This window comes from Homarus americanus, unplaced genomic scaffold (assembly GCF_018991925.1).
Source record: "Homarus americanus isolate GMGI-L3 unplaced genomic scaffold, GMGI_Hamer_2.0 scaffold18710, whole genome shotgun sequence".
Classification (NCBI taxonomy): Eukaryota; Metazoa; Arthropoda; class Malacostraca; order Decapoda; family Nephropidae; genus Homarus; species Homarus americanus.
The window spans coordinates 77,501-350,000 of NW_024734532.1; the positions used below are offsets into that span (position 1 = coordinate 77,501).

General features: G+C 42.1%; 10 protein-coding genes and 1 long non-coding RNA gene across 21 annotated transcripts in view; 9 read left to right on the forward strand and 2 right to left on the reverse strand.

Annotated features, from left to right (window-relative positions):
- The window catches only part of LOC121870277, a 15,633-nt gene extending 4,236 nt beyond the window's left edge, over nt 1-11,397 (forward strand). Inside the window, exons 6-9 of the mRNA XM_042372061.1 lie at nt 1,257-1,332; nt 1,909-1,973; nt 3,958-4,181; nt 7,414-11,397. Of these exons, the coding sequence (XP_042227995.1) occupies nt 1,257-1,332; nt 1,909-1,973; nt 3,958-4,181; nt 7,414-10,132 (3,084 nt within the window). The 3' untranslated portion in view covers nt 10,133-11,397. The remainder of the gene's footprint in view (nt 1-1,256; nt 1,333-1,908; nt 1,974-3,957; nt 4,182-7,413) is intronic.
- Nucleotides 11,398-18,541: 7,144 nt separating this feature from the next.
- Nucleotides 18,542-22,406, forward strand: LOC121870278 (myb/SANT-like DNA-binding domain-containing protein 3). 4 transcript variants are annotated; one of them, XM_042372062.1, is made up of 4 exons: nt 18,542-18,628; nt 19,117-19,701; nt 20,116-20,273; nt 21,434-22,406. In XM_042372062.1, the coding sequence occupies exons 2-4, from the start codon at nt 19,442-19,444 to the stop codon at nt 21,781-21,783; spliced, it is 768 nt and encodes a 255-aa protein (XP_042227996.1). In that variant the 5' UTR covers nt 18,542-18,628; nt 19,117-19,441; the 3' UTR covers nt 21,784-22,406. The 4 variants fall into 4 exon arrangements, with proteins under 4 accessions (XP_042227996.1, XP_042227997.1, XP_042227999.1 ...); XM_042372063.1 differs by having other exon boundaries at nt 18,569-18,667; XM_042372065.1 differs by lacking the exon at nt 18,542-18,628 and adding an exon at nt 18,736-18,754.
- Nucleotides 22,407-27,483: 5,077 nt separating this feature from the next.
- On the forward strand, nt 27,484-32,044 carry LOC121870291 (protein FAM8A1-like). Its single transcript, XM_042372081.1, is given in 6 exon segments — nt 27,484-27,551; nt 29,483-29,522; nt 29,524-29,570; nt 30,116-30,245; nt 30,790-30,932; nt 31,131-32,044. Coding segments are annotated over 6 exon segments (609 nt in total). The 3' UTR covers nt 31,312-32,044.
- A 7,338-nt stretch (nt 32,045-39,382) lies between these two features.
- LOC121870279 (rab5 GDP/GTP exchange factor-like) lies at nt 39,383-52,690 on the forward strand. Of its 2 annotated transcripts, none has more exons than XM_042372066.1 (12): nt 39,383-39,500; nt 40,775-40,971; nt 43,263-43,420; nt 43,566-43,654; nt 43,855-44,020; nt 44,384-44,513; nt 45,140-45,237; nt 46,815-47,095; nt 47,204-47,335; nt 47,746-47,856; nt 48,081-48,206; nt 48,737-52,690. In XM_042372066.1, the coding sequence occupies exons 2-12, from the start codon at nt 40,787-40,789 to the stop codon at nt 49,499-49,501; spliced, it is 2,241 nt and encodes a 746-aa protein (XP_042228000.1). In that variant the 5' UTR covers nt 39,383-39,500; nt 40,775-40,786; the 3' UTR covers nt 49,502-52,690. The 2 variants fall into 2 exon arrangements, with proteins under 2 accessions (XP_042228000.1, XP_042228001.1); XM_042372067.1 differs by having other exon boundaries at nt 46,836-47,095.
- A 10,279-nt stretch (nt 52,691-62,969) lies between these two features.
- LOC121870284 lies at nt 62,970-80,698 on the forward strand. The gene is made up of 5 exons (XR_006089691.1): nt 62,970-62,997; nt 66,498-66,584; nt 68,527-68,636; nt 78,927-79,141; nt 79,443-80,698. It is a non-coding gene; the product is annotated as an uncharacterized LOC121870284 (long non-coding RNA).
- Nucleotides 78,360-115,841, reverse strand: LOC121870283 (DNA polymerase theta-like). 3 transcript variants are annotated; one of them, XR_006089689.1, is made up of 4 exons: nt 115,740-115,838; nt 115,010-115,103; nt 81,387-81,516; nt 78,360-78,482 (listed from the first exon to the last, which is right to left on the reverse strand). XR_006089689.1 is itself a non-coding variant. In XM_042372070.1 (3 exons), exons 1-3 carry the CDS (start codon nt 115,742-115,744, stop codon nt 78,424-78,426), a joined length of 258 nt encoding a protein of 85 aa, XP_042228004.1. In that variant the 5' UTR covers nt 115,745-115,841; the 3' UTR covers nt 78,360-78,423. The 3 variants fall into 3 exon arrangements, 1 of the variants encoding a protein (XP_042228004.1); XM_042372070.1 differs by lacking the exon at nt 115,010-115,103 and having other exon boundaries at nt 81,323-81,516; nt 115,740-115,841; XR_006089690.1 differs by lacking the exons at nt 78,360-78,482; nt 81,387-81,516 and adding an exon at nt 91,874-91,915 and having other exon boundaries at nt 115,740-115,840.
- On the forward strand, nt 89,846-111,757 carry LOC121870282 (solute carrier family 25 member 45-like). 2 transcript variants are annotated; one of them, XM_042372068.1, is made up of 8 exons: nt 89,846-89,920; nt 93,846-93,934; nt 94,582-94,694; nt 99,897-100,119; nt 102,785-102,914; nt 106,161-106,276; nt 109,391-109,476; nt 111,572-111,757. In XM_042372068.1, exons 2-8 carry the CDS (start codon nt 93,889-93,891, stop codon nt 111,734-111,736), a joined length of 879 nt encoding a protein of 292 aa, XP_042228002.1. In that variant the 5' UTR covers nt 89,846-89,920; nt 93,846-93,888; the 3' UTR covers nt 111,737-111,757. The 2 variants fall into 2 exon arrangements, with proteins under 2 accessions (XP_042228002.1, XP_042228003.1); XM_042372069.1 differs by lacking the exon at nt 106,161-106,276 and adding an exon at nt 107,995-108,098.
- A 5,469-nt stretch (nt 115,842-121,310) lies between the features above and the next one.
- On the reverse strand, nt 121,311-187,378 carry LOC121870286. Of its 2 annotated transcripts, none has more exons than XM_042372076.1 (4): nt 187,173-187,378; nt 128,936-129,196; nt 125,312-125,536; nt 121,311-124,476 (listed from the first exon to the last, which is right to left on the reverse strand). In XM_042372076.1, exons 2-4 carry the CDS (start codon nt 129,075-129,077, stop codon nt 123,587-123,589), a joined length of 1,257 nt encoding a protein of 418 aa, XP_042228010.1. In that variant the 5' UTR covers nt 129,078-129,196; nt 187,173-187,378; the 3' UTR covers nt 121,311-123,586. The 2 variants fall into 2 exon arrangements, with proteins under 2 accessions (XP_042228010.1, XP_042228009.1); XM_042372075.1 differs by lacking the exon at nt 187,173-187,378 and adding an exon at nt 133,360-133,468.
- On the forward strand, nt 155,112-180,690 carry LOC121870285. Of its 3 annotated transcripts, none has more exons than XM_042372073.1 (4): nt 155,112-155,180; nt 173,020-173,258; nt 178,453-178,683; nt 178,915-180,690. In XM_042372073.1, exons 2-4 carry the CDS (start codon nt 173,144-173,146, stop codon nt 179,826-179,828), a joined length of 1,260 nt encoding a protein of 419 aa, XP_042228007.1. In that variant the 5' UTR covers nt 155,112-155,180; nt 173,020-173,143; the 3' UTR covers nt 179,829-180,690. The 3 variants fall into 3 exon arrangements, with proteins under 3 accessions (XP_042228007.1, XP_042228008.1, XP_042228006.1); XM_042372074.1 differs by lacking the exon at nt 155,112-155,180 and adding an exon at nt 156,820-156,918; XM_042372072.1 differs by lacking the exon at nt 155,112-155,180 and adding an exon at nt 166,807-166,923.
- An 8,742-nt stretch (nt 187,379-196,120) lies between the features above and the next one.
- LOC121870287 lies at nt 196,121-198,277 on the forward strand. The gene is made up of 3 exons (XM_042372077.1): nt 196,121-196,499; nt 196,927-197,163; nt 197,537-198,277. Exons 1-3 carry the CDS (start codon nt 196,246-196,248, stop codon nt 197,697-197,699), a joined length of 654 nt encoding a protein of 217 aa, XP_042228011.1. The 5' UTR covers nt 196,121-196,245; the 3' UTR covers nt 197,700-198,277.
- Nucleotides 198,278-233,586: 35,309 nt separating this feature from the next.
- LOC121870288 (discoidin domain-containing receptor tyrosine kinase B-like) lies at nt 233,587-251,803 on the forward strand. The gene is made up of 9 exons (XM_042372078.1): nt 233,587-233,817; nt 237,825-238,696; nt 242,346-242,448; nt 246,333-246,564; nt 247,035-247,182; nt 247,673-247,852; nt 248,516-248,649; nt 249,044-249,254; nt 249,512-251,803. Exons 2-9 carry the CDS (start codon nt 238,630-238,632, stop codon nt 251,230-251,232), a joined length of 2,796 nt encoding a protein of 931 aa, XP_042228012.1. The 5' UTR covers nt 233,587-233,817; nt 237,825-238,629; the 3' UTR covers nt 251,233-251,803.
- Nucleotides 251,804-272,500: the final 20,697 nt, after the last annotated feature.

Here is a 272,500-nt window from a genome sequence, read left to right on the forward strand (position 1 = left end):
GTCCGGGATGGTTCTGAAGACGTAAAACCCGTGTAGGCGGCTCGCGTGGACCCAGAGAGGAGACGGTAATGGATGCAGGCAACCGACCGTCCCGGCAGGAGGGCGGCCGAAACGCGGCTGCCAAGGATACAACTTGAAGCGTAACACCGAAGAGATCTCGCCACTTTAACACGGCGCCTAACTGGCACGGGCGGCGGCCACGATAAACGCGCCACGTATTACAGCGGTGAAAAACTGTGGAGTACATCACCTCTTGGCTCAGTTTGCAAAAGACCAACCAGCTGTTTGTCTGCCCACCACCAGTAGAGTGTCACAAGCAACCCTCCGTCACCACCTTCTCACTTCTCTGGGGGGGATGAACCCACCACGAGGGCAGCGTTGAGCCGTCGTCCCGTTAGAGAGCTCTGCCTGAGCCTCGGCAGGTGACTGCTGCGCCTGGGGTGAGTATTACTCCCCCGCTTCTCCTTGACAGATGTTAAACTATACTGAGCCAAGCTGTACCATACCCTCCCCCCCATCGTAGCATTACTGGGCGTCGTCTGTATTGACTGTATCACCTTAAATTGTCTTCACTATTTTGTAATGTTCATTCTTATATTATATACTTTATTGTTTATTTGTTAATTTTTTGTGCGGGGTCGTTTTTATTGTTTTTATTTATTTATTTTTTGTCGGGGGACGACCGTATCCAAGAATTTCCAACGTCAACAGAGGCTTCCATGCTCTACCCCTAAAACAAACTGCACTACAAGACGACCCGATGAAGCCCTGACCTCGTTTGGGGTCAGCACATGATGGCTTAAACGATAGTAGCTGACTCCTGTTGTTTACCGCTCGTGGTGGAGGGGTGTCAAGTGGTCCGATACTTTACAATGCCTCATGAACGTGACGCCGACCACCCTCCGACACCTCAAGCTTTCCTCGTGGAGTCAGCTTAACGTTCACACACCGGATGATTGGCTCCGCAGCTTATTTTACCTGATGGTTAAATACCCTAATGCTACCTTGGGGGATAGGGGGGGGGGGTTAGGTTAGCGTTAGGGGAGTTAATCTTAAGGTAAAATAAGCTGGGGGGTTGTGAAGCTTCTTGTGAAATAAGCTGGGGTGTTGTGAAGCTTCTTGTGAAATAAGCTGGGGGTGTTGTGAAGCTTCTGGTGAAATAAGCTTGTGCTATTTTGAAGCTTCAGGTGATACGATAATATTCTAGGGATATTTTGTACAATTTGTAACTAATATCATTCTCACGTTTGTTGCAGAAGTCGAGGTTTACAGCTTACATGCTCTGGGCGCGTGAGATTCGTCCCGGCATCATTCAGGCAAATCCTAACATGGGTACGTACGACGGTTGTGGTAACACTGTAGTTTCCTCATCTTGTTTCTTGGCCACACTTTTTGGGGGGTTTGTGAAGATATTAGGCGTCAACAGTTACTATCTTAATTACGGTTCAATATTATCACCGCCAGTCAATACACCCCGGTCAATAGACCCCAGTCAATACACCCCAGTCAGTCCACCCCAGTCAGTCCACCCCAGTCAGTCCACCCCAGTCAATAGACCCCAATCATTACACTGAGTAAGTCCACACCCCAGTCAATGGGCCCCATTAATTAGTGCAAAAGTCAATACACCCCAGTCAATAGACCCCAATCAATACACCCCAGTCAGTCCACCCCAGTCAATACACCCCAGTCAATAGACCCCAATCATTACACCCCAGTCAGTCCCTAAGACGCTTAAAAACATCTCTTTCATTTGTTTTTGTACTAAAGTTCAACGTTATTATTTATATTATCTCCTTATATTTGATTATAGTCTTTTAAACCATAATTATAATTCAGCGACGTGACCTAAGCCGTTGCATCGCTGGGGGTGTAATTACCACGATGAATCAGTCAATCTCGTTTCAGATTTCTCGGCTGTCAACAAGAGGCTGGGAGAGCTGTGGGCCTTAGTGCCTACCACTCAGAAATATGTAAGTACTGTACCGTCATTCTGATTGGTAGTTGGCCGATTAGCTGTGGTTATTGATGATGTTTCCTTTAGTACTCTTTATTTAGGTTAGGTTAGATTAGATCTGGTTATATTAGATTAGGTTAGAGGAGCTTAGGTTAATGTAGTGTTCTCTCTCTCTAGAGCTAGAAGGTTGACTGAGAGTGCTTTGTTATCCTTTACTAATGACACCTTAAATTCCTTTGATGACAGTCAGTTCACAGTCAGTATATTCTTGGACCTCTCTAAAGCCTTCGATACTGACGACCATACCATCCTCCTTTCAAAGCTTGAACATTACGGCGTAAGGGGCCCGTCCCACAATTGGTTTACCTCATATCTGTCCAACAGGATGCAGTATGTCTGTTATAATAACCACCAATCTGACTCCTCACCAATCTTGTATGGAGTCCCCCCAAGGTTCAATTCTCGGTCCAGTACTCTTTTTGTTGTACATAAACGACATAGTCCACGCCAGCCCACTCATAAAATACAACTTATTTGCAAACGATATTAATGTCTATGCCAGCAACTCAGACCTCCATTCCTTGATGAGAACTATGAACACTGAATTAACTAAAGTCGGGACCTGGGTAATACGTAATAAACTGACTTGGACCCCCTGTACCTTGGTAATATAGTTCTCAAACGTAAACAAAATACTAAATTCCTCGGAGTTATTATTGATGAAAAACTTAACCGGAGAAACCACATACAAGCCATTCACAGTAAAGTCAATAAACAGTGCGGTATCATGTATCACACTCGACAGTCACTCACTCGCACAGCAATGAAAGAAATGTATCATGATCTTGTTTACCAACACCTGATACACTGTCACACACTATGGGGGGCCTCTGGCTCTTCAAAAACACAATCTCTGGTTACTGCACAAAAGAGAGTTGTACGGACAATGACCTACTTGAAAAAAACAGATCACACAAACGAAAAATTTGCTATATTGAAATTTTTAAAACTCGAGGATATTAACACCTACTGCTGTGCCCTCTTTGTTTACAAATCTATCAATCACTTGCTTGACAATAATTACTTCCAGTTCCGGAATAATCAGAGATACAACTTAAGGCACCCAGAGTTACTAAGACCACCCCCCATGCGCTCCTCTCAGTCCCAGACCTCCATAATATATCACGGTGTGAAGGTGTGGAACAACTTACCCCCACCCATCCCACCAAACACTACGCTCCCTTCCTTTAAATCATCTCTTAAAAAAAATATCTATTGTCGAAGTATTAATACTAATTGTAACACTTACTATATTTACAGTACCTGCTTTTATTGTACCACCAAAACCGTTTTATCGGAAATTATCATGTAAATAAATAAGTAATTATCATTGCAATAAACATAATTGCCAACTAGACATAATCCTGAAAGCTCTGTCCTCTTGTTCAACCTTATTACTGTACAACCCAGGTTATACTTATGTTTTTAAATTCCACTCTAATTTATATGTGTATGTGTGTATATATATATATATATATATATATATATATATATGTGTGTGTGTGTGTATGTATGTATGTATGTATGTATGTGTATATGCATGTATAAATAAACAAAATAATACAAAATAAAATAAAAAAATAAAAAATAATAAAATAAATAAATATTGAAGTGATAACCGTGGTAACATGTTGTTATTACCACCATGCTATTGTACTATTCCAGATGATATTAAATGTTACATAATACTTCCTTGAGATAAATGTATAGTATATATCAGGTGCAGCTCAGGTTCTCAACTGGCTCAGCCATGTTAATATTGTTTTTATTATCCACTCTGTATCTGTGTTTTTCTGGCTAAATAAAATGTTACAATTCAATTCTCTCTCTCTCTCTCTCTCTCTCTCTCTCTCTCTCTCTCTCTCTTTTGTCTAAACTATTTTATTTTCCCTAATTGTTGTAGTTGATAATTGGACCAATCCATCCGTCCATCATCACAGAATTGGAAGCGTCGAGCCAAACGTCTGGCTGCTAAAGGCAACCAGAAGGGGTCCATGATCAGCACGGGGAAGGCGGCCAAGCAGTCGCAGAACACCGTCCGCAGCAACCTCATCAACAAGGGCGGCGTCAAGCCCCAGCAGGTGATACGTACGACGTCCAAACAGCCCGACGTCGGACAGTCTGCCCCGGCACCCACGCAGAAGACCCACGTCGCCACGCCAAAGTAAGTACCCGTTCGATGTACGTCCACTATCCGATCGGTCGCGTCGCTTATCGCGTGAACGATCGCGACGCCCGGACGTAGCTTTGGCGTAGCGTCCGGATCGGGTCGCAACTCCCCGATTACGACTCGCCTTCGCCGATTGCCTCGAAGCTACGTCCGTCCTCGGGTGTGCCTTTCTCGGACGTCGCGATGACACGCAAGCGACGTGGCCGATGACCCAACCACATGTGTATCTTATAGCCTGGGGTGGGATCTGTTGGGGGTTGGTAACAACACAGCAGAGGCCACACCACAGCGGACGCCACACCGTGAACAAACAACTCTGTATATGAACCAAACTCGTCGCTGCCGATGTATGTTACAGTGGTCCCTCGGTTAACGAGCGCCTCGGTTAACGAGTTACCTTCCATAAGATTCTTAACTTCGGTTAACGAGCAATCCCTCGATTAACGAGTTTTTAACGAGCGCCCCTCCACATGTTTTCGCTTGCATTTGGCGGTCCACCAGCTGTAGTATTAGTCCGCCAATACAGTAATCGGTTCTAGGGCTTATATTCCTTACCATTTTAGTAAATATCAAGAAGTTTATACTATTCAATAATTTTAAAAGTTTAATATTAAATTTTTTAGCCATTTTAACAATTATTGAACATAATTGAAGATAAAAAAACAAGTTTCTGGCGTGCCATCCAGTCTGTTAACACACCAGACAGGAGTTAGTCTCTGTCTTTTCACTGGAGGTAACATCTTGCTTGAGACTCTCTTCAACTAAATGCTTTCTTTCTGTGTTTCCAAGCAAATTATTGGTCATTTTGAAATTTATTTTACATATTGACAATATATAATGCGGTGTTTTTTTTTTGTTTTTTTTACGGGTATTAGCCCACCTGGGCACAGGTAATGACCCATATCAGGGCCTGGGAGGCGAAAATATAATAACAACTAATAATAATTATAATAATATTAATTATAATAATAATAATAATAATATCTATTATTATTACAACAATTAATAAAATTAATAGCAAATTAATACAAATAAAATAATAAACAATTGAGACCCTGCAATTGTGTGTAAATGAGGCAGAAAGTCAGATCAGCAACCTGGGATTTGGTCACAATTTTTGTGATGCCATATGGCAGCAGGGTCTACCATTAGACAACACATATGCTTCCAATATCTTCCCAGGCGGTAGTGGGAGCTGCCTACTACCTACTACCTGTAGTGTTGATTTAAAGAAAATAATCTTGAATTACACCAATAGAACTAAAATTTTATGGGTGAAATGGCACCATGGGGTGACTTCTCTTCCACCCCAATGCCTTCTCTTCTCCCTTCTCCTCCACCCCCATTCTAATTCCCATCATCATCATCCAGGAGCCTTCTACATACACACCACAAAGTAAGTGTACTTTTCTTCCTTTTTTGTTGAATTTAGGCAATTTTCGGTGAGCTGGAACCAATTACCCAAAAACCCATTGAAACAATGGTTTCGGTTAATGAGTTTTTCGATTAACGAGCAACCTGCTGGAACGGATTGTGCTCGTTAACCGAGGGACCACTGTATATATTATCGTGAACGATACATAACCAAAGCGAATGTTAATATCGGTGAGTCAGGTGTTGGCTGGGACGCTCATACCTTATAGTACAGCTATAAGTGTCAGCAGCACCTGTGTTGTGGCCCATGTTGTGTAGTAGATGACAGACTGTATATTACACTTTACCTGGTCTACATGTACAGTCGACCCTCGTTAATTCGGACCCTTTTAATCCGGATTTCGGATAATTCGGACAAAATCTGAACTTTTTATTATTATTATTATTTTTTTTTAGATTTGTAGGAATATTACCTACGCGGACCTTAAGCTAAAATGCTGGTCCACCCACTGCTGGGATAAAACACCAGCGTCTTTTTGGTTAAATGTAACATCACCACTAGTGTGGGGGGGGATGCAACTTTTAGCTTCAGACATGAAAAATATTTACCATTTACTGCCAGTAAACAATGGAAACGTAAAATATGTACCAATTAGTAATGAAAAGTTGTGCAGTTCCTTCAGCAAATGAAGCTCACCAACTTACAATACGCTAAATTACCGTACAACGTGCTTTCAGCAGCCTATATTGAAGTTCTTAGCACAGGCTAACTTATCATATCATATACGGTATCACAGTTCTCATTGATCTACAAAAAATATCGGTAAAAAAACTTTTCGATATTTCACACTTAATATAATACCCGGTAATCTACTTCAACCTCCTATTGTTTACAACGACGCATGACGCACCACCAGCTGTTGAGTATCAGCTAGACGGTACATGTGTTTTTCGAATCGTTTTCAGTTAAAAAACTGTTACATCACATGTATATTTTACCTTAACTGTGCCTGAATGAATATATTCTCGGAAATAAATAGTAGTTTTGCTGAAACGTGATGTATTTTAATGTAAAATAGGATAAAATACATGACGAAAACAAAAGACTTTACCTAACCTTCCGATGTTCTTGAGATGTTACTCGTTTTTTTAATAGTTTTTGGTTAAAATTCTGTTATATTACAATGATATTTTATTCATACTGTGCTTGATATAATACATTCACGGAAATGTAATATTTTTGCTGAAATGACGTACGTATTACAGTGGAAAGTGGGATAAAATCGTGACGGAAACAATGACTTTGAAATATAATGCAATATTAACCCCTAAATCGGTTAATTCGGACAATCGGCTAAAACGGACACCCTTCCCCCCCTATTAGTCCGAATTAACACGGGTCGACTGTACCAGTAATCATATATAACCATGGAGAAAATCACCATTGGGGTATTAATGTACGTAGAGTTGTGTTAATGGATTGTGTTCCTAGAGTTGTGTTAATGGATTGTGTTCCTAGAGTTGTGATAATGGATTGTGGATGTGTTCAGTGTTAGTATAGTATTGGAGGAAATAGTTAAGTTGGTACGGGCTTCAACCTTTAACACCGAGTAGTAGGGTGTGTGTGTGGGGTGGGGGTGTGTGTGTGGGCTGGGTGGGTGGGGGTGTGTGTGTGGGGCTGGAGGTTTCACATCTAACGAACCCTCGATATAACGGACTTTTATCTCTAAATATTGTAGTGTACTATTGTGTAGGCATCAGTGTATACGGTGAAGAACTATAGTGTACAATGTGTGGCTATCAACTGGGACACTTCAACAAACCTAAGTTCTTTCCGTTTCTCAACTTGCAGACGTGTTGCAAGAATTGGTTCACCGAGGACAAGACAGAAAGCCAGTGACTCACTTACCAAAGGTGAAGTGTCGAGAAACATAACAGAAGGTTTTACGGTGGTCAGTGAGGGCGTCAAGATAGAGGAGGAGGTGGAGCAAGTAACGACACAGTCTGTTCTGACGGCCCAGGACGTACACAACATGGCCAACGTCATTAAACAGTCGATCTTGAACAGTGAGGAATTAAAGAAAGGGGCCACTTTGACATTACAGGCTGTTTTGAAGGCCGAACACGTAGAAAACGCGGCCAAACTAACAACGCAATGTATTTTGAAGGCCGATGGCGTAAACAAAACAGACAATGTGACGAGACACTCCACTCCGACGACCGAACCGGTAAACGATACGTGTGCCATGAAGACACAGTCCGTTGATGAGTGCAACAGCCTGTCAGACTTTCACGTCACGAAGACAGAAATATTGGAAGGCAAGGTCGTTTACACTGTGACCAGAACCGTCAAAAGCAAGAACATGAAGATAATTGTGAGCGACTCGGCGAAGGACTGCAAGGGACGCCCCGAGGTGCCGGCGAGGTCGACAGCCGCCGACGACGTCTCGGCGAACGGCGGTGGAAACTTCGGAGACGATTCGGAAATTGTCAAAGCGAATCGCGGGAAGACCGACATAGTTCCCGTCAAGGTGACCGTGCTAAAGGGGCGCCCGAAGGCGGACGATGCGGCCAAATTCACGTCGCCCTCCGTCTCGAAGACCGGAAACGGATGCACGGTGAAGATCGTGACGGAGGGGCCGCAGGGCTCCAAGGCCGCGGGGATGCAGAAGACGATCGCCGCCGTATTTAAGGACATCGGCAGATACCACGAGTGTTGTCCCGAGATGCTGGAGAGTGCCATAAGGGCGACACTCTTGAGAAAGGTGGCCCAGTCGCTGGCTTCAGAGATTTTCTGCATCTACGTCGGGAGGCTCAGTAGATGCCTCAGGTTGATGCCCCTGCTGACCAACGCCACGAAAGACAAGACGTACCAGAGGACGTTGACTCGGTTCTCTTCCATGACCGACGCGGACAGGTTCTTCGAGTGGATGTTGAGGATGAGACAGATGGGACGACTGCCCGTAGAGCGGGACAAACACCTCGTAGCTTTCTACCTCGGGATGGACAAGGTCCCTCAGGGCCTCCGCACCTTCCTCCTCCGATACGGGGAACAAAGTGTAGATTACCAGGACTGGTGCTACATGACCAGACCCGCGATCAACAACTGGAAGCTCAGACTCAGTCGACACCTCAACCTCCACCACGGCGTCAGCCCGGAAGAGCTGTTGTCCGAGGGTAATTCCCACCGTATCTTTAGCTGCGTGGAACTGTCTCTCTCCCTCGCGCGCGTCGCCACGGAGGTCTACGTCCAGCGGGGGTACAAAAACACGTACAGCTTCGCGGGTCTGTCCGACGAAGGCACGTGCACGATGGTGACGTTCTCCGCGGCCGGTCTCTTCCTCAAGCCCCTCGTCCTCCGGGCGGGTTACTCCATGCCGCCGTGGAGTCGGTCGGGGCTGGTGGACGAGACTCTGTTCCACAGTGGGGCGTCCGCCGACGGTCAGTTAGACCCGCTGGTCTTCCTCAGTTGGCTCAAGCTCTTTAATGCCGAGATAGAGGAGAACAAGATAAAGAAGCCCGTCTTACTGTTGGTCCACGGCCACCCCTGCCACGCCAGCCCGGCCGCGGCCACCTACTGCCGCAGGGAAGGAATAATACTCTTCTCCCACTATCACTGGCCCCTCAACCTTATGGATCCATTTCTGAGAATGTCGAGTAAGTTTCACTACCACTACGAGGCGAGCGTCCGCAAGTTTCAAGACTCGGTCGGGGACAAGCCTCTCAAGAAGAAACACTTCCCCGCGGTGCTCCTGGACGCCCTGAGTCTCTTGAAGGAGCAGAAGGAGGTGGCTGTGTCTGCCTTCTTCGCCAGCGGTCTGGTGCCGTTTAACATGGCGTGTATTAAGTCCAATCTGCACACCAGTTGTTTAACGTCTGCCTACACGGATCTGATGCCTTACCCGGTCAAGCTGTGCAGGACCAGATCGTGGTACGGGAGCGACGGCGTCTCGGGTAAGACGTTTGAACCGGCGCCCCAGATACACCTTCCTTACTGGTGTGACTTATCCTTACCTCACACTCTACAGAAGATGCTGCAGGGTCTGCCCTCACCCAAGGATGTGCTCCGACTGGAAGACCCCCTGCTGGTGCGTCACGAGCCCCTGCTGTCGGACGCAACCCATAAAGACGTGGTTCACGTGTACCAACGGTCGGGCGGAGGGGGGTGGGGGGGCGACGGTCACATCAGGGAGGATCCCGTACTCGAGACGGACGACGGCGTCTTCGTCACCTGCGATGACCTGCTCTATGCTTTCTCCCGGGACGCGGAGACGGACGACGCCGGAGCCTCGGGAGATTCTTGGTCTACGGGGCCGGGCGGCGACGCAGCCACATGCCAGGAGAGTCTTCTCGGCGACCGGGGACGCCGCGGCGAGATCGACGACCGGGACGCGACTCCCGGCGAGTTCCGTGGCGTCCGGTACCTTGCCGAAAACAACGACGCGGACTCCGCCGCTTCGGAGACGTTCAAGATACCGTGCGTGTATATCAAGTGTGAAAACCACGGAGACCCACTGCCCACAGGTGAACCGCGGGCGGCTAGGAGTGGTGACAGAGATACAGAGTTGTAACCAGTGAACAAATGAACAGTTGTAAATACACAACTGGTGTACTACATTTATTGTAAAAAATTGACTTGATGTCTGTAAATACTCATTATTGTAGAAAATGGACATAATGCAGTACATTACAGATACATAGCTACAGGTTACAAAAAGAATGAGTATAATTTTGTAAATACTTATACTGTAACCAAGTGACCGGGTCTTTGTCGTCCCTGGCCATAACTGCAGTGAGTCGCTCAAATGGGACGGTCGTTTGTTAGTATCGTTCAGCCTCGGTTAAGTACACTACAGTATTATGTTTTGGAGTTAGGACGACAACCGGGTATTTGTCGGACGAGATTTGGATAGGTTAGGATAGGTAATGGCTGTGACCCTCTTTGTAGGTCAGGTTAGGATAGGTTAGGACCCTCTCCGTAGGTCAGGTTAGGATAGGTTAGGACCCTCTCCGTAGGTCACATTATGCCATAGAGTGATGCGTCCTTCCCGTCGCGTACAGACTAAACACATGACCGACACCGTAACATATCTCAGGAAAGATGTTTACACGCTGCCCTACGGAAGTCGTGTGAGTGGTATGACGGTAACATTGTCCTCGAGGGGTTGATGTGTGAGGTCTGCGGGGACAATGTTGCCGTCATAACACTGTGCGAGTCTTCACGCACTCACTTCTAGAAGCCAATAAGACGCTGGAATTTAGGGTAATTAAACTGGTGATTTTTTTACTATATAGCAAATAAACTGTCATTATATATTGTATGTTATGTCAAGATTGATTTTTTATGTTATTCTTGAGGTCATTAATCTCAGAAACTTTTATTACCTAGTCGAGGTAAACAGTGGAACCTCTATTTAATGGACTATATGGAGGTAAGTCTACTATATCGAGGTTTCACTGCTGCCAAATGTTATGTTGCAATATTCTCAGAAAAGATACAAATTTATGTTACAATTTATATAAGAAACTTTGTAAATAATTAATAGATAAATTGTCTTGAGATGTGATAATTCATTATTTTTTTTAAGAAACTTGTAAATATTTAAAAGGAAATATTTTATCTTGGAACCTCCATTTAGTGGACTATATGTAAGTAAGTCTACTATATCAAGGTTTCACTGCTGCCAAATGTTATGTTGTAATATTCTCAGAGAAGATAAAAATTTATGTTACAATTTATTTAAGAAACTTTGTAGATAATTAATACAGGTTGACATCCCTCTATCCGAAAACCGAAAAAAAAATTGTGGGGCAATTTTTTTTTTTTTTCTTTTTTCTTTTTTAATATGGGTATTAACCCACCCAGGCACATGTCACTGACCTACATCGGGGTCTGGGGGTGAAAATGTAATACAGTGGGGTATGCTATAACGAATCTAATTGGTTCTAGAACCTTGTTCGTTATAGCATTCATTCGTTATAGGATTAATCCGTTCCAGGCCCCCAAATACAACCACTTAACACTGAAAAATATAAAATAAAATTGTAAAAATTGTAAAAAAGTGCATAAATGTGCATCTAAACCCCTGAAATAAAGAATATCGTTAATACTTGTAATAAAAAAAAAGAATTTAAATAATGTTCATTGTAGGAGTTTCGTTCGTTATAACATTCTCAATTTTATAGGTAAAACCGTTGGTTATAGGAATATTCGTAGTAGGATCCGTTGGTTATAGCATACAGTACCCCACTGTAGTAATAATAATACGTACAGGTAATAATAATAATGATAACACAGTAATAATAAAAATTATTCATAGAAAAAAAAATAAAAAAAATACACAAAAATAAAATAAGAATGATAACAATAATAATAATAATACTGTAATAATGAAATAATGAAATAATAATAATAATAAAGAAATACAAGAATGAAAAAATGATCAAAAGTGAGAAACATGACCTATGAATTATTATTATAATAATAATAATTATTATATTTTAGCCCCCAGGCCCCAATGTGAGTCAGTGACCTGCTGTGCCCGGGTGGGCTGATTCCCTGTAAAAAAAAAGAAAGAAAACTAACCATTCTGAAATCCGAAAAATTCCAAAAACCGAAATGCATCTGGTCCCAAGGATTTCGGATAACGGATTGTCAACCTGTAGAAAAATTGTCTTGAGATGTGATACTTCGTTTTGGTTTATTTAAGAATCTTGTAAATATTTAAAGGAAAATACTTTATCTTGGAACCTCTTTTTAACGGACTACAGCTCATCCCGCACTTACGACCTGCCTCGGTCGTACCAAAATTTGGTCAAATTACGTATTTTCGAGTCCCAAAGTCAGTACACAGACAAAATTTTCATCTGTAATTCACTTTCAAATGGCTGGCAAGCTTAAAAGTGAGAGTTTTGTGGTGCTGAGAAGAAAAACAACCCCCATTTTTTATTTTCTATGTATTATTTAAGCATTTCCGACACGACCATTTCAACTTACGACCTGGATGTCAGTCCCTAACCCCGTCGTAAGTCGGGCAGCAGCTGTATATGTAGGTAAGTCTGCTATATTGAGGTTTCACCACTGCCAAATGTTATGTTGCAATATTCTCAGAAGAGATTCAAATTTATGTTTCAATTTATATAAGAAACTTTGTAAATAATTATTAGATATATTGTCTTAAGATGTGATAAATTCGTTTTTTTATTTAAGAAACTTGTAAATATTTAAAAGGAAATATTTTATCTTGTGATACTTTTGTACAAGTAAATTTTGTTCAGTTTAAAGGAAAATAAGATTATCTTGAACTGTGATTGTGTGTTTTAATGCTACTGTGTCCTGGGTTCATGTCCTGACTACAGACTGTACCTTCTAGATACCTTCACTTAACACTGAGACTCTACCTTAACTAGATACCTTCACTTAACTCTGAGACTCTACCTTAACTAGATACCTTCACTTAGCACTGAGACTCTACCTTAACTAGATACCTTCACTTAACTCTGAGACTCTACCTTAACTAGATACCTTCACTTAGCACTGAGACTCTACCTTAACTAGATACATTCACTTAGCACTGAGACTCTACCTTAACTAGATACCTTCACTTAACACTGAGACTCTACCTTAACTAGATACCTTCACTTAGCACTGAGACTCAACCTTAACTAGATACCTTCACTTAACACTGAGACTCTACCTTAACTAGATACCTTCACTTAACACTGAGACTCTACCTTAACTAGATACCTTCACTTAACACTGAGACTCTACCTTAACTAGATACCTTCACTTAACACTGAGACTCTACCTTAACTAGATACCTTCACTTAACACTGAGACTCTACCTTAACTAGATACCTTCACTTAACACTGAGACTCTACCTTAACTAGATACCTTCACTTAACACTGAGACTCTACCTTAACTAGATACCTTAACTAGATACCTTCAAACACTGAGACTCTACCTTAACTAGATACCTTCACTTAACACTGAGACTCTACCTTAACTAGATACCTTCACTTAACACTGAGACTCTACCTTAACTAGATACCTTCACTTAACACTGAGACTCTACCTTAACTAGATACCTTCACTTAACACTGAGACTCTACCTTAACTAGATACCTTCACTTAACACTGAGACTCTACCTTAACTAGATACCTTCACTTAACACTGAGACTCTACCTTAACTAGATACCTTCACTTAACACTGAGACTCTACCTTAACTAGATACCTTCACTTAACACTGAGACTCTACCTTAACTAGATACCTTCACTTAACACTGAGACTCTTTAACTAGATACCTTCACTTAACACTGAGACTCAACCTTAACTAGATACCTTCACTTAACACTGAGACTCAACCTTAACTAGATACCTTCACTTAACACTGAGACTCTACCTTAACTAGATACCTTCACTTCACACTGAGACTCAACCTTAACTAGATACCTTCACTTAACACTGAGACTCTACCTTAACTAGATACCTTCACTTAACACTGAGACTCTACCTTAACTAGATACCTTCACTTAACACTGAGACTCTACCTTAACTAGATACCTTCACTTAACACTGAGACTCTACCTTAACTAGATACCTTCACTTAACACTGAGACTCTACCTTAACTAGATACCTTCACTTAACACTGAGACTCTACCTTAACTAGATACCTTCACTTAACACTGAGACTCAACCTTAACTATATACCTTCACTTAACACTGAGACTCAACCTTAACTAGATACCTTCACTTAACACTGAGACTCTACCTTAACTAGATACCTTCACTTAACACTGAGACTCTACCTTAACTAGATACCTTCACTTAACGAGAATTCATATGGCCACGTCCCAACAACCCGAGAGAAGAAATGACGCCATGGCCCAAATCCCCGACAAGATTAACAAACTCATCTTTATTCCCACCATAGCCGATAACACCCCGTCGAGTGACCCTATAAACCACGGGATTGAACCTGTGTCTCGAGGATCTTGAATAATAAGTGGATCTAAAGTCGTCTGAAAATTATCTTGTATTGAGTCTGTCATATGGAATAAATTATGTTGTGTTTATCTTTGCTCGAAATATTTTCTTGTTCTAATTGGGTTTTGTTTTGTTGCAGGTGCGTATGGATTTACGAGTTGAATCACGCCTAGATTACCGAACGTGTTTGATCTCGTGCAACAATTTATTCAACTCATTCTACTGGCAACATGAAGTGCATACAGGTGCTCCTCTACTTAAGAACAGTCAACTTACCAGCAAAACTCCACCTTTACCACCCAAGAGGAAACAGTCAAATAGAACGGTACAATGGCATAATCCGGAAGACCATATGTTTAGCTGCCAAGTCTCGAGATGTTCCGGATACTGAATGGGAGGCTCTCCTACCCGAAGCTCCTCACTCCATTAGCTCATTGCTCTCAACAGCCATCAACGCGACTCCACACGAGAGGTTTTTCTAATTTTCCGAGACGATCTCGTCGGGGTACATCCCTGCCAACATGGCTAACGACTTCGGGTCCTGTCTTCTTACGCCGATTCTCCTGCTCGAGCATAGATGACCCTCTCGTTGATGAGGTGGAGCTCCCCGAGGCCAACCCAACGTATGCACACACCAAGTATCCAGATGGACGCTAATCTTCAGTTTCCCTTGCTCCACGACCCGGTGGAACCTCATCCTCGGACATCTCTGCCGGCTCAACCTCGCCTTCTGCAGAGGGAGACACAGGGACGACATTGCCGAATCCTATTACCGTGCAGGAGTTACCTCTTCCTGGTTGTACTCGGCAGCGAAGAGAACCCTCCGATGATTGGTTGTGATGGCCGGGGTGAATGTCGTATTATGGAATCAATTACTGTATACTTGTGTTTACCTATACTCTAAATGTCCTCTTGTTCTAATTGCAGATGTATATGGATTTATGAGTTGATTAAAGTTTTGATTTCTGAAGGTGTTTGATCTCATACCACTGAGTGTTTAATAATGTGCCGGTGTAAACATTTAATTATTGTTTTTAAAAGACTGCAGTGTGGGGCAACGTGGGGGTGAGGGCCTTCCAGAACTCCTTAAGGCAGGATAACGGAGGAAGGATTCAGCCGTCGACAAGTCCTGAACTTTGTAGAGACAGAACTGTTATGGGAGGTGGTTTTGGGGTCGACGGCAGCCAAGGACCAAAGCCAAGACAATCGGTGGTGATGGCTGGCTGGTCAAAGACGACCCTCAATATTGATTTAATAATACTAAGGAAGTCTTAAAGTGATGAATGAATTAAAATATGTCACCGTTTATTTAGTTTATTTTAAATTATCGTTTAATTATTTATTTCAAATTTTACTTGAAATTATGTGAAGACCATTTGAGCAGTAGTCTGGCCGGCAAAGATCCCCGCTAAACTGTTCACCTGAAGATTAACCCCCAAGTGTTCACCTGAAGATTAACCCCCAAGTGTTCACCTGAAGATTAACCACCAAGTGTTCACCTGAAGATTAACCCCCAAGTGTTCACCTGAAGATTAACCCCCAAGTGTTCACCTGAAGATTAACCCCCAAGTGTTCACCTGAAGATTAACCACCAAGTGTTCACCTGAAGATTAACCCCCAAGTGTTCACCTGAAGATTAACCTCCCCAAGTGTTCACCTGAAGATTAACCCCCGTTCACCTGAAGATTAACCCCAAGTGTTCACCTGAAGATTAACCCCTGCTTTCACCTGAAGATAACCACCAAGTGTTCACTGAAGATTAACCCCCAAGTGTTTCCGCCCTGAAGATAACCACCAAGTGTTCACCTGAAGATTAACCCCAAGCTTTCACCTGGAAGACAACCCCAAGTGTTCACCTGAAGATTAACTCCCAAGTACTCATCATGAAGATTAACCCGCGTTCACCTGAAGATTACAACCTCGCGTTCACCTGAAGATTAACCCCCAAGTGTTCACCTGAAGATTAACCCCCAAGTGTTCACCTGAAGATTAACCCCCAAGTCCTAACCTGAAGATTAACCCCCAAGTGCTCACCTGAAGATTAACCCCCAAGTCCTCACCTGAAGATTAACCCCCAAGTCCTAACCTGAAGATTAACCCCCAAGTGCTCACCTGAAGATTAACCCCCAAGTCCTAACCTGAAGATTAACCCCCAAGTGCTCACCTGAAGATTACCCCCCAAGCAAGCTCAATTTAGAGATTAACCACCAAGTGTTCACCTGAAGATTAAACTCCCCAAGTCCTCACCTGAAGATTAACCCCCCAAGTGTTCACCTGAAGATTAACCCCGCGTTCACCTGAAGATTAACCCCAAGTGTTCACCTGAAGATTAACCCCAAGTGTTCACCTGAAGATAACTACCAAGTGTTCAATTAGAAGACAACCCCAAGTGTTCACCTGAAGATTAACCCCCAAGTGTTCACCTGAAGATTAACCCCCAAGTGTTCACCTGAAGATTAACCCCCAAGTGTTCACCTGAAGATTAACTCCCAATTACTCACTTAACATATAATAAACAAAACAATATAACTAATATCTTCACATTTAATACATAACAAATTGAGTGACATTTTCAGACCCTTCGACTTTATCATTTCTCGTAAAAAGGAGAAAAATAAGGAATCTAATTATTTCTGCGTTCCTCACAGGGCCAGTCGAGCAAGTGCTAGTGTATCGATGAGTGACACCAGCCCTACCAGCACATACAAGGTGACTGGCAGTTCACCCATTGATGTTGCCGCCCACATCAAGCTGCTCGGAGAATCTCTCAACAACATCGGCCAGAAACTGAAGGAACACGAGGTATTTGTTTATTTATGTATACTCTTATCATAGGACGCAAGTGTACAGGGTGTCTTATAGTTCACATTTGTACAGGGTGTCTTATAGTTCACATTTGTACAGGGTGTCTCATAGTTCACATTTGTACAGGGTGTCTTATAGTTCACATTTGTATAGGGTGTCTCATAGTTCACATTTGTACAGGGTGTCTTATAGTTCACATTTGTATAGGGTGTCTCATAGTTCACATTTGTACAGGGTGTCTCATAGTTCACATTTGTACAGGGTGTCTCATAGTTCACATTTGTACAGGGTGTCTCATAGTTCACATTTGTACAGGGTGTCTCATAGTTCACATTTGTACAGGGTGTCTCATAGTTCACATTTGTACAGGGTGTCTCATAGTTCACATTTGTACAGGGTGTCTCATAGTTCACATTTGTACAGGGTGTCTCATAGTTCACATTTGTACAGGGTGTCTCTATGTCTACATTGAAAGGAGGGTGTCTTATAGTTCACATTGTACAGGGTAGTCTCATAGTTCACATTTGTACAGGGTGTCTTATAGTTCACATTTGTTAGGCAGTAGTTCACATTTGTATAGGGTGTCTCATAGTTCACATTTGTACAGGGTGTCTTTTATAGTTCACATTTGTACAGGGTGTCTCTATAGTTCACATTTGTACAGGGTGTCTCATAGTTCACATTTGTACAGGGTGTCTCATAGTTCACATTTGTACAGGGTGTCTCATAGTTCACATTTGTATAGGGTGTCTCATAGTTCACATTTGTATAGGGTGTCTCATAGTTCACATTTGTACAGGGTGTCTCATAGTTCACATTTGTATAGGGTGTCTCATAGTTCACATTTGTATAGGGTGTCTTATAGTTCACATTTGTACAGGGTGTCTTATAGTTCACATTTGTACAGGGTGTCTCATAGTTCACACACCTTTCACATTTTTTAACACCAGTTTTTTGCAGATGGTTCATTATTTCTGGAGGTTTTTTCAGCACTGGTGAGAAATAATAAAAGTAAGTTAGTGATTTTATTTACATTAAAGACGTTAAATATTTTTGGTAAGATGCGTGGACTGTATATGGAATTATTATTATTATTATTATTATTATTATTTTGTTATTATTATTATTATTTTATTATTATTATTATTATATTATTATTATTATTATTATTATTATTATTATTGTTTTTATGATGGATAAGAACCATCGCCTCAGCTCGTGACGTCACAGCTTGCTCGGACGTAAACAAACATCTGACAGACGGCTGCTGGTGAGGACTGTTACCACAACTACCACAACTACCACAATCGTACCTACCACCACTACCACCATCGTACCTACTACCACTACTAACATTATTACAACCAATAGCACCACCACAATTACTATTATTACCGTAACTATTTGCATTAGGCTTAGGGAGAGCTATTCTCATTACCTACCACCACTACTAGTACTACCACAATCGTACCTACCACCACTACCACAATCGTACCTACCACCACTACTAGCACTTCCACAATCGTACCTACCACCACTACTAGCACTACCACAATCATATATGCCACCAATACCAACACTACTTCAAATACTAGCACTACCACCACTACTAACATCACCACCACAACTACTAGCACGACCATAACTACTCACGTCATTATTTAATATATTTGTAATAAATTAAACAAACGTGATTTTTATTTGTTATGTTTTCTTATTTGTTTGTTTGTGTCGTGATGATGGTAATTTCCTTTTCAGGTCTCGATAAAATATATATTAACCCTCAGACATGGCTTAAACAACCGCAAAATTGTCACACTGTAGGAGTCGGGTGTGTTGTGTTGTGGACTATTCCTACAGGTGTGTGTGTTGGAGCGACGGTTACCTGACCTCGCTGTTTTAGACGTCGTTCGAGGTGTGTGTGTGTGTGTGTGTGTCGTCCAACTGCGCCTCAATGAATGGACCAAATCCGTACCCGACGTTGATTTTGACGCGTCCGTCCGAGTGAATATCTGAAGCATTTCACGGGTAATAATTGACCGAGAGTCGTTATTCGCTAAACTCTCTGCCGGCTCGACGTAAGATGAGCCAGCCCCAGCAGGACAGCAAAAGACGGGTGTTTTCGGAAGAGGAACGCCGTCTCCTGCGCGGCCTGGTCTCCACCCACGAAGGATTACTCAGGTCCCAGAATGCCGATGGGACGTCGAACAAGGAGCGCCGTCGGCAGTGGGAGAAGATCGCCGCCTCGTTCAATAGCTCCCAGGGCGTGACCCCTCGTTCGGCCCCTGAACTGAGGAAGGCTTGGGAGAATATGAACTACCGGGCCAAACACGCGATGGACAGGTGAGGTTAATTTATGTTACCTGTATGGCCTTTCCTGAAGAACAGTCACCCTAGCTTATTTTATATGATTAAATACCCTGATTCTACTCTACCCTATCCTATCCTACCTTACCCTATCCTATCCTATCCTAACCTAACCTATCCTAACCTAACCTAACCTAACCCCCAAGCTAACATTAGGCGTGTAATCATCAGGTAAAATAAGCTGGGGTGTCTAATAGTAATATGATAACTTTATTCTTATAATTTCTTAACTTTATAATGATTCTTTATATAATGTGATATATATTAATTGATAACTTATTCTGTCTGTTTATGTCTGTCTGTATGTTTTTTCGCTCTGTCTGTCTGTCTGTCTGTACTGTGTCATAAGTATATACCCTACTAATGTAACCCCCCCCCTGCCGCCCCTAGACAATACCGTACGCTTCGGGGCTCGTCAGGAGATGTTTCCCCGCCCGCTGCGACACACACAGACTCGGACGGTGACACCCCATTGGCCCTGCTTCCAAGCCAGTGTCTCGAGACGATTATCTTTCACGAGAATAACGATCACATCAGGACCGACCCAGGTGTGTGTGTTAATTACTTGGTATGAATCACCTGGAGATTTTAAGTTGTTTCTCCAGTTTATTTCACCTTTAGTGTAATTAACCTGATAAGTTAACCTAAATTAACCTAACCCCCATACAATCATTTTTTCTTGTAATTTTTGAAATGTGGATGATTTTTTATTGGCTTGGTTAAGTTACCATTTGTATTATCTCTCTCTCCTCCCCTCTCACCCCTCTCTCTGACCTGATACCAACACCCACAGACTCGCAGCTAATGGGAGTCTGTGTACCAACTGTCCCGCCCGACGCACACGGTCTGCACGCTGGGAATGATTTCTATAGCCACGACGCCCTGGAGAACGGAGGAAAATATATGTATCGTTGACGGGCATTGGCTGAGTCATATGTGTGTGGCTGAGTCGTGTGTGTGTGTGTGTGGCTGAGTCTTGTGTGTGTGGCTGAGTCATATGTGTGTGGCTGAGTCATGTGTGTGTGTGTGTGGCTGAGTCATATGTGTGTGGCTGAGTCATGTGTGTGTGTAATTTGTCCGTATGGTGTATTGTACGAATTGGCTTAGGTGAAGTGGTGTATTTTATTGCATGCGAGAGACTTCACTTAGATTACGCAGTTCAGTTCTGGCCACCGTATTACAGAATGGATATAAAATCCTTGGAAAGAATCCAGAGGAGAATGACAAGACTAATCCTGGGCATTAGGAACCTTGAGTACAGAGACAGGTTAAAGCTTCTTAATTTGCACTCCCTCGAGAGACGTAGAGTGAGAGGCGACCTGTTAGAGGTGTATAAATGGAAGTTGGCTAAACAAAGGTGACATAACAAAGGTACTCAAACTATCCAACCAGGAGCAAACTCATAACAATGGTTTTAAATTAGACAAATTTAGATTTAGGCGCGAGATAGGTAAACACTGGTTTGGAAATTCAGTAGTGGATGAATGGAACAAGTTACCAAACATCATCATTAACTCTCTTACGCTGGATAGCTTCAAACATGGGTTGGGTGGATATATGAGCGATAGGGGTTGGGCGTAAATGGGACTGCCCAGTATGGACCAATAGTCCCACTGCAGTTTCCTCCATTGTTATGTTCTTATTTTAATAATGTTTGTTGTTAAGATGATGATAATTTTTTTTGATAATAATGTTTGTTGTTTGGCAGATGAGACACAACCGTACAACAGCCATGGGGACACTCTAGAGCCCCTCACCATCTCCCCACATAACTTAACTACATCGCCGATTATATATTCTGAGGTGGAGAACGGCTACGTCCACAGGGACCGCGGACGCAAGAGAGACAAATGCGACCCCGTGTGCGGACACAGCCTCAGGTTGGCCAAGAAACAGAGAGAGCTGGTGGATCTACAGCTTGAGGTGTACAGCTTAAAGAAACTTATAGCGGTGAATAAGTTACAACAGATGCAGGAAGCTTACCAACTGGATCTGAAGCACAAAGAGGAGGAACACAGCTTGAAAATGTGTCTCTTGAAGCGACAGTTAGAGAAATAGGTGTTTTGGGGGCACGTACAGTAAGCTTACAAGATGAAGCGGGTAAAGAATCAGCTTGAGTATGTTAGTTCCCCAGCAGGAATTGAAGAAACAGATAATTATGGGTACATTACACAACCAGTAAGCTTACAAGATAGATCAGGAAGTGAATCAGCTTGAGTATGTTAGTTCCCCAGCAGGAATTGAAGAAACAGATAATTATGGGTACATTACACAACCAGTAAGCTTACAAGATAGATCAGGAAGTGAATCAGCTTGAGTATGTTAGTTCCCCAGCAGGAATTAGAGAAATATGCAATTATAGATAAGAATATTGTTAAAGGCAGCTAACAGTACAGTACAAATACATTACTTACAATACCCGACATATAGTACAACTTTACCTCGAAACTGTACAATCTTTTTTTGCGTTTACATCACGACCAAACGTAAGACACAACAGCAATTATACCGGTAAATATATATAATGTAACCCATATTTTGTTTATGGAATACACAAGTATTTTTGTTTATATCGTGGTGGGGGTATTTGTGACTGGGTTTCTTATGGGGTAATGGTGCTGTGTGTTGACGCTGATGGTTGACAGTACAAATAAAATACTTTGTAATGTAAGGTTTTTGTACACGTTGTTTTGACATTTACCTTCTATTTATATACTAAACCTGTATTCCTATAGTTAAGATGTCTTATATATATTAATCCTTTGGTGAGTTAAATCTTTCCACGTGAAGATTAGACAAGCCAATGTTATCTTAATCTACCCAATATCTGTCTAGTCTTTTCTCAGAGGCTTGGAGACTTTTGCCATGGTCAGGTAAGCTGTTTCACCCTAATATCCAGTGGTGTTGATTTATTCATTTATTGAATGACGTGTGTTTGTGTGTGTGTGAACTATTAGACACCCTGTACATGTGTGTGTGAACTATAAGACACCCTGTACATGTGTGTGTGAACTATAAGACACCCTGTATATGTGTGTGTGAACTATAAGACACCCTGTACATGTGTGTGTGAACTATAAGACACCCTGTACATGTGTGTGTGTGAACTATAAGACACCCTGTATATGTGTGTGTGAACTATAAGACACCCTGTACATGTGTGTGAACTATAAGACACCCTGTACATGTGTGTGTGAACTATAACACCCTGTACATGTGTGTGAACCACTGTACATGTGTGTGTGAACTATAAGACACCCTGTACATGTGTGTGTGAACTATAAGACACCCTGTACATGTGTGTGTGAACTATAAGACACCCTGTACATGTGTGTGTGAACTATAAGACACCCTGTACATGTGTGTGTGAACTATAAGACACCATGTACATGTGTGTGTGAACTATAAGACACCATGTACATGTGTGTGTGAACTATAAGACACCCTGTACATGTGTGTGTGAACTATAAGACACCCTGTACATGTGTGTGTGAACTATGAGACACCTTGTACATGTGTGTGTGAACTATGAGACACCCTGTACATGTGTGTGTGAACTATAAGACACCCTGTACATGTGTGTGTGAACTATAAGACACCCTGTACATGTGTGTGTGAACTATAAGACCCTGTACATGTGTGTGTGACTATAAGGACAGTACATGCTATAAGACTGTAGTCTGTAGAGGACACCTGTACCTGTGTGGGCAACCTATGTGTGGGCAACACCCTGTACCTCTGTGGGCAGCCTATGAGACACCCTGTACCTGTGTGGGCAGCCTATGAGACACCCTGTACATGTGTGGGCAGCCTATGAGACACCCTGTACCTGTGTGGGCAGCCTATGAGACACCCTGTACCTGTGTGGGCAGCTTATGAGACACCCTGTACCTGTGTGGGCAGCCTATGAGACACCCTGTTAATTATTTTAGTAAATATTAAGAACTTTGATGAATTTTTTAAGTACTGTTAAATAATTTCTAAGAATAAATATCATTGGTTTGGTTAATATATTTTAAATGTACTAAAATAAATTTATATAAATTGAGATTCTATTAGTTTTTATAAAGTAAATTAGTATAAATATCTTTCATTAAGGTAATATAGTTAAATAATTCTCAGATAACATGAAGATTAAGCACCCCAGATTATATAACACCCCAATACTACCCGGTGAAATAATCCGAGGCGTCTAATGTTTACCCGATATAATTCATGCGTCGATATTACACGCGTAGAGACGACAACATACTAACATTTCCCAACATTTCAGGGTCAGATCGCTGTTTCGGGGAGCCTGTCTGTCCTGCTCGACTCGATGTTGTGCGTCTTGGGCCCTCTGACCTGCCTCACAGCGCAGGTCGGCCAGATGCAGGGAGCCGTGCCTGAACCAACGCTCATGAAGATTCTTGATAACATAGCTTACATCATGCCTGGAATTGTGTAGATGTGGTGGAGGTAATTACTGTATGTGACAATGTTGTTGAAGAACGGATAAAACAATTATTAATATATATATGTAACTGTTGTTGAAGAACGGATAAAACAATTATTAATATATATATGTAACTGTTGTTGAAGAACGGATAAAACAATTATTAATATACAGTATATGTAACTGTTGTTGAAGAACGGATAAAACAATTATTAATATACAGTATATGTGACAATGTCACTGAAGAACGGATAAAACAATTATTAATATATATGTAACAATGTTGTTGAAGAACGGATAAAACAATTATTAATATATATATATGTAACTGTTGTTGAAGAACGGATAAAACAATTATTAATGTATATGTAACAATGTTGTTGAAGAACGGATAAAACAATTATTAATGTATATGTAACTGTTGTTGAAGAACGGATAAAACAATTATTAATGTATATGTAACTGTTGTTGAAGAACGGATAAAACAATTATTAATGTATATGTAACTGTTGTTGAAGAACGGATAAAACAATTATTAATGTATATGTAACTGTTGTTGAAGAACGGATAAAACAATTATTAATATACAGTATATGTAACAATGTCATTGAAGAACAGATTAAATAATTATTAATATACAGTATATGTAACAATGTCTTTGAAGAACAGATTAAATAATTATTAATATACAGTGGGTATGCTATAACGAAATCTTAATTGGTTCTAGAACTTGTTCGTTATAGTATCTGTGTTATAGGATTAATGTGGAAATACAACTAATTAACATGAAAATATATATAAAATTGTAAAAATTGTAAAAAGTGATAAATATGCATCTAAACTGAAAAAGAATATCATTAATATTTGTAATATAACAATAAATTAGAAAAAAATTAAATAATGTTCAAGTAGGAGTTTCGTTCGTTATAGCATTCTCAATTTTATAGGTAAACCGATTATAGGAATATTGTGAGTAGGATCAGTTAATATATACAGTATATGTAACAATGTCTTTGAAGAACAGATTAAATAATTATTAATATACAGTATATGTAACAATGTCTTTGAAGAACGGATTAAATAATTATTAATATACAGTATATGTAACAATGTCTTTGAAGAACAGATTAAATAATTATTAATATACAGTATATGTAACAATGTCTTTGAAGAACAGATTAAATAATTATTAATATACAGTATATGTAACAATGTCTTTGAAGAACAGATTAAATAATTATTAATATACAGTATATGTAACAATGTCTTTGAAGAATTTATATATATATATATATATATATATATATATATATATATATATATATATATATATATATATATATATATATATATATATATATATATATATATATATATATATATATATATATATATATATATATATATATATCCCAAAGTTTTCATAGATAAATAATGAACGAATGATCTATTACATGTATTTATTAAGCATTGACAAACTATTAGGTGTTTTTAATGAGTATTGACTGATAATTAAGTGTTTTAAACGAGTATTGACTGATAGTTAAGTGTTTTAAATGAGTATTGACTGACTATTACCTGTTTTTGACGAGTATTGACTGATAGTTAAGTGTTTTAAACGAGTATTGACTGACTATTACCTGTTTTCAACGAGTATTGACTGAAAATTAAGTGTTTTAAACGAGTATTGACTGACTATTACCTGTTTTTGACGAGTATTGACTGATAGTTAAGTGTTTTAAACGAGTATTGACTGACTATTACCTGTTTTTGACGAGTATTGACTAAAACACCATTGCTTATAACTAGTAATGAAAGAAAATTTGTTTTATTATTTAGTTTGGAATTTTTTGTGTAATTGAACTGATGATTTCTGAATAAATTTTTTTATTAATTGATGTGTTTTAATTTTACGTTCATGGGTAAATAAGTGGATAGGTAAGGAAAGTAGATACTGTACTTAAATACTAATTAGGTAGATACTGTACTTACACACTAATTAGGTAGATACTGTACTTACACACTAATTAGGTGGATATATTGATACTTAGATCAATAGACATGCAATATAAATAATGGTGTGGAAAAAAAATAAATGGCTAATATCAATACAAATTCAACGATAATTAGTTCATTATGATAATTAAATAATATTGATATAATTAAGTTATTTAATTTATAACCTACATGCTTTAGGCTCGTTGTGCTTATTACGTGTATTAATTTAAAATACAAATAAAATCAAATAATTTACCATTATTTTAGAAGTAATATAAAAGGTATATTTTATTTTATTTATTGATATAGTTAGGAAGACAATAAAATATATAACTACCATTGTTATTAATAATATTCTTAGGCTCGGAGTGTCTGAGTCGTGACGTCATAGATTGTTATTGTCAGGAGGAGAGTGAAACAAGTCGGTATTTTCTTAACTTAATTACTTACTTAATTACCACTTAAATCACCTATAAATAACTGTAATGAGTGGATGAAGCTGATAATAACGAGAGGAGGAAGCTTAAAGGTTCATTAGGAAGATATTTAACAAGTTCTGAAGTAAGTTAAACAAGTGAGTATTATCTGAACTTTATTTGTTTTTTTGTTTATTTATCTTTCTTAATTACGTTTATTATTTGATTTGTTGTTTATTTAGTTGTTTAAAGACTTTATTTACATATTTTATTTTATTTAACCTAATTAAATCCGCCAGATAGCATTAGGTTAGGTTAGGTTAGCATTAGGTTAGGTTAGCATTAGGTTAGGTTAGCATTAGGTTAGGTTAGGTTAGCATTAGGTTAGGTTAGGTTAGGTTAAATTTAGGTTAGGTTAGGTTAGCATTAGGTTAGGTTAGGTTAGCATTAGGTTAGGTCCTCGACCAATAGGGTTTGACGATTGTACTAACCGACCAATAGCATTTATGATTATAATGACTTACTAATAGGTTTACGATTATATTGCGCCAATGAGAAGTTTACGATTTAATAATGACTCGACCAATAGGATTTACGATTATAATGACTCGACCAATAGCATTTATGATTATAATGATTCACCAATAGCATTTATGATTATAATACTTCATAATAGCATTTATGATTATAATGACTAATAATAGCATTTATGATTATAATGACTTGACTAATAGGATTTACAATTATAGTGACTTGACTAATAGGATTTACGATTATTATGACCAATAGGATTTACGTTATATTGCCTCGAAATAGGATTAATTTCAATCATCGTTAATCGTCCTCTCACCAGTACCATCAGTCCTGCTGAAAGAGTCACAACGGCGGAAAAATCTGGCTCGAACTTGGATGAATCAACTATATCAGATGCAGTGTGTAGTAGCAACCTTCCCGTACTTCTATCGTTACAGTCACAGGTGAAGGGTCGTTCGAGGAGTAACTACCCCCTGTTGATTTCACCTGAGAGATTAAACACCTTAATCCTAACTAACTAATGGTTTAATCACCCGATGAAATAAGCTAAGGTGTTTATTCTTCAGGTGATCCTCAGGGTAACAACCAAATTGGGTTATTGAAGCAATTTCTTTCAGCATCAATCACTATAAATCACATCAATGATATTTGTTATTGTCGTTATTGTTGTTATTGTTGTATTATTCTCGTCGACGATCTTTCAGGCTGTAGTGCAAGGTGGGGTCAGCTCCTGACTGCCTCACCACAACTACCCCCCCACCTACAAGACCAAGCACAACCACAACCTACCCCAGTGCCTGCAACCACACAACCACAGCGGAGAGGTACAGTAGTTATATACAGTACAGTAAAACCTTGATATAATGGACTTTTCTCTAAATATAGTTCATTAAATAGAGGTTTTACATCTAACGGACCCTTGATATAATGGACTTCATCTCAATATAGTTCATTAAATAGAGGTTTTATCCTAACGGACCCTTGATATAAACTCTATATTATAGTTCATTAAATGAGGTTTACATCTAACGGACCCTTGATATAATGGACTTCTCAAATATAGTTCATTAAATAAGGTTTTACATCTAACGGATATATAATGGACTTCATCTCAATATAGTTCATTAAATAGGGTTTTTACATCTGATATAATGGACTTTTCTCTAAATATAGTTCATTAAATAGAGGTTTTACATCTAACGGACCCTTGATATAATGAACTTTCTCTAAATATAGTTCATTAAATCGAGGTTTTATATCTAACGGACCCTTGATATAATGGACTTCATCTCAATATAGTTCATTATTATCAACGGACCCTTATATAATGGACTTTCTCTAAATATAGTTCATTAAATATAGGTTTTACATCTAACGGACCCTTGATATAATGGACTTTTTCTCTAAATATAGTTCATTAAATAGAGGTTTACATCTAACGGACCCTTGTTATAATGGACTTCATCTCAATATAGTTCATTAAATAGAGGTTTTTATGGACCCTTGATATAATGGACTTTTCTCTAAATATAGTTCATTAAATATAGGTTTTACTCTAACGGACCCTTGATATAATGGACTTTTTCTCTAAATATAGTTCATTAAATAGAGTTTACATCTAACGGACCCCTGATATAATGGACTTCATCTCAATATAGTTCATTAAATAGAGGTTTACATCTAACGGACCCTTGATATAATGGACTTTTCTCTAAATATAGTTCATTAAATATAGAGTTTACATCTAACGGACCCTTGATATAATGGACTTTCTCTAAATATAGTTCATTAAATAGAGGTTTACATCTAACGGACCCTTGATATAATGGACTTCATCTCAATATAGTTCATTAAATAGAGGTTTACATCTAACGGACCCTTGATATAATGGACTTTTTCTCTAGTTCATTAAATAGAGGTTTTACATCTAACGGACCCTTGATATAATGGACTTTTCTCTAAATATAGTTCATTAAATAGAGGTTTTACATCTAACGGACCCTTGATATAATGGACTTCATCTCAATATAGTTCGTTGTATAGAAAGATTAACAGACATAAACAGACGCCCAGAGACAGCTAAACAGATACCCAGAGACAGCTAAACAGATACCCAGAGACAGCTAAAGAGATACCCAGAGCAGCTAAAGAGATACCCAGAGCAGCTAAAGAGATACCCAGAGACAGCTAAAGAGATACCCAGAGACAGCTAAACAGATACCCAGAGACAGCTAAACAGATACCCAGAGACAGCTAAAGAGATACCCAGAGACAGCTAAAGAGATACCCAGAGACAGCTAAAGAGATACCAACTAGATAGAGAGGTAATACCACTTGTACTTTGCAGGAGTGAGCACATACCAACAGTGTGAAGAGTCGAGGCTGAGGCCATCGACTTCATCATCTTGTTCGCGTATAAAACTGGCTGTGTCGTTTGGTGTTGTTCATTCCTTTGATCTGCTGTGGGTACTGGTTTACTTTGTCTTGATAACTACTATTACTATTACTATTACTATTACTACTACTACTACTACTATTTTTTTTTAAACGTTGCCTCCAGCCTCCCCCAATAGCCACACCTTCGCCACCATTTATTTACTACTATTACTACTACTACTACTACTATTTTTTTTTAAACGTTGCCTCCAGCCTCCCCCAATAGCCACACCTTCGCCACCATTTTATTACCTTAATATTAAATACCCTAATACATAAGTAGCTATCCTATCTGTGTTGAGTTAGTTGAGCCGCAGATCTATGCAACATTCAGTGACTGTTGCCTCATAGTCACTGTCTGCAGCTGTTGTCGGCTTTGGGGCAGATGATCTTGTAATAATAGTATTTATTCATTAAAATCATCATGAACTTTTAAAATTGGTTAGGTTAGGTTAGGTTAAGCTAGGTTAGGTTAGATTAGGTTAGGTTAAGCTAGGTTTAATTAGGTTTAATTAAGTTAAGTAAGGTTAGGTTAGGATAGAATTTAAAACCATCATTCTATCACCCACAGCGCCGTGGAAAAGTACGATTTCGAGAATTTAGGAACAGATATCATGAACGACTACAAGATGGCCCTCGAGATGATGTCGGAAATACTGGTGCTGGAACTTATTCATCGCATCGGGACGTGTGTCTTCGAGGTACAGTGGGTCGTATAGGGTGTGGTCAAGGCAGAGGTCACCAACGAGGTCATTTGTTGTTTTGACCTTTTATTGATCACCTGATGATTAGCCGGCCTCTATTTTACCTCTCCCAAGATGGTTTGGGGTTTAATCTTTCAAGTGAGCACTTGGGGGAGCTAATCTTTCAGGTGAGCACTTGGGGAGCTAATCTCAGGTGAGCACCTGGGAGCTAATCATGAGCACTTGGGGGAGCCTAATCTTCAGGTGAGCACTTGGGAGCTAATCTTCAGGTGAGCACTTGGGGGTTTAATCTTTAGGTGAGCACTTGGGGGAGCTAATCTTCAGGTGAGCATTTGGGGGAGCTAATCTACAGGTGAGCACTTGGGGGAGCTAATCTTCAGGTGAGCACTTGGGGGAGCTAATCTACAGGTGAGCACTTGGGGGTTAATTTCCATTGAGATATAAATATTTAACTAATTAATTACACTATAGATAATCATAGATGTTAATAATTTATACAGTATAATTATTAACCCTATATAATCGTTTGTTATCCCTAAAGGCACTGTGTTTACATCGCGGTACTGGGGGCCCTGGAGGAGCAACCCCAGGGAAGAGGGCAGTGGGGCTACGGGTGGTGCGCTGTGAGTGGGTGGCCCCGACGGGAGGTGACCACGCCCTTATTTTCCCCGCTACCGACTTGGGGTGAGAATTATGTTCGCATTTGGTTGATTTTACTTGGGGGGTTAGGTTAGGTTAAGACTTGAGTTGTTGTAGTTCTCTAATAATAACACCCCCACACCACCACCAACACCACCAACACCCCCACAACACCACCCCCACCACAACAACACCCCCACAACACCGATGTCTTAATAAACACCAACTTCCATCTCCTGACAGGTTCGGCCGAGCGATCATCCGGGCCGTGGTCAAGAACTTCTCCCTCACGTTCCTCTTCCCTATCTGCTTCACTGTGTTTTCCTTCCAACACAACCGCACCGTTTATGACATTGTCGCCGGCTCAGTCGTGGTGGAGGAGTGTACGGCGACCAGACGTAGAAACAATAATAACAACAACTGAATGGGAGATGTGGGTTAATATGTGTTTGTTTGTCATTGGTGTAATTATTATGGGTGTTTTTGTTACCATGAACCTAACCTAACCTATCCTACCCTACCCTACCCTACCCTACCCTACCCTAACCTAACCTACCCTCTCCTACCCTACCCTACCCTACCCTAACCTACCCTATCCTACCCTACACTAACCTACCCTACCCTAACAGAATTACAAACATAAAATTAGATTAGGTTCGTTTGGGTTAGGTTAGGTTCATGTTGTGTATCATTAAATAACTTTCGTCATCGGTAAAAGTCAGCCATAGGAGAGGCGGCCATCGTCAGCGGAGAATATCTTGAGTAAATTTTTATACCTGTCCGTGATAGTCTGTTTCAATATGTGATTTTAATACTTTTAATTCATTTTATATCAATTTTTTGTAATCGTATTGGAGTCTAGGAATATTTGAGTTGTTTTAAGTGCTATTTTTCGTTAATTGGATAAAGCCGTGTGGAAGACCTGCCATGTTGGGTTAGGTTGGTACTGGGTAATGCTGTTCCCATATCCAACCTGTTGTGGAAATCGAACTTGGGACACTGTAATGAGAGGCACACACACACACACACACACACACACACACACACACACACACACACACACACACACACACACACACACACACACTAGGAAGATTGTATAAATATGTATAGCTTCTCCAATCTTCTATCCAATACATCAAGTGCAGAAAATGCTAGATAGAAACTTAGAACTGAATAATATAAGCCATTAAACCTTTACCATCATATATAACACAAATATATTTCCCTCTCATTAAATTATATAAAAAAAAATATATTTCAACACCAAACACCACCATATTGGACACTTGACATGATAAGAATTAAGAGGAATTGTCTTTCGATTATAAATATTTACAATGTGTGTTTGGTTCCCCGATGGCAGACCCCAGGGCCTTTTATTGCTATGGGGCCTTGAAATGGGGTGATGATTCGATGTGAGGGGGGGGGGGGAGGGTGTTAATGGTGATTTAACTGTAATTAGTTGTTTTTTTATTTATATGTGGTTTATTATTTGTTTATTTTCTTGCTACTTGTTATGCTCATTGGCACTAGGCATGTACTGGCTCTGTTACACACTGTTGGCAAATACTGGGCATGTATGGGTCTCTGTTACACACTGTTGGCAAGTACTAGGCATGTGACTGGCTCTTGTTACACACTGTTGTTGATGCTGGGCATGTGCTGGCTCTGTTACACTGTTTGTAGTACTAGAGCATGTACTGGCTCTGTACACATTGGCAATGCTGAACCATGCTGTCTGTTACTGTTGGCAGAGTATAGGCATGTGCTGGCTCTGTGTACACACTGTTGGCAAGTACTGGGCATGTACTGGCTCTATTTTACTGTTGGCAGAGTATAAGGCATGTGCTGGGTCTCTGTTTACACACTGTTGCGTGCTGTGCATGCTGGGTCTCTGTTACACACTTATTTGGCAAGTACACAGGCATGTATAGCTCTGTGTACACACTGTTGGCAGAGTACTGTAAACTCCTTACACACTGTTAGCCGTGCCAGGCATGTGCTGGCTCTGTTACACACTGTTGTGAAGTACTGGGCATGTGCTGGGTCTCTATTACACTTGCTGTTGGCAAGTACTAGGCATGTACTGGCTCTGTTACACACTGTTGCTTAAATACTGGGCATGTGCTGGCTCTGTTACACACTGTTGTGAAAATGCATGTACACAGTCTCTGTGTGTTACACTATTTGGCAGTACTGGGCATGTACTGGCTCTGTTACACATGTTGTAAATGCACAGGGCATGTACTGGGTCTCTGCACTGTTGCTGAAGTACTGGGCATATGCACAGCTCTCTGTACACACTGTTGGCAAATACAGGGCATATGCTGGCTCTGTTACACTGCTGGCAAATGTCTGCAGGCATGTACTGGGTCTCTGTGTTGGCAAATACTGGGCATGTGCTGGGTCTCTGTTACACTGTTGGCAAATGCTGGGCATGTACAGCTCTGTACACACTGTTGGCAAGTACTGGGCTGTACTGGCTCTCTGTACACACTGTTGGCAGAAGTACAGGCATGTGCTGGCTCTCTGTTACACACTGTTGTAGTACTGGGCATGTACTGGGTCTCTATTACCTGGTGGCAAGTACTGGGGCTCTGTGGCTCTGTGTTACACTGTTTAGCAAGTACTGGGCATGTACTGGCTCTGTTACACTGTTGGCAGTGCTGGGTATGCTGGGTCTCTGTTACACTGTTGGCAAGTGCTGGGCATGTGCTGGCTCTCTATTACACTGTTGTAGAAGTACTGGGTATGTGGTCTCTGTTATACACTGTTGGCCATTTGGGCATATGCTGGCTCTCTGTTAGACACTGTTGGCAAGTACTGGGTATATGCTGAGTCTCTGTTGCACTGTTGGCAAGTACTGGGTATGTGCACAGGTCTCTGTTACACACTGTTGTGGCAAGTACTGGGCATGTGCAGCTCTCTGTTACACACTGTTGTAGAAGTGGGCATGCTGGTCTCTGTTACACACTGTTGTAGTGCTGGGCATGTGCCGTCTCTGTTGCTCTGTTGGCAGAGTACTAGGGCATATACCATCTCTGTTACACTGTTGGCAAATTACTGGGCATGTGCTGGGTCTCTGTTACACTGTTGGCAAGTACTGAGCATGTATACCGTCTCTGTGCAAGCTGTTGTAAGTACTGGGCAAGTACAGCTCTGTTACCCACACTGTTGGCAAGTGCTGGGCATGCTTTGCTCTGTACACACTGTTGGTGATACTGGGCATCTTTTCAGTCTCTATTACACTCTTGGCAGAGTGCCAGAGCATGCTGGCTCTGTACACACTGTTAGCAGAGTGTAGGCACATGCTGTCCTGTACACACTGTTGTAGTACTGGGCATGTGCTAGCTCTCTGTTACCTGCTATTTGCTTGGAAATTACTGGGCATGTCTGGCTCTGTACCTGTTGGCAGTACTGGGCATGTGCTGCTCTGTTGCACACTGTTATGATGCTGAGCATGCTGGCTCTGTTACACACTGTTGGCGTGTGTGCTGGCTCTGTTGCCTGTTGCTTAGTACAGGCATGTGGGTCTCTATTTACACTGGCAGAAATTGCTGGGCATATGCTGGAGTCTCTGTGTACACACTGTTGGCTCTTGCTTCCGTCTCTGTGTTACACTGTTGTAGTACAGGCATGTCTCTGTTACACTGTTGGCAAATCACTGGGCATGTACCCGTCTCTGTTGCTCTTATTTGTCAGAAGTACTGAGCTTCTTGTCATTACACTGTTAGCAAGTACTGAGGCATGTACTGGCTCTCATTTTGGCAATGCTGGGCATGTACCGTCTCTGTTACGCTCTGTTGTGAAATGCTGGGCATGTACCGTCTCTATTTTATTGGCAAGTACTAGGCATGTACTGGCTCTATTACACACTGTTAGCAAGTGCAGGCATGTAGCTCTGTACACTGTTGCATTTAGGCTTATAGCCATAAGCCACACCTTGTGAAGTACTGGGCTGTACTGGGTCTCTATTACCTCTTGGCAAGTACTGGGCATGTATGGCTCTGTTACGCTCTGTTGGCAAATGCACAGGCATATACTGGCTCTGTTACACACTGTTGTAGAGTACTGGGCATGTGCACAGTCTCTGTACTGTTGGCAAATTACTGGGCATGTACCGTCTCTATTTACACACTGTTATGTGAAGTACTGGGCATGTACTGGCTCCTGTACACACTGTGTGTGGGCATGTCTGGCTCTACACACTATTGCGTGTGGGCTGTGGCTCTGTACACACTGTTGGCAAGTACTGGGCCATGTGTTTGTACACTGTTGCTTGAAGTACTGGGCATGCTACTGACTCTCTATTACACACACATTGGCAGAAGACTGGGCGTATGTTTAGGCTCTGTTACGCTCTGTTGGCAGAGTACTGGGCATGTACTGGCTCTGCACTGTTGGCAAGTACTGGGCATGTACTGGGTCTCCTGTTACACACTGTTGGCAGAAATGCAAACTGTACTGGGTCTCTGTTACCTGTTGGCATTTTGCTGGGCATGTGCTGGAGTCTCTGTTACACACTGTTAGTAAGTACTGGGCTTATGTTAGGCTCTGTTACACACTGTTGGCAAGTACAAACGCACGTCTCTGTACACCACTGTTGTGAAGTGCTGGGCATATGCTGGCTCTGTATTACCTGTTGTAGAGTGCTGGGCATGTACTGGGTCTCTGTACATTTACACACTGTTGGCAAGTGCTAGGCAAGTACACAGCTCTCTGTTACACACTGTTGGCAGAGTACTGGGCATGTACTGGGTCTCTGTTACACACTGTTGGTAAAGTGCTGGGCTTGTATAGTTTCTGTTGTTGCACACTGTTGGCAAGTACTGAGCATAAATGAGCTCTGTTACACACTGTTGGCAAATTACTGGGCATGTGCTGGGTCTCTGTTGCACTGTTGGCAAGTACTGAGCCAGAGTACTGGCTCTCTGTTACACTGTTGGCCGTGCTGGGCATGTGCTGGCTCTGTTACACACTGTTGGCAAGTGCTGGGCTTGTACTGGTCTCTGTTACACACTGTTGGCAAATGCTGGGCATGTACTGGTCTCTGTTACACACTGTTGGCAAGTGCTGGACAGTGTCTCTGTTACCTGCCTGTTGGCAAGTGCTGGGCATGTGTCTGTTACCCACACACTGTTGGCAAGTACTGGAAGCATGCTGGGTCTCTGTTACACACTGTTGGCAGTACTGGGCATGTGTGCTGGCTCTGTTACCACACTGTTGGCAAGTGCTGGGCATCATACTTTGGCTCTGTTACACACTGTTGGCAAGTGCTAGGCATGTACTGGCTCTGTTACTGCTGTTGGCAGAAATGCTGGGCATATGCTGGGTCTCTGTTACACTGTTGGCAAGTGCTGGAGCATAATGGCTCTGTTACTGTTGTGGCAGAGTACTGAATAGCCTGCATCTCTGTACGCTCTGTTGTAGAAGTACTGGGCTATGCTGGCTCTGTTACACTGTTATTGCTTAGAGTACTGGGCATGTACTGGGTCTCTATTACACCTGTTGGCAAATGCTGGAAGCATGCTGGTCTCTGTCACACTGTTGGCAAATGCTGGGCATGCGTCTCTGTGTAGCAAGTACTGAGGCATGTGCTGGGTCTCTGTACACTGTTGTGAAGTGCTGGGCAGAATGCTGGCTCTGTTACACTGTTGGCAGAAGTGCTGGGCATGTGGCTCTATTACACCTGTTGGCAGAGTACAGAGCATACTGGCTCTCATTACACACACTGGTGGCAAATTACTGGGCATGTGGCTCTGTTACACTGTTGGCAAGTACTGGGCATGTGCTGGCTCTCCTTACACACTGTTGGCAAGTACTGGGCATGCTGTCTGTTACACTGTTAGCAAGTGCTGGGCAAGTACTGGGTCTCTGTTACACACTGTTGGCAAGTACTAGGCATGTACTGGGTCTCTGTTACACACTGTTGGCAAGTACTGGGCTTGTACTGGCTCTGTTACACACTGTTGGCAAGTACTGGGCTTGTACTGGCTCTCTGTTACACACTGTTGGCAAGTACTGGGCTTGTACTAGCTCTGTTACACACTGTTGGCAAGTACTGGGCTTGTACTGGCTCTGTTACACACTGTACTGGCTCCTGAATGTACCTGAACCTGCTCCAGTGTTGGTCAAAGATAGCTTTTTAGTTGATGCTGTCACAACATTCTCTTGCAGGTTATTACAACAATTAACAACTCTTATTGGCCACAGGTTATTACAACTTTTAATCCAGCCATTAGTTCCATACTCATTACAGATTCACTGATAAATGCTTTTAATTTTTGGGTGTTATGTGAGTCACTTGGGCCCTGTCTCACTGGGCCCTGTCTCACTGGGCCCTCACCTGGGGTCTAATTTAACCTAACCTAAACCCATCACAGTACAGATAAATTGGGGTGACGTGAAGATTAGACATCCCAGATAATTTTACCTGGATTAAATACCCAAATCAAACCTTCCACAGATACCATAAGTGTGGTTAATCTTCACGTTATATAATCTGGGGTGCCTAATCCTCACGTCACCCCCCCCAACCTAAAATGTGTGTGCCAAAGAAACTATTTTATGGTGAAAGAAAATGATATTGTGTGTTGATATGGTGACTACAGTACAGTGATAGAGATATGGTGAATAGTGGATAGTGTTAGACACGTGTATTCAGTATTATTTCTGTTGTGGTGAATAAACGATATGGGAATTGAATTTATTTGTTTATTTAGTTTGATTTTACCTAATTAGACACCCTAGTTTAATTCACCTGAACATTAGACACCCCAGATTAATTCACCTGAACATTAGACACCCCAGATTAATTCACCTGAACATTAGACACCCCAGATTAATTCACCTGAACATTAGACACCCCAGATTAATTCACCTGAACATTAGACACCCTAGATTAATTCACCTGAACATTAGACACCCCAGATTAATTCACCTGAACATTAGACACCCCAGATTAATTCACCTGAACATTAGACACCCCAGATTAATTCACCTGAACATTAGACACCCCAGATTAATTCACCTGAACATTAGACACCCTAGATTAATTCACCTGAACATTAGACACCCTAGATTAATTAACCTGAACATTAGACACCCCAGATTAATTCACCTGAACATTAGACACCCCAGATTAATTAACCTGAACATTAGACACCCCTAGATTAATATTAACCTGAACATTAGACACCCCAGATTAATCACCTGAACATTAGACACTCCCCAGATTAATTAACCTGAACATTAGACACCCCAGATTAATTCACCTGAACATTAGACACCCCAGATTAATTCACCTGAACATTAGACACCCTAGATTAATTAACCTGAAGATTAGACACCCAGATTAATTACCTTGAACATTAGACAATTCTGATTAATTCACCTGAATATTAGACACCCAGATTAATTCATATCTAAATATTAGACAATTCTGTGATTAATTCACCTGAACATTAGACACCCCAGATTAATTCACTCCAAACATTAGACACCCAGAGATTAATTCACCTGAACATTAGATAATTCTAGACACTAACCTGAACATTAGACACTCTAGTTTAATTCACCTGAATATTAGGACACCCCAGATTAATTAACCTGAACATTAGGACACCCCAGTTTAATTCACCTGAACATTAGACATTCCCCAGATTAATTAACCTGAACATTAGACACCCCAGGATATCTACCTGAACATTAGACACCCAGATTAATTCACCTGAACATTAGACACCCCAGATTAATTCACCTGAACATTAGACACCCCAGATTAATTAACCTGAACATTAGACACCCCAGATTAATTCACCTGAACATTAGACACCCCAGATTAATTCACCTGAACATTAGACACCCCAGATTAATTAACCTGAACATTAGACACCCCAGATTAATTCACCTGAACATTAGACACCCCAGATTAATTAACCTGAGTTAAATATATTACAAATTACTTAAGGACTCGTTGACACAAGTAAAGTAATTAAGTGACATATTGAAAGACATAGTAGTTTAAGTATTAATAGTTATTTAAGAACTATTTGACATAATATTAAGTAGAAAAATAAATCAGTAAATATTGAAATGCATGAAGCACTTAAGGACCATTGAGATAAATTAAAGGGACTTATGACACTCTTATACGTATCATCCCTTCCTGCCTCAGTACGATAACTCCTAATATCTATCGTGTTTTATCTTATAACTCCTTTATTTGCTGTTATTATAATTCAAAGTAAGTATTTATAGATGTAAAAAATTATATTATTTCGATATATCAGTAATTTTTAGGTATTAGATAACCTGTATATCATAATTTCGATATTATTGTGAAATTATGGTTTAAAGGTTTTTTAGAGATAATAATGGTATATTAATACTATAATATGGATACAATTTATATTTTTATAGTAATTAAGATTAAAAATATATATAAATACCTAATAAAGCTTAAATTATATAAAAAAAAGGTTAATTCCAGCTTAACGATAGTAAAGTGAACCAAGTAAGAGAGTGAAGGAGATCATCAACAACAGTCACCTAAAGTTGTCTCTTAATTCAACCTCTACTTCCTCTGTCTTCCCTTATTATACCTCAAAAGTAAGTTATTCCTCTTTAAAGTACTTAATTCAGCCTTTGTGGTCATGGAAGTAGAGTATAAGTGTCCTAAGTAGTGTATATAAGCGTCAGTTGCTAGATCAAGTGTATGTCTAAGGTATATTTCCAAGAGTATTTTATTTTTACTATTTTTAGACTTTAATATTGGTAAGTTAGTTATAAGTTACTTAAATATGGTGTATAAGTGGGTCAGGGAGGGTATATAAGTGTACAGCCACTTATACTTTACGTGTGTAAGTATTTTTATCTCAAGTAAAATTTGTGTTTTTTTTGATAAATTATTAAATATTTTGGTTAATTATTATTATTATTATTATGGTAAATTTGTATCGTTACACCGTTCACTTTTAGCAAGTTAAAGATATATTTTTCTAGTGTATTTGTGTTGAGACCAAATATGTGACTAAGAGACTAAAAAATACAAAAAAAACCACTAGAAAAACCTAACCTAACCTAACCTAACCAAAAAAACCACTAGAAAAACAAAAACCTAACCTAACCTAACTGACTCTCACCATAAGATGTAATCACCTATTTCTTACCCTAATGGCCTGGTTCTTGTTCGTCGTTGGATTCTTACCGGTCACGTATGTTGGTCTTTACGGTCTTTACATTGTCGTGGTCTTAGTACTCTTACCTGAGGCTGGAGGAACACCGAGCGGTCGATAAAATGCTATAGTTTCTTCGTCTTTTCCCCTCAACTCTCCATCAGCTCCACACACTCCACGAGCGGTCGATAAAATGCTATAGTTTCTTCGTCTTTTCCCCCCAACTCTCCATCAGCTCCATATACTTTAAGTGACATCCACCGCAGACTTCCATGGTCGGAACTGAACTTGAATTTCAATATATGAGACCCAAAATAAAACTCGATTTTGATTGGGCCAAATATAGTCTGAATTAGCAAAAACGCTTTTGATTGGCCGTGTGACGTGTACGGGTACGCATGAGCGTCATGATTTATGAAGGAGACGCGAGAGACAGCAGTGTTGGGTGAGAGGCAGACGATAATGGCGGGAAATAATGGAAGAAAATAGAATTTTGGGGAAGAGCTGTCTCCGTTATTATACATTACCACCGGTAATGGTAATAGATGAAAATGATTTATAATTAGACGTCTTATTAGAATATGATAATAGATTAGTGGTCGGAATGAACGGTGTGTAAACGCAATAATACCATTATTATTATTATTATTATTATTATTATTATTAGTATTATTGGTGTGTAGTATTAATCTCAAATCATCATTACAGAGCGTTGAAATCATGTCTAATTCGGCCTGGACTGGTGCCAGACTTCACATCAACGAGTCAGACTTGTTGTGTCGGACGGGATGCGGTTACTATGGCAACCCCGCTTGGGACGGCCACTGCTCCAAGTGTTATAAGGAAATGATTCAGAAAACACAACAACGGAAGACTGTGTTTGACCCTACACAGAAGATACGCAAGTGAGTGATTAACCTTACTGAACGCTAACCTGACAATCTAATCTAATCTAACCTTATGCTACCCTAACCCTAACTGAACCTAACCTTAACCTAACCTAACTTAACCTAAACTTATGCTCACCTAACCTAACCTAACCCAACCCTCGAGATAAATTAATTAATGTCAAGGAAACACAAATCTGATCCTAGACTCCAAATAAAAACATCACACTAACACCGCAGTCAGTGTTTCTGTTTACATTATGATACGTTACCTTAGAGATGTCTGTGTGTGTCTGTATGTGGTGTAATGGTCAGCATGCTCGCCTCACAACCATGTGGTCCAAGGTTCGATCCCCGGACAGAGTGAAGCTATGGGCAAGTTTCTTAATGCCATTTGCCTCTGTCTACCCAGCAGTAATTGGGGACCTGGATGTTAATAGATTTGTGGACGGTGTTCCGGGGTAATGGTTAGCCAGTGCAGTTGGTGAGTTGTCCGGTCTTCTGGGGCTATTCCTTGACACTGGGTCATGCAGCTCTTTAACTCAGGGTGTGGTTGTTGTGTTGGCGACAGCTTCTACACCTTAAACACTGGGTCATGCAACTCGTTAACTCAGGTTGTGGTTGTTGTGTTGGCGACAGCTTCTACACCTTAAACACTGGGTCATGCAGCTCTTTAACTCAGGTTGTGGTTGTTGTGTTGGCGACAGCTTCTACACCTAAAGCAAACTCACCTCTAGGTGGTCCTCGGGCTGGCCATCCTCACTACACAAGGGGTAACCATTATTATACCACTATGGCTGAAGTAACTGCTATATCAAGTTAGATTACAGTACACACAAAACCTAACCTAACCTGACTACTGACTCAGGGAAGAATAAAGGGAGTATTACATATTGTACAAGTTATCAACCATTGTTTAGGATATCAACTGTTACTGTGTTATCCAGTGTTATCTTTTATCAGTCTATTGTTACAAGAGATAAATTTCATTATGACATTATGATTTTTTTCTTGTTGTAATCTGTGTTAAATATAACATCTGTTTAGTGTAATCAACCCCCCTGTACTTGGGTCTTTTGCCCCAGTGTTTCAGAGTTTGGGCTTGTTGGTGTTTCCTGAGCTGTACAGTGATTGTTTATAAACCGAGGAACTTTAATTATAAACTAGCATAGTGATTTAGTGGTTTTATGTGTAGTTAAGGACTTTAGGGTCGTTTGTATTATTGCGATGGTGATTGGGGAGATGAGTTGACTGCCGAACGAGTTGTTATTGTCGTCGGTGATTTTTGTTCGTCATGGAACCAACTGACGATTTTTATATGGATGTTGACGTCGTACAATACCGGTAATTAAGTTGATGTGAATTGTATTGGGGTTACCTGAAGATTAGACACCCCCAGCTTTATTCACCTGAAGATTAGATGCCCTAATGCTAACCTAACAAAACCTACATAAGAAAATAAGAACATAAGAAAATAAGGAGTCTGCAATAGGCCGGTTGGCCTGTGCATGGCAGCTCCTGTCGAGAGTTACTACCACTCTCTATCATCCATGAATCTATCTAGCCTCCTTTTGAAACTTTCCAGAGTTCCCGCACTTACTACAAAGTTGCTAAGCTTGTTCCACTCGTCCACCACCCTATTTGGGGACCAGTTTCTTCCTATCTCCCTCCTAAACCTAAACTTATCCAACTTGAATCTGTTGCTTCGAGTCCTATCCTGCTCGGATATTATAAGAACTTTATCTATATCCCCTTTATTGATTCCTTTCACCCACTTAATACTTCTATCATATCTCCCTGCACTCTTCGTCTTTCTAGGGAATGCAAGTTAAGTTTCTTTAACCTATCCTGATATGGAAGGTTTCTAAGTCCCGGAATCATTTTTGTCATTTTCAAGCTAATCGACTCTAGTGAATTTATATCCATTCTATAATAGGGCACCAGAACTGAACCGCATAATCGAGGTGCGGCCTCTGACTAGTGCAAGATATAGTTGCAATAAGACCTCTGCACTCTTGTTACTTACACTTCTAGATATAAAACCTAATACTCTGTTTGCCTTATTTCGAACATTAACGCACTTTTCTAGGCCGTAGGTCCGGGCTTACAAGTACCCCTAGGTCTCTTTCACAAGTCGACTTCTCTAGGTTGATGTTGTTAAGGTGTCTAATCATCAGGTAAAATAAACTAGGGTGTCTAATCATCAGGTAAAATAAACTAGGGTGTCTAATCATCAGGTAAAATAAACTGAAGTTGTTTAAACCTTAATACTCTATGCTTACATTTAGTAAACATTACATCGTTTACAGTAAAGTGAGTCGTTCGGTGAGCGATGTGTCAGAGCTGACCTCGACGGCGACCTCTTTGATGAGCCGCAAGTTTGACCGTTTTGAGGAGAAGCGACGGCAACAGCTTGACAAGAAGACCAAAGCTGTCAAGTCTATCTTTCGCAAGTCACAGAGTAAGGGTGAGTGTGTGTGTGTGTTTATCCGGCAATACTGTTACCTTTATTTATATACACTGTCTAGGTACATTGTTTATATACCTACACTGTCTTGGTACTGTTCATTGTTTTGCAGTACATATTCAGTGACCTTTTCCTTGTGTTCCAGACCCCAGTAAAGGAGAGCACGTCAAACCCACGCGACAACACAGCATTGAATCTCAGAGCGTCGGCCAAGAGTTCAACGAATTTCTCAAGGTTAGTGAGTTGGGTTAAGCTAGGTTCGTCATTTCCATTATTGCACCTTGTAAAATTATGCAAATTTTATCGATGACTTTTGTTATTGTTTGGGGCAGCGTTAAGGGCTATCAAATACCCGATGTCGTTAGGTAAATAAACTCTAATCGTCCCTAGTGTCGTAAGGCAAACATGCACTAACGACTCATCCTTCTCCGCAGACCCTAAGCAAGGACACCCAGATTAGGGTCAGCAAGCAGATCAACAGTTTCGTGGACAAGATGTTACGTTGCGTGGAATTCCAGTCGGTCGATGAATCAGGCGAACAGGTCCACGACTTTTACAACACCATGAATGAAATGGTTACTCTGCCTGGAGCCTATCATGGTAAGTGTGGTATGCATGGTCACTGTTGGCAGCCTATCATGGTAAACTTGTTATAGATCGTCAGTATTGGCAGCCTATCATGGTAAACTTGTTATAGATCGTCAGTATTGGCAGCCTATCATGAGAGGGCTAATCTTCATGTGATACTACGACCTTTAGAATTTAACATGATAATTATAGACATTTTAAATTATATGTCTTATCTAGTTTACCAATGTGGTCAAATTTTGTCTTCAATAGTGTTAACAATATGGTCCAATTATGTCCTTCCTAGTGTTACCAATATGGTCCAATTATGTCCTTCCTAGTGTTACCAATTACTGATGGTCGTTCGTCAATTTGATTTATTTTTGTTGTTCTCAGAGTTGACCCAAGAGGAGGTCGACAGGGTAAACGAACTGACGGAACGTTATGTCACCACACGTCTCTACAAGGCTCTCATAACCTTGGTCAACGCTGTCAACGAGGAGAAAGATTTGGCCATACAGAACAGGTAATGAGTGTGTGTGGGTGGGTGGGTGTGGGTGGGTGGGTGTGGGTGTGTGTGTGTGTGTGTGTGTGTGTGTGGGTGGGTGGGTGGGTGGGTGTGTGTAATAATTATAATAATAATAATAATTAACAGTTTATTGAAAAAGTTTGGCAGACCGAAGGCTGAAAATATACACTGGACAAAAATGATTTATTGTATACAAAGACATGGGGTAGGTGGGTCGTTTAACAAAAGCTTTCATTACTAAAAGAAGAAGGAACAATGATTGAACATACAAATTATTATAGTTTACAGTTAGTGGCCCGGGCCCCTGGACTGGTCATGGAGACACTAGGTGGTGTGGTGTTCACCTGGTGTAGTAACTCGTCCTCGGGTGTTGATATGAAGGACCTCACGTGTGTGTGTGTGTGGTGAGGTCATGAACACATGTACAAGGTGTCTGACAGGTCATACACACATGTCCAGGGTGTGTTATAGGTCACTCACACACACACACACACATACACACACACACACACACACACACATGTACACAGTGTCTTACCTGTTAACACAAATGCCAGTGTGTTAATTTTTTCCTCATTTTCATTATTGGTTTATTTATATTTATTTATTAATTTTTTTTTAAGAATTCGCAGTTTGGCTTGGGTGAGCAGCCAGCACCTGGAGTGTGGGGTGAAGGAGACGAGCGAGGAAGTGAGGGAGTCGTTGGACCTCGTTATCACCGGTACGTCACGTTGGTGTGACCCCCCCCCCCGGGTCTCTCCCGCCAAACTTATTTTAAACGCCTCAGTTAAGAACGTTCAGGTTACGGGCAAGTCGAAGGGAATGATTGAAACCCGTCTTTTGGCGCATTCAATATTTATTGATGTGGTCAAAACCGGCAGAGGAGAAGGCGTTCATAATACAGGTTGACAATCCTTTATCCGAAATCCTTGGGGCCAGAGGCCTTTCGGTTTTCGGAATTTTTCGGTTTTCAGAATGGTTAGGTTTTTTTTTTTATGTGTATTAGCCCACCCGGGCATAGATCACTGACCCACATTGGGGCCTGGGGGTCTAAAATATAATAAAAATTATAATAATAATAATAATAATTCATAGGTCTAGGTCGTGTTTCTCACCTTTGATTTTTTATCATTCTTGTATTTCTTTATTGCATTATTATTATTATTATTTTATTATTACAATATTATTATTAATAATGTTGTTATCATTATTAATATTATTAGTATTATTGTTATTATTTTATTTTGTTTTTTTTTTATTAAAAATTTTATTTACTATGAATAATTATTATTATTATAATTATTATTACTATTACTATTACATTTTCGCCCCCCAGGCCCCGATGTGGGTCAGTGATCTGTGCCTGGGTGGGCTAATAATCCCTGTTAAAAAAAAAAAAAAACTTTCGGTTTTTAGAGCTTTTCGGTTTTTGGAATTTCGGATAAAGGGTTGTCAACCTGTATTACAAGGTGATCCATCTGATACATAATTAGTTACTCTCACACAATTTTATCTTAATTACAATTTATTAAACATACAGACATAACACAAAGTTCATAACTCTATTAATCTTAGCTTCGCTTCATTCTGCATTGTCTTATTACTCCAGGTTAGGCAGAAACGAGTAGGAGTAATTAGTCAACAATATTTCAGTACCGAGGGGTATGTCATCACTTAGGCCTTACTTACAAGTGCGGGTCAATGCAGATCAGTATGGCGTTCCAAGAGAAAACAGTATTGCGTAAATCGTCCCAGCACAGGAGAAGGCCGGTCTTCACAGCATCACTGGAGAGGGCGATCTGTCTCATGGAGGGGCGGGCAGCCACCTCCACCAGTCTAAGACAGTCCACTCAGCAGAACCAGGACTTGTCTGTAAACACTTCTACATCTGGCGAGGTCACAAGTCGAAAGGTTTAATGGCATCACACGCCAGCACTGTAGCTGAAGCCAGCGACGATAACACTTATGGTCGCTGGAAAAACTATCCTCACAAAATTGCGTTAGATAATAACACAACGGACCAAGGGTTATAACCTGACCTCACCGAGACAACAGGAGTCACGGTGTTCATTGTGAAAATCATCCCCCAGATAGTATTTTGGTGCGGCTGTGGTGTTTGTAGTCTAAAGGTCTTACATCCTGAAGATTAAACTCCCTAACTGTACACCCTAAACCTAACCTAAACTAACCTAACTTTCATATCTATGTTATTCATTAGATGGAGGGTTTCACATCAAGCGAACTCTCAACAGACTTTAATCTCTACTGTATATAGTTAATTGCATATCTTCACTACAGATTATGTGTCCAACTCTACAGAACTGATCGAGATGAACAGCAAGCGAGTGCCGTCAGACAAACTAAAATGCCTGGTGTCGTCAAGCCACCACGTGCTAAACCTACTGAAGCAGTCTAACGGCGGCTCTCCGGCCTCCGCGGATGACTTCCTCCCGGCCCTAATCTACTGCATCTTACAGGCTAATCCTCCTCTACTACACAGCAACATTGCTTACATCACCAACTTTGCCCAGCAGAGTAGTTTACAGAGCGGAGAAGCCGGGTATTTCTTCACTAACTTGGTACGTGGTATTTGTGGTATCCTTCTGTACAGTAATGGGCCCATCGTCTGGTTTAGCCCCTATAGGTCACCCGAGCATCGCGAGTAACATCATTGTTTGTGTTTACAGTGTTGTGCCGTGGCGTTCATCGAGAAAATGACGGCTGATAGTCTGGGGTTGACGGCAGACGAATTCGAGCGATATATGTCTGGTGTAGCCCTGCCGCCTAATGCCCTGGAGGGAGATGCCTGGCTCTGTGAGGTAAGGGGGGGTGAGGTAAAGGAGGGGGTGTGTGAGGTGAAGGAGTGGGTGTTTGAGGTGAAGGAGGGGGTGTGTGAGGTGAAGGAGGGGGGTGTGAGGTGAGGTAAGGGGTGGGTGAGGTGAAGGAGGGGGTGTGTGAGGTGAAGGAGGGGGGGTGTGAGGTGAGGTAAGGGGTGGGTGAGGTAAAGGAGTGGTGTGTGAGGTAAAGGAGTGGTGTGTGAGGTAAGGTTAGAGTTAGGTAATGCAACTTAACCTTACTCAACATGACCTTACCTAAATTACAGTAGCTTAACACTACCCTAATCTAACCTAACCTACCCTAACATAACCTACCCTAATCTAACCTAACCTAACCTACCCTAATATTTGAAACTAAAACTCGAACCTAATACTTGAACGTTCTCCTCCAGGGTATGAGGGTGATGCAGCAAAACCTGAAGACCCTCGATGACCTCCAAGTCAGGATGGATCGCCTAATTACTGAGTCCGATTCTCTGGTGCAGGAGATGGATGTGATCCAGGTGAGCCTCGACGACCACGATCTTGTTCACTGCCGCACATAACCTCATTAAACTGTATTAGATGAGTTTACGGTGTTAGCTTAGGTTTGGTTAGGTAGACTAGGTTGGGTTTGGTTAGGTATGCTAGGTTGGGTTTGGTTGGGTAGGCTGAGTTGGGTTTGGTTGGGTAGGCTGAGTTAGGTTAGGCATCCTTCATGATGCTAAGTATAAACCTCATTCATCAGGAGAACATGACCAAGGAAGTGACGGCCGTAATTGAACGAACGCCTCTGACCATCCGACCGCGGCGGGCTGACATAGATGAGGAGGTCCCAGCTTCTGATCTCCTGCCACCTCCCCTCACCCCCCAGGTAATTGCTGACCCCCTGATGTAATGGGCGACAGTACCCATTGCAGTCATTTAAAATTTTATTTTTAATTCATTGTGCGCCCCCAAAGTTTGCCCTGTCCAGTATAAATCATCTGTTGTTAGTATTAAAAGTGTCGTCCCTGTAGTGAAGGTGTTAGTGGTGATAGTCTACTAACACCTGGTGTATGGGGTCACCTCTGAGCTGAATAAAATCATCTGTTGTTAATATTAAAAGTGTCGTCCCTGTAGTGAAGGTGTTAGTGGTGATAGTCTACTAACACCTGGTGTATGGGGTCACCTCTGAGCTGAATAAAATCATCTGTTTTTAACCAAATAAGTGAAGTTTATTTTAAGTTTCTAAATATAGTTGACCTTAAGATTAGGCACCCCAGATTATTTGACCTGATTAATAATCACCTTATGTTGGTTTAACCTAATCCGTCTTCACTAACCTAACCTGATTTTGTTGAGGAATAAACCAAATTATTGCCGACCTCAATCGCGATTAATAACGTCGGTTGTTTTCGGCAGATGATGGCGGGCGGGAAACTACTGACCGTCGAGGCGAGCGGCACAGCGACCGGCGGTAGCGGCTATCCCTCGCACCCCTCGACCGCTCCGCTCAGCCCGGATATCTTGGCCGCCCAGCAGAGTCTATCGTTCCTACAGGGGCTGACTGACCTTGGCGCTGGTCTGACACTGGCACTAGACACAGGTGGTTCACAGGGCGTAGAGAACGTCAAGTATCAAGAGAATAAGTCCCTCCTTGACGACTCTCCTCCCTCCAATATGTCTTCCCTTCCCGATCTGCTGGACTCCTTCGGTCCACTGGAGGGCAGCGGACCCGTCAGTCTGCCGTCCGTCGTCGACCCCTTCGTCCGGTCCGCCGGCTCTACTCCTCCTCCTCTGCCACCCAAACACTCGTCCGTTCCGCCGCCCCTCGTCGCCCGGATCGGAGCGGGACCGGCCGTTCTCGATCCGTCGCAGCCGCCCCCTCGGTCGTCGTACTCCGGATTCACCATCCAGGGAGGCAGGATCCCCAACATACCGTGCGACACCGGCCACCTCCCCCACTCCTTCTCCACGCCTCCGGACCCCCTCTCGCCCCCCCTGGAGGGCCCCCAGCCCCCCCTCCCGCCGCCCCTCATCCCCACGGCCTCCGGGGCAGAAGGGGGCAGCAGCGGGGCATCGTCTGAGGTGAGCACCCCCAGGCAACAGCTACAGAAGGAGGACACAATAGACAAGGTGTACAGTGTGTTGGGTGACATCGTCCAGACTTTCGACAGTCTTCTCTGAATCTACGCAACAAACTCTTAATTCGGTCCCTATTTTATAATACTTTTGGCCTCGTGTGCTGAACTTACGTCGACTTTGAGGTTTTGTATTGACCTTTATGGTGTTCATTATATAAGAGTCAAATAATTTAGATTTATACATTGTTTGATCTGTCTATTGAGTTTTAAATGGTGATGGGGAAATATTATCACACACACACACACACACACACACACACACACACACTCACACACACACACACTCACTCTACAGCTCCAAACATCATCTTGACTCTTAACCCCCAAACTGACGTCTCACAGATAAACAAGAATTAATAAACGTATCTTTGTGCCATTTTCTCTAATAGTACGGTTTAGGTACGAAGTTGGGAGAAAATCTTTACATGTTCTCAATGAAATTTATTAGTATGGATGACACACATGTGGTTTTATTATTAACGCTTGCCAAAGATGATTGCACGCCAGTTTAAGTTGTGGTGTGTGATTGTAAAGGATTGTATAAAGATGACCCTAGTTACTTTATTTCACCTGGTGATGAACTATCCTTATGCTAACCTAACTTAACCCCCCCCCCCCAAGGTGTTTGATAACCAGGTGAAGTAAATTTAATGAGGTTAGTCTCAAAGTGATCCTGTTATACTAAAGCTATTCCAAGTAATAGGTCATTATACCCCTTGTACTGTATATAGGAGTTGTGTTTTTTTACATAGCGTTTTTTATCGTGTGTGTTCGGCGTTCCTCTCAATATTGCGTGAATGCCCCGAGGTTGGTAGAGTTGGCCGAAATAGGAATTATCGTCTGTGTTTACTTCTGCGTGCGTGAATGTCATATTGCTTTGTGTGTCTCCAGTGTTTAGGAGCCCCGATTTATTTTCCACGTTATGATTCAACATTTTATTTCTTGCCTAACCTAACCCCAGATTATTTTTCACCTGATAATTAAGCACTGTAAACCTAACCTAACCCCAGTATTCTTTACCTGGTGATTAAACACACTAATCCTGACCTAATGTAACCCTAGTTTATTTGACCCATGTTCTTGTAGCATTACTGTAGTGTGTAACCTAACCTAACCCAACCCAAGCTAACCTGACTTTTGTATTTAGTTTTAAAATGACCTGACCTAATCTGTTTTTAATTTATAGTGACCTGACCTAACTTAACCTAACTTTCGTTCTTAGTTTAAAATAACCAAACCTAACCTGATCTGACCTGACCTGACATTTAATCTTAGTTTTCAATGATGTGACCTAGCATTTATCTTGACTTGTTAAAGGTCACGTGTGTTTCTGCTTTTCGTATTGACGTTGAATATCTCACGAGTCGAGTATTTTTACGTTAGATTTTTATGAAATTTTTGTAAGCATTTCATTAGTCGTTTAATCGTGCGGATAAACGACTCACGGATACTATTGGTGATTCGGAGTATGATGCACGTCTAGAGGTGTGGTTCGTAAATCATTCTTCTGGTTGTGTCCATTTCACTAGCAATATATTAACACTTATTATTTATCACACTCTACAGATCTAATCAGACAGTAATACATTGGTACTCCTTTGTTGACCCTATGACTAGTGTGTTATTACTGTGATGCTGTGACCATTAATCTTACCCTAAATTGATGCTAAGGTTTAATAAAAGGTTTGGAAATATAACTTGGGATAATTTGTCTACAGTCAAATGATGTGTTAAATTCATGTTAAACCCAGCTAAACCTCTCGAACAAATGCTTAAAGGAGATTGAAAGTGATTGGTTAACGCTCACAGGATCATGGTGACTCATGGGTTCGTTTATTTCACCAACCTATGGCATTATGCTTATTCCCGACTGTTAAATAGGTCTCGATTTTTTTTTTTTCCCGTACATGAGTTTTGAATAGTTCCTATGGCTAGTGTTGGGGTCCTGAAGGAATTGGAATGTTTTCGTTTATACGGACTTTTCCCGAGTTTACTATGTCTGTATTATGTGATTGGTTGGTTGAGATGACGGTTATTGCTGGTGGTCTAAGGGGTCTCTTTCTAGTCTCGTTGTTATTAATGTACAGTGAAACCTCCATATAATGCGCTTCACATCTCACGGAACCTTGATATAATGGGCTTTCCTCTGTATATAGTCCGTTAAATCGAGGTTTCACATCTAATGGACCCTTGATATAATGGGCTTTCCTCTGTATATAGTCCGTTAAATCGAGGTTTCACATCTAATGGACCCTCGATATAATGGACTTTCCTCTATATATAGTCCGTTAAATCGAGGTTTCACTGTAAAATAAATGGCTATAAATATCGGTGTATTATGAGGTAAAAAACTCTGGTTGTTGAGTCAAACTAGGAAGAATGAGACAGCCATATTAAGTTAGGTGTGAAAGCAACTATATTTAGTGTATTAATTAAAGCTATATAAATATATATAACCAAAGATATAGAGTGGATGATTGTATAGAAGATTCACAACGTGTTATTTATTAACCTTAATGCACCTCTAATTATCATCTAGGTACGGGAGTTTTATTACTAAAAAAATAAAGAACTTATATCGACCTTGAGTTTATTTTTTTATCATTGACAATAGTTAGGATGATACCATTCTTGAGGGTGACACTGTATCACTACCACTACCAACAACACCACCACCACTATCATCGTTGAATGTTAATAACACGATCTTAGTAGTGGTGACATTGCAGAAAAGCACAGTACGGATGTCCCTCATTAATGCTACAACTAATGTACAGTACAGCACAGTACAGTATAGTACAGTTCAGTACAGTACAGTATAGTACAGTACAGATGTCTCTCATTAATGTTACAACATGTAAATAAATGTATCTTTAACAGGGTGAGTTAAAAGTCAGTTATAATAGGAGAAAGTTATTTATTTCCTTGTTTACAACGACTGATTTAACTGAGAACTCTTTACGTGAATGTGTTGTGATGTAGTCACTGAAGAGCGGCGACGTACAGTACAGTGTGTGTAAAAAAAGAAAAGTTTCCACTGAGAAGGTATATTAATACACCCTGTACCTGGACCCTAGTGGCAGGAATGTGGACTGAGGACCACCATATGTACGGTAATAACACAGTAAATATAGTTTATACCTTTAGAATAACTCAAGAGGCACTAGAGTGTGAAGTAACAAGACGATCTGTGACCAAGAGGAGAGAGTAAAATAAACTTAACAAGACTTAACATAGTTTCCCTTACCAAAGTGACTCTCTCTTAAATATTAAATGCTTATAAATATATTTAAATAATTGAGTGAACAATTGGTAAATTTTTATTTATTTTTATTTAGTAATTAGCAAATACAAATTAAACTAAATAAATAAATAAAAAAAGAAATATATGCAGAAATAAAGGAGAAATAACAAAAACATCCAATATTACCAAAACTATAATAAAAACCCACAATAAAAACTAGAAACAAAAAAGATGTGGATCATCCTTCTAGTGACACAAGGGTCATGGAGGGACTCCCCTAACATATAAAGGCCCAAGAAAACATGAAATAGAATAACTTGGCCTGACTGAGACCGGCCTGGTACTGCACCCTCAGAGCTAATGGTTCATCTCTATATCACCAACCAACCCAACTACTTCAATACTGTTGTCGACAGTGAAGGACAGACCGAGACTGTCAAGACATAAACAAATTTAATAAAAAAATTATCTATGAGGTCAATATTTATTATATTGGCTGTGACTTAATACTTGCATTTTACTCCAAGTTCACTGATCAAATATAATAGTTACCCCAGGAACGTTTTCTGTGATCAAATATAATAGTTACCCTAAAACCTTCCTCTTATTAAAGCACAATCCTTTATATTCTTCTTCCTCTCATCAAAACACAATCGTTTTTATTCTTGTTCCTCTCATCAAACCACAAGGAAATAACACAAGATAGATGGAAGAAACAAATGTCAAAGTGTGTGGTAATGGTCCCTGCTGGAGGGAGGCCTTATATAAAGTTATCAAGGCATTATTGCCAAAGTACACACAGTGACAAAATTGACACAATTTAAGATAATTAATAATATGATAGAATATTGTTATAATTGTTAGATCATTTAAAACTAAATGTAATGTAAAAGTTGTTCCTTTTATAGAGGGTGAGAGGGAGCCGTGTGTCATGGCCTCCTCCATGTAAACAAAGCGGAGAAAAATATTGTGAAGAAAATTGGTTTGTGTTAAAATGAAGTTGTGGAGGACCTACTAGTTTAGGGTGTGAGAGGATTTTATAATATTAGAACGCATGTGGTGCACGTATTTATAGCAATTCCTTATTTACCTCACTTATATATCAGTCAATACCTTATTATTTCAATACCGCTTACTGTATCAATTTATTAGCCATAATATAACATTCTAAGGTTGTTGTGGCCACATATTATTGTAAATTAATGCAAAGGAAGATAGAACATTTAAATTAACCAACAGCTCAACGTTTAATAATTTAGGTATAGACTAAAAATGTTACCCAACCAACCCAATGTCCGCAAGAGAAGTGGGACATCTTTGAGATCATGTATATATAATGATTAAGCATTTATTATAAATACCTAGTGTAATAATGCCTGGGTTGTTTCAATTCCGTCCACAATCCCGCTTAAACTATAGACACACCCTCAGAGCTAACGGTCATCAAATTGGATATTTATTGCTGTACAGCCAAAAGAACACTCTACAATCCTGTGTGTGGAGCCTTAGCAACAGCAATTGTATTATCCATGTTCTGTGGATGATAGTATTAATGGTAAATTTAATGGTTACCGTTCAAATGATTATGAAATTATGCTGATGGATGTAAAAATGGTGATTTGATCTTATTGTTTAAAATTTTTAAAATTTAGAAATAAAAAGCTTGATTTTGTGTAATTTGACATTTTACAACATCTCTCATGGGAAGAGTACAGTGTATACTTGAATTTTGTATTTAGGTATATAGGTGTGAAATGTATGTATGGAGAGCAGGCAAATTAATTTAGAAACTCAAAACTTAAACTTACCCCAAATTCCTAAACCTAACCCATGAATTATACCAAGATCTGGTTGTTAACAAACCAGCTAACAAAATATCTCAAATTATATACTTACATTCTGCAGGCAGAAATGCCATATAAATAAAAAGTGTCGAACGATCAAAAACTACTGATTGTAACCCAAAATTATTAAAATTGCGGCAACATAATATCATATTAACTAGCTAAAATTACACAATTTCAATTAGATATAAGTACCAGTATTTTTTTTTTTTCGCTCTTCTCCAAATAATATGAACATAAACACTTCAGAAAGGATAGGTCATGGGTTGATGGTATACCAGGGTAAAAACATGAAGAACTGATAGATGTATAACAATGTTCACAAAGTGTACTAGGTACCAATTATTTATCAAATAATTCAGCTCCTAAAATATACGGCATTGTAAAGTATATGTCTCAAACCAATAAAATACTGACTCCGTAATATCATACTCTTAACTTGTCAATAAATGACACAGAGCCACATTGGGGCTTACTACCATAAATATAGAATTACTTGACTTTTTTAGGTTTTTACTATCCAGACCATAGTCTACGATTCCACAAATCCCTTTATTTATTTTTTTCGTTTGAAGTTATGATTCAAACTATTCTAGTGCACATTGCAAATTGTAGAATGTATATTGTTAAATCAAACTCATAATATGAGCTTGTTCAAGTTCTTTGAGTAGTATTGGTTAATGAGTGAAACTTATGTTCTTATATTTTATTTTCTCCAGAAAGGTGACTGTGTTGGTTGCTGTTTATCAAATCACCAGAATTATCTGCAAGATCTATTGTCAGATTTTAGAAATGAGTGGTGGGGCCTGTTCAACCACCAAGAGGCCAAGATTATTTATTAACGACTTGTTATATATGACATTATTAGTTGTAATTTAAAAGGAAACCATTTGCATATAAAACCAATTATACAACAGAACACAAACTTTATTTAGTGAGCAACTAAACAGCCAGCCCACAACATTTGCGGTACTGTATAGAATTCATAAATATTAAACGGCACAATACATATATGTAAATATAGCTTAAGTATATACGAAGAATACAACTGAACAAACAATTTTTTTCAAATAACCAACAGTAATAATAATGAAACGATATGTTGAAAATTGACAATAGAAAATAATATAAAAATATTCTCTCCATTAATAACTTTATATAATATACTTGTACCTATTATGACAGGGATAATTAACCCAATACAATTTAATTTTCCTGCTTTTTTTCCTCCTCAAGTCTAATTTCTAAGTATTCCCCAAAATATAGCCAAGCACCAGCTACTTTTTTTTCACGGTAGGTGAGTCATTGAATGCCTAGTGGCCAGGTAAGCACGTGACAGTTGAGAAGGAGTGTTCACATATTGCAGTGCTTGGTGTACCAAAGGTGAGAGGAAGCCGCATAAGCCGTGTATGTGAGTTAATCCATTTCAGAAAGTATATATCTGAATTTTCACCTAAATGTTTTTTGAGAACTGGGCAATAAAATTCTAATGTCACTTAGCAACATGACATCTACTTACCAGAAGAGACCAGTGTCAGCCACATATGAGTTTAGCCAAATGGGGCAAGATCCTTGAAGTAATAAACAAGTCTTGGATTCTGGGCCAAATGACTAGAAACAGACTGCAAGTATCCTGGAGTTGGAGTTCACCAAACTCAGCATTGAGCTCTACTAAGGCAAAGTATTCCAAAAGACAAGTACAGTTGATTGATGTAAATCAGCTTCACTATCAAAACCTGGCGAACACAGAATGTCTCATATATACTTGGTAAATTGTTAAGTATTGGGGCAGTTTGTGTTATGCTTTTATTCCCATGGTATTCTTGTAAGCACGATGATCAAGTCTTTTGATGAGATATTCTTTCATTGCCAGTGGCGTTGTTGTCTAGATGTCTAACACTACTGGATGAGATCCACATAAAGAATTCTTGTCATGAAGTCAGTCATGGGATTGTAAAGCTGATCTGGCAGGTCCAAGTGTCGCAGAAATTCCTTCACATGTATGCAGCATGAATTCTTCTGCATTTTATCTGTTTCAATAATCCAAAGGCCATTGCTGCATCACACTCAGCTTCTACATGACGCGCTATCCAATCCTTTTGAAGAAGGTACCAGCTGGTTGAAAAATGGGTGATGGACCACTGCTTGCTTTTCCAAGTATGCACCATTGCTAACCAAATGTATGGATAACTTGAATTAATTCTGCCACTATATATCTGTATTTATTGTGCACCTATACTTATCCTGGCAGAAAACAAAAGAATTACAGGATGGAGACTGGCAAATTACACCAACCCCAGTGGTCAGACATTATGACATTGAATGCTATGAGCATTTCAAATACATTGTTTATTGGCTTTTTAAAAGCATCGAGGGCAACTTATTCAACTGCCTGAGCACAAGTGAGGGCAATATGCCTGCCACACACTTTGTTATCGACGGGCTGAGAAGCGGGTCGCGCTGTGTGTTTGGTTCTATAGATGGGAAATGATATATACAACTGAGTTCAAAAAGTATGCAGTCTAAGACATCACCTCTCTCTTGCCATTTAGATAAAGTGTTATCTATTTCACACACAGTGTATTTGGGAATTTCGGTCCGTAAAGCGTTCCGGCTTTCTGCACACAGTCGGCGGATGTGTATTCTGAAGTTTCAGGTCATTTGTTTGATCACACACTTCTTTGCATTTAGTTTTTTTTCACATCTGTTGAGGATATACTGCCAGAGTGTACCATATCCTCGTACCTTACTTCCAGTAGTTCCATTATCTTGTAATCTAAAGCATCTAGTTCTCTGTCTATGTATAGCATGCTCACTTGATACTTCATCATGGTAGCCATTGCACGACTAATGCCTGTTTGCACTTGTTTGTTGCAACAACCCATCAATCTGTTCTGCTTCAGTAAAATGTTTTTTATGGGTTCTTTTTTTATAGGCTCCAAATTGTGCTTTAATATGTCTTTTGTTAGATGTAGAAGTTTGGCGAGGGCATCAACTTCAATATGTTCTTTGAGTACCTGTGTGGGAGAAGGATCAAAATAGCTTGATCTTTGACACCTCCATCAACAAGGTCTACATTTGCCCGGCTTCACAGACAAATGCGTGACAACTTGCTAAGAGTGCTATATAGAGAGTCAGTGATGACGTAGACTGTCGGTGATGGTGTGATTTAAATAAATTAATGTAAATAAAGTATGGGTAACTAATTCCTGCCAATGGATGCCCACTTGTTAATTCTAATTTTCTATGTTACATTTCCATTAGGTTAATCATAACTCTGACATCTTCATTTGCACTGAAAAGTGAAGAGTTCTCCCCACGGCTTGTTAGTGGTGGGCTTTTTCTAACATATAGATTACAGCTCCTCCCCGACGGCGACCTCCCACCACCTGACATTCGGATCGCTTGGTGTCCAAAGACAGACTGGGCCTTGCATTTTTGGGTGGGTGACTGTCATTGACACTTGAAGCATCTGGTCTGTCATGGCACGAAGATCTCACTTCAGACGCAGTCCATCTCAGTGTACTGCCTCTGGAGGTTTAGGAAAATCCAGAGCCGAGGGATTTTCCATTGGTTCTTACCCTCTGCGCCTATTTTCTTTCTTGTTGTGTTCTTTTAATATCATTCTTTGTTCATATGTTATACTTTTTCATGTAAAATAGCTTCCTACACCTTAACGGGGCCACCATGACATTAAACGCATAAGTTGTTATTTGTCTCTATAGTCATCACCGGGGCGTGAGGGGAGGTTGAGGACTGTGCACTTCTAAGAAGTCGTGCATGACTGAGTATAACCTCACATAACCCGTACAGGAACTCCTGGTTAAGGAAATGCCTTTTTTTATCACAATCTAAAGTTTGTCTCCAGCAAAGTAAATAATGGACAAACTTTTTTTTTCTCTCTAAAGTATTCTACTAATGAAAGGGCCAGGCACCATCTACACGGTAGAGGTTTTCTTAAGTATATGCTGTTGTTTTTCTCTAAACACTGTCTGCTGTACCTGAATCTGTATTGGTGGGATCAGTTATTGATGCGCACAGTGCACATGATCACGAAAGTAACTGACGGTCTTAATTTCATATGGAACAAGACTTTATCAATGTTATTTACAAGTTTTGAATATATTCTATTCTACATGCTGTAAAAAAATTTGGAGAGCAGTTTTATAAGTTCCTGGGAATATTATAGGCTGGCACTCCCTACCAATGAGTTGTTCCAACGATTCAGATTGAAACTGATCCACTAGGACGCCATTAATGCTATATAAACAAACTGCTCCAACACGTTGTGCACTGAAACAAATCAGAAGACATTCTAATGTCTTATTTTGATAGTGAAGCTGATTTACATCATCAACTGTACTACAATATTTTAGATAACTGGGTTTGGTAAACCCAATTAATAGTAACATAAGGTGAGACGCTTAGTTATTTTAGCTCGTTGGCCAGAATCCAAAGACCAAGCGATACCCGGAAAATCTTGTCCTATTATTAAACTTCATAGGTGTCATACTGAGTCGTCTCTTCTGGTAAGTGAATGTCATGTTGCTAAGGACTTATTGAAGAATTTTACTGCCCAGTTCTCAAAGACAGAAACATCATATCCTTTCTGAAATATTTAACTCAAGGCTAATATGCTTTCATGAGGCGGCTGTTTCAATATTTGGTGCGCACTTGCATGAGTGAATACCTTCAACTGTCACGCACATACACAATATAGGCATTCAATGACCTACAATGTAAAAAGTGTTTGGCCTGACCAGAATGCACCTGCCACAGAAATTGGAACTTGGAGGTAAAATTAAATTAATGAAAGAATAATGTTTTCGTCATATAATGAGTAAGGCACTGGTGTGTACAGAAGTTATTAATGAAGCAATATTTTCATTTATTTCTTTTGTTGTCATTTTTTCATAAAACATCATCAGTTTCCTTTTCGCCATTATTCATGGAGTTACTGAGAAAATGGCCTTATATTCAGTTGTCGTTACTTCAGTTTATATAATTCTTTTCCTGTAATGCTGAAAATTTTGAAACCATTTACATAATAAAAGTGTAGTCAGTAACGGAAGAATTCATATACAGTATATAAAACAGATGTGAGCCATCTATTGAGTTGTTTAAATAAAGCATTTAATAAGAATAATGGATTTAAATGGTTTCCATTTAGAATTAGAACTATTATATATATTAATAAATAATCTTGGCCATCTTGGTCAAGAACAGGCCCCCCACTCGCTATAAATTTGACAATGGGTCTTTTGCAGATAATTTCTATCATTTGATACCAACAAGAAGCTGCAACTAGAGGAAACAGCAGAAGAACATAAAAGCCACCTATTAACCAATATTACTCAAAAGAACAAATGACAAACCGCATTATGGACGGATTCAATATAATTCTCATAATTTATAATGTGCATAGAAGAGTCAGATCCTACTTAACCAAACAAAAAAAATAAATAAGGGATTTCAGAGATGCATGAGACTCATGAATTGGATAGTAAAGCCAAAAGAAAAATAACACAATCAATTTTAGGTACTGACATATGTACAAATGAGTCTATCATTTATTGACAAAGGAAGTACAGTATTATCGAGTCAGTGTTTATTGGTTTAAGAGCGGATAACAACAGGTGGCCAGATTTTTGGTAGATTGTTTACAGTAAGAAGTTAATTTTCTTGTAAACAGAGAGCGTGGAGACATCATTTTAGTGTCATATGACTGTTCTTTCATCAGAGCATCTGCACTTCTCCGCCACTTCTATGTCCTGCCCATGTGATTATGTTCATAGAGAAGTAGATAAAAATACTGGTATTTATAAATAAAATAAAAAGTTGTAAGTAATTTTATTAGTTAATATGATATGTCATTTGTTTACACCAAAATTTTTTTGATAATTTTATGGTTGCAATCAGTAGTTTTGACTATTCTAAACACTTCTTCTATACATTTCTGTCACAAATTAAGTTCTGTATAAGGAATATTTTAATTTAGTAGTTGGTTTGTTAACCAATCAGATCTTGGCATAGTCCATCTGTTAGGCTAGTATATTAGATAGGGTTGTTACATTCTATACTGGTGCAATCAATACAGTATACTTATATACTAAAAATTAATTACATAACACTGTACACCTTGTCCTATACTGTGAGGAAATGTCAAATTTTCCTAAAATCAAAACTTTTAATTTATAAATTTGTACCAAAAATTGCAAACAATAGAATCAAATTTATATAATGATTAAGATCCATCAAGGTAATGCAACTCCAAATGCTGGTGGTGCTAAGAGAAATTTTACCATTATTGAGCTTACATCGTCCACAGAACAACTGTGGATATAAACACAGTACTGGTATTTAATGGGACCCACCACTATGTTATTTGGATCAGTTGGCTGGCCAAATATCCCAAGGGTATTTGGACCAATAAATGTGAGATTATCTACATTTTAATGGGATTTGTGATAGGATGGGTATTATTATTAATTAATAATACATAATAAATGCTTAATCATTATTCTCTTGTGATACTCCAAGATGTCCCACTCTCTGGACATAGCACTCAAGAAGAAACATTTTGCCCACCTAAACTATAAACGCTGGAGCTGTTGGTTAATTAATCATGTTCTATCTTCCTTACGGTTCCTATCTCATCAGTTACACACAGTAACAACAACCCAGATATTATATTATATTATAATTGATACAGGCACCATTGTAAATAATAACCATTAGACATACAATAATACATGGTATAAGTGAGGGTAAACAGTGCTATAAGCTTCAGGCCTTATCCTGTTGCCCTGCCAACACACAGCAAGTCTCTGCCAGGCGCCTCTCCACTAAACCCCAAAATGAACTGCCAAATACAATATTACACCAAATTGTCTCTGTAGAATATTTTCGATGTGTTTTGGTAGCTGAGGAGGGCATGGCACACCATTACTCCCTTCTTCCCCAAACTGTACACTCTCTCCCTAACCACTCCCTCTTCTCCTCCCATCCACACCTCTTCCCTCCCCATGTAATATCCTCCCATCCACACACACCCAAAAGGTTGGGGTGACAAGGAAGCTGTATGGTAGGCGCGAGGCTAAGGAGAAGTGGTAGGGAGGTTGTGAGGGAGGCTGGTGGTGTAGGGTGTTTGGGAGGGAGGCAAGCTAGTACAATGAAAGTTAGTGTGAGAGAGGGTGAGTGTATGGATGGGAGTGAGGGGTGTGTGTGGAGGTCCTCCATGGCCACACACCTTCTTCATTACACCCAACCTCCCAGCAAATTTTAATGTGTGTGGGATGGGACCATGTTTTTCATTTTCAGATTGTGCGCCCGAGGTGGTTCGCCCAGACTGTCGAGAACGCCTCCAAACAGGTAGTAATTTATGACAATATATAATGTCTATATGCAAGTATTTATGAATGTTATGTTTTAAAAGTTTTTGCATTCCAGGTTTGTTTGTGTGGTTGACTGACCTACCATGCTTTGCAGGGTAATAAAGCAAAAGTTTTTCAAGTTATAGTTGATAGCACTAACAGCACCGTAGTTAGACGAGAATGCACAGTAGTAACTACTTGTTCAGTCAACATGCCGTCCCGTCTGATAAAGGAGGAGGGCTACTGCAGTGTTGTATCTACCATCGCCACTCAACACTTACATTATTATAAATTGTTCTGGAAAAGGTAATGTGTCTCTGTCAAAGCAACATAGAAAAAAATTTCACATATAAAATTGCACAAAATTTTTTGTTTTACATTCTTAGATAGTACAAATAAAGACACTGAGTATATTTTTCCGCCTTGTTCAGTTTAACATGCCGTCCTAAGTCCGATAAAGGAGGAGGGCCACTGCAGTGTTGTATCTACCATCGCCACCTAACAAACTTACATTATAAATTGTTCTGAAAAAGGTAATATGTTCTGTCAGCAACATAGAAAAAATTACATATGTACTGTACATTAAAACTATGTTCTTTCATATTTTGTAGATAGTAATACAAAATAAAGAATTGAAATACAGCATATTTTTTATTTTCATATGCATACACCACATTTATTGCAATATACAAAACAGTCCAGAAGTTATACAGAAATACAAAATATCCCGTCATATAGCCTGGTTTATACCTGCACCGTCCAGGCACAGTATATATCACCACTATACACTATTCCCAAATATGTTCCCAAACCTACATTACCAAACATTAGCACAGAAGAAAATCAAAACTTGTAATGACAACATCACTACATATCTTTCTCCCCCGTCCCGAGAAATCACATTACAGTACCACTACCATTATTATTTTCTCGGCAGATAAGCATCAGTGATGGTGGAGGGGCCGCCACATTATCAGCAAGTTGTTTATTACAATTTTACAAGATTTTTTCTTCTATATTTTTCAGGTAAAAACACCTATCTGTAGCAATTGCGCAGTGTCCAGATTGTCAACATTTAGTGCAAAATTCTTTACCGTACTTTCACATTTATTTACTGTATATATACAATACTAAAATTAATAGTATGTATGTAATCAAAACAAACCTCACGTCATGGCCGGCGAATTTCAAAATGAACACGGTGACGTCCGCTCCTTCCGTAAGGTTGTCAAAACTTTGTCCGAGGCGCGCTCCGGTGGACTCAAAATGCATTATTTGTGCCACCAGTATCTAGTAGTTTTGATATGTACCCATTAGGCATCATGATGGGCATTAGTTTGTGCTGCTGCACGCATAATGAATGGTACCTGATGCTTCACCTGGGTGATAATTATGGCGTAATTAATGTGGTTGGCATTGCGTTCTGTTACCCAGTAGCCATCATGTGTATCCAAGTTAGATCACTTAGTTCATGCTTCACATAGTTTGTTGTGCCCCACTGTACTTGTGGTTTATTTAGAACTATTATCATTCAACTGGAATATGAAAACGAAGTTCATTCAATATTTATTTATTTTGTTATACACAGACATTAGGAGTAATAAACTATTATAAATACCTCAGTAGAAGTGCTCTTACCAGGTGTTTCTACCAGTGTAAGTGCCTTCTACTACAAACGCCTCTGCACAAACGCCCCTGCACAAACGCCCCTGCACAAACGCCTCCCCTGGTACAAACGCCCCTGCGTACAACGCCATCCTCAACAAGCTACCTTAGAGGCTTCCACACTGTAGGAACAAATACCAAGATATTGGCATTTAATTTATAAAACCAATTGAAGAGTTTGATCCGTAAGTGAGATATTCAACCTCTCAATCCGCCGATTGATGTCCTGTATCCGTTTTACACCTTGCTGATACTTCACCTGTGGGACGAATAATATACAGTATTATAAAATGGGAAATTTTTGCAACCATAAACTAAACTGTGACCTACCACTGTAGTTACTAATGCTACTGTACATAATGTATCTTATATGTAATAATTTCCTTTGTGTATTTTTAATCATGTCCAATTCACAGTCTGAATGATATACAGCATTTTTGCCATTTTCTCAAGTTTTCTACAACTATAATCAAAATATTCGCATTGACTTCTAATCACAGTATACAATTGCCTTACAGTAGTGTACAGAACACCAACTTGTCTTTCTAGTAAGGTGGTAGGTCCCTTAAGGTGTGGGATGCTAGACAGTCGGTCACCTTGTTGTGTGTGTCTTTCCTATCCATCTATCTTGTAATAAATTCAAACCACCTGCAACGATTATATTTGTTTTTAGATACTCTACATCTGAATCACCGTTTATTTTATATCACAACCAATACAGCTATTGAGTGTTAACTTGTAATTGTATGTTCTAACGTATCTATTTTAAGTAATATATCAAAACATACAAATTATATAAAAAAAAAGGTTTCATAATCTCTCTAACTTTTGAGCATTACAGCACACTATTCTAATACAGTGTAACAGAACACCAATTTGCTCTTTCTAGTAATAAATAGTCCTCAAGGTGTACGCTAGACAGTAGTTGGTCACCCTTGTTGTGTCTAGTCCACCTATCTTGACAATCAAACCACCTGCAAAACATGATATATTTGTTTCTAGATACTCTACATCTGAATTAATTAAGCTTATTTATATCACAAACTAATACACACAATATTGAGGTTAACTTGTACTGTATGTTCTTAAATGCACTATTTTAAGTAATATATCAAGTTTTACAAATTATATAAAAAAGGTTTCAGTCTTAACTTTTTAGTATTACAGTACATTATTCTACCAGTGGTACAGAACACCAATTCTGTTCTTTTCTAAGTAAGGTGGTAGTCCTCAAGGTGTCGGATGCTAGACAGTCGGTCACCTTGTTGTGTCTGGTCCATCTATCTTGTACACCAAACCACCTGCAACATGATTATATTTGCTTTTAGATACTCTACATCTGAATTAAATCAAGCTTATTTTATATCACAAACCAATACACAATATTGAGGTTAACTTGAAATGTATGTTCTTAAATGCACTATTTTATAATATATCAAGTTTTGCTAAATTATAAAAAAGGTTTCAGTAATACTTTAACTTATACTGCAGTAAACACTATTTACAGTAGTGTACAGAACACCAATTCTGTTCTAGTAAGGTGGTGGTCCTCAAGGTGTGGATGCTAGACAGAATGGTCATCTGTTGTGTCTGATCCATCTATCTTGTACACACCAAACCACCTGCAACATGGTTTGATTTAGATCAATCTTAATTAGGCCTTAATGTATTACCAACAATACACAACATTTACTCCAGAATTTCTTGGAATCTAAACTTGCATTCTTATATATATGATATATCCATACACCAAACACCCTCCCATATCACCCACACAGAGCATTGTTCTTCTCGGCTGCAGCAGTCTTCATCTAGGCATCATCCCCACATGCCTTCACATAGTACATGCTATTTTTTTTGCATCACACTTTAACCGCACTCCATTCACCATTGCTTGAGCACACCACCATCCATGCATGAGCGCTCCCACTGTACTAAAGCGTCTCACCCACTACGAGGCCCCACCCCCACTGCACGAGGCACCCACCCCACTGCACGAAAGGCACCCACCCCACTGCAGCTGTCCGCCCACTATACGCAAGGCCCCACCCCACTGCAATGCAGGCCCCCACCCCCACTGCACGAGGCCCCACCCCCATTGTACGAGCGCCCCTGCACTGTACGAGCGCCCCTCCACCGCCCAATGCTCCTCCTTTCCTACCCTTCACACAAAGTAAGTTCCTCCTCTCGAGTCTTACTTCCATTAGTTTTTGGGGATGGCCATACTAAGGTACATAAGTAATTTACCTAAGAAGGCTTAAGTAACATGCTGGGTGTTACATCTTGCTCAAGGTGTCGGTCACTTCCTCTACATTGGCATTCACGTACGTCAGCTGTCACCTGCAACATGTTTAAAGTTGTAATTTATGTACAATGAAGATTAAACATACAATTTCCATCTACCACCAGACTATATGTACTTATACTATCCCCAATTGTTTATTTAAATACCTTATCTACAAAAGATCTTATTTTAAGTTGCATTAGTGTTTTAGTTTTCTTGATACCTCAACAACTAACATTTAGCACAACAATAGTATAGCCAATCATAACAAGCCTTCATCACCAATACTGCTACACTACTAAATCTCTCCACACTGCTTCATACACAACAGTTTACCACTGTTCACTTACTGAATCCTCCCTCCCTTCCTCCCACCCCTCAAGCCCCCTTAGGTATTCCCCTTGACAACTTGGTCACATTTAGCTTGAATGAAAAACTTTACCAACACACCTGCTCACCCCATATGCCAACACACAAGCCATATTGTCCCCCCCCCCCCACCCTAATTACAACAAGCCACACCCACACAATGTTTAATGATTTCACAAGTCCCACAAGCTTCCCTTGCCTAAATAAAACTCCGTAAGTTGACTTTACCTGTTCTGGCATTTTAAGTTATTTCTCCTTAGGTTCAGTATGATGTTACTTCTGGCCAGCTTAACCTGAGGAGAAAGTCAGTACAGTACACGATTAGATTTTGAAAAGGAAACTGCAAAGTACGCAAGCTATTGATTTTTAATAATTTAAACAAGTGAAATTTTTTCTAGCTTAACTTTCTGAATTCATGATCAGTTAACTTGTGGCAAATTTTAAGTTACATTTTTAATATATTTGTTATCCAATATATAAACTATATAATAGGTAACTTAATATTAATTTGGGTTAGTCTAGATTAGTTACATTTTATCTATGTTAGGCTGATTAGGTTAGTTAATTTGTTAGTTAAAACCCACCTACTAACAACCAGCTTTACTTACTATTAATCACATTACTACTACTAATGCTCACTAATACTGTAACTAATTGGCATTTAGTCCTGTACATTTTTATAGCACTTTATTAAGCTTTCCCAAATCTCTACAGCTAATCTTAATTTGACTCCCAGCTCAGTTTATCTAGACAGTCCAAACAGCTCTCCAGAGCCCATTGTAAAATTGCAGTTTCGTCGAATATGCCCTCGTAGTTTAGAAATTCGTTTATCCTGTGTATTTTGGGTCGATTCAATGAAATGTGGCCTTTATTTCCAGGGGAAAGCACCCTCTTTAGAATTATATCCCCCCCCCCAAAAAAGCATGGAAATCTTTAAAACTCCTTTCTGACATTCTTTGCTCCCTGGTTAAAATGGTGTTAGAAATACTCCAATAAGGAGATCTAAAGGTTGGGGATGGTTAAAAGTCAGGCATGTACTGGCCGAAACTGCAATAATACCGAGCCCTCCAACACACACACAGTCCTCCAACACACACACACACACACACAGTCCTCCAACACACACACACAGTCCTCCAACACAGTCCCAACACACACACACACACACACACAGTCCCTCCAACACACACACACACACACACACAGTCCTCCAACACACACACACACACACACACAGTCCTCCAACACACACACACACAGTCAGTCACACACACACACACAGTTCCCCAGAGCCCTCCAACACACACAGTCAGTCACACACACACAGCCCTCCAGAGCCCTCCAACACACACACACACAGTCAGTCACACACACGCACACACACAGTCCTCCCAACACACACACACAGTCAGTCACACAGTTCTCCAGAGCCCTCCAACACACAGTCAGTCACACACACACAGTTCTCCAGAGCCTCCAACACACACACACACACACAGTCAGTCACACACACACACACACAGTTCTCCAGAGCCCTCCAACACACACACAGTCAGTCACACACACACACACAGTTCTCCAGAGCCCACTCAACACTGGGTCAGTACTTTGGTTCTCCAGAGCCCTCCAACACACACACACACAGTCAGTCACACAAGTTCTCCAGAGCCTCCAACACACACACAGTCAGTCACACACACACACACACACACACAGTTCTCCAAATCCCAACACACACACACAGTCAGTCACACACACACAGTTCTCCAGAGCCACTCCAACACACACACACACACAGTTCTTCCAGGCCTCGCCACACACACACACACACAGTCCTCCAACACACACACACACACACACAGTCCTCCAGAGCTCTACAACACACAGTTCTCCAGAGCCCTCCAACACACACACACACACACACACAGTCCTCCAGAGCCCTCCAACATTCAGTCAGCCAGGTCCCACACACACACCCTCCACTGCCCAGTGTAGGAGCACAGTGTTGAGTGGTTTATGGGCTGACCATAATAGCTAAGATAATATATAAGTAACTTAACTGATGAGGCTGAAGTAACATGCTGGGTGTTAAGTCTTGCTCAAGGTTCTGTCACTTCTCCATTGGCCTTCAAGTACACCAGCTGTCACCTGCAACATGCTTAAAGTTGTAATTTACGTAGAATGAAAATTAAACTTGCAACTTCCATCTACCACTACACCACGTGTACTCACTGTCCCCAACTGTTTACATAAACCATTACCTCCACACTAAAACTATAGCATTTTTAGATCTCATGGTGTTGTCCCGACCTCCGTAAAGTGTCATTAATGCAAGAACGAATGTAAGTGTCGTCAAGACCAACACATGTGGTAACTCCAACGAGAACCAGGCCAATAAGGTACGAAATAAGGGATTCCAACAAATGGCGAGTCGGTTAGATTAGGTCCGGTTTATGTTTTTATAGTTTTTTTTTTTTTTTGCATTTTTCATTCGCCGAGCCAATATTTTTTTCGGGAAACACCTCACCAAAAAAATCTATAAAAAACGACCAATTTCCGACGGAAATGGAGGTCATAACCGATCTAAACACAAATACGCTAATATTTTGTTTTACTTTCTAATTGTTGTGTGCACATACAAATGGACCTTTTGTCACCAGGAGACAACCAAGGAACCTCCAGGTTACGTTACGTTACGTTGTTAGGTTAGTTATGGTGCTTTTTGGTTGTTGACCAATGGGTTTTTCCGATTGTAAAATCCATGGTTGTCCACTTAAAAAAATTACCAGGAACCTTAATGTTACGGGATTTAATATATACTGTATTCTGAAACGTCTCGCCCTCTAGCCTAGCCTAGCCTAGCCCAGCCCCGCTCCTCCCCGCCCCGCTCCCATCCCCGCCCGGCTCCATCCCTGCCTCACCCCCACCACACCACCTGCTGGCCCCACCTCACCTCACCTTGCCCGGCTCCCTACCTCGCCCTGCCCCTGCCCTCGCCCCCCACCTCACCAAGCCCGGCCCCACCACCTCACCTTGCCCGGCCCCCACCTCGCCTGGCCCTTCCCACGCCTCGCCCCACCTCACCCAAGCCCGGCCCCTACCTCACCTCCTCACTTTGCCTGGCTCTCACCTCACCCGCCTGCCTGGCTCCCATCTGCTCCCCCGCCCGGCCGGCCCATCCCCCGCCTCGGCCCGGCCTCCTGTCTGCCTCGCCTACCCAGACCGGCTGGCTGGCTCCTCCCTCCCTCCTCCCTTCCTCCTCCTCCTCCTCCTCCCCCCGACTCCCCACCTCGCCTCGCCAAGCCTGGTCCCTACCTCACCCTGTCTCAGCCTGCCTGCCCGGCCTCCCTGCCTCACCCTGCCCGCTCCCTCCTCCTCCTCCCTGCCCCACCCCGCCTGGCTCCCTCCTCCTCCCTCCCTCCTCCTCGACTCCCCACTGCCCGCCAAGCCCGGTTCCCACCACCTGTCTCCAGCTCGCCCTGCCCGGCTCCTCCCTTGCCTCACCCCTGCCCGGCTCCCTCTCCTCCCTTGCCTCACCCCTGCCCGGCTCCCTCCTTGCCTCACCCCGCCCGGCTCCCTCCCTCCTCCCTCCTCCTTCCTTCCTTCCTTCCTTCCTCTTCCTCCTCACCCTGACTCCCCAACCTGCTCCCGCTGGGCCCGGCTCCCTACCTCACCCGTCTCAACCTCGCCTGCCCGGCTCCCTCCCTTGCCTCACCCCCGCCCGGCCCTCCTCCTCCCTCCCTCGCCTCACCCCTGCCCGGCTGGCTCCTCCTCCCACGCCTCACCCTGCCTGGCCTCCTCCCTCCCACGCCTCACCCCGCCCGGCTCCTCCCTCCTCCCTCCCACGCCACCCCGCCCGGCTCCCTCCTCCTCCCTCCTCCGCCTCACCCCGCCCGGCTCCCTCCTCCCTCCCTCGCCTCACCCCCTGCCCGGCCTCCTCCTCCATCACCCCTGCCCGGCTCCTCCTCGCCACACCCCCCCGGCTCCCTCCCCCTCCTCGCTCGCCTCGCCCGGCTAGAACCTTTAATAAATTGTTTCAACTCCCAGAAATCGTAGCTAAAGAGTAAGCAAAGAACTAGCCAGTAAAAATACATCTTAATTCCGCAAAAAATACTTCTATTTGTGTTATATCTAGTGAATGCGGCGCAGTTGTCAATGGTGAATACAGTGGTGGTGATGAACTGCGCAGTTGTTGAGTTATGACCACCCGGCTCCCCCATAAGTGTGTTGGGCTTCGAAGCAAGAAATAAAAAATAAATAAAACGGTAATCTAACCCAATCTGGTCATTGTACTCACTTACTGGTTAATTATTACCTAAATACTGATGAACGGTTTACGCTCGTTACTCACTACCGGCTCATAGTTTAGGCTCGTTTGTCATGACTCATTTGGCGGTATATTTGCCAAAAACATTAAGAAATTACTGGTTAGACGTTAGAGAGCCACTTAATATAATACTAATGTATTTGTTTAAGCTGCACAGTAGGTACCATGGGCCTTAGAGCCCAGTGAAACTTGGGGATACGACCCTATGAACTGCAACAACCGGCCGGCAAGTTTTTGACTTAAATCGGCATTTATTACGCCATAATTAAGTATATTAAACACTACCCAAAAGAATAACCATTTCTCTTGGCCATTTTGACTGTAGGCAGTCGGGCAAAAAATGTACACGTATATAAAGGAGACTAGAGGAGCGGCGCTTACCTGCTTGTCAGCTGCAGTCAGTGAGTGGCGAGTGGTCGGTGAGGAAAGGGACGAAGGCGAGTTAGTCGAGGCCTTATATGTCAAGGTTCACAGTGACGTCACGAAGCTTCACTGAATCATTTTTTTGCTTCATTGAAGCATTTGAAGCTTCGAACTTGTATATACGTTAAAATACGTAAAAACGTCAAATTTGTGGCCCGATTTCACTTTTCATTAACTTTAAGGGAATAATACAACGAAAACAGTGTCCCAGAAGGAAAAGAAAAGCAAAAACAAAGCGAAACGGCTCTATGAGCGGCAGTTTTTGGAGTAACTATTATATTCAATCACAGAAAACGGAGCAGATATATTTAATCACAGAAAACGGAGCAGGAGTAACTATTATATTTAATCACAAAACGGAGGGGTAACTATTATATTTAATCACAAAATGGAGGGGTAACTATTATATTTAATCACAAAATGGAGGGGTAACTATTATATTTAATCACACAAAACGGAGCAGGAGTAACTATTATATTTAATCAGTGTTCAGTCGCAGCCAATATATTAAATATTGACCTCATAGATAATTTTTATAATTTTTCTATTCAGCTTGTTTATATGTTGAGAGTCTCGGTCTGTCCTTCACTGCCGCCAACAGTAGTGAAGTAGTTGGGTTGGTTGGTGATACAGAGATGAACCATTAGCTCAGAGGTTAAGAGTACTGCTTACTGTTCATGGTGGTCATATACTCCTATTGGTATTATTTCTGGTTATGTGTGTATTCTTAGCCCTTATCAGCCGCTTTAACAAGAGTTTTATTGTGTATATAATGTGCTTTATTTATTAACAGCTTTTAGGAGTATTACAATATTGAAAACGGTCGTATTTTTATAATTTATTAACAATGTCCTTATTTTATGCTGTCAGTCCATTAATTTACACATGACGTCTCAATAAGGTTAAACAGGGACAATTTCAACAGTTTATTGATCTTTATTGGGAATTTATCACATGTTCAGGAAAAATACATCATGGATACTAGAGTTGAGCACTTGGAGGCTTTATTAATACATTACACCATAAAACAAGAGAAACAATATTTGTAATACAATAAAGTACACATTAGGGTGTGAACTACACATACAAGATTATTATATAGTACATAATGTAATAGACCTAAGAGGGTGACACAAGATGTCTGGGGTCAGGTTGTATGAGGGTGATTAATCAAAAGTTTATTCACTGAAATTTTAATATTTAGAAAACCTTTTTCTTTTAACAAAAAACGAAGCTACTGAAGTATGTGGTCTACAGAGCTGGTGCTACTGTGGTATGTGGTCTACAGAGCTGGAGCTACTGTAGTATGTGCTCTACAGAGCTGGAGCTACTGTGGTCTACAGAGCTGGTGCTACTGTGGTATGTGGTCTACAGAGCTGGTGCTACTGTGGTATGTGGTCTGCAGAGCTGGAGCTACAGTGGTCTACAGAGCTGGTGCTACTGTAGCCTCCTGTCACATTGGTGGTGTTGGTGATGTAGCCTCTTGTCATCTGGTGGTGGTGCCTCAGTCGTAGGGTGGTGGTGGTGCCTCAGTCATCTGGTGGTCGTGGTGGTCAACTGGTGGTGGTAGTGCCTCAGTCATCTGGTGGTGGTGGTTGGTGCTTCAGTCATCTGGTGGTGGTGGTGGTGGTGCCCTCAATCATCTGGTGGTGGTGGTGGCTGGTGCCTCAGTCATCTGTCTGGTGGTGGTGCCTCCAGTCATGGTGGTGGTGGCTGGTGCCTCAGTCATCTGGTGGTGGTGGTGGCTGGTGCCTCAGCCATCTGGTGGTGGTGGTGGTCCTCAGTCATCTGGTGGTGGTGGTGGCTGGTGCCTCAGTCATCTGGTGGTGGGTGGGTGCCTCAGTCATCTGGTGGTGGTGGTGGCTGGTGCCTCAGTCATCTGGCGATAGTTGTGGTGGTGCCTCAGTCATCTGGTGGTGGCTGGTGCCTCAGTCATCTGGTGGTGGTGGTGGCTGGTGCCCTGGCTGGCCTGGCGATAGTTGTGGTGGTGTAGGAGAGGGTCTCGAGGTGAGGGAGGGGGTGTAGGAGAGGGTCTGGAGGTGAGGGAGGGGGGTGTAGAAGAGGGTCTGAGGTGAGGGAGGGGTGTAGGAGAGGTCCGAGGTGAGGGAGGGGGTGTAGGGAGAGGGTCTGAGGTCAGGAAGGGGTGGGAGAGGGTCCGGGGTGGAGGGAGGTGGGTGTAGGAGAGGGTCGGAGGTGAGGGAGGGGTATAGAGAGGGTCGGAGGTGAGGGGAGGTGTAAGAGAGGGTCTGAGGTGAGGGAGGGGTGTAGAGAGGTCGGGGGTGAGGGGAGGTGGTGTAGGGAGAGGGTCGGGAGAGAGGGAGGGGGTGTAGGGAGAGGTGGAGAGGGAGGGGTGAGGAGAGGGTCGGGGGGGAGGGGAGGTGGTGTAGGAGAGGGTCGGAGGTGAGGGAGGAGGTGTAGGGAAAGGGTCCGGAGGTGAGGAGGAGGTGTAGAGAGGGAGGAGGAGTAGGAGGGTCCGAGGTGAGGGAGGACGTAGGGAGAGGGTCGAGGAGGGAGGAGGTGTAGGGAGAGGGTCTGGAGGTGAGGGAGGTGTAGGAGAGGGTCTGAGGTGATGGAGGATGTAGGGAGAGGGCTTGGATGAGGGAGGAGGTGTAGGGAGAGGGGTTGGAGGCGAGGGAGGAGGTAGGAGAGGGTCTGAGGTGAGGGAGGGGGGTGTAGGAGAGGGGTCTGGAGGTGAGGGAGGAGGTGTAGGGAGAGGGTCTGAGGTGAGGGGAGGAGGTGTAGGAGAGGGTCTGAGGTGGGGAGGGGGGTGTAGGGGAGAGGGTCTGAGGGGAGGAAGGTGTAGGAGAGGGTCTGAGGTGAGGGAGACGTGTGGGAGAGGGTCGGAGGTGAGGAGGAGGTGTAGGAGAGGCCTGAGGTGAGGGAGGAGGTGTAGGAGAGGGGCTGGAGGTGAGGGGAGGAGGTGGGAGAGGGGTCCGAGGTGGGAGGAGGAGGTGTAGGAGAGGGTCTGAGGTGAGGGAGGAGGTGTAGGGAGAGGGTCGGGGTGAGGGAGGAGGTGTAGGAGAGGGCCGAGGTGAGGGGAGGGGGTGTAGGGAGAGGGCTGGAGGTGAGGGAGGAGGTGAGGAGAGGGGTCTGAGGTGAGGGGAGGGGGTAGGGAGAGGTTCGGAGGTGAGGGAGGAGGTGGGAGAGGGTCGGGAGGCGAGGGGAGGACGTGTAGGGAGAGGGTCGGGGGTGGAGGGAGGACGTGTAGGAGAGGGTCGGAGGTGAGGGAGGAGGTGTAGGGAGAGGGTCGGACGTGGAGGAAGGAGGTAGGGAGAGGGTTGGAGGTGAGGGAGGAGGTGTGAGGAGAGGGTCGAGGTGAGGGAGGAGGTGTAGAGAGAGGGCTGAGGTGAGGGAGGAGGTGTAGCAGGAGAAGGCCAGGAGGAGGGAGGAGGTGTAGGAGAGGTTGGAGGTGAAAGAGGACGTGTAGGAGAGGGTCGGAGGCGAGGGAGGAGGTGTAGGAGATGGTTGAGGAGGAGGAGGTGTAGAGAGGGCCGGAGGTGAGGGAGGAGGTGTAGGGAGAGGGGTCGAGGTGAGGGAGGAGGGGGAGGAGAGGGGTTGGAGGTGAGGGAGGACGTAGGGTGAGGGCCGGGAGGGAGGAGGTGTAGGAGAGGTCGGGATGAGGGGGAGGTAGGAGAGGGTCGGAGGCGAGGGAGGAGGGTGTAGGAGAGGGTCGGAGGCGAGGGAGGAGGTGTAGGAGAGGGTCGGAGTGAGGGGGAGGAGGTGTAGGGAGAGGGTCGGAGGCGAGGGAGGAGGTAGGAGGGGTCGGATGTGAGGGAGGAGGTGTAGGAGAGGGTCTGAGGAGGAAGGTGGGGAGAGGGTCTGAGGTGAGGGAGGACGTGTTGGAGAGGGTCGGAGGTGAGGGGAGGAGGTGTAGGAGAGGGGCCTGGAGGTGAGGGGAGGAGGTGTAGGGAGAGGGTCGGGAGGTGAGGGGAGGGAGGTGTAGGGAGAGGGGTCCGAGGGTGAGGGGAGGAGGTGTAGGAGAGGGTCTGAGGTGGGAGGGGAGGAGGTGGGAGAGGGTCGGAGGTGAGGGGAGGAGGTGGGAGAGGGTCGGAGGTGAGGGAGGGGGTGTAGGAGAGGGTCGGAGACAGGAGGTGTAGGGAGAGGGTCTGAGGTGAGGGAGGGGTGTAGGGAGAGGTCTGGAGGTGAGGAGGAGGTGTAGGGAGAGGGGTCGGGAGGCGAGGGGAGGACGGGTAGGAGAGGGTCAGGGGTGAGGGGAGGACGGGGTAGAGAGGGGTCGGAGGTGAGGGAGGAGGTGGGGAGAGGGCCGGAGGTGAGGAAGGAGGTGTAGGAGAGGGTTGGAGGTGAGGGAGGAGTGTAGGAGAGGTCGGAGGTGAGGAGGAGGTGTAGGGAGAGGAGGAGAGGTCGGAGGGTGAGGGAGGAGGTGTAGGGGGTCAGGAGGTGAGGGAGGAGGTGTAGGGGAGAGGGTTGGAGGTGAAAGAGGAGTGTAGGAGAGGGTCGGAGGCGAGGGAGGAGTGTAGGGAGGTTGGAGGTGAGGGAGGAGGTGTAGGAGGTCGGAGGTGAGGGAGGAGGTGTAGGAGAGAGGTCGGAGGTGAGGGAGGAGGTGGGAGAGGGTTAGGTGAGGGAGGACGTGTGGGTGAGGTCGGAGGCGAGGAGGGAGGTGTAGAGAGGGTCCGGATGTGAGGGGGAGGTGTAGAGGAGAGGGTCGGAGGCGAGGGAGGAGGTGTGGGAGAGGGTCGGAGGCAGGGAGGGAGGGTGTAGGGAGAGGGGTCGGAGGTGAGGGAGGAGGTGTAGGGGAGGGGTCGGAGGCAGGGAGGAGGTGTAGGAAAGGTCGGATGTGAGGAGAGTGTAGAGGAGGGTCGGAGGCAGGGAGGAGGGTGTGGGAGAGGGTTGGAGGTGAGGAGGACGTAGGAGAGGGTCCGAGGTGAGGGAGGAGATGTAGGGAGGGTGGAGGGCGACAGAGGAGGGAGTGTGGGGAGAGGGCCCAGGTGAGGGAGGGAGGAGGTGTAGGGAGAGGGCCCGAGGTGGGGAGGGGGTGTGGGAGAGGGTCGAGTGAGGGAGGGGGTGTAGGAGAAGGGTCTGAGGTGTGGGGAGGAGGGTGTGGGGAGAGAGGGCCGGAGGTGAGGGAGGAGGTGTAGGAAGGGTCAAGGTAGGAGGGAGGGTGTAGGAGGGTCCGAGTGAGGAGGTGTAGGAGAGGGTCTGGTGAGAAGGGGAGTGAGAAGGTCTGAGTGAGAGGGTGTAGGAGAGAGGTACAGGTGGGGAGGAGTTAGGGAGAGGGTCGAGGTGAGGGAGGGGGGTGTAGGAAGGGTCTAGGTGAGGAGGAGGTGTGGAGAGGGTACGAGGTGAGGAGGGGGGGGTGTAGGAGAGGGGTCGGAGGTGAAGGAGGGTGTAAGAGGTCCGGAGGTGAGGAGGAGGTGTAGGGAGTGCAAGGTGAGGGAGGGTGTGGAGAGAGGTCGGAGGTGAGGGAGGGAGGTGTGGGAGAGGGTTCGAGGTGAGGGAGGGTGGGAGGAGGTCAGGTGAGGGGAGGGAGGAGGTGTGGGGAGAGGGTCAGGTGAGGAGGAGGTGTAGGGAGAGGGGTCCGAGGTGAGGGGAGGGGTAGGAGGAGGGTCCAGGGTGGGGAAGGTGTGGGAGAGGGTCCGGAGTGAGGGAGGACGTGTTGGAGAGGGGTCGGGAGGTGGGGAGGAGGGTGTGGGGAGTGAGGAGGAGTGTAGGAGAGGTCGGAGGTGAGGGAGGAGGTGTAGGAGAGGGGTCGGAGGTGGGGAGGAGATGTAGGAGAGGTCGGAGGGAGAGGAGGAGGTGTAGGAGAGGGCCCGGGGTGAGGGAGGAGGTGTGGGAGAGGGTCCGAGGTGAGGGGGGGACATGTAGGAGAGGGTCAGGTGAGGGAGGACATGTGGGAAGGGTCAGGAGAGGGACGGAGGAGGGAGGGAGGACATGTAGGGGAGGGTCCGGAGGCTGAGGAGGTGAGGGAAGGACATGTAGGGAAGGTTGGAGGCGACGAGGAGGAAGGAGAGGGCCCAGTGAGGGAGGAGGAGGTGAGAAGGGCCCTGAGGTAAGGAGGGGGTGTAGGAGAGGGTCCGAGGTGAGGGAGGGTGTAGGAGAGGTCCTGGGGTGTGGGAGGAGGTGTGAGAGGGCCAGGTGAGGGAGGAGGTGTGGAGAGGTCGAGGGTAAGGGAGGGTGTAGGAGAGGGTCCGAGGTGAGGGGAGGTGTAGGGAGAGGTCTGAGGTGAGAGGGGGGTGAAGGAGAGAGGGTCAGGGTGAGGAGGGGGTGTAGGAGAGGGTACGAGGTGAGGGGGAGGGTGTAGGGAGAGGGTCCGAGGTGGTCTAGTCACATCTGTAGTGGTGGTGAGTGCCTCCCAGTCATCTGGTGGTGGTGGTGAGGTATTTGCTTCCAGTCATCTGGTGGTGGTGGTGCCTCCTGTCATCTGGTGGTGGTGGTGCACTCACCAATGCATCTGGTGGTGGTGGTGTTGCCTCAGTCATCTGGTGGTGGTGGTGCCTCCTGTCATCTAGTGAGTAGTGGTGCCTCCTGTCACATCTGAGAGTAGTAGTAGTGCCTCCTGCATCTGGTAGTAGTACTTCCCAGTCATCACAAAAGTGAAATTAGTAGTAGTATTTGCTTCCAGTCATCTAGTAGTGAGTAGTGCCTCAATGCATCACAGTAGTAGTACCTCCTGTCATCTGAGTAGTGAGTATTTGCCTCAGTCATCCTGTAGTGAGTGGTAGTGGCTGGTACACTCCTGTCATCTGGTGAGTAGTATTTACCTCCCAGTCATCTGGTGGTGAGGTGGTGCCTCCTGTCATCTGGTGGTGGTGGTGCCTCCTGTCATCTGGTGGTGGTGGTGCCTCCTGTCATCTGGTGGTGGTGGTGCCTCACCAATGCATCTGGTGGTGGTGTTGTTGCCTCAGTCATCTGTGGTGGTGGTGGTGGCTGGGTGCCTCCACCATCTGGTAGTGAGTATTTGCCTCAGTCATCACAGTGGTAGTGGTACCTCCTCATCTAGTAGTGAGTAGTGCCTCACTGTCTCTAGTAGTAGTAGTACCTCACATAAATAAAAGTAGTAGTACTTCAATTTATCACAGTAGTAGCAGGTATTGCAATCATCACAGTAGTAGTACCTCACAATGCATCACAGGTAGTAGTAGCAGTGCCTCCTGTCATGCAGTGGTAATTACTTCCAGTCATCTGGTGAGTAGTGTTGCCTCCAGAATCATCTGGTAGCAGTGAGCCCTCCCCTGTCATCTGGTGGTGGTGTTGCCTCAGTCATCACAGTGGTAGTGGTGCCTCCTGTCATCTGGTAGTGGTAGTGGTACTTCACATTCATCTGGTAGTGAGGTAATTGCTTCCAGTCATCTAGTGAGTGGTAGTGCCTCCTGTCATCACAGTAGTAGTGGGTACTCACAATAATCTGGTGGTGGTGCCTCCTGTCATCTGGTGGTGGTGGTGTTGCTTCAGTCATCTGGTGGTGGTGGTGCCTCCTGTCATCTGGTGGTGGTGGTGGTGTAGCCTCTGTCATCAGCCTGTCCCTTGTTCTTCACTTCTGTAAGGTTAGATGATATAAATAGTTATATAGATTTAATAATAAATAGATAGATTCACAGACTTACTAATTGGCAAAGCCATCAGATACTTATTTACAGTAAGGTCCTTTGCTTAGGCTAGGTCTCTCATCAGTAATAGAATGTCTACAGGAGAAGTAGTGAAAGTTTTCTGATAAATTTAACAAGCATAGAAAAGGAGAAACTCAGCTCTTATAATGTCAAGATTAACCTCGCTCCCTTGTTTTAAATAATCGTTAATTTGGCTTTTAGCTTCTGTGTTAAGGCAGAGTGTATTGATGATCAGGAATAGTCTAAGTGACTTTGTATGAGTGCCAAGCAAAGGTTGCTAGGGGCATCAGCTGAGACATATGACATTTATATAAACAAATTGTTTATCCTAACATTAGTTTTACTTATTATATTATCTACAATTTATTCTCCAGATGAAGAAAGTCAAGAGTTAGTCTAAGGTATTTCACTCAGTTTACAGTTGAGATGGGTTCAGTCTCACATTGTGGTAAAACTCCCCAAAGTTGGACTCGGTCTGAATTATCGGTGCGCATGCCGAGTTGTAATTGGCCGCCTGACACAACACCAGTCTCTCACCAACTGCCAGATAATGTGATGGCATCCAGCCAGTGCTGGATTTAGGCACAAGGTAAGTAAGCTACAGCTTAGGGCCTCACATTATGAGGGCCCTCTAAATATGTTTGAGATACAGTAATTAAAAAGATTTGTTATGAACCAAATTGCCCAGGCTTAAATAACTTATTTCATTTGCAGGTCAGAAAATTCAGTCTAATACTGTTAATAATTTTAAAGTATCATTTGGAAACCATATAAATTAATTTTTCAATTCATCCATTCACTGACTCATGTTAGCTGTGTGGCAGTTGATTGCTGCCTAGATGCAGTAAATTTGGTTGTTGTTGTGTAACAAATATATACTTTCTTCTCAGCCTCTACAAAACCCTGGGCAGCACTCAAATTATTCTTGAATCCTGACTCTACAGTACCAAAACATCTGCTGACATTAAACTAGGTGAGAAGCAAAGGCTACTGCAGCCATAGGCCCATAGGTGAATTATACAGTAATTCAATTATGTACTGTAATGATACTTTTACTCATGTCCTTACTAATGTATTAATGACAGTGAAGAAGGTGAAACAAGAAGAAAGCTGATATTCTTCCTGAGAAAACTGAGGAACTGGAATGTGTCTTCATGTTCATTAGTTAGATCAATTCCACAAACCACCAAGACCCTACAGGACCCACACATTGGCCTTAGCACATGTACAAAGCTTTACACATTGCTCACTAACTTCTTGAAATAAATCCTAGAATATTTAGATGAAATTGGACTCAAAGCAAAAGGAGACCTGCCAGATGTAGAGTACAGGTGTGTGAATAAAAGGGAGTGAGAAAAAACAAGTCAGTGATGGTGATGCAGCAAATGATGATGACAGGATTTCTCCAAGAGACAAATTTTGAGTAAAATCCTTTATTCCCATGATGGATGCCCTTGAAATCAGTGTGAAAAAAGACAGCCATATACAGTACAATAATGTTGCAAAAATATAAATTTTTTTTGTTGATTTAGAAGAGGAACAGTTGTGTGACAGTGTAAAGTTTCTGGTGAAAGACTATCCTGATGATATTGATGTTAACCTTGTTGGGGAAGTAAAGCTTTTTAATGTTTATACCAAGAAAAATTATTCTAATAAAGGATATTTATGCCACTAGGACCTCTATCAAGTCATCGTCCAAGATAAGATTCATTTGGCCTTCCCTAATGTAGAAGCAATATTGTGGCTACTTTTCAGTCTAATGGTAACAAACTGCTCAGGAGAAAGGTAAATTCTGTAGCTGAAAAGGATTAAGAATGAACTATGGACATCAATGCTGTGAGAAACGTTCTCTGCATTAAGCATTATGTGAATAGAAAGTGAAAAATTTGTAGCTTATCATTGGACGACTTCATCCATGACTTTGCTTTTGGGAAAATATGAAAGAAATTTTTTTAAATTTTATGTGATGTTCAAACAGAAGAGACAGTGCCAGTTGCATTACTGCTTCCATTTACTAAGGGTTGATCTGTGCAATGTGTTATGTTAAATGTATTCAATTTCATATTTGTTGGTTAAGAATTCATAAGGTATTTTATAATGGAAATAAGGCTTTTCTACAATGTATATGTTATTTAGATTATAAACTGTTCATTGCATCTTTGCCTATGTATACTGTATATGTAAATACATAGCTTTATCATTTATTTTTTTATTGACCTTTATGTTAGAATATAATACACCCTTTCTCATTATTATATACTTTATTTTTGTTATGGTATGAGGCCTCTAAATCTTGACATAGCTTAGGGCTTCAGCATATCATAATCCAGCCCTCCATCTACCACTGATTGTAGTGTTTATATATGGTAGTTACTACAGTACAGTACAGTACAGTACAGTACAGTACAATACAGTACAGTACAGCACAGCACAGCACAGTACAGCACAGCACAGTACAGCACAGCACAGCACTGTACAGTACTGTACATATTTCTACCTTAATGTTAAGCATGTCACTAGCCAAAGTGCAGTGCCTCTCTCCACCCACCAAGGCTCCAGCAATCATATAGGAAAAGTAAGTGTCCTGGAGTGTTCAGTTGTTATTATGCTTTTAAAAGTTAATATCAAATGAAGACAATTATTTAAAAGGTACTGGATACAGGGAAGTGTACAGATGAGGTGTGTGTCTGTGTAAGATAGGTGTAAGTTTGGAGGAGAAAGTAGAGATGTCTAATAGATATGTTAAAGAAGAGGTACTGCATGAACCAACCTTCTGGAAAACATGTAACAACACACAAGTGAACATGCTGGACGTGGCATGCTATATGTTTTACCTTGATAAGAGATGAGTTTATCTTGGGCCACTGCAGGATGAGTGAAGGAAGTGGGTGAACTTTTGACAGTTTCTCTAATACATCTTTGTTGGTCGGTCCACTCAGTCTACCTCCCCGACCTCGCCTTCCTCTGTCACAATAAAAAGTGAGTTAGTGAAATACTGTACAGGCATCCCTCAAGGTACAGAAGCTTGAGTAATGCAAATTCACATGAAAGGAACTAAAAAAATATGGAATAATCTTTGAGATACAGAGGAAAAACTTCCATTAGTTACTGGGACACTGCACAGTACAGTACTGGTATTGGTTTGCTCAGATACCATGAAGAATCTCCACCCCAACTTATTACACCTTAAGATTAACCACCTTAATGCTATTTGTGGGGAAGAGGTTAGGTTTGGTGGTTAATCTTTAGGGGAAATAAACTGGGGTGGAGATTCATCAGGTGATCCCAATATTACAAGGTGCAGTAATCTTGGTGGGGGGACCTTTCAGTCTTATACAGTTGTACCCCGCACAGCACAGCATTGGAACGTATAATCAACACTGGCAGACTACTTCACTTTGGCCCGCACTTCACCACCTGGGTGGGACCAAACTGCGTTTCAACACCCGACAAAATCTTCTGCAACAACAAGGCATTTCTTAACTACCACATAGAACAAGGACCCATCACCCCAAGCGACCACATTCCGATAATATTCACAATTTCCACCAGCCCAACTCAAATAAAATTACCACTAAGGCTCCAGATGAGCAAAACAGACTGGATGAAATATAAGGAGTTATTGGAAAACTACCCACAAATAAATCTAAAAGATGCAACACTCGAGGAAATTGACGAACAGGTAGACAAGCTACACAACACAATAAGACAAGCAATCAACCAGACAACCCCAATAACGTCATACAGAACCCTCCCGAGTAACAAACCCAACGAAGAATTCAAGAGACTCCAAGTACAATATAATAACATTAGGACATTCATAGAACAAACAGGGCCCACTAGAGAACTACTCCGTAATATAAGAGAAATCCAACAAGGCTTACAAGAAGAGTACAGGCAAATTAATAACGAAAAATGGAACAATCTAATAAAAAATAGACACAACAAAGGACTCAGAAAACCTCTGCCAAAACCTCAACAAACTACTGCACGAAAAAACAGACAATAAACTACATTAAAGACCAAAACGGACAAAAACTTTATACAGACCATGAAAAAGAAGAGGCCTTCAGGAGAGAATGGAAGATCTTCAGAATATCAGAAGAAGAAAATGAAAGTTTTGACGAAGAACACGAGGAGTTAATTAAAGACTGGCTAAGAGAACAAAGCAATAGACTGACTCCCTACCACGCAGGAAACCCAGAAAGACTAAAACCCAATAAATTCATAAACCATGACGAACTGCTACACTGCTTACGCAAATTTAAAGAAAAAATCCCCTGGAATGACAGACATAACCCGAAACATGTTATTAAACCTGCCCAGCAGACCAATGGAAGCACTGATAAATATTTACAACTCAACCTTATCCGTTGGTTACTTTCCCGATGCCCTCAAGCGGGCAAAAATGATCTTCATTCCCAAAGAAGGCAAGGCAATAGCAATAATAACAGAAATCATAGCCAAAGAATAACAGCAAGGAAATCAAGTAAACGTAGTCTTAAGAGATGTTGTAGTGGATTTCTCCCCTACAAACGCTGTTTGTCGCTGAGTAGCCGACCCCACCAATTCCCCAGTGCATGCCTCGTGGTCTAGGTCAACCAGCGCCGCCATACATCACGGAGAGAGGGTCAACTACTAAGCCACGTCTACCCCCCGCTATTTAAGACCTGACCTCGTGGTGATCTGTCTCTTTCTACCTACACCAACCAGCCAGCAACACCTCCTCCTCCGCCTGCCTGGCGGTCCTCCTCCTCCTCCACCTGCCTGGCGGTCCTCGCTCCCGCCGGCGAGCATGGTGACCCACAAGCTGGTCCTCCTCTGAGCATCCTCACCAACCAGCTCTCTCTACATCACGCTTGTAACCATGCTGCCTTCCCAGCACCAAGCTGCATTGTACATCCAATACAACATGTATATAGAGAGCACATTGTGAGTTTCCTTTCTCCATCCCATCCTGAGCGAACACAAACATCCCATACCCCACAATGTAGCAAAGGCATTTGATAAAGTGTGGCACAACGGACTAGCATATAAAATACTAAAACTAGACCTACCTGCAGAAATAGAAAGAATCCTATGTGACTACCTCCAAAACAGGACAGCACAGCTACAAATTGGCAGCCATTTAGGTCCACCCTTCGACCTAGAAAGCGGAGTGCCCCAGGGAGGCATCCTATCCCCAACGCTATTCTCCATGTATACGAGCAACTTACCTGAACCAACGCAACATAGCGAACACATTATCTTTTCCGATGACATCACACAAATCATATCATATCCCGGGAAATCAGAAGCCATGCGGCCTTAGCAATAAAAAACATAAATGACTACAAAAATAAATTTAAAATCACACCAAATGCCAAGAAAAAGGTCGAACCAGTAATAGTAGATGGAGAAATTTACCCATACACCAACGAAGGCGGCATCCTGGGACTGAAAATCACAAAAAAAAAAACGGTTACCAGAACTTCATCAACGAAAAAGTCCACAAACTACGTAGCAAACTCTCAAAAATAATTAGATTAAAAAAACTGAACATACCAAACAAAAGGAAATTATACACGGCACTAATAAAATCAGTAATGTGCTACCCGCCTGTACCAACCAACTCATTCAGTGCAACGAGAATCAAGAAACTTCAAACGGTACAAAATAAAAGCCTAAGATTCGTATATAACACCAGTTACGAAGAAAGAGTAACAAACAAAGAACTCCATAGAAGAGCCAACATCAACGCAGTAAACATAGACATCTACATCCAAGCCAAAAGAACATGGGAACAAGTTCGAGAGTTAGACTCAGAAACTGAAGTTAACTGGCTCGACAACGAACCAGTTAGAAGAGCAAGAGAAGAACACGCTTGGTTCAGATTAAGCAGGAAAAGAGTCAACAATCCACCACCAATACCAACATACATCTAAAAATTCTCAAATTTAATACAAAAACAAAAAGAACTGTATAGCCAATAAATACTGTACCTTCAAGTCAAGCTTCAATCTTTCAATTAAACCAAAAGATAGGACCACCTCCTTGTGAACAAAAGTAACAAGTTGGAGCCTACACCTCTTCTTAGAAATTAAACCTCCCTACTATAAATAAAAAGCTTCAGTTCTCTAAAACAGAAAAATGTTTCATTAAAAAGATGAGAGTGACCAAAGGACACTATCCTTGGCCTCTCCAACACTTGTCTTCTTGCCCCTTCCTTCCACTCTTATTAAAACAAAAGATACGTTGCTCAGCCAGCTCCACAAGAACCTGGCTAGAGGTCGTCACCCCTTCCTTGGAACAATGGCTACCTCAAAAATATAAATATTTTTAACTAAATGAAAAAGGCTTGAGAGCTAGAACCTAATCACGCAAGATATAAGTTCAAATATAATTGTTATAACCTCAGCATATCTGGTTGAGCCCGGATACTGTCAATCTCTTACTTTCCTTCAAATTTCCTCCCTCTTTTACTTTGACCCTAAACCAATCCTCTCCCCCACCAATTACCACCAAAGTACTTCCAATCCTAATCCCTGCCCTCCCACCCAGCATTACAAGCAATAGCCCTCTACCTTTTTTTTTCTACAGACGTCAAGTCAAGTCAAGAAGGTCATTCTGCTCAACGATCTCAAACGGACAGGACCTCCTCTCAACTAGCTCCTCACTACACAGCAACTCCCTAGCACGGTATTGCACACACAATACATGTAGAGTTAAGCTATTCTGAGTTTCCTGTCTCACCGCCATCCTGAGTGCAAGATCTCCCTTATTGTACGTGTGTATGTGGCCATAACAAAGAGAACTTAGGCAACTGCGCCACATACACTACGCTACAAACGTTAATTAGGACACCATTTGCCTGCCTATAGTATAAGCAAGGCAGTTGCAGGCGTTCTAATCTTTCTGGGTATCTGAGGTGCCGTAGTGCAGGCAACTATCTGGTGGCCCTCATTTGGAATTTTCTATCAACTGACAGTCTCTAGCATATCTCGGGGACCAGACGGGGTGACAGTATTCCAAACGGGGAAGCACTTCACCTTTGAAGAGCGTTACCAAACCTGAACGACCTTCGTATAAGACCTATTAGTTTCTTGATTCATCTTCTCACAATGGCCCGATAATTTCTGTTCTTTGTCAACAGACACTCCAAGGTCCTTTTCACATTCGGCCTCTATTAATGCAGTTTCTTCATCCTGCTGGTACATGTGGTATGCCTCGTTACCGTTGGTATGACCCAGGTGCAACCTCTTACACTTTGTGACATTGAAACTTAGCAGCCATTTCTTTGACCATTCTTGAAGCTCACAGAGATATTTTTGTAGCTCTTCACAGTCTGTTTGGCTCTTAATTTACCTAATAACTTGTCTCTCAAGGTTTCTCCAAAAAAGAGTAAAGGAATAATTAAGGTCATTTGATGTGGCTTCATTTCTCCAGTCGATGTCGCCATAGTTAAAGTCCCTCAAGACAAGGAGGTGGTTAGGGATGAGCGTCGTTGCGTTGTCAATTAAGGCTGTCCCTGTTTTTCAGCGAATCCTCCCTCTTCTGCTTCAAACACCCTAGGAGTTCTTTGTGCTGTTCTCTGCATTACCGTACGATCTGGGTTTATGAATATGCTACGAAATGCTTTCTCTATTTCTCTTATGATTTGAAATAGCCTCGTTTACTTTGAACATAAGAACATAAGAAAATAAGGAGTCTGCAATAGGCCGGTTGGCCTGTGCATGGCAGCTCCTGTCGAGAGTTACTACCACTCCCTATCATCCATGAATCTATCTAGCCTCCTTTTGAAACTTTCCAGAGTTCCCGCACTTACTACAAAGTTGCTAAGCTTGTTCCACTCGTCCACCATCCTATTTGTGAACCAGTTTCTTCCTATCTCCTCCTAAACCTAAACTTATCCAACTTGAATCCGTTGCTCCGAGTCCTATCCTGCTCGGATATTATAAGAACTTTATCTATATCCCCTTTATTGATTCCTTTCACCCACTTAAATACTTCTATCATATCTCCCCGCACTCTTCGTCTTTCTAGGGAATGCAAGTTAAGTTTCTTTAACCTATCCTGATATGGAAGGTTTCTAAGTCCCGGAATCATTTTTGTCATTCTTCGCTGCACCGACTCTAGTGAATTTATATCCATTCTATAATAGGGGCACCAGAACTGAACCGCATAATCGAGGTGCGGCCTGAACTAGCGCAAGATATAGTTGCAATAAGACCTCTGCACTCTTGTTACTTACACTTCTAGATATAAAACCCAATACTCTGTTTGCCTTATTTCGAACATTAACGCACTGTTTTCTAGGCCGTAGGTCCGGGCTTACAAGTACCCCTAGGTCTCTTTCACAAGTCGACTTCTCTAGGTTGATGTTGTTAAGGCTGTATACATTATAAGTATTTGTTCTTCCAATATTAAGTACGCTGCACTTGCTGGCGTTGAATTTCATTTGCCATTTTTCAGACCACCCCTGCAGTTTATTTAGATCCTCCTGTAATGCATTTGCATCCTGCCCTGAATTAATTTGCCGCCCTATTTTGGTGTCATCCGCAAACTTGCTTATGTCACTGCTGATCCCAGTATCTAAATCGTTTATGTAGATTATGAACAAGAGTGGGCCTAGTACTGACCCCTGGGGAACCCCACTGGTTACACGGCCCCACTCAGATTTAACACCATCTACGCTGACCCTCTGCGTTCTATCGGTGAGCCATGATTTTATCCAATTTAAAACTTTCCCCTCGATACCATGAGCCTTAATTTTTCTCAGAAGCCTCTGATGCGGTACTCTGTCAAATGCTTTGCTAAAGTCTAAGTAAATAACATCGTAATTTTCGTCATTATCTACCACCTCGAAGAATTTCCTAAAAAACGTTAGCACAAGATTTTCCCTTTGTAAACCCATGTTGAGAGTCGTAGATTAATTTGCTTTTCTCTAGATGCGATCGGATGCTATGTGCTATAATTGATTCAAGAAATTTCCCCACTACTGACGTCAAACTGATCGGCCGGTAATTTGACGCTGATGCTCTGTCTCCCTTTTTGAATATGGGTACTACATTCGCCTGTTTCCACAACTCTGGCACAACTCCAGTGTCTAATGATTTTGTAAATAAGTTGATTATACAGTCAGGGCAATACTGTACCACTTTACCAGCAACAGCGTCCATACTTTTAGAGCTTTCTGCAGCATCCTAAACGCCGTTATGCTCAGACCCACGCAACTACACAAGATGTCTCCTCACAGTAAGTGCATAACAGCAAACTCCCTGGTGACGCTGAGGTTTTGCCCTCCTGATTCACTCCACCTATGCATGTCTTCTCATAAACTTTTTTCTCGTTCTTTTACGTTTATCAGACTTAATGCCGAGACTTTAACATCTATTGGAATTTTCTTAGCCTTAAGCACAATTTATGGTATGATATAATTTTACCATATTTTTATGATTGTCTTGATGACCGGACTTAGCATCAGGAACCTGTTAAGCCCACGACACAGCAAATCCCCCCGGACCTATAAGCCTCAGTGCCAGTGTGTAGGTGGCTGGGAGGAAGGGGTGCCAGCCTCTCTAACGTCTTACTTTATTTTGAGGAAGAAATTACCCCATTACTGGGATGACTTCCTTTATAATCACACCTCCGACTAGATGTAGTTACAGTGTATTAAAATATGTGTGCGTTTGTGTCCTAGTGGCAGGATAATAGCACTTAAAGTCACTTATATGTAGTGCTGGTATTTGTGTTCGTCCAGTGATGCTATCGGGGTTATTTTTTCTTTTTTTATCTTCTCTTTATCCCAGTCCTCCTCGACAGGTTGTTGGTATCGTATGTGCTATCACTTTTACTTTTACTTTTATCCTTTTCGCCACTAATCGGCTTGTTAGCCGCCCGGGCGATCGGTCACGTCTCTGTCACGCACTGTTGGCAAGTAATGGGCATGCACCGGCTCCTGAATGTTTCTGAATCTGCTCTAGCGCTTGTCAAGTCTGGTCTTGAAACAGCTCACACTCGGTGCCGTCACAACACTCTCTGACAGATTGTTCCAAGAGTTCACAATGCTCACTCCGAAAAAAAGTTACCCCTCACAGTTTCCTGGACTTGCGGCTTCTTCAACCTTGAGCTGTGACCCCTTGTGGGGCGAGGGTCCGCCAGCTCCAGGTAAGGGCACTCGACTGAGTAGCGCCCTTTGAGATGTTTATACACCTCAATTAGGTACCCCCTTGCCCGTCTGTAGTATAAGCTAAGCAATTGCAGGCGCTCTAATCTCTCTGGGTAGCTGATGTGCTGAAGTGCAGGCACCAGTCTGGTGGCCCTCCTTTGGACATTTTCAATCAACTGACAGTCTCTAGCATACCTCGGGGACCAGACGGGGTGACAGTACTCCAGGCGGGGAAGCACCTCACTCTTGAAAATCGTCGCGAGGGACGGTGGACCGTCTAAATATCTGAACGATCTTCTTATAAGACCTAATAATTTAGTTGCCTGATTCACCTTCTTCTCACAGTGGCCCGAGAACTTCAGTTCATTGTCAACATACACACCCAGGTCCTTTTCACATTCTATCTCAATTAATGCACATTAATGTACTTTGGATCTTTCTGTGGCACCAATATTGTTTCTATGTTGCGCCCGCCCCAATAGAGGTCGCAGCCCCAAGTTCGGAAGTCAAGGCAAACTTTTTCGGAGTGAGAGTTGTGAACTCTTGGAACAATCTGCCAGACAGTGTTGTGACGGCACCGAGTATGAGCTGTTTCAAGACCAGTCTTGACCAACACTGGAGCAAGTTCAGATACATTCAGGAGCCAGTTCATGCCCAGTAGTTGCCACAGTGTATAATCAAAATGTGGCCCAAGCGGCTAACGAGCCGACCAGTGGCGAAGATGTAAAAGTATAGTAAAAATGCAAGTAAAGGTTAATAGATTCATGGTAACATTTGTCCCCGTTGTATTAACACTAGACTCAGGGAGTATGCTTTGTTGTTGTGGGAGACACGTAGTTTCTTTCTGGGTAAAACTATCAAGAAACTAAACAATCTGATCAGTGGCGAAGAGAACAAAATACAACACAATAAGGTAAACTTTGGTAACTTTCGGGTGCCTTGGGCTGAAAAGTTGCCACGTTCTATATTATGTATAATTGTTATGATTATTTCAGATTATGCAACGTTTGCAACCAATCATATTTATAGTAAATGAAAATAACGTATGGAAAGTTAGACATTACATTATAAGAAAAAATAAAAATATTCACTGCAACAGTTCCTACTGTACGCCATCGAAAGTCCCTCCAAATACTATTGTCGCGCCACCTGACTGCGTAGGTAGCCAGCAACCAGCTTACCCCAGTCAGTCCCAGTCGACTGAGCACCGCGGCAACTTACGTGAGTGAATAATAAAATAATAATAATAATAATTAACGGTTTATTGAAAAAGTTCTGCAGACCGAAGGCTGAAAATATACATTGGACATAAATGACTTATTACATACATTGGTGGTTTAACAAAAGCCTTCATTAGAGAAAGGTGAAGGAACATACAGTGAACATACAGATTAATGTAGGTGTTGAACAGCAAACTCGCAGTGTAGTAACTCCCTCCCAGATGGTGTTAGGAGGGACCTCACGTGGTGTAGTAGTTCCCTCAGATGGTGTTATGAGGGACCTGGCGTGGTGTAGTAATTCCCTCACAGATGATGTGATGAGTGACCTCACGTGGTGTAGTAATTCCCTCACAGATGGTGTTATGAGGGGCCTCACGTGGTGTAGTAATTCCCTCGCAGATGGTGTTATGAGGAGCCTCACGTGATGTAGTAATTACCTCACAGATGGTGTTATGAGGGACCACGTGGTGTAGTAATTCCCTCACAGATGGTGTTATGAGGGACCACGTGGTGTAGTAATTCCCTCACAGATGGTGTTATGAGGGCCTCACGTGGTGTAGTAATTCCCTCACAGATGGTGTTATGAGGGGCCACGTGGTGTAGTAATTCCCTCACAGATGGTGTTATGAGGGACCACGTGGTGTAGTAATTCCCTCACAGATGGTGTTATGAGGGACCTCACGTGGTGTAGTAATTCCCTCACAGATGGTGTTATGAGGGGCCTCACGTGGTGTAGTAATTCCCTCACAGATGGTGTTATGAGGGGCCTCACGTGGTGTAGTAGTTCCTCAGATGGTGTTATGAGGGACCTGTGGTGTAGTAATTCCCTCGCAGATGGTGTTATGAGGAGCCTCTGATGTAGTACCTCACAGATGGTGTTATGAGGGACCACGTGGTGTAGTAATTCCCTCACAGATGGTGTTATGAGGGGCCTCACGTGGTGTAGTAAGATGGTGTTATGAGGGACCCGTGGTGTAGTAATTCCCTCACAGATGGTGTTATGAGGGACCACGTGGTGTAGTAATTCCCTCACAGATGGTGTTATGAGGGACCTCACGTGGTGTAGTAATTACCTCACAGATGGTGTTATGAGGGGCCTCACGTGGTGTAGTAACTCCCTCACAGATGGTGTTATGAGGGGCCTCACGTGGTGTAGTAATTCCCTCACAGATGGTGTTATGAGGGGCCTCACGTGGTGTAGTGATTCCCTCACAGGTGGTGATATGAGGGACTTGACGTGGTGTAGTAATTCCCTCACATATGGTGTTATGAGGGGCCTGACGTGGTGTAGTAATTCCCTCACAGATGGTGTTATACGAGTGAGGTGTGGTCCCAGGCCTTCCTATCGTAGACGGATTAACACATCGCTGGTTGTTGTTGGGTCGGGCCGTTATCACTGGGTACCTGGGACCTCACTGTGTGAAGGTTAACTTGGGTGCGACTGTTTCTGTTGAGTTGTTCTCACTGACTCAAGCACTGTTCACCACTGTTCACCTCTGTTTAAAACTGGTTCCATTCCTTTCCTAAATGAAATTGTAACTTCTGGTGAGAACCTGTTGATATTCCGGTGGGGAGGAGGGTTCAGGGGAGGGAGTTGGTATGGGCCAACTTAACAGTTGACCTGGCTGCTGTGTGTGTACGAAATAGTGTGCGGCAGATAGAGGGGGTTGCTTTTTTTGTCCGAAACTTTGTTCAAGATGTTCATAAGTATTGTGGGGTATGAGATTGTTTAGTGTTCACTCAGGATGGGATGGAGAAAGGAAACTCACAATGTGCTCTCTGTATACATGTTGTATTGGATGTACAGTGCAGCTTGGTGCTGGGAAGGCAGCATGGTTACAAGCGTGATGTAGAGAGAGCTGGTTGGTGAGGACGCTCAGAGAAGGACAGCTTGTGGGTCGCCATGCTCGCCGGCGGGAGAGAGGACCGCCAGGCAGGTGGAGGAGGAGCGAGGGCCGCCAGGCAGCGGCGGAGGAGGAGGTGTTGCTGGCTGCGGCTGTAGGTAGAAAGAGAGAGATCACCACGAGGTCAGGTCTTAAATAGCGGGGGTTGGCGTGGCTTAGTAGTTGACCCCCGCTCCGTGGTGTATGGGGACGCTGGTTGACCTAGACCACGAGGCATACACTTTCAGTATTTATACCGTAAACGTCCAATGGGAGACATTGGAGCTTCACTCACTTGTTTAACACGTCGAAGGAAATTTTTGAGCGGGGAATATGGTTCTGCTGTTTGTTACTAATGAGGGAAACCCAAGACTTTTATTACTAAAGGCTAGGGCCGCTCCCATCAGATAGCTTACCATCCCTAAAATGGTAATAACGGCTGTCTTATTAGTGCCACGTGTCATATAGTATGTCTTACATATGATGAATTGTACTCCATGAGTGTAATCGAGCTTGCATATGTATAGGTAACCTGGTCAGTGCTGTCCAGGATCAAGATGCCCATCTGTTATCCAAGGACTTCAGAGTCGTATAGTCACTCACCTTATCGGTAAAGTGATCTTGACATCTGTTGCGGGGAATCTCACATGCTTAGGCCGACCTTCGGTAATAAATATAATCTTCGGGTTTATTACAGTCTGGCCATTGCAGGGATGGAGTTTGGTATCTTAGTGATCAGTGTCAGGGTTTGTGTATAAGCAGGTGAGGGTTTTTCTGTCTTTCATCTTTGCCAGTCTAGCATATCGTTCATTTGTTGGTGATAAGGTGAGGGAGGCCAGTGATGACGGGGCCCAGGGATGACGGGGCCCGGGGATGACGGGGCCCGGGGATGACGGGGGCGGTGTGTGAGGGGGTGGCGGGTTGAGGGGTGGGAGACGGTTAAGGAGTTATCTTACTTTTACGTTTATCCTCCTCGTCACTGATTGACTTGATAGTCACTTGAGTGGTCAGTCACGTCTCTGATACATACTGTTGGCAAGTACTGGGCATGAAGTGGCTCCTAAATGGATCTATACCTGCATCAGTGGTGGTCAACTCTGGTTTTGCAAGAGCTCACAATCGGTGCCGTCACAGCAGGTTGTTCCAAGAGTTCACAACTTGCTCCGGAATAGTTTGCCCTCACAGTTTTCTGGACTTGTGGCTTCTTCAACCTTGAGCTGTGACTCCTTATGGGGCGAGCGTCCGCCAGCTCCAAGTATGGACTTCTGCGCCCTTGACTCCTCAGGCTTCTACTCCCTTGACTCTTCAGGCTTCTACGCCCTTAACTCATGAGGCATAAAGGCAAGCATGAACCTAGCATGCTTCCCTGTTGGGCGCTGTAAACGCTTCTGCGCTTCACCTTACACAAGGATGTAGGGGGGTGCCCAATAAATAAAAATAAATAAATAATAATAATAGGTATGAACACTCGACTGAGTAGTGCCCCTTGAGATATTTATACACCTCATTTAGGTCCCCCCTTGCCCTTTGGACATTTTCAATCAACTGACAGTCTCTAGCACATCTCGGGGACCAGACGGGGAACCACTTGTGCAGTTACAACGCAGTATTTATTAAGCAAAGATATAAATACGTAGGCCAAAACAAAATATGCTTAGAATGTGTTACTGGCCCTACATTAGGGTACTACAGGCCTGAGTAATATATTATGTCACTGATGCCAGAAAATCCGAATGAGATGTCTTTACCAGGTCTGCATCGGTGCGAGAGGTTAAATGTTTCTGAAGTCTTTTATAAGATGTTAGTCGACGTGTCTAACGCTATATACCAAATTATCACTCACGGCTGAAACGTTATACAACAGGTCACATGTATAAGGCTTTATACGATGTACCGTTTTGTCTGAAATTTGTACAAGATATTACTTATTATTTTCAAATAATACCTTACATGGTAGAGCACTTGGCAAGTTAGCATATTAAGTTGGATAAATAAACCTTTCTTGTATTATAAATTATATACATCTAATCAAAATATTTACAGATACATATTATACGTGTGGTGTGGATACGGACACAAACTCAAGATGGACGAGGATTACTGGTGTGATTTTGTCGCTGGATGGATTGGGGGTAAGTATTGCTCAGGATTAAAAGTGTAAAACGAAAGATAAAAGATAAAATATTAATTTCTACTTGCCTTAAAGGGGTAATGGGAGTAGTACAGCAAGGGCAGATCCTGGGGGGTCCGGAACCCCCCCCCCCCTTCCCCCTTTTCACCAGAAAATTCCAATACCTTTTCTTTAATGCAGTATTGTACTCAAGCATTTTTGTATCGTAAAAAGTATTTACTGTTGACTTCAGAATGTCTCCTAATATCAAGTGTGCATGGTTTCAAAATGGCCTCAAAATGCCCATGATATTGGCCAGATTTAAAAAAAATGGGGGGAGGCCTTACAGCGCCCTGGGTGGGCTAGCTGCCCTCGCCATGTTCCCCCACCCACAACTTCTTGGACCCCCCTTTTGATATTCCTGGATCCGCCCCTGTACAGTACTTGTTAATATTGGCGGTGGGAGTGTGTATCTGTAGCCCCTAAAGCCAAACCCTTAATTACGAACTCAACGTGTGGAAAACTCTACAGTACTGTACTTACAATTAAAAGCCAAGTGAAAAATATTTACCTTCTCCCCTTAATGACTGGTCTCTCTCTCTCTCTCTCCAAATCACCCACATACATAGACTAGAATTAAAATGCTTTTATTTACCATACTCATACCAGGGTGTGCTGGACTGTTAGTTGGACAGCCAATGGACACTATCAAAGTACGACAACAAGCACTGACTAAAGTGTCCTCAAAGACTTCCATCATAAACATCTTCAAATATGAGGGAGTAAGTACATTTTATTATTTTGTTTGTGAGTTTCATTACACACACACACACACACGCATACTGTACTGTACCGATATATACGTCACTTAAGCTATAAACGGACTGTGTTCCATGTCTCATTTGTACAGAAGTCAGAACTCAATAATTAGACATTATAAATGGTGGTAAGGTTGGGTTAAGTTCCCAAGCCAGAAAAAAAGGACACTGTACTACCGAGCAAAAAGAGTGATAGAAAGAAGAAGAATAGTATAAAGAAGAGGAAACGGTGTAAATAAGAAGGAACAGTGTGAAGAAGAAGAAACAGTGAGGAGGAGAAGAAGAAAGAAGAAGCAACAGTAAGAAGAGACAGTGTGAAGAGGAAGAGGAAGAAGAAGAAACAGTAAGAAGAAGAAGGGAAAAGAAGAGTTAACATATCAGATAAGTCTCACCCTGGCTGACCAACACACACGCTATCACGAGGTCTGCCCCCACTTTTTATTCTACGGTGAATAATAACAGGATTTTTTAAATACATTATGAGAGTAAATGGAAACCTTATTGATTTTATCTTTGGGTAATCAATTTATCAAGGCTTAAGTGGTGAAGAGGCCAGATTGTGGATTTAGATAAGAAATTGCTGTGTAATGGTAGTTATATATACAGTAGTTAAAAAAAAGTGAAAGTGGGTCCCATAAGCATGACTGCTTTTTAGGGACAGTGTGGATACAGTATATGTATACAGTACAATAAGTCTTCACTTAACGTCGTCCCGCTTAACGTTGTTTCGGTACTACGTCGCTGAACTTTAGAAACCAAAAATTCGTTTAACCTCCCGGTGATCTGATACTGCGTCTTTTGCGTTGTCACGGACTACTTTTTACGGCACATCACCCGCTCTTGTCTGGCCACGCTATGCTCTCTCGGCTCGGCGCGTTGCCTTCACTCACGGAATGTCACAGTGTCCCCAAGGAACGCCAAGTCAGTCTCTATTACGACTTCACATCATTCGTGCGTGCTTAAGTGGTTTTGCTCTAAAACTGTACTCCAACCATTCGAAATGACTTCCAAATGCCTATCATGTGCTACTGATGCTAGTGTAGTGAAGAGGCAACGTAAGACCATTACCCTGGCTACGAAAATGGATGTATTAACCTGATTTGAAAAAGGGGAATGTGCTGTGGACATAGCCGCTGTGCTTGGTCTAACCTCCACAACGGTGCGTACTATCCTGACCAACGCTGACAAGATTAAGGTTAGTGCTGGAAGTCGTTCTTCTCTGAGTGCTACTAAGACGACTCGTGCTAGAAGCACTGTGATAGAGAAGGTGGAAAAGATGCTGGCAATGTGGATGGAGGACCAGAATCAATGCAATGCCCCTGTGAGCCTTATGGTTATCCAGCATAAGGCCAGATCCCTGTTTGATGACTTAAAGACAGAAGCAGGTGAAGGATCGAAGGAAGAGACCTTTACGGCCAGCCAAGGATGGTTTCAACAATTTAAGCGTAGTTATAACTTCCACAATATTAAGATGACTGGTGAAGCTGCCAGTTCAGATACGGAAGCTGCCGAGACATTCCCACCAGAATTCAAACGGATTATCCAGCAAGGAGGCTACTCACCGAAGCAAGTCTTCAATGTGGATGAGACTGGTCTCTTTTGGAAGAGGATGCCTGAGAGGACCTATATCTCCAAGGAGGATAAAAGAGCGCCAGAATTTAAAACAGCAAAAGACCGCTTGACGCTGCTGCTTGGCGCGAACGCTGCCGGTGACTTCAAGCTGAAGCCTATGCTGATTTCTCGCGCTGCCAACCCACGGGCCCTGAAAGGTTACTCTCAGGATCACCTTCCTGTCATTTACAAGGCAAACAAAATGGCATGGATAACCGGCACCATATTTAGCCAGTGGTTAAATGTGTATGCCGTCCCTGCACTGAAGGAATACTGTGCCAAGGAGAACCTTAACTTCGAAATTCTTCTGATCCTTGACATTGCTTCAGCTCATCCTCCCAATCTCGACGACTTGCATGACAGTGTAAAAGTTGTATTCCTGCCTCCCAACATGACAGCACTGATGCAGCCTATGGACCAAGGCGTCATAGCTACATTCAAGGCGTATTATTTGCGCAATACCCTGGCTCAGCTGCTCAAGGCTACAGATGCAGAAAATAAACCAACGATCCGAGAATATTAGCACCGCTTCAACATTCTTCATGCAATTGACAACATTGGCAAGGCATGGGAAGAGGTTTCAGAAAGTTGCTTGATTGGTGTATGCCGTAAACTGTGGCCCGAGTGTGACAACAGCTATACGGGATTCACGGACTTAGTCCCAGCTGTGAATAGGGATATCCTCAGCTTGGCTAGACAGGTAGGCTTTGAGGAACTGGAATCAGAGGATATTGAGGACGTCCTGGCATCCCACACAGAAGTGCTCACCACTGGATTAATTTTTTCGTTGCGGGACTGCAGGAGCTTCTTCACAGCAGCCGGCAGCTGAGGAGGAGCAAAAACAACAGAGGAGGAGCAACCAGCGGTGGAGGAACACCAGTCAGAGCAGGTGGAGGAGGAGGCAGCCGCAGAGTCTCAGTGACTCACCACCCTCCTCCTCCGCTCCCGCTATCCTCCTCCTTCGCTCCACTACCCACCACACACTCGCTCTACCACCTCCGCCCATCGGTGAGTACCAATACAAACTTAGTATTGTAGTTCTATATACTATTCTCTATAGAAATGGCAATAATTTTCTGTATATGTAACTTTTTTCATGGAGCAAAGGGAGGCTCAGGAACGTAACTCCCGTATTTTATCTATTTCTTATGGGGAAAATTAATCCTCTTAACGTTGTTTCGCTTAACGTGGCGTTTTCAGGAACGTAACCCTGACGTTAAGCGAGGACTTATTGTACTAAGCCTTCTGTACACAAGGAGGCAGCATGGCCAGTACTACACCTAACCACAATCACTTTCCCAGGTGTCTTTAACTTCGACCTTGCATAATGGTAGAAAGCCTTTGGGATTCACTTGACTTTACTTGCAATCCGCCTCTGACTTTGCTTGGTTCCTGGTCCTGGTATATATCCTCCTGTCCTGCTCATCATTACCATTGAGTTAGGCTAGTGAATACCCCTTATATCCTCCCTCATCCTGTCATAATGCAGTGTAATATTTTAACCTTGGGCTGCTCTTATCATGAACCAAGTTACAGTTAAATATATAGGACAATGTTACATGATGGCTGGTGCTGACTGGAGCTAGGTGTTCCAACTTGGCCACCATATCTTCTTCCTTAGTTATGATGAGGTCAAGAGGTTTGGGTGTTTGTTCCTCTCTGTAGTGAGTCTGAGCTTTTAAATGTTGGAATAGAAAATTATCTTTCAGAGTTTCTACATAAAAGAGTAGCTGGACTATTTAAGTTATTTAGTGTAATTTCATTCCTCCAGTCGATGTTGCCAAAGTTGAAGTCCCCCACGACAAGGAGGTGGCGAGAGTTGAGCGTCGTTATGTTGTCTTTTTCTTGTTGTTTTTCTTTATGAGGTTATCTGTACAAGTACAATATGTGCTTGTTGACAACTACATCACCAATATGTGTTTACAGTATTTTCAAATTCTGGTAACACTACCTGGGTTTTTCACACCCAAATGTAATGTACTTCACTAAAAATAAGCACCCCTTCACTTTTCCTTTACGTACATAAACCTCTCATACACTACTGCGTCAAGCCCTTCAGACCATGGCACGTGTAGTGATTTATGCCTGGTCATGTTCTTATGTGCTTTATTATACTGCATCTTGATTTTCATAAATTTTTGTTGTATTCAGCACCAAGTTCGTCAGCATGTTTGTGTGCTGAGATAACCTTGTCTAGTTTTGTAATATTCCTCTTTACACTGTTGTAAGTATCATAATCACTAGGTTTATTTGTGGAAGCCATTGTTAGGATAGAATTTCTAAATTAAAAAGAAATTACAGATTTTCAGTCAAGGTTAACAACATTATTTTTTGAGAAAATAACTGGATGCAGGAAGGCAGAGATAAGATCAACAGAACTCTCCAAATCACACCCAACTCTTGAGTGCACTTCACTTATAAAGTTTTACCTCTCAGTACTTCACAAATAAAATGTAAAAGCATAGAGAATAAAAGTATATACTGTACCAGTACAATGAATAAAAATATATCTATACTGTACTGTTTTGCTATCTACTGTATTTCACAAACATCTTATACCGCACACTATTCTTTTTAAAAAATTAGCAAAAAAGCACTAATATTACAGGTGCTGAAAAGGAGCCATTAAGCCATAGCTGTTTTCAAATTATTTTATGGGGATTGATTCAAAGTTTCATATTTAAATTATATATAATACTGTTTTAGTAACTGTACACACCATACATAGACAAGAGACATCATGTAGGCATACTCATGACTAACATTTGGTAAAAGAAAATAGTTAACAGATTTTGTTTGCATTGAATTATTAAATTATTTGTTTACAGTATTTGTAGCAGCTGCAAGATCATGTGTGGTGAATTTCCCAAATCGGGCAAGTCTGCTTTCATGGCCTGACACAAACTCATTAACCTGGCCACCTTTACTAAGCTAATGCTGTTAAGCCTTTCTTTATGAACACTTGGGAGCATTGGTTCAGTCTGCTGGGTAATAATAAATTGAAAATATGTTTTTAGTCTTCTTAAAGAGCTAAAACTTCTCTCAGTGAAGGCATATGTGGAAGACATTACTAGAATAAGTCTTAACAGGGTCAACACACTCTAGACACAAGTGTTTTTTGTGTAGGAGTTATGGGTTTGATATGAGTGAGGAAATCAGCAAGTTTTAATTTACCACTGAATTCCATATTGCAGGACAAGTCTGATTTGTTCTTTGAGTACAGCTTACTTAAGTGAACTCCACAAAAAAGATGTTACCCTTTCATATAAAGTATCAGTATCCTGACCTTTAAAACAATACTATACAGGTATCAGAATTCAACGACTTAATATAAAAAAAAATTCCCGACTTATTAAAAGACGTTACTGTATATATCAAATTAACATTGTTGGGCAGGACATAATTCAGTGAATACCTATACAATATAGGTACGTACAGTATTCATATGTAAAATAACTTCTGAATAATGGAGGAAATTTTTTGTTATTCTTGTTGCTTTAGTTATGGTACGTTTGCTAAGACGAACATCATTATTGATGCATTTTTTTTTTTCAGATACGAGGATATTATAAGGGTTTGAGCTTTCCGTTGTTAGCAGCGGGTACCCTTAATTCTCTCTTCTTTGGTGTCTATGGCAACAGCATTAGATGGTTATCTGGAGATAAGGACAAGCCATCAACTTCTAATGTCTACATAGCTGGCTGTGCTGGAGGAGTTGCACAGCTAATAGTAGCATGTCCAGTAGATTTGGTCAAAATTAAAATGCAACTGCAATTGGGTAAGTAAGTTTTTTTTTTTTTACGGGTATTAGCCCACCCGGACACAGGTCACCGACCCACATCAGGGCTCGGGGGGCGAAAACGCAACAACAACAACAACGACGACGACGATAATAATAATAATAATAATAATAATAATAATAATAATAATAATAATAATAATTCAGATAAGGAAAATTTATAATAAAAAATACAAAAATAAAAATAAAATAATCATGATAACACTAATAACGCAGGATGGTGTGGCGGCGATGTGTGTGTGTGTGTGTGTGTGTGTGTGTGTGTGTGTGTGTGTGTGTGTGTGTGTGTGTGTGTGTGTGTGTGTGGTGTGTGTGGTGTGCAGTGTGTTGTGTCGCGCTCGATTTGAATGTACAGTATATCCCTCCGGCGGCAATCCGCGTATTTGCAAATCCGTGTACAGGTTTGTTAAACCCGTGTATGTTAAGGGCTGACTGTATAACCTTTCCACGATAACCTTGCCCGTTAGTCCTGCCCATCATGTATAGCTACAAATAGCTGATTGGTTCCCATAAGCGTTTTACCACCGGACTGTGGGTTTATAAGCGCGTACGGCGTATTTATATCGACCTTTAATAATAAATATTAAACATTTTCTAACATCCTCTCTGAGGTGCTAATGCCTTGAAATGATTTGCATTTTGTTAGTCCAGATATTTAACATTATTTTAGATAATAACAAATCTGGCTACCAATTGTGATATTTAGTTTGAATTTTCTATGAACCAACCAGCTATTAGTATAGAAGAGGGGCGTGGCTTATGGGCCAGATTAGCATGGAAAGAGTATAGTTCAGTACTGTACTGCACAGAGTAAAACCTCATTATATTGGACATCAGTCTAATGGGTATGATCCATTATATGGAGATTTCACATCTAATTGACTTGGATATAATGAACTACATTATTTTATGTACAGTAGTCCAGTATACAGTACAGGTACTCTGTTAAACAGAGGTCTCACTGCATTATATTGTCAATATTTTATACTTGGTGTTGTGTCAGTGTCACTTGGATATACAGCATTGAAATTTGTATTAAATGAACCATGTTAAAAATGTTCTGGATGCTTCAGTCTTTTAGAGTAGAAAATTTAAGAAGTGATTGACCGTCTACATGGCTGGTAAGTTGATAAGTGAAGTGGCTAGATATTGTAATGAGTAAATGTCATTTGTGAGATCTGTAAATAAGTATACTAGTTGAAAATGTTATCTGTTGATAATGTCTCGGATAAACTGATAAATTACAGTAAGTCCCCGCTTAACGTTGGGGTTACTTTCCTGAAAACGCGACGTTAAGCGAAACAATGTTAAGCGGATAAATTTTCCCCATAAGAAATAGATAAAATACAGGAGTTACGTTCCTGAGCTTCCCTTTGCCCCATGGAAAAAGTTACATATACAGAAAATCATTGTTATTTCTATAGAGAATAGTATATAGAACTACAATACGTACTAAGTTTGTATTAGTACTCACCGATGGGCAGAGGTGGTAGAGCGAGTGTGTGGTGGGTAGTGGAGCGAAGGAGGAGGATAGCGGGAGCAGAGGAGGAGGGTGGTGAGTCACTGAGACTCTGCGGCTGCCTTCTCCTCCTCCTGCTCTGACTGGGGTTCCTCTGCCGCTGGTTGCTCCTCCTCAACGAAAAAATGAATCCAGTGTTGACTGCTTGGTGCTACTCATCTTCTACTTATAGATCTCGGTGTAGCAACCAAGACTGTCATCAATGATGCGTTGAACCTTTGAGCTACGTTCTCTGTTTGGGACATCATCTAGAAGCATTTGCATTGCTTGCTGGAATATGTTCAACGATTCTGCCAACCTCTTTGAAGTTAGCGTTCGTTGAGGTTCTTCTTCGTCGTCAAACAGGGATCTGGCCTTATGCTGGATAACCATAAGGCTCACAGGGGCATTGCATTGATTCTGGCCCTCCATCCACATTGCCAGCATCTTTTCCACCTTCTCTATCACAGTGCTTCTAGTACGAGTCGTCTTAGTAGCATTCAGAGAAGAACGACTTCCAGCACTAACCTTAATCTTGTCAGCGTTGGTCAGGATAGTACGCACCGTTGTGGGGGTTAGACCAAGCACAGCGGCTATGTCCACAGCACATTCCCCTTTTTCAAATTGAGTTAATACATCCATTTTTGTAGCCAGGGTAATGGTCTTACGTTGCCTCTTCACTACACTAGCATCAGTAGCACTTGATGGGCACTTGGAAGCCATTTCGAATGGTTGGAGTACAGTTTTAGAGCAAAAACAATTAAGCATGCACGAATGATGTGAAGTCGTAACAGAGACTGACTTGGCGTTGCTTGGGGACACTGTGATGTTCCGCGAGTGAGGGCAGCGCGCTGAGCCGAGAGAGCGTAGCGTGGCCAGACAAGAGCGGGTGATGTGCCGTAAAAAGTAGTCCGTGACGACGCAAAATGACGTATTATTGGATCACCGGAACGTTAAACAATTTTTGGTTCAGCGACGTAGTACCGAAACAACGTTAAGCGGGACGACGTTAAGCGAGGACTTACTGTAGTAGTCATTATAGTAACTCCATTTGTTCAAAATCTAAATACTGGAAGCTAGATGTTGGTAAATATAGTACTGTACCTGTAATAAGATTTATTGTCTGTATTTGTAAAATTTCCACAGGCGCCTCAAAAGAAGTGTGGGGAAAATTTATGGAGACAAACTACAAAGGACCAATTTCATGCTTTCGAAAGTTGTACAAAAATGGTGGTATCAGTAGCTGCTATACTGGTATTACTACTATGTTTCTCAGGTAAATACCATGTTAACATTTGTTCTCTTCACATGAGGAATATGTTCATTGAGTGCATATCAGATGGATACAAATTTAACAGTGTAATTTTATGTATTTTCATGTTGGTAATCATTTGACTACATTAATTTCTCTGTTATCTGGAATCTTTGATCCCTGGAACACTCCAATAGCTCAATTTTTTTTTTAGCATTCCGAGAAATTCCAGGAAAAATCTTTCTATTTCAGGCATGGGAACAAATTTCAAAGGATTGCACATATTTCCGATGCAGGGTAGGCTCAGAGTACTTGTGAGTTATGACTGACCACTACTGTCATGTGACTGCATGGGCTGCCTATGATTGGCTGATGTACCTCACAGTGTATGCTAGTGTGTACAGGGTGTATGTACAGTACTGTACACAGTGCATGTACATTCTCTTCTTCATGGAGGGAGAGGAGAGTGACAGTTAGCGACACCTGCGACAGGAGATGGTACAGGACAAAGGCAGGCCATCCTGTATCATCATATGACCATTTGGCCTGCCTGCATCACAAGCTCAAGTCAACAGCATCTACTAGTGAATACAGTACAGTATAGTGTATACAGTACAGTATATTTTGTTTATTTGCAATATATCGTATGTGTACGGTGGTGTTTTCATAAACAAATACAGCTCTGTGTCTGTCTATGCAAGATGCATAGTTTAGACTCGGAAAAATTTCCCCAGTACTGTGCAGTACCTGAAAAAAATCCAGGGAGGAGAAAATTCATTCCCATGCCCGGAAATCTCTCAAACGCGGAATCGCTCTGCACCAATTATTCTGGCTGACAGCGATATCACTTACTATTGTACTGTGGGATCAGTTCTGGAACAAAATTAATTTCCTTTGTAGTCTAAGAGACCTAACAAATGAATTGGTGGGATCCAGCTCAGAGGCAGAACACAGACCATACCCAGAGGTATATGTATATACTGTAATTGCATTATATTGTACTGTACACAATGTTGGCATAACAAGGGAGACTTAAATTGATTAATGCAATTATGATGGAATACATTGCTCCAGCTAAGAGGTTGAAGAGCATGATTGTGTATATGTACTTATAAGGGATAAGGTGATATGCTTAAACATGGGAACTACAGGCACCTGGAGCTGTTTGACCAAGTTACAAAAGTATGGAAAGAGTGATGAAGAAATTGATAAGGCACAGAGTAGATTTAAATGATGTCGTTTGGGTTCATGCTAGGTAGGGGGACTCCAGAGGCAATATTTATGGCCAGGTAACAACAAGAAATATTTAGGTAAGGATAGAAAGGTGTACTGTACTTGGTCTTTGCAACTTAGAGAAGACAATTTACAGAGTACCTTGTGAGATAGTCCAGTGAGCAATGAGGAAGTTGGGGATTGTGGAGTGTCTTGTTCAAATGATTATGGCAAAGAAAACAATGAATTTAAGGTGAATGTAAGGATCCATGAAGGGTCTGTCTCGAGCCTCTACCTGTCCATCACGGTGGTAGAGGCTCCATCATGGTGGGATAGGCTCCATCATGGTGGGAGAGGCTCCATCATGGTGGGAGAGGCTCCATCATGGTGGGAGATGCTCCATCATGGTGGGAGAGGCACTATCATGAGGTTTACGACTGATCTGCCCTGGGAGTTGCTGATAACTTAATGCTGATAACAGATAACATTTAAGAGACACTTTAAAAATTTAAGAATTAGAAGGATAGAGTGGAGTCAAAGGGCATAAGAGTGGAATGCGGCAAACACAAAAGTAATGATTATTGGAATGGCATGGAAATTTGTCATGGACTGTCTGTTAGAAAGGAGTTAGCAACAATTCAATATTGTGTAGTGAGTGTGGAAGATGGGTACACAAGAGATGCAGACGGCAGGATATTGCTGATATTAAATGTGGTGTATGTGCATATAACCGTATTGTCTTAGCAGGGTTGGAGAATTCATCTTTTGGGTTATATCCTTCGATTGTATGAATATGTTCTGTAACCTGCATGACATGATCAGTGCTGGAGGTGGTGCAGAAACTTGCTCAGTTGCAAGTGCCAGAAAATGGCTGGAAGAAGTTGAGGGACTATTGCCATTATTGACGGCAAGAGAACCATCCCTTTGCATGAAAGGAAAGATGTATGCAACTCACATGAAAGTGTGATGCTGTATGGCAGTGAAGCATGGGCAGTTATGAGGATACAAAGGCTTGAGTGAGCTGAAATGAGAATGGTCAGGTTTTGCATAGAGTTAGGGGAGATGGGTAGTGGATGGAGGAAATGGAAGAAAAGTGCTGAGAGAAATTTGATTTCCAAGAATAATAATGATAATGATAATGATAATAATTTATACCTATAAAAATAACTTATATTTCATGTTAAACAATAATTACCTTCTTAACCTCAATAACCATATTTTCAACTAAAATTATGGTTGGTTGATGTTGGAATAGAATTAAGAATATAATAAATACAGTAAAAGTAATAAACCATTCAAATGACAATGAAATAAGTGTACAGTATACGGGTACAAGAAAATTATTCGAAACAAACACACACTCATGTGGAAACTATCAGAGTCTTTGGGGGAATAACATGGAAAGTAAAAAGTCGACATGTAGGGAGTGCAAATAAGAAAATGCAATAATCTTCAGGGACTGTCAAAACATAGACACTGAAGTAACTGTTGTCAAAAAGTTCATCTGAAATTGGTGAAGGAAATTGATGGTAGTTTAATGAACATATGGATCTGATATAATACAACTTTTACAATTTTACATCCTAAAATTGGATGTTTTTTGGCTTATATATGATACTCTTCCTTTGGGGATGTGCCTTCATTTGGCTTATATATGATACTCTTCCTTCGGGGATGTGCCTTCATTAGGCTTATATATGATACTCTTCCTTCGGGGATGTGCCTTCATTTGGCTTATATATGATATTCTTCCTTCAGGGATGTGCCTTCATTTGGCATATATATGATACTCTTCCTTTGGGGATGTGCCTTCATTTGGCTTATATATGATACTCTTCCTTCGGGGATGTGCCTTCATTTGGCTTATATATGATACTCTTCCTTCGGGGATGTGCCTTCATTTGGCTTATATATGATACTCTTCCTTCGGGGATGTGCCTTCATTTAGCTATATATGATACTCTTCCTTCGGGGATGTGCCTTCATTTGGCTTATATATGATACTCTTCCTTCGGGGATGTGCCTTCATTTGGCTTATATATGATATTCTTCCTTCAGGGATGTGCCTTCATTTGGCATATATATGATGCTCTATGAAACATTCATGAGAAATACTTGTGGCTCAGATCGAAATGCAAGTCCAGGGGCTGTGATACTTTGTGGTGGCATGGCAGGTAAGACATATCAGTCATGATGTAGAGTAACTGTACTGTATACAGTACTTTAGTGTAAAACAGAGATGGGGGACTCAGCCTTTGTTTGTGGACTTGACACTTGGCTTGGACTCCAATGTAATGTGATCTGACTTGATCTGACTCGAGACTTGCCTCGATTGACATGTGACTTGGCTTGAAATTCATATTATTTTTACTTGAGTTGACTGCAAATGTGACATTACAGTACTATGTGGAACAGTGACCCATTGTGTCAAGATTTGGATAATACTGTAGTTAGAACGTGAATCTTCCTTGAGTTACCTTAACGTTAAATATCAAAATATTAATTATCACATTGCTGACATGGGTAGTTGTACCATTGGGATTATGGGCATCATATGCCAAGTATGTACAGTAGATTGTGTGAGCTTGTAAGGTTAGTGTCCATGTGTTCTAATAGTGCCATTGGATCAACTCAATATGTGGGATGTTCTTCCTGGTGTCAGATATGCGAGTTACTTAACCTGATAACTGCGGCAAACTTTCTAGAAATCAGAGTGATTTGAGAGCAGTGTGAAAACAAAAAATTATATCTTGTGGGGTCTAGTATGGGATGTTTACACTCACCAGATTCTTGAGTCCCCCACTGAGATGTACGTTTCCCCATCCTTCATTTCAGAAACCTAACGAAATCTATATTTACTTTTAGTGAAATTGTCAAATAAGTCTACTGTTGGGGTGAGCAATAGAAGTGAGTCTTTTTCTGCCCTATGAGAGACTGACAGCCAGACTAAGGTATTCAATGGACTCATATTTGGTTTCTACATACTGTACTATCTTTTAATCCACAAGAGTTAAAATTATGTTCGGAGAACGTATTTTTTTGCGCACTGGAGGTTGATCGGCGAATTACTCTACCACAGTTATCGGGTTAAAATCCCATTCTATAACCAAATCTTAATACTGTACAGTCTCTCCTCACCTTACGCCATATTCGACTTATGACAACCCGGACATACGACGGCCATGGTCGTATAAAATATTTTTCACATTACGTATTTTCGAGTCCCGACATTAGTTATCACGCTGTGTACTAAAAAAATTTTTGCTTGTAATTCCCTATAAAATGGCTGGCAAGCATAAAAGTGAGAGTTCTCGTGGTGCTGAGAAGAAAAAGAGACACCCATTTTAGAATTTCTATGTATTATTTTCATCTTTTCGACTTACAACCAAATCGACTTACGACCTGGTTGTTGGGATGGAACCCCGTCATAAGTCGAGGAGAGACTGAAAAGTTGGCAAGAACTGGGTTTTGAAGCTTGAAATGACATCCAATGACTAAGCCAAGTTACATGCACAGGCATCGCAGCTCATTGCCAACTACTGTACCTCTAGTGATGGCTGAAATGCTTAAGATCCCTTTTTTAGTGATTTGGTTATTAACAGAAAAGCAGAGATAATTCACGAATTAGTTCTAGCCACTAGTATAGACGGGTTAACCTGAATATTTAACCCCACAAACTTAGCGAGTGATCTGCATGTCACTTAGCCCGTGCTTAATTGTAAAATTAAATTCACAAATTATTCTTCCTTTTTTCTGTAGAAATTCTTCATCTAATAAAATGTTTGCATGTCAAAGGCTTCTTGAGCACTGGGTGGGTATGGTTTATTCATATGGTCTGATTATCACATTAAGTTGTTTTCTTACAGTTTATCAAGTATTATATTATTTTTAGGGATGTGATTGCTTCAGGCTTCTATATGGTTGTATATTCGTGGATGACTGACTTCAATCCTTGTCCTTCTACCATTTCCATCCTTTGGGCAGGTGGCATGGCAGGTAAGTTGAAGCCAAACTCTACAAGTAGTGACGAATGTTCTTGCTGAATCTGTCTTCACTGCATAGCATGACTTATGCTGGTCTCTTCTAAGCTCTATCAGACAAAATGCATCCATCATAACTTCTTTTGAATACAATAAAAGTTCGTTAAGTCCCATCCTCTCTCATTTTAAAAGATATCATTGGCTATGTTTCTTATAATTCTTTCTTAATTTGCAACCGTTGCTTGTTGATTAATAATAATTTTTCCATGTACTGTACTTATGGGAATGATCTGTATTCATGGGTTGGCAGCATTTTCTATTTACAGTCGTTCACACAAGAGGCTGGGAGGAAAAGACACCTTCTTCTGACATCTATTTGAGCCTTGCAGCCACCTGACAAGCAAAAAGTGGCTTGTTACTAAAGCTATAGTGCTCCACACAACCATATCACGGTTTTATATGTGTTCGTAATGCATCGTTTTCCCTCATAATAGTGTTGATTGTGCACAAGATTTTGAACAATTGAGAAAAAATTTTTGGGTTCATGAGCAGCTTATTTTCACATTTTATTTAATCACTCTTTACTAAAATCAAACTACAGAGTGCATATGTAATCACTATAACACAAGAAGCAATGGAAAGTACAGGGGAGAGATCCTTACAGCCAAGCGGGTCATTAGTTTAAGGCCAAATACTGTTTCTATATTTTTCCCTAGAATCATGCAAGACCAATGTCACTCAGACTAGATTTTTCTAGACATAATACACCTCAGACATACAGCATATACACCTTGGGCATAAGACTTGTATAAACCTTGGCCATGAGACATGTACTATGTAGTATATCTTGGACATAAGACATACACCTCAGACATAAAACAAACATTATTGTGGATACTAAGCACTACCATATATATTATAACTGAAAAGGGAAAAGGAAAGGAAGATGGAAACCTATCAGATCAATATAAACTGGTAAATAAAGAGGATATTTATCAGGTATTTAGACATTATGGAAGACATGATTCATCGTGCCACACTTTAATATCAGAATAAGAGGGTTAGTTATAACTTCTGATGTGATAATGAATATGTTCGACCCAAATTAGTTATAAACAATCTTGGTTGGGGAAAAAGGTATGCATAGTTCACCCAAAATTAATTATGTTCTGTATGTCATGTTATAGGTTAGTGCTAAATTCGCAAGACATTTTCATGGCTATTGAATTCGTTTGTCACGATGATATTCAAGAAAACTCACTTTCATTGTTTTTATGTATACTGTATATTCTTTTGTTTTGTATCTAGGGGTGATATCTTGGGCTTCAATATTACCACTGGATGTTGTCAAGTCTCGAATCCAGGCTGATTGCCCGATTAATCCTCAGTACAAGGTAAGGTAGTGGATAAGCTCATGTGTGAGTTTTATGGGATATATTTTTTTTTTAACATATTTGCTCTCTCTCCCTGAGTGTCTCTCTGTCTCTCTCCTGTCTGTCTCTCTCTCTCTCTCTCTCTCTCTCTCTCTCTCTCTCTCTCTCTCTCTCCTTGTCTGTCTGCCTGTCTGTCTGTCTGTCTCTCTCTCTTCAAAAATCACCCTGCATCTTGTACTGTATGTTGGTGGTTAACCCTAGGGGGATGCTGATACCTGTACCAGATTAAAACCAAGATTTCCCCCATTTGAGACTCTAGAAATAATGTATACACTGTGTACAGTATACGAACATAAATTAGAGAAATCAAGAGAAATAAATACAAATGTAAAAACCTGTTATTTCATATGTATTTTTTATCAATAACATTACTACCTGTTTAACATGCATCCATCCACATGTGTGAAGTTATTTGTGATACTAATCTGCCCATCAGGTGTTGGTACGACTTGCCACGTGGCTGCCATTTTGAGTTTGGTAAAGTTCAAGTCTCACATGAACCGATACTCTGAATCCATCCCCCGCCCACGAAGCAATAACCTGACTAAATACACCATAAATTTGCATACAGTATATAATATTATACAGCACAGTATTACCAAACTTCCATATACTGTACTGAAATTTGCTATACAGTACCATATCCCTCCTCAAATATCTAAAATACTGTATGGTATTCTAATATAATACAGTACAGTACTGCGATAATAAAACAATAAAAAATTTAAATAATAATAATAATTAATTGACTTCATCCTCTCACATAGCATAGGAAATTTTGTTATAAGTTTTCGTTCCCACCTTGTTTTGTTTTAGTCCCTTTATGCATTGAGAAACTCCTCATTCATTTATTTTTTTCAAGTGCCAATATTTAGACCAAGAAAAAAGACAAAATTAATTATAAAACTGATTTTTTCACAATGCAAAACAAAATCCAAAATTCTTCCCTATTTACTAGCTCAAAAATTTTCGAAGGCTGAAACAACATGCTATATACCACTAGACGCAGAAAATTACCAGGTTACCAATAGTGCAATCAGATTTTTTCTATGACTACCAGTAATACTTTGGCTGTAACTTGTGAAAAACTGAAAGTGAAAAAAAAACTGAGTTATGAATACTGTACTGTACAGGACGTCCCGACTTACGAATGCCCGCTGATACGAACGAGGTTAAACTTGAAATCTACAGTATTTTATTTACCTGCTGACTTATTTTTTACTTTAATTTACTGTATTAAGTAATTTTATTTCTTCTTTTGTCTTAAATTAAGTGATTTTAGATGTATATAAGGACTTAAGCTATGATATAGTGGGATCTTAAACATTGTTTTGTAAGTACCTGTACGTTATGCATTTAGCATGTGTTCCGACTTATGATTATAAATACCCTGTACTGTACTTATACTTTTGGTTTGAGTAACCATATGACCCAAAAATTATTAAGTACTGTATGGCAATGTCTCCATTAGCTGGAATCCCTCAAACCCGGAACTCTCTGATAGCTGGAATTGAAATTATCTCGGAAAATTGTTCCCAAAGCCGGAATTTTCCTGAAAATTCCGGCTTTGGGAACGATTTTCTGAGGGGCACATTTTCTGGAAAATTCTGAGAAAATTTTCCTGATACCCGTAAATTTCCGGAAAATTCCGGGGATGGGCGAGTTTTTCCTGGGTTTGAGAGTTGAAAATCAGGCGCATTTTCTGGTACAGGGTACTTGGAAAATTACGGGGATGGGGAGATTTTTCCTGGTTTGAAAGATGATATAATGGACAATTTCTGGAATTTCTTAGAACATCTACTGTTACCCAGAAAATTCCGGGGATGAGGGAATTTTTTGGGCTTTGAGAGAGTCGTTTCGTTACCCGGAAATCTCTCATTCCTGGAAGTGTTTTGAACCAAATGTTCCGGCTAACGGAGATATCACCGTACAGTAGCTACACTTTTTTTCTCAATTATTTTTTTATTAAGCTTCTCAAGTAACTTGGTACAGTACTTTACATTATTTAAGGTATTGTTTGTTAAAAAGATGTAAAGAAAATTATTCTACTTGACAGAATTTATGGGACTGTTTGGTGAAAAGCTACAAGGCAGAGGGCCTTCAGGTTTTCACAAGAGGATTCTGGATGATGTCCCTTCGTGCCTTCCCAACCAATAGTGCCATCTTCTTTGGCTATGTGACATCCCTTGATCTTTTAAGGAGCATTAGTTCACAAGGATAATAAAATAAATATCTACTGATATACTAATTTATTAGTTATCCTTTGTACCAATAAAATTTTATGTTTTCTTTTATCCTCTTCGCCACTGATCGGCTTGTTAGCCGCTTGGGCTAATACTGCATGAGTGACACCGTGTTTTCATTGCTACAGTTCAGTACAGTACTTGGAGAAGAATTGTTTTTGTAAGTGACTTTTGTACAGGTATAATGACTCAAATCAGGGACATTTGCAAGTAAAAGACATTATAAATAATTATTATCTAATCAAATATATAGCCTGTGTCAATAAAATATTAATACTGTGTTCACATAGCTTTTGAAATTAATATTAGTCAAATTAAACCAAAGATCAACTCATATCAGATGCTGCTTATTTCACACGAGATCCTTCACTACAACATGGTATAGCCATGACACATACACACAAACGGGTGCGCGCCATTCATCCTGAGAGATGTACAGTATATCTTGTTGACAGGTTGACAGTAAGATCAAACGGACCGAGATGAAAATACTCGATTTATCTTGCGACATCAAAAAATAATAGCTATACCAAGTCCCAGACTCCCTGTGCCTATATAGCCTCACATTATAGAGCCAATAATCAGTAGCACAGCACCTCTAGACATAAACTACCAGTTACAGTCCAGTTACACAAAGATAGAGTCAGAGGGAACTACGGTATAGGTTGTCTCTGTATCTTTGTGTACAGCTTCTGAAGATGTGTTTAATAGGCAAAAGCACTTAATCAATATTGTAATTTTCTTTTCCCACGTGGTTTACAAGCTCATACACCCTGTACTGCATACATAAAAAGGCTAGATAAATTACTTTTAACTCTACAAATATTGTACTAAATTTAGGTCTTACTAGTTATAACTTAGCGACTGAACCAGGGATATCAATCAATCAATCACCTGAACACTTATTTCAATATCTCTTGAGCACATGTAATCTCAGGCCTAATTTTACTGATTAATATGTCTAGTAGTATCCCCTAAACCCTATTTATATGGGCAGTCTTTTTTTTATTCTATAAATAAAAGAGTATTTCTCTAATAACTTTAGCCAATCTTAATTTTCTGTACGGAAAGGCCGCAAGATACAACAGAATGAAAAAAAAAAAGAAAACATCTCGAATGTAGAAATAGTTAAACGCCTGGCAGCCACCACCATCACCCACAAATTAAATTATGAGAGGAGTCAGTACTTAATACAACTAAAGATTAAGAACAATTAAATTTAAGTCCTATACAGTATTGTATCTGTATCACGGCTCCTGTCTCTTTACACAACTGCCATCCCAATAGTCTTGATTTGGTCCTCTAAATTACTTTGTTTATGCCAGGTCTTGCCCCAGGTTTTCCCTCAGTGTTCTATCTAAGAGCTGGATAACCTGGGAATCAAGCAATATGTACAGTACTTGTATATATAACAGATCATAAATATCCAATGGCCCCACAGCACATTACCCACAAGCAAATATTTATATAGTTAATTAATAAAAATAAAAAGTACTTAAGAATGTTCAGCAAAATTTTATGGCTATTTAAAATGATGAAGCAAAGCACTGAAATCTTTCCCTAGCATATGTACCTTGATGTGTGTTTTCTTATCACATGATAAAACAAAGGACAAAAATTGAATTATGAAGAAGATATCGAACTAAATACTGAATTTAAACGTTTGTACACACCTACTTGAAATATGAAACATTATTTCCGCAAAACTTAGCCTTTACTCCAGGTATACCCTATAATAAATAATAATGGATGCCACTCAAAATCGAGGATGGCTGGCCTTGGGGCCACCTAGGCATGAATTTGTTTAAGGTGTAGAAGCTGTCACCAACACAACAACCACACCCTTAGTTAACTCGCTGCATGACCCAGTATTAAGGAATAGTACGAGAATACGGACAACCCACCAACTGCACTGGCTAACCATTACCTCGAAACATGATCCGCAAATTGATTAACATCCAGGTTCCCAATAACTGCTGGGTAGAAAGAGGTAAATGGCATAAAGAAACTTGCCCATAGTTTCACCCTGCCCAGGGATCGTACCCGGGTCCGCTCACCTGCGAGGCGAGCATGCTGACCATTACACCATAGGATGCCTTGTATACCCTAATACAGTAGATTCATTGGTCAGCTATACCCTAATACAGCTGACCAATGAATCAACTTAGTAGTATAGCAAAGGATACCCCAACAAGTGTGGACAAACGAAAGGTAACACATCCAGCCAAGTGAAACAAAACTGGCAATCCCGTGGAAATTTCAATGTTACGTATTTTAGTTACAACTTCAGGGGTACTAATAGCCTGACCTATGTTCCACCCCAACAACCTTTGACACCATCTTTTTTTCTTAAAGAAAGATTTTACATGATTAAATTAATCCAGATGTTACTTTGTAGCTTTACTTTGAAGAAAGTTAATAAACTTTGAAGTTTTATGGTAATTCTCCAACAACAATCGTCACCATGTATGTATGGTACTTGATAAACTAAAGTATAAGTGTCATTGTTCCAGACATAATGGCAAGAGACTTGACATCTACTTTCAATATTGAGTAAAAGGCAATGCACTCATTTGTAGAGAACAGACTGATGGAAGGAAAGATTCCATTCTTTGATTCAATCCTCAAGCTGAATATCCAAAACTTTTTGACTACAAGTGTCAAAACAGGAAGTATTTGTTCATGCCCTGTGTCATACCCTTTGGCACATATGGATGGGACACTTGGGAAGGCAACCCAAAAAAACTCTCTTAGGAGCATTAGAAAGGAGGAAACAGTGCAGGGATACTTGCCTGACATGGGCTTATCTACCTGGATCACGGATGGCATGGCTCATTAGTAATAGTGCAGATACAGTACAGCACTATCGTGAAACAATTTTTGGTCCACATTGTGACTTTGTGGTCAGCCCTGCACTCAACTACCTGTACCTTCATTTACCCACGGCATCAAGTTAGACACACAGATGGGTGAACTGGGGGGGGATGCCTTGGCACAAATAAGCCCTACTTTCACCTGGCTGCCAACCCTTTTGAACTTTATACAGAAAAGCCTAAATACTGTACTAATGACTAATGTAGTTCACATATATTATATTAGGAAAATTCATATCCACCTTCAAAGCCTCCTGTCCTTAATAAGTTTGGCAGCCACATCCACCACCCCGTACAGTAAACTACAAATTTAAAGTCAGCACATACAGTAATACAGAACCATACAGTATTAAGCACTACAAGGTAGGACCACCATACCTGCGTATGTTATAAGTCCAGCTTCTTCACATGACTGCTGTTTCTCAGCCAAATTTTCAGTCTTTCTGGAGACTCCATAATGGATGTGAATGATCTTCAAATAAAAATCTAGATAGAGGAAATGTACAATGTTGTATAGTTTTTACTACAGTACTAATATCACCCAAACACAAGGTGACCAATTTCCTGAAGATAAAAACAGGACGTCTCATGAATAAGTATATTAATAATAATAAATATATTTGGCTAACAACATAAGTGGTACATCGCTTGGGTAATATTATGAAAAATACTATTTGACTTACAACTTAGGTCTTAAGATAGCTTACAAATGCACATAAATATTCTTGTACTTTTCACTAGATGAGATCTCCTTTTGTAACTCTGGAGTGGATTTCAGCATATTGTAGGATTTGTAGCTCGCCCTAACCAAACCTCCTAACCAGGGGGCCTATCCCCCTGGTCCCCCCATCCCCCTGCTCCCCCCCATCCCCCTGGTCCCCCCATCATGGTCCCCCCATCCCCCTGGTCCCCCCATCCCCGGTATTTAAAAGTCTTTGCTAGGGATACATCATACAAGTGCCTTAGAATTATTTAAACTACTCATTGTCATCATGAAATTCTAAAAATTCAATACCGGGTGACATCCAATAATACCCTCGTATGTTGATTATACTGAATAAATATAATTGTTATTATTATCATTGACGGGCGTTAATCTTACACTGACCTCATTTAATGTCGTCTACTGATCGTCGTATAACAGCATCTTGACAAGCCATAACTACTCACTGTTGACACTTGAGGTCTCTGGTCGGTTAAAGTACAGTGTTGTCTTGACCATTTTCTTTGATGCGAAATAAAATAAATCTTATTAATAACTGTTCCTTTTGTTGAAATAAATATTTAATATAGGATTTTATAGTTATATTATATAATATACTTTACTAATGATAAAAGGGGGTGTTCTATGTAGGGGTACACTGATAATATACTTAGTTTTGTCAATATAACTGCACACACACACACACACACGCACACACTCACGTTTGATCGGTTAACTTTCAATTTTGTCTTGACCATTTTCTTTGATACAATATATTATAAATTTCATTAATAGCTTTGTTTTTTGTTGAAATCAATTTTTAGTGTAGTATTTTATGGTTACATAAGATAAAGAACTTTTCTAATGATAAAAGGATATTCTATACATGGGTAAACTAACATTATCCTGGTCCCGTAGATACAACCATACATTACCATACTATACACACACACACACTCATGTTTGGTCGGTTAATTCATAGTTTTGACTTGACCATTTTCTTTTATATAAATGTAATGATTAATTCCGTTAATAAATTTGTCTTTTATTTATCTTAATTTTTAATGTTGGATTTTATAGTTACAAAAGATATTTTTTTTACTACTACTACTACTACTACTACTACTACTACTACTAATAATAATAATAATAATAATAATAATAATTAACGGTTTATTGAAAGAGCATAGCAGCCAGAAGGGTGAAAATATACAGTTACATAATTGGGGAATGGGTTTCGATTTACAAATAATATACAACATAAGTGATACAAATAAGATATATAATAACTAGATGGGGAAAAGCTCAAACTACAGGGCATTTCAACATAGTGACAGTGCAAGAAGTAGGATTTACTGGGAGTGAATATACTGGTTTATTACAAGTTATTGATAATTTTTACAATGGTTGGGACTGGGCTGTTCTTATAGCGATCAGTTCGTGCACGTATGGGCTGGATGCGGTTATGGTGTCGAACAGCAATTCTCGGGCTAGGGATCTCAGGTGGTAGTAAGAGCCGGTGTCGAGGATGGTGCAGAAGCTGCTTACCAAATTTGCAGATGAGGTCGTGGTGATGGTCAGTGAGAGTCGAAAGGGTCAGTGTGTGAGCGCTTCTTGATATGTGGAGTAGGAAGGGGAGAGAATAATCTTGCATGCCCTCTTTTGCACCTTTTCTAGGTGTTTACGTTGTGTGGCATTTAGGGAGGAAGACCAGGTAGGGGAGGCATAGGTGAGCTTGGGAAGTATGAATGTTGAGTAAACACTGAGGAGCTCGGGTGCAGGAACTCCGAGGGACTTGAGTCGGCGGAAGAGGTGGAGACGGAAACTGGAGGATTTGACAACTTCAGTGACGTGTGGTTTCCAATTTAGTTTGTTGTGTATGGTGACGCCGAGGAGCTTAGTGGAATCTACAACCTGGAGTGTGTTGGGGCCTAAAGTAATGGAAGGGGGTGGGACAATGTCGGAGGAGAGGTTGATGTGCATAACCATGGTCTTGGTATGGTTGATGGTGACGTGGTTGTTGGTGGCCCAGTTTTGGCGACTGTTCAATAAATCCTGAAGGGCGGTATAGTCGAGAGCAGAATTGTTGACGCTGATCCCAATGGTGGAGTCGTCGACATATTTCCAGCGAGCAGTGGTTTCTCTTAGGGCGTCATTGATAAGCATAAGGAAGCAGAGTGGTCCTATCTTGGTGCCTTGGGGGACGCCACAGGTGAGTGACTGATAGGTGGAGACAGCCCCTCGGAAGCGTACAGCTTGGCGTCGGTCACTGAGGAAGTCTGTAAGCCATGGTATAAGACTTCTCCGAAGCCCGAGGTCAATAGCTTTGTTGATGATTAAATTGTGGTCGACTAGGTCGAATGCTTTAGTGAAATCAATGAAGGCGACAGCTATAGACGTTTTTCTTTTCTCGAGATGGCGGTATATGTAATCGAGAAAGCTGACAAGACAGTGAGTGGTGGAGGAAGTTTTCATATTGCCAAATTGTTGAGGGTCTACGACTCCTGCAATATCAGCATAAGCCCAGTCGAACACAAAACTTTCACAGATTAGGCTGGGTATTGGGGTGATTGCAATAGATCGTAGCTGATTTAAGGATTGTGGGCTCGTTGACTTGGGCACTGGTGATACATAAGAGGTCTTCCAGTCAGCTGGGCATCTGGCTTGACTGAGAGAAGCATTGATGATGGAGCATAGGGGTTTAACAAGCTCCGGGGAGAACTCCTTGAAGAGTTTCATTGGTAAGTCAATGGGGGTGGTAGAGCGTTTTAACTTTAGTTTGTCCAGGAGTTATATGCAGGGGTAGACTGACAATATCTAGAATTCTTCCTCAATTATAAGCACCAACGCCTCATGTGCTTAGGTTAGGTTAGGGTTTCCTGAAAGATGTTTAATAGGACTCAAGTATATCAGCAACTCGTTAACGAATTAGTGGAAAAAAATATTGCTTAAGAGTTAATACTGTAAAGACTAAATTAATGGTTATTTCCATTTTGAAAATAAGTACTAAAATAAAAATAATGGTTGGCAACAGGGAACTTCAACTAGTGGAAAATGTTGTGTATTTGGGAAGTAACATTAGCTGTGATGGTAGATGTATGGAAGAAATCAAAACAAGAAGAGGGCAATCAAAAACAGCGTTTAATAATCCAAAATACCAACTGAAAAGGAACATTATTTTCAATTTCAGAAAAAAAGAAACTGCTGGAAGGCTCTATATAGCAGGGCTGTGGGTTAGAAGCGTGGATACTTTTAGAAGACACCAGAAAGAGGTTGGAGGCCTTTGAAATGTGGTGTTATAAGCGAATACTAAGAATAAGCTACACTGACAGGAAAACAGATGAAGTACTAAGATTACCAAAAATATCAAGAAAAATATATGAAATGTACAGGAAAAGAAAAAATAGATACTTGGGACATATAATTAGGGATGAGGGAATAGTAACACTAAATTAATGGACAAAGTTGAAGGTAAAAGGGCCAAGGGAAGGTAGAGACTGGGATGAATGAATGAAATTATAAACTGGGTCCCCAGAGAGATACATAACCTCAGAGGATTGGTAAAATCAGCCCCAGAATGTTTAGAGTGGAGGACTGTGGTCGCCAACCCTCAGATATAAGAACGATACTCTGATTGATTGATTATATCCAGGATTTAATCACGTGCCTTATTTTCTAAACAACGGCAGCCAAGTTGTGGTGAGCGAACGTGTCATCCCTGAAATATCCGAAGAAGAAAATAATACATATTGTAGCAGGTATAAGGCCATTCAATTAATCCAGGTGCCCTTGTCAATTCTGAGGGTTGGCGACCATGGCCCTCCACTGCAAAATATTTTCGGGTTGTTTTTACCAATTCTCCCAAATATTGAGGTTTAAGTTAACATGCATTATGGCTACTTGGTATTATCCGGTGATTAACTAAACGCTTATAAATCAGTGAGAGGATCAGCCTGCCTAAATGTCTTCCTGTTAGTTGTTCCTTGCAGGTTATCCGCCAGGTGATTGGTCAAATGGGCCTCATCCCAATCACTAGTCTACTTCTATTAGTCCATAGAGCATGCAGTTCCCAAGGTAAACTGCAATATTCATCAGAATTCAGGGCCCAATTGTAACTTTACATAATTATACAGTATTTATGTGTTTTACATAATATCAAAATATTTTGATCACTAGAATTTCACCGATGAGAAAACATAGGTAAAAAAACTCTTTATTCATTGTATATATGAATATACAGTATATAATTTTGGTCTCCTAATACGGACTCGTCTAAATAAATCACCAGACGCAACACAACAGCCGACTAGCCCCCTGTTGACCCTGTCTGCTTTGTGTTCCTCACCGACCTGACTTCCTAATTTCACCAATTTTAACGTACCAAGATTCTTACGCTGCTAAGGCGAATGTCCGCTAAGTAGAGCACACTCACCTTGTTGCCCAAGACGTTACAACACCCTTCTCTCATCACCCTGCTGTAATGAACGTAGTCCAGCCCAGCGGTGTGTGGCGATTAAACTGTCCGGAAATGGTGGATGGTGGTGTAAGTTACGCTTATTGGACAGAATGGCAGCGGACTACTTTTGATTTATCTAAATATTGTTTGGTCGTTTCTTGAAAATCAACACATTTACAATCCTGACCACCTTCTCGGGTGACGAGTTCCGTTACCTCTACAGTATACAACATAAAGTGGTCCTGAACGTGTGTAGTAAATTATACAACTGGGACCTGTGACCTCTGTTATATTTCCTCATTACTGGACCTGCTTGTTCGTGTCATAACATATCATAATCGAGGTCTCGATCACGCCCCCTCTCCCTCACACACACTATTCCGGGACACTATTAATGGATTCTTCATGTTTCTAAAAACAATGTCTTAGCGATTCCGATACTTCCTCTCGGGTACCACATTCATCATCCCATCTCTTAAACTACTTCTCATGTCGTGCCAAGACTTCCATACCGTTCGGATTCCAAACTTAGTAGATGCAGACGAATCAGAGCCCTGTACAACCACCTCAAGCCTTCCTGTCTGTAAGTGATTGAAGGGAAGCTGACTCACACCATCTGGTCGACCTTTTTGCCTTTAAAATGATGAATCACTGTCATTCACCACATCCAGGTCCTTCCTCCTTGTCTGTCCTTGGCAAACTGAACAAAAAAAAAATCACGAGAAAACGTCACAATTTTGGCAAGGTTAAGTTAGCTTACGATAGGATAGGATAAGTTAGATTAGGTTTGGATAGGGTAGGTTAGGAAAAACAAACTTAACCTAACCAATTTTAACCTAACCTATACCAAAAATTGATTAGCTCGAGGCAGCAAACCGAGCAGAGGAGAGAGAAAAGAGAGGAGATGAAGGTGGAAGAGATAAATGAAGATAGGAGTAACCAGAGACACACAGCAACAAGTAACAATGACGATCCCAAGAACCGTATACTGTGTAAAAGGAAAGTCAAATAATACAATACTTTACTGTTTCTCACGTCAAGGGAATCACGAACGCGGATTGGTGGAGGTAAAGGGAAATAACGTTAGTTCCCATTGCCGTTATGACACGTGTTAGTGAACTTGTCTAATTTGTTCTTTCGTCATTACCGATGTTTTCTGATGTTAAATTTCTTTTGTGTGACGTGGTGATGTTTAGCGACGTAATGCTGTTTCAGTGACGTGAAAAATAAGCCATGTCTTTATATATACAGTACTCGTTTCTGCACGTGTGGTCATGAGTGCGTGACGTCGCTACGACTTATAATTGCTGGTCAAGGTGCAGGAAACTGGTTCTTATCTCTGATGGAGGGACGAGTAACGACTACACACACTTACGTGGTCATGGACTGTCTGGTTTCTCTCCCTCACTGTCTCTTCATTAACCTCATCACTAGAAACCTAACCTACCCTCATCACTAGAAACCCGGTTTTTAGCTTATGATACAGTACAAACTTAATAAGGTCAGTGAATCTCCCCATATCAATAGAAATGTAATTTATTCATATATATATATATATTGTGACAGGATATAGATAATGACATACAGGAATAACAGGATATAGAGAAAGACTTAACAGGAATATTAACATGTCTAACTAAGATATGATCAACACAGCTTAGTAAAGGTGGAAGGATGGCTGATATGAGGCTGTTGGTGAGTGAACTAACCGCCTGTGAATTTTTCTCCGAGTCATTCATACATGGAGGTATCTGGCTGGTGTTGCTTCAGTAATAATAATAATAATAATGATGATAATAATAGTAATAATAATGATGATAATAATAATAATAATAATAATAGTGTGGGACCAGCCAGGGATAATGTTATAAATTTGCTCAAACACGAAGGCAAAAAAAATAAGTAAAAAAAATAAACAACATAAACCTGACAAATATACAAACACTAAGTAAACACTATATGAAGGTTTATAAACATACTTTTTAAATATCTATCCAAAGTAATCAAAGATATTTATACAGTATCAAAATGACACGGGAAATTATGCTAGGTAGTACATTGCTAGGATAATGTTAGGTAGTACATCACAAAATAATATTTACAGGATACACAATATACGAAAAATATTCACAGAAGTAGAGAGATTAATGGCCCCATTTCCCCCTATGGGACTATAACACTAGGCAAAATTCCGCATTCCTCTGGAGTAAAACGGCGACACACTGTTCTCGGTAAGATTTTCCGTCTGAAAACTGAGATCTGAGGAAAACAAAGTAAGGCAGTTCTATGGCAAATTTTGACTGCATTTCGGGTTCAATTGAAGTTTTATAATTTTAATAATTGAAGGACATTGATTATGTTAAAACAAATTATTAAGAAATACTTTTAAGTGGCTTAAATGCAAATATATTATAATCAGAGTATTTCTACATACAGATAACATTTAATTTGCCTATAGTTTACAGCCACTGAACAGAGCCAGAATGGAATCTCAAGCCTCACCAATTACTTCAACTTCCCTTGTTGGTAAAGTGGGGTGATGCAGAGTGTTGTGGGACTTCAGTTTTTTGACCGAGAACGATGGACATTTTGCTCAGTGTGATACCTGCTTAAGGGCTCATTGGTGTCTCTGACTTTACCGAAATGACTTGTTGATAACTTCCAGAGCTTCTTGTTATTTTTCTTTTTTTTATTCTTTTCTTTATTGTAATGAATTAATCGAGAGTCAACTGTGAGCTAAAGTAACAAAAAGAGTTCCACAATGATGAGACAATTCCCTCATAATACGAATATTTGTACAACTGCCACGTAGATACCACCATTGACACAAATACATCATTACATTGCATTACTGAGCTTTAACTACAATACTGTATTAAGATCAAGCGTATTGTAGTCACCAGGGAGTTGTAAAATAAGACAAACATGTTTTCTCCGACATATTGAACCTTGAGATCTAAATCCTGCGTCTGAAAATGCATACGACTTGAAACTTCCCACAAGGACTTAACCACAGCGGAACTAAGACATGACATCTGAATAAAAATTATCTGATTCTAACTACCATCTAGAGAGTCACCTAACGTAGTCTTAGGTCCTTAATTGTAGGGCAAGAGTAGCGTTAGTAAACCATATAATCATTTTTCTTATCTCTTGGATGTAGCATGGTAAAATAATTATACCCGTGTGTGTGTGTGACTCAGGAACACGGTGACATTGAGGCGGTTCATTATATAGCTGATTTTAGCTGTTTAATTCAGCCGGTTTCAAGTTACAAGGCTGCAGGCCGACTCCACTTTCGTTACACCTGGTAGACAACTTTTAACTAAACTTTCTTCACTCAGCCCTGAGCTACTGGCCGCCCTTGGTTTATGCGGCCATGGCCAACACCACCATCAGTTCATCCTACCTTTTAACGTCTCATTACAACGGTGATTATTGACAGTACTGGGGAACTTTTTTATTGGGGAAAAAATTGATTGCGGGGCTATTATTGGGGAAATTTTTATTATCTTAACATACTGACTATTTGTGGGAATATTAATTATCCCTGAAAAACACTAATTCTGGGGATATTTTCATTTTAAGGAGGAAAATTGGATATTATCTTTGGCTTCCTCCCTCAGTATCGAGTGCACCTCCCCTAATCCATTACAATGTTGATAAAATAACGAAAAATAACAAAACTAGACGACCATGAAGAGTAACAGCAGATAATACTAAGGTACTGTGACGCAAGAGAGTTCCATCACATTCACCCGAAGAAAACGTGAGTACATTTTTAAGTCACTCGGAACTATTTGGCCGCTACTTTTATCATCCTCACGTTAGTTTCCAGTTTGTTGGGAATAAGTTTCTCGTGTTTGGCATTCAATTGATCCCCAAGTTTGTTTATGCATGAGAAGAAGAAGAACATGCCCACTATAACACCTACAGAGCCCCCAGTAAGAGCGGGAGTTTGTGGAACTATCAGAAAAGCACCAATTAAGGAAACAGTGTTCAGGATGTAAACAAAAGCGGCCAGCACTAGTCGATGGAAATGTGTCCCAATCAGGGCACCAAACGGAGCACCTATCGTAACAACGGGGATCAGAGCAAAGAGATAATCCCAGCTTTCCTGTGGCATCTCCTGGGTGACGGCGGACCTCCAAGCCCAACATACGACAGAAGAAAGAGCCATCAACACCACTGAGGTAGGCGTCGCTACTTTCTCAGACACCTTAAAGAAGAGGGTGAGGAGACTGAACATACATATATCAGCGCCACTACCGGAAAAGGACGTAAATATACCACCGATAAATCCAAACACAAGAATTAATAAAATCTTCCACCAAGTCAAGTCTGGAATGTTATTGAATGTCTTTCTCTTGTGATTCCAATTAATTATAAACAAAGTAAATGCAAATGAGAAGAAAATACTAACAAAGCCCATTTTTTTCATGGATGGTGTTAATATGGGGTCAATAACCTCCAGCCCGAATATCACTCCTGCACAAGATCCCAAGAAACTGTATAATAAGGACTGTTTCTCGATGTGAACCTTCATGTAGAGGATAGAGAAGGAGGCAGCAATCATCCCGTTAGCTTGTATTGAGGAGGACAAGTCTCGTGCTACCGCCGGCGTCTCGTTCATCACCAATGTCATCACAGGGAAGGCTATAGCTCCGCCACCCACACTTGTCATTCCTGAAAATAAAATATAAAAATGTTTTGGTTTTATTGTAATTTTTCATGGTGGGTGGGTGGGTGGGTGTGTGTGTGTGTGTGTGTGTGTGTGTGTGTGTGTGTGTGTGTGTGTGTGTGTGTTTCATATTTACAAAATGCCTTATGCCAACATGAACTTTACTGACAAAGCGACATATCCATACATGTTCCACTAGCTAATCGTCTGTCTTCCTAAAGTAGCTGACCAACGAATCTTATAAAACCCAATTACATAACAAAACTTAAAGAAATGTCGTCATCATTCGGGTAAACCTGATAGACGTGTAAATATCGAGGCAGTTCAGTACAGTAATTAGAACAGCGATTTTGCCCAGCATTACACACAAGGTCAGTTATCAAAGTCGAGTCAGCGAGCGAGTTTTTCGTCGTATTGGATAATTCAATAAGTGGGAAGATCTGAGTAAATAGCCTGTGGTTCATGGGATTTGGAATTACAAAGTATATAAACCCAAATACCCTGAGAAAGAGCTATTGACTAAGAATAAGTTACATGGACGGGGAAATAAATGAAGTAATACTAAGGTTAGCAAAAATAAAGAGAAATACTTGAAATGGGTAGAAAACGAAAACTGGGATACTTTGGTCATATAGTTAGGGTAAAGTTGAGGATAGGGGGTAGGAGGGACAGGCGAAGGCAGAGACTGGGATGGATGAATTAAATTAAAAACTGGATCACCAAAGAGATACAAAATCTTAAAGGATTGGTAAAAACAGCCCCAGAATGTTTTAGAGTGAAGGACTGTGGTCGCCAACCCTCTGATTCTAAACTATACTTTCAACGCACTATACAACTCACCAGCAATGATAGAGCCGGGGATCATTGCAATGGTCATAGGGTATCTGTCCGCGAACACATAGAAGAGGTCCCTGTAGTACATAATACACCAGTACCAGAAGTGAAAGAAAGCGGCAGGAATGAACAGTCCCGCCAGTTTACGTTTGATGGGTGACAACTTAGAGAATGGTCCTGCAGTGCTGACCTCATCGTAGCCTTCATCACCTGCTCCTTGCTTCAGTTGACCTGTAGGTGATAAATATCCTTAATTAGAACTGTGTGCCACTGAATTATCTTATCATTTTAAAGTCATCCGAGTTTTAATTTAAAAACATCCGGTCCACTTTGCGTGTGGTGTTAACTGTGACACCATTTCATATAAGGCAAGTTTTAGTCCATGCGTCTCCACAATATGAGCGGTAATTATCATTGAGTTTTACTAAGTCTCAAACACGAAGCGACCTGTGAAAAAACCCAGAGCAATACAGTAAATAGAAAATCTGCCTATATTAAACAGCTAATATGAAATGTTTATAAACGACAGTCCCCGAAACGACAGCTGAAGCCGAACCTTAATACTCCTGATATTCTGTGTACAATAAATTTCAATAATGACATTACTATTATTATATTAAACTAAACAACAGTTGGTGGGGGAAGAAACACAACATCGATCACCATCATGTGTATGGATGTTATACCACACACTAGACGCTATGATCAAGATGTATCGTGAACATGGAAACCAGCGCCCTCCTTAAATTTAAAGGATTCGTTTTTAGGCAACTTTTAAGGTCATTATTTTCACCCTGTCATGCTGCGTAACCGCTAGAGTCAAGTGGAAATGATTAATATTACAAATTTTCTTTTTCAGAACCCAAATTATGGAACATATTAATATCAGGAATGCAAATAATACTATCACACACATATCTGACTGTACAAGCTATCAAAATACGATTATTATTACGAGACAGTTATCGGGAAGGGTGGTTTTACAAGATCAGGGTGAGGGTAAACTTCAGAGCTACTCATAGACTTCCCATCCCGTCTTCAGATGACACAAAGATCAAAGGAGGAACTTAGTGGTTACTCCGTTTGTTTGTCATCGATCTTAGTGACTTGGGTGTCTGGGTGATATCCTTAGGCCTCTTTGGCATTAAGCTCCTCTTGTACCGAGTCATTTTCATCGTATTAAACGGAGCTATAGGTCGACCGGTGATTCGGTCAAGTGATTATGTCTTCCTGTTAACTGCAAGTCACCTTTAAGACAGTCCTTTTCTGACTCGTACCGCTCGACCTTGCAGCTGTGTTCCGCCCCTTGCATAGTATCTACAAGTATAGTGATACCTTGTAGATACCACCACACTACATAATTCGTCTATGGTATTTAGTGTCAGGTATATTATGGTTACCTTAGCTGAACTACAGTGGGGTTTTAACATTTACTTTTGTCAGCCATGTGTTGTTGACGGCTGTACCAGACCAGGAAGATCAAATAAATGATACGCGTAAAAGAAGCAGAATTGCGTAAGTTGCTAACATCAACAGAAAGTAGTCGGCCACTACATGTTGAAGAGTTTGCTCTCGTGTCTTTATTGCAGGTGAAAGGAAAGATCAACGTTCACTGTTGACGTAGCTAAGTCAACAATGGATTGAATAATATGCGGAAGGATTGTAAAAGCAATGACGTGTGGCCACTTGACTATTGTATCCTCTTTCAACTATTTAGGCTATAATATACACCATAGGCATAGAACACACGAGTGACATAAATTGATCTAGACTCAGAAATGAAATAGTTATCACGTTAGGCAAGCAGTCGTCATGGGGTTCTTTCACTTATATTTACTATAATACAGCCAACTGAAATTTCCTGTTGGTTCATAGAATTTTGTGGCTAAAAAGACATCTTAAAAGAGGCGGTGAAGTCATGGTGTTTCCCAGCCACTATCTGCCATGGTGTTTCCCAGCCACTATCTGCCATGGTGTTTCCAAGCCACTATCTATCTGCCATGGTGTTTCCAAGCCACTATCTATCTGCCATGGTTCACCTTTATAATAACAATATTTCGACCTCGTATTGTGACAGCTGTATGACACGTTATTTATCTGCTAATAATCGTATATTTTTTTAAAGATAAATGGTCAAATATTTATCCATCTTGGTCGGGCTCCAAGAAAACAATTTTTTCATGATAAATAATTGTTGAATGGCAAATGTATTATGAGAATGAAGTATCGTGACTAAACTACTGTGTACAATATCACCCTTCATGCCTACCATTATCAACAAAGACATCGGGAAATCCAGACAGCGTGGTAACCCTGTAAGTAACGCTGATTATCTTATACCGTAACTAATGTATCCGAGATGTGATGATACGTTACTTATATACATAATTACTCTATGAAATTGACCTGGGTAATGGTATAAATGACGTTGTTTTAATACCTGTTTTACCATTATTCTTTGACAGCTGTTCGTTCTTATACACAATTCCACTTCCAACCACAAATTGATGTAAGCTTCCAGTGTCTTGTTGCCATCACACCACTAGTTCACTATGTTATGACAGCACACGTTGACAGCCTCCGGATCTTGACAACCTGTGCTGTTATAACATTGGTGATAATTTTCCTCAACACTATATCTCGTGTATTTAAATATCTTATGACTGAGTGCATAAGCATTGAAAGTCATGCCTCTGCAATGGTAATGTTTCTTGGCGTGACAGACATCGTAGTGATCAATTGTCTTTAGGTCACGTAACTGCGATAACGGAATGCCAAAAAAAAAAAACTATTCTCTTAAATTCCTGCAATGTGTTAGGTTTCCATGAGGTGCAGTTGTTATTTCGTCTTTAGTTTATCTTTCTTATACCGTTTTAAGAGGTTAAAGATGCCTGTGGTTAGTTTAGAGCCTCGCTGTTCCTGATGAGTTTCTCCTTCAATCATGATAGAGTGTCGTCTTCGCATCTACTCCGGGATCGAACCTAGGACGTATTGTAAAAACACGCACACACACGAACGAGAATGACAATTAGGGGCGATATTTCATTAGAGCAGACAGCCGGACAAGACGTTAGTTGCATTTAACACTATACTCGTCGTCAGGTAAACAATGATTCCTGTAGATACCTTAATTAGATTACCTGAAGAGTGACCCCTCCCTACCCCAGCTTATGTCACCTGAGGGGATGAGGTTAGGCTAGGGTGGTTATTCTTCAGGTGGAATAAGCTGGGGGAGAACTTTGAGCTGATCTCTATAATTTTGATCACATTAGTTGGTAAGTGAATAAGGAACAGTATTATATTTACGTATATCTATTTTATTAAACCTATATTCCGCGATAGTTGAAAATTTATTATTTTTTTTGTGATGACGGTATAAAATTTTCGTCAAAACTGGGGATCTTTTTGTTGAGAATCATGTTCTTGCCCAATCATGTGCCTTCAGGGAAAACGTGAGTCGAGAGAGGAAAAATCTACTGAAAGTGAGTCATGGCAGAAAATACACACACACACAAATAAAGCTACACAGAAGTGGGTTCCAGAGAGCCAGTTAAACACAATTAAAAATATTCTAGGAAACAAGATAAGAGATGGAGTTTACCCATTAAAAATAACTCGACTAATGCTCACCTTCCCAGAAATATTTCTTGCACCAGAAGGAGAAACCATGACGACACCACTTGCCACAGCAGCCTCTGTCTCGTCTGGGCGTCTCCCCTTCCCCGATCATGGCTGCCTCCACTTCGTACACGCCTCTCTCCATCTCACCCATTGTTCGTGTATTAACTTTAACTAGTGATGACCTCTGCTGTTTCCTTTCTTCTTTATCGTTGCTTCAGGGAGGAAGATCTTCTTTGTTTTATAGATCTTGTAACTGCAGTTCTTAAATATCTAATGGGAGAAAAAATATACGGTTTTTAAATGAAGAACCTCCATTGGAATTATTATATTTCATGTTTATAACCGACCTGAATAATAGAAAAGCTCTCGTCTGTGATAACCTTGTGTAATTAAAGCCATGAAGGAGTATACTGTCTTAGTTTGGTGTTTTGTGCTGCTTAACGCCAGACGGCTTTATCCAGGTGAGAAAATTCCCTTCCACGCAATGGGTTAATTGTTTTGTGAAGGTCATTTACCTGATGGGCAGCCGCTTGAAGAGAAAGGAGGAGGAAGAGGGGACGGGGAGGAGGGGGGGACGGGGAGAAGGAGGGGACGGGGAGAAGGAGGTGACGGGGAGAAGGAGGTGGTCTATGAGAAACTGATGATGTCATAGCCTGTTTACCCCGCCATCTTGACGGTCAGTAGAGCGACACTCGTAATCCTCTCATCATTCTGATCTAGGTGTAACGGAAATGGATTCTGTCTAACATTTGCGCAATACTAGACTTACTGGTGTGGACTTGACGGTACTAGGAAATTAACTTTATGATGCAAGTACATATGTCAGATACCAAGAGCATCTGGAGAGGGTTTTTTTTTTACAGTTTCTAATAAAAAGTGACCTAATCTAACCTAACTCACACACGTTGGGAAGGTATGGAGCGACCCTTACCACTGTTAACATTTTTAATCACGACTAATATTATCTTAAGACTTTATAAACAATACATTTGACATATTCCCCCTGTAATAAAGTCTTAAATCAGCATGACAAGGCCAACGCCACGTCTCAATCAGTTCCTTTACGGTATAACCCTCAGGTTCTTGGTCACCGTGCTGGTCGTGTGATTATTGACTTGTAATGTTTCACTCTCTACTGATCAGTGGTGGTGACTGTTACAACATCAGCCACGCCATTATATACAACTCGGTGAGACATGGGGAGGTGTGTATATATATATGTTACCTGCCCCCGTACACACCTGTTGGTTTAGATAGTCCCACTCTTTGCATGACTAACCTACTGCATGCACGGTTCTCTATCAGTGACCAAGCTCCAAGCAGACAGCAGTCGTTCTGGTGGAGAGACTTCAGAAAAGCCTCTGTTTAATACCTGAATGAGTGTGGGAACCTTGAATGGGAGCCTGAGAGAGCAAGCTGGCTACATACATATATAAGAGATCTGTTCACTGCCCGTCGTTAGATTCACTCTTACTCTGGTGAGGATAACACCTATTAGAGAAAGTCTTCATCTTGTATCATTGATAACTTTAATGTGATTCTACGTAAGAACACCCAAAACATTATTACGAAATTCATTAATCTTGGATCATTGTAAATATATTATGTGACTTTACGTATGAACACCCCAAAAATTATTAAGAAATTCATTAGTGTTTTGTAAGGAAGTGTTTAAAGATTGTGGGTGATATAGAATCAAATGTATACCATTCTCCAAGAATCACTGTGGTATTCTGCCCAGTGACGAGGGATCTACCTGTGGAATGGTGACCTCAGAAACACGTTGAAATATACAGGTAAGTTCTAAGGTGACATGAAGATCTTGGCGCTCCTGCCGGCGGGATGATTGTTACCTACAACCTTTACTTTGACGTAATAGCCCCAAGGGTCAGCAACCTGACCCTCTGAGTTGAAACTTCCACTTCAATCTTGTTTCTAAAGGTAACAAATAACACCCAGTAATATTATAACCTAACCTAACCTAATGCCTCCAACACTAGAAACATCATCATCACCAGTAACAACGTCTACAACACTAGAAACAACATCCCCAATACTAGTAACAACATCTACAACACTAGTAACAACATCTACGACACTAGTAACAACATCTCCAACACTAGTAACAACATCTCCAACACTAGAAACAACATCTCCAACACTAGTAACATCATCTCCAACACTAGTAACAACATCCCCAACACTAGTAACAGCATCGCCAACACTAGAAACAACATCTCCAACACTAGAAACAACATCTCCAACACTAGTAACAACATCCCCAACACTAGTAACAGCATCACCAACACTAGTAACAACATCCCCAACACTAGTAACAGCATCGCCAACACCAAGAATGTGCGGGAGGCTGGATTAACTTAGGGGAATCACGTGGGAAATACCAACGTGACACAGGGCTGAACTCACAGTCCGTCAGGGAGATAGACCTTTACTGTACCGCCTTGTGGGATTTTTCCTTAAGAACAGTTAGAAAGATTTAGCCATGAAGACAAAATAAAATATAAAGGTAAATAATATCAGAAAAATATTTGTGCTTCGTTGCATGTGAAACCTTCGTCTAACGGAGTATATGGACAGAGAAGTCCGCTATATGTAAAAAAAAAAATATTAGGGACAAGATAACTCAGCTGTTACGCCAAAATAACATGGTGATGGTGATCCTCTCTCTCTCTCTCTCTCTCTCTCTCTCTCTCTCTCTCTCTCTCAACTTGTAAGCCCGGACCTACGGCCTAGAAAACAGTGCGTTAATGTTCGAAATAAGGCAAACAGAGTATTGGGTTTTATATCAAGAAGTGTAAGTAACAAGAGTGCAGAGGTCTTATTGCAACTATATCTTGCGCTAGTCAGGCCGCACCTGGATTATGCGGTTCAGTTCTGGGGCCCTTATTATAGAATGGATATAAATTCACTAGAGTCGGTGCAGCGAAGAATGACGAAAATGATTCCGGGACTTAGAAACCTTCCATATCAGGATAGGTTAAACTAAACTTGCATTCCCTAGAAAGACGAAGAGTGCGGGGAGATATGATAGAAGTATTTAAGTGGGTGAAAGGAATCAATAAAGGCGATATAAATAAAGTTCTTATAATATCCGAGCAGGATAGGACTCGGAGCAACGGATTTAAGTTGGATAAGCTTAGGTTTAGGAGGGAGATAGGAAGAAACTGGTTCACAAATAGGGTGGTGGACGAGTGGAACAAGCTTAGCAACTTTGTAGTAAGTGCTGGAACGCTGGAAAGTTTCAAAAGGAGGCTAGATAGATTCATGGATGATAGAGAGTGGTAGTAACTCTCGACAGGAGCTGCCATGCACAGGCCAACCCGCTTATTGCAGACTCCTTATTTTCTTATGTAAGGATCACGGCTGAGAAAGCAAAATGGACTCTCCTCGTCTCTGAATAATTACCCGTTCGCGACCTGTGATGTAATGGTCATCACGCTCGCCTCGCAAGTGAGTGGACCCGGAGTTCTCGATCCCCGGGCAGGGTGAAACTATGAGGACGTTTCTTTACGCCATTTGCCTCTGTCTACCCGGCAGTAATTGGGGACCTGGATGTTAATCGATTTGCGGATCGTGTTCCGGGGGTAATGGTTAGCCAGTGCAGTTGGCGAGTTGTCCGGTCTTTTCGGACTATTCCTTGACACTGGGTCATGCAACTTGTTAAATCGTTGTGTTGGCGACATCTTCTTCACCTTAAACAAATTCACGGCCTTTCTTGTTACACGAGGGGCGACCATTAAGATTATTATACCCATTGGACCATTTTTTTCCTCTGTAAATAAACTACGACAAATAAACTGACAACTAGGAAGATAATGGAAAAACTGGTTGGGTGGATTTATACAACTGAACGCATGAGCCTTGTGGTATTTCCTCGACCACAGCTGTTTATCAGAGGGTCATCTGGCCAGCTACCCGAAGACGTGTTTTTCTTCACGTGGCCAAAACTAATGATAACATCACATCAAGTGGTAGTATCTGCAACACTACTCATAACATATCCAACACTAGTAATAATACCTGTATATCCAACGCGAGTTATAGCTCCTCCAACACTAGTCGTAACATCAACAGTAGTATTAACATCTCCAACACTAGTCATAACATCCCAACACTAGTCATAACATCCCCAACACTAGTCATAACATCAACACTAGTCATAACATCTCCAACACTAATAATAACACCTCCAACACTAGTAATAGCATCACCAACACTATTAATATCATCAACACTAACAATAACACCTCCAACGCTAATAATAACATCTCCAACACTAATAATAACACCTCCATCACTAGTTATCACATCACCAACATCAGTACATATCCACAAGCCACTCTTAATTTTCCTTTCCAAGTCATTTTCACCATTACTATATGCACGACATCTGCATTGAAGTGTAGTCTTACCGTATCTTCTGTGATTGTCTCTCACTGTGAGGCTAAGGATGACCAGTCGTATGGATGCGTCCACCACGACGGCCAGTACACGTCTGATGCTGTCTTGGTCTCTCTCTAGGAATTTTACACTCACTCGTCCAGCCCACCCAGCCAGCCAATCATGATTCACTGCACCAGCGTTGCCACCCTTCATTCCACACACACACACACACACACACACACACACACACACACACACACACACACACACAACTATGGTAATAACTAGTTTGAGTCATATTTCTAGTTGACCAATCACATATATTGTAAGTCTAATGATCTGGTAACATAAGGATTCATTTAAAAATATATTTACTAAACCAAAATGATAAGATGAATTAAACTGAGCAAGTATATTCTCATCAATACTTCAAAAAAGAAAGAAAAATGATTCAAGGCCGCACACACACAAGTCGTTTCCTTGTCCTCGGGTCATATTTGAGGAGGACTCCACACCACCAAGTTTTTTTTTTCCCTCCGAGTTTTCTTTCCTATTCTATTATAAGCCTGAGAGATAACACTAACAAAAGACGTCACTCAGCTTAGTTTGGAAAGCTTATGTTAATTGTGTATTTGTTCGTTATCCAGTGTTCGGTGTTGTCTTGTGTAACTTGACAGTGTAAGATGATATGAATTTTCTTATTTTGTCACGTGAGTGGGTGAGAGAGAGGTCAGACGTCACACAAAGACACGATGAAAGGCAAGTTGGGCGCCATACTATTGTTATTACCGTTATTATTATTGTTTTTATTATTGTTATTATTATTATTACTGTTATTATTATTATTATTATTATTATTATTATTATTATTATTATTATTATTATTACTGTTGTTATTATTAATATTATTATTACACCACCCACCCACTGCTATAACACCACCCACCCACTGCTATAACACCACCCACCCACTGCTATAACACCAACCACCCACTGCTATAACACCACCCACCCACTGCTATAACACCACCACCCACTGCTATACACCACCCACCCACTGCTATATAACACCACCCACCCACTGCTATAACACCACCCACCCACTGCTATAACACCACCCACCCACTGCTATAACACACCCACCCACTGCTATAACACCACCCACCCACTGCTATAACACCACCCACCCACTGCTATACTGCTATAACACCAACCACCCACTGCTATAACACCACCCACCCACTGCTATAACACCAACCACCCACTGCTATAACACCAACCACCCACTGCTATAACACCAACCACCCACTGCTATAACACCAACCACCCACTGCTATAACACCACCCACCCACTGCTATAACACCAACCACCCACTGCTATAACACCAGCCTTCCAACAGATTACACCTACACAGTTAACGGTACAGCGGTTTGTCAAGGTCACTGGAGTAAGTATACTGTTATCATGGGTGAATATCTTGTGAAATTTAACCATGATTTATTTTTGCTTTTATTCACACACCTGTAATGATTGTTTATCACACCTTAGCTTACAATCCAGAGAAGAACAGCACATATAGCAGTAACTGGATGCGCAGGTGTATAACCACGTAAGTTGACCCAACCTTCGTAATTAAAGTGAGATTAAGACCTGACCCAACAGAGGTCACGGTCACGATGAAACAGAGGTTCTCACCACCACGTGATTAGTTAAACCAGCGTTATGACCTTGTTAATTCAAGAAACTACCCTACCAGCCACTATACCTGACACCTGGCCAAACACACCCAAATTAGTGGCTGTATCTACAGGCTTAACACCTCCAATATAAGGGGCTTACAGCTCCTTCCTTGAGAGAGAGAGAGAGAGAACTCAGAGGCTGACGGAGTCACACTCATCACAAGTCGAGGTCGGGAGGGGATTTCCCTTTCCAGCACCGGGTCCCCAGCTAGCAGAGTCCAGCACCCACCAAGACCTCTCTTCAGCAGTACCAAGCCCTGCAGACAGAGTCCCCAGCCACTGTGCCTCCCTCAGGTCACACGTGAGTCATTGTCAGAGCGGTAGGGTGAGTTACTTACGGTGGGAAGTATATCCATTTTATGTTCGTGTCCAGGAGTCATTGTCTAGTAAGAACACAAGAACATAAGAAAATAAGGAGTCCGCAATAGCCCGGTTGGCCTGTGCATGGCAGCTCCTGTCGAGAGTTACTACCACTCTCTATCATCCATGAATCTATCTAGCCTCCTTTTGAAACTTTCCAGCGTTCCCGCACTTACTACAAAGTTGCTAAGCTTGTTCCACTCGTCCACCACCCTATTTGTGAACCAGTTCCTTCCTATCTCCCTCCTAAACCTAAACTTATCCAACTTGAATCCGTTGCTCCGAGTCCTATCCTGCTCAGATATTATAAGAACTTTATCTATATCGCCTTTATTGATTCCTTTCACCCACTTAAATATTTCTATCATATCTCCCCGCACTCTTCGTCTTTCTAGGGAATGCAAGTTAAGTTTCTTTAACCTATCCTGATATGGAAGGTTTCTAAGTCCCGGAATCATTTTTGTCATTCTTCGCTGCACCGACTCTATTGAATTTATATCCATTCTATAATAAGGGCACCAGAACTGAACCGCATAATCGAGGTGTGGCCTGACTAGCGCAAGATATAGTTGCAATAAGACCTCTGCACTCTTGTTACTTACACTTCTAGATATAAAACCCAATACTCTGTTTGCCTTATTTCGAACATTAACGCACTGTTTTCTAGGCCGTAGGTCCGGGCTTACAAGTACCCCTAGGTCTCTTTCACAAGTCGACTTCTCTAGGTTGATGTTGTTAAGGCTGTATACATTATCAGTATTTGTTCTTCCAATATTAAGTACACTGCACTTGCTGGTGTTGAATTTCATTTGCCATTTTTCAGACCACCCCTGCAGTTTATTTCGATCCTCCTGTAATGCATTTGCATCCTGCCCTGAATTAATCTGCTGCCCTATTTTGGTGTCATCCGCAAACTTGCTTATGTCACTGCTGATCCCAGTATCTAGATCGTTTATGTAGATTATGAACAAGAGTGGGCCTAGTACTGACCCCTGAGGAACCCCACTGGTTACACGGCCCCACTCAGATTTAACACCATCTACGCTGACCCTCTGCGTTCTATCGGTGAGCCATGATTTTATCCAATTCAAAACTTTCCCCTCGATACCATGAGCCCTAATTTTTCTCAGAAGCCTCTGATGCGGTACTCTGTCAAATGATATATTAAAGTGTCCTTGTCCAAACCTCTCTTCTTAGTCAGTCAGTACTCAGGTGGCAGTGTACCTAATGTAAACACACGCCCTCCCTCGCTTAGCCACGTCTCTCCCTTCATTTAATTCAGTTTGAGTATTATTTAATAGTGTGCGGTTTGGAACCCCGAGTAGTACAGAGTGAAAAGTGCTCTAGTGTGTCATCTGAACAGCTCAAGTAAATGTTTCTCATCGTGGTATGTGTGAATTGCTACTAGCATAACAGTCCCCAGAATATGTTCAGTGTTTGATATAGTTTCTCATTGTCCCCAGCGTCCCTAGTACATTTTAATTGTCGGTCAGTGCTACAGCTACCCATTATGTGTTAGTGATGGAAGCTGTGTATCTACTGTTATAACCGAACATGTCTTATAACCTATATCCTCCTCCCTGTCCTAATTTCCACTCCACCCGTCTTACCCTTCCATCCCCGATCCACCCCACCCGGCGCGTCTGTCCTCTGCCCCGCCCGCCCAGTCCCATGTGACCTTACTTATTCCCAGGCTTTTTGAACCATAGTTTATGCTTTGAAATCGATGGTTCGTTTAATTTGATATGGTGAAACTTGCAGAGCTTCACTCGGTGTACTTTTATGCTAGAATGATTTATAATGTATGACGAATTACATTCAGCCGCAGTGGGCAGAGCTACCTCCCTCCACCATCCTAATGAGAACATTGCTGTGACGGAACCCAGAGTTGCCAAACATTGAGGTAATGTTTTAGTAAATATTTTTTCATGGATGCACTTCCAACTAATCTTTCATCCCTATAGGATTGTCTTTCTCTGTCAAATGTCATACACATTACCGCCCCCGTTGCCAGCCGGACGTTAGAGATAACCGGCTTACTTGGGTATGACCTGACATCGCATTTCCAAGCTGGCAGTGATCGGGCAGGATGACGGCGCCTTACGTCACAAGATACAAACACTTGGGTAACAGCAGCAATCAAGAGGTGATGGACCAAGCACTGACCTCCAACCACAAGGAACAGGAATAGCACGTATGAGCAGAGGAGAAGCAGCGTGATTAAGGCAGCACTTCACCTACACCCACTACACTTCTCTCAAGTCCTCCCATGGTCGAGGATTAAGGAGATTTTATATATTTTGTTTTTACGTTAGGCAGTTAAGACGTGTGAAACGAGGCCGTGACGAGGAGGACACATTAAACCCTGGCCGGCCGAACCAGGAAGGGGATTACCGTTGAGTGGGACAGGGCGACCCGGTGCTTGTGCAGCTCCAGTACCGAGACCGGGTACCGGGATGCTGATCCTGCCCCACACGTCGTTCAGAGTGATGGCACCCACCCCAGTGTGACCGGCTACCCCCGGCCGGATTGGCGGAATTACTGAAGAAGTTAAGATAGAGAAATAAAGGATGCTGAACAGAAACAAACTCAGATGGAACAGAAAAACCCATCTGGAATATGATAGTAACTGATGTAAGAGGAGAGTTGCATTATAAACCAAGAGAAAGTGAGAAGTCAAAAGATGTGGAGACTCGACATACAAGGTGCGGTATTGAAGAAAGAAAAACGTACAATGTGAAGAGAGACGACAAGACCTGATGTGCTGACATCAGAAGAAAGTTGACGATGAAGAGGACCAACCCACCACCGATGCTGATAGCAGCTGGTGGAGGTGGTGAGCCATGCTGGGCCACACTACCTTATTGCTGTTGTATATGCACAATGCTTGGGAAAAAAAACAACAAAAACAACCTAACTTGTGAAAGAAGGCGCATAGTTTGTGTATAATGAAGTATTTCATTTTGTGACATCTGATAACATTTACCACAGATAATTTTTTTTATTATTTAAGAAAGATTAGTCACCTTTTCTGCGAGTTTATTTGATCAATGTTTTGTACTACCTAATGCAATGTTGCAGCCATACTGCTGATTGGGCTTTCATTATTTTGACATGGGATGGCAAGGCCATGCAACACCTGTTATTGTTTGCAAAATATGAAATTGTAATTTTTCTCAGATATTTCTACAGGAGTTTACCCTCATTACACACCACCCCTCCCCCATTCTGTCGTCAGGGGACCAAGAGAAGCCCGTGCCCTGAGGATGTGGGTTCTGACTTCGTGAACAGATTACTCAGTGGACAGTAGTTGCTGCGTTTCTTTGTTTTCACGGGTCTTGTCTTGTTACTTGTCCAGGTGATATATTGGACACGTTTCAGGGGCGGACACAAGGCGTGTGGGGTGCTCTTTGCTCCCCTCCCAACAATGCAAACGGCTTCATCTTCTGAAATTTGTGTTATCTATGATCAGGCGCGGGTCAAGAGAGGAATTTTACTTTATGTTCGGTGATGTGTAGGCCAACTTGACGACCAAGTTAGGCTAGGTTAGACCGACGAGGTATAACGCCAAGACCAAACAATACGTGAAGGGCCACACTCTTCCGGTACACAGGCCGCGACGGTGTTGATCTTGGGTTGTGACTTGGTGAGGTGCTTCCGGTCAGGTCACATATAACAGACTTAACAGTTACTACGGTGTTGTGAGTCACGCCATAGTGACAACATCTAGATATAATGAGGTTAGAAAATATAAATCTCTAAGTTTTATAAAAAATTTAGGATTTATTATTTTCGTCTTATTATTATCATTATTATGCGAAAGCCCAAAGAAGTAACAAGTGATAAACTGAGTCTCAGCTCCGGGGACAACGGGGAAAATATAATCGGAAAAAAACTCAATCGAGGATAATGTCGAAATAGAGAACGCAGATGTTGTCTTGTAAGGCTCGCGCAGCTCTGTATGTGTCGCAAGCTGTTGAGATATGCGCGGTATGGCAGGAAGTGACTTGGTGGCCAACTGGGGTACTCTAGAACATAAGAACATAAGAACATAAGAATGGAGGAAACTGCAGCGGGCCTATTGGCCCATACTGGGCAGTCCCGTTTACACCCAACCCCTATTGCTCATATGAGCATCCAACCTATGTTTGAAGCAATTCAGCGTATTCGAGTTAATGATGATATTTGGTAACTTGTTCCATTCATCCACTACTCTGTTTCCAAACCAGTGTTTACCTATTTCACGCCTAAATCTAAATTTGTCTAATTTAAAACCATTGTTACGAGTTCGCTCCTGGTTGGATAGTTTGAGTACCTTTGTAATGTCCCCTTTGTTTAGCCCTGCCTTCCACTTATACACCTCTATCAGGTCGCCCCTCGCTCTACGTCTCTCAAGGGAGTGCAAATTAAGATGCTTTAACCTGTCTCTATACTCAAGGTTCCTAATGCCCGGGATTAGTCTTGTCATTCTCCTCTGAATTCTTTCCAAGGATTCTATATCCATTCTGTAATATGGTGACCAGAACTGAACTGCGTAATCCAGGTGTGGTCTCACAAGAGCAAGATACAGTTTTAGGATGACCTCGCTAGTCTTGTAACTAACACTCCTTTGTATGAACCCAAGTACTTTATTAGCCTTGTTACGAGCAAAAACACATTGTTTACTTGGCTTAAGGTTCCTACTTATCATTACTCCTAAATCTCTCTCGCAGTCGGATTTCTCTATGGCATCGTTGTTCATCTGGTATCTGGTTTCCGTTTACATCTCCTATACTGAGTACTTTACATTTGTCGACGTTGAATTTCATCTGCCATTTTTCAGACCATTCGAAAAATTTGCTTAGATCTTCCTGTAGTTTTGCCGAGTCCTCGTCAGATTTGATAACAAGTCCTATTTTAGTGTCATCAGCAAATTTACTTATGTTGCTGTCAATGCCGATATCTATGTCGTTTATGTATATAATAAATAATAATGGTCCAAGTACTGAGCCTTAGGGAACTCCACTTGTGACGTTGCTCCAATGGGACTTAGTGCCGTTAATGCTCACTCGCTGTTTCCTGTCCTGTAACCACGCCCTAATCCATTTAAGGATGTCACCTTTGATGCCATGAGCTTCTACCTTTCTAATTAGTCTTTCGTGGGGGACTCTGTCGAAGGCTTTGCTAAAGTCGAGATATACCACATCATAATTGTGCCCCTCGTCCACTGATTCGAAAACTGATGAAAAGAATGTTAATAGATTAGTTAGGCAAGAACGTCCGCTTGTGAAGCCATGCTGATTCCTCTGGCTAAAATCCACGTAAGTACTGGTAAGCGTGTCATAATAAACCAGTACTTTCACTCCATCAAGGCTGAACAAGGAGCTCATCTAGTTTCATCTCACAGAAGTAGTTTACTGTGACCTGGTTCACCATTCAAATGAACGCATATCAAGTGCTTGAATCAGGTACAGTCAGACACCACAATCAATCATGAAGAAGAAGAACATAAGAAAATAAGGAGTCTGCAATAGGCCGGTTGGCCTGTGCATGGCCGCTCCTGTCGGGAGTTACTACCACTCTCTATCATCCATGAATCTATCTAGCCTCCTTTTGAAACTTTCCAGAGATCCCGCACTTACTACAAAGTTGCTAAGCTTATTCCACTCGTCCACCACCCTATTTGTGAACCAGTTCCTTCCTATCTCCCTCCTAAACCTAAACTTATCCAACTTGAATCCGTTGCTCCGAGTCCTATCCTGCTCGGATATTATAAGAACTTTATCTATATCCCCTTTATTGATTCCTTTCACCCACTTAAATACTTCTATCATATCTCCCCGCACTCTTCGTCTTTCTAGGGAATGCAAGTTAAGTTTCTTTAACCTATCCTGATATGGAAGGTTTCTAAGTCCCAATCATTTTTGTCATTCTTCGCTGCACCGACTCTAGTGAATTTATATCCATTCTATAATAAGGGCACCAGAACTGAACCGCATAATCGAGGTGCGGCCTGACTAGCGCAAGATATAGTTGCAATAAGACCTCTGCACTCTTGTTACTTACACTTCTAGATATAAAACCCAATACTCTGCCTTATTTCGAACATTAACGCACTGTTTTCTAGGCCGTAGGTTCGGGCTTACAAGTACCCCTAGGTCTCTTTCACAAGTCGACTTCTCTAGGTTGATGTTAAGGCTGTATACATTATCAGTACGTCGCGGGAATATAAATGGATATAAATTCACTAGAGTCGGTGCAGCGAAGAATGACAAAAATGATTCAGGGACTTAGAAACCTTCCATATCAGGAAAGGTTAAAGAAACTTAACTTGCATTCCCTAGAAAGACGAAGAGTGCGGGGAGATATGATAGAAGTATTTAAGTGGGTGAAAGGAATCAATAAAGGGGATATAGATACAGTTCTTATAATATCCGAGCAGGATAGGACTCGGAGCAATGGATTCAAGTTGGATAAGTTTAGGTTTAGGAGGGAGATAGGAAGAAACTGGTTCACAAATAGGGTGGTGGACGAGTGGAACAAGCTTAGCAACTTTGTAGTAAGTGCGGGAACTCTGGAAAGTTTCAAAAGGAGGCTGGATAGATTCATGGATGATAGAGAGTGGTAGTAACTCTCGACAGGAGCTGCCATGCACAGACCAACCCGCTTATTGCAGACTCCTTATTTTCTTATGTTCTTATGTAAACAGCGGTGTATTGTCTAGGTCAGGGTGAACATACGATCAAGCTAAGGAGATACTGGTGTGTTCTCACCCTAGTAAGATGTGTAAGAGGCGGGAGGATGTTAGGACGAGCGTTTTGGCGAGTTATCCACGTTGTATACAAACAAGAGTGACTCGGTAGTATGTCAACACAAGAGGAAAGTCAAGGTGTTGGATGTATGTAGCGGAAGTATCTGCTGAGAGTGATACAGTGTAATTTTCACTTTGTCGTCTTATATTTTCTAGTACCATTGATTAAATTAATGATTTTAAACCACGGCGATATTTTTAACTTTACGCCTCGAAAAATGTTTATAATACAAAAGACTCGAGTAGAAATGGCCACTATCTGCATCATGTAGTGTTTGGTAATGAGCCACAGCTTCTGCATCACCGATCATCTTTACGTGGATGTCTGTTTTATTGTCTCTATTTATACATTGTGGCAGTGTGTCCTTATGTTATCACCACAGTAATAAAGATAAAGAACTGGAATTTGGTAGGGAGGTGCGGGAGGTTTAGTTAGGTTAGGTTAAGTTAGATTTTCAATGAAACTACTTATTTATGATCTACAATTCTACATGATCATCTACAGCCAACCAGAAGTTACCAAAAAAAAAAAAATAAGATAAATACCTAGAAGTTTTCAGTAATCGTATGTCAGCTGGTTTTCTTTGTGGCTCTGATGAAAACAGATTTATTTCTGAAACATTGCGACAGAAGGAATAAAAAATAATACCCAAACTGGCACCTCGTCAAGCTAACATCGTATTGCAGCTGTCACGTACAACTTTTTAATATATTCTGTATATATATATAATATATATATTAGTTTTCCCAGTTCATAGATTCTGATTAACAAATATTTATATATGTTCTTTTACAGGAAGTGTAAAATAAACTAACTGAAGAAACACTAAGACAATAGCTCATGTTATCATACCTTTAGAAATACTGAAGGAAAAACCTAAATAAAACACTCCGTACACCACACAAGGGATTAAATCTCATCTTACAACAGATTCTTGGTAGATGGAACGGGCCGATTCCCCTTACCATGACTTAGCTTTGTCCCCTGTTGACCTTACTTAACTCTCATTTGGAACCAGTGTACCAGAACGGCGGGTTACCCCTGACGTGTTACATTCGTGGTCAATACTCAGTCACTTAAAAAAAACTATCTGTATTTAAGGGGGCCGATGAAGTTCAGAATGAACACCATTAAGTTAAAATAAATTAGCTAATGTTACATTAATTTCCTTTACGTTTACTTGTTTTATCTGGTAATTTTAGTTTTTTTTATTAATTCTAGTTTTGGGGTAAGTCTTTTATTTGTTAACGATAAATAATTGAATTACCGAAACACGAAGTAGATTTTCCATCGTGTTGACTGAATTTATATGGTGTATAAGGGAATCGTGGTGACGAGGAAACTCAGAATGACGCAGCAGTTTTATTCAGTACATTCAACATTATACAAAAGTGAATGAACAGGTGTATCGTAAGCCCAGACTTCCTTCATTACCTGCCCGCTAATAAACGAAAGAACTAAAGCAGAGGGGATTGGTTTCATTCTACGAGCGTTACGTATCTATACAGCGAAGAACATGTAAATGAAGAATGAAGGACGATAGCTGTGAGACAAAGAGAGACGAAAAGAGAATTCGTCACTGCTGCATTCAAAGTTTGCTGGGAGAGTTGACAGGTATTGGGGAGGGAGAAACAATAGCTCAAGCACAACTGTCAAGGAGATGGTAAACAAGAGACGTGGTAATACTATTTTTTTTTTAATTTTGCCTCTATCTTCCTCCTATAGCCACACCTTCGCCGCCATAATAATAATATAACTACTACTGCTACTGCTATTACTACTAATGATAATAATAATGTAATTAGTTCCATATATAAAGGGTCTCAGGCAGTACTTATCCCATTGCTTACTATGGGGAAACATGAAAAGGGGTGTCGGAGCGAGTCAGTGAACAGAAAAATACCATTATAAACCATTGCCCTTAGCACCTCCTAATGTGACAAGAGGCGGAAACAGTAGATAAGGATGTGATAAGAGAACAGGAAATATGATAAAAGATAATCGAAGCAGTTTACATCACAATGAAAAAAACATCATCATCATCATCATGTCATCTGGAAGGATTGGTGAGTAGGCTAAGGTCGTCGGGTCAGTACAGGGGAGTGGGTGGGAGTTAGCGGCCCATGAGGCAAATCAATTATTGGGTCTTATAAAAAGGTCGTAACGATCTTCAGGAGTGAAGTGCCTCCCCATCTGGAGTACTGTTACCCCGTCTGGTCCCCGAGATATGCTAGGGACTGTCAGTTGGTTGAAAATGATCAGAGGAGGGCCACCAGACTGGTGCCTGCACTTCGGCACCTCAGCTACCCTGAGAGATTGGAGAGCCTGAACTAGCCTAGCTTATACTACAGACGGGCAAGGGGTGACCTAATTGAGGTGTATAAGCATCTCAAGGAACACTACTCAGTCGAGTGTCCTTACTTGGAGCTGGCGGACGCTCGCCCCACAAGGGGTCACAGCTCAAGATTGAAGAAGCCGCAAGTCCAGAAAACTGCGAGGGCAAACTTTTTCGGAGTGAGAGTTGTGAACTCTTGGAACAATCTGCCAGAAAGTGTTGTGACGGCACCGAGTGTGAGCTGTTTCAACACCAGACTTGACCAACACTGGAGCAGGTTCAGGTACATTCAGGAGCCGGTGCATGCCCAGTACTTGCGAAACAGAGACGTGACCGATCGCCCAAGCGGTTAACGAGCCGATCAGTGGTGAAGAAGATAAAAGAAAAAAATCAGAAGGACGAATTCCGGGGCAAGGGGCGGGATGACGTGCGAGGATGGGGGTATACTGTATATGGACCTGTATGTAATCGTTTTCTCCTCACTACAATCCAATAACAATGAGGCAAGTGAGCCACGGCATCTACTTCTACAACTTCCTTCCGTCCACTTCATGTCCTTCCACTAAACCTTTTTCACCCCTGTCACCTGTCTTTATAGTAATTTGTTCTGTGTCATACTCTCTAAGGAAGGCACACCCCCAAGAGAACAAAACTCCAGGTCACTTTAGCATGATGTTAAGTACCAACCAACACGAGGTGACATACAAACTCGCCTCGATGTCACACAGATCAAATATAATGAAATATATTATCACACAGAGATTGGTAGGCCTATGGAAAAGTCTATACTAGATCAAGCTTTAGAAACGTGGGCTGTACTGGGATCTAAAGCTTATTAAGACCACTGGAAAGATCCTACAATTCCTACACAGTCCATTGGCCTCCGACCCTCAGCATAGGCGATAGGTGAATTAGGTAGTGAATATGTTATATATATATTCGACAAATACAACACCTCTTCCATCTCGTTGCTAGAATGTGACGAATATAATTATGACCTTCAAGGATAATAAGTATAATGGCTGTGCTTAAACTTTGAACGGAGTTGAGGAAAAGGAGGAGGGGAGAATAAAGGTGGAGGGGAGAGAAAAAAAAGGCGAGAAAGGAGGGAAGAAAAGGAGGAGAAGAAGAGAGGAAGTGAAAGAGGAGAAGGCGGTGGTGGTGGTGGTGGGCAAAACATACCCAACAAGGCAAGTTTTTTTTTTGTTCTAACAAGTACAATAGACGCCCTCTGACCGTTCCACAAGGTCGCACATCAAAAAACCAAATGACTAATAGTAAAAATTCACCTAAAACTAAAAACGACTATGTACTCCTTACACCATCAGAAGCGGGCGATGGCGTGTTAAAGATACAAGATAATAAGACACAGGTATAAAAATAATTGAATAAAGCTCATAACGTTAGTATTAGCTTCTGGTATAGTCACCCCTGAATTATCCACTACAGAAAATGATTCAGGCAATTTTAAGAGTTTCCTGTTTTTTTTTTTAAAACGGTGTTATGCAGTTAATGGAGATTGCGAACAGATATATCATGTAATTATCTTCGTTCATGGCTACACTTATGATGAATATAATGAGGATAAATGTAGTTGACTTGGATGTAATAAATGGCTCTTAAAGCGTCTGATTAAGTGTGTGTGTGTGTGTGTGTGTGTGTGTGTGTGTGTGTGCTCTAAAACAAAACATTACAAGTGTCTATGGATCTCTATGTCTATACATGTCAACAAATCTATCATAAATTCCATATTTGTTTTCTTGCTATAAACCAAATAACAAAAGAGCATCACTCAACAACCTATTGAGTCACTGGAAACACCTGTAGTTTTTTCGTCATTGGTGTGGTTAATGTACTAGTACTAGGGAGATAATTACAGGTAAATTACACTACACACCTTTACGTTAATTGATGGGTAAGTGATGGTCTGGTTATACCTGTGTTTATCTGACAGGTGGAGCAGGTGGGGGTGATTCTTCAGGTGGATTCTTCAGGTGGGCGTGTGGGGGGTGATTCTTCAGGTGGAGCGTGTGGGGGTGATTCTTCAGGTGGAGCGTGTGGGGAGTGATTCTTCAGGTGGAGCGTGTGGGGGTGATTCTTCAGGTGGAGCGTGTGGGGAGTGATTCTTCAGGTGGGCGTGTGAGGGGTGATTTGCAGTGGGGGGTGGGGGGAGATTCTTCAGGTGATCCATTACAACTATTAAAACAATGTACAGATACAGAAGCTTGATGGTGTATGTGGATGGAAGGAAGGAAGGAAGGAAGGAAGGAAGGAAGGAAGGAAGGAAGGAAGGAAGGAAGGTTGAAACGCGCGCCAAAAGTAAAATTCCCAACACAAAGTCCGCTTCCTCAGTTGCCACACCTTATCTCTTTAAATAAATCACACTCATGTTACTCCTATACCTGGGCTACCACACACACCAACCCTGGCCCTTGGTGGCGGGAAAGTTACGAACATAATTGAAAGAAAACGCAAAGTAAAGCCCTCAGAAATATTCTAGGTTTTCCCATGGCCAGTAAATCATTTATTTTAAGTAAAGAACTAGAAGTAAACAAAGAGAGAATTAAGTTAACCTCATGATAGCACTGGGGTTCTTGCGTGGTAAACCAGACAACAATATATCCGTGAGTCAACGAACTGGTGAATCTAAAGTGACCCAAACTACAGCTTCACGGAAGAGGATAATTGGATTAGACAGCGTGGACAAAAGCTGAGACACAACAGCATTTCCTATCCCCCTGGTGGATAGTTCTCTTCGCTTTCACAACGTCCACATAACCGGTCAAACTCCTTACCTTCAAACACACTAACAAAGTGAGAGCTCTCGAACACATTTGTCTCTGAAACCAGGAAAAATATATGTGTCTAGCTGACGAGGGTGTTGGGTCAAGGTGCTGTGGATCCCCTCTCACATGGGCCTCGGTCAATACGAGAGATGCCTTCGTTAAACTCAAGTCTAACAAAAAACACTTATAAACTTAGTCTGTCAAAGAGAACCTTAAAATGTTTAATAAAAAAAGAACTTGTTGATGGATTCGAAGCTAACAGACAAGTGCAGACAGGCGCTAGTCAATCAATTGTTAACCCTGATGAGATGCATCAAGTAGAACATGTAAATGCGGTCAGAGAGACATAATAGCCGCACACTCCAGCATGACGCCCTAGACCTTGAGGAAATAATCCACACAAGGACAGGTTCAAGTTCGCTCTGTGTACAATAACATATCATCTCCTTAGGTAACATAACTGATGTATTAACTCTAGCCACATTTACCACCCTAAGGCAGCTCCTAAGAACTAGACAGGATCTGCTAGAAGTCCTTCGTAACCTCTACTCTGTAATTCTTTCTCGCTACCGCCCACAGGAGGAGTATGGGGTGTACAACAAACTAGCTGTTGACGCGGTAAAATTCACATTAGCACTGCAGTAGTCCCGAAGAATATCTAAGAAATCCTCTTTTCTTACTCTTTACCTGTAGGTCATTATACAAGTTAATTGGCGCTCTGTCTGTCGTACGAGCAGGTGTAGTTGACAAACTCGTTGATAAACACTGTCTTTATCCCAAGACTCGTTCTAGCATTCGGACTTAGCTTAACCTCGGCGTAAAGGTAAACACTAATTGTAGGTGTAAACAAAAACTCGTCCACCATCACTACTACCACCACCTACTACCACCACCACTACCACCACTACTACCACCACCACTACCACCACTACTACCCACCACCACCACCACCTACCACCACCACCACTACCACCACCACCTACTACCACCACCACTACCACCTACTACCACCACTACTACACCACCTACTACCACCACCCACCACCACCACCACCACTACTACCACCTACCACCTACTACCACCACCTACTACTACCACCACCACCACTACCACCACCACCACCTACTACCACCACCAACATCATATCAGCTTAGAAATAAATATAGGTAAATTATTTATATGTGGGGGTCGTGAAAGTAAAACAGACGTTAATAGTGTGTCGATAGAACCTAACCCAACTTAACCTAATCTAACCTAACCTAATCTAACCTAACCTAACCTACAGCAAAATCAACAAGATCACATTACCTGTGAATTTCTAAAGTGACTAGCTACAAAAATTTACCTGGTTATGGGAGACGAGAATTGCATATAAATTATCAACGTTTCTGGCACACGCACACACACACACACAACGCACTAGTGAAGGGGACTGTAAACCTAAGGAGCCCCTGTAAACGCACTAGTGAAGGGGGACTGTAAACTTGAGAGCCCCTGTAAACGCACTAGTGAAGGGGACTGTACACGACAAACCGCTTCAATGAAAACCCCACGTGATGCAGTGCTATGTTAGGTTAGGTTGTTGGTGTATTCAGATCGTCCCGTTACTAGTACCCTTAGACATCGTTATAAGACTCTCATTATAAGCCTTCACCAACGGCAGTCATTTAAGGGCACCGCTAGTAAGTCTTATTTACCAAACTAACCAAAACAAACTGACAGATATTAATACAAACACAGCCATCTGTATTACTGTATCCCACCACCACAAGCTTTATAGCCCTCTCGTGGGGTAAATCACTAGTCGAGCATTATAATAACAGTGCTCAGCGTCGCGTTAAATAAAAACCTCCAGTGATTACAAGACAAGACAAAAAAAAAAAAAAAAAAAAAAAAAAAAACCTAGAAATTTGGATCCGAAAATTTTAATGAATTTTTAACAGGTTTAAAAAAAAAGCTCGATGATGACATGATTCAAAATATAAAAAAAAAACTTGTGAAGTAACAATGTAACAATGGGTGGGAGAAACATTGGTGTGGAAGGTGGTTGCTGAGTCATACATTCCCTCCTACTCACTCTCACACACACTCACTCCACAGCTGATATATCATTGTTATTATTGTCTTTTCCAGGTTCGGTTAGGTTAGGTAATAAATTACTCCATGTTAATACATTACGACTCTCCCTATGACGTCACATCACCTACCTAAGTTAGACGAGAGAGAGAGAGAGAGAGAGAGAGAGAGAGAGAGAGAGAGAGAGAGATTCCCCTATATGTTACACTATGGCGTTGGAGAATTTACGATTTTCCCCCCCAGATATACTTCAAACCTCATGACTCATACAGGGCCAATATCCACGTCATCATCATCGTCATCATCATTATTATTTACGAAAGAGCAAACATGACTGTGTGGGGGGATACATGACCTAGTGTGTGTGTGTGTGTGTAGGGGTGAAGAGAATGTCACACCACACCACTTAATTACAGACGAGAGGACTTACCTGAAGGAACGCTCAAGGTGTGATGACAATTGGTACCGGATTTAATAGGACCCACTGAAAGGTTTATAACTTCTCTATGGCATTTTACTTTTTTTTTTGTTAATTAGGTTAGGTTAGGATAGGATAGGTTAGGTTAGGTTAGGATAGGATAGGATAGGTTAGGTTAGGATAGGATAGGATAGGATAGGTTAGGTTAGGTTAATGTATGGTGATTATTTCATATCTGGAAATTTAAGGCAACATATTCAAGGGGGTTAAGTCACTTTACACGAGGGAGTCAAGTCATTATACTCAAGGGACTAATTCATTATACCCAGGGGGCTAATTCATCATACTCAGGGGGCTAATTCATCATACTCAGGGGACTAAGTCATTATACCCAGGGACTAAGTCATTATACTCAAGGGACTAAGTCATTATACACGGGACTAATTCATTATACCCAGGGGACTAATTCGTTATACTCAGGAGACTAATTCATTATACTCAAGGGACTAAGTCATTATACACGGGACTAATTCATTATACCCAGGGGACTAATTCGTTATACCCAGGGGACTAATTCATTATACCCAGGGGACTAATTCATTATACTCAGGTGTGTTTTTATAATGAATATTCACCACAATCACCTTACACCACGACAGACAAATTACGATTTAGTGCAATAAAACGGAGCTTATAGTATGTGAATAAACTAGAGAGGGATAAAGGGGAAGGGAGGGGTTAAACTTCGTGTCATCCTTATACACTAATTAAACTAATCAAAGCAAAATTAACATCCATAAAATTAACATATTGGTATTTTTATTTTAACTTTTGTATGTAAGGAAATATAACATCTGTGTTGATAAAGTGTTAGATTATCACAAGAGGTTAACGGGAAGGATTTAATTTAATCTCTCGTCAGGTGGATAATAGAATTGAGTTAATTTAATTAGGTAAATATAACATTCATTGTTAGTTAAATATTTTATGGGCTGTGAAAACGTCAGGAGGTATTTCAATTGTTATTTATTTATTTATTTTGGCTTTAACAGTTAGTTGTTTTGGGGAATTTTTTTTTTTGTCTTCTGAGTGAATGTGTGTTTCTGTGTCTTCCTCTTCCTCTTCCTCCTCCTCCTCTCCAAGACCTGTTTTTGTTTGTGGTTGCTAAAGGCTAGTGCTCCTCCTCCTCCTCTCCAAGACCTGTTTTAATATGCGTGGTTGCTAAAAGAAGCACCTCCTCCTCCTCCTCCTCCTCCTCCTCCTCTTCCAGCGTATGTTAAGTTAGGTTAAGTTACACACACCACTGGTACTAGTGAACGTATCTACAGTAGTTCAGGTAGAGTCGCAGTGTAAATTGGAAGTTATTTCTGGTTGCTATACGTGAGTTTTAAATAAAGTCAAAACAGCTCTTAGAATATTTATGGATTCATTGTACACAAAGGTAAAAAAATCAGGCTTGCCCAGTTAGTTTCACCGTGAGGTAATATAAAAACCTTACTATTTTTAGCTCTTTCCTGTCACAGTAACCGACAATGTTTCATCATACGCTGGGGGAGTGTGAGCATTAAGCCTCTTGGCGTCATTATATACGCAAGAGTTTATTCCCGCATGTAAAGGGACTTTTTTCCCCAGATGTAACTAAATTTCTCCTGTTTTCTTTGTATATGAAATTATAAATCAACAAAGAGTGTGTTTTTTTTCCGGGTGTATTTCTGGTTAATAGAGTGAAGTCATAATTTCCTTTAGGTTTGGTTGAAGAACGGGGAACGTTTTCAACATCGTACTGATACAAGTGTACTAAATGTCATCATGTTCCGAGAAAGAGAAGGACGGTCGGTATTTTTCAACAACTTCTATCAAACCTGACACTGGCTAAGGCATTTTACTGAAATATTCCTACGATAAGTGGACCAAACATCATGATTTTTTTAGTGCGCGTTTAGTTCTGAATTTAGAGTGCGTTTTGTTCTGGGTTTATAAACAACATAAACTACCTCACACTGTTGTGTTTTGGGGATTTTACTGACAAAACAAAAAAACAAGTGTATACGTTTGTGTTTTTATGGCTTAATAACAAAAATAAACTCTGTGCTTTTATATATATGTGACTTTACTCATAAAATACCCGGCTTTTGTATTTTTGAAGGATTAAACGAACAACAAACCCAGCCTGTACTGTTGTGGCTTTACTGAGAGACTAAAAACCCAGCCTGTACTGTTGTGGCTTTTACTGAGACTAAACCCAGCCTGTACTGTTGTGGCTTTAAGAGACTAAAACCAGCCTGTACTGCTGAGAGACTAAAAGCCAGCCTGTACTGTTGTGGCTTTACTGAGAGACTAAAAACCCACTTACATGTACACTTATGACCTTTTGAATGTAACGTCAGGTGGCTTAAGTGACTCACAGAGATTTTCAGAATATACAGAAAGAAAATGTCACTCGTAGTATAGGAAAAGTTTCTTTGGTTTGACACTCCTAGGCGTTACTTGTTTCGTTGGAAGATTAGACCCCAGCTTATTTCACTTGAAGATTAGACCCCCAGCTTATTTCACTTGAAGATTAGACCCCCAGCTTATTTCACCTGAAGATGAGACCCCCAGCTTATTTCACTTGAAGATGAGACCCCAGCTTATTTCACTTGAAGATAAGATCCCCAGCTTATTTCACCTGAAGATGAGACCCCCAGCTTATTTCACTTGAAGATTAGACCCCAGCTTATTTCACTTGAAGATTAGACCCCAGCTTATTTCACCTGAAGATTAGACACCCTAACTTAACCTGGGAATGCTAGATTGAATTAGGTTAGCATTGGAGTGGCTCTCTCTCTCTCTCTCTCTCTCTCAACACTGCTAACACCAGGATCCAGAACCAGCTATGTGTGATGAGGCTGACCTTCAAGTAGTAGTGGTAAACCGGAAGAGTGGGTGTCTGTAGATCGACTATGACTCGAACACACACACACACACACACACACACACACACGGAAGGGTCAAGACGTACCTGGCGCTCCTCTCGGAGCAGCCAGGTCAACTGTTATGTTGGCCCATACCAACCCCCTCCCCTGAACCCTCCTCCCCACCGGAATATCAACAAGTTCTCGCCAGAAGTTACTATTTCATTTAGGAAAGGAATGGAACCAGTGTTAAACAGAGGAACAATGGTGAACAGTGCTGTCATGAGAACAACTCAACAGTAACAGTCGTACCTGTTAACCTTCACAGTGAGGTCCCAGGTACCAGTGATACCTCGCCCGTGAGACCCAATCTGACAACCAGTGATGTGTTAATTGTTCACGATAGGAAGGCCTTGACCAAACTCACTCATATAACACCATCTGTGAGGGAATTACTACACCACGTCAGGCCCCTCATAACAACACCATATATGTGAAGGAGCATTACACCACGTGAGGCCTCATAACACCATCTGTGAGGGAATTATTACAATCACGTCAAGGCCCCCTCATAACACCATATGTGAAGGAGCACACACCACGTGAAAAAAGCCCTCATACCATCTGTGAGGGAATTACTACACTACGAGGCCCTCATATAACACCATCTGTGAGGGAATTACTACACCACGTGAGGCCTCTCATAACACCATATGTGAAGGAGTTACTACACCACGTGAGGCCCCTCATAACACCATCTGTGAGGGAATTACTACATCACGTGAGGCCCCTCATAACACCATCTGTGAGGGAATTACTACACCACGTGAGGCCCCTCATAACACCATCTGTGAGGGAACTACTACACCACGTGAGGTCCCTCATAACACCATCTGGGAGGGAATTACTACACCACGTGAGGCCCCTCATAACACCAGCTGTGAGGGAACTACTACACCACGTGAGGTTCCTCCTAACACCATCTGGGAGGGAGTTACTACACTACGAGGCCCCCATATAACACCATCTGTGAGGGAATTACTACACCACGAGGCCCCCTCATAACACCATCTGTGAGGGAATTACTACACCACGAGGCCTCATAACACCATCTGTGAGGGAACTACTACACCACGTGAGGTCCCTCCTAACACCATCTGGGAGGGAGTTACTACACTACGTTTTTGCTGTTCAACACCTACAATAATCTGTATGTTCACTATGTTCCTTCACCTTTCTCTAATGAAGACTTTTGTTAAACCACCAATGTATGTAATAAGTCATTTATGTCCAATGTATATTTTCAGCCTTCGGGCTGCAGAACTTTTTCAATAAACCGTCAATTATTATTATTATTATTACACACACACACACACACACACACTACGTGCTTTCTTAACTTGACAACGCCCTGTCCACCACCACTAATAATAATAATAATGGCAACAACAGCAACAACACCATTCACAACAACAACAACAACAACACCACCACCACCACCACCACCACCACCACCATTCACAACAACAACAAACCCATAACAGTGAACCATAAGACAACACGTGTTAAGAATTTCTCGCGGGTAAATAAAATCTTCAGTTGTTAACGAAAACAATATATACCATGACATAATTTAAAGGCTTCGTGATAAGCTTGACCTTTAACATTTAATTCAGGTTCTTGTTGTTGTTGATTCACCGCCTAATCGTATGGGTGGCTTGTTTAGGTTAGGTTATCGGTTGGTTGGTTAGGTGAAAGAAACAGGTAGGCGGAGAAAATGGATAGATAGAGAAACGGGTAGATAGATGAGGAGATGGATGGATAGATTGAAAAATTGACGGATAGATGGAGAAACGGAGACAAAAATATGAATAGACGGACGAAAAACGGATAGACAGACGGATAAACGAACAGACAGACGGATAAACGAACAGACAGACGGATAAACGAACAGACAGACGGATAAACGAACAGACAGACGGATAAACGAACAGACAGACGCCGAGAGACCATCAAAAGCTACAGCATAGCAATTCCCATTGAATAGATAATGTCAAGAATATGAACTGGACGAGATAAACATTTTCGTTACGTTGGTATTTATAAAAACATAAGTCAATTATCGTAATATCTAATACACTTGGTAAACACGCTCTGATTGGCTGAAAATTTAACTATTAATAACCGTAAACCTCCTTAAATATGTCTTGTCCTCTGCTTGGGTCAAGATTTTGAGATTTAAAATTCTTAGGTCGAATATTTTAGTACAATTCCGGCGATTGGTCAGCCAAAAATAGGACATTGAGGCGATTGGCTGATTGGCTCAACGGATAAGTGGTGTGGGGAGGGTTACAGTGAGATGATTGGTGGACTGGGTTAGAGAGCAGACCGCTGGAAGGAGGAGACGGCATCAGAACACAACACACCGTCTTGGGCGCTGGGTCTTGAGGTAAGAATTGAAGTCTCCCATTTAGAGAGAGAGAGAGAGAGAATGATATTACTAGTGTTGGTGATATTACTAGTATTGAAGACGTTATTACTAGCGTTGGAGACGTTATTAAAAGCCATAAAACTTAATAAATTCTTCACACTATCTGCTAAGGTCCTCCACCACACCCCCCCCCTCATCCCCCCCGCTGAGAAGTCTACGTCGGTGGAGAAATTTTCCTCTCTCCACCACCTATGTTCCCACACAGTTACGGCAAGTCATAGGGGCTGTGGTAAACTCTCAGAGAGGTTTGGCTAATTACAAGGGTTACAGTTACCAGAAGTTTTAATTGAAAGTTTCCGGGTGTTTTAATTCTTGTGATGATGATGATTTTTGTTATTTTTTAGGGGATGATGGTTTAACCCTTTGAGGATGGTGGTTTAACCCTTTGAGGATGATGGTTTAACCCTTTGAGGATGATGGTTTAACCCTTAGAGGAATGTGTTTTAACCCTTGAGGAATGTGGTTTAACTCTTTGAGGACGCTGGCTTAACCCTGAGAGGAATGTGTTTTAACCCATTGAGGACGCTCGCTTAACTCCTTCAAGGCTGTGGTTTAACCTTGAGAGATTGTTCAACCCTTTGAGGACGATAGTTTAACCCTTTAAGGATGATGGTTTAACCCTTGGAAGATGATTGTTTAACCCTTTGAGGACGATAACTTAACCCTTTGAGGATGACGGTTTAACTCTTTGAGGGTGATGGTTTAACGCTTTGAAGACGGTGTTTTAACCCCTGAGGAATGTGGTTTAACCCTTTGGGATTTTCTGTGAACGGACCCTGCTGGTCGGGGATTTCCCTAAACCTGTTCCCAAGTCTTTGTGTTAATGTAGTGGTGTTGGAGGTGATGTAGTGGTGTTGGAGGTGATGTGGTGGTGTTGGGGGTGATGTAGTGGTGTTGGAGGTGATGTAGTGGTGTTGGGGGTGATGTAGTGGTGTTGGGGGTGATGTAGTGGTGTTGGAGGTGATGTAGTGGTGTTGGGGTGATGTAGTGGTGTTGGAGGTGATGTAGTGGTGTTGGAGGTGATGTGGTGGTGTTGGGGGTGATGTAGTGGTGTTGGAGGTGATGTAGTGGTGTTGGGGGTGATGTAGTGGTGTTGGGGGTGATGTAGTGGTGTTGGGGGTGATGTAGTGGTGTTGGAGGTGATGGTACTCGCTACCTCCTCACTCCCTTCTATCACCCTAAACACACCTTCCTATCACCCTAAACACACCTTCCTATCACCCTAAACACACCTTCCTATCACCCTAAACACACCTTCCTATCACCCTAAACACACCTTCCTATCACCCTAAACACACCTTCCTATCACCCTAAACACACCTTCCTATCACCCTAAACACACCTTCCTATCACCCTAAACACACCTTCCTATCACCCTAAACACACCTTCCTATCACCCTAAACACACCCTCCTATCACCATAAACACCCTCCTATCACCCTAGCTATCCCTATCACCCTAGGTATTTCTTGACCCATATTTCTTTCTGACACAAGTTGATCATCGTGTAAAGGTCCCTCGTGTTGGTAAGTGCGTGAGGCCACTGTAAACTTTCATTAGTCTGTCTCAAGGTGCGATTCTAGGCAGACGTGGATCGAGCGCCTGTGTTGTGCTGTACTGGTGGATTGACAATTAGCATCTATATCCTAACAAGTGGGGAAAAGAAAGTGCTTAGTGCCATCATAGTGTGTTGGAGGTAGTGGTTGTTAACTAGCAGTGTTGGAGGAGATATTACTAGTGTTGGAGATATAATTAAAACTATCTTAAATATTTTTACTAGTATTACATGTGCTATTAATATTATTAGAGAAACTGTTGGAGATGTTATTACCAATGTTGGAGGTTATTTTATAATATACCTCAGTGACGTAGTATAGGAACCATACACGAATACAGACAATGCAGGTAAACAACAGCTAAATGACCCCAGGTAAGGTTCTTGATTTAAAAGGACTATTATGTTACATTGAAAGGGAGGAAAAACGAGGGTGGTCATTGGTGGAGATGATAGGGGTGTGTGGTGGAGATGGTGGGGATGTTGGGGGGTGTGTGATGGGGATGTTGGAGGCATGGGGGAGGTGTGTGGTGGGGATGATGGTGGAGGTGTGAGGGAAATTTCGCAAAGGAGATGAGTCATGTAGATGATCAGTGTAGTGTGGCGATTAACATTGAGAGGAGGGAGGGAAGGACGGGGAGGAGGGAGAGGAGAGAAACGGAGGGAAGGATGGGAGGGAAGGACGGGGAGGAGGGAGAGGAGAGAAACGGAGGGAAGGATGGGAGGGAAGGACGGGGAGGAGGGAGAGGAGAGAAACGGAGGGAAGGATGGGAGGGAGAGTGACGGAGAGAGAGGGGAAGGAGGGGGGAAAGGAAGGGTGGGGGGGGAGAATGATGGACGGAGGGAGGGAGAGAGAGAGACGGAAGGAAGGAAACAGGAAGGAAGAGCTGATTGGCTGGTAATAAATTAGAATTCTCTGGTGAACATTGACCATGGAAGTAGCAGTGAATGACGAAAAAACAAAACAAAAGGAAGAGAAAGTGAAGAGAAAAAACACTAAACGAATATAAATGATGAAGGAAGGAGGAAATGAATAACAAGCAGTGACATAAGCAAGTTTGCGGATGACACCAAAATAGGGCGGCAAATTTATTCAGGGCAGGATGCAAATGCATTACAGGAGGATCTAAATAAACTGCAGGGGTGGTCTGAAAAATGGCAAATGAAATTAAACACCAGCAAGTGCAGCGTACTTAATATTGGAAGAACAAATACTTATAATGTATACAGCCTTAACAACATCAACCTAGAGAAGTCGACTTGTGAAAGAGACCTAGGGGTACTTGTAAGCCCGGACCTAAGGCCTAGAAAACAGTGCGTTAATGTTCGAAATAAGGCAAACAGAGTATTGGGTTTTATATCTAGAAGTGTAAGTAACAAGAGTGCAGAGGTCTTATTGCAACTATATCTTGCGCTAGTCAGGCCGCACCTCGATTATGCGGTTCAGTTCTGGTGCCCTATTATAGAATGGATATAAATTCACTAGAGTCGGTGCAGCGAAGAATGACAAAAATGATTCCGGGACTTAGAAACCTTCCATATCAGGATAGGTTAAAGAAACTAAACTTGCATTTCCTAGAAAGACGAAGAGTGCGGGGGGATATGATAGAAGTATTTAAGTGGGTGAAAGGAATCAATAAAGGGGATATAGATAAAGTTCTTATAATATCCGAGCAGGATAGGACTCGGAGCAACGGATTCAAGTTGGATAAGTTTAGGTTTAGGAGGGAGATAGGAAGAAACTGGTTCACAAATAGGGTGGTGGACGAGTGGAACAAGGTTAGCAACTTTGTAGTAAGTGCGGGAACTCTGGAAAGTTTCAAAAGGAGGCTAGATAGATTCATGGATGATAGAGAGTGGTAGTAACTCTCGACAGGAGCTGCCATGCACAGGCCAACCGGCCTATTGCAGACTCCTTAATTTCTTATGTTCTTTTGTTCTAACCTAACTATACATCATTACACTTATAAGATCTCTTTCCTGTTGCGTTTGGCTTCACACGCAACACGAAACATACAGAAGGCGTGTAACCTGAGCTAGTTTGGCTTCACAATACGGAACAAAGAATAAGCGTGTTACCTGTCCCAGTTTGCCCCACACGGAACGCGGAACATACAGTAGGCTTACCAGTAACCAATCAATCTGTCTTGCGTGTCAATATAAATTTCCGGGTGGTTTTATACAAGGCTTAGCACCATCCAGGAATTGTTTTGTGATCAGGTAAATCCAGTTTTTCCCTATTAGTGTTGGTCAGGTTACTACAGGTGTTGGGAGGGGGTATTAGTGTTGGAGGGGTGTTATTAGTGTTGGAGGGGTGTTATTAGTGTTGGAGGGGTGTTATTAGTGTTGGAGGGGTGTTATTAGTGTTGGAGGGGTGTTATTAGTGTTGAAATAGACGGGCAGTTGATAGTATGGGTAGTAGACAGTATGGACAGTAGATGGGTCTATAGTTATATAATATGTAGGGAAACTTTGCTCTTCTTAGTACCTGCTCTTAAAGGTTATTGACCCTAAGGCGGTGACAATCTTGACCTTGACCACTATTAACAAAACTCACTTATATTACAGGAAATTATCGAGAAAGTGTCTTGGGTATATACAGCATGTTATTAGTTATTTAAAGGTTGATGTGTTAGTTTTACAGCCATATAGTATACTCAGTCTTGTTGGTACTGTGAGATTAACTATTGAAGTATAGTGCCAAACTCTCCGCTGTTACAAGTTCATATCTTTTTATATGTACAATAATCGCGGTGAAATAGCAAGGAGTAAACATCATTGAACAGGAACAGGTGACAAACTAGTCATGCAAGTTGTACAGGTGACTCATGGCACGGAGGTTAGCCCAACAGGGTTTGTTAGACTAGGTGAGGGTGCCTCTCACTGGACCCCGAGAAAAAGCAGTATCTTGTTTTGACCTTCCAAGAAACTGTGGCTAATATAAAAGGGATCATGACAGATGTGATTCTGACACTAACCAGCAGAGCTACTGACAGCTTCTACCAGGTGCAAGAGCAAGATAAGTCACTTGTGAATTTACTGATGGATCCTCGTCTCTACACTAAGGTAATAACACTGTCCGGTTGTTTTGAAGATGGTTGAGGGAGTGTTGGGTCATAACGCTGTTTCATGGTTGGGTTTCGTAAGGTGTTTGTATGGAAACCGACCAATGGCCAGTTAGGAAAAAAACACACAGAAGGTATCGTTATTAAGCAGTTATCTTTTTTGAGTAACACACACACACACACACGCACACAGCCTTCTGGCTGCCAAGCTCTTTCAATAAACCGTTAATTATTATTATTATTATTATTACTACACACACACACACACAATGGCCTGTTATACCTTGAAGGGGTCGACAGTGTTCAACAATAAAAAAGTGACCTTGAAGCCATGAGTGGTCATTAATGATCGTGTGGCAGGGTTTTTTTTTGCAGGTAACTGATCTACATACGAGATACAGATAGGTTCTGGTATGTAACGAGGCACCTTAGGTACTTTACCACTAACCACCCCACTCATCAACATCCTGTAACCACATAAACAAATATATTTTCCCTCGGTAATATTTAACACGTCTCATTAACAATATTCCCCAATCTAATAGTAAATACTTTAACAATGTCTTTCTGTTCTGTATTTTACACTTATTTCAAACTCTATTGGTAGTTTAGTGTAATTACCAACCATATCATTATAACTTTTGATATAACGGACTTTTAGATAAATTTAGTCCGTTATATCGAGGTTTCACATCTAACTGACCCTCGATATAACGGACTCTTCTCATTGTAGTCCGTTATATGGAGGTTTCGCGGTATACTTATCAAACCAGCTAATAAGATTGCGTGTACATACCCCCATGAAGTCCTACAGTTCATAGACTTATCGGATGACTTATAATATATAGATGTTATGGCTGGAACGAATCACTAGAGAGGGAGGGAGGGAGGGAGGGAGGGTTGGAGGGAGGGAGGGGAGGTTAACGTAGCCTTGAAAATCGGGGAAAATACCACTCCAGATATAGAAAGATAACTAGTTTAAAATATCCTATTTCGATATCCTTCAAGCAGTTTCAATCACGAGGGAAGGATATCTCAAACAAAATAACATCACAAAAAAGAGCTATTGATCGATGTGTGATTGAATAAGTGGTTGTGTGGTTGAAGTGGTCTGGGGTGATTGTTAGATACGTGTTATCATTGACTTAGTACAAACTCGATGGTCAGTTTGGACTTCCCTCTATTTGATGAGTAATGTGAATTGCCAGTTTCATTTACGTTACGTTACGTTGGTTTTAGGTTAGATTATTTAGTTTAAGGTTAGGTTAGGGTGTTTAGTCTTAACGTATAATAAACTAGGGTGTACAGTACTTAATATTCAAGCGCGCCCCCCCCCCCCCACCAGGAGCTGTGAGGGGTAACTGGAACGCGAGTCAACTAAAATTAAATACACAAGGGGGTTTCTTCTGTAACCCTGACAATACACAAGGGGTTTCCTCTGTAACCCTGACAATATACAAGGGGTTTCCTCTGTAACCCTGACAATACACAAGGGGTTTCCTCTGTAACCCTGACAATACACAAGGGTTTCCTCTGTAACCCTGACAATACACAAGGGGGTTTCCTCTGTAACCCTGACAATACACAAGGGGTTTCCTCTGTAACCCTGACAATATACAAGGGGTTTCCTCTGTAACCCTGACAATACACAAGGGGTTTCCTCTGTAACCCTGACAATACACAAGGGGTTTCCTCTGTAACCCTGACAATACACAAGGGGTTTCCTCTGTAACCCTGACAATATACAAGGGGTTTCCTCTGTAACCTGACAATACACAAGGGGTTTCCTCTGTAACCCTGACAATACACAAGGGTTTCCTCTGTAACCCTGACAATACACAAGGGTTTCCTCTGTAACCCTGACAATACACAAGGGGGTTTCCTCTGTAACCCTGACAATACAAGGGGTTTCCTCTGTAACCCTGACAATATACAAGGGGTTTCCTCTGTAACCCTGACAATACACAAGGGGTTTCCTCTGTAACCCTGACACTACACAAGGGGGTTTCCTCTGTAACCCTGACAATACACAAGGGGGTTTCCTCTGTAACCCTGACAATATACAAGGGGTTTCCTCTGTAACCCTGACAATATACAAGGGGGTTTCCTCTGTAACCCTGACCATGCATGTAAAGTAGCAGCGAGATATTTAGAAACTCATGAAAGCTTAACATAAAACTTTCCATGACGACTACTATAGTTTATTGGTTAGGTTAGGTGAGATATTATTTATAGGAGGCTTTAACGCTAAATAAAAAAACACTTTATATTATCTTTATATTCAAACTAATTCTCCCTATCTCATAACCTAACCTAACCTAAAACTAACGTAGCCTAACCTAACCCTAACCTAACTAAAGGGTATGCGATACAAGTTGAATAAACAAGAAGTTAAAATAAAGATGAAAGTTGCTCTCTGCTCATCAAGGTAAATCTCAACTTTCTACAGCCTTAGAACTGCCACTAAATAAGGCCAAACAGGTGTTGAATGAGGTAATTGATAACAGTAATTAATAATCTGTCCAGTATAAACAAGATTAAGTGAGACAGATTGGTATTTCGATCTAGGTGTTTAAAAACGTATTCTGTTACCGTGACAAGCTGTAGGGTTTAAGATGGTATGGGTGTGTGATGTGTACGAGAGAAGGGTTGAACTGACTCCACGAGGACGGAAGCCTGTTAGATCTCCAAGTAAGATCTGGCTCGATAGTGTAAGGAGAATATTGATGACCAGAGGAACAACGGGAACAGGATGATGACCAGAGGAACAACGGGAACAGGATGATGACCAGAGGAACAACGGGAACAGGATGATGACCAGAGGAACAACGGGAACAGGATGATGACCAGAGGAACAACGGGAACATGATGATGACCAGAGGAACAACGGGAACAGGATGATGACCTGAGGAACAACGGGAACAGGACATATATTTACTTGATCGTCTAGAATGAAGGAGACTTATTGAAGCCACGAATTAACCTGTCAAGTAAAAGGTGAAAACGAATCATTGCGTGTTATATTATAATTATCATAACGAGGTGTATGACCATGAACCAAATATAACTGAGCTCTGTTATTGAAATATACATGTGTAAAATCTAGCTTTGGTTTAAATTACCGTAATTTACACAGCTGGTAGAGTATGTCATTATCTAAATTTAACAGTACATGGCGACTCTTTCTCGGAAGGTCATGCCACACATACCTGTCAGTCTAACTCAAACACAACGCCTCATTATGGACTCGATTCAGAAAAAAAAACAACATAAGAATTACTCCCCAATGCATAATGACCACACAAACAACCACACACTCTCCAAAGCTTTACCACAACAGATATACCCCACAGTCAAAAAAGAACCAATACAAAATTAATTTAAAACAATAAAACGGGTGAAAGATTCTGACAACCCAATCCAGACAACTTGAGTCGTAGTAATCATTCTAAAACTCATCGATCACCTCAAAGTACAGATAGTTTGAATGACAACCATTTCTCAGAACCAATCCCCCTTGAATCTGTGTTGTACCTCTACCGTATACACCTGGCCGTGTTACCAATTATAGCAGCAGGTGGGATATGATGAAGTAGGTGACTTTTTAGATGGGTTTGCCGCACTTTCAACCCACCTGCGTTTGCCCAGGGGATGCGTGAAGACCGGGAATCCCCTCTTAAGTTGTCATGGGATAAGCGTGTGTTGAGGATCGACTCTGAGATATAATAAGGATGTTTTTTAACCTCTCCCTCATTACTACTGTTGGAGGTGTTATTACTGGTGTTGGAGGTGTTATTACTGGTGTTGGAGGTGTTATTACTGGTGTTGGAGGTGTTATTACTGGTGTTGGAGGTGTTATTACGATTGTTGGAGGTGTTATTACTGGTGTTGGGGGTGTTATTACTGGTGTTGGAGGTGTTATTACTGGTGTTGGAGGTGTTATTACGATTGTTGGAGGTGTTATTACTGGTGTTGGAGGTGTTATTACTGGTGTTGGAGGTGTTATTACTGGTGTTGAAGGTGTTATTACTGGTGTTGGAGGTGTTATTACTACTGTTGGAGGTGCTATTACCAGTGTTGGAGGAGATATCAGTGTTGCTAGGATAAGCCAGACTCACTGTAACAAAGAATTTCCTTAGCATAAATCATGTCTAAATTCTGAGGAGAGGGTCGCTTTTTCGGGTGAAGGACGAGGGGTGATGGCTGTCGGTGGAATGGATCGGTTATAAAACTAAGCGGATGTTAACATTTCCCTTTAGTTTCCCTCCAGACGTAGCATTGAACGCACGCTAGGTTGGTAGTATGCAGGTGATAAATGAAATTTGCGTTTGGTTATATACTTTTTTTAATAATACTTATATGTAAAATAAACAAAAATTTAATTAATATATCATAAAATTCTGCTTCCGTCTCCTAGGTGTGAAGGGGGGAAACAGGTTACTTGGTCTATGAAAGTTAAAAAGGAACAAATCCACAACAGGAAAATTTCACAAGAATTTCCGGGTCTTGTACCTTTGTCTTTGTGGTATGTTTTTTTTATTTTTTATTTCCTAGAACGTGAATGGGGGTCGGTCGCTCTCTCTCTCTGCTAATCTTCCTCTATTTTCTTCACTTCTCACTCTGCTATCATTGTCCTATACCCAAATGAGAATAAATTATCTCTATACATTCTGAACTGTATACCTGTACTGTCTATATACATAAGAACACAAGAACATAAGAATGGAGGAAACTGCAGCGGGCCTATTGGTCCATACTGGGCAGTCCCGTTTACACCCAACCCCTATTGCTCATATAAGCATCCAACCTATGTTTGAAGCTATTCAGCGTATTCGAGTTAATGATGATATTTGGTAACTTGTTCCATTCATCCACTACTTTGTTTCCAAACCAGTGTTTACCTGTTTCCCGCCTAAATATAAATTTGTCTAATTTAAAACCATTGTTACGAGTTCGCTCCTGGTTGGATAGTTTGAGTACCTTTGTAATGTCCCCTTTGTTTAGCCCTGCCTTCCACTTATACGCCTCTATCAGGTCGCCCCTCGCTCTACGTCTCTCAAGGGAGTGCAAATTAAGATGCTTTAACCTGTCTCTATACTCAAGGTTCCTAATGCCCGGGATTAGTCTTGTCATTCTCCTCTGAATTCTTTCCAAGGATTCTATATCCATTCTGTAATACGGTGACCAGAACTGAACTGCGTAATCCAGGTGTGGTCTCACAAGAGCAAGATACAGTTTTAGGACGACCTCGCTAGTCTTGTAACTAACACTCCTTTGTATGAACCCAAGTACTTTATTAGCCTTGTTACGAGCAAAAACACATTGTTTACTTGGCTTAAGGTTCCTACTTATCATTACTCCTAAATCTCTCTCGCAGTCGGATTTCTCTATGGCATCGTTGTTCATCTGGTATCTGGTTTCCCTGTTTACATCTCCTATACTGAGTACTTTACATTTGTCCACGTTGAATTTCATCTGCCATTTTTCAGACCATTCGAAAAATTTGTTTAGATCTTCCTGTAGTTTTGCCGAGTCCTCGTCAGATTTAATAACACGTCCTATTTTAGTGTCATCAGCAAATTTACTTATGTTGCTGTCTATGCCGATATCTATGTCGTTTATGTATATAATAAATAATAATGGTCCAAGTACTGAGCCTTGGGGAACTCCACTTGTGACGTTGCTCCAATGGGACTTAGTGCCGTTAATGCTCACTCGCTGTTTCCTGTCCTGTAACCACGCCCTAATCCATTTAAGGATGTCACCTTTGATGCCATGAGCTTCTACCTTTCTAATTAGTCTTTCGTGGGGGACTCTGTCGAAGGCTTTGCTAAAGTCGAGATATACCACATCATAATTGTGCCCTCGTCCACCGATTCGAAAACTGATGAAAAGAATGTTAATAGATTAGTTAGGCAAGAACGTCCGCTTGTGAAGCCATGCTGGGAATCATTGATCAATCGGTGCTTCTCCAGGTGATTTCGAATAGAGTTTGAAATGATTGCTTCCAGTAATTTGCCTACTATTGATGTTAGACTGATTGGGCGGTAGTTAGAGGATAGTGATCTATCCCCCTTCTTGAAAATCGGTATTACATTCGCTATCCTCCAGGATTCTGGTACTACACCTGTTTTTAAGGACATGTTAAACAACTTTGCTAAGGGCATACTAAGCTCTTCCTTACATTCCTTTAATACTCTGGCAAATATCTCATCGGGACCAGGTGACTTATTAGGCTTTAGTTTGTCTATTTGCTTACTAACATCGTTACTAGTCACTACTATCTCACTTAATTTGTTTTCTTCACTATCTCTGAATAGAGTCGGTGCCTCAGGTATCATGTTTAATGCCTCGGGTATCATGCTGAACTGTATACCTGTCCTGTCTATATACATGCTGAACTGTATACCTGTCCTGTTTATATACATGCTGATCTATGTATCTATCTGTCTAGTGTAGTGTTATAGGCGGGAACATAATAAACGCGTAGGTAAATATAATTATACGCGTGTTGGTATAATCGCCATACCTGTACATAATTTTAAATCGGTAATTATTTGTCGTTCCTATGGACAGAGGGTGCCCTACACAAGATCAATATTCCTAAATGTTACCACGTGTATAATTATTTAGTTATTCTGTTACGCTTGTTTAAATTTCTTAGATATCTTGAAGTTCAAAGCATTACCCTCACTGACGCAAAACCTTAATTCTACGGTTCACCCCTGCCCTCAGTACCTTACCAGCGTGAAATACAGCCAGCCAATAGCAATGCGACAATCACGGGATCTCTCCCTGGCAGGACATTTTCAGTCTCTTCAACGCTCAGATTGGCTGGGCTACTCGCCGCCACGCCTCTCATTGGTCCCCGTGATTCTGGGCGGTGATTTCTAATCCAGCCGGAATTGTACCTAATATAAGAGCCTGCACCCTAGTACGCGTGTATCATATAGTGACAACCATACCTACAGGTAACATCTGCTCCAGGAGTAAGCCACTAATATAACTTCTCTTGTGTTAAGAAGTAAAGATTTTGGATATTTACCAAGTAGTTCCACTGTATCTTCGTAACTACAAGAAGGTAATGTACAAAGACACTTCTATACTACTACTAATAATAATTACATTTATTCAGTAAAATCTCCATAGACATTGATGTGACAGGTACGGTATATAGACAAGGCAGGTTATACAGCATACATAAATCACACAGGTACACAATGTATACCTGGACAGTGGAGGTAAATAACAATAGTAAACATTAAGCTAATTAGGCCAAGAACATCCAAACAAACCCATCAAATGCTTGCCGTCAGTAGGATCCTTGGCCAGATTTCTAAAGCTCTCATTCTTGGTGTTCACGAGAGTTGCTTCAAGGCGTGTCGCTCAAGAGATTACCAAGTGTATAAGACCTAACGAAGGCTTTGTAGACGAACTAACTGAGGCGTGAACCTGAGTTGGCATTTTAGTTCTTCAAAGGCTCAGACCTGAGACTTGATGGAACATTGAATTCATCTGTCTGTCTGTCTGTCTGTCTCTACGGGTGAAAGATTAACATTCACACTGATGAGGTTACCTGTACAGTATTCTAACTCAAACAACCATTCCCTTAACAATACCTAACCTAACCTAACCTAGCCTAATCTAAAACCTGCTTACAATATCTAACCTTACTTACCTACAATACCTAACCTTACTTACCTACAATACCTAACCTAATCTAACCTACTGTACCTACAATACCCAACCAAAACGTACCTAACCTTACTTATCTACCGTAATTTTCCAGAAAAGAACAGTAAATAAAACGGTTACAATAGGTGAGGAAACTCATGGAAATTTTTTTGAATTCTTTGAGTGAATCGTCAACAACCAGCGACTGTGTTGCATACGGGAAGACCCCGGGTAAGTCTTGGTACCCGTCCTGCTCACGAAACCGGGATTCCCCTAATAAGTCGTAGAATATACTGCCTACCTCGTGTGTTAGGTAGCCTACTACTTGCCTACCCCGTGTGTCAGGTAGCCTTCCACTTACCCCGCGTGTCAGATAGCCTACTACTTGCCTACCCCGTGTGTCAGGTAGCCTACCACTTACTTACCTCGCGTGTCAGGTACCCTACTACTTGCCTACCCCGTGTGTCAGGTAGCCTACCACTTACTTACCCCGCGTGTCAGGTAGCCTACTACTTACCTACCCAGTGTACCAGGTAGCCTACCACTTACCTACCCCGTGTGTCAGGAAGCCTACCACTTACCTACGCCGTGTGTCAGGTAACCTACCACTTACTAAGGTCACCTGCGTCACTGGACACACTGGGATTAACGTCTTTGTCCCTAATTAACTCCGGACTTTCACGACTAAACGGAAAACAGAGGATTTCCTTGAAAACACAACTCCAACAATAGTATTTCCTTCATTGCTTACTATTACGACTTTTGTAATTTTTCTTAAGGATTCCAAGTTTTTTTTTTAATTAATACAGGCTGGCAGAGAATAGGGATAAATACATGTATACATTTTTTTTCCTGTATTCGATGTATTTTAGCTGTAATTTCTGTCGCAAGAGGGAGATTCCTTCGTGGTTCAGTAAGGATCCCAATTTAGCCTATGTCGTGTCTTCCCACAATAGCTAACACCCCACCTAAGACCAGTATAATCTCCCAAGACAGGCGATTGTTTGTTCACTCCGAGGGAGGAGTTTCAAGTGTGAGGTCATAATCAGGTTCCTGGCCACAAGAGGTTCGGTTCGTACTCCTGAAGGTGGGAAAGGAAAGGAAGGAAGGGGTAGTAGGAGGGGAAGTGAGGGAGGGGGTAGTAGGAGGAGAAGGAAGAGAGGGAAGGGGTAGTAGGAGGAGAAGGGAGGGAGGGAAGGGGTAGTAGGAGAAGAGAGGGAGGGAAGGGGTAGGGGGAGAATCTGAGAAGCCTAACCTATCAAAAAACCTGTTCGATAGTGATGAGTCATCACTATCGACTGTAGTGAAATGTGACTTCTACGTAATTATCTTTAACCCTTTGAATAAGGGAGGGTTAAGCCATCGTCCTCAAAGGGTTAACCTAATGTCCTCAAAGGGTTAAACTAATGTCCTCAAAGGGTTAACCTAATGTCCTCAAAGGGTTAAACTAATGTCCTCAAAGGGTTAAACTAATGTCCTCAAAGGGTTAAACTAATGTCCTCAAAGGGTTAAACTAATGTCCTCAAAGGGTTAACCTAATGTCCTCAAAGGGTTAAACTAATGTCCTCAAAGAATTAAGCCATCGTATTCAAAGGGTTAAACCATCGCCCACAAAGGGTTAAACCATCGCCCACAAAGGGTTAAACCATCGCCCACAAAGGGTTAAACCATCGCCCACAAAGGGTTAAACCATCGTCCACAAAGGGTTAAACCATCGTCCACAAAGGGGTTAAACCAATGATTTTTTTTATTAAGACAATATTATTCAGTTCTATTTCAGTCTAATTTTTTCTGCTTCAAACATTATATCAGTCTTGGGTTTAGCAGACACCGCGGGTAATTTATTTGACAGCCACACTTAACATATGTCTTCCTACGCATTTTATTTCCTAACCATTTGCGTACAAGGTTGGTTCTGTGCTGAATAATATCATTTGACGTTAGGTTAGGTAAATATTAAAAGTGTCGTCCCTGTAGTGAAGAATATATAAGAAAAACTGGTTTATAATAGGAAAACCTCAACTCTTATTAATAAAAAATTGAAAATCCAGAAAATAATAAAAAATAACACTTCAAATAACAATGTTTATTTTTAATGAGTTTAGTAGCAAAGTTAAACAACAATGATTAAGTAACGGTGGTATTTTTTTACACTACAATTAACGCAATTTAATTTATCATTCACTTCAGATAATATCCAACGTATTTTAACTGTTTGTGTGTGTGTGTGTGTGTTTGTGTGTGTGTGTGTGTGTGTGTGTGTGTGTGTGTGTGTGTGTGTGTCTGCCTGTGTCGTCCCCAATACAAAGCCCCACGCACCATCAGCCGCACCTATGCCTGCAGGGAGTCTTAGTACAAGGCCGAGCTCCTACAGTTGCAATATACATTCTCAAGCACAATTCTGGACAATGAAAACTTTGCAACGAGTTTAAGAATAACTTGTGATAACTTCGTGAAACTAGTATGAATGCACGTTGAAGTTAGTATGATAACACGTTGAAGTTAGTATGATAACACGTTGAAGTTAGCATAATAACACCTTGAAGTTAGTATGATAAGTTGATTATCATGTAAATATATTTTTCTCCATTTCCTTACGAAAATCTGGAAACGAAAAAAAAAACAGAAGTAATGGGACAATAAATATATATAATTTGGAAAAAAACAATTTATTTTCACCATGAGCGAATCAAGACGGTCAGGTATTCCTTCCATCACGCGGGATTTAAGGTCAGGTCAGGTCAATTCAACTTGGTTATTACTGTTTTTAAGTGCCTGTTTATTGTACGTTTTGAAATATAATCATTATTTATGGTTCACGAAAAAAAATGCCCTTGGATTAATATTTTTTGATAAAGGAAGTTTTGATATAAATGGAGGGTTAATGACAACATAATGTCCGCTTGTTCGTATATAACCTAACTTGGAAATATTAATGAGAAAATATATATACAGTAAAGCCTACATTCTCCTATAGAGTCCGTTAAATAGAGGTCTCACTGATTCCTTATTACAGATCAGAAAAACTTGAAAAACTTGATATAAAAAATGGAATAATTATTTTTTGTTTTCCATGTTGGAGTGAGATGATCGAAGGCTGTATTTGTTTTTTGTTGTTTTACTTTTGTGTTGTTGTTGTGTTTGTTTAGATTTAGGGAGAAATATTAGAGTGGTGAGTGTTTGTGTGTGTGTTGCTAGGCTTGGTAACTCACTGTAAGGGCAGCGAGTGACACGTATCTTTCAAATAACACAAAAAGTCACATTTAAAAAAAAAACTTACGATTACAATAAATTTACAAGAACAAGAGCTTACTAGACACCAGGCAAATGACACTACACCGAGGCTGATGAATGGTTGTGAACGCTGAATTACCAGTTGAACATACACGAGGCTACAATGCCACGGCAGGACAGAATGTAAATCAAAATGCTTGTTACTGAGAGAGAAAATTCACCTGACACACATGAGCTCTTGATGTCGTAGTATATTAAAGAACATGTATTTATTTGTCCTATAAGAGAGTAAGAGTCTTATTTAGTGACCCCGAGAGATTTATTTGAATATACAGAACAAAAGAAAAAGTCAAATCGTAAAACAAGTTGACATCGATTCAGTATTTATGTTAGGTTAAAGAAACTAAACTTGCATTCCCTAGAAAGACGAAGAGTGCGGGGAGATATGATAGAAGTATTTAAGTGGGTGAAAGGATCAATAAAGGGGATATAGATAAAGTTCTTATAATATCCGAGCAGGATAGGACTCGTAGCAACGGATTTAAGTTGGATAAGTTTAGGTTTAGGAGGGAGATAGGAAGGAACTGGTTCATAAATAGGGTGGTGGACGAGTGGAACAAGCTTAACAACTTTGTAGTGAGTGCTGGAACGCTGGAAAGTTTTAAAAGGAGGCTAGATAGATTCATGGATGATAGAGTGAGTGGTAGTAACTCTCGACAGGAGCTGCCATGCACAGGCCAACCGGCCTATTGCAGACTCCTTATTTTCTTATGTTCTTATGATCGAGGTGCGGCCTGACTAGCGCAAGATATAGTTGCAATAAGACCTCTGCACTCTTGTTACTTACACTTCCAGATATAAAACCCAATACTCTGTTTGCTTTATTTCGAACATTAACGCATTGTTTTCTAGGCCGTAGGTCCGGGCTTACAAGTACCCCTAGGTCTCTCTCACAAGTCGACTTCTCTAGGTTGATGTTGTTAAGGCTGTATACATTATAAGTATTTGTTCTTCCAATATTAAGTACGTTGCACTTGCTGGTGTTGAATTTCATTTGCCATTTTTCAGACCACCCCTGCAGTTTATTTAGATCCTCCTGTAATGCATTTGCATCCTGCCCTGAATTAATTTGCCGCCCTATTTTGGTGTCATCCGCAAACTTGCTTATGTCACTGCTGATCCCAGTATCTAGATCGTTTATGTAGATTATGAACAAGAGTGGGCCTAGTACTGACCCCTGGGGAACCCCACTGGTTACACGGCCCCACTCAGATTTAACACCATCTACGCTGACCCTCTGCGTTCTATCGGTGAGCCCATATTATCCACATTATACCGCATCTGGACAGTAGAATATCTGTTACGCGATAGCCACCAGGGGAAGGGGTGTGTGGGTTACAGGCGGCTGTATGGGTAATGCATTCGCTGTGACAAGATTGAATTATGGATGGGAACGAATGGAAAGTTACTTGCTGTGGATATTGAGTATTTTATTATTATTATTGTCATTATTATTATTATTGTCATTATTATTATTATTGTTATTATTATTGCTATTATTATTATTAGTTTGAGAAAAAAATATGAAATGCATAGCTTACGTGTCCGTCACCCGCAACACACATACTAAAGGAGTCAGCAACCATTAGGAGTTAAGATGAGCAGGAAGTGTGTGTGTTGGGGGTCATTGGCATTGAAAAGTTAGACAAAGGGAAACCCGTTTTGAACATAGCAAGTCTATTACTGCCTCTCTCGGCGTAAAGGCTGTGTAGGTCATTCCGTGCTGTCTGCAAAGTCCACGATGCGAAAAAAAAATAATAATGTTGAGTTAACTTTCTTCTTATAATGTATGAACGTATTTATTGGTTGTACTTTAACTAATTTGCTTACAGAAATTACAGAAAATAATTAACTAGATACTTTTACTTAACACTAGATAGGATAAAATTATGTTCAATAATCTATTTAAATTGTACAATATTTCCTTACTAGTTAATATAATCTTGTTAAGGTGAAGTTTTAAGCGTAGGTTTATAGAAGCGTTTTTTAAGTCAAAGTGTAAATGTGTTGTTGACGTCATAAGTGTATTACATTCTACACGAGTTTGTGGTGAAGAAAAATGAAGAATACTGAAGATTCATATCATAAGACGACAGTTTCTGATAACACATTTTTAAATTACTTGGTTTTAGTTTAATTATTATAAAAAATAAACTATCATATACAAATGAAATTAATACTAAAATGTTATTCTTTTGTTTTCACTTAGATATTGAAGAACTAACAATACAAAGAAGAGATACAGACGAAAACACACACACACTCCCTCCGTCAAGAATTACCAAGGCAAAACTGGTGGTCTTAACTGCCTGGAATTAATCAAGGAAATAACAATGCAAGACGTGGAAATTGCCGCTAACAGGGAAACTCCAGGGAAAGACGGACGATTTTGGAGGAAATGGTGTAGTCACGGATTTTATTTCTGGTGTAAGAAGTATTTTTGGGAAGGTGAGTAAACATGGCTTCTGTTTCTTATAGGAACTTAAAAATCTGTAGGGATAAAATCTGATCATTACGAAGAACATAAAAGATAAGATTTCATTCCTACCTATTTTTAACTTCTTGTATTATATTATATTAAACTATCTTATGATACCTTATTGTTTAATCAAAATCAAATTATTATTCTTAGACCAAATTTCTTCCGGTTGAGTAAGAATCATTGCAACAACCATAACATTCTTAATTTGTTCTTAGTTATAAATTAATCTAAACCATCAACTTACAGTATAATAAATTTCATAACATCAGTGAAACAAAAGGTTAAATAAATCATGGAGGTGGAATATCTACCACGCCCCCCACCTTCTTGGTCTATGTAAACACAGCTGATGACTAAACCTTATTCACGTTTAATATTTGATTAAGCTGACAACACTATCTTCACATTTACTCTCAAGGTCGTGTTTGAATATCTCATGTCAGTAATATTTATTAAGTCTCTAGCGTTTGATAAGGCCACGGTGTGTTAATCTTTTCAGCGACTTTATACAGATTATTCACACAAACGGCAGACTCACATTATTCATTTGTACACTCAAAAAAAAATACCTTTACAAAATTGTGTTGAGACAATATGACACAGCGGATGAAGGATTTTGACAACCCTACCGAGACAACAGGAGTCATAGTGTTCATTCAGGAATTCATCGATCACCATATAGATATTTTTTTGAGTGACTGTTTATATCTCTGTGTTTATCCTATTTGGGTCATTTCTTCCCACACATTAAACGTAAAAGTGAAATATCATCCTTAAGGGAAATCCCAAGAGTGGCCAAAATATAAATTAATTTTATTAGAAAGTGGATTAAACAGCAACACCTTTACTGTACTCAAGGTAAGCTGGTAGATGTCCCGCCAACTATACAAAAAAAAAATACATATATATTTAAACCATCTCTGAAATCCTGGTTTATTATTGTAATTATTATCCATTAGTATTTTTATATAAAGAAGCTAATAAACAAAGTAATTATCAAAATAATAATTAAAAACCACGAATTATTTTTAAATCAGAAATATATGAAGTGAGGAGTATTTTTTTTTCAAGCCTTTAACCATAAATTTTTGTCTCTAAATAATTTAACAATTTCTTAATATCATATAATTTGGTATATAATTTTTATGATTATTTTCTATCTTAAAAAAAATATTATATATATTTTAGTGTTGGGAAGAAATAAGACTCTATATAGCATACTGTCGATATACTGGCGAGTCTGCTTATTTAATGACCACTCACCTCAAAACCGGAATAGCTTGCCCCTTCAGCGTGACTTTGACTTATATACCAGGCCGTCCCTTTTAGCTGGGGTGTACTGGCGGGGGAGGGGATGGGAGGGGGGGGGGGTAATCAAGCGAATAATGCCAGACACAACGATTCAAGAGAATTAAAATCGATAAGAGGGTTGTTACGAGTCATTAAAATAAACATTGCAGTAATTCCCCCCTCCCCCCTCCTTCCCCCAAACAAGTCATATAGTGGTTTAGTTTGTTAATTCTTATAAACTGTATTGTGTAATGAAGCTTTAGGTTGTAATACATAATGAATGGAACGTTATTCTCTCTCTGTGTGATGAAGGGGGTGTAACTACATGTGGTGTGTGTGCGTACGTCTGTAATAAGCCTGAGTGTGTACAGCTATGGCAAACCTGTGTGTGTGTGTGTGTGTGTGTGTACATCCATAATAAACCTGTCCTTAATTTACAGTACTGGTTTTTTTTTCTATAAGTATTCATTCATTCACAGCTTCTCGTGTGGCCAAGAACATAAAAAAACTCGGCTCCTGTCCACAATGCATTACTCTACCGGTTTCTTGCTCCAAACCCGTATACAGTGTTCGAGTTCCCATTGCCCTGTTTGAAGATCGTTGCCCTCACACTGCATTCTTCATGGTGTTGGGAATGAAATCAACAGTTGTAGGGCTAGTTTATATATAACTCGAAGTGTGAACTTAAACTTTTGCTTGGGGTCTTAAAGCCGACACAGTGGCAATCATACAAGGTCATCCTGCTTATCTGATAATCGTTCGTAGACAAGACCACAAGAACAACTTAACGTCGCTCGAACACTTAAAACACAGAGAACAGACTTAAAACACAGAACAAACTTAAAACAGAGAGAACAGACTTAAAACACAGAACAAACTTAAAACAGAGAACAAACTTAAAACAGAGACACCAAGAACCGGACTCCCCTAACAAACACCTTACATTCATCTTAATTAGGTCCCGAAGGCATGACTGCTCGGTAGGGACAGCGTGATCACAATAAACTGCACAATATATGCCTCTGGTACACAATGAGGCAGCGTATTGCCCCTGTACTCACCGCCAACAGCTGGGTGGATTAGGAATACGTATGGGGGTTGAATAAGAAACCCCTAGAACAGAAGACGAACGCTGTATACACCCTGTTTCTGTGTTCCTAGATTCATCCTGTGACTGTATTAACCTCTTCATTACTGGACGTCACTTATATTTTATTTGCCAAACGCCAGACGATTTTATTCAGCACAGAGACCCGTAGTACTATAGCAGGGATCTTGAGTAGTGTTTAAGCCAGCAGCTGTTTGAGATTCCCATGACTGCCACGAGTTTAAGGAGATTCCACATGCTATCCGATTCCCCTCCTGTTAATGAATGCAATCCCATAAGGACATCATTCTTAGTATTCCTCCCTCACACACCAGTTCCCACTTTCTCTCATAACATCTTACCAAATGGGGTGTATCAGCTAGGATTCAGTGAGGTGTTCCGTTTTGTTCCCAAGTTAAAGCTGAGTAATACAAGCTGAAAACAGTCAAGGCCAGACGCTGAAACCTTGTACCTTCACCCTAACGTGTTATGGAACGTGCCGGGAGTCACTGGATATAATGGTCAAGTCATCCTTAACCCCTAGAGGACAATGTCGCACTTAGGTATTTTATTCTGGTTAAAGTTAGATGACTGAATTGAAGTGAGAAAAATCCTTATCCTATGAAGTTTAAAAATAGCTTTAGTCTTTGTTTACCTGTGGGGTTTTAAGGCATTTACTTCACAGTTTCATAAGAGGAAATTACGATTTTATCTTCAATTGTTATTTCACTTAATACCAGGTGGTCGATAAATTTCACAATAAACACTATGACTCCTGTTGTCTCGGTAGGGTTGTCAAAATCCTTCGTCCGTTGTGTCATATTGTTTCAACACCAAATCGTAAGGAAAGTTTTTGATTGAGTGTACAGGACATGTCTCCACTGGTAACAAACACATTATTTCCTTTTCCATAAGTTACCAGATCAGTGATGACCAATATGGAAAGAAGTTTATATAACGACTCAAGTTCATAAACAATTAGACCGGTTTAGTTGCAAGAAATATACTGTACTCTTCATTTCCAAGCTATATTTCCCACGACTGTTTACATGTAAGTTTAAACGTATATTTATCACAATTGTGTATCTCTCAGAACAATAGTCAACATTCCTCAGGTTAACAGTCTTGAAACTATTCCTTTTAGTCGTGTTACCGAAGTAATTTTTTTTTTTTTGCTTTGACAATTTCCCACAATGGATTAAAACTTACGGATGTTTGCTCGTTCAATTCCTTTCCCAGGTAAAATTTGGGATTCTTGAAGCAGTTCTTTGTGTGTGTGTGTGTGTGTGTGTGTGTGTGTGTGTGTGTGTTCAAGGTTGTCAAAGTGAATGTAGAACTCCTCCATTGGGACGTACAGGTGTGTGGACCCCTCTCATCAATACGACCTCACAGGTGTTATGACCAATCAGTAACAAATAACTTTTCCCCTCGTGTTATTCCAGGTAATTATCAGCTGCCTTAATCAATAAATGAACCACACTAAATCACACAAAACGATTCTGATTCGGGTTTAATAAGTTTCTGAACCTCCTTGGCCAAGAGATCCAGCTTAACAAACACTACGTACACAAACTCATCCATTTAAATTACCTTTTATATTCACCTTACAATTACAGCCTCAGGTAAAAGAACTTATTAATCCCTATATAGCAAATATGATAATAATTCCATGTTATCAAGAATGAATCGAATATAAACAAGAAACACACTAGAATTTTCACCTCAGTCTGGTATTATAAATTCTTGCCACTGTGGAACAAAAATGTAAACATGTGGATGAGAATTCACAAAATACCTGAAGTGTTGAGAATTACTGAATTTTCATCACAACGAACAAGAAAATCCTGGAGAACCGGTAATATCAGAATCTAAAGTCACCACGTATTCTGAAATAGGTTTAAAAACTCTTGCATTACCCACTTTTAACAGTCATCAAATACCGACACGATTATAAACGTTTGATAATAAGTCGAGCATAAAACTTTCTGTACGTTCTAAAGCTCAAACGTTGTATAAAAAAACCCTCACCAATGAACTTTCTGAATGAATTGTCATTAAATTGATCCTCCGTTATCTAAGACAATATTTATATTATTAAGCTGTGTGTGTGTGTGGGAAGCCTGAGATGTGAAGGGGAAAAAGGTAGCCTCTCCACATGTACTGTTGGTATTCCTGGAAAATGTTGCTGAACAGGTTGTCATTCATTCAGGGGTTTATGACTATTACCTTGTCCAGAGTGTTACTAAAACAGGAGAGAGAGAGAGAGAGAGAGATAGAGAGATATGCGATACCCCAAGTCTATGAGTTTATTTGACTTACTTATTCTAGGAGCTGGTGATGAGTTGTTATTCTTCAAACACTGATGACATGTCATACATCTTCAAGCACTAAGTTATGTTTCAATCCTTCAAGCATAAATGAGTTCCTCCTACACTGAGATATCTTGCAATTCGTCAAGCACTAAGTTATGTCTAAATTCTTCACGATCTAATGAAAAACTCAGGTATTAAAGAGAGTTTAGTGGGCGCAAGAACTAACCATGGGAGAGTGAGAGTCATTCGAGGGGGAACCTGGACTGAGTAATCGAATCTGCAAAATCTGGAACACTTTACCCTTCATTGCCTCTCATGATACACAAACCCAATTTTTCCAAAGGTCAACACCATGAATCAGTCTCCTATAAAAAAAAACCCCAATCACCATCACATATAATAGCCAAGATGTTTAGATTAATATAACAAAATACCAATATATTAAAAAAAGTATCGTATTTTTTTTAACAGGTCAGCTGAAGCAAGGAACGGGGGCGGAAACAGGTTACGATACATCAGGCAATACAACTGGACCATTTAGCGGTTTGTCACCCTCCAGACGTAAATTCTGGAGTCTGTTGATACCCATTGCCTTCTATCACTTCTGGTACTGGTCCATGATGTGCTATAAGGAGCTGTTTTATGTGTTTGAGGACAAATATCTCATCGCCATTGCCATGATCCCCGGCTCGATGATTGCTGGTGAGTTTTGTTGTCTTTGCTGATTGGTTAATTATCATGGGTGTTATTTTAAGTTTGTTTTGCCATTCAAGTTAAGACAGTTAAGCTTAAATTTACCTGTACAGTTCAATAACCAGTAATATATCCTGATACACGAGCCTAAACGCAATAAAAATATCGCCCGCAAAAATATTTCACTCGACACACACAAAAACACATTTATACTTATGCTTTGTTTTTTTTTTTTCACAGGGATGACATGTGTGGGTGGTGGAGCTATAGCGTTTCCAGTAATGACACTAGCGATGGACGAGTCACCTATAGTGGCGCGAGATCTGTCAATTACCATACAAGCTAACGGGATGCTGGCTGCCTCTTTCTCTATCCTCTTCATGAAGGTTCACATCGAGAGACACTCCTTACTGTACAGTTTCTTGGGATCTTCTGCTGGAGTAATATTCGGGCTGGAGGTTATAGATCCAATATTATCTCCCTCGGTGAAGAAAATGGGATTTGCTAGTATTTTCTTCGCCTTTGCATTTACTTTGTTTTTGATTAATTGGAATAACAAAAGACGAACGTATAATAATATTCAAGATCTCAATTGGTGGAAAATATTGTTGATTTTTGTATTTGGTTTTATCGGTGGTATTTTTACTGCCTTCGCTGGCTGTGGGTCCAATATCTGGATGTTCAGTCTTCTCACACTCTTCTTCAAAATATCCGAGAAAGTAGCGACCCCGACCTCGGTGATTCTAATGGCCTTAAACTCACTAGTATGTTGGGGATGGAGATCTTTCGTCACAACTGGGATGCCTCAAGAAAGCTGGGATTATCTATATGTCGTTTTACCCATTGCTACGATGTTCGCTCCTTTAGGTGCTTTCATTGGGACACATTTCCACCGGTTAGTCCTGGCTGCCTGTGTTTACATTCTGAACACTGCGACTCTGGTCAGTGCCTTTGCGATAGTTCCTCAAACGCCTGCTCTGACTGGTGGCTCTGTTGGTCTTATCATCGGCACGTCGGTTTTCTTCGCCTTCTTATTCAAACTTGGTGATCACATAAAAGCAAAACAAGAGGAAAATATGACACAGAAGATATCAGGAGAGAAAAAAAATGACGTAACCGGTAGCTATATTAATGACGGGTATATAAACAGCTGAGGCGCAAAAGGTGACCACCAAGCTCAGAAAACAAGCAAAAAAAAGTGCAGTTCGTTCCATTTAAAGTTCAAACTGCACCAAAAATATAGTGAGTGCATTTATTCATGAGCATCAGCCACAGGACAGCAGGCACTTGCTATAGTTGGTGTGTGACATCCATCTAACATCCATGAAATAAAGGCAAACACGACGACAAAAATCAAGTTCCTGTTTTGTATTGACAAGTGAACAGTTCAGCCAACTAATAATCATATTGTGAGTTACTCTTGAGCTGTTCAGGTGCAATAACAAAAATAACAACTCAAGGGGATAAAATTTCATAATTTTCTTATATAAATCAAGAACAAAAGCCACAATGGGTAGTTTAGCAGCTATTGAAAAACAGAGGTGGAACATTTCACATTAGTTTACCCTCTACTGCCACCATGAGAGACAGACGGTACACAAAATACTATCACTACATAATCCGGGTAAACTAATACATATAAAGTAACAATGAAGTCTTGGTCTACATATAGAAGCTGAATTACAAATCTTTTCATTTCTTTTACCAGTATGTTAAGCATTTTTCATTTATTTTATTATTTTTTACGTTTCACTTTTGTTTTTGCGTCTTTGGTAAATAATTGGTATTATTTTTATCATTCCTTTACCATAATTTTACAGCCGATCTCTCAAAAAAAGTTCATTATTCTTGTCAAATTTCACGTAGGTTTTTTGAGTACTTATATTCGAAGTCAGTTGTCCAGTAGAGGGACTTACCTCTACTAAGTGTGCCAAAAGTTCGCTAAGACTGATAAAAAAACCCTTGCTAGCCGGACAACAGATGGTGCTTAAAGACATGTGGATAATGGAGACTGATTATTAACCACTTGAGTACGATGATGTTAACCCCTTGAGTATGATAACCTTTGAGTACGATGACCTTAATCTTTGAGTACGATGATCTTGACGTTTGAGTACGATAACCTTAACCCCTGGAGTACGATGACCTTAACTTAGGGTACGATAACGTTAACCTTTGAGTAAGTTGACCTTAACATTGAGTACGATAACCTTAACCCCATGAGTACTACGACCATGGTCCTCGTACTCTTTTCATTGGTAATTAAAGGTGTGTCTCCCCTGCCACACCTGCACCACAGACATCCTTGACAAGAGGTGTAAATTAACTTCGTTGCTGCGGTTTATGTGACTCACTCCCTCAATTAGTCTCTCTCACGTGTGTAAAAAGGTGAAAATTATCCTCCAGAACACAAACATCTTCTTTTTTATATAAGTACATCACTTGTTTGAATTACTATGGCTGGACACACCCACCCACACCCACCCACCCACACCCACACACACACCCACACCCTAGAAATGCTGTCGGTGGGGTGATTAAGGACAGGCTATAACGGGAAGGTAAAATTATTATTATACTGCCTCAAGGATTATTTACCCGAGTGCCTCAACACACTATCAGATGTACGTTATGGTGTAGAAGGGAAGGGGAGGGGAGGGAAGGTAAGGGGTAATCCACAGCACCTCCCTCCCACAACTTCCCCCCCCCTTAGATAAAATATTCCCCTAAATTACTTATACTCCTCGCTGTCAACAAGAACACCAAGCCACACCCACTGCCTATCTTGGTAACAAAAACTCAAACAAAATCTAATTAACTCAATGACAGTGAAGGAAAAACCAGTTCAGCATCATAGATTTACTCAGTGAAGGGGGGCAAACGGGTCTCTGTACCGGATGTTTTAGACCACCTACGAAACATACAAACAACTCTGTAGGTTCCATTGCCACCCCCACCCACCCCTCCTCACACTTCAGCATTATCTATCTCTCACGTACGAGCCGAGGAAACAATAGCCAAGGACTTGAAGTGTTGGGGAGGTAAAATAGTGTCTGACTGACTATTACATGATATAATTCACACAAACAACGACCTTAAGAAGCGTACATGATATAATTTTTATCTCCCTTTTGTCCCCGTCTAACCACCTCACTTTCCAATATACCACAAGGATATTGGTGTCTACTCAACCCCTCCCCTCTACACACATTCTTTTTCTTTTACGTATTAAACATTTTACCAAGATATAGAAACAGTACCCACACAACGAAGTAACTGTGGTCTGGCTTCGATCCCCTCCCCAGGACTGTGAGAAAGGTGTTATCGAGTGTGACCTTACCAGACGTCGCTGGGTTAATTTTTTTTTGGGTGGGGGGAATACTACAGTTCAGTTTTCTCCCGTAGAAGCACTGGACGATGAAGGGCGTAGCAAAGAATAGAGACCAACCGCATGGATGATTAGGATATTTATAGTGAACTGATAAATTTAAAGGAAAATAGAGGTCTTGTGATTCAAAGACATGGAGATGTTGATACTGAGAAGCTGGGCACGATACAGTCAGGCACGTATTACAGTCAGGCACGTATTGTTACAGTCAGGACGTATTATTACAGTCAGGCACGTATTATTACAGTCAGGAACGTATTGTTACAGTCAGGCACGTATTATTACAGTCAAGTACAAATTGTCACAGTCAGGCTCGTAATGTTACAGTCAGGCACGTATTATTACAGTCATGCACGTATTATCACAGTAAGCACGTATTGTTACAGTGTGGCACGTATTGGTGAGGCGTATTACAGTCAGGCACGTATTATTACAGTCATGCACGTATTATTACAGTCAGGCACGTATTACAGTCATGCGTCATCATCGTATTGTACATGTTATTGTCACAGTATTACAGTTCAGTCAATGTTACAGTCAGGCACGTATTATTACAGTCATGCACGTATTATCACAGTAAGGCACGTATTGTTACAGTGTGGCACGTATTGTTAGTGAGGCACGTATTACAGTTAGGCACGTATTATTACAGTCATGCACGTATTATTACAGTCAGGCACGTATTACAGTCATGCACGTATCATCACAGTCATGCACGTATTATTACAGTCAGGCACGTATTACAGTCATGCACGTATCATCACAGTCAGGCACGTATTATTACAGTCAGGCACGTATCATCACAGTCAGGCACGTATTACTGGTATTATTACCGCTGTGGTAGGACGGTCAGGGACAACGAAATTATCAGAGGCGTGTCCAAGGCCAGACTAAACACTCGAGGCCTGCGTTCAAGAGCTGGTTACTACCCCTGAGAGGCTTTACACACACAAGTATTGCCTTCTCTTCAATTAGACACTATTTTAACGATAACTGAGCTCCCTTAAGTAAACTACGATATAGATGTGTACAGTCCACCCCCCCCCCTCAAAAGGTAAACTATAGAGGTGTACAGTCCACCTTCCACCCCCCCTCAAAAGGTGAACTATAGAGGTGTACAGTCCACCTCCCCTCAAAAGGTAAACTATAGAGGTGTACAGTCCACCTTCCACCCCCTCAAAGGTAACTATAGAGGTGTACAGTCCACCCCCTCAAAAGGTAAACTATAGAGGTGTACAGTCCACCTACCCCCTCAAAAGGTAAACTATAGGGAGTGTAGTTCTCCCCAGAGGTACATTTGCGGGTGTACAGGTCCCCCCCCAGGTAAACAAGTTCATTAAGGGGGTATACAGATCCCCCAGGTAAACTATACAGTCAAGGAATCTATACATTTTCCCACGGTTATACACCAAGTCAACTAATATACACGGGGTATACATTTTCCCCCATGTAAACACTACTACCCTAGGAGGTTACGGTACAATCCCTCCAGGTACTGTAAACTACCACCACGAGGTCGTTAAGGTACACGACCTCCATAAAACGACCTCCAAGTATTCAATTTAACCTCCAAAAAATAAACAACCTCAAATATTAAGTGTACAATTAATTATACTGGAAGAAATGTATAAAATGTACGATTATATTACCAACTGGTATAATTATATGCAATTATATATGTATACGTATATAATTTTTGACCAATGTGTTTATTAGTTTACCTGTATATGTATATGAATTTATATAGCAGGTTAGTGAGAATTAAATAGAATGTATATGAATAACACTAGTGCTAATACATATCTAGGCTATATGTATACATTAAGTACTAATATGTATAATGAAGCTAAAGTGAGTGTGTGTGTGTGTGTGTGTGTGTGTGAGTGTGAGTGTGTGTGTGTGTGTGTGAGTGTGAGTGCGTGTGTGTGTGTGCTTAGATTTACAAATGGAAAACGGGCATTGTAATAATTTTAATAACTTCAATTTCCTATTTATAATTAGTTATCTTACTTGTTTTCAATTGTTTTATTCTTCTCACCTGTTTGTTATCGTTAATTATTATTATTATTATCGTCAATGTACTTAAATGTTTAGGTAATGTTTACGGTATCATTAAAAACAAGTATTTTTAATAATTCTTGATTTTTCTTTACATAATTCCTAAACATTCCACCCCCCCCCCACCACCACCATTACTGTTGTTGTTATTGTTAGAAATAGTTTTTTTTTCAACATATAAAAACAAAACAGGAGAAAGACCAGAAAAGTGTCGTTGCCAAATCAGTTGAACAAAGACTGAAAGACAGAAGGTGACAGACAGTGACAGACAGTGACAGACAGTGACAGACAGACAGACATCAGCTCAGTTCGTGTCATGAAATAAACATAACTTTTCGGCTCAAAAATAAGGCATAAGGACTGATGGCTGTACAGCATTATAAAACCTGAAAAAGGAATTCTCATTTCTGCCTCTTCAACAATTAAGTTACACGGAGACATTGCATTCACTTGTAACGCTAACAGGAAAATAGACTCAAATGAATAGAGTGTGTGTGTGTGTGTGTGAGTGTGCGTGTGTGTGTGTGTGCGTGTGTGTGTGTGTGTGTGTGTGCGTGTGTGTCAGTCATCAGGAAAGGTTGACAGGACCTCACCCGACGAAACAAGATTCTACCTCCTGTCTACTTTTTGCTATGATCAGTGACTAACATAAAAACTGGGTCAAGACTACACCCAGTATAATTATTTTTTCTTGATTTAATATCTTCCTTGTTCCTAGACCATGAGAGAGAGAGAGAGAGAGAGAGAGAGAGAGACTTGGCGGATAATTAGGCAGGGTCTTAACATAATCAGTGTCACTAGAGTGCGAACATTAAACTTGAATTTGTTTATAGTTATTTATCCCAGAGATGAAGTATCTGAGACAAGAAACACACAATAAACAGTGACCCCAAGCAGATATTGATAACCAAAATATGTACAGTAACTCAAAAAAGTCCTGTCGCGAACCATGAACCCCGAGATTGAGACTCTTGAATCCGAAGCATTTATGGACAGTATAATGTTTCAGTGTCTACTGCTTCGGGTTCAAGAGTCTGAATCTCGGGGTTCATGGTTCGCGACAGGACTTTTTTGGGTGACTGTACATCCAGCAACAACAATCGAATTCTTGATAATATGCAACATGCGTAGCGGCCGTGGTGGTTTATTTTCTTTAGGCGAAAAACCCAGCAACGTAGAACAATGTAGTATAGTGCGTTAGTTCTCGTAGTATAGTGCGTTAGTTCTCGTAGTATAGTGCGTTAGTTCTCGTAGTATAGTGCGTTAGTTCTTGTAGTATAGTGCGTTAGTTCTCGTAGTATAGTGCGTTAGTTCTCGTAGTATAGTGCGTTAGTTCTCGTAGTATAGTGCGTTAGTTCTCGTAGTATAGTGCGTTAGTTCTCGTAGTATAGTGCGTTAGTTCTTGTAGTATAGTGCGTTAGTTCTCGTAGTATAGTGCGTTAGTTCTCGTAGTATAGTGCGTTAGTTCTCGTAGTATAGTGCGTTAGTTCTCGTAGTATAGTGCGTTAGTTCTCGTAGTATAGTGCGTTAGTTCTCGTAGTATAGTGCGTTAGTTCTCGTAGTATAGTGCGTTAGTTCTCGTAGTATAGTGCGTTAGTTCTCGTAGTATAGTGCGTTAGTTCTCGTAGCATAGTGCGTTAGTTCTCGTAGTATAGTGCGTTAGTTCTCCGCCAGAGGTTGGAATACCAAGAAAAATATTAAACGATATTTTAGTCAATTCTCTCATCTGTGGTGGCCCCGCTTCTTGCAAGTCCCTAACTTATAAGAAGAAATCACAGGTTATGGCTATCTGCTCCTTGAGGCGTAGCGACGGGTTCACAAAGGTGAGATAGAAAACGGGGTTAAACACACTTGCCACACACCTTCAGTAGTTTCCCGGGATCTTACGGGAATAAATAAACATTCATTCAGTAAAAATGCCACACTATACAACACTGGTTCATTGTAAACGTAGATTAAGCAGGTAGATAATTGTGAATAGTTATATAGAGCTTAACTGGGATTTAGTTTCTCTCTGAGCTTTAATAATCTACCAGCAAATGTTGTGACAGTACTCTAGACCATCAGTGGCAGGTGTTGTTCGAGTATATTAAGACCCTGTGACTCTGCAATACTTCCTGGAAAACCCCAACAGACAACCGACAGACCAACGAGGGATTGAGTGACTTACGGCGGTGGTGGAGTTAACGGCCTTGGGAGTGACTGTGTTATGACCTAATGACCTCACCACTCACACTACTTGGGGGGGATTCCCTTCAGAAGTGACGTCATTTACACGTCATCGTTAACACCTGATATGTTCCTTATAAATTTACTATCTTAAATAACGATATATTTCTTTAGAAGACCACACATCTTTAATTCAAACTCACATTAACTAAAACACAAGTGGAAAAAAAATAGCAGCGAAATGGATAAAAATTTGTTCTCCTGTGCGATATTTTTTCCCGTAGTGCTTCTGATACAGGACGGCCAGCAGCACCACCTTCACTTAGCGGACGGCAAGGTAGAGTCGGAGGCGAAAGGCAGCCGATTGAGAATAATTTAGTGGCTTGATTGAACGGACTTATTGTTACTGTTAAATTCCTGCACTGTCTGAGTACGTGTTGAACTAATGTAGATTTATATGACGATTTTACTTAATGGCATATTGAGCATAGGCTTATTGTAGACTAGAGTTAATTTTTTTTTTTAGTTTGATGACTTAACCCCTTGATTACGATGATTTAACCTCTTGAGAATGATGACATAACTTCCTGAGTATAATGACAACCTCTTCAGTACGATGACTTAACCGCTTGAGAATAATGACGTAGTTCTTGGCTACGATAACGTAACCAACCCCTTGAGGTAGGTTAGGTTAGCAGGAATAGGCAGGAGGTGGGTTAGGTTAGATTGGCAGGAGGTGAAATAGGTTAGGTTAGCAGTTGGAATAGTTATTGAATTATAATGACACATACAAAGTTTACGACGGAAATAACCTGTAACATTGTCAACACGCAAATACCTGAATTACTCTACTCCATCCCAAGGACAAAACAAGGGTACTCACCGTCACGTCTTTCTTCAAGTTGGATGGTGAGTATCTGTATGTAGTCACCTCTGTAATATTCTGAGCACATATCATACAGAATAACTTAACAGAGTTCCCCATGGTCTTCATAAACTTGAAAAGCGATTCTAAATACGGCCAAGGTTTAGATTCACTCGATGATGAAATACGTATTGTTGTCTCTGTAGCACAAAAGAACAAAATGGTGGAATGACTGTTCTTGGCTCCTACTCCGTGTTCTTTGCTTGGGTACATAGATGAAATGGTATGAAAGGGTGCATATGATTGGCTCTGACTTGAAAAAACGCTTGTGAATGGTTGTGGTTAGCTTGGGTACATAGATGAAATGGTATGAAAGGGTGCATATGATTGGCTCTGACTTGAAAAAACGCTTGTGATTGGTTGTGGTTAGCTCCTAAGTTTGTCCTGTGTCCTGTGAGTGGGCAGGTAACGAGTAAAGATTTATAACTCAATATTTTCCATTACAGTCGACGTAACCAACAAATAATAATCCCCAACGGCACCGAATATAGAGTTTTCCAATAATAAGTTTCTGAAAGTTGATAAATTCTCTTACTAAAATAATGCCTAGTAAGTTTTAATAACGGGTGGTCGCGTCTTCACCATAAACTAACCCAGGTCCAGGCAACCTTTGTAGCTCATCCCATTGACATTGTAATTCTCTCACACACACAGAAGAATATCATGCACATACCTAATTTTCTAAGTCGTATCCAAGCACCCGCTGCACGACGACGATACATGTGTGTAAAATTAGTTATTACAACTAGGCTAACAGTCTACCTCCATGTAGTACTGTTATTTTACAAGTATAATTAAGGAGTATGCATAAATTAAGTATGTTGTCTAGCTAATAAAATTTACATGTGCATGATAACAGTTTGGGATAGGAGTGGAACCTAACCTAACCCAACTAAACCGTAACTTATCCTAGTCTAATCTAACCTAACGTACCAAATCTAACTTAATTTATTGTGACCAAACCTAACTTATTCTAATCTAACCTTATCAAAGTTAATCTAATCTAACTTAACTTAACCTAACCAAACCCAATCTAACTTAACCTTACATACTTAACCTAACATATCCTAATCTATTCTTACCAGACCACTTATTATGGCTCTTAATAATCCTGAAATCCATTTATTATTACATTTATTGCTAATAATCTGTAGCGTAAAATTCATCTTGCAGAAAATGACTAAAGTTCCATTAGGTGAATTTTTTTTATAAAAATTTATATAGCTAAGGTTAATTTCTTTAATATAACTCTATCTCGAATTAACTACATGAATATTATTCTATATCTAGTTAATAATAATAATATCAATAACATTATTATTATTATTATTATTATTATTATAATTATTATCATTATTATAATTATTATCATTATTACCAACCGAATCTCAAGAATTTATCTTTACAATCAATAAATAACTCAGACAATTCAAAGTCACTTTTCTTCTACGACGTTTCCCGCGCAAATGATCTATATTATTATTATTGTTATTGTTATTGTAAGTGATACTCACTTGGCCTCTTTAATACTACGATAACACCTTTAAACTCATTCAAAGTCATTTAATTCTCACATTTAATCTCATTCAAAGTCATTTAAATCCGGCGTTTAAACTCATTCATGAAACTTTTTTACGTTCGTTTTCGGTTGAAATAAGAGAAAATGAAAGTTTTGCAAGGGGAGACTTCTCTAATTTTGTACCGTTTGCAAATTTCCAAAGTTTGAGTGTGCTGTGTTCTTGTCTTGTGTTCATTATGTTTAAATTTAAGCTTCTGTATGTATATATGTTTGGTATAGTATGTATACACTCTACACTGAAGTATTTATTGATTTTATACAGAATTAGAGCATCAACAACCGCGTTGACGGGTCCCCAAAGAAAACTGAACTGAGTAGTTTGAAGTCTCAAATACGCCACCTCTCCCTCCTCCCTTCCCCCTCTCCCTCGTCCATCCCCATCCCCCTTCCCCTCGCTTTCATTTCACTCTCCCCCTTCTCCATCTCCCACCTCCTTGCTCCCCTTCCGTCCCCTTTTCCCTCCCCCTACCACCACCCAATCACCACTGAAGAATTATTGAAAGTGGCAACCGGAAGTCTGCCAGCCACCCGCATATCCTCATAAAATGCAGCCAATATGCAGCGGGGGGAGAGGGAGAGTAGGAGGAGGTGGGTGATGGTGAAAGAAGAGGAGGGTGAGGAGGCAAGTTGGGGAAGAGGGAGGAAGGAAGAGAAGGATGACTTAGGAGAAGGGGAAGGAGGAAGAAGGGGGGTAGGATGGGTGTGGTGGGAAGAAGAGGGGAGTGGGGAGGCAGGAAGAGAAAGGGAGAGGAGGTAGTGTATAAAGAGAAGGAGAGAAGAACAAGGGAAAAGGGGGTCGAAGAGAGAGAGAGAGAGAGAGAGAGAGAGAGAGAGAGAGTCGTATCCCTCAACGTTTCCTTAGTGTTCCTCATCGACCTCACTGAAAGCACTCCACCTACCATTAGTGCCAGTCGAGTAGTGCCACACACACTCTGACTCTTGTTGACAAAATATATGGGCCTATGGTACTGCTGAGCCTCTCGTGACGCACACACAGGTAGTATACAAGACGGCTACACCCAGATACCTACACATGTATACCTGAATATATGTGTATACTGTTGATTCTGATACATAATTGTGTGTTATATAAATTCAGTTAATCGAAGGTCTTTGTGATGTAGGAATTATACTCTACTTTTTTCTATATCTATCTGTCTATCTATCTATCTATCTATCTATCTATCTATCTATCTATCTATCCACACACACGCACACACCGTCATATATCCAGGAAAGTGGTGATCACAATAGACACCAGAGTGACGACGCCAGACGGTATCGGAGCCACTGGGTGAAGGTTCGGTCACGCTTGTACCGTATTAGGTGAGCTTCATGAAGAGCTTCCCGATGCTCTTTTGTCTTCTTGGACCCCCGAGTGACATTGGCGCGTCTTTTCCGATACAGGCGTCTATAATGACACAACAACAATGAGGATAATAATAACACGATTAACATTTTCTCTCTGAATTTCTTTGGCATACGAGAGAGAGAGAGAGAGAGAGAGAGAGAGAGAGAGAGAGAGAGAGGAAAAGAACCCATTGTTGTAAGAGAAAAGAAGAGGAATGTTTTAAGAAGATGAGAGAGAGGGAGAGAGAAAGAGAATAAGAGTCTGATAAATATTCAATGGTTGTCGACCTGTCTGTGTCACAAAGAGAACTTCCCTCTACTTGAATAAACCTTTTTACCTTCCCTCCCTCCCTTTCTCCCTCCCCCTACCCCCTTCCCTACCCCCCTTTCTCCCTCCCCCTACCCCCTTCTCTCCCTCCCTCAACCCTTCACCATGCCAGTGTTTCATCTACATCCCTCAACAGGTCTGAGTGTTGACAATATAAATAAAACATATGTACCCACGTCACAAGGGAGGAGAGGGAGAGGGAGATGAAGGGAGAGGTAAAAAAGGGAGTTAATGAGAAGAAAACAGGAAAAGGGAAGAGATGAAAGGGAAGAGAAGGGAAAGGGAAGGGAAGGGAAGGGGAGGTTTGTACAAGACTCGGGAGAATAAAGAAGGAAAAAGTTTCAAGTCAATTAACTCTCTCTCTCTCTCTCTCTCTCTCTCTCTCTCTCTCTTATATTAGCCGGTAATGACCTCAAGCATCGTCACACCAACGCCACAAGCACCCGCGTCACACCAGCGTCACAAACACCTGCGTCACACCAGCGCCACAAACACCCACGTCACACCAGCGCCACAAACACCCACGTCACACCAGCGCCACAAACACCCACGTCACACCAGCGCCACAAACACCTACGTCACACCTGCGTCACAAACACCTACGTCACACCAACGTCACTCACAAACAGCGTCACCTCCATCACACGCTGTTACTCACCCAGCTGTGACAAGCGCTGAGTCACGCCTCCTGACCGACATGACAACTCTGACAGTGACATGACAGTCCTATGACAATGACAAATACATTTATGACAGCCTCTTCGTATCATAAACAGTAATATATTTAGAATATGACAATGTAATGTGGGTATGAGTCACTGTCATGTCATAAACAGTGACAGATTTAAGATTTGACAGTGGCAATGTGTTTATGACAGTCACTTCATGTCATAAACAGTGAAATATTAAGAAATGACTGTGTGTGTGTGTGTGTGTGTGTGTGTGTGTGTGTGTGTGTGTGACTTAATATCATGTCAAAGGAAGTGACAGAATGGGAATAACAGCATCTGTATAGCAGTCAATCCATGTCATAATAGATAATGGGAAGGAAACAATGGATAATGGGGGAAATAAGTAATAAAGGGAGATAATAGATAATGGAAATCAAACAAATGGAGGAATAATGGACAATAATGATGTAATTTGTGAACTCAAGCTAATGGGCCTCGCCATCTATGCCTATAACCCATTAAATGACTACCCATTAACCATTAGAAATCCTCATCATAATTTTCGACTTCCCCTTAACTCCTGGGGTAGATAACAATGGTGAGGTAACAGCAGTTAACTCTACTTCTATTAACCACTAAATAACTACCCATTAAGCAGTAAATGCCCTCGAATTAATCTTTTTAACTTTACCCATTAACGCTCCCCTTAACGAGGCTCTCTCCTGAGGTAGTTAGGGATAGTGAGACTACTGTAGTTAACTTGACAGTGATGACGGAACTAGGTCGCCTGTGGCATCTCTCTTGTAATAACTGTCTGGTTGAATGATAGTGCCTCGCCCCTGGCACTCTGAGGTGGCACTAAGAGAGAGAGAGGAGAGGGAAGAAGGAATGGGAGAAGAGAGGTGAGGGAGGAAAGAAGGAAGAGGAGAAGAGAGACGAGGGAACAAAGGGAGAAGAAAGATGAAAGACCAGAAGAGGAGAGAGGAGAGGAAAAGTGAGAGAGAATAACAAAGGGGAGGGAAGAGAGAAGGCAACAGAAAGTCAGGGTACGATGTTGTAGCTAGTAGTAGTAGTAGTAGTAGTAGTAGTAGTAGTAGTAGTAGTAGTAGTAGTAGTAGTAGTAGTAGTAGTAGTTGTTGTAGAATATTTTAAGGTAATAAAATAACGGTGAAGGTGTGGCTATTGAGGGAAGCTGGAGGCCACGTTATGAAAAAAAGTAGTAGTAGTAGTCAAACAAGTGGCATATGCTGATGACCTCACAGGAGCAGGAAAAGTGGAGGACATAAAAAAGTGGTGGGACCTGGTAACATCGCGAGGTCCACATATAGGGTACCACCCTAACGCCAGCAAATCCTTCCTCATCGTGAAGCCAGATCATTATGATCGGGCTGTGGAGGTTTTCGGCGAAAGTGAGGTCAAAATAACTAAGGATGGCCAAAGACATCTAGGCGCAGTAATTGGCACTACGGACTTCAAGACCCAGTACGTAGGGGGAAAGGTGAATGAGTGGGTTAGCGAAATCCATGCTCTATCGGAGATTGCTAACACAGAGCCACATGCGGCCTTTGCAGCATTCACACATGGAGTCAAGCATCGTTGGAACTACCTGATGCGTACCATCCCTGAGATCCGACCCCTCCTCCACCCTTTGGAAGAAGCAATCAGTGTCAAGTTCATTCCCAAACTAGTGAAACACCACGACTTAACCCTAGTAGAAAGAACACTTCTTGCACTTCCACCAAGACTGGGAGGGATGGGACTAACTAATCCAGAGGAGATTGCTGACTCTGAACATCAAAATTCACTTAAGCTCACGGCAGCCCTCACTGACCACATAATAGCCCAGAATGCAACAGGGGAAGTGGACACCAGCGAAGTTAATAAGATCCGTAGGTCCATTACAACAGATCGGCAGCACTGCCAAAATGACATGTTGCAGCAACTATTGCTGCTGGTTCCAGAAAATTTGACAAAAAAAGTAGCTATAGCGCAGGAGGTGGGCGCCTCGAACTGGCTAACTACGTTACCGATAAGGGCAAATGGTTTCAGCCTTAACAAACAAGAATTTACAGATGCCATTGCTCTAAGGTACGGTTGGCCAGTAGATGGTTTGCCCTCCCAATGCGTGTGTGGCTATTCCTATGATGCGATCACGCCATGGTTTGCAAGAAGGGGGGCTTCATATGCATGAGGCATGACGAGGTAAGGGATCTCACAGCAAATATGTTGAAGGAAATCTGCCGGGACGTCATGGTAGAACCGACCCTCCTTCCACTGGATGGCGAGATCTTCCAACACAGGACTTCAAACACATCTAACGAAGCCCGTGTGGACGTCAGTGCTCGAGGATTCTGGACGCGGGGACAGCGAGCTTTCTTCGACATCAGGATTTTTGATCCCATGGCCGTTTGTCACCGTAACCTAGCTCTCGATGCTGCATAGGAGGAACGAGAACGACAAGAGAAGGGCATATGGGGAGAGAATTCAAAATGTTGATCAAGGCAGCTTCACTCCTCTAGTGTTCACAACCTCTGGTGGGATGGGCCCAAGTGCAAGATGTTTCTACGCCAGACTCGCGGAGCTGATCTCCGAACAGAAGCAGCAGCCCAGAAGTTATGTCACAGCCTGGATGAGATGTCGACTGTCCTTCTCTCTCCTTCGGTCGGCTTTGCTCTGCCTCAGGGGAACGAGAGCTTCTGCCCCTACTCCGACAACTGCTGCAGATATCGACTATGAGGCTACAGTCACTGAATGCCGCATGGATCTGCGGCTCAACTAATTTAACACAGATAGGATAGTTCTTATGTATTAGGATATTTAATATTAAGGTAAATAAATGGTGGCGAAGGTGTGGCTATTGGGGGAGGCTGGAGGCCACGTTTAAAAAAAAGTAATAGTAGATGTCTGAAATTAACCATAAAAGCATACCTACTCATAACAAAAAAATAAATCATATGACAAATATATCACTCGCATCGTATACTGAGACAAACAATAATTCTTAAATTTACCGACGACTCTCAAGCCAACACATGTAAACAAACCGAGGCAAGACAATGGTATTATTTGATTACCATGAATGGGAGCGGTTAAACCATTCATAACTACCATATAATCGTTAGTTAAGATTAAATTAGGATAGAGATTGAATTTGTGACGATCTACTTAGAAAATATAAATAAACGCTAGGGGGTGGTGGTGTCCGTGGTAGCTTTGTAACATTGACCTTCTGTGTCTCTCGTAGGTGCCAAGACGTCAAGTAAATGGCTTCCTGTCATATATATATATATCGTCACCATCGTTTATATAAAGCCTCTGATCTTCGCCTCTTACAATCCTATTATATATTAGACGCAACGGAAGGATATATAATAGGAGAGAGAGCAACTATTGTGTGTGTGTGTGTGTATATGCCTTCACACATTCAGAAATAACACATTCGGCAACAGTGGGGTACTAATGTGTTGGTTATCATTATGTCAAGATAACAGTGACCACGATATCATTTGAGGTTATCTTACATAAATATGAATTATTACCAAAACACTAAGACGATTTGAAAACAGAGGTAATTTATGATTGTAGTTAAGTAGTTAAGTTAAATCACTTGAAAATTAACCTCTCAGCTTAACCACCCAAACTTTAACCAAATTTAACATGAAAATTAACCTAATCTACTATAACCTAAATGGACCTAACCTAACCTAACCCAATTCCATAGGTATCGTTAACTTATGTAATCTTATGATGAAATAAACTGGGTGAGGTGCTAAGCTTAAGGTGATTCGTTCAAGTGACGGACGATTAATTACTCACCTTTACCTGTAACTTTACCTGTAACTTTACCTGTAATTAGAGGTTTGCCACATATCAGGTAATTTATCTTAAATCATTTCGATGGAGCGGATCCTTTAAACGTGTCCATCACTGGTAATCTTATCTGATAACTCCAAGTCTTCCTTATCACATCAAACAAACCCTATTATTGTATTATTTCTCCTCTTATTTACTTATTTTAGTCCCTGTTATTCCAATTCCTTATGTAAAATTAATACTTGGTGCTTTCTCCCCTCGAGGTGAAGATAGATTTTCAACTTTCATTACTGGAGAAAGTTAAAGCAGTGAAAGTAGTGAAGGTCATCTGGGAGGGGATTTTAAAAGTGCCTTCAGGTTACGTCCTGACACTGTGTTGGGAGGTGGTGGTGGTGGTGCAGGGCGTTGGTGGTGGTGGTGGTGGTGCAGGGCGTTGGTGGTGGTGGTGGTGGTGGTGGTGGTGGTGGTACTACAGACGTGATGCAGAGATAGGCACCAGTCCAAGTGTTTTAACCATTGAAGACGCCTCTGTGTGTGTGATACTCTGACGTCTTACAGCGATGGGTGAAATTATATTGGTGCCAGTTAACCAATCTACCAATACAGAGTCTACACACCTGTCCATCTCTCTAAAACACCTGTAGAAAAACCAAGTATCTGTAGGCACTAGATAATTTATAGCACCGTATTGCTACCCCCTCCGTTGACAGTGTTGGCTGCAATTTTTCACACTTTATTGGCGGGGTGCGTTTCCCAACCTGAGACCGTGGGTTATATTTATCTCTCGTGGGCTGCCCTAGATGTGGCGGTGTACGGCAGCAGTGTGGTAGTGGTTGTGGGTTGTGGGGGAGCGTCCAGTTGTGGTGAAAATTGGTGATAGTTGAAAAAGTGGTGGTTGTAGGGGGCGTCTATTGCTCTGTGTGCCAAGTGCAGTAGTGTGGTAGTGGTTGTGGTTGTGGGGGGAGCGTCCAGTTGTGGTGGTAGTTGAAATAGTGGTGGTTGTAGGGGGCATCTATTGGTTCGTGTGCCAAGTGGAGTAGTGTGGTGGTGGTTGTGGTGGTGAGGAGTGACTATTAATTTGTGTGTCTCGATGTGGTGGTAGTGGTGGTTAATAAGTCTCTCTCTCTCTCTCTCTCTCTCTCTCTCTCTCTCTCTCTCTCTCTCTCTCTCTCTCTCTCTCTCTCTCTCTCTCTCTCGCTCTCTCTCCTCTCTCTCTCTCTCTCTCTCTCTCTCTCTCGTGGACACACACCCAGCACGAACACAAGCTTGGTGACGTGAGAAAAAGTCATTATGTCTTCTACTATGTACGGCATCGTTCACAAGGAAGTAAAGAAAAGGCCATTCGACACTTTCAAACTGATTTTCTTCCGAGAGGGCAAGGAAGAAAATGATGAAAACAGCGAGGAAGAGAAGGAAGACGAGACCCTCAAAGTGGTCTATGTTCAGGAGGACAAAGAAGACAATGGAAGCGATGAGGATGAATCAGCTCCACTCATTTCATCAACCAGAGAAGATATCCGTCCTAGAGTTGGCAGGATTGATTGGTAAGATGTTGATGTCTTTAATTGTTTGATGAAAAGAATAGACCAAACAGGGATGAGTATAAGAATTGGTTCATCAGATGTGTTAGTGGTTAGGGAAGAACGGTTCACCTCCACTTCCTCATTATTAAATATTACATTCACGTTTAAACTTCAACTTAATGTGACATCCACCTCCCCATCTCTAAATATATGTCTTTAAATGAGTCTTGTTCCTACACACCTGAATTCCATCTCTTTACACCTGGAGATGTCAATTGTCACTGCTGCAACACATCTGACATCTGCCACTCCCTCAGGCGTTACTGCCACTTCATCAACACCTGACACTCACTGCTACAACACACCTGAAACCTCCTCCTCCTCCTCTTGCCATTTATGTCTGTGTCACTGCTACAACTGACACCTCCTCCTGCTGCTACTTCCTCAGGTGTCGATGTGATAACTGCGTGAGGATGCCATTTGAGGACGAGTGTAGTTGCTGTCAGGAGGATCTGGAAGTGTGGAATAAAGTTATTGAAGGTCACAGAGGCAGAACAAGTGGTCCCCCGTCATGCGTGGTTGAACACCCCTACTTCGCTACCGTCTGCGTTAACCCCTACGCTCTACAGGCCCTCTACAGCAGGGATAAGAGACTCTTCGGTGTGACGGATGGACCACTGCATGAGTAGGTGTTGAGGGAGGGGTACAGGGAGTAGGTAGAATGATATAACTGGTGATTATTGTTACTTCATCCCTTCTTGATTCTCTCCACCGCAGATAGAACGATTTTCCAAGTCAGTTTGTGTTAAATTGAATGATGTTAGGAAGTAGGGGATAGCACCGACTACTGCAACTCCTCCTCCTCCTCCTCCTCCTCCTCCTACAGGAAGTAGTGACTACTCCTTTCCTTCTCTCACAGGAAGTATTGATCTTCCCTCCTCCTCCCTACCACAGGAAGTATAGGCTTCTCTTCCCCCTCCTTCTCTTCCTACAAAAAAATATTGACACCCTCCTCCTCCTCCCTCAGAAAATACTAACCCTCCTCCTCCCACCTACAGGAAGTACCGCATCACCTCCTACCGCGCCTTCGTCGAGTACTTCCACGGGAGGCTACAGGGTCGTGTTAGTGTCCGTCTGCCCTCCTGCGCCTTCTCCACCATCAAAGGGGTCTTCTCTGAGCACGCCTTCGACGTTCGTGTCCCAGGGTACTGTCCTATGTGAGGCGCCAGGCTGGTATACATAGTGTAAATAAATTCCTTCTACAATACTCTCTGTTTTGAACGGCTTTGAACTATTCATCGGAGTTCATTTCCCATTGCAACTATGCTGATCGCCCTTTGAAGTGTTCATAGATGTTCAAATGTTGTTAATATTTCTGTGTGCATCGATATAATTCGTCTTTATGTGGTTCGATGGTGTTCAGTCATTGTGAACTGTTCAGCAGTGTTCAGAATCAAACTTTTCATCAGTATTAGAATCTTCTGAACTGTTCATTGAAGTTCACATGCTCTAAAATGTTCAATGCTGCTCACTTGTTCTGAACTTTTCACTAATGTTCACATGTTCTGAATTGTTCACTAGTGTTCACATGTTATGAACTGTTCACTGGTGTTCACATGTTCAGATTAAAATATATTTTTAATTAAAAGCTCTACAATATTCACACTATACTATATTATACTAGAAATAAGAACTGTACAATTATGTTCAAACTATCATGTCGCCAAATCTGAACTGCATTAAGGTGTTCAGTGTTATGTCCTGTACTCTGGGCTGTAACAATACATGATTACATATTTTGTAGCCTGTCTATCTACCCCGAGAGTGCCATAATAATAATAATAATAATAATAATAATAATAATAATAATAATAATAATAATAATAATAATACCTCCCTATAATAATTGCTACAATAGCTATAATTGACAATAATAATCAGCCTTTGAAAAATAATTGGGATAACTTGAAAATTAGCCCCCTATCTTACCTCACGTTAAGATTAGCCTCCCTAAAGCTAACTTAACCTAACCTAACCAAAGCCCCCAGGTTGCATTAGGGTGGTATAATCTCAAGGTGAAGTAACCTGGGGGGCTAATTTGCAGGTGATTCCAGAATTATGTTATGAATTATATATGTATCTGAAATCAAAATAACCCATGTTAAAAAAAATATTATCACGAACAAGACAACGACGCTATTACCACGAACAACCTAACTTATACAGTAGGTTTCCCTTGAGCCAAGAGTACCAGAGTGCACCACAAAACGCTACCATCATCACCACAACGAACGTGAGAGTGCCGTACCCCAGAGGATTACCATACCCAATCACACGTCTTCATCTCCATATTTACCTCCTCTCCTGCACACGATAAATAAACAACTTATCTGCCATTTTAAAGATCAACTTCTGTGCCTTAACTTATTAGAATTTACATATTACTCGAGAGACACATTGCCTAGAGTTAAGATGGCCTTGGTAACCTCTACTCGTCTCTCCTGCGTGAACCTGATGGAGGTATTGGCCCTGTTACTGTATGACCCTGTTACTGTACGGAACATGGTAAACAACGGAGCAACGGAACAACGCAATAACAGAACAACAGAACAACGGAACAACAGAACAACGGAACAACAGAACAACGAAACCGCAGAACAACGGAACAAAACCTGACGTAATCTATGTCGAGGAGGAAGAATTCTTAACTAATTTTAAATCAGTTAAATCAGTTAAGTTACAGTTCACTGACAGTCTTGAGTGGGGGTGTTACTGCTACTCGTTACATTCAGGAGATTATTAACTATATACTGGGAGCCTGAGAGATCCATTTGCTATTGATTTTTATACACATTACCTATACTATACATAATACCTTTATATAATTTACAGGTAAGATCTCAGGCTTATTGAAAAACACACGTAATAGTGTCAGTGTATTTTGTTATTGGCTAAAACAAGACAAGAGGAACTGTAAAACGTAAGATAAAACAATATTTGTGTGCTTGTCCACTTAATGATGATTCGCCATTGGCTTCTGACAGTTGTGGGGTCAAACTATTTCACCAACTTAGTAATATCTTCACAAAAATAGATGATAGAGACTAGTAGAAAGGTGTGATTATTTCCTATTATAAACAAAGACTAATTTACATAAGGGAACTGTACTGAGGATTGAGTCTGAATCACTATAATAACAAACTTTTAGGAACTGTTGTCGTGATCAGAAGGGAGAGGAGGAGAAGGCGGTGAACAACATCCAGAATGATTTGTGGTCAACGCAGATATTTCCATGGTCACGATTGGGTAATATAAGAGCCTAACAACATACACTAACTCTTATCTTTATAGAATTTAACTCGAGGGAGATTATGAATTATTATTAGTATCCTTTCATCAGTAATAAGACTAAATAAACATACGTGCAATAGATACCTGGGTACAGAAATAATATGTGGAATAGTTTCAAAATTATCGTATTGTTTGGATTAATTCAGCGTCACAAATGCTAGAGTTAAGGAATAAAAATAATCTGATTCAATTTTAATTAATTTTTTGAGGTGTAGTTTGGCTTCGTTTTTTAATTAAGGCTTAATATTAGTTGGGATTCTTTTTTTAATTAAGGTTTAAGGTATAGGTGGGCTTCATTTATTAATCAGAGTTTAAGGTTTAAGGTTACTTGTGTGAATTAGGACACGGTAGGGTTTAATTTTTTGAGTTAACGTGACTGCAGTAAAGGCATCGTGTTTTTAATCAAGGTTTACCCAGATTATTTCCGTCAACTTCTTCTCAGACACTCAATGCATGTAAACAAGATGTCTTCTACAGTAGACAGGTGTTCTGTTGTCTACTAACTAATTAAATGTGTTAAATACATCTACTTCCCATTATCCTCATTTTATAAATTATTTTTTAGATAGATGGTCGCTCCACCCTCAGGTGGCGCCACGGTCTTGCTATGGTAATTTCATTTAAAAAAAAAATAATGATTTTAAGGAAGAGTTACACTTCCTTTCTAGATATTCCTTGGATAGGACGTTAAGTATTCCTTCGTGATTTCTGCTATTCCTCGTCGTCTTTCCTTAGTGACAAGTTGTTTATAACTCGCTTACGAACTTAGTGAATGGAAAATAGAAGACAGAGTTATGTGTTTGTAAAAGAGAAGGACTTTCACAGATTTCGTAATATTTTTTGTATTGAAAAGTGAAAATAAGGAAAAAAACAAGTTGCCATTTTGAAAGATGAAGCATGAGGTGAGTTTAAAATCTAATTTTTATTTATATTTACCAATTATTACTTATTTTTCTCTGCTATTACGACAAAAAAAAATCCTTCGTCCCCTGAGCAGCGACGTAACGAAATACCAGAGCATTTTTTTTTTACGCGAGTGTTGACAATTTATTGCCTCACCAAACTGCAAGTGGCTGGGTTTGCTTAGATCCGGGTACGAGCCAGCCGCCAGAGGAGCTGTCGTTCCCAGTGATACCAAATAATGTGCTCGGTGAAATCTTCGGTTCTTAGAGACTCCTTAACAAAAATTATAGATATTAATAATAGTTCTAAAGTGATTAAGGTGGTATCTCTGCCAGTCTAGTTATATTAGTCCTGTGGTATTTAAAAGGTCTCGTTGGTTTGCCATAGGAGTGAGAAAGATTTATTTTTGTATCACGTAATTTGCATTTTGTTTCATAGTTCATTTATCGTTGTGATTTTGTTTTGTTTATTATTGGTATTTTGTTTTTCATTGAGGTTTAATAATTTTATAAACGTTTCAACAATTAAAGTCTTAAAACTCGTAACATGGTTGATAAATGGAAATAAAACTCTCCCCCACACACACACATCTGCTACGAAAGATTAAATTACATTGAATCATCTTAAGATCTAACATTATCTGACAAGTTACCTAATCCTTTGAGTGAGATTGATTTATGTCGTATGTTGTCGTCCTGTTCCCTCCCCTTCATCGTCCTTATCGTCTCTCTTCCTTGTCATCGTCCTCGTCACCAATAAACAGGTTTTTGTAACTAGACGAAGTGTGAAACAAGATATACCGCCCACCTTTTATAATATTAGGCCTAAACTACATGAGTGTCGGAGCCCTGTTTGTTTATTTGTTGTCAGGGAGTTAACACTAGGAGGAACACCGAGGTTATAAAGTATAAGGGATGTGATACCATCTTAAGGAGGCTTTAATCCCCTTAAGAGTATCCGATTCCTTGTCTTTGAGAGCGAATTTGGAGCTTCGTCTTTTATAAGAGTTTTCGTGTGAGAGAGAGAGGTCGAGAGAGAGAGAGAGATAAAGAGAAAGAGACATTGGTAGGTAGAGAGAGAGAGATTCCAACAAATACATCATCATTTACGTCACCACAGAACCAACTTAACAAGAGAGGCTGACCAGGGACCCACTCTACCATGACCGTGATAACATCTAACTAGCAACTCGATGTAACGGTGGAGTTGTTAGGCAGTAAATATTAGCTTCAATTAAACACGTCTGCGTGAGTATTTTCAACCCGTGAATGTGCAAACTGTGTGTGTGTGTGTGTGTGTGTGTGTGAAAGAGATAAGTCAATAATTAAACCCTCTCTCAGTGCCTATAATTCAGGAAAAGAAATTATACACCAAGGCATTATTGATCTTTTCATTATCGTATCCCTCTACACACTGATTACACTTTAGTACAAAATTTAACTCACCAGCAGAGTCTCAGTCAGTCAGTCAGTCAACGAGTCAGTCAGTCAGTCAACCAGCCAGTCAACCAGTCAGTCAGCCAATCAGGAGAAGCATTCAGAGAGGTGACAGACACGGGGCAGCCTTAAGGGGACGCAAGGCACAGAAGGCGACCATCAGCGGGACCATAAAAGACCAAGTGTTTCAAATTACCGCTGATGAGGCCCCCGACCACCCTGTGAGTATGTGTGAGTGTGTGTGTGTATGCGTGAGTGTGTACGTGTGTGTGTGTGTGTGGACGTTGTATTTACACTAGTTTCCTCGAGTAATAGAAAATGGTAATGTCTTTATTTCGTATCGTTAACTAAAATAAAATTCAAAACTTGTAGATTTTTTTGTATGTGTCACGTTTATATGTTATGATGTTTTGATAGCTGGAATCTCTCTCTCTCTCTCTCTCTCTCTCTCTCTCTCTCTCTCTCTCTCTCACAATGGGGGTCAGGGTTGAGACGTGAAAAAGGCCTCTTGACTGCTTCCTCAGATCTCAGTTTCCCAGACCACAAGACCCCGCGTGTGAGCCATTGGATCGACCACACCACACATCCTCTTGGTGACTGTCGGGGACCACACATCCTCCTGGGAACTGTCGGGGACTACACAGCCTCCTGGGGGACTGTCGGGGACCACACATCCTCCTGGGGACTGTCGGGGACTACACATCCTCCTGGAGACTGTCGGGGACCACATCCTCCTGGTGACTGTCAGGGGACCACACATCCTCCTGGTGACTGCAGGGGACCACACATCCTCTAGTGACTGTCAGGGACCCACACATCCTCCTGGGGACTGTCAGGGGACCACACATCCTCCTGGGGGGACTGTCAGGGGACCACACATCGCCTCCTAGGGGACCTCAGGGACCACCCACATCCTCCCCTGGGGACTGTCAGGGGACCACACATCCTCCTGAGGGGACTGTCAGGACCACACATCCTCCCTGGGGACTATCCCGGGGACCACCATCCTCCTGGGGGACTGTCAGGGACACACATCCTCCTGTAGAGGACTGGCATCGAGGACCACACACAAGACCTAGATGACCCTCTCCTCTTCCTTGGCCCTCTGCCCTTCTCCCCATCTCCACTTTCCTTCTTTTCCCCCTTTTCTCCTTCTCATCATCTCCTCCTCCTCCTCTTTCTCCTCCTACTCCTCCTCCTCTCATCCTTCTTATTGTGAGGTCCAGTCCGACAAACAATTTAGACCAGACGGCGAAATTAGTGGGATAAAATTAGTGGGAAGGAAAAAATAAGTGAAAAGGGACGGAAGAAGGAACAGAGACGTGACGGGGTGATGGATGGGAAGGGTCAGGGATGGGAAAGTGACGATGGGGGCGGAGAGAGAGAGAGAGAGAGAGAGAGAGAGAGAGAGAGAGAGAGAGAGAGAGATATGGGGTGAATGGAAGAGAGAGACAGAGGATGGGACTGGAACTTATTAGGACTGGGGTCTAATAGGAGTTAGACCAATTAGTAGTGGGGCCTATTAGCACTGAGGGCTCATTAGTATTGAGGTCCCTTTAGTACTTAGGCCCATTAGTGCTAGGGCCTAATAATACTGGGGCCTATTAAGTACTGGGAACCTATTACTACTGGGGCCTATTAATACTGGGGCCTATTAATACTGGGGCCTATTATTACTAGGGCCCTTTAGTATTGGGGCCCATTGGTACTTGGGCCTACTAGTGCTAGATTCCAACTTGGACCTAATAGAACTGGGGCCCTACTAGTGAGGAGGGGACGGCTTACACGGGGTGGCTAGGATAGGTTAGGTTAGGTTAGGTTTGGTTAGGTTAGGTTTGGTTAGGTTAGGTTAGGTTAGGTGTGATGTAGCCAGTCTTCTTCCTTACCTACGTCACCACACCTTACAGATGACACTAGATATAGGAACCCGATCTTCTCCCGATAACAAATGCAGTATAGAAAACCGATACAGCTGAAGACCTGACTGATTTACTGCTTGGAGGTGAAGACGACTTAGCTAGATGAGCGTCCGTGAACGTCCGTGAGTGTCCTTGAGTGTCCGTGGGGGTTTGTGAGCGTCCTTTAGGGTTTGTTAGAGCTCGTGAGGGATCGTGAAGGCTTGTTAGGGTCCGTGAGGGTCAGTCATGTAAGGGCGGGACGTAGATGGAGCATTCGTGAACATCCAAGAACGTCCGTGAGGGTCTTTGAGGGTTCGAGTCAGGAAGGGATTTTGGGTACAAGGAACACCAGCATTAAACCGAACTTGGAATATTTCATTAAATTTCCGTCTGATTTGACTTTTTACATAATTTTCATACTTTTTGAGACCCTAATTTGACGTAATTTAAAAGAAGAAAATAAATTCATTGTTTACCTTGATTATAATGAAGGATATTGTTTGATTTAGGTACATACGAGGTATTGTTTGACTTCATTATAAAAAGTTTGTTGTTTGCTTTCGTTATAAAAAAGTATATGGTTTGCCTTCATAATATATATATCTTGATTCTAAAAAAATAATAAACACTCATTATTTAATATACCAAAAAAAAAAAAATTAAAAATACGTTTCACTACGAGACACCGTCCAGCCAACACATACTTACTAGCAGTCTTAATATGCTTTGGCGCGAACTAGCCATAATGCGTGCCTCTGACTCATTTTGCAATATGTAAATTAGGAAGAGGGAAGGCAGGTTGCAATAACGTCATGAATAAGATGTTGCAAGAGCCAGCGTGCAACACGAAGATAGTTGCAAACACTATCAGGTGAAATGTTAGTTAATTATGTTATGTTAAGCTAGAAGATACAGGTATATGATATAATTAAGGTACAGGTATGTGATATAATTAAGGTAAGTTATGTGATATAATTAAGGTACAGGTACACCTCCTTCTTCCCTCTACTCATCCTTCTCCCCCTCTCCTCCCTCTCCCCCCCTCTCCCCCCTCCCCCTCTCCCCCCTCCCCTCGCTACCACTATCTCAAACAAGTTTTTATTTATTTTTTATTATTTGCTGGTTTATGGTAAAGGCCCCACAATTGTTAGGCAACACTACCTGTAACTGTACCCTGTCAGGAAGGTAATGACTGGCAGGGAGGTTAATGGCAGGGGGAGGTATGACTGGCAGGGGAGGTGACTGGCAGGGAGGTAATGACTGGCAGGGAGGGTAATGACTGGCAGGGAGGTAATGACTGGCAGGGGAGGTGTGACTGGCAGGGGAAGGTAATGACTGGCAGGGGAGGTAATGATTGGCAGGGGAGGTAATGACTGGCAGGGGAGGTGTGACTGGCAGGAGGTAATGACTGGCAGGGAAGGTAATGACTGGCAGGGGAGGGAATGACTGGCAGGGGAAGGTAATGACTGGCAGGGAGGTGACTGGCAGGGGAGGTAATGACTGGCAGGGGGGTAATGACTGGCAGGGAGGTAATGACTGGCAGGGAGGTAATGACTGGCAGGGGAGGTAATGATTGTGGGGAGGTAATGACTGGCAGGGGAGGTGAAGCTGGCAGGGGAGGTATGTGACTGGGCGGGGAAGGTAATGACTGGCAGGGGAGAGGGAATGACTGGCAGGGAGGTAATGACTGGCAGGGGAGGTAATGACTGGCAGGGGAGGTAATGACTGGCAGGGGAGGTGTGGCTGGCAGGGGAGTGATGGCTGGCAGGGGTAATGACTGGTGGGGGAGGGTGACTGGCAGGGGAGGTATGACTGGCAGGGGAGGTATGAGTGGGGGGTAGTGACTGGCAGGGGAGGTGTGACTGGCAGGGGAGGGAATGACTGGCAGGGGTAATGACTGGTAGGGGAGGTATGACTGGTGGGAGGTAATGACTGGTAGGGGGTAATGATTGTCAAGGAAGGTATGACTGGCAGGGAGGTGATTGGCAGGGAGGGAATGACTGGCAGGGGAGGTAATGACTGGCAGGGAGGTAATGACTGGCAGGGGAGGTATGACTGACAGGGGAGGTAATGACTGGCAGGGAGGTAATGACTGGCAGGGGAGGGAATGACTGACAGGGGAGGTATATGACTGGCAGGGGAGGTAATGACTGGCAGGGAGGTAATGACTGGCAGGGAGGTAATGACTGACGGGAGGTAATGACTGGCAGGGGAGGTAATGACTGACAGGGGAGGTAATGACTGACAGGGGAGGTAATGACTGGCAGGGGAGGTAATGACTGGCAGGGAGGTAATGACTGACAGGAGGTAATGACTGACAGGGAGGTAATGACTGTGGGGAGGTAATGACTGGCAGGGAGGTAATGACTGACAGGGGAGGTAATGACTGGCAGGGGAGGTAATGACTGGCAGGGGAGGGAATGACTGGCAGGGAGGAATGACGGCGGGGAGGTAATGACTGGCAGGGAGGTAATGATTGGCAGGGGAGGTAATGACTGGCAGGGGAGGGAATGACTGGCAGGGGGAGTGGCTGGCAGGGGGTAATGACTGGCGGGAGGTAATGACTGGCAGGGGAGGAATAGAGCTGAGTTAGTTCATTGATTGGATGAGATTTTGTGGATCGAGAAAGTTAGTAATATCCATCTATCCATCTATCCATCTATCCATCTATCTTGTACTGTAGCTTAATACCAGTTAGGAGAGTGGATGAGAGAGAGAGAGAGAGAGAGAGAGAGAGAGAGAGAGAGAGAGAGAGAGAGAGAGAGAATGCCATGTCCACGTCACATACAGTTATTCACACATAGCCATTGAATACACACACACACCCAGAAGTCAACAGAACACCAGCAGTCGTCCCAGGCCGCCACGTGCCCATTACACCCCTCATCCCCTCTCACCTCTCTCTCCACCCCTCTCTCACCGTCTCTCACCCCCCTCTCCCCTCTCTCACCCCCCCTCTCACCTCACTCACCCCTCACTCGGCCCTCTGGTAGCTAATGGTGTTATCTCGTTAGTAAACATATGGAGTACTTGACCCCCCATGCCTCTTATCCTCTCCTCCTCCTCCTCCTCAACTCTTCCTCCTGCTCCTCTTCCTCCTCCACTTCCCTCCATTTAACCTCCCTCTCCTCTTCCTCTTCATTTCCATCCACTCCATGTAACATCTCCCTCCTCCTCCTCCTCCCTCCTCCTCCTCCTCCTCCTCCACCACCTCCTCCCTCCTCCTCCTCCTCCTCCTCCTCCTCCTCCTCCTCTCCTCCTCCTCCTCCTCCTCCTCCCCTATCCCCCTCCCACCCATTTAAATTCCTCCTCCTTATCCTCCCCTCCTACTATATCTAGCCTCCTCGTCCTCCCCCTCTATCCAATGCTATCCACTAGACCGCCATCCCTCCCTTATCTAGTCTGGCTCAAGGAGAATTGATATGACTCGAGGAAGCCACCATGTTGGAGAGTCAAGTCATACTCGGTGGAGGAACAAGATACTGACTATTTATATCTTTTACTTCATATTTAACCCACCTCAACCTAACCTAACCTAACTTACAACCTAACCTAACCTAACCTAACCTAACCTAACCTAACAACCTAACCTAACCTAACCTAACCGAAATGTACAGCAAATACAAACGAATACGATGATAAAGTAAAAAAAACACACACATCATACACACACACACACACACACACACACACACACACACACACACACACACACACACACACACACACACACACACTAACATTATTACAAAAGATAACCAAGATAAGACTCCGTATAATGATAACTCTTGTCACCTGCCCCTGATGAGATAACAGTTGATAAAATATAATGATTGATATTGCTTGTGATAACGAGAGAGTCACTTATCCAGGTAAATGGGTGGGTGGATGGGTGAATGGGTGGAGATGGATGGATGGGTGGGTAGATGGATGGATGGGTGGGTAGATGGATGGATGGGTGGGTTGATTGATGGATGGGTGGGTTGATGGATGGATGGGTGGGTAGATGGATGAATGGGTGGGTTGATGGATGGGTGGGTAGATGGATGAATGGGTGGGTTGATGGATGAATGGGTGGGTTGATGGATGGGTGGGTAGATGGATGAATGGGTGGGTAGATGGATGGATGGGTGGGTAGATGGATGAATGGGTGGGTAGGTGGATGGCTGTACAGTTGCGGTCAAAGTTTCCTGGACACTCGGTAGAATTTGCTATCTGTAAATACTTGAGGCTCATTAGGTGAAGGGGATTAGAGTTTTAATATATTTTCTCAGATTTTTCTCATTTTCTCAGATTTTCTCAGATTTTTCTCAATGTTCTCAGATTTTCTCAGATTTTCTCAGATTTTCCTAGATTTTCTCAGATTTGTCAGATTTTCTCAGATTTTCTCAGATTTTCTCAGATTTTCCTCAGATTTGTCCCAGTTTTAAAGGTGTATTTTTCTTCTATTTTGTGGTTACGAGATGTGATGAGAAGCAGCGTTATTAGATATAAACTAATCTCATATATGACCCTGAAGTGGGTTTACAGTACATATTGTAAATCAGGTTTACAGATCAGTCATTGGGTTAGTGTGTTGATTCGACCAATAACTTAAAAGAACCATCACAGTATTATTATTAATATTTTACGTTGGGGGCCTAGAAGGACTCGGAGGGCCTATTTGGACTGTTAGGGGCCCATTTGACCAGCTATAACAGTTTCTATTATATTTTCTGGGTGTCTGGCACTAGTAAATCTTAAATGAGACGTTTCTGCCTATTGGGAACGTGGGAAAGTTGTAAATGCCAGATATATCAATAATTATAAACTATTTTCCTATTTATTGGCCTAGTGACATAAACCTCCGCTATATATTTCCATGTCCTCCAAGTAATTAGTCTAAAACCAGATTTATTATTATTTCGTATTGTTTCTTATATCTATACTTGATTATAAGGGAAATTTATATCAAAAAATTCCCTCATTTTGGATTCATTGTAGATAGAATACAAGCCCCGGTGTTGGCAAGAGTGACACGCGCGCCATCACCCGGGCGACATTGGAGTTTCCCTCTAAATCACATCCTTACTTCCGTCCGCCATCGACACTGTGACATTTTCTCCACCCTGCTTTGGTTATTTATCGTAGTTTTCGTCCATTGACCCGCTGGGGAATGAGGTGGCGGGGTAGAGTCGACAATAGATGCTGTTTGTGCCACGCGTTGTTTAGCTTTGGGAGGGAGATGATGATGAGGGAAAAAAAGAAGGAAATATTGATAAAGTCACCATCGTCTTATTCTAATGACAGCTACAGCTATCCTCCCTCTATCACATAACCTAGCTCTATCATGGCGAGAACCTCATGATATTCTAGTAGTTATTTCAATCATTAAACCACAAGAAGAAAAATAATTAAAACAGGGAGCTAATATTTCCTTGCAATCTTAAATTCATATACAAACCAACATATGAAATTTAGCAATGAAAAATTAGGTCCCCTCGTCAAAAAACTCTGGATCCGTCTCTAAATTCTGGATTCGTCCCTAAATTCTGGATTCGTCCCTAAATTCTGGATTCGTCCCTAAATTCTGGATTCGTCCCTAAATTCTGGATTCGTCCCTAAATTCTGGATCCGTCCCTAAATTCTGGATTCGTCCCTAAATTCTGGATTCGTCTCTAAATTCTGGATTCGTCCCTAAATTCTGGATTCGTCCCTAAATTCTGGATTCGTCTCTAAATTCTGGATCCGTCTCTAAATTCTGGATTCGTCCCTAAATTCTGAGTAATTTCTAATACTATAATTCTTTTATTAACTCATTCGCTTAATAGAACAAAGAGACTATTAATTTTGCTTGTAGACCTATAATAAAAATGGAGGCACTGCAAGCGAAACACATTCTTGTGATTTGTTCATGATAAATGGATTACTTTATCTCCAATAACTTTACTGTAATATTTGTTCTGATTCTGACAGCGTATAATCAGCCCATATCCTGTCTTCCCTGATCTGACTGATAGTAATACCCGTGTGTGAGGGTCGTGGGGGATATTTTGTTTGTCAAGTACCGCTGGAGTTAACCAATTATCGATTCTTGTTGATATTTTATCATCTTATCGTCAAGTTTTGTTGTATAATGTGTTTAAACTCAACGTCGACCTTCTATATGAATTAGCGTATATGTGGTCTGTTTACGCACGTGTCTCCACCATCCTCTACGCACTTAACGCCCCCATTAACGCATTCATAAAACGCAAGCACGCATGGGTGGCTCAGGTTAACGTTATTACCACCGAATCGTCATCCCCAGCCAAGGGAAAAAGATTTATTATATCATTCGTCGTCCGTCAGCATACGATATTTTTTTTTTAATCTCGCTTTAAATCTGATCGCCAGCGCCCACTTGTTGCTATGGACAGCTAATCCAAAAGCTAATCTACAGCTACACAGAACTAATCCAGCCCCCCAAAAATGATTACTTCCCTCTCCTAAACTCTGACTGCCATCGATCGCCCGAAGGCAAAATTCAATTTCCCGTATACAATAACAATAACAGTGATAAACGCACCAATCACAACGGAATGAAAGTTGACGATTAGTAAATATTAAACACATACATCTCTTCTGTTATATAATTTCCTCCCCAATACGTTATATAATCCCGTACTATTATTTTATATTAGAAGATAAAATTTAAATTGTATTACAACCTTTATTGAGTTTAAAAGGGAGTATTATTAATAAGAATTGAAACATTGGCGGGAAGTATCTGGCAAGTGTCCCCATAGAGAGGGTGGAGGGGGTACTACTCAAGATTGAATTAACACAGCTTTCCATTGTTCTCTCAAGTGGCGTGGCTGTTCGGTGCCTCAGTCGATCGGCCATTATGCTAATGTTATTAAATTCCACCCCAAAGTGGACGATACACTGAACAGGTGGAGGAAGGGGAAGGTGGAGTGGTGGTGAGGGTAGGTGATGGTGGTGGTACTTGATGTGATGAAAGTGTTGAGTAATGGTGGTAGTCGCGGTTGTGGTGATAGTAGTGGTGGTAGTTGTAGTATTAGTTGTGATAGTAGCGGTAGTAGTAGTAATTGTAAGTAGTAGTGGCGGTGGTGGTGGTAGCAGTTGATAGTGGTGGTAATAGTAGTACTAATGGTGGTAATTGTGGTTGATAGTGGTAGTTTACTTTTCTCTCTCTCTCTCTCTCTCTCTTTCTCTCTCTCTCTCTCTCTCTCTCTCACCGTATGAGTGACGTCATTACACGCCAACGCCTAACGCAGCTCCTACGTCAAACTACCCACATCTTAACCCACGCCCCATAACCCACACCCTCCCATGCCCCTAGGCCAACCCACGCCCCATAACCCACACCCACCCATGCCCCTAGGCCAACCCACGCCCACGATGATAACCCCAAGCCAACACTTACACCCACATCCATAAGCCGACCCATAACACCACCCTACCCACACCCTCACCTACCCACACACCCACCTACCCACACCCTCACCTACCCACACCTACCCACACCACCTAGACATAACATCTACGTATCGAAATTCAATCGGTGAAATGTGTTGAAAATAGGCCCAAGTCGACTCCATAGGGAAATATCCCCACCATGGCCGGGAAAGACGATGAGGGCAGGGGAAAAAATCCTTACCGTTGCCCGGATTATGTAAAATAGGGGGAAAGGGGGGGAAGAGGGTTAAACTGGAGGGTAAGATAGGGGTAAAATCATATAGGGGGTATATATTGGAAGAAGTTAAATAGGGGGTTATGATATGGGGGAAATTTAGTAGGGGAAAACTATTCAGGTGACAAAAAGGACATAGGAAATCAATGTATCGTTTCCATATGTTAATTGGGTCTGGGGAATAATAAGATAAGTACATAGTTTAAATATAATGACAATCAGTCTATTAATTGTGAAGATAATGATCAGAAAGCCATTGAACGGACGCACGGACAGAGAGAGAGAGGTGGAAGGACAAACAGAAAACGGTAGATGGTATAACTCCTCTATAACGGTGTCATAAAAAACGGGAATAATACAATGCCATACTAAAACCTTCCCTCCTATACTATAAACAAAGATGACGTCATAGATACGATACTATATAAACAACATAACATTATTAAAAAAAAACATCAATATTGTTTTTAAATACGGTAAAAATAAAAATAAAATAAAAATTAATCAAATATTTATAAAACCAAATTAATATCCCATTCCAGATACACGCTAGAACCCCCTCTCTCGTATGATATCGTAAAGTGGACATCACACGTTATCTTTCCTCACCAAACCTACGTGATATCATTTGAGAAGGGAACTCGTTTGGCAGTCTTAAGTATGATACAATAAGACTTAAGCTTCCATTCTCTGGCTCTCGGTTCAGGAGACACGAAGCATCATGATTGCGTATCGAAAATTCAATCGGTGGTGAGACCTAGAGACGTACCCTAGGAAGATCTTACTGAAGGGGGGAGAAAATGGGGTGGTGGGGAAATTATGGGGGTGGTGGGGAGATTATGGGGGTGGTGGGGAAATTATGGGGGGTGGGGTAAAGAATGGGGTGGCGGGGAGAGGATAGGGTGGCAGGGAGGAAGAAAAGGAGATATGAAGAGAGGAAAGAAGGGGTGGAAGGAGAGAGAAAGGAATGAAGAGAAGAAGGGAGGGAAGATAGGAAGAGAGGAAGGAAAGAAGGAGTAAGGAAGGGAGGGAAGAAAGAAAGATAAGTAAGGAATGGATATAATCTCTAATAAACAAGAAAACTAGAATAACAGAGGTGAAGGAATAACTATAGGTAAGGTGAAGAAGAAGGAAGAAGAGGGAATAAAGGATAAGATGCAATAACTAGGTGGAAGGTGAGATGTGGATGTGAGGTGTGGATGTGAGGTGTGGATGCGTGAATAACTGGATGACCATTATAGGGTGTGGGTGCGTGTGTGTCAGTCGGCTACAGGGCTTAACACGAGAGAGGGAGGGAGGGAGGGAGGGAGGGAGAGAAGGAAGAAAGGAAGTAGGGAAGGAAGGCAGAAGGGAAGGAATTAGGAGAGAAGGAGGGAGGCAATGAGGGAAAGATGGTGGCTAATATAACCAAACCAAACCTAACCTAACCTAACCAAACACTAACCTAACCTAACCAAACCAAACCAAACCTTACCTAACCTAACCAAACCAAACACTAACCTAACCTAACCTAATCCCAGGAAATAATAGCGTCATTCTCTCTCCTCCTTCCTCATTTCCATATACCAATCCAACTTGTTATTGTTAGGTATTTGGTGGATGGCAGCGGCTATACCTGAGGCTGTGCAGGTGGATACGTGATTTAAACCCACTCGGGAACTCTCAGGAATTTAGCTATCTGTTTACCTGTCTGTCTGTCTGTCTGTCTGTCTGTCTGTGTGTCTGTCTGTTAGAGCTCTGAAACTTAGGGAATTTATCTGTCTGTCTGTCTGTCTGTCTGTCTGTGTGTCTGTCTGTTTAGGCTCTGAAACTTAGGGAATTTATCTGTCTGTCTGTCTGCCTGCCTGTCTGTCTGTCTGTCTGTCTGTCTGTCTCTTTGTAATTATAATAATCCTACATCTCTCTCTCTCTCTCTCTCTCTCTCTCTCTCCTCTCTCTCTCTCTCTCTCTCTCACACCTCTAAATAAACCGACCCCAAGTTTAGGTGTCCCTGGGTGGAGTCTAAGTCGTGTTCCCAAGCGTGTCTTGTGAGATACCTACATTTAGTCACGCCAGCAGGTGAGGGAGGGAGAGGGAGGAGGTGAGGGTGTGAGGTGGGAGGGGGAGGGGGAGGGAGTGGGAGGGGAGGAGGGGGGTAGGAGGGGGTGGGGGTGAGGAGGGAGGGGGGTGAGGGTGAGGAGGGAGGGTGAGATGAGGGAGGGGGGTGAGGAGGGTGAAGAGGTGAGGGAGGGGGTGAGGGGTGGGGGGGTGGGAGGGAGGGAGTGAGGGGAGGGTGGAGGTGCAGGGGGTGGGGGGGTGGGGTGAGGGGGTGTGAGGAGGGGAATGGGGAGGAAGATCAGTAAGTTAATATACATATACCCCCCAATCTCCCCTCCATCTGTTATTTAAACCCAAAACAACGGAAACAGAAACAGGAAGGATCTGTTAACGGGACCATCGGGGTATGTCAAGGCTGCAATCAACAGAGAAGACTTATATCCGGTTCTGTTTACTGTTAATGTAGTTCAGAATATCCCGTTTGGTTAGGTTAGGTTAGGTTAGGTTAGGTTAGGTTTGGTTAGGTTTGGTTAGGTTTGGTTAGGTCAGGTTAGGTTAGGTTAGGTTAGGTTTGGTTAGGTTAGGTTTGGTTAGGTTAGGTTTGGTTAGGTTAGGTTAGGTTAGGTATTGGGTAAGTTACTTAAAGGTTTGGATTGAGAGAGAGAGAGAGAGAGAGAAGAGAGAAAGAGAGAGAGATCAAAGAATCCATCATCTTTAAAGATATTCGCTTCATTTATTACCTCTCTCTCTCTTCACTGTCTCTCTCTCTCTCTCTCTTCTCTCTCTCACTCTCTCTCTCTCTCTCACACACAGACCGTAATACATGAACCAGACTAAGGGTAGTTTTATTTGAGTAATTAAAACACATTATATCTTAACAGCCTCAGTCGTTCAGCACATTACAGGGGACCCGCCAACCTAATTTGCATATAGAGTGTCCTGTTGGATCCTCACTCACTTCTTACCTGAGTTATGAACGCACGCAATTAGAGAGTTTGAACGCACGCAATTAGAGAGTTTGAACGTACGTAATGAGAGGGTGAACGCACGTAATTAGAGGGTGAACGCACGCAATTAGAAAGTTTGAACGCACGCAATTACAGAGTTTGAACGCACGCAATTAGAGAGTTTGAACGTACGTAATTAGAGGGTGAACGCACGTAATGAGAGGGTGAACGCACGTAATTTTGATTGAGAGTATGTAAGTAGATTGAACGCACGTAATTAGAGAATTTGAACGCACGTAATTTGAGTTTGAATGCACGTAATTAGAGAGTTCCAACGCACGTAATTTGAGTTTGAATGTACGCAAATAGAGTACATACACCTGTTTTGGAATTTATGTTAATTTTTCTGTGTGTGTGTGTGTGTGTGTGTGTGTGTGTGTGTGTGTGTGGCAGCTGGTTAAGCCCATCCCCACTCCTTACTCCCTCTCTTGACAGGACTTATACCTCAAAGCCCATGAGATTTGACAGTGATCCAACCCTCTCACTTCCCTCTCTCACTTCTCCCTCTCACTTCCCCCTCTCACTTCCCCCTCTCACTTCCCTCTCACGTCCCTCCCACCTCCTTCTTTCCTCCTATCTCCCTCTCACTTCCCTCTCACCTTCCTCCTCATTTAGTATAAGTTAAGTTAATTTAGGTTAAGTTAAGTTAGGTTAGGTTAAGGTAAACTCCAGGTCCGGCACTGTTAATTAATGCATTCCACCAACCCCCCTCCCTCACCCCTCCCTCACCACCCCTCCTTCCCCCCCACCTCCCTGCCTTCCTCTCCCCTCCATCACCCCCACCCTCCTCACCACCTCCTCACGCCCCACCCCCATCCACCCCTTCCCTCTCCCCTCCATCACCCCCTCCTCACCCCTCCCTCCCCCTCTTTTTTGTTTAGGCTTAATTAAATATTTTATATGAATATTCAGAGTTTATTAGCAGTGTCCGAAGCCGGTGACAATGTTACAGTGGTGGGGGCGGGGGGTGGTGTCCGAAGTGGGTGAATGTTGGCAAAATTTAGGTATAGTGAATTTACTGTGGGTTTTTGGACGTGGGTTGGCGGTGGTGGGTTAGTGGTGGGGGTTGTGGGTTAGGGGGAGGGGGTGGTGGAGGTAGAGGGGGGGTTGGTGGGGGTAGATATATATGTTTAATTCACTGAGGTAACTCCAATATATTATGACGTCATTTCATCCTAATTTTATGACGTCACTTTATCAATATTTTATGACGTCATTTCATGAAAATATTATGACGTCACTGTATCAATATTTTATGACGTCACTCTATCAAAATGTTAATGTAATTTGTGCCTTGTGATGGTGGTTGATGGTGGTAGGGAGGTTAGTAGTGGTTGGTAGTGGTTTTGGGGGGTTGTGTAGGGGTTGGAAGTGGTTGGGGGGGTTGATAGTAGTTGGAGGAAGAGTAGGAGGAAGAAGAGGAGGAGGAAGAGGAGGAGGAAGAAGATAAGGAGGAAGAGAAGGAAGAGGAAGAAGTGTTATGACAATTCCCTTCCAGTAAATAATATCTTATTTTTTTCCTTTTCTTTTGTTTGTCTTCATCCTTCTTATTTGCTGTCTCTTCGTCTTATCCTTCCTCCTCCTCCTCCTTCTTCTCCTCCTCCACCACCTCCTCCTCCTCTTCCTCCTTACAACAGGTAACCGATCCAGGTATCTCCTCCCCACCCATTGGGAGACGCACCACCTCCTCCTCCCCCCAAGACAATATCCCCCCCGGAGAGACATTGTCGTTACTGATGCCATAAGCTGTTGGTCATTTGTAGAAAAACGTAAAAAAAAAATAAAGTTTGTCTCTAAATCGTAAAATTGTGCAGTTAAAGTTCGTTAGTTTCCGTTAAGTTCGTTATATCTTATTCGTTAAAACCGTTGTATCTTGTCCATTAATTTTTCGATAATTTCGTTGTATGTCTTTATTTCATGTCTGTTAAGTTTGTTAGTTTCTGTTAAATTCGTTAATATCTATTGAGTTCGTTATTTTTTTCGTTAATTTCCGTTAAGTCCGTTGGTTAAGTATATGAAGCATTTCTTGACTGACTGACTGACTGACTGACTGACTGACTGAGAGGTCCAGTCTTTGTGTGTCTGTGAGGAGGCCCAGTCTTTGTGTGTCTGTGAGGAGGTCCAGTCTTTGTGTGTCTGTGAGGAGGTCCAGTCTTTGTGTGTCTGTGAGGAGGTCCAGTCTTTGTGTGTCTGTGTGGAGGTCCAGTCTTTGTGTGTCTGTGAGGAGGTCCAGTCTTTGTGTGTCTGTGTGGAGGTCCAGTCTTTGTGTGTCTGTGTGGAGGTCCAGTCTTTGTGTGTCTGTGTGGAGGTCCAGTCTTTGTGTGTCTGTGTGGAGGTCCAGTCTTTGTGTGTCTGTGAACGATTCCTCCCTCGACAGCCTCACCACTGTTTCGCCTTATCCACATTCATCAGCTTCTTACAATATCCTTAGTCACTCGAGCGATTCCCCAGCTTAATTCAGGTTTAGTGGCGAAGCTTAGATGGATGGATGGATGAATTAGGTTAGGTTAGGTTAGGTTAGGTTAGTTTAGGATAGGTTAGGTTAGGTCTATTGGTTAGTCATAATTAGCTCTCATATCTTGACCATGTAGAAGAGGTGGCTCGTGTGTGGTAACTCAGCGGTGAGATTTACGAGCTGGGAGAGTCATCAGCATGCAGGGGAGCGAGCAGTGAGGGCAGCGCACAGGTGATGACAAGCTGCCGCCGCTACCTGAGTCCTAGCGACGGTGTTCAGGGAGGGCTAGACCCACCTAACCTAACCTAACCTAACACCCCCCACTCCATTACCCCTCACCACATTATTGCCTCCCACTCTACCATCCCCCATCCGTTCAACAAACCCTCTCCATCACCCCCATCATCCCACTCCCATCATGCCCATCACCCCATCACCCCATCACCTCCACCTCATTACCCCCCCCTCCCCCCTTCTCCTCGTCCAGGTAAACAGGTAGGCTCCTCGCTCCCAAAAATGGCTCCTACGGTAAAGTCCCGATTAATTTAGTTTTCATGATCAATATTTTAAGTTTTAAAGAGCAGCCGGGAGGTGGTGGTCAGCCTAATGTATTCTGAAGAGGAATGCTTCTCGGTGATTGGCTAATAGTATGACTTGAGTATGTAGGTGATTCAGGCTGACTTATGTGATGTTTTGACAATAAATAATAATAATAATAATAATGATAATAATAATAATAATCCAATTTATCAACACATTCTCTGGTACATCATCACTCCTAACACAGAAGCCAATCAAAACCTCAGATGAGAGAATGTAGGCATTGCTATTGGTGCATTTCAATAGTGGATAGCCTCGACATGACACTACAGAGGGCGGGGTAGTGTCTCTTAATCTGCCTTGTGTTTATCCAGTTGTCTTTAAAGTCAGGTTGTTATTGTTGCTGTTTTTGCTATTGTTGTTGTTGTTATTGTTGTTTTAAAGTGACCAGACCACTCACTTAGGTATTATTCACTGTACACTACGAGAAATACATTATACAATATACACTATACACAATACATCATTGAAATAAGCATCTGGTTGCTATGGTGGCTATACTTGGTTGATTTGCTATACTATTTACCATTGCTGTATACCTGCATTGTCTATACATGCTGGACTGTATATTCACAATGTCTATATACATTGTGAACCAAATATTAACTTGTATAATAATATATCTCACAAATATAAGATTATAAGGTATTTTGTCTCTGTTACCTCCTGCAGTAGGCTCAGCTTGGGTGCAGTAGTGAGGGTAAAGAGAAAAACCTAACTGCTTACTTCCTTAACATATAAATTAATACATTAGTTTACCTTATGTAGAGTGTGTTGAGGGTAAGAAGGGCGTGGGGATGGTCTCTTTGGAGGGAGGTTAGGAGGAGGAGGAGGAGGGATGGAAGGGATTACAGTGTGGGGAGGGAGGAGGGGGGAGAGAGGTGTGGAGAGAAGAAAGGGGAAGACAGAGGTGTAGAGAGGGAAGAGAAAGAAAGAAAGTGGATGAAATAGAAAAAAATAGACTTATCAAAATATTGTTACTTTTAATCTTATTCTAAAAACAAAACAAAAAGTAAATAAAAATAATAATAATTGATACTTAAATAATAATTTTTTTTGGATTTCTGGGATTTTTAATTCATAAATTTGAGAGTAAAGAGGGGTTAAAATATCTACTTTGCTATCGTTATTATTTGATATGTTATGGGTTATAGGCCGCTGATACAACCCGTTTTTATATATTTTATTTCGGGTTGAAATACATAACCTTAACAGCACACACACACACACACACACACACACACACACACACACACACACACACACACACACACACACACACACACACACACACACACACACCACACACACACACAAACCACACACACACACACACACCCACACACACACACACACAAACCACACACCAACACGTAAAGTCCCATGCATAAAACAGCAATATATTGAGGAATTTACACCCTGACAGACACTCACTCACTCAGACGAGGTGTATGGGCCTGTACCTGGGCCATGGCTCATATATGGCCAACAGGAGAAGGTAAATCATTCACTGCTAATTTACCCAACAGTGAAAACTTACCTAAAATGTGAGGGGGAGGGGGAGGGGAGAGAGGTAGGAGAGAATAGGTATGGTGGAGTGAAGGAGAGGGGTAAGGGAGAGGAGTGAGGGAGAGAGAGGGAGAGTTGGGGATAGAAGTGAGGGAGGAGAGTGAAGAGGGGGGATAGGAATGAGGGAGGAGTTGGGGAGAGAGAGAGAGAGAGAAAGAGAGAGACCTTTCCCTCCTGCTTCTACAAATTGAGGGCCGCAGGTGTTGGGTCGACCCATTAGCACCTGGGGCGAGGATGTTGTGGAGGGAGGGAGGAAGGGAGAAGAGGGAGGAGGGAGGGAGGGAGGGAGGGAGAGGGAGGGAGGAGAAGAGAGGGGGAGGGGAGGAGGAAGGGGAGGGGAGGGAGGAAGGAGGAGGAGGAAGTGATATTATGTTGGTGGGAGGGAGGAGGTTATAGGGAAGGGAAAGGAGGGAATGTAGAGGAGGGAGGGAGGGGAAGGAAGGGAGGGGAGGGAAGAAGGAGGGAAGGGTGGGAGGGAATTAAAGCTGCAGGTGAGGTAGGTAGAAGGGATGGTCGTTAAGTTACATAGGCCTACAAAAGGACCAAAAAAGATTAGGTAATTCAACACAGTAACTTAGGCCTACCAGACACCAACCCCTGAAAACAGACATAATTCTAAAAAAGTAGCAAAGTTAAGCCATTAATGACGTGATCCTGAAAAATAGAGATACTTTTTATATACTATTGAGTTATATAGGCCTAGTTAAATTGGCTTAAGCCTATATATGAATCAATAATATTAGTCAAATACGTTTTTTTATACTTTTGAATTATATAGGCCTAGTTAAATTAGTTTAAACCTATATTGTAAATGTATCTGATATATATTTGTTTTAAGTACAGTACATAGGCCTATTTAAATTACCTTAAGCCTATAAATATATCAATGGTATAAGTCAAATGCATTTTTTAAAGGTTCGAGTAATACTGACAGATGTATAGGCCTACCTGCTTTGGCTTAGGCCCATTGTAGCTATATATTTTAAAAGTCTTCTCGTGGTTACTTAAGGGAAAGAAAATGTCAGCAAAAAGTTTAATATTTTAGTTTTCAAAAGATACACGACCGAGTTTGTCGGCCTTGTGTGTATTGTGGAAATAACTGTGGTAATAACTGGAGGTAATTGGTCAAATGGGACCCCAGTCTTAATGGGCCCTAGTTTTAATAGGCCCCTGTCTTAATGGACCCTAGTTTTAATAGGCCCCTGGCTTAATAGGCCTTAAAATATCCTTAATTTAATCGTTTCAAGTTAGATCAGTGTGACTGGGCCCTATTAGGAGTGGGCCCTAATAGAACTGGGGCCTATTAGAACTGGGCCCTGTTAGGAGTTGGCCCTAATAGAACTGGGGCCTATTAGAACTGGGCCCTGTTAGGAGTGGGCCCTAATAGAACTGGGGCCTATTAGAACTGGGCCCTGTTAGGAGTGGGCCCTAATAGAACTGGGGCCTATTAGAACTGGGCCCTGTTAGGAGTGGTCCCTAATAGAACTGGGGCCTATTAGAACTGAGGCCCATTAGAGCTGGGCCCTATTAGGAGTGGGCCCTAATAGAACTGGGGCCTATTAGAACTGGGGCCTATTAGAACTGGGGTCTATTAGAACTGGGACCTTGTGGTTGAGATAGAAGACACTAGGACTACTCTTGACTCACAATAAACAGTTATAATGCTGGTTGAGACAGTGTAGTCCTCCATCTTGTACCCCCTTGTTCATGGTAATTTTCCAAACATTGTTCCTTTGTAGAGTATCGTTTACTTACGTCTGTTTCTCACGCTTTTTCTCATTCCTTCCGAGTGTGTATGTGTGGTACCGACGTAGTGTATTGATAATCAAGATAAACGCGCGTGAGAAACATGTCGCAAGGATTCACTCATTAAAGGCAGGAAACTCGTTGACGCCGCCGTAAAATTATCCCCACATAGGGTCGCCATTTCCCGCTAAGAAGGATATTTGATCCAGCGACCGCGGGGAAGGTAACGCCCTGAGCTACCAACAGTTTCGACTATAACAAATGCCCCCAAAATAATATTTCTATCCCAAAATCTAAATAATTTAATTAATAAAAGTTGTTTTTTAGGATTAATGAATAATCTAATTAAAAAGTATATACAAAAATATCCCGTTTTGTTTAAGATATTTATCCAGGTAAACTTTGGGAATGTTGGTAGCCATGATCATTAAGCAAGAGGCCAGTGTTTATGTCTAGAGAGTTCACTAATAAACTCCATCATAAGGTTTAGCATGAGAATGTGTCACTAACGGTATATCAACACTCATATACGAGGGTTATTTTATATCACCGACCTTCATATATGATATAAATGCTTTCGAAGTTACTCAAGTCATTTCTTGGACTATTAAATGTCAAAATGTCTTTCTGTAAATGTAAGATGAAGTTGGACATTATGAGAATCGTAAAATGAACGTAAGTATCCCTGAGAACTTTAAAATGAACCTAAAACACCTTTGAATCCCTAAAATAAACTTAAAACATCTTTGAATCCTTAAAATGAACCTAAAACACATTTGAAGCCCTAAAATAAACCTTAAACACCTTTGAATCCCTAAAATGAGCCTAAAAACCTTTGAATCCCTAAAATAAACCTTAAACACCTTTGAATCCCTAAAATAAACTTAAAACACCTTTGAAGCCCTAAAATAAACCTAAAACACCCCTGAAAATCACCTCCCCTCCCCAAAATAAAGAAGTAACGAGAACAGATTAATCTTAAAAAAAAAAAAAAAAACATAAAAGCATTCATTAAAAATCGTAAAAACAAAAATAAAAGGATCTACTTTGGACAAGAGATCCGACTCTCCTTGACATGCCTCGTAATGGATAACACAAACAAAAGAACGTAATGAATCCCTCTGGAAGCATTGTGAGGCTTCATTACGCGTCCGGGTAACCAATAACAACCAACGGGACAGCCAAATGACACAACAAAAGACTCCCCCCCTCTCCCTCCTCTCCCCAAAAGCCGAAATATACACACAGTTAAAAAAAGAAAGAAAGAAAAGCCTTCCTTAGCAGCTCAGTATTCCCGAACCTGAACAAAAGACGGTCTCAAGGGGTGGGAGGAGGAGGAGGAGGAGAAGGAAGAGTAGTAGGAGAAGAGGAAGGATCAGGTAGAGGATTAAAATGAGGAATGAGACTAATGGGGAAGGAGTAAACGAAGAGTGAGATGATGAGGAAGGGGAACAGAGGAGGAGGAGGAGGGAGGAATGAGAACGATGAAGAAGGGGAAAGAGAGAGATGGGAGAGGAGGATTATGAGGCATCTATTGGTGCTTCCTCCCCTTTCCCTTTCACCTTCTTTACTTTCCTTCCTTGCCCCTTTTCCTCCCTCCCCCATCATCCCATCTCCCCCCTCCTCTTCCCCCATAACCCCCCACGCACCCCTCCTCCCGCTCAAAGGCCTGGTAGCAGTTATCATACCGCGCCATTGTGTCGGCACCATGGCACGACCACCGCGCTGCCAGACGTGTAAACAACCCGCTGAAAAATAATCTGTCGGTCTTCCATTGTTGTGATACAGAGACGGGAGGGAGGGGGAGAGAGGGGGAGGGAGGGGGAGAGGGAAGGAGGGGAGGGGAGGAGTTGCACGTTGATGAAGTATCGAACAGAGATGTAAATAAACTCCCCAAGAATTAATGTTAGTAAATTCATATTTATTTTTGTTAGTAATATTTAGGCCCCAGACCTGAAGGGCCCCAAATTAACCTTTAAAAATGGAACCCCAGATTTAAATCACCAGGAACGATAAACTTCATGGGGCCCAGGAATGATAAACTTCATGGGGCCCAGGAATGATAAACTTCATGGGGCCCAGGAATGATAAACTTCATGGGGCCAGGAATGACAAACTTCATGGGGCCAGGGAATGATAAACTTCATGGGGCAGGAATGACAAACTTCATGGGGCCCAGGAATGATAAACTTCATGGGGCCCAGGAATAAATAAACTTCATGGGGCGAAGTAAACTTCATGGGGCCCAGGAATGATAAACTTCATGGGGCCCAGTAGTAATGGTTAGTCTGGGGCCTACGAGAACTCAAAGCTTAATGAACTCCAACCACAAGTTATTCCTGATCGTAACCCTCAGCCTCGAGTAACACAACCCGTCAAGTCATACAAGTAGAGTCTCTGGGGAATTTCGTCGCCATTTTGGTTGTTTATATAGGGGGGGGGTGAGTATGGTGTTAGGTCTTGAAAGAGAGAAATGATACGTGAATCGATGGGAATCTTAGTTTGAGAGTGAGAAAACTAACAAGACATTAGTTCACTTATATTTCCTTGTTATGGCGTTTATAACTTTTATTTACTTTATTTATTTATTATTTCACCATTTATCAACTCACTAGCGGTTGGTCTTTTCATTGTTATGGTTTTATTGTACCAGGAAAAAAACGTTATATTTGGTAGGGTCAAACTGTATATAATACCCATCTCACATCTGTCCCTGGGTGGGCATTGAAGCCAGGACACAATAGGAAGAGGTACGTAAGTTACAGCTTTACCATGAACTGTACTTTATTAGAGACGTAAAAAATCGCTGTAGATGTAAGTTTTTAAGAGAATATTAAACGTAGAGTTGTCACGGCTATAAAGAAAGGATATATACCGCGGGTCGTGTGTGGTCTGACCAAGACGGGAAACTCCCTACAGAGCTAACACGCCGTGACGTCACTATGTAAACAAATATTTCCCGCGCCCTCTGTTGATACTCGCAGCTAATGGTCGCCTTCCCCTCTACCCACACTTCCTCTTGCCTTGTCTGTCTCAATTATTCTACCCCACGATGCATGCGGTATTTTGATGTCGGTTTTGGTGTGGAGAAAAAATAGAGTTTGTGTTTTTTTTTAGTTCGTGATCATAAAAACTTGACAAACACTGGGCAGATAAGGAAACGGGGATGAAGTACGGTGGCGGAGTGGATACATCTCTCGCCTTCTGTCCTAAGGGTCATTGGTTCACATCCATGACACCCACAGGCCACCCAGCTGTGAATAAATATCATAACAGTTAGAAAGTGAATGTTGTCGATTGCAGTGCCGGCCACACCGAAGGCTCAATATTCAGTGTACTGTATCCGCACTGCCCCTCATTACCCGTCAGGACTGTGGACACTCACTCGTTGATACAGGTTTAATAGTCTCCAATCTCAATCACACCCAACCTAATCTCAACTGAACCCAACTATTAGGATTATGGCCTATTAGATCCAGGGCTCATTAGCACTTGGGACCAATGTACCAGGACCCATTAGAATTGGATTCCATTCCGACTTTACACCTATCTGGACTGTGGTCAATTACCAGTAACGCCAATTAGTATTTGTAGTGGTAGCATTTTAATAACAATATTACTACTACAAATAATGATAATAATAATAATAATAATAATAATAATAATAATAATAATAATAATAATAATAATAATAGTAATAATAATAATAATAAAAATAGTAGATAATAAACTATAGTTGGGGTGCCGTGGGGAAGAGGATACAATACTCACTTCCCGTCCTAAAGGTCACAGGTTCGCTCTCAGGGCATCTCACAATCCACCCAGGTGAGAGCGGTCAAGTTCTGTGTCGACTATAATGCTTCCTTGTGTATTAAGATATTGGTATATACACTGCTATGGTACCCACTTACACTACCCACTGTACCACTGTATCATTGTTTATAGGTCTAAAGTTTGAGTGGCTAAGTGGAATTGTATTCGTCATACTTACTGCAGCTCCCCAGGTCGAGTCCCTTCCGTGTGTCTAAAACATTTAGTGAAAACCTTGCTTAATGGCGTAATTTTTTACATGGTGGAGCGTATAAAGACCATTTTAAAGCAGCGCCATCATCACCTCACGACCGACTCTGTCATTACCAAAGTGCTCAGCGAGGCGCGAGTGTAAGGATCTAATGGCGCGCCTGATAATGCCTTTACGTCACACCACGCTAATATATGGAGTCATTACCGCATCGTCCTGTAATATTAGCGTTTAATGGTCTTTTATGGCACTTTATACTGAGGGAAAACTCTAAGAAATTTTGTTGACTTAGTGAAACTGTTTCGGCAGTGGATTATTATTATTATTATCATTATTATTATTATTATTATTATTACTATTATTATTATTATTACTATTATTATTATTATTATTATTATTATTATTATTATTATTATTATTATTATTATTATTGTTGTTGTTTATAGATGAAAGCAAGCACGTTCGTATCCCATCGTCATCCATGAATCTCCACTGATAAAAATTATGAACTCACACATGAAAGCCTTCAGTATACAGCACATATTGCTATTTACATTCAACACGACACTAGTCTATGAGTTTGTTTTCATGTGACGGGGCTGCCAACCCAACATTCATTAACCATACCTAACATTTGCTTTTATCGTGTTCCTGTTCGCTCTTTAATCATACTCTGTGTGTTTATTTCAGTGTATTTTCTCCTTCTGGTCATAATAAATTTGTCAGAACTGAGAACAATATTACTTTGTTGATTTTGTTGAAGTTTGTAAAGTTGGTCACCCTTGACGATGAAGATAGCTCCAACTGTATACAGAGATGTCTTTGCAAGTGTCATCTTTTTTTCCTAATTTAAACACTTCCTGGACAGATGAATGTAATAATTATTTATTATAAATGGATAAATATATAAATAACTATCGTTCCAAGCCAGAGACACTGATAGTTATTGATTAAAAACATGAATACGAGAATTATACTGAACGACAACAAATGAATGATGGCGACGATATTCAAATAACCATAGCAACGAAGAATAAAAACAATAACAACAACAACAACACCAACAACAACAACAACCACAACAACAACCACAACAACCAATCAAGTCTTTATTTCTCATGTATGAAATTTATGAAGCCCCAAAATATCATACATACACAGAGGAATATTTTACCTTCATACATCAAGGTGAAATATATCACACACACACACACACACACACACACACACACACACACACACACACACACACACGGAAACATTCTTCAGACGTTTATCTAACTAATGGGATCAAGATCTCTTCCTGGGGGAAATATTTTGTGTGTTTGTGGATTATTAGAGGAAATGGGAGTAATATCCACAGTTGAGTCCCAGTGCTAGTAGTTCCCGGTGTTAAATAGGTCCTAGTGCTAATAGGTCGTAGTGCTAGTAGTTCCCGGTGTTAAATAGGTCCTAGTGCTAATAGATCGTAGCGCTAGTAGGTCCCAGTCTTAAATAGGCTTCAGAGTTAATGGGTCTTGGTGTTAATAAGTCCCAGTGCTAGTAAGTCTCAGTCTAAATAGGTCTTAGTTTTAATGGGCCCCAGAGGTAATTGGTCCCAGCTGTAATAGGACCCGGTCTTAACATGCCTACCCACACATACACACATACATAAAATATAAATAATGGTTGCCCCTCGTGCAACGAGGATGGCCGACCCAAGGGCCACCTTGGAGTGAATTTGTTTAAGGTGTAGAAGCTGTCGCCAGCACAACAACCACACCCTGAGTTAACGAGTTGCATGACCCTGTGTCAAGGAATAGTCCGAGGAGACCGGACAACTCGCCAACTGAACTGGCTAACCATTACCCCGGAACACGATCCGCAAATCGATTAACATCCAGGCCCCCAATTACTGCTGGGTAGACAGAGGCAAATGGCGTAAAGAAACTTGCCCATAGTTTCACCTTGCCCGGGGATCGAACCGGAGTCCACTCGCTTGTGAGGCGAGCGTGCTGACCATTACACCACAGGTCGCTACAAGCACACATACACACACCTGGTCACTCCCTTCATCCCAACCTTTTGCCTTTTCACCTTCCTTCCTCCACCATTCCCTCACTGCCTCACACATCATGCTACTTCTTCCCTCCTTCACTCCCTCCCTCCCTCCCTCCCTCACCTCACCTCACCTCTCCTCACCTCTCCTCACCTCAACTCACCTCACCATTCCTCCCTCCCACTCCCTCCAACTCTCACACATCAGTTACTCCCTCTCCCTCTACCCTTCCTCCTTCCCCCCCCCTCCCTCACCCCCCTTCCTTCCCACCCTTCACACTAAGAATAAACAGGAACCCTCATACAGTAATTACTAGTGGTGTTGTGGCTGACAGTCCTGCACTCAGTCTAGCATTACTTGATACTAGTGGCACTCTCTGGTACTCTGGCACTTATTGGCACCCCGTGGTACTCTCTGGTACTCTTTTGTATCCTGGCATTTTGGCACTAGTACTCTGGCACTCTCTGGCACCTTTTTAAAACCTTGAATGAGAGATAGAGTAGAGAAGAACAGGAAATGGGGAAGAAAGAGGGAAAGGAGGAAGAGAAGAAAACGAAGGAAAAAAAAGAGAGGTGAGGGGAAACTTATATAACATCAGGTGGTCTGTATGTAACGTCAAGCTTGGCATAGAGTTATTTCCCCCCTTCCATGACCAACTTTTCCTCTTCCTTCTCTCTCTCCCCTTCCATAACTTCTTGTCCCCTCTCTCTCTTCCTTCTGTTTCTCCTTTCCCATGACTACCTTTCCGCTAAATTCAACACTGCTTTCCTTTTCTGACTTCTCTCTCTCTCTCTTTCCTTCCCTTCCCTTCCCAGGTCGAGAAAGGAGGGAAAGGAGAATGGGAGGGAGGGAGGGAGAGGGAAGGAGGGATAGTAATAGGGAGATAGGGAGGGAGAGGGGGAAGGATCAGGGATGGTAATAAGGGAGAGAGAGGGAGGGAGGGGGGGCAGACAGGAAGTTTATGGAAGGTGGCAGTGTGGGATGCTGCGCCAGGGGGATGAGGGGGAGGTGGTGGTGGTGATAGGATCTGGTAGACAGGACGAATATATCATAAACGCAGAGGAAGAAAAAGCGAAGGGAGAAGGAGGGCGGAAACAGAGGTAGAGAGGGAGAAAAAAGGTGAGGGAGAGAGAGCGAGAGAGAGAGAGAGAGAGAGAGAGAGAGAGAGAGCAATATGATCGGCACAACACTAGACCACATTCATTTTCCCAAACTGTAAAGTCAGATACCCAGCTATCAATACTTCTCTCTTCTGTTAAAAACATCAACACCTTAATCCGGATACGTAGTCGGATTATATCACCCACGCTCACGAACGCACCAATCTGTTATACTTGTCGGGGCGTCATCTACCGGAGCTATGCCAAGAAAAGTGTTTTATTTAAGTATTTACTAAAGATAGGAAGATAAACCCAATAGGAAATGTGTGTGTGTGTGTGTGTGTGCATCGCCAGAAATATCTTACCTGTGCCCTTCTTAGCTAATACTATTAAATTAATCCTTCCCAACATTATTTTCCCTAAACTTATTCTACTAGGGAAGAAAATAGGGTAAAAAGACCTAACCTAACCTACTCCTAACCTAACCTACTCCAAACCGATTTCCCGATTTTACCCCCAAACCCAAGCATCCGATGACGAATTTCCCGATTTTACCCCAAAACTCAGACAGACATTTCAGGTCCCCGTCTACTGTGTTTTAAAGGTGTCATATCTAAAACTTCACGCCCACTCTGAGATTTATGTGGGCGTAAAGAGCGACGTTGTGGGCGTGAAGAGGCGAAGTTGCGGGCGTGAAGAGGCGACGTTTGGGCGTGACGAGGGCGACATGTGGGCGTGAAGAGGCGACGTGTGGGCGTGGTGGCGCGTAGGGACAACCACAGCTGACTTGTAAACATTGACCTCACGGGAGAAATGGTAGAGATCAGCTGATTATTTACCAAGGCAGGAAATTGGGTGTCGGGAGGGTGTAGTGGGTGTTGAGGAGGGTGTAGTGGGTGTTGAGGAGGGTGTAGTGGGTGTTGAGGAGGGTGTAGTGGGTGTTGAGGAGGGTGTAGTGGGTGTTGAGGAGGGTGTAGTGGGTGTTCTGAGGATGTAACTGGGTGTCAAGAGGTGTAACACTTAACAGCATCCAAGAAGTAAGCCAGGGTGTGAAGGGTGTAAGTCCACTCCTGTTATGTCAAGGGGGAGTGTAAACAAACGGCCACGTGGTGAATCAGCTGATCACAAACGTAAACAAACAGAGAAGTGGAAGGCATTGGATAGGATGGTTTTGTCGATACTTGGGAAGGTATGGAGTGTAGATGGAAGGAATGGAGTGTAGATGGAAGGAATGGAGTGTAGATGGAAGGTATGGAGTGTAGATGGAAGGTATGGAGTGTAGATGGAAGGAATGGAGTGTAGATGGAAGGAATGGAGTGTAGATGGAAGGTATGGAGTGTAGATGGAAGGAATGGAGTGTAGATAGAAGGTATGGAGTGTAGATGGAAGGTATGGAGTGTAGATGGAAGGTATGGAGTGTAGATGGAAGGAATGGAGTGTCGATGGAAGGTATGGAGTGTCGATGGTGATATTAAGGGTAGAATGAGTATTGTGCAGTGTACATATAACCTGTCATTCTAACCCGGGAACTCATTCACTCCCATGCAAGAACTCAGTCACTCATCCACGTCACTCTCGGTCACGTACTCAGTCACTCCCATCCGTCACTCCTCACTAGGTACTGTCATCCACGCCCAGGTAATGATCAGTCACTCAGTAATATTTCACCTATGTTTGTTTATTGAATTCAGGTAATGTTATGAGTCAGGTGTCACACGAGAGTAAATAAATATTTTGTCGGTGTAAGCGATCATGATGTTGTATGAGGCTCAGTTCTACAATGGCCCCCAGTTCTGATACGTCATAGCTCTAATGGGGCCCCAGGTAGCGCCATGAGAGGGGGAATGGGGGAGATTCTTCAGGTGATCTCCCTCTCCTCACTGTGTAGGGCTCAGGTGTCTCTTATCTCTGATGTGTTTGCCTTAGTTTGTGTCACTGGGAACCTTATCGGTGTGAAAGATAGAGTAAGGTCTGTTAAGGAAGGGGGCCCATATCAGTGTGAATGAATGTGTGTGTGTGTGTGTGTCAATTCACTCGTCAGATAGGTAACACAAGTCGATAATAATTAATAATAACACAAACAACAATAATGATAATAATAATAATAATAATAATAATAATAATAATAATAATAATAATAATAATAATAACAATAATAATATCAACAACAACAACGCCCCAATATAATAAACAACACAATTAAACCTTAAAATTAACATTCACAGGATCGTAAATTAATTTCGGAAACATATAATTGATACCAACAACATATAGGCTAATTATATTCGGCCTATAGAAATTCATTCCCCGGGTACTTCAGTATACACACACACACACACACACACACACACACACACACACACAGGTGCACATAAACCCTGAGGTCAAACGCCCCCTTTTTTCTCCCCATCTCGTTAATCCCAGGTCAGGTCAGGTCAGGTCAAAGGTCACGCTAGTTACACTTCTATAATCCTCGTGTCAACACTACCAAGGGGCAGGTCACTGGATTTATCGGGGGATTACTGTTATCCGTGTACACGACTCAGATTACATCGGATTACAGCGGATTAGAAATCTGGCTGTAGTCAACAATAATGCTGAGACGCTGAAATCTGTCGATGACAAGTTAGATTGACATACAGACAGACAGACAGAGAGGGACAGAGAGACAGAAAGGGAGAAGACAGACAAAGACAAAAAGGCATAACAGACAACTAGACAGAGATAAATGCAGACAGACAGACAGAAATATACCGTATAACCATAAACTGAGATATAACAAAATTACTTTAAGAAAAAAAAAATTATTTCACTTTTTCTTCTTCCTCAAAAATACCGTCAATTTAACACCGTCCCACACGAGACAGAACCACAAAGGTATACCTGGAAGTATATCACTACCTTGGCTAATCAATACGACTGACTTAACACCATAATACGACTGGGAAAAGATTATGAACGTTGTATTCGGTTCGTTATCGTATTAAGGATTCAGACAGTCCCGATTAAAACTCTTGTATTTCGTTTCTATTAAAAGATATTTGTGTGTGATTTTTTTTTTGCCTCCGATTTGGAATGCTTTTAGGTTAGGTTAGGTTTGGTTTGGTTAGGTTAGGTTAGTCTGTCGGCTGTATATTTAAGGTTAGGTTAGGTTTGGTTAGGTTAGGTTAGTCTGTCGGCTGTATATTTAAGGTTAGGTTAGGTTAGGTTTGGTTAGGTTAGGTTAGTCTGTCGGCTGTATATTTAAGGTTAGGTCCTATTACCACTAGGGCCAAGTTGATGAACAATTAGTCCCTAAAGTATAGCAAATTCCACGCTGCTCTACCAACACAAACTCCCGTGAACGCCCCAAGCTCACTGCACGGTGGCCTCTCTCTCACACGTTCCAGGGACCATCCCACGTTCCTCCAGCAGCGTATCTTAGATTCCTTCTCCAGTAATTGCTGTCGGCATTCCAGATTACTCTCGAGGCCTCAGATAAGCCTTGCCAGATTCGCGGTGCAGCTTACAGCCTCTTCCTTGTCTATTGTGTGGTATTTTCAGCGTAAAGCGAATCCCTTTCTTGTTCCAACTGAGGTCTTGGTGTTTTTTAGTCATTTATGTGTGTGTGTGTGTGTGTGTGTGTGTGTGTGTGTGTGTATGTGTGTGCACTAAAAACGCCATATCGCTGGTTGGGTGATCCAGTGTTTCCAGATTTCCCCATCTTGACGACCACCTGGAATACCTTCTGTTGGAACACAAGAACCTCCTGTTGGAACACAAGAACCTCCTGCTGGAACACAAGAACCTCCTGCTGGAACACAAGAACCTCCTGTTGGAACACAAGAACCTCCTGTTGGAACACAAGAACCTCCTGTTGGAACACAAGAACCTTCCGGCTGAAATCCACAATCCTTTTAACACACCTTCTGGGTATTTTTTGTGAGGAGGTGGGGGGGGGTGGGGGGGAGAGGGAGTGAGGGGTAAGAGAGGGAGGAGGGGGGTGAGAGGGAGGGTGGACATTGGACAGGTAGAGATGGTTATTACCCGGACATTCCAGCGTTCCCTCACTGGAAACTGGAACTTCACCGCCCCCTCTTCTCCAGCTGGGTCGATACAGGGGACCCTCGCCTACCACACGTGCCAAAGAGTTCGGGCCCTCATACCTGTTCTTCATCATCACGTAACACACTCTTCCTCACACCTGTCTAACGTAACACACTCTTCTTCACACCTGTCTAACGTAACACACTCTTCTTCACACCTGTCTAACGTAACACACTCTTCTTCACACCTGTCTGACGTAACACACTCTTCCTCACACCTGTCTAACGTAACACACTCTTCCTCACACCTGTCTGACGTAACACACTCTTCCTCACACCTGTCTAACGTAACACACTCTTCCTCACACCTGTCTGACGTAACGCACTCTTCCTCACACCTGTCTAACATAACACACTCTTATTTACACCTGTCTAACGTAACACACTCTTCCTCACACCTGTCTAACGTAACACACTCTTCCTCACACCTGTCTGACGTAACACACTCTTCCACACACCTGTCTAATGTAACACACTCTTCTTCACACCACCAACCTAACGTAACACTCTTCCTCACACCTGTCTAACGTAACACACTCTTCCTCACACCTGTCTAACTAACACCTCTTCCACACACCTGTCTAATGCACACTCTTCCTCACAACTCACTAACGTAATACTGTCGTTCCGTGACCTCTAACTGTGACCTCTAACTATGACCTCTAATTCTGGCCTTAATAACCTCTAACAATAGCTTCTATGTCCTCTAACTCTGACCTCTGTAACCTCTATGACCTCTGCTTTGAATTCTATGACCTCTGTGACCTCTGTAACCTATATGCCTCTCTGACCTCTAACTGTGACCTCTAACTGTAACTATGTATTATTGAACTTCTGAACGTCACTGAACTTCCCCGTAAAGTTTAATCCTGACATGTGTTGAGGAACTTTTTTAGAACTTTTGTCGAACTGAAATAAGTTTTAGGATAGTTACGAGTGAACTTTTGTGTGTGTGTGTGTGTGTGTGTGTGTGTGTGTGTGTGTGTTGTGTGTGTGTGTGTGTGTGTGTGTGTGTGTGTGTGTGTGTTACAATATATCTAACCGGTATCTCAACAGGGAGGGAGAGAGAGGAATGGGGAGGGTAGGGGAGGAAGGAGAGAGGGAGGAAGGGAGGGAGGAAGGAGGTACAGTATCAACATAGTGACTCGGGTCTCGGGGGTCTCGGTTACTCAGTGTCTTCCCGAGAGTGAGAGAGTGAAGTGTACCATTCCACGCTCCTGGACCCACACCCAGGTCCTCGCTTGCAACAGAACTAACGCATTCATTAACTGCTATCATTCTCTTGTGATTTATCTGTTGTGAAAGTAACAGACCGTTGATAAAACAGAAATAAATGTATTTTAGATAATCTATTAGTGATTTTATTCAAGAATTTTAGGGGAATTAGGTGATATTTACCGAACGTCGTAATTGTTATGGTAAGTTATTTGAGCATGTTTTTTTTATTGGATTTTATTTGTTAATTATTTTCAACGTCTATTAAAAGTGATTTACAGTTTATTTATTAATTGTGAATCTATCTTTGTCCATTAGTACCGGGCCCATTAGTACCAGGACCCATTAGTACCAGGACCCTTAGTACCAGGACCCATTAGTACCATGACCCATTAGTATCAGGACCCATTAGTACCAGAACCCATTAGTATCAGGAGCCTTAGTACCAGAACCCATTAGTCCAGGACCCTTAGTACCAGGACCCATTAGTACCAGGACCCATTAGTACCAGAACCCATTAGTACCAGGACCCATTAGTACCAGGACCCATTGGTACCAGGGCCATTAGTACCAGAACCCATTAGTACTAGGACCCATTAGTACCAGGACCCTTAGTACCAGGAGCCATTAGTACCAGGGCCATTAGTACCAGAACCCTTAGTACTAGACCCATTAGTACCAGGACCCTTAGTACCAGGACCCATTAGTACCAGGACCCATTAGTACCAGAACCCATTAGTACCAGGACCCTCCAGGACCCATTAGTACCAGGACCCATAGGCCATTATACCAGACCCATTAGTACTAGGACCATTCGTACCAGGACCCATTTACCAGGACCCATTAGTACCAGGGCCATTCCAGAACTAGTACTGGACCCATTAGTACCAGTTAGTACCGAGCTATTAGTACCAGAACCCATTAGTACTAGGACCCATTAGTACCAGGACCCATTAAGTACCAGGACCCATTAGTACCAGGACCCTAGTACCAGGACCCTGTACCAGGACCCATTGTACCAGGACCCTAGTACCAGGACCCATTAGTACCAGAACCCATTAGTACCAGGACCCATTAGTACCAGGACCCATTAACCAGGACCCTTAGTACCAGAACCCTTAGTACCAGGACCTTAGTACCAGAACCCATTAGTACCAGGACCCTTAGTACCAGAACCCATTAGTACCAGGACCTTAGTACCAGAACCCATTAGTACCAGGACCATTAGTACCAGAACCCATTAGTACCAGAACCCATTAGTACCAGGACCCTAGTACCAGGACCCATTAGTACCAGGACCCATTAGTACCAGGACCCATTAGTACCAGAACCCATTAGTACCAGAACCCATTGGTCCAGAACCCATTAGTACCAGAACCTAGTACCAGGACCCATTAGTACCGGACCCATTAGTACCAGGACCCATTAGTGACCCATTATCAGGACCCATTAGTACCAGAACATTAGTACCAGGACCCTGTACAGGACCTGTACCAGGACCCATTAGTACCAGGACCCATTAGTACCAGAACCCATTAGTAGAAGCTGTAGGTTAGGTTAGTTTAGATTAGCGTTAGGTTAGGTTAGCGTTAAGGTGTCCAATCTTCAGGTGATGCGAAAGACTTGGTGATTGGAGCCAGTTATTGACCTTTTGGGGATACAGACAGACAGACAGACAGACAGACACGTACATATGTTTATATATCCATGTATGTATGTGTGTATATTTTGTCATGTGTACTATTTCCCCCCTCCCGTGTGTGTGTGTGTGTGTGTGTGTGTGCGCGTGTGTGTGTGTGGTGGAGGTAGATTTCACTGATAGTTTTTTAATAATATTGAAAATTATTGAAAAAATGGACGTTCTTGATTTACAACCTAAGTTATTATTATTGAATTATTATTATTATTATTATTATTATTATTATTATTATTTTATTATTATTATTATTATATTATTATTATTATTATTATTTTGGTAACGTAACCTATACTAATTTCACTCAATCTTGACCTAATCTAAGCTAACTTAACCTAACCTCAACCCTAAACTAACCTAACCTAACCTAACCTATTAAGTAGTCACATGTATTTGCCAGCAGTAGCGAGTATAAGAACATCTTTATCGATTACCTCTGGGTTATAGGATCAGATCAAATAGACCCCAAGTCTCACTGGGCCCCAAACTAACCAACCCATTAAGATTGGGGCCTATTAGAACTGGGCTTGAATTATGCGGTTTGTTGTGACTAAGAAGAGTTAAACAAATGACCAGTTACAAAAGAAGAGAGAGAGAGAGAGTCACGAACAAAAACCAGCTTGTGTCACGGACGGATGCAAGTTTGTATGAAGCGTTCCGTCAAGATTATAAAGATATGAGATGATTATGTCACTTTAGGAGTCACGAGGGAGCTGTTTAGGTGCCTGCTTCCATAGGACCTCTTGAGCTAATAGACCCCTGACAAATCTAGCCAACTGGGCCCCTATCAAAACTAGCCATATGGGGCCCCACTTCTAATAGACCCCGGTCAGAATTAAACAGTACGATTGGGTCGCAGTTCTCTAATACACTTCAAACAATGGACCCTAATGGGGCCTCTTTGATCGTAATGGTTCCGTCAGCTTGGGGGACCACATAAATTGATAGACCAACAGACCCCTACCAGTCTAGATAAATGTTCTTGGAGTGGAGTCGAACCCGTGTACTTGTGTAGATAGCTCGACATACTGCATAATTAATTTCGTTGGGTGGGATTTGAAGGGAGGGCTTAGAGGCGTGAGGAGGAAGAGAAGAGAAGAAGAAGAGGAGGAGAGAGAAGAGAAAGAAAGAAAGAAGGAGAGGTGTGTTGGGATGTGAATCGGCTCTCTCTCCTCTCTCTCTCTCTCCTCATACGTACTCCTCAACTATTGGACGGAAATATTAATCACCTTCACCCCCCAACCAAAAACCAACGGACAGAACTATCTCTCGTCTGACGGGAAACTCACAAAAAAATGACAGAGTGAAGGAATAGATTAATTAAGATAAACAGACTTGACAGGTGTAGACAGGGAAAAAAAAACTAGTGTAGACCTCTTCCTAAAATCTGTGACGGATCTGTGACGGGAGATAGAGGCATGTCAGAACTCCCGTCCTCCAGGGCCCGTCCTTCTGGCTGTGTCGTGAGTGTAATTGACAGATCTGTCCACTAGCGACTCATCATCACTTCTCCGTCTCTCTCTCTCTCTCTCCATGTCTGGTTAAATGGGCTTTATTATAATGGACTTCAAAGACCGATTGGTCCCTAACCCAGGAAGAGCGATTATAGAGCTTGCCGACGCAGCTAAAGTGTAAATAGTTCGGGAACCTTTGAGGATTGAGGACCTAGGGACGACCATTACCATATTTGGATTACCTCGCTTCCTATTGGTTAGTTCAGATCGATTCGCTAATCTTACGATGCCCTGAAGACTACCTATAATCTTTCCCAGGGTTGTTTGAGGGTCTTATATGGGTTATCTCTCTCTCTCTCCTAAATCAGTAAAACAAAAGAATAATAAAAGAAATAACAAAATTTATATTAGGCTCGTAGTCGTGGCTGTGACGTCATAAGACAACAATATATGTAAGGGTGAAATGTTTAATCATCTTATGAGACGTGACATCTTGACTCCCTCTTGTCTGGAATGTCTTACCACGCTTACACGCCCTCCACGCCCTCCACGTACCGGTAAAGTCAGGTATAAGGGCGCGCATGTGACGTCCAATAACTTGTTTTAGTGGTATCGGCCAGCAAACTCACACGCCTTATACAAAGAACACGGCATCATGGGCGTGCGCCATTAACACCAGGAGATGTATCACCCTCCCAGCGTCTCTTCCTACACGCCTACACGCCACGTCAATCACCTCCACGCCCCATGTTTCTGTCCACGCCTCGTGTTTCTGTCCACGCCCATGTTTCTGTCGCCCCGCGCCCATGCCGCCTGTCTGGTGGCAGGACTGCTTCCATAAGTCATTGGTGATTACTTTGATCTAGCTGAGAGAAGGGACGAGGTTGAGAGAGAGAAGACAGACAGCAGACAGACAGACAGAGAGACAGACAGACAGACAGAGAGACAGACAGACAGAGAGGACCATCGTGATTTAGGTGTTTGATCTTATTGTAGAAAGTAATTTTAATGTAAGTTATATAATTACGTTACTAAGATATATTTTGTCTTTTCTCTTCAGGTGGTGAGTCGAAAGTGCATTAGAAACCTCCAATACAATGAATTAGAAACCTCCAAGACATCGAATTAGAAACCTCCAAGACAACGAATTAGAAACCTCCAAGACAACGAATTAGAAACCTCCAAGACAACGAATTAGAAACTCAAGACATCGAATTAGAAACCTCCAAGACATCGAATTGGTTAGGTTAGGTTAAGTGACGTTACTAGGAAGAAGGAAAGACCAGTCGGTTGAAATTATGCTCTGGAGTATCGAGAAAATCAAGTGTAACAGTTCAGTGAGACGGTGAACCCTCGCGTGGTGTTCAGTTTATGACTATGAGAATTGAAATCAAGTTCTGACACAATGAGGAAGAACAGGTGAAGCAGTGAATCATTTGTGTTTCATTGACGAGTGAGTGAAACTGATATATTAAAGGAAGATAAAATTGAAGCAGTGAATCATTTGTGTTTCATTGATGAGTGAGTGAAACTGATATATTAAAGGAAGATAAAATTGAAGCAGTGAATCATTTGTGTTTCATTGATGAGTGAGTGAAACTGATATATTAAAGGAAGATAAAATTGAAGCAGTGAATCATTTGTGTTTCATTGACGAGTGAGTGAAACTGATATATTAAAGGAAAATAAAATTGAAGCATTGAAATAGTGAAGCTTAGATCACTGAAGGATTCCTCGTTGATGTACTGATTGAGGCTTCCCTGAGACAGTTACTAGAGGTTGAAGCTTTTATTCCGGAGGGTGGTGAAGCCTGGTGAAGCCTTCCTCCAGATGGTGGTGTGGTTGGGAAGTGACCGCTACACAGCATGGAGCTACTGCTGTTCCTGTCGCTAATCTGTCTGACTCTTGTCCCTACCACATGCCTACACACTGGTAAGAACCCCGTCTGTCTCTCTGTCCATGTTATCCATAAACTAACCCCTTGAGTACGACGAGTAATCTACAGTAAGATATCAACTCTTAAGATGATTTAATCCCATGAATACACAATCTTAAACCCTTTAAATACGATGACCAATACCCTAAAATACATTGGATTCAGGAAGTTCATTCATAGTCATCTAAGGAATCTGGTCGTCGTATACATGGGATGAAATTTATTCGGGGTTTTCATTTGACTTCGGGGTTTTCATTTGACTTTTTGTTTGGTTTTGATGACATTAATCTTCTCTTTGTTGCATTTGACATATTCTTTCTTATCACAATCATTTCTCTGTTCGTCTTGTTTATCGTGTAAGCTGTCCTCTGTGAGATAATTCCTTGGTGATAGTATTTCCCTGTGTGTGTGTCAGGGTGATGCTCAACTCCTTATGTTTTTCATTAAGGAGTTGTGATAATCGTGGCGTCCTGTAGCGACACGGGGATCCTAGCGGCGGGGATGAGAGTTACGATCCATTATAAACACTGTAGATTCAAGGGTCAGGATGAGAACGATCACAGCGACACGGGGATCCTAGTGGCGGGATGAGTTACGACACGGGGATCCTAGCGGCGGGGATGAGAGTTACGATCCATTATAAACACTGTAGAGATTCACTAGCGACACGGGGATCCTAGCGGCGGGGATGAGAGCACGAGCTAAGTAGACCAGAGGAAGGAGATGTAAACAAAACAGACAAATTGGTGCTAAAAGTGATACCAAAACACAAACAAAGTAGTCAATGAACTCCTAACAAATGCTAACAATGTTTGACACTAACTACAAACAAACAAGGAACTTCTAACAAACGCTAACAACATCTGACACACACACACACACCAGCAGGGGGCAAGGAACACCTGCTGGGATGGTGTGTCACTTCTAACAGCAGGTGACACAAGGGAGAGCCGCCGCCCCTCTCTTACCTGGGCCGTGGCCAGAGGAGCTCACGTTACCTGGCCGTCTCTCTCTCTCTTTGAAGTTACTATTATTATCATCGGACAATAAATATTAGTGTACTATCGCATACTGGAGGGCATACTTCTAGCATACCAATAGGCATCCTACTAGCATACTAACAGACCCATAGCATATTACCAGAACTATTAGCATGCAAGCACACATTGTCTACTAGCATACTATACGATATAATTTCTGCTGGCATGCTACCTCACTTTCTTTGCATGCATATTTTATCCAACTACTAGCATACTACCACACATATTCTACTAGCATAATACCACAATTCTCTGCTAGCATACCATTTTCTACTAGTATAAACTACCCAGCATACTACAAACATATTGCCTTATATTTTCTCGCTTTTATCTATCAGTTTGAAGTTAAGTTACTGGTCTACTTCATCTCCGCCTTCTTCTGCCACCTGAAGTCCCTCGCACATAAATTGCTGTTCGAAACTATTATTATTATTATTATTATTAAACTGACATACAACTATTTAATAATCACCTCATATATTTACACGCAAAATAAACTACAAACTGCAATACAAAAAACCCCCAATAAAAACACGATCACTACTCGAACCGGACAAATTAGTGGAGTCCCCCCTCGCCAAAAGTCGTTAATCGTAAGACAAGCGTGAAAGAAAACGGCGCCTGGGTGTGTTAACCAATTAATTACCCCAAACACACAGTAAACAAGTCCTTGAGGTAATTAAACTTCCACCAGCGAGAGTGAACTAAGGAGAGAGATGGAAGTGATACGGCAAGTTAGAAAGGTGTGTGTGTGTGTGTGTGTGTGTGTGTGTGTGTGTGTGTACGTGTGTGTGTGTGTGTGTGTGTTCAAAAATGGGGTTTCCTTATCACTAAATATGAACCCGGAAGTAAATCTATTCTAACTTGACTAAATTTAACCAATATAACTTAATGTGACGTATTCTTAACCTAATCTTCGTTGGTTGTATGTTGGTTAGATACACAACCAGTTTCCAACATGTGATTAAAACCCTATCTTCCTTGTTTATTTAGGTCACTGGCATTATAAACAGCAGCGGTGGGGTTGTGTTTACTGGTCCATTTGTCCGTTCGTCTATTCGTCCGTTCATTCCGATATTTATTTGTTTTTCGTCAAGTTATCCAATCCTTCTTTTTTTTCCGTTATTCGTTTGTTTTTCTCTTCCTTTCGCCTTGTTAGTTATCATTCGTTCTCCCATTCGCTCATTCATTCGTTATTTTCGATCATCTCTCTTCCCTTCCTCCTCTCCTTCCCTTTTTCCTCCTTCCCCTTCCTACTCTTTCTCCTTCTCTACCTATATCTCCTCCTTCCCTTCCCCCTCCTCCTTCTTTCTCCCATTCCGTCTCCCTTCCCCTCCCCCTTCCTCCTACCCCCTCCCCCTCCTCCTATCCCTCCCCTTCCCTCCTACCCCCCACCTCCCCCCCTTCCTCCCACCCCCGTCCCCCTCCCTCCTTCCCTCCCACCCCTCCCCTTCCTCCTACCCCCCCTCCGTCCTTCCTCCTACCCCCACCTCCTCTTCTTCCCCCTCCCTCCCTCCCACCCCCCTCCTTCCTCCCACCCCCTCCCCCCTTCCTCCCACCCCCTTCCCCCCCCCTTCCTCCCACCCTCCCCCCTTCCCTCCCACTCCCCCACCCTCCCCCCTTCCTCCCATCTCCCACCCTCCCTTCTCCCTCCCTACCCCCCTCCCCTTCCTTCCCACTCCCCACCCTCCCCCTTCCTCCCCTACCCCCCCACCCCTCCCTCTTCCTCCCTCCCCCCTCCCCCCTTCCTCCTACCCCCAACCTCCCCCTTCCTCCTACCCCACCCTCCCTCTTCCTCTACCCCCCTTCCTCCTACCCCCCACCTTCCCACCTTCCTCCCTACCCCACCCTCCCTCTTCCTCCCTACCCCCCCTCCCCCCTTCCTCCTACCCCACCCCTCCCCTCTTCCCTCTTACCCCCCACCCTCCCCTTCCTCCTCCCCCCCTCCCCCATTCCTCCCTACCCACCCTCCCTCTTCCTCCCTACCCCCCCTTCCTCCCACCTCCCCCCCCTCCCACGTGACCAGATTAAAATGCTGTCACGGTTCGATGATTTTCCTGGCTTCTGATTGGTCAAAAGATATCCAATAAGGTCCCTGATCATTATCTCAGCAACTGATAACCCGATTGGCTGTATATTAAAACTGAAACCTCATCTAATGGTGCTTTAAGTAGTTGAGATAATGGGTAATTAGGTAGTTAGAGTGTGTGTGTGTGTGTTTTATCTTCAGCTTAGTTAGGGATGGTGGTAGTGGTGGCAGCGGTGGTAGTGATGGTGGTGGTAGTGGTGGTAGCGGCGGCCACTGTGTGAGGTGGAGTTTTTTGTCGCCCCAGAGCGCCTGTCGTTGTCATTTACTGATCCTATTAGTTGGCTGAGGCGAGATGTAGAGTGACGGAAAGTGAGAGAGAGTAAAGAAAGGGAGGAGAGGGAGATAGAGGGGTAGAGAAGAACAATGAAACAGAGGATGCAAAGGAGGGGAGAGAGAGAGACACCATTCCTAGGCCCCCATTATTACTATAAGCCCTAAACCTACATCTATTTTGACTAGGATCCATTTAAACAGTCATTAAATAACCCCCTTTACCTTCGTCTGCGTCTCCGTCAGGTCAGTGTGAGGCGGCGCTTGGGATGCAGTCTGGAGCCATCCCCGACGACCACATCTCCTCCTCCTCTTACTTCGATGCCGCTGTTAACGCCATCTATGGAAGGTAAGGGGAACTATTTTGATGTCACCGCCATCTATGGAAGGTAAGGGGAACTATTTTGATGTCACCGCCATTTATGGAAGGTAAGGGGACTATTTTGATGTCACCGCCATCTATGGAAGGTAAAGAAAACTATTTTGATGTCACCGCCATTTATGGAAGGTAAGGGGACTATTTTGATGTCACCGCCATCTATGGAAGGTAAAGGGAACTATTTTAATGTCACCGCCATTTATGGAAGGTAAAGGGACTATATTGATGTCACCGCCATCTATGGAAGGAAAAGGGAACTATAGTCACTCATAAAAGAGCCCCCACCCTCCCTGGGCAGTTCGGATCTGGTAATAATGTAACCTGACTTAAAGGGAGGTGGGGTAGGGGGGAGGGTGAGGGGGAAGCTGATGTCTCGTTTCATGTACACCTAAACGAGGTGAATACAACAGCATAAATACGTTACCTTTACACATTTTGTTTCTAATATCCTAACATCATCACTATATGACCATGCAATTTTACAACACTATCTGCATATATTTTAACCTGGGTGGTTTTCATTGTCCCACGTAACAATTATACTAAATGCCAAATATTAATTCATCAGTTTGTGGGGGATGAGTTAAATGATATTTGATTAACAGAATACAACACCATTTTTCTGTCTGTCTGTCTGTCTCGTCTTAGATCATTATAATAACCCAGTACATCATAGAGAGACAGATAGACAGAGTGAGAAAAACTACTACTCTCCTACATATATTTGACCAACAGATTTATAATGTGTTTGAGTTTATATAAATACCATAGAGACTCTCTTTACCTCACGACGTTTGAGACAATGCTTCCTCCTGGGATATTTCAGACCTCCTTCCCGACACACTCAGCCAGACTATATGGTCGAGTAGGTTAGGAATGAACTCTCCTTTATCACACAATAAGCTTAGTTTAGATACAGGTATAATGCGATGAAGAAGGTCAAAGGTTCAAAGGTCATTTTAGTGATTATATAAGGATGTTAGAGTATAATACATAAAGGTGATATAATTATGCTGTTATAGTTACCTCGTATTAGTTAAGTATGTAACTAGATAATGACTCAAGACAATGGTTAGTGTACATGGAAGTGGACCAACACCACCCCTCACCCCTCCAATACCACCCCTCACCCCTTCAACACCATCCCTCACCCCTTCAACACCACCCCTCACTCTCCAACTCCACCCTCACCCCCAACACCACCCCTCACCCCTCCACACACCCTCACCCCTCACCCCTCCAACACCACCCCTCACCCTCCAACACACCCCTCACCCCTCTAACACCACCCCTCACCCCCTCTTCACCCTCACCCTCCTTTCCACCCCTCACCCCCAACACCATCCTCCACCACCCCCAACACCACCCCTCACCCCCAACACCACCCCTCACCCTCCAACACACCCCTCACCCTCCACACACCCCTGCCTCAACACCACCCCTCACCCCTCCAACACCACCCTCACCCTCAACACCACCCCTCACCCTCCAACACCACCCCTCACCCTCCAACACCACCCCTCACCCTCCAACACCACCCCTCACCACCCCCAACACCACCCCTCACCCCCCAACCCACCCCTCACTCCTCCTACGCCAGGTACACTGTTACCAGAAGAGACCACGAATTCCAAAACCTCTCTCGGGGCGGGGTGGGGGTGAGGGGGGGGGTTGTGAGTGACTGTACAGCAGGTGAGGGGATTTGTTCCTACTCAACGCCATCTACAGCAGGTGAGGGGATACTATCCTCTAAGGCAGGTGAAGGTTACTTATTAACTTGTGGTAAGTGAGGGGAATTATTAATAAATTGGGTTATTAATGGCAGGTTGAGGGGAATTAATGACGCTCTTGCTTAATGACTGAACTCTCCTGTCTTCTGTAATTACTCTTTGTTCTGACTCCTTTATAGAGAGATGGGTCAGTCAGTGCTCTCCGCTGTACAATAACTTAAAGGTGGTCGACTCTCCTGGCACCTAATTAATCACCCATTTGTCTGCCTGGCGTACGAGAGTTTTACAGTTGTCTGCCTGGCGTACGAGAGTGTTACAGTTGTCTGCCTGGAGTACGAGAGTGTTACAGTTGTCTGCCTGGCGTGCAGAGAGGGTTACAGTTGTCTGCCTGGCGTACGAGAGTTTTATAGTTGTCTGCCTGGCGTACGAGAGTTTACAGTTGTCTGCCTGGCGTACGAGAAGGTTACGGTTGTCTGCCTGGCGTACGAGAGTTTTGCAGTTGTCTGCCTGGCCAGCGTACGAAGTGTTACAGTTGTCTGCCTGGCGTACGAGTTTACAGTTGTCTGCCTGGCGTACGAGAGGGTTTACAGTTGTCTGCCTGGCGTGAGTGTTACAGTTGTCTGCCTGGCGTACGAAGTGTTACAGTTGTCTGCCTGGCGTACGAGAGTGTTACAGTTGTCTGCCTGTCGAAGTCCCGTGGCGTACGAGTTTTTACAGTTGTCTGCCTGGCGTACGAAGAATGTTACAGTTGTCTGCCTGGCGTACGAAGGGAGTTACAGTTGTCTGCCTGGCGTACGAGCCTGGCGTACGAGAGTGTTACAGTCTGCCTGGAAGGCACAGTGTTACAGTTGTCTGCCTGGAGTACGATGTGTTACAGGTGTTACAGTTGTCTGCCTGGCATGCAAGACGGTATTGCAGATGTTTACTGCCTGGAGTACGAAAGTGTGGACAGTACTGCGACGAGAGTGTTACAGTTGTCTGCCTGGCGTACGAGAGTGTTACAGTTGTCTGCCTGGCGTACGGGGAAGTGTTACAATTGTCGAAATGCAGTGTTACAGTTGTCTATTACAATTGCCTGGCATGCAAGAAGTGTTACAGTTGTCTGCCTGGCATACAGTCTGTAGCTGCCAGTTGTCTGCCTGTCACGAAAGTATTACAGTGTTACATTTGTCTGCCTGGCGTGGCCCACGATGCAAGTGTTACAGTTGTCTGCCTGGCGTACGAAGTGTTACAGTTGTCTGCCTGGCGTACGAGTTTACAGTTGTCTGCCTGGCGTACGAGAGTGTTACACCTGGCGTTGTCTGCCTGGCGTACAGAAGTGTTACAGTTGTCTGCCTGGCGTGCGAGAGACGGTGTTACAGTTGTCTGCCTGGCGTACGAGAGTGTTACAGGTTGTCTGCCTGGCGTACGAGAGTGTTACAGTTGTCTGCCTGGGTACGAGAGTGTTGCCTGGCGTACAGTTGTCTGCCTGAGTGCAAAGAGTGTACAGTTGTCTGCCTGGCGTACGAGAGTGTTACAGTTGTCTGCCTGGCGTACGAAGTGTTACAGTTGTCTGCCTGGAGTGCGAAGTGTTACAGTTGTCTGCCTGGCGTACGAGAGTGTTACAGTTGTCTGCCTGTACGAAGTGTTACTGCCTGCCTGGCGTACGAGAGTGTTACAGTTGTCTGCCTGGCGTACGAGAGTGTTACAGTTGTCTGCCTGGCGTACAGAGAGGTTACAGTTGTCTGCCTGGCGTACGAGAGTGTTACAGTTGTCTGCCTGGCGTAGGAAGTGTTACAGTGTTACAGTTGTCTGCCTGGCGTACGAGAGTTTGTCTGCCTGGCATGCAAAGTCTGCCTGGCATGCAGAGTGTTACAGTTTGTCTGCCTGGCGTACGAGAGTTTTACAGTTGTCTGCCTGGCGTACGAGAGTGTTACAGTTGTCTGCCTGGCGTACGAGAGTGTTACAGTTGTCTGCCTGGCGTACGAGAGTTTTACAGTTGTCTGCCTGGCGTACTTTAGGTATTTATTGTCTCTCGTTCTGTATTTCTGGTCAGACTTTCTACTTTTTTGTAACTACAGTGACTTTTGTATTCCTGTATTAACTGCATAATGACTGTTCCTTCCCTCCTCCCTATGTGTTCAGGGCGCGGGTAGAGGCTGGAGGAGGAGCCTGGTGCCCTCGGGAGATGGTGTACCGAGGAGGCACAGAGTTCCTGGAGGTCAACCTCGGGGCGCTGCACGTCCTCACCAAGGTAGAGGTCCAGGGCAGATTCGGCAATGGCCAGGGGAGGGAGTTCGCCAGGCATTACAAACTCCAGCTTTGGCGACCAGGCCTGGACCACTGGGTTACTTATAGTGATGGTCGGGGCCAGGAGGTGAGTTATGGGACACAGATGACCTCTCCTGGGCCACTGGACCATACAGGGCCATTGGACCAGTCAGCACTTGAGTGAATTAAAGAATGCTTATATTTGAGTTATTGGTGTAAGATTAATCAGGGTATATCACACACACTCACCTCCCACACGCACTCACCTCCCACACGCACTCACCTCCCACACACTCACATATCACACACTCACCTCCCACACGCACTCACATATCAAACATTCACCTCCCTCCCACACACTCACCATTCTCCCTCACACACTCACCTCTCTCCCACACACAAACCTCTCCCACACACACACACTCACCATTCCCCCACACACTGACCATTCTCCCTCACACACTCACCATTCTCCCTCACACACTCACCATTCTCCCACACACTCATCCCCCTACATACTCACCACCCTACCTACCCCCCTCACACACTCACCTCTCTCCCACACTCCCCCCACAGTTACTGGAAGGCAACAGCAACACCTACCTGGCGCAGACGTCACAGTTAAGTCCGCCCATCATAGCCTCGAGGGTGAGGTTCGTCCCCTACAGCGACCACCCGAGGACTGTGTGTATGAGGGTTGAGGTGTATGGCTGTCAGTACTCAGGTTGGTAATGGTGTTTGTGTTGTTTTGGGTCTGGAAAGCTTGAAGATTACACCCCTTCCTCCCTCCCCCTTGCTTATTTTTGTCATAATGATAAGTACTGTAACTCTAACTTAACTTAACCTTACCCCCTAACTTATTTTTGTCATAATGTTAAGTACTGTAACTCTAACTTAACTTAACCTTACCCCCTTGCTTATTTTTGTCATAAGATTAAGTACTGTAACGCTAATCTAACCTAAGCTAACCCAACCTAATTTAATCTAACCTAAGCTAACCTCTAACCTACAGTAGCCTAACTTATTTTTGTCATAAGAGTAAACACTGTAACCCTAATCTAATCTAACCTAACCCAACCTAACTTAATCTAACCTAATCTAACCCTAACCTAACCATTTCCTTTTAACACTGAAAAAACAATATTATAATCCATGAACCTGAACCAAAAGAGGAATCATAAAATATGTTTCTTTTTTTTTTCTATACATTCCAGATGGTCTTGTGTCATATAGCATGCCAGATGGTGACCCCAGAGGAGGTGACCAGGCTCTAACTGACCTGACCTACGATGGCACACGGGCTGATGGTTGGCTCTCAGGGGGCCTAGGTCAACTCACCGATGGGGAGATGGGTCACACTAACTTTAGAGTGGACGCTCTTGGCATGGGGCGAGGTAAGGTGTTGGTTACCTAGGTGTTAATTTGTGTTGTTGTGTCTGTATTCTCTCTCTCTCTCTCTCTCTCTCTCTCTCTCCTCATCTCCTTACCTCCCTCCCCACCTCCCTCCTCCTCCCTCCCACCTCCTCACCACCCTCCTTACCTCCCCTCCTCCCCACCCCCCTCCACCCCCACCCTCCACCTCCCTCCCCACCCTCCTTACCTCCCTCACCACCCTCCTTACCTCCCTCACACCCTCCTTACCTCACCCCTCCTTCTCCTCTTCACTCTTCGCCAATTGAGAGTAATTTGGCGAAATTAAAGGTTGGCGTAAGACCTGAGTCAAGGTAATGAAATAGAGGAGTCGGGTGGAGTGCTGAGGACCTCTTATACCTGCTCCTATTGCGTGATCTGAAGCTGTAAGGTTAGGTTAGGTTATTTGGGAGGGACACACACACACACACACACACACACACACACATACATACATACATACATACATACATACATACATAAAGAGAGAGAGAGAGAGAAAGACAGACAGGCAGGTAGACAGATTTATATTGAGACAGACAGAGAGACTTACATTAAAAAAGTAGTAGTAGTAGTAGTAGCAACTGTAGCATTATCATCACTATTACCACTACTACTCACGGTCCCCCACCCTCCTCCTCCTTCAGGTTACGAGTGGGTAGGTTGGAAGAACAACTCTCGTCAAGGACAACCTGTCGAGATTACCTTTGAATTCGACTCCATCAGGAACTTCACTGCCGTACACATCTACACCAATAACCTCTTCACCAGGGACGCCCAGGTAGGTGTTTCCTGTCTGTTGTGTATCACTCCAAAAAAGTATCTGAACGGAGGGTGAACGATGAATTTCAAAATGAACACTAAGTCTTCTGTTGTCTCGGTAGGGTTGTCAAAATCCTTCGTCCTTTGTGTCATATTGTTTCACACAAAAATCGTAAGGATACTTTTTATATATGTGTTTTGTTTAAGGGAGAATTCTTATAGTTTTTGTCACTTAAAGAACAGTCTGATGCATTTAGGGAATTTATCTTAAAATTTTGGTTATATTCTGAAATACGTCTTAAAGTTTGGAAAGACAACATAAACTTCAATTCACTGAAATAACCAATGCTAATTAACCCTTCTCTCTCTCTCTCTCTCTCTCTCTCTCTCTCTCTCTCTCTCTCTCTCTTCAGGTGTTCTCAAGCGCCAGGGTGTCATTCAGCATCGGAGGGGAACACTACCACGCCCAGTCCTCCGTCGAGTATGAATTCCAAGTGGACCGCATCTTCGAAAACGCCCGCAACGTCACCATCAAATTCCCTATGGCTGCCGCTCGGTTTCTGAAGCTCCAGCTCTTCTTTGCCCTCAAGTGGATCATGATATCTGAAGTGACGTTTGATTCAGGTGAGAGAAAATAACATAGGAAGTATTATTGGCATGTGTATGTGGGTTTTTATTTGTTGTTTTTGGGCTGTTTTTACATTGTTTTTGTGGGATTTTGTTTTTGCGGGGTTTTGTTTTTGTTTTTATAGTTTTATATTAATGTTTATGGATATTTAGTCATTGTTTTTGTGGTTCTTGAATAGTATTATTGTTTTTCTAATACATGACATTATTTAGGGGTTCTAATACACTGTTTTTTTTATGGTTCTCGAGTACAGTTCCATGTCACTGTAACCTGACGGAGGAGGAGATGGCGGCGCCTGTGTCAACCGAGAGTATGAATGAGGAGAGATTTGTCGAGGACCGCGCCCCTGTGGTCCCAGCTGAGGAAACGTCTGCCTTGCTGCTCGGTGGTGTGATATGCCTCGCCTTGATCTTTGGTATGCTTCCTGTGGCCTTTGGGGTGAAGTACTATCACAGGTGGCTCGCTAGGAAGTCAAATAAGAAGTCGCCACCGTCTCCAGATAATGGGATGGATACGAGAAAAGTGTCGATGAAGATGAAAGATTTGCATATTAATGTGAATCTCTCGCCTGTGTCTAATGGTTATGCTAAGGCAAAGGGGAAGTTGTATGGTCATGTGGCAATGGATGAGGAGACGACGGCGATGTATCAGGAGCCATTTAAAGGGCCAATACATAACCCCGGGTACTACACGTTGGGTCACACCGTCACCCCTTCGGAAGTGCCTCTCAAGTGTGCCATCCCCACCGACACCGACGACTCTGTTGATTATGCTATACCTGACCTCAATATGACACCTCCTCCGCCGTTTTCTGAGGTGTATTCTCCTCCTCCTCCTGTGCCTCTGACTCAGCCACCAGCGACGTTACCGACTGTGTGTAATCTACGGGATGTTCCTCTGATGCCCGCTGTTCCGTCTCTCCCTCCGCCGCCCGACCAGGAGTACTACACGGCACCTCTCTTGTGCCAGCCTTCTAATATACAAGGTGTGACGGGTACTGTGATATATGCTGTTGCTGATGAGACCAGTCTAGGGAAGGAGCGTCGGGTACCTGAGGTGCCGAGAAGTCACCTGCGGGTGGTGGAGAACCTGGGTGAAGGAGTGTTTGGTGTGGTGCAGCTGTGTGAGGTGAGGGACGCGACGAGTGTTGGGTGTCGGAGGGTGGCCTTGAAGAGTCTAAAAATCGGTGCAAGTGAGGACACCAAGGAAGACTTCAGGAAGGAGTGCCGTACGCTTAGCCGTGTTGACAACCCAAACATCGTGAGACTGTTGGGTGTGGTGAACACATCTGAGCCGCTGTGTATGTTGCTTGAGTACATGGACGATGGTGACCTCTACCAGTTCCTCCGCAGACACGTGACGGAAGGTATACCCAGCGCGGTGTTCAAGGGAGCGTCTGGTAGTATAAGGGAGCCCTCCTTCATCAGCTACGGCGCCCTCTTACACATGGTCACACAAATCGTCTCGGGGATGAAGTACCTCGAAACACTAAACGTTGTTCACCGAGACTTGGCAACCCGCAACTGTCTTGTTGGCAGCGGCCTCACCGTCAAGATATCAGACTTTGGCATGAGTCGACCTCTATACTCGAGTGACTACTACCGCCTGAGTGACAGTCGAGCTCTCTTGCCCATCAGATGGATGGCGTGGGAGTCTGTCCTTCAGGGAAAGTTCTCCACCAAGAGTGACGTGTGGGCGTTTGGTGTTACTTTGTGGGAGATCCTGATGATGGCACGTCGGCCTCCCTACGACGAGTTGAGTGACGAGGGCGTGTTGGAGAACGTGTCTCACTGTTACCATGGTGACGGTGCAGGGATGATGGTGTTGCCTCAGCCGCCTCTCTGTCCCCCTGACGTGTACGAGATGATGACCGCCTGCTGGAGGCCGGACTACCGCCACCGTCCCCCCTTCTGGGAGATACACCTCTTCCTTCAGCGTAAAAACCTCGGCTACACCCTCGACTACCTGGAGTGAAGTGTAGTATACCTTCAACTACACAGAGTGGCGTATACTACACCCACAACTAACGTACATAAAGTAAACAATCATTTCTGGTCGAGTCTTATATTCCTGAAGCGCGAAAAAACACCTAACCAGTCTCCTCCATTACCTACACCAGGACAATGATCACGTCAGTACACTAAGGAACTCATATAGTGTATTGTGTGTATTCAGCCAGCGAGGAACACCATCACATGTTAATTTTAGTGGTAAAGGCAAAAGTGCAGTGATTACCTGAACTGAGTTACACAGATTGTCCGGGTGTAGTTGGTGTGTAGGCGGCAGCTCCTACACCCAGCTAGGAAGCCTTGGAACTGGTTATCCTTGTGAGAGACTGAAAACAAAGACATGTAAACAAACCATGAGAACAATACCATGTAAACAGAAACCATGTAAACAAACCGTGATAACAAACCATGTAAACAGAAGCCATGTAAACAAACCGTGATAACAAACCATGTAACAGAAACCATGTAAACAGAAACCAAATAAACAAACCACGTAAACAAACCGTATAAACAGAAACCGTGTAAACAAACCATGTTAGTTGTCTTAGGTAATAACAAGAGGCATTTACCGTACCTTACCTAGTGTGTTGTGGTTGACTATGACGACTTAACAATGTAAATAAAAGATTAACTCAATGTCCGATAATGACTTTGAGAATTACAAGAGAAATTACAGTATCTGGGACATATTTATACAGAGATAGATACATACATAACACGATTTTATAATGTAAATAATTATACAAATGTGTCTCGCTGTCTCTGTGGCCTTTGTATGACCATTTTAATCCCATGTATATACCTGTATATTATGTATTGTTAACACTTCAGGTAGGTCAGTGTAAGTTGTCGTGATTACAGGTTGATTAAGATTTCAGTACATACTAATATAGTTTATCCATATCCACCACCTCATCCTCCTACTCCTTGAACCTCCACTCCCTGAACCTCCACTCCCTGAACCTCCACTCCCTGAACCTCCACTCCCTGAACCTCCACTCCCTTCTCAACCCCTCTTAACCTTCATCCCCCATCCACCTACCTTCAATTTCCACACCTATCCACCCACCTCATTCTTTGCCAACCCCTCCCACCCCATCAACCTCCTCCCCCCTCACCTCCCCTCCCAGCCTCCACACCCCATCAACCCCCCCCCAGCCTCCACACCCCCATTCACCCACCCTCACACCCCCATAGATCGGGGATTCGAACCCTACGGACATGTTTGAGTAGCGAGATTAGCTTACCAAGGTCTTATAGTATAGGCAAGGTGTTCTGTAGATGACTCTGGTTCTTGTTATTGAAGTAGTTCTGACGTTATTAACAGAATGATAGTGTAACCGACCGGATGGGAGACCTTTTGATGCGTACGTGTGTATATCTTGTCATGTATGTACAGTACGTTCTTCCCGTGTACGTTTGTGTACACCAGTGGCTTATCATACGTGTTTCATCCTGTTTATGTACATGTGTGTATACCTTTGATGACCGTACATGTGCATCTTACTTGGGTGGTTATGTGTACATGTGCACCCCACTTAAACCGTTGTGCACATCTGTAAACTAGTGGTTACCGTATCCGTACACCCTGCTTATGTGCACATATGAGCACTTGTGGCTACTAATAATGTGCATCTTGTTTATCTATACATTGTACACCTTTGATTGTCGTACATGTACACCTTGCCTGTTTATTCATGTGCACACTTGTATGTTCATGAATACCTACATGTGTGTAAGTACGTCTACCATTTGTATCACAGTGGCCTACATCTGTTCCACGTGTACACAAACATGTACATGTCTGTGTGTCTGTATGCATCAGCGTGTTTCTGTGTGCATGTGTGTGTGTACCTGTGTAAATTTGTGTGTATCTGTACATCAGTGTGCATCTGTGTACATTGTTGTGAGAGAAGAGCTGCGTGGAACAGACTATAACTTACACCACTTATGTTTTCCAAGAAAACTTAACAATATTTGTAAATAATAAAAATTCTCTTTTTCACAATGTTGTTTAACTCAATACCACAGTTATTATGATTCAGTGTACCACAGTTAGTATGACTCAGTGTACCACAGTTATTATGATTCAGTGTACCACAGTTAGTATGACTCAGTGTACCACAGTTATTATGATTCAGTGTACCACAGTTAGTATGACTCAGAGTACCACAGTTAGTATGACTCAGTGTACCACAGTTAGTATGACTCAGAGTACCACAGTTAGTATGACTCAGTGTACCACAGTTATTATGACTCAGTGTACCACAGTTAGTATGACTCAGTGTACCACAGTTAGTATCACTCAGTGTACCACAGTTAGTATGACTCGGCATTGTGGGAAGTTACCTACCGCTGGCCACGCCCGCTACTACCTGATGGACCAATGGGATATCTTATACACACTTTGTTTACCTGCAAGCCTCACTACTATATTCACCTGATGACGTCTACTGCTATGATGATATGGTAGTTTACAGCTGGAGATGAGTTAACTATTATTCATGAATATATATATATTAAACAGCGTCTTAAACTTTTTGTTACTAATGTTTATCTGTTTTTCAATATTAACAAATTTAATTAAAATGTCTTCTCCTCTGTCATCATATAAAACATACAAACACAACGATGCTACGAAACAAGTCTCCCATCCAATCAGAATAACACTACATAGAGCTGATAAAAATAATCACCATTGTGTTTAAGTCCCGTGTATGCCGTGTCCCCGATACATTGACATATAATGGGACAATAACATTCAATTCCCACAAGTAGAAGATAGATTCATTCTCCTCTTTAATTATAGGCTAACATATCTATAATTCTTCTTCTTAAGGCTAAAATTAATTATATGTAAAGGTATCCACTGGCAGCCTAGCAACCGGGAATTCTTGGTCGACGGTTCGGTCATGCTCGGATAAGAGGAAGATTGAAGGCTTTAGGTCCGTTTTCTATTGACGTTTTGATGGGCCAATCTTCCTCTCCCGTCTCTTACTACTCTGTTCTCCTTTCTCTTTCTCCATCTATTTATAATCTTTTCTTTCTCCTTTCCACTAGTTTTTTGTTCTACGATTTATTCTCCTTCTACATTATTGTCCTTTCTCTCCCTCTTCATCATAAATAAATTCCATGTATTATCACTTAAACCTCGAAATACATCACGGACGCTTTTATTTTGTCTTTTATTTCCAGAGATCCTGCTTGCTCATTGTTACCAGTTGGGGAATTAGAATATAGTTAAAAGTCTACCAACTCCAGTCAAAAGAGATCCAGTGTTTAATAGGTTTCAAACTAACGTAAATAGATTATAATATTTGTTTCCCAGTGCTAATGTGCCTATATATTATAACCTATCACCATAAAGCCCCAGTTTCATATGGTTGAGTTTGGCCAGCAGGAGAGACCTAACACCTGTGTGGGTGATAGCTACTTGAAGTGTGCTGTGTTTATTTATTAATTAACAGTGTATATAGGGCAGTGTAGGTCGTCATATCATATAGAACAGTCCCTAAAATACCCGTGGTAATTGTGGTATCATCAGTGTAGTGAAAGTTACAGTGTTATTGACGTAATTGTGGATTTTTTTTCGACTTTGACTCATACCTCCAGACATTTGAGGATTTCAGACGTAAACACATACTGTATACCCTTCTATCACGGAACACCTAAATAACCCTTATGGTATTTAGGTTTAAGGGTGAAATTGTCATCATAAATGAAGATCTTTGTGAAATTAGACGCTATGGAGAGTTTACAAAGAGATTAATGAAAGTTTGTGTGTTTTCCTGACTAAAGAAACGTAAATAACTATTGAAGTTTAATAAATATAATAGTTGAATGGATATAGCACTGTCCCCTGTTTCGTGGATCGCCTGTTCGATACGCAAGCAGTCCCAAAATCAAGGTAAGTCTTATCTAGACAACTCTTTATGATTCTGATTGGTTGGTTACTCGGGGTAAGGAACCATGATTGGATTCGCGAGTCACTCCTTGAATTAGTTTATTATTTAATTCATTTATTATATCCCTAACCTAATCAAACCTAACCATGATTGGATTCGCGAGTCACTCCTTATAGACGTGATGGCGGGAGAGATGCATCATAATTGGTTTCCAGTGAGTCAAGATCCATTTTTCCGCCTCAACTCATTCTCCCTTTACTCATTATGCAAATTAGGTAGTGGTTGGTTCCTCTCCACCACCCACGCCCATAGCCTCCTACGCCCACTTGTCCCCCTACGCCCACGTGTCCTTATTCTTTTACACTCACGCCTATACTTGTTACGCCCACGCCCTTATCCATGTAATTATCCACGCCCTAATGTATGTCCTTATCCACGCACTTAGCCATGTCCTTATCCACACTCTTCTATGCCCTTATCCAGCCATTATCCACACGAGCTTATCCAATGTGAAAATACAGCACCTGTCGGAACCCCAATGACCTTAAAGAAGTCGGTGACCTTACGTGACCTGACTTGACCTGACCACTGACCCTTGTTATTAACACTACGGAGGCACGATGACCCCTTGACCTTTTTCAGCCTATTTTCTGCCTATAATAACTATATACAGGTTGTGTAATAGAAGATGATATTACTTCAGGTTTATAGTCGAGGGGGCGTGTTGATTAGTGAGATTAAAGCGACGCCATTGGCTGATCCATGCGTCAGCTGGGTGGGATTGAGAAAATTCGCGGGAAACGTTTCGAGTCAAATGAGTGTCTAAAGTTTTTATTTATTTTTGTTTATATGGGGAAATTGGTTGTTTATCGTGGTGTTTTGTTTTGATTTTCTCTTGGTTTTGGAATTTTGTTGTTTGTTGTTCATTTTTTGTTTTAATTTACCTGATCCCTTCCACCCCTCCCTCCCTCTCTATCCTCCCTACCTTCTTCCTCCCTCCCTCTCCCGCCCCCTCTTCCCTCCCTCCCTCCCTCCCTCCGCCCCAACAAATCCTTATTGAATTTTGAAACCCTCCTTCGGATACGCCTTTGTCTCTCTCAGCACTCAACCGACCCCTGCACTCAGAGATAGATAGATAGATAGATAGATAGATAGATAGATAGATAGATAGATAGATAGTTGAACCTCATACATCATTATCACCTTCCACATACTACCACATAACCTATCCAATCCTACCACAAATACTATCAAATCCTATTCACTGCCTCGAGTCAATCAGGGACTTACAATCACAGGGTTTAATCACCTGAAGATTAAGCCCCCTAGCTTATTAATCACCCTTAACCCCACAGGTGGTATTAGGGTGTTTAATCTTCAGGTGATATAAGCTTAGGGAAGATAATCTCACCCAAAACACACACTCTTGGTACATAGGATTCAATTCAATTCAATTCAGTATAGTCCCCTACACCAACTCGATATTCACCTAACTACAGAAACCTCAGGCGGTCTTTCCAAACACTCATTTATGACCCTGAAACCAGAGAACGGGAGGAGATAACGACGATAGACACCAGAGAACGGCGGAAGAAACCAGAGGCAGGGTGACGGTACCAGCAGCCAGGGACATGGAGAGACTGGGTGGGTCAAGTTACTTCCCCTTGTATGATGCCGCAGCGCTCACTCACCCAGACCACCGACTCTCCCTACTCTCCCTTCCTCCTTCTCTCCCTTCTTCCTTTCATACCTTCTTCCTTCCCTCCCTCCCTCCGTACCCCCTTCCTTCCTCCTGTTCCATCCCCGTTCCCTCTTTCCATCTTTCCTCCCTTGAAGGTGATGGTGGGGGGAGGGAGAAGGGCAGTGGGAGGGCTGTGGAGGGGAGAAGGGCTGTTAGGGGGGGGCAGGTGGGAAGGCTGTTGGCTCGTGTGGTAGGAATATGAACGGTTGTGCACTACCCAGCTCACTGACTTCCTCTTCCCTCCTCCCTCTCTCCCTCCTCCCTCCCTCCTCCTCCCTCCCTCCCCCTCCCTCCTTCCTCCCTCCCTCCTTCCTTCCTCCTCCCTCCCTCCTTCCTTCCTTCCTTCCCTCCCTCCCTCCCTCCTCCCTCCCTCCCTCCCTCCCTCCCTCCCTCCCTCCTTCCTTCCCTCCTCCTCCCTCCTCCTTCCTTCCTTCCTTCCTTCCTCCCTCCCTCCTCCCTCCCTCCTCCCTCCTTCCTCCCTCCCTCCCTCCCTCCCTCCTCCCTCCCTCCCTCCCTCCCTCCCTCCCTCCCTCCCTCCCTCCTCCCTTTCCCTCCCTCCCTCCCTTCCTTCCCTCCCTCCTTCCTTCCCTCCTCTCCCTCCCTCCCTCCCTCCCTCCCTCCCTCTCAGCTGCTCATGAGGGTGTGGGTGATGGGGGAAGAAGATGGGGACTGTGAGGAACTGTATGGAGGGCTGTGTGGTCACATGGAGGGAGGAGGGCTGTGCCATTATACGGACCACTCACTCCCTCCTTCCCTCCCTTCTTCCTTCCCTCCCTTCTCTTCTTATCTCCTCTTCCTCCCTCGTCCCTTCTTCCTCTTCCTCCTTCCCTCCTCCCCTTCATTCCTCCTCTTTCTCCTTCCTCCCTCCCTGCTTCCTCCTTCCCTCCCTCCTTCCCTCCCTTCCTCAGCTACGCATGAACTTAAAGACTGTCGATAAATAAAAAATAAATATATCACATAAAGATTAGACACCCCAGTTAATTTCACTTGATGATGATATATTTAAAACGCTAACCTAACCCAACCTAACCTAACCTATCCCGTCCACCCTCCTTGTGTCTGGTTTCCGAGTTAAGAGATTCGTCACAGCATCAAGGAGGAATCACACGCTGCTGCCTCCTCCTCCTCCTCCTCCTCCTCTCCCGCCCCTAGACAACATGTGGTCCGGATCTGAGTAGGTTGTGGGGGTGAATCTTTGGGGGTATAGGGGGTCGTGAGGTAGTACTGAGGGACTATGTGGGGTCGTACTGGGGACTGTGTGGAGTCAAGGGGTCGTACGTTGGGATATTGTGTGCCGTTGGGTCGTACTAGAGGCTATGTGGGGTCGTACTGGGTGCTATGTGGGGTCGTACGTGGGGTTATTGGGGTAGAACTTTGGAGTTATGGTCGTCTTGATGTCGTACACAGGGTTATAATGAGTCGTAAGGTCGTACTGGGTTAATGGGTGCTAGTATGGGTTAGCATGGGACAGATAGATTAACTTTAACTTATGCCCTTTTAATATTAGAGAGAGAGAGAGAGAGAGAGAGAGAGAGAGAGAGAGAGAGAGAGAGAGAGAGAGAGAGAGTCTTATATAAATTCCTACTATTATTAAGGTCCCAAGACACCATCAATATATCATAGTCCCCCCCACCCTTGTAATTAACACATATACCTGTACTCCTAATACTCTTATCTATATTTTTGTTGCTATTAACTACCTGGGAATGACTCTACCTATACTTAAGACCTAAATCTATACTTTAAATAATAGAATAAAGTCACAGAAAAGGAATTAGATTAGATATATCGCGGATGTAATCGTAAACAGCGAGGAATGTACAGAAAACGTAAGAAATGTCATTGCGTGCGTTTTCTATGAGAGGAGTGACTACCCTAAATTTATGTTCGCACTGTGTCTCAGTTACTCCGCTTATTTACTAATTTAAGCTAATTCCCGCGACGTGCTGGGTTGCATTCTAATGTTACCCACTGCATCGTTTCCTGTAATGGTCGGTTATATATTGTGGGGTAACTGTAATCATCTGTATGAATGATGTAGATTGGGAATACAGTTAAATACAGTTACTCCCTCCCTTTCCTACTCCCCCCCCCCATAGTATTAATACAGGTTCCTAAATCCTATCAGATCCCAGTCCTAGTTAGGTTAGGTTAGGTCAGATTGAGTTAGGTAAAGTGGTCAGGTCAGGTCAGTTAGGTTATGAGAGGTCAGGGTAGGTTAAACTAGAGTAGGTTAAGTTAAAATAGGTTAGGTTAAGGCTAGATGAGGTTAAGTTAGGTTAGGATAAGACCCGGTTTAGACAGCTGTAAATGACACAGAAGAACCTTGTTCCCTAGTTACAGTGTCGTCAGGAGGTTGGAGCCATTAGTCAGCTGCAAGGTCATGGGGTTATTGCATACCTCAGGGTGATGCTCATCTGTTTGTTTTATGCCTTACACACACACACACACACACACATGTACACAACCACTCCTCTCTCTCTCTCTCTCTCTCTCTCTCTCTCTCACACACACACACACACACAGTTAAGCTAGGTCACCTGACACCCTGGGAAGAATAAGCACCATTTGTAGACTTGTGTCAGGTCAGGTTGTTTGCTTCCCTTAATCTAATCGGCCATACCCTGACCACCCCTTGATTCTTCACCTGATTCTGTGTGATTCTTTGCTTGGTATAGTTTTTGAATCTCTGTCTGATTAATAGGTTGGTTTAGTTCATGATTCTATCCTTGATACTGTGTGATTCTGAAGTTGGTTTAGTGTATGATTCTATGCTTGATTCTGTGTGATTCTTACGATGATTCAGTGTGTAATTCACCAGCTGATGCTCTGTGATTCTTACTGTGATTCAATTTGTGAATTCTTCAACTGACTCTGTGTGATTCAAAAGCTGTTTTCAATCACGATTCTCTGCCTGATTCTGTGTGATTCTTAAGCTCATTCTGTGTAATAAACTAAATAATTTTGTCATTCATTGGTTGATTCTCTATGATTTCTTAGTTGAGTAAATGATTCTTCAACTAATTCTATATAATTATACAACTGATTCTCTATAATTCCATAGCTGATTCTATGATTCATCAACTAATTTGACATACTTCTTTAACCGATTGGCTATGATTCTTAAGCTTATTTCACGTGATTCTTAAGCTTAATTCATGTGATCATTAAGCTTATTTTATGTGATTCTTAAGCTTATTTCACGTGATTCTTAAGCTTAATTCATGTGATCATTAAGCTTATTTTATGTGATTCTTAAGCTTATTTTACGCGATTCTTTAGCCAAATCAGTCCTTAATCCACCGAGTGATTCTGATTCTCTTTCCCATCCTCCTGAGTGAGACATCAAAACAGGTGTCCGAAGGTGAATGATTGTTTATCAAGGATGATCCCCAAAGGTCAGGTCAACACACTAAGAGGTCATGGAGCGAGTCTGAATCGTGATCTGATTGGCTGGTAACCCCCTGAGGTGTGAGAGAAAGAGGGGGAGGGGTGATGGGGGGTGATAGAGGGTAGATAACATTATGGAGTGGGGGTGAGGGGGGTAAGAAGGGTGGGGTGAGGAGGGTGGGGTGAGGGGTGGGGTGAGGAGGGGTGGGGTGAGAGGTGGGGTGAGGGGTGGGGTGAGAAGGGGTGGGGTGAGGAGGGGTGAGAATGGGAGATAGTGGAGGGGAATAAGTTCTTTTTAATCTTCTTCTTCCTTCCCTCCCTCCTTCTTCCCTCCCTCTCTTACTCTTCTCCTTACCTCCCATATTCTGTCCTCCCTTCTTCCTTCTCTTTCTCCCTCCCTTCCTCGCTCCCTCAATTTTCTCCTTCCTTCCCAAATCCTCTACCCTCCCTGCCCTCCCTTCCTTCCTTCCCTCCCTTCTTATTACTCTCTACCCTTCCTTTATTACTCCCTCCCCTACTTTCACCTTAGCTTCCAACACCTGCCTGCCCCCCTCCTGCTCTCACCTGTCCCCCCTGCGGCATCTAATTAGCCGAACAAACAGGTGAGCCCAAGCCTTAAGGGTCCAGTTCCCAACCACCTGAAAAAACTTCCAGGGACCCCAGTCCTATTAGGCCCCAAACTAACCTCATCTAATTTTTAAGGATGAGGGCCATTAGAACTGGGCCCATTGAAACTGGGGCCCATTAATACCGGGACCCATTAACACCGGGACCCATTAACACCGGGACCCATTAAGACAGGTACATTAAGTCAGTCACCTCTTACAGTGGCCTCCGCTATACTGATACCGTTCACAAAATACAAAGTTAAAGGCACACGTACAAATACACAATGGTATGGGTTACAGTTACAGATACTCAACGATACGGTACAGTTACGGTACAGGTGGAGTTACAGGTACAGGTACATAAATAAGTTAATTCGTATCGTTAAAAAGTCGTCAAATTTTTATTATTTACATTGGAGAGTTTTATTTTCTCTCTCTCTCTCTCTCTCTCTCTCTCTCTCTCTCTCTCTCTCTCTCTCTCTCTCTCAGGTCTACGTGATAACAAGGCCGCGTTACAGATAAACATTATGGATGCTCATTAGTCTTCGGTGAATGGTGGTTGTTGTGGTGGTACTGATGGTGGTAGGATTGATGATAGTGGTGGTAGTAGTAGTAGTAGTAGATAGTTGAGACAGTGGTAATGATAGTAGTAGTTGTGATTGGTCAAGACAAATACCATCACTTCCATCCTCTGTTATCATTGGTTAAGACGAGTAACAAACACCCCGTCCTCATTCCTCTGTTATGATTGGTTAGTTCACATATCAACATCCGTCCCTCAGATACCTTGATTCGAACCCTTGTCTTAAGATTCGAACCCCATCTTTGAAACCGGGACTGAACCCAGTATTGAAGACGTCCACGTAGTCGCCAATTATGCACTTAATGGCGTAATCAGTGTGAAGAGGAAGATAAACAAAGGCAAATAAGGATTACTCATAGCGGTGTTAGTGCTGCAACTGATCGTGCGTCTGGCGGTCAATATCAAGAGTTGCTTCATATTCACCGCCAGGCGTACGAGAAGTTCCTCTTGATATTCAATGTCAGACGTACGAGCTAGTCATTCTTGTGGCAGTTAATATCAAGAGGAACTGATTGCACATCTAACAGCTCATATACATACATACATTCATACATTCATACAGTCATACATTCATACACCAAGAATTTATATATAGACATGTAATTTATATGATCTTTTCCTGGAGTAATTACCAGTAGGTGTTTGTTCTGAATCACCTTGTCGATAAAGGTCAAGCTAAGTGACCTCTGTTTTGATGGTAGGTTATGTTAGGGCTGACCTTCCCTCCTGTCCAACGCTACCTGACACCTCCTGACAACGCCTCTTGACATCACCTGATAACGTTACCTGACCTGGTCTTCTGATAACGCTACCTGACCTGGTCTTCTGATAACGCTACCTGACTTCACCTCCTGACAACCCCTGACCTTACCTCCTGACCTCACCTCCTGACCTCACTACTAATTTACTCCCATCGTGTTCCATTGTTACCTTGTACCACTCCAATGTTACCAGATACCGGTAACCACTCCAATGCGACCAAATCCCATACCATTGACCCCAAGGTACCATTATTATCCTGGAAGTACCACACCAACGTAGCTCAAGTACCACTCCATTTTTCCTCACCGAGTCCATTGTTCTCAAGTACCTCTGTAGCACCAATGTAAATGGAGGGTAGACAGTGGAAACAGATCGTAACGCTATAACAACGACAGCTTTCTCTCCCTCCCTCCCTCTTCTCTCCCTTTTCTTCTCCCCCTTCATTTTCCTCCTCTCTTTCCCTCCTTCTCTCCTTCCTTACTTCCTCCTCTCCTCCCTTCCTTTCCCTTTTCCCTCTCCCCTTCCCTCCTTCCTATTCTCCCTCCCCTTCCTTACTTCCTCCTCCCTGTGTTTCTTCCCCTCTCCTTCCCTCTCTTTATCCTCCTGTTCCTCCCCCTCTCCTCCTCTCCTTCCCTCCTCCCCTCTTCTCTTGCTCCTCTTTGTGTCTACAACAAATCGAAAACAAAAATAATTTCGTGTCATAAATAGAAAGTTTTTCATCAAAAGTGTTTCATAAGGGAGTTCCTTCCTTCCTGCCTTCCTTCCTTCTTTCCTTCCTTCCTTCCTTCGTTCCTTCTTTCCTTCCTGCCTTCATTCCTTCTTTCCTTCCTTCCTGCCTTCCTTCCTTCTTTCCTTCCTTCTTTCCTTCCTCCTTCCTTCCTTCCTTCCTTCCTTCCTTCCTTCCTTCCTTCCTTCCTTCTTCCCCATCTCCCCCTCTCCTCCTTCCTTTCCATCCCTCTTCCCCCTCCTCCCACTCTCCCTCCCCTATCGATACCCTCATGTGGGTCAACATAGTGTTACGTCGCTTCGTTTCATAAAGGTCGAAATCAGTATCTTTTATCTATGTGATTTAGATCTTATGTCTCCAGGAACGTCACTATTCCTTCTTCCAAGATGTGGGGCAATATAGCAGTATACCACATCAGTTCATAAGGACGAAAGTTTCCATATATTTTTTATGTATGATCGATCGTATTGCTCTAATGACACGTTTTGTGGGGGGGGAGGGTTCGTCTTATGAGTTAGGGGCAATATAGCGCTACACCACTTGTAAGTTCATTAGGGTGAAATTTCCATTATGTTATCGGTATATGATCGTCCCTAACAGCTTTAAGGAGTATTGTAAGTAAAGTCCATTTATCGAGGTAATGGTTTTTGGTAATATAATGTTATACTACTTCATAAGGGTGAATTTTTTATCTATTCTTATGATGATATTGACTTAATGGCCCTGGGAGAGTTATGATCAAGTATTTTCATCATCATCATCATCATCATCACTATCGTCATCATCATCATTATCATCATCATCATCATCATCATCATCATCACACTAAATTAGTTAGCCCCCTCACACAGACCTGACCTGACCTGACCTGACCTGACCTGACCTGACCTAATCACCTGTTATCAAGGGACTGCCTGAAATCACTACCCACTGAGTCAAAAGTATTAAAACCTACCAAAACTTTAAACAACTGCCACCAAGACAAACTACATGGAGTATTACATCTAGTCAGAGTAGGTAAACTTTCTGGATCACCTGAAGATTAGCCACCCCGGTTTATTTCACCTGATAATTAAGCACCTTACCGTTAACCTATTCTAATCCTTCCAGGTAGCGTTCAGGTGGTTGATCATCAGGTGAAATAAACTTGTGGCCCTAATCTTTAAGTGATTTAGTAATAATAGTAATAAGAATAAGCAAATTAGTGTTCTTTTAACCTACAGTTACAATAAATCCAACTTCATAACACAAGACTATAAAAACGCGCTGGTAAATCCAAACAAAGGATCTAGACATCTGCATCCAAACACTAGACGAACGCTATACATAAACAAACCCGTGGGAAGGACCACCCGCCGAGCACTCTGCCACGGACACAAAACTGTTATTCCCCGTCTTGTTTAACGCTGTCTCTCGCGATTTCCTCCTACAGACGGGTCTTCCCATCAGTGAAAAGTCGATATATATTCTTCCATCTCGAATATATTAGCGAATAAGCCGTGATTTATGGGGGTAAACGGCGAGGGACAATCACCAGAAGCGTCCAACTACAAGAGGTGATAAAACAGCAACAAATTTACCTCTCGGTCGATAAGGAAATCTTCAGGATATACCGTTTCATTCTGGGTGTCAGCGGGAACCCACGTCAGTGACCCATTGTGAGGGGTTGACCCCCCTTGGAGTAGTTAGGGGTGGGGTGGGAGGGTGGGTTAAATCTGTAAAGGGGCGTCTCTACCCCTACCTGGTCCTAAGGGTAGGGTGATTTAAGGGGTAGAGAGAAGCCCCCCTGGTGATTGAGGAGAATCGCTAGCAGGGGGGAGGGTAAGGGAGAGGGATTTTGGAAGTTCGTAAATAAAATGGGTTTGTAGTGAGCGTTGTTCTCTGCCACACACCGCGCTGTTGTTTGTTGACGAGAGAGAGAGAGAGAGAGAGAGAGAGAGAGAGAGAGAGAGAGAGAGAGATTTTACGTGTGGGAATAAATGAACAATTTGCCATAGACTTTTAATAAAATAGACTAATATACACAAACATACAACAGTTACAACACCCTGGTTCACTCCTCCTGCCATTATACACAGAAATACACACCTAGAATACCCTTATACACAACCCGGTACACTATACACAAAAAATACACCACCTCCAGTATCTCCCAGTCCACATCCTCCCCAGTATACAATATATTACTCCCCTCACTCGGGTATAAACAGGTTCATTATCTGTTTGTCATCGGAGCGTCTACTTACGATTTCGTGTCTGGGTTTGTTTGCCACATAGGGTAGGCCTACTATAAAACTGTAGGCCTAGTGTAGGGTGTAGTTCATGAAACATTAGAGAGGAGAGAGGAAGAAAGAGAGAGTGGGGGGGGGGAGGACGAGGATAAGAGAGGAGGGAGAGGAGAAAAAACGGAGAAGTGGAGGAGGAGGAGAGAGGGGAGAGAGGGGAGGGATAAACTTGAGAAGAGAAGTGGAGGAGGAGGAGGAGGGAGAGGAGAAAGAATAAAGGGAAGATAAAGAAACAGAAAATACAGGAGACAAAGACGATGAATAAGAAGTAGGACAAAAGAGAGAGAAAGATAAGATATAATAAAGAGGATAAAGAGGAAGAGTGTTAAAGACGTCAACATTAATAAAGACATAACAAGAAAACAGACGAGAACTATATGATAATGGATAGGAGGAGGAGAGGGGGAGGGAGGAGAGAAATAGAGAGAGATAGAGGGGAGAAGAGGAGGAGAGTGAGAGAGGGACGAAGATAAGAGAGGCAAAGGGACGAGAGAAGAGGAGAAAGAGAGAGGGAGTGAAAGAAGGAGAGGAGGAAGGAAGATATGAGAAATAGGAAAGGGGGGGAAAAGAGAAGAAAATGGAAGGGGGGTAAAGAAGGAAGGGAGAATTAAGAGCGAAGAGGAGAGGAGAAAAATCAAGAATAACATAGAAAGGGACAAAGGAAAAGGGAGAAGAGAGTAAAAGGATGTCTAAAGAAGGGAAACAGAGGGAAGATGAGAAGGAAATGGAGGAAAACACAAAGAGATCAAGATTAAAAAAAACAGGAAAATTGAGGTGAAACGAAATCTCTCTCTCTCTCTCTCTCTCTCTCTCTCTCTCTAAACAATAGAACCGTAAGCCACATCCCTCTTCAACAGCGGCTATTGTCTTATTCCGCCAATAACCGAAGAGGCTGGTTGCTATGGTGACCAGGCATCAGCTGACGACAATAAACATTACATCAGCTGATCACATAAATAAATAACACAAACTTAATGGCGGGAAATATTAGTTGAGACTCGAGGTGAAATGACGATCTCTCTCCGCCAACCACTCGACCTTCAACCGTCATATATAATACTTGACCCATGCTGACCTGACCTGACCTGAACTGGCTGTTTAACCCTACCTACACCCTACAAGCATCTACCTACACCCTACAAGCTTTACCTACACCCGGCCTACACCCACACACCTGCAATATATCCACACACCCACAACACACACCCACAACACACCCACACACACACCACACACAACACACCCACAACACACACCCACAACACACACCCACAACACACACCACAACACACACCCACACACACCCACAACACACACCCACAACACACACCCACAACACACACCCACAACACACACCCACAACACACACCCACAACACACCCACACCACACCCACACATTAAAGTTCACCTTGTCAATTAAGTGGTCACGCCCATTAACTACCTGTCAGAGTAATTACAGGTGTAGTTGATTAAGGGGTCAACTGGCCGTGTCCCCCCCCCCTGAACCCCCATACACTCTTCCCCCCTTCCCCCCTCCACTACCCCTCACTACCCCTTTCCCTCACACCAAACCAAACAAACAAACAAAACGAAAACAAACAAACACACTAAAACAAACACATGAAGCAAACAAACAAACATCAAAATAAATAAACTCTAAAAAAAACAAAAATAAACAAACAAACAAACAAAAACAAACACACAATGATTCCCAAACAAACACAAACAACAAAAAACACACGAGCCGAAGAGGGATGCGGGGAGTAATTAAGTGTCATGTCTGGTGTTTGTGTCTGTCTGTCAATCACTGGGGGGGGGGGGGGGTGAAGGAGGGTGAAGGGAAGAGAGATGGAGGGAAGGGAACTTGGGGAAGGGTAGTGAGGATTAAGGGAGGGGAGAGGAAAGGGAGGAGAGATGGAGGGAAGGGAACGTTGTTGTTGTTGTAATTCCTCTTCACATTCCTCCCTCCTTATTCCCTCCCCTCTCCTCTTCTCCCTTCCTCTCTCTTCCCCCTCACCTTCCTCTCCCTTTCCCTCTCTCCTTCCCTCCACAGTCTCATCTCACTCCCTCCTCTCCCTTCCTCCTTCCTTACCCTCCCTCCCTGTCTCCCTCTCTCCCTCCCTCCCTCCCTCAGCTATTAAGCAAATGAGCCGAAAGACGAGGCCCTGTGACCATCATATGGGAATGATCCGTCAGGTGGAGGATTCCCATTCCCATTCCCAAACATCTGGAATTGAGCTTATTCCTGTTATTATGCCTGTGGCTATTATATTTGTTTGTTTTTTTCTTTCCTTGTCTCTGTTTATCTTATTTCTATTTTAAAACCAATTTTCTTTGATTGGAAAAGGATTGGGTGGCTTCACTCTTGATTGGAAAAGGATTTGGTGGCTTCACTCTTGATTGGAAAAGGATTTGGTGGCTTCACTCTTGTTTGGAAAGGATTGGGTGGCTTCACTCTTGATTGGAAAAGGATTGGGTGGCTGAACTCTTGATTGGAAAGGATTGGGTGGCTTAACTCTTGATTGGAAAAGGATTGGGTGGCTTAACTCTTGATTGGAAAGGATTGGGTGGCTCTTAGTCCAAATTACGAATGATCTCTTCAGAATCCGATATTACGAACGAATCTTTGAGAGTTGAAGCTGCAGGGACTCAGTTTCAGTCTCACAGTGGCACCGCTATTTGCTCACCACACACACACGGCCTTTCATAACCCCTAGGGGCCCTGGGCTACCCCGAAGGAGTCCTCAGCTTCCCTCTCCCCACCACAAGAGGACGTGGAGGAGACCAAGCGAAGTATTAGTCGTGATTCAAAACCGCTGGAGCGACAGATATATGGCACCAGCTTCGCCATCATCCACCTCGTCAACGATGTTTTGGCGGGAAACGACACAAAAGAAAAAAAAAAAAAATCCCTCGATATTAATTTTCCTACAATTTTGATTTTAAAGATAAATTTTCCCTCTATGGTGTAAAAATAAAATAATAAAGTGAAGGAAAAAACTAAATAAAATGGGAGTTTATTGGACAGCGAGAGTAAATAATATATGGATTATCCTCTTCAGAAGGCTCTCCACCACCCTCCACCTCCCACTTCAACCTACGGCGCGCAGCTGCAATATCCCGTCAATCCTCCCTCCCTCCCTCCCTTCCACCTGGCCCACAACAATGGTCGGGGACAATAAATGCTCCTAAATGCTCCCTCTTGCACTGCCTAGGAAAGAACAAAAATTTCCTCATATATAAAAGACGCGTGAGGGGGCGGAGGGGGGAAGGGGAGGAGGGGAGTGAGTGGATATGGAGGGAGAGGGAAAGAGTAGGGGAAGGGAGGTGGAGGGAGTGAGTGGGAGGGGTATATGGGGGTAGGGAGGAAAGAGTGGGGGGTGAAGGGATTAAAGAGAGGGAGGGAGGGAGGGAGAGAAAGATGATTTTTATTAACTGAGTTTATTATTATTATTATTATTATTATTATTATTATTATTATTATTATTATTATTATTATTATTATTATTATTATTATTAAAGTCTTTTAATTATGTATGTATCTGAAAGCTATTTACAGACCTTAGTAAATTTACATATAATCTACATATTACTTACATATTGTGTACATATAATTTGCATATTGTTTGTGTTACTTAAGGGTTGCAGGACTACCAATCTATATTAATGACTGGTATACGTGTATCAACAACGTGTAGGAATGGTGGTAATAATTGTGGTAGTAGTAATAGTAGTTGTTGTAGTAGTAATAGTAGTAGTTTTAGTAGTAGTAGTAGGTCGAGAGCTCAATTAACACACACACACACACACACACACACACACCTGTTCTGCTCCCAACACTACATAACCTGTAACATTGTTTATATATACGGTCCATTGTCGTGTGCTCTCTCTCTCTCTCTCTCTCTCTCTCTCTCTCTCTCTCTCTCATCAAGAATTATTACCACCACCACCATCACCACCACCACCACCACCACCACCACAACAAAGCATCATTACCACCCTCATTCGCACCTCCCCCCTCCACTATCCTAGCACCATTAAAAATCACAACTACCACACCACTACCACCATTCTCAAGAGTACCACAATCACCACCTTCAACCACCATCAGCAACAAGAGGACCTCTCATTAGTCGGTTCTTAAAGCCATTGTTATATGTATGGCTGGAGCGTGGCGGATATTGAGAGAGAGAGAGAGAGAGAGAGAGAGAGAGAGATGGCAGAGTGTCAGGGAGTGTTACCTACAAGCACTCTTAAAACAATACCTTCCCTGGAGGTCCTCTCACTCCTCCTCTTCCTTCTCCTCCTCCTCCTCCCCCCTTCATCCATCTCTTCTTCACCTCACCCTCCTCCTCCTCCCTCAGACAAGACTGATGTGAGGGCGGGACAACGTCTCTCTTCTTCTTCTTCTCTCTCTCTTCTCTCTCTCTCTCTCTCTCTCTCTCTCACATCTGGCCACACTGCTGGTCACTCGAGCGGTCTGACCTGCGGTTCTCGCCTCGAAACCCAATGAAGAACTTAGGGTCTGGTGTGGTCTGTGGTCTCCTCTGGTCACCTGGCGCGGTCTACGGTGTCCGCCTGAGGTCTGCAGACTTTCCCGGAGGTCTTAGGTCTATTTTGGAGGTCCGTGTTCTCTCTTGGAGGTCAGAGGCAGAGTTAGTGGTGCAAGAGAGAGAGAGAGAGAGAGAGAGAGAGAGAGAGAGAGAGAGAGAGAGAGAGAGAGAGAGAGAGAGAGAGAGAGAGATTTCGTTTCACCTCAATTTCCCTGTTTTTTATTTTTGATCTCTTTGCATTTTCCTTAATTTTCTTTTCTGTAACTTAACCTAACCTAACCCAACCTATCCCAACCTATTCTAACGAAATACCCGTAGCAGAGGAGCGAGGGTTTTGGGGGGCGAGAAAGAGGAGGAGGAGAAGGAGAGGAGGAAGATAAGGAGGAGGAGGAGGAGGATAAGGAGCATGAGGAGGAAGGGAGGAGGAGGAGAAGGAAGCAGGATGAGGAGGAGGACAGTGAATTTCCTGGGGGCAAGGCGGCGGTAGGCAGGAAGAGGAGGAAGAACAAGAGAAGGAGGATGAGGAGGAGAAGGAAGAAGAAGAAGAAGACCATGACCTTCCTAGAGGCGAGGCAGCAGAGGCAGAAGGACCGTCTCTCTCCGCCTCAGTAAAAGGTCACGTAAATAATATATTGATAAGCTAAATTTTGTTCGGGTGTTGAAGCCTGGGTCTATTTTTCTCTCTCTGGTGACCAATAACTAAAGAGGAGGTGTGTAGGGGTGTGTTGGGGTGTGTGGGGTGTGTTGGGGGTGTGTTGTGTGTTGGGGGGTGTTGGGGAAGGGTGTGTTTGGGGGTGGTGGGGAAGGGGTGTGTAGGGGTGTGTTGAGGAGGTGTGTTGGGGAGGTGTGTTGAGGAGTGTGTAGGGATGTGTTGGGGAGTGGGATATGTGTGTAAATAAGGGAGAGATGAGTATATGTATTGAATGTAGTTGAGGAATGTTGTGTGTGTGTGTGTGTGTGTGTGTGTGTGTGTGTGTGTGTGTGTGTGTGTGTGTGTGTGTGTGTGTGTGTCCACCAGTCCACCTCCTAAATATATCCTCCTTGAAAAGTATACCTCCCCTCGGTATATCTTCCCTATATATATACCTCCTACTGAGTATATACCCCTACTGAGTATATACCTCCTACTGAGTATCTCCCTACTGAGTATACCTCTACTGAGTATATACCTCCCTACTGAGTATACCCCCACTGAGTATATACTACTGAGTATATACCTCTCCCCTTACTAATGGTATAATATATATTCACGTCCCATTATGTCACAATATGTCACTCTTCTCAACTCGAAGACATAAGGTGGCGCTCTGAGGTCCCCTCACCCCTCCTCCCTTCACTCCAATCCCTCCTTCCTCCCCCCCACACACTCTGAATGATATAGTATAAGTGATTGTGATAACTCGTGTGTGGAGAGAGAGAGAGAGAGAGAGAGCTCAATGGGTGTTATTTTTGTCTCACTATAAGAACTTTTTTACACGCCCACACTGACGCAGCTTATGAAAAAGTTTTGCTACTCTCTCTCTCTCTCTCTCTCTCTCTCTCTCTCTCTCTCTCAAGTTATGTTTATTTTATGTAAATATTATACATACGCCTCTACATATTTTAAACCGGCATTACAGTCCAAACATTATTCACACAGTTTACTAAAATATTCCTCTTACCTAAAATAATTATAAAAAAATTCAAATTATCAATTATTCTCACGTTAATTGTCCTGATAATCAGTAGAGTCTTGGTGCAGTTTTGACGCCATTTTTTAAGACGTGTTTTAGTTGAGTCATTATAATCTTCATCTTGAGTTGTTGTTGTTGTTGTTGTTGTTGTTGTTTTAATTTACGAATGTTTGTGAATTATGCGTTCGGATTTGCTTTAGATTCGTATGTGTGAAATTAACTGGTTAAAATACGTTCGTGTGTGTCTTAACTGGTGCTTAGTTAACGTATCTAGTTAAGGTTAGGTTAGGTTATGGCCTAATTAGTACTATCCTAACTAGCCGAAATCCTACTAATGGCTAGATTAACGTAGGACTCCATTATAACAGGATCCCTTTACCTTAATTCCAGGATGTCCACCCTTCCCCCCCCTCATGAAGCCCCACACACCCTCTCCTTCCCTCCTTGATGGACTTCCTCCCCCTCCTCCCCCCACCCCCTCCCTCCCCCAGTCTCACCTTACAATTCCTCGTCTCTCCCCCAACCTATTTCATCCCCATATCGCTAACACCATTAACCCTTACCTGTAACCTACCTGTTCTGGGGGATTAATGAGATTTATCACCTGTAAATGGCAACCTGATTTTATAGTTGAGGATGTGAAGGCGATCAAGTGCAGTGTCTTCACGTTATTGCATTGAGTACTGAAGGGTTGGATTAGGTTAGGTTATGTTAGGTTACAGCTGGGTGGACTAGAAATACCCCAGGATCGAACCGACGACACTTAGGACAGAAGACGAGTGTTGAGTACCACTTAGCCACCGCACTAAGATAAAAAAAAAATAATATCACTCTTGTAGGGATTCGAACCCATGTGATTGGTATCTTAAGTCGACAGTTTTGTGGGTTCAGTGTGTGTGTGTGTGTGTGTGTGTGTGTGTGTGTGTGTGTGTGTGTGTGTGTGTGTGTGTGTGTCTTAGTATCACCTACATCAAATTATATCTGTCTATCTCTGTCTATTTC

Bases quoted from the DNA above. Each gene is read 5' to 3' on its own strand.
- LOC121870278 (XM_042372062.1), top strand. From the start codon at position 19,442: ATGAGCCAGCCCCAGCAGGACAGCAAAAGACGGGTGTTTTCGGAAGAG. The intron at 19,702-20,115 runs GTGAGGTTAATT...TGCCGCCCCTAG, and splicing joins GCCAAACACGCGATGGACAG to ACAATACCGTACGCTTCGGG. The intron at 20,274-21,433 runs GTGTGTGTGTTA...GTTGTTTGGCAG, and splicing joins TCACATCAGGACCGACCCAG to ATGAGACACAACCGTACAAC.
- LOC121870279 (XM_042372066.1), top strand. From the start codon at position 40,787: ATGTCTAATTCGGCCTGGACTGGTGCCAGACTTCACATCAACGAGTCA. The intron at 43,655-43,854 runs GTTAGTGAGTTG...CCTTCTCCGCAG, and splicing joins AGTTCAACGAATTTCTCAAG to ACCCTAAGCAAGGACACCCA. The intron at 44,021-44,383 runs GTAAGTGTGGTA...TGTTGTTCTCAG, and splicing joins TCTGCCTGGAGCCTATCATG to AGTTGACCCAAGAGGAGGTC.
- LOC121870282 (XM_042372068.1), top strand. From the start codon at position 93,889: ATGGACGAGGATTACTGGTGTGATTTTGTCGCTGGATGGATTGGGG. The intron at 93,935-94,581 runs GTAAGTATTGCT...TACTCATACCAG, and splicing joins TGTCGCTGGATGGATTGGGG to GGTGTGCTGGACTGTTAGTT. The intron at 109,477-111,571 runs GTAAGGTAGTGG...TCTACTTGACAG, and splicing joins CGATTAATCCTCAGTACAAG to AATTTATGGGACTGTTTGGT.
- LOC121870283 (XM_042372070.1), bottom strand. The intron at 78,483-81,322 runs GTTGGTTCATGC...CTAACCTTACAG, and splicing joins TGTTACATGTTTTCCAGAAG to AAGTGAAGAACAAGGGACAG.
- LOC121870286 (XM_042372076.1), bottom strand. From the start codon at position 129,077: ATGGGTGAGATGGAGAGAGGCGTGTACGAAGTGGAGGCAGCCATGATC. The intron at 125,537-128,935 runs GTGAGCATTAGT...TATCACCTACAG, and splicing joins CAAGAAATATTTCTGGGAAG to GTCAACTGAAGCAAGGAGCA. The intron at 124,477-125,311 runs GTGAGTTGTATA...TTTTATTTTCAG, and splicing joins CCCCGGCTCTATCATTGCTG to GAATGACAAGTGTGGGTGGC.
- LOC121870285 (XM_042372073.1), top strand. From the start codon at position 173,144: ATGCAAGACGTGGAAATTGCCGCTAACAGGGAAACTCCAGGGAAAGAC. The intron at 173,259-178,452 runs GTGAGTAAACAT...TTTTTTTAACAG, and splicing joins TAAGAAGTATTTTTGGGAAG to GTCAGCTGAAGCAAGGAACG. The intron at 178,684-178,914 runs GTGAGTTTTGTT...TTTTTTTCACAG, and splicing joins CCCCGGCTCGATGATTGCTG to GGATGACATGTGTGGGTGGT.
- LOC121870287 (XM_042372077.1), top strand. From the start codon at position 196,246: ATGTCTTCTACTATGTACGGCATCGTTCACAAGGAAGTAAAGAAAAGG. The intron at 196,500-196,926 runs GTAAGATGTTGA...CTACTTCCTCAG, and splicing joins AGAGTTGGCAGGATTGATTG to GTGTCGATGTGATAACTGCG. The intron at 197,164-197,536 runs GTAGGTGTTGAG...TCCCACCTACAG, and splicing joins ACGGATGGACCACTGCATGA to GAAGTACCGCATCACCTCCT.
- LOC121870288 (XM_042372078.1), top strand. From the start codon at position 238,630: ATGGAGCTACTGCTGTTCCTGTCGCTAATCTGTCTGACTCTTGTCCCT. The intron at 242,449-246,332 runs GTAAGGGGAACT...CTATGTGTTCAG, and splicing joins GTTAACGCCATCTATGGAAG to GGCGCGGGTAGAGGCTGGAG. The intron at 248,650-249,043 runs GTAGGTGTTTCC...CTCTCTCTTCAG, and splicing joins TCTTCACCAGGGACGCCCAG to GTGTTCTCAAGCGCCAGGGT.